At 39.5% G+C, this 243,793-nt stretch overlaps 3 protein-coding genes and 5 pseudogenes across 28 annotated transcripts; 2 read left to right on the forward strand and 6 right to left on the reverse strand.

Moving 5' to 3' along the window:
- The first annotated feature begins 22,802 nt into the window (after nt 1–22,802).
- On the forward strand, nt 22,803–22,921 carry LOC120608034 (uncharacterized; annotated as a pseudogene).
- A 38,704-nt stretch (nt 22,922–61,625) lies between these two features.
- Nucleotides 61,626–61,744, reverse strand: LOC120608028 (uncharacterized; annotated as a pseudogene).
- A 39,909-nt stretch (nt 61,745–101,653) lies between these two features.
- PLAGL1 (PLAG1 like zinc finger 1) lies at nt 101,654–163,489 on the forward strand. Of its 26 annotated transcripts, none has more exons than XM_039869716.1 (10): nt 101,655–102,000; nt 106,415–106,473; nt 108,345–108,428; nt 122,956–122,997; nt 135,202–135,261; nt 135,828–135,901; nt 140,142–140,173; nt 143,647–143,712; nt 155,994–156,476; nt 161,132–163,489. In XM_039869716.1, the coding sequence occupies exons 9-10, from the start codon at nt 156,325–156,327 to the stop codon at nt 162,375–162,377; spliced, it is 1,398 nt and encodes a 465-aa protein (XP_039725650.1). In that variant the 5' UTR covers nt 101,655–102,000; nt 106,415–106,473; nt 108,345–108,428; nt 122,956–122,997; nt 135,202–135,261; nt 135,828–135,901; nt 140,142–140,173; nt 143,647–143,712; nt 155,994–156,324; the 3' UTR covers nt 162,378–163,489. The 26 variants fall into 26 exon arrangements, with proteins under 26 accessions (XP_039725661.1, XP_039725658.1, XP_039725659.1 ...); XM_039869718.1 differs by lacking the exon at nt 135,202–135,261 and adding an exon at nt 136,579–136,702; XM_039869717.1 differs by lacking the exon at nt 108,345–108,428 and adding an exon at nt 136,579–136,702.
- A 1,434-nt stretch (nt 163,490–164,923) lies between these two features.
- Nucleotides 164,924–188,586, reverse strand: ZC2HC1B (zinc finger C2HC-type containing 1B). Its single transcript, XM_039869788.1, has 8 exons — nt 188,397–188,586; nt 186,732–186,841; nt 186,221–186,340; nt 185,541–185,679; nt 174,928–175,067; nt 171,589–171,697; nt 165,789–165,873; nt 164,924–165,348 (listed from the first exon to the last, which is right to left on the reverse strand). The coding sequence occupies exons 1-7, from the start codon at nt 188,584–188,586 to the stop codon at nt 165,803–165,805; spliced, it is 879 nt and encodes a 292-aa protein (XP_039725722.1). The 3' UTR covers nt 164,924–165,348; nt 165,789–165,802.
- Nucleotides 188,587–198,258: 9,672 nt separating this feature from the next.
- LTV1 (LTV1 ribosome biogenesis factor) lies at nt 198,259–210,222 on the reverse strand. The gene is made up of 11 exons (XM_039869700.1): nt 210,045–210,222; nt 208,655–208,786; nt 207,596–207,769; nt 203,920–204,007; nt 202,289–202,430; nt 201,673–201,928; nt 200,570–200,697; nt 199,506–199,645; nt 199,173–199,225; nt 198,775–198,975; nt 198,259–198,645 (listed from the first exon to the last, which is right to left on the reverse strand). Exons 1-11 carry the CDS (start codon nt 210,045–210,047, stop codon nt 198,535–198,537), a joined length of 1,428 nt encoding a protein of 475 aa, XP_039725634.1. The 5' UTR covers nt 210,048–210,222; the 3' UTR covers nt 198,259–198,534.
- Nucleotides 210,223–212,983: 2,761 nt separating this feature from the next.
- LOC120607943 (60S ribosomal protein L10a-like) lies at nt 212,984–215,435 on the reverse strand (annotated as a pseudogene).
- A 17,759-nt stretch (nt 215,436–233,194) lies between these two features.
- On the reverse strand, nt 233,195–233,313 carry LOC120608008 (uncharacterized; annotated as a pseudogene).
- A 5,053-nt stretch (nt 233,314–238,366) lies between these two features.
- Nucleotides 238,367–238,485, reverse strand: LOC120608000 (uncharacterized; annotated as a pseudogene).
- Nucleotides 238,486–243,793: the final 5,308 nt, after the last annotated feature.

A 243,793-nucleotide genomic window follows, 5' to 3' on the forward strand; every position in this document is an offset into this window, starting at 1 on the left:
GGTTAGAGAAAGCTACTCCGTCATACTCAGACTGTGGGTTTCAGGCGGAGTGCCTGGGGCAATTGTGCATCAGTGACACAAACAAGGCAGTCAGTTTTGCAGGGAAGAGATTCCTTTTCAGATACACACATTCTGAAGTGATGGGGGAGAGCTTGGGGCCAATGTCATAGTCAACAGCTGAGTGAGTAGTTGCTTGGAGGGAAATGTGAAGAGAGAGAAACAGAGGCAGGTGAGTTGTGTGGCAGGGAGCTCAGGGAGCATAGTAGTGGCATTGGTCCTGGAGAAAAGGTGAGGTCATGGCAGAGGCAGGGTGAGAAACAACAGAACAAGAGAGGGCTACAGCAATCTGCCCAGAAGCAGGCAGGGCACATCGCACAGTCTGATGCTGGTAGATAGAGATGGTGGCCAGATTTGGCCTTTGAAAAGCCACGGGTGACCTCAGTTGTTTAGCACCTGGGGCTAGTGAGAGTTTAGTGAGAGTGCCTCCAGTGCTCAGGATGGCGGAACCAACAGAAGAGATGGAGAGAGGGGAGGGAGAAGTACTCACAGAACTACAGTGTGAGGCCTCTGTGCTTGTCTGTGCTGTCCACTCTCATTCAGTTGAAGCCTCTTCATACAGCAGCAGGATTTAAAGTAGAAAGTAAGCATCAGGAGCTCCATGTCATTTTGCACATACAGCCTCCTTCCTTGGAAATGGGCCATTACTTGTGTCAAAAACTCCTCCTGAATCTCATACAAACAATGAAGCAGGTGCCAAAAGCATGGCTTGGGGAGAAATGTTTGAGGTGGACCTCCCTGTTGGTGCATTGCAACAGTTCCCTCTTCCTCTCCTAAGACAGCTTGTCTTGGAAGATGCTCTCCCTCTCTCTCATCCCTTGCTCATTCAAAGGCTGAATAAGAAACCCATGGTTGGTGTCCCAAACAGATCATTTATTTATGCCATATACTTTCACCAACTTTTTCACACCTCTAATGCCTTCCTTCTCCTCCTCCTCCAATGCATAGGCCATTGCTGCAAAGAACTCCTGGAAACACAGGTGAATGAAGTTGTAGCTCCGAGAGGTGGGGTGCTTTTGAAGAACACCCATCTTTAGGAGAATGGAGATGATGGCCCCATCTAACGGTACTTCCTGAGGTCCCTTGGACTAAACAGGATCCTTCCTTGCCAGGTGCCCTCAGCAGCCAGAGAGCAGAAGCCCCTCATCTTAGTCTTGAGGGACTGAGCAGGGAGGATGTGGAAAAAATTATGCAGACAGAGGGCTGCACCCACTCTGAGCTACATACTGTGCTGGTTATGGTTACTGGTATACTCTTTCCAGGTCAGTAGAGGAAACATGGGCTTGGGGGAGAAGATCCCAAGTCAAGTCTTGACCAAATCATACTCCATGTGTAACTTTCCTTCACTATGTAAATATTAATCAATAGTTTACTATGTGCAAGACACTGCTCTAGAGACTGGGGATAAAGAGTGAAAAAAACAGGCACAACTCTCTGCTCTCATTAATACTATGACTTGAGTTATTAACCCCACTGAGCCTCAGTTTTCTCATCCATAAATTGGAGATTGTGATATCTCCTTGTAGGAGGTCATGGAGAAGTGAATGAAATAATGGATGGCGTAGCAGATACAGTTGGTTCCTGACAGCACCCCTTTTGCTCCCACCTTGAAGCACATGCCAAGCATGCCCTTCTGCAAGCACCTGTGGTTGTCTGTCTGAGGACAGTCTCTCAGCATGAATGGAACAGTCTAGAAATGCTGGGGGAGTTACTGCTCCAGGGGGAGTGCTCAACCAATGACAGATGGCAGTTCCTTGTCCCTTAGGAGAGACAACTCTGAAGTGTGTTCTACACTGTCTTCTAGAGATCCCCAGTGCATCAAACCTCAGTTTCTCATGGGAGTAATCTGCTCCAAAATGTAGGTTACATTGGTTTTACCTTTCCTGTCTCACTTCTCTCTTCTGTCAGTGCTTCTAGGGAACCACTTTCTGAATAAGCCACCTGCAGTCCAGTCCTGTCTCAGGGTCTGCTTCTGGGGAAACCATGTAGACAGACAGGAAAGTGCTTTGTGAACTATGAGACGCTGAGCACATGTCAGGGATTGTCCCCCAGGGAGGTACCTCAAGCTCATATCTTAATTAAATTCTAAGTGGAATAGCTTTTACAACTCTTCCTTCTTCCTTTCAAATCATTTTGAGTGCCTCTCACTTCTCAACTTAGGTAAATTTTTGAGATGATGCAAGTGACTAATCTGGAGTACTAACGCCCAGTTTATCTTGGGAAACCTGCTGGACCTCCAGAGTATGTAGGGTCAATTTTTACCTTCAGCTTGGTGAGCCTAGGGTATCAGAGGGCCACCTCCACCTCTGAAATCATGATCTGTAGATGCACGTTTATTGTCTCTTGTTAAAACGTTTCTGGCACTTTGAAAACCTAAGTGCATCAGGATGGCTGCTCTAAGTCATGGCTATGGCCCACCCCCGTCAGGGTCCTGTGTCTGCTCGGGGTGCCAGGGTAGGGCTAAGATCTTCCTAGTGCCATGTTCTGCAAAATATCCTGGTTTTAATGGCTCTGTTTTCATGCTTCATATTTAAATCCTCTTGATTTAGTAAAACTTTTAAAATTCTCCCCTTACCATTAATAACTCTAACAAGTTACATTTTAATATTATGCTTTTGACAAGGGTTGGCAAACTCTGGCCACCTGTTATACAACCTGTGACCTAAGAATAGTTGTTACATTTTTTAAATGGTTGAAAAAAAAGAAGAATATTTTATGATATGTGAAAAGTATATAAAATTCAAGATTTAGTGTCCATAAATAGTTTTATTGTAATACAGCTATACCTGTTTATTTCTGTGTTATAAATGGCTGCTTTCAAATTATCATGGAGAGTTGAGTATTTGCAGAGAATGTATGGTCCACAAAGCCTAAAACACTTACTATCTTGTCCTTTATACAAAATTTTTGCCTATCTGTGCTCTTCATATATCAAAATGCATGCCATGTGATTTTTGCACTTGCTATCAAACAATTGTTAGGATATTATTTTTTTTGATTCCTACTTGAAGAATTCTCTTACAATTCAGTACAATGGTGGAGTAGGAGATACCAGTCTTTGTCCCTCCCCTCCCCACAAAACCCAACAACATTAGATAGCTATTCATGAATGGAAATAGCCCGGGGAGGGCTCAAGAGTCTATTTAAGAACTTACAGCAATACATGAATAATAATTGCATAGAAATGATCGCTGGGGAGATTGGCTTGGTGGAGACCTGTGGAGATAGCTAAGAACAAAGAACAAGAGCGGGGTCTGCCAGTATCAGCCATGTGACAGGTGCCATTGTGGTACCCAGTAGCCTACTCTTTAGAATGACCTAGCTATCTTCGCTGCTGAGGACTTCAACAGCCTCACAACAACCATGGACTTCCACAGCTGTCATGGAACAGGACCTCATTGTTCATCTTTGTGGACCCAAGTGGCAGCTTTTGCCACTGAGATAAGCAATAAGCATCTTCGCTATGGGCTCCCTGGGGGAGGGAGACACTGTTATACTCCCTCCATAAGGAACTGCATACGGGAATTGCATACCTTTGCCAAGAGGCTCAAAAGAAGCAACAGCTCTTAGTAACCTTTAAAATTGTTATTTCGTCACGAAGGCCCACTGTGAGTGTTGACACAATGTGATTTCTGCTCAGTGCTCTGAATGGCAAAGTGAAGAAATTCAATGAAGCTCGGGTAAACAGTGGGAGTAACTATGACTCTCTTAAGATAGCCAAATGCCTTGTCATCTAATTACTGATGCTCATGAATGGATGAACGAGATTCCCACTGTTCTTATCCACTATCCAGTGAAACCGTAGCCAAGGGAACGGGCTTGGTGGAATCAGTGGGGAAAGAAGACCCCGTTGAGCTTAACTCTAGTCTGGCACAGTGAAGAGACATGAGAAGTATAGAATTCTAAAGAAAACCAAAACAATAATTCTTAAAGACCTATGCACCCCAATATTCATGGCAGCACAATTTACAATAGCCAAGATATGGAAGCAACCTAAATGCCCATCAACAGACGAGTGGATAAAGAAATTATGGTTCGTATATACAATGGAATATTACTCAGCCATTAAAATAAATGAAATCCTACCATTTGCAACAACATGGATGGGCCTAGATGTTATTATGCTGAGTGGAGTAAGTCAGACAGAGAAAGATAAATACCATATGATTTCATTATGCGGAATCTAAGGAACAAAAAACAAACTAATCAAAAACAGACTCACAGTATCGTGGATAATTTGGTGATGGACAGAGGAGGGGGGTTGGGGGGCTGAAGAATGGGTGAAGGGTTAAAGAAGTACAAATCGGTAGTTGATAGTTGGTCACGAGGATGGGGAGCATGGCAGAGGGAATGCAGTTAGCATTAATATGATGGCTAGGTGGAGGGTCAGGGAAGCTGAGAGAGCAATTGGAGGGATTGTTTTATGAACTATATAGATGTCTAACCACTGAACTGTATACTTGAAACTAATTTAAATAAATAAATTAAAAAAATTATTTATTTATTTTTTGTTGTTGTTAAATGGCCAATAAACACACTAGAGAACATTCAACAGCCAGACTTACCAGGAGGGGAAAGTGCAGCCCCAATAGATATGATGATCAGAGGGACTTGAGCCCTTCATGATGGGCCCTGAGATACCGCGTCGTCGTAGGAAATATGGCCCGGAGGAGGGGTGTGGGGTTTTTTATTTCCTCCTGACACCAACTAATGCTGACACGAACTCTCTGGACACCAACGGGGTGACTTACAACTCAATTCAACTGTGACACTAACTCTTTGGAGGTAGCACAGGTCACGTAGGTTTAAGGGCTCAGTCCAGCAAGCCTCCCCACCTCAGATCCCAGGTCACCCACTTTTCTGTCCAAATTGGCAACAAATTCAGAGGTCCTACGACTCCCTCTCAGATTTGATAATTTGCTAGAATGACTCACAGGACTCAGGAAAACACTTTACTTACTGGTTTATTAGAATGGACTCAGGAACAGCCAAATGGAAGAGGTGCATAGGGCAAGGTTTAGAGGATTGTATGGAGGTTTCATTACGTAGGCATGGCTGATTTGTTCTTCCTGAAGAGAGTGCCTTGGTCTTTTTTGGTGGCCAGCCTCCATTCTGAAGTTATCTAGAGGCCTCCAGCCCGCGGATTTCTCACTAGTATACAAAAGACTGTCTAGTTACTCCAGAGATCCCAAGGGTTTTAGGAACTGTGTGCCAGGAACTGGGGGCAAAAAAACCAAAGATTTACTTTTTATTATATCACAAGAAGGCTGCTGGAATTCTGGTAACATGGGAGGCCCCAGGTCTTGAAGGCTAAGGCTAGGCAGAGAGAGACTGACAGAGAACAGTAGCAGAGAAACATGCTCCCCTAGTGCCTGTCTCTGCCCGCCTCCCCAACCAAGGAAAACCCTTGGAGGTCCAGTCCCCTGTCCCCTTTTTGGGGGGATGTGTCTTACCTATGGGTATGCTCATGTTAGCTTTAGTGCCCCTAAGCTATCAGCCATGGAGTATGGAAATCCTTGACTAATCCTTTAATTTTGGACTTGTCCAGAGTGCCAGCAGAAGGGATAGTGGAGGCCCAGTGAAGCAAGAGGACTTGCTCAGGTCTCACAGCCGGTTGATGGCTAAGCTGGGGTAGGGAGCCGGGTCTCTGGGTACCCAGGCCAAGGATTCTTCCTCTTCCAGTATATTTCATTTAATTCTAGATTATCAGGGTTTAGAGGAAAGGATATGTGATTTGGAGTTAGAAGGCCCACTCTGCCTTTAACAGTTTTGTAATCTTGGACAAGTCACTTAACTTGCTGGGCCTCAGTGTCTGTCTCTGTAAGATGAGGGTAACAATGCCTACTTCATAGTGTATAAAATCAAATAATGCAAAAGAATGCACAGCTGTTGAAGCACTTAGTAGGTGCTTAATGCAATTTAACCCATCCTTTATCTTCCTGTTTTGCCTGCCAAAATCGTACTCATTTTTAAAAGGCCAACCCAAATGGCAAGTCTTTGATGAAGCCTTTCCTGCTTTGATCCTCTATTCCATGGTTCATTAAGCAGATCTATGATGCCTTGCAGTTCAGCCCTCTGTACCTGGAGGGTGGATAGTGCAATGGAGAGCATAGACGTTGGGTCCTGAGGCTGGCTCTGCCACTAGGCAACTGTGACCTTGGGCAACACCCACATCTGTATCTTGTCTGTAAAGTCAGGATATGATAGCCAAGCTCCAAATTACTGTGATGGTTAAATGGATAAATATGAACATGCCTAGCACGGGACCTGGGAAGTAGCAGAGGTTTGAGAATCAACAGTTAACTTCTCTTTCTTCTTAAGATCATAGGTTTCTTGAAGGCAGGTAACTGAGTCTTATTTTTTTGTATCCAGAATAATACATTTAATGAAGATGTAATTTAAAATATTACTTTTATTTAATTTTAATTTCCAAGTAATATATGAATTCAGTTTCATGACGAAAACTCCAAGCAGTACAGACGTGGTTCCACAGAGGTTCCCACTGTTCCTAGCATGTTCTCTGTCCTTCCAGAAACATAGGCAGAGACACATCTGTATAAAATATATAGCTTTGTTTTGTAACCCAACATATGTTTTATTCTACAATATGCTTCATTTTTTTTTTTTTGGTGGTTGTTGTTAGGTAATACTGGATGCATACAAAGGAATCTTTCAGTGCATGTCCTCACATAAGCCTTCTAGGATTATGCTGATGTCTCTTGAGATAGAGACCCAAAAGCAGAATCCAGAGGTTATACACATTTTAGTAAAAACCATCTGACAATGGAAAAAAAATGGAATAATCATTGCTAAGAGAGTCCCTTAAAATAGTCAGGAGGCTATTAAGGAAGTGGGACCTAGGTACACCTTAGCCTCAATTCTCAGAGCTGCTAAACCTAGCTGTTAAACTCAGCTCAAGGTGGAGCCATACCCATCCAGGAGCCATAAACATCCCAGAACAACCACTGCTACATGGACACATATGGACTTTACTTTCTTTGTTGTAGTTTTTGTCTCTTTTGTCTGCATATTGAAACTAACCAATCCCTGTTAACCTAACCAGCAATCCTTCATTTGCATGAAAGAAGCACACTTTGTGGTTTTTGCCTTTGTAAACCCTGCCTTTCTTTGTTCTCTCTAAAGCATAGTTTGGGTTGCATCTCTAGCCCCTCTCATGCCTCTGAATGCCAAAGCCTTTATCCAGAAGTTGGTCAATCTCTCCACTTGGGCATAGCCCAGCCGCCTCCAATTGAACACCCCAGGCTGGAGCTCCCCGTTTCACGACCTCCCACCTTCCCTCCATCCTTCTCTGCCCTCAGGCTCTTCATTTCGGTGAATGACTACTTGGTCCCAAAACATTGGGGTCGCCTTTGACTCCTCTCTTTCTCTCCAGCTCTACTTCCGATCTGTCATTAAGTCCCGACGATGCTATCTTTTAAATGAACCCAGAACCAATTCTTACCACGCCCACCAATGCCACCCTGATGCAGCCCACCATCATCTCCTACCCAGATCACTGCAATTGCCTCTTAACAGTTGCCCCCGACTCTCATGTGCCCTCTAGCTTCTTCTCTCAGTGCAACAGCCAGAATTACCTTTTAAAATGTAAATCAGGTCAGATCACTTTTCTGCTCAAAACCTTCCAATACTTCCTGTTTCAATCCAAGGAAAAGCCAGAGTCCTCCCGATGGCTAACAAGACTCCAAATGATCTGGCCCCTGATGTTTCTCTCTCCCCCTTCCTCTGCTTGAGACCCTCAGGTCCCATTTCTGTTCCTTGAACACACCAAGAATACTCTCACCTCAGGACCTTTGCACTGGCGTTTCCATCTTCTTGGACTAATTTTCCCCAGAGAGCCAGAAGTCTTGCTACCTCGCCTCCTGTAACACAGCCCTCCTCACCAACTTCTAGACACCTTACCTTGCTTTATTTTTCTGTCCAGCACTTTTCACTCCCTGATTTGTTTATTTGTTTACCCTCTGTCACTCTAACCTGCCAATAAAATGTTAGCTCCCTGAAGACAGAATCTGATTTTGTTCACTGTTGTACTCTCTGTGCCTAAAACAGGGCCTGGCCCACAATATCAGTGCAATAAAAGCTGCATTCATTGGATGTCTTTTGAATTATCTTACTAAACAGTGACTCACTTTGGCCGATAGATGGCAGTAACGTACTTTCTACTCATTGAAATATCTTTGTAAGTTTGGTCAACAGAGGACTCTCTGAGGTCTGAAGTTTTAAAGTTGTTTCCGGTGCTTTGGGTCTTTGCTCTCTTCTTGATACTTCAGGGCCTTTTAGGAGCACATTAAAAACCCACTTTTATTCAAATAATGCTAGTTTCTATTAAAAATTAATGCATGAGGATAATCTATATGTCCTACGACCCACCAGAATAAATCGATACTTTCTTTCGATTATTACATCTTGAATCCAAACTTGGGTAATGTCTGGAAATTGGCCTCCTTAAAGTTTTACTCTTTGCAGCTCTGTCTGACAGTGTCCCAGGTGTTTCCTCATGGGGGTTGTGTAGTCCATCCTCAGCTTCCTCCCTGACCTCCTCTTACCACCCTGCTGTTGCCTCCATGGTCTCAGATGCCATCTCTGTCCTCAGATGCTGGGCCCAGTGTCTTCTCTAATCCACCAAGCCTGGGGCACTGCTCTTTTCTGTCCCTTCCTGAAATGTGGGATGGGCCTTCCCAATTCTCTGTGGCAGACCGAAACTGTGATAGGAAGACATGACTTTGAGCAAGACTCTCCCGAAGGATCAGGGATAAAGGTCACTCACAGTGACTGCTGTTGACATTGTTCTCGGAGCCCGCAGATGAGGGCCATCTCAGTGCCCCTTTCCTAGCTGGCCGTCTCTGTAACTCTGGCTGGTCTCCCTCTGACATGGGAAGATCATTCTCCAGCCCCAAGATTCCCCAACCATGACCACACCTTAGAGGTTAGGTCATTCTGGCTTCAGATCCAAATAAAGAGAACAAGTTTCCCCTCTAACACAGACCCCAGTATTAACCTCCTTCCAGATGAGTGATGTGGAACTATCTACTCCCTTCAGGTGTGTGGATGGTCCTATGGGCCCAACACGGCAACTCTAGTAGTTTGACAATCATTTCCCCAGTCTGTGTATTTCAGGCTTAGGTAAAACTGTGCACTGAACACTAATAGTTTACTCTTTTGTTGATATAATCTAGTATATCCAGTTCCCCTCCTTCCCCTGGGACTTCTCTTTCTTCTTTTAATCTTTCCCCCAGTGTAAATTGAAAAAAAATCGGGATTTCGTGTCTCCCTTGTCTTTTAATCTCCTGTGAATTTTGACAAGAATACAGACATCCACATTGCTATCTTCTAAGAATCAACGATACTCTGTAAATGCAAAGTGGCCTCCATACAGATTAAGGAAACTCCCCAACCCATTTCTCTAACATAACCTGCAGGTGTAGTTTTCCAAAGGACACATCGACTTACATCATTTATAACAGAACACACTCTCTCACTCTGAGTATTCTCACTGTACTTTCTTAACTGCATGCAAGTCTCAATCAGAACAATGATTGGATCCTGCCTTACCTGTGTAAGAGGACCCACCAGTGGAGTCCTCCAGGAATTAGGCAAGACACACAGTCTCCACCCCAGAAAGAAGCAATCTTGTGAGAAACTTTTTAGAAACCCTTTCACTTTGAAAATATTTCAAACTTACAGAAAAATTTCAAGAGTAGTACAGAGAACTCCATATAACCTTTACCCAGATCCCCCAATTAATAACATTATAACATATTGGCTTTCTAACTCTCTATGTGTACTTACTATTATTTTATTCATTTATTTATTTAAAAATTATTTATCTATGTTAATTAGTTTCAAGTATACAGTATATTGGTGAGACATCTATATAGTTCATAAAACAATCCCTCCAACCATTATTTTATTTTATCATTTATTTATATTCTTGGCTGATGATTTGAGAATAAGTTGTAGATGTCATGACATTTTACCTCCAAGGACTTTGGCTTATATATACTAAGAAAAGGAAATTTTCTTACATAACCATAGTATGATGATTAAAATCGGAAAATTGAACATTAATGCAATATACTAATTACATATAACTTTAAAAATGACAGTTCCTCCTTTTTATTTAAATTAAATTATTAGGATTAAAAAACTAAATGTAGAATTATGTAGATTAAAAAGTAAAAATGTTCTTTTAACTTTATCATTTCCCAGCGGTCACCAGTGTTAACATTTTACATGAATGAAGTTATGGTTCTCTACAAATTACATATGTAGGACATAAGTTTTTGCAAGTTCGTTCTTTTTTTCTTAAAATATTTTGCATATCCTCCCGTATCAGTATCTATAGATCTGTCATTCTTTTTCCTCTCTGTAGTTGTATAGTATCCCACAGTTTAGATGTACTAGAATTTCTTTAATTAGTTCAATTCGATAGTAATTTAGCTTGTTTTCATTTGTATTTTGGTGTTACCGACTACTCTGCAATGACCAACCGTGCACACATATATGTCTTTGTGCACGCATGTGAGTACCTCCAAGGGATAGATACCTAGAAAAGGAATTTCAGGATTGAAGGGAACACACTTTTGAAACATTTGCTTCAGAAATGTGCTTTCCTTGGGAACTCAGTTATTTTTCCTCTTTCAACCACTTCATCAAGCAACTGGCCATTTTTGCCTTTTTGGTTTGTCCTCTAGGAAGCTTTTAAGTCAAGCATTTGGCCCATCTCTTAAAAATATATACAAAATACAATCTTAAAGCACATGCTTTATGTACCACCTTAACTTTTGGCGTCATCTTATCTCTTCTCTACTCTCGTTTTAACTTGTTATATGTAGCTACTTAATACAATTTTTATTTTACTTGATGTCTTATTCCTCCTCCCCACTTCCGCTCCTGATGTTGCTGTCTCCCCTTAAAAACTGGGTCTCTGAAGGCAGGGCATCTCCTCCCACACACTCACAGGGCACACCGGGGCAGGGCCAGGGACACCCAGGGCCAGGTACACCCAGGGCCAGGGACACCCAGGGCCAGGTGCACCCAGGGTATGGTCCATGGCTCCACCTGGGGTGCAAACTCAGGACCTTGTGCCTGTAAAGCAGACGTGCTAACCACTACACTATGGAGTCACCCCTCTCAAATTGAGGTTTTTAATGACAGTCCTAGGAGTGGGGGGAGGGGCAGATGATAGCATCTACTGCGTGGGATCTGCTTCACATAAGCACTTTGCAGAGCTTGCTCACTTCATCTTACCAACACTTTAAAAAAAGTGTTGTCCCTAGCTTGCAGATGAGATCAGACCTGGAAGAGTCCAAAGCCCACTATTATCCCCACGCCTCCTGCTGTCACCAATGTGCTGAAAGGTGAGCTCTCAGGGTGACTGGTGAATGTATCCACCTCCAATAAGCTTATGCCTTGTCACTCCTGAGGTTACTTAAAAAAAGTAGTTGGGATGCAAGTCTGATATGCACATTGAGCTTGCTCTGGCCCTTGCCACTGGGAGAGGCCTGAGCCTCTAAGAACACACTTGTGTTCATTGCATTAAGTGGACTGTCACCCACTCCCTCTCCCCGGAGGCCTTGAGCTAGAAAATACAGAGGTCAGATGATGACCTCTGAGTGTATGTCTAAAGTCCCATTGATGTCAATCAAAGCCAAAGGGCTTTAGCTGCAACAGGAGGAACTCAGATTAGCTCTGAGGGAGGACTTCTGCCCAGTGAGAGGTGCTAAGTGCAAAAATGAGTTAAGCATGAAGATAAACATAGAATTCCCTCCTAGGAGCTTTTAAAAATAAGCCAAATCATCAGCCATGTGGGGCTAAGCGTGGAGAATTAACGAGGCCCTTTGAGATAGCCCTGCTAAGCCTCCTTAGAAAACTACAAATTTCTAATGTCAACTGGTCATTAAACACTATTACTCAAGACTCTCTTTTCTTGACAAAATTCAGTTTAGGCCACCAGGTGGTGATAGTTTAACAGAAATTAGATCTTGCAGATAACTGCTTTGAGCTATGATAGAACACATTAAAACCAATCTAGAAGGCTCTGAGACCAAGAGGGAAACTTCCTGTGAGCCCAGCTGGCCATGGAGTGGGCTGGTTGAGGTGAAATTTGGAGGTTGAGGTCTCTAGTTATTCCTGCTCAGGCCCTAGATATAGACTCTGAGTGATTAAAAATTCTGAGGAAGAAGCAGATGCCACTCATGAGACATCTCTCCTGCCTCTCAAGGATCTCTTGGGTTCCCATTCTGATTACTTTTGATCATATCACAGAACAGGGCCCTGCTGCCCCGTGGATCTTAAGCCGATGAGGTGGGTCCAGTTTCTCAAGGAGGTGTAGCTTGAAACAATCAGACCACGGCATTTTGATCTGTAGAATTTCTCCCAGACCAGAGATACCTTTGGCTATAGAGATAAAGCCTACATACAGGGAGATGCCACTAATCTTTTATTCTTGCCTATCTATTCTCTTGACTGTCACTTCCTTGAGGCCAGGGATTACATCTGCTTTGTATACAATCATACTTGTAGCACCTAATACACTGTACTTGTTGTATGTAGTAGAAGCTCGATATGTATTGTTGAACAAAAGAATGAATGAATAATAGAAGAGCTGGACTACATGGAATTGTCCGGGTCCTTACCAGCACCTGGCTTACTTTGGCAAATGGGTCCTTTGCCTTCTTCCTTCTTCCCAGGGTTTTGCCAGAAAACCTAACACATTTTGATGAATTATGCACTCCTTTGACAGCATTACTGTGCCCCTGGTGGCTGTGGGCTCCTGGTGAGTTAGATCTCTCTGCATAGAGCCAAATGGGTTAAATGTTTCAGTCCTCATCTGTGTCTACGGAGCTTTAAGTTCTCAGTTCCAGTCCTTCCCATATCACTACAGTGAAGGGTGTGTGGTGGGCAAGTGGCAAAAGATGGTACTGGAAAAGTGAGCTGGGGCCAGATTGTGGAGCACTTAAGGCATGAATCCATGAGGCCTGGAGCGTGTTTTTCCCCTCTGAGTGCTCACAGTGTCCCGCACAATGGCAGGCACAAGATAAGTGCTCAGTAAAAGATGCAAAATTTCCAGTTGTCCAGGACTGTTCAGAGGATCTGGAAAATGTAGATCTGGTTCTAAGCTCAGGCCCCTGGAGCAGCTCAGTCAATGCTCTCTGAGCACTAAGAGAGGAAGGATCCCAATTTCCATTTATTTCTTACTTGTATTGGCTTATTCACATCTAGATTGACTAAAGGAGTCAGTTCTTTGTTCTCCTATATTGCTTCACACTATTTCAGAAACATATGTAACACAAAGTTAAGGTAGGGAATGAGAAGGTTAGAATCAGGAATAAAAGGTAGAGCCAGTGGGGGGTGAACCAAAGACCAGAGGTTTCAGGTTGACAAACAGGCTCTGGGGAAAGTAGTTTTCTGCTGCCCAGCTCAGAAAACAGAGGGTGAAGCGATATCATTTCAGAGCCACCAATATAAATGAACCAGGAGGTGGATACAGGGAGTGATTTGGGGAAAATGACTCCAACTTTGCAAGCTTTGGTATGATGAAGGGAACCCTGATGTCAGTGCCCAAGGTGCATCAGCAGCAAAGAGGGTCCCCAAGGCCAGGCATCACCAGGCAGAACAATGGGCATAAAAGGAAAGCCTCCTTCTCTTTGTACAAACTCTGAGGTGCTCACTCTCTGGACTCTGAGCTCAGCTCTGGGCTCCTCATCACTTTGGAAATATGCTGAGACTACAGAAGCCTAGTGAAGATCCTGTGTCAGGCACCTTGTCTCTCCATAATGAGAGTACATGAACAACTGGGGTGTGTCTGTTCCCTGGTCCCTGGACTGGTCATTGTCTTTTGCTTTCTGATCCATCCCTGCCTTTCTCCTGCAAGCCTTTCTTCCTAGGCCCCTTGACACTGGTTTCTGTCTCGGTTTGGCAGGAGATTGGAGCTTGGGAAGAAGGGAGAAGTCAGGACATTTCTCCTTCTCTCTCTTCTCTGGGCAGAGGAGGGCGTTTTCTGGTCCTGGCTCCATCTGCATGGCTGTTCCAAATTCCTGCTGGACATCCCTCCCTCCATGGTCTCACCTTCTGCTGGGTAGCCTCTGCTGTGGTTCTAGCTTTGGCTGGATGGTCCTGGCTTCCAAGTTTTGGTAACACCATCACTCCCCTGTGTCCTGAAGCCCTGGAGGGATGCTGGCTTCCTGCTGTTGTTAATTTTTGGGTTGCTTCACCATCCCTGCTTGGCTTTTTAGCCTTTTCTTCTCTACTGTGGCCCATTTTCTGCATTAAACTCCTGGCATGTGAGATATTAGAGAGGTTTCAGCTTTCAGCTGAACTCTGACCATTGCAGTCCTCTTGCTCAGACCAGCTAAAGGTTCAGCCTTGGGGACCAATCGCTATCCTAGCTTTTGCTCATGGGGTCTTTCGCCTTGACCAAAGAGTTCCTGCAAGGCAGCCATTAGTGGCCCATGGGTCCTTGACTGAACCAATCTTCACATGCCCTTCGGTTCTCATGAAGAAGGATCTTGGGTGCTGGAAAAATGAGGTAGGTGCGGTGGTACAAGACCACAATCCATATATAGCCACTATTTCCAGGATGCTAATTATCTGCTGTGCCTTGGCACTTGGAAGAAGAAGGTTTGTAACACATTCGAGGGTAGTAAACTTCAGGAATTCATTATGCCAAGAGCTGGTGCCAATAAGAAATATAAAACCCTTTCCGAGAAGCCTGGCTGAACTCCACAATTGATCTGCGTAGCATTATAAAGGGGAATGAGTTTGTCATACAGTCATCCCCGTTACAGAGCAGTGATAACGAACTGTAGCGGATCACGTTGGGAGCCAGAATTTAGGTTGGGTGAACCATGGGTGGTTCTCATGCTCCTTTGCAGGATGGCAGGAGGTGAAAAGACTTTCCCCAACCTCTGGTGGAATTAAAGGTGTCAGGATTGAGACTCGGGGTGTGGGACTGGAGAGGAGGTGGAGCGGCCGCTTGAAGAAGGTGGATAGGACCAGATACATTCTTCCCTGGAGTGGAGAAATAAAAATATTTAAAGCTTCCATTTGACGAGTCAATGTGACTCTCATTGAGCAAAGAGAGAGGAGGAAAGAAAGAACTAAAAGAGAGCAAGGAAAAGAGATCTGGGGACCAGAAAAGAGGAGGGCATTTCTACAAAGGTCATTGAGGAGATAGGGTGTCAGAAAAGGCAGGAACTCAATGTGCGGGGTGTGATGACCATAATATCAGAAAGGATCTTTTGTCTTCATTGACTTAGTACCTCCATGTGCCAGGTAAGTGGGAATACAGAGGTAAAAATGATTAGTTCCTGGCATGGGAACCATGGGCACTCACACCCTAGTTGTGGAGACAGATAAAAAGCAGATGTTCATGATTTTGTATGATAAGTGTTCTTGTACATGCCTGTTGCTATGGAAGCTCGAAGAAAAAGCACCTACTAAGGCAAATTTGGGAGGACAGGGAAGGCTTCCAGGAGAAAGGGATTTCTTGGTGGAGTCTCAAAGGATGAGTTGCAGTTATCCAGGAAAAGAGAAAGCAGCGGGGAGCGGGGAGGTGAGGAGGGCATCTGAGAATGGTACTGGTGGAGCAGTCTGGGAGTAGAGAGAGAGGAGAGAGAAAGAGAGAGAGAGAGAGAGAGAGAGAGAGAGAGAGAGAGAGAGAGAGAAGGGTCTGTTTTGGGAGCTGGAGTGTGGAGCAGGGGAATGGGTAGGTGGGTGGTGATGAGGAGACTAGAGAGATAAGTGGTGGTGGAGGGTGTCCTGAAAGGTCTGATGCTACTGGAGGAATCTGGGGGACTGTTCTCTTGTGAGCATTGGGGAGGGGTGATATAATCGGATTTATGGTTTAGGGAGATTACCCTGGCTGCAAAGGGGAAGCATGATGGGAGAGGAGTAAGAATGAAGTGGGAGACTACACAGGTGATTGTTGCAATGGTTTATCTGACAATTGCCTCCTGTCCACCACCCCATCCTCAGCCTATGCTGTGAATGCAAACAATCTTGCTGTAACAACTGAGGGAACAGATGGAGCCTGTCCTGTCATTGATCACGATTCATGAGGCTCCAGCGGGGCTCCTTCTGGCTTGGAGAGGGGATTCTTGGGGAGCTGCTTTGGGAGCAGACGTGGGAGAGAAGCCAGGACTGGCCAGGCTCTGCATCCCAAGCTCACACCTGGTGTGCTCTAACCTCCCCAGCCCCACATGGAGCCTTGTGCTGTGACTCAGTGGGGTGAGTGTTTTGCGGGTGGATGCTGAAATTTAATGACTGCTGATGAGTTGTGCAAGTGTAGGTTTTGGGGGATGTATGTGAAGGAGGCATCTCTATACAGCTAAATTCCTTTATTAACTTAATGAGTTTGGCTGCTTTCCTGGAAATGCAAGTGCCATTTGGCACCATTGCTGCTGCTTCAGAAAGGGTGTCATTAAACTAAGAATCTGTAGGAATGCACAATGGCGATAAATGAAGCTGCTCAGGAGATTACAGACTTCACAAGGACCTTCTGAAGGGAGAACGCTTGCTCTGAGGTCGGTATGCACTTAGGGGATGAGGGTGTGCGTAGGGGGGGAGGGGGCTTGAGCAATTATTTGAATAATCCAATCCATGCAGGTAATAATGAGTAGTATTTGAAGGACTAATATTAAAGTTATATTGAAGTTGAAATAAACTTCAAAGGGATCAAAGCTCCTCTGAAATTTTCTCCATCCCCCATTCACTGATGCAGCCTCTTGTCCTGGTTTCTAAAGGCAGGACCCAAGTGTCGGGGCTTTGTTCTTTCCATGCCCCATCCTCATGGTTGCCAGACCTGCTGAGAGGGAACCTTGAAGCAAATTACTTCTTTAAAACAGAACACCAAGTGATGGGCAGAGGGGAGGAGGAGTTGGGAGGCTGGGAGAATGGGGTGAAGGGTTAAAGAAGTACAAATTAGTAGTTGATAGATGGTCACAGGGATGGGGAGCATGGCAGAGGGAATGCAGTTAGCATTAATATATTGGCTAGGTGGAAAACCAGAGGAGAGAAGGAGCAGAGGGGGATCGTTTTATAAACTATATAAATGTCTAACCAATGTACTGTATATTTGAAACTAATAAAACAAAACAAAACAAAACAAAACAGAACACCAACAGAGATCTCTCTTCCTGTCTATTTTTTGCTTTTGGAATGAGAGAGGGCTTGAAATTAGGGAGTGACTTGGGGTGTCATTGGGCTTTTTAGCTTGTAATATTGTTGTGAAACTTTATCTCTCTGAATTGAGTTTGAACCTGAGAATTGGATGTGGACACTGTGGGACAATAAAACCTTCCCAGATGATGTCAGCCCAAGACTTCACTTGAATTCACATGATACCAGGTCCCCAGGAGCCACAGCTGCTGAGAAAATGGGTCTGAGCAGCCATAGCAACCGCCTGCTGTGTGCCAGTCACTCTCTCTCTGACCTGTACAGCAAGCCCATAATGCTTTGCAGCTGAGAAGTGGAGACTCAGAGGGGTTAAGATATTTGGCAAAACCTACCCAGCTGGTTGGTGCTGGAACTGGGTTGAACTCAGGTTGTCTTATGCTGAAGTTGGGCCCTTTCTCTTGTACCTCTCCTCGCCGATGAGGAAGGTGTATGTTGAGGGATTCATGTAAAATCAGGTTCAAGCTCAGCCCAGCCTGAGAAAATTGTCTGTGGTTCCCTCCACCCCATCTTGGCTCCCATCCCAGGCAAGGATTCCTCACGGTCGGGCGCCGTTATAAAATTTTTATTTTTCAATTACATGCTCATTGTAACAAATCCAAACAACATATAAGTGGATAAAGCAGGCAGAGAATGGCCCCGCCTCCCTGAGTCTGAGAACCTTTCTGTGCTTATGACATGTGGTTGACAGTGCCTTTTCAGAGGTCAGGGTGCCAGGTTTGATTCTGGGCTCCACCAGTTACTCACCCCACAGCCCTTCTTACTTAACTCCTCTGTACCTCGGTTTCTTCATCTGAAAAATGGAATAATAGTATTTATCTCATGAGACTGTTATAAGGATTAAATATTCAGATAAGTACCTGGCAAATAAATCATTAGCTATTTTTATTATATATGGCTTTTAAAATCCAAAATGAGTATTAATACCATACATATTGTGCTACAACTTCCCTTTTCACTTTACAATATGTTGTAGACTTCTTTCCAAGTCTGTACTTATGGCACTTTAAAAAATGGTTGTGTACAATTTTATTTGTATGAAGATACTGTAATTTATTCATTTATGTATGGACAGACATTTAAATTACGGTTATGTGCCACATAGTGATGCTTCAGTCAACAATAGACTGCATATATGAGGGCGATGCCATAAGATTACAACGGAGCTGAATTTCCTGTAAGAAATGGAAGTATACATGAGATTTTTTTCTCTGATGGGAGCAATATCTGTGGGCTTGGCAAAAGATTCCCTCTTATCACAGTACTTCAATTTTTAGTGCACAGATTATATCCCAATTGGTCAGTCACTGACCTGTTTCAGCACAGAGGCGCCTGAATTCCCAGTGTTACCTATTCAGAGGGTGCTACAGCCTCCCAGATCCAGCTTGATGGTTTTCAGAGTATATTGCTGTAAATTCTTTGTTGAGGACCTGATATCCTGTGTAAAGATACAGGTCCTCAGGGGCTACCTTAAGAAGTACTAAGTGCCATTGCCACTTCAGTAAAAGCCTTCTGTGGTAATGTGCAGCCAACCTGTCTCTGTACTTTGGAAATATTTCCAGGTCGTAATGATATAACACATAGATGTTTTATTTCTTCCATCAATTCAAGGCCAGAGAGAGCCCTTTGTGCCAGATAGGGTCAGTGGAAACAAAAACAAATTTCTGAAGTCAAAATATGAGTTCTCAGTCCTACATTCCATGTTAAACACTCTCTTTTTCAATGGATGTCACACAGTTTCTTAATCTGACCACTGCTGCAACATGCAGTAACCTTAACCATATTGCCACGACAATCTCCTATGTTCTTTTATCTCTTGATTTTTTATTCCTAGTGATCACCTACTGGCCACCTTTCACTCCCTCCTGACAGTCACTATTATGCTTATTCATGCCTTACCCAGCTAGTTTCTCTTGGACATTTTCAATCCGTCTAGCCCACATCTCTGTTCATGGGGCAGCACTGACAGCTTTGATGTTCTATTTCTGACCCTGTTGGAAGGAAGCAGGGAGAAGGCTTGTGGGACAGTGTTTATAAAGTCTTTAGAAGTATACAGTAATGTCTTAGGCCTTCACATTCACTCACCACTCACTCACTGACTCACCCAGAGCAACTTCCTGCCCGCAAGCTCCATTCATGGGAAGTGCCTGATACAGGAGTACGAGTTTTTAAATCTTTTATACCATATTTTTACTGTAGTTTTTTTTACATTTAGATATGTTTAGATACACAAATACCATTGCGTTAAAATTGCTTACAATATTCAGTACAATAAGATGTCATATAGACTTGTAGCCTGGTAGTCATCAGCCTAATGGTCATAATATCTATTTTCTTGTTATCCTTGCAAACAGTTCTTTGGGATACAATATTGCTTTTGGCCCAGTCCAAAGGTTATTTTGCCGTGTTTTACCATTCTAAAGGTTTGAGTCATAAAACATGCAGGCAGTTCCTTTGGGATGGCAGCTCCAACTCCATTTTAAAGTGGCTCCATTTATGTACAAAAGAATTTAGGTCCCTACTTTGCATCATTGACATGTACAAACAATATAACAGAGACCAATGACATACTGAAAAAAATGGCAAAAGACATAAAACCCCTTCAACACAGTTTTGAACTAAAGATGCGTGCATACAGGGAACATAATTAAAACATTCTCTAATACTTATGGCCCCCACTCATTATTACCCCCCGCCCCTCCCATTTTAGAGATGAGAAAACTGTGGCATGTAGAGATTAAGTTGCTTGCCATCAGGCAGCTGGTGAGCAGCAGAACTTAGAAATCGAACTCGCGCCTCCATCACATCAGGATATGTTCTGTTTCTTCATTCAGGCAATCTCCATGTAGAGGTCCATAGAAGCCAATACTTTGGATTTGAAGAAACTGGTGAGGCCTCAAAGAAGTGGAGACCACACAATCCTGGGATGCAGAGCTCCAAGTGGTTCACTTCTGCCGTGCTTCTTTTGTGGTTAAGACAATTTTCCCATCTGTGAAGTAGAGGGGCTGAACTATAATAGGAAAGTATTGGGGCTGGCAGAAAGTACTCTTGTCCCTATCTTCCCCTCAGTGGGTAGGGGCTGGGAGGCAGGGGCAAAATAGTTCTTCAGTTAGGCTTCATTAGCATCCCTGTATATTTCTGTCAAATAGTTCATAAGCCTTCTTGCTTGAATTTTCTATGCATGCCTATCAGTGTAGTAAATCCTGAGTACCTCTACTTAAAAAAACAAAACAAAACAACAAAATGGAATCAGAGCTTTTTGTGTTTGAAAGCTGTGTCTATAAATCAGTGCTCCTTGAATGAGAAATGTGTGTGGACCCATGAAGACAAGGTTTTGAATTATTTATTAAGAAGCAATGCTACTTGAAATCTTAGACACACTCAGCTCTACCACAAAACTGGCGGCTTCTCAAGATGCTTTTGTGGCCCTGGTGGATGACGACATGGGTTAAAGAACCATACACGGGGGCCCTTACCATTTGGCTCCTACTTACCTTTCCAACCCCCAAGGGCCCCAAGATGCAGCCACATCCATCTACTCACAGATTCCCAAATATATCATGCTTTGCACATACTGTTCCCTCTCCTTGGATGTCTTTGTTCACTTATATGCTGCAAACTCCTGTGTCTGCTAAGAGCCAGCCTAAATGTCCCCTTCTTTCAGAATATTTCCTACCTTCCCCTGTCAGGGTTAGTAGCTGCCTCCTTTGTATGTTTGGCTAGATACCGAACAGTTCAAAGGCAGGGTTAGTTACATCTGCATATCTAGCCATAGATCGATGTCAAGCACATAGTCAGAGTTCAGGGTTGTTGAGTGAGGGAATGGTTTAGTGTCAGTAGGGAGACATCTGTGCTTGGTCAGCACAATGTGTCTGATACATGATGCTTATTTAATTTCAAGCACAGTGTGTCTAATACTTCTGTGAGGGGCTTAGATGAAGATGCCAGGTGCAGGTGCTTTACTGACTTTGCAGGAAATGCAAACCTGGAAGTGATAGCGAACACACTGAATGATTATTCAGTTTTTGAAAAGATCTTGATAGGTTGACAGAATTGCATGAAATTAACAAGATGACACTGACCATGGTGTTGAAGTGTTACTAATATAAATGTCTATGATCAATGGCTCTTGGTGGGTGGGATAAGGGAGAAGAAACATTCACAGATGACTAAGGTGTTAAACAGCCCTCTACATGTGCCATGGTTTTTCATACCCCCGGTTGAGGGCAAGCTTAGAAGGGAAGGAGCACGAAAATGCAGACTTTTGTTCACTGTATCCTCTGTGCTTATAATGATGTCTGGAACTTAGTAGGTGCTCAAAAGATATTTGTTAAATTATGAATGACTGCTCTATTAACTTTGCATTTACTTTCTGCTTGGAATATCTTTTGTCTCCAAATTCTTATTAATCCTTCAAAATTAAAACCAGGAGTCACCAACTCTAGGGCACTTTCCCTAGTGGATGCTTCTCCACTGGGCTATTATAATATTCTGGTTTTAAATATAGGACTTATTATACTGTGTTGATGTTATTTGCTTATGTATGGATCCCCCATTTGACTGAAAGCTTGGCAAAAGTTGGAACTGGGTTTGATCAATCTCTGATCAATCAGTACATTCCATATTATTGGTGCTCGATAAATGTTTGTGGACTGAATGACTGAAAAATGCTGGCACATGATGCTTATTTAATTTCCAGCAAAGCTCAGTGGTCTGAGAACTAGATGAATCAAAGGACAAGGTTCCTGATGATGAAGAGCAAGACTGTAAAGCAAGGGTCTCAGAAATTCCAGGGTGTCACTAAGAACAGCACTTGGTCCAGACTTTGCAGGGACATGAATGAACCAGGAGCTGGGAGGGCTGTTTGCTTATGGAAAAGGTAGGTTTGATTTCCAAGCTCAAATCTTTAAATCATTTTTTAAAGAACTTAATGGTGAATTCAGATCTTCTGACTCTAAATCTAGCACATTGTGCACTATATCACAGTTGGAGGTGGAGGATTACAGAGCTATGACAGAGTTCCAGGCCTGGAGGACAGTGGAACAAAGGAGAATGTCACTGAAGTTGAGGTGGCTGGAAAACTATAAGACCAGGGTGTTAGAGGAGCATCATCCTGGATGTTCAAGGATGATATCAGGGGATAGGATGCCGAACACATTTTAAAGAGTTCTACACACTGAAAATTATAGAAACCAACTTCAAACAAACTTAAGCAAAAAAGGATAATTTATTGACTTCTAGTATCCTAGGAAGGGCAGCTCAGTCAAGCTGTGGAGAAGGCAGGGAAGTGGCTCGGTCCCAAGAACAATTGGAGCTAAAGACTTTAATGCCAATTTCCCTCTCTCTCTCTCTCTCTCTCTCTCTCTCTCTCTGTCTCTGTCTCTTTGTCTGTCTTTCTCTATACCTTGCCTCTTGGGAATGTCTGTTTCATTTGCTGTTTCCATGATGAATAACTTTCTTCATGTGGCAGAACACATGGCAGTTCTGAGTCTTCTCATAGCTTTAAGCACCAAAGAGACTGATTCTCAGGGACACAAATGAAAACATTTCCAATCTATGGCCATGCCACTCTGAATGTGTCCGATCTCATCTGATCTCAGAAGCTAAGAAGGGTCAGGCCTGGTTAGTACTTGGATGGGAGACCACCTAGGAATACTGGGTGCTGTAGGCATTTAACAAAAAATGAAAACATTTCCAGGGCAGAGATCCATTGGCTTAGAAAGAGTGAGGTGCTCGTTGCTTGGCCAAAGTCCTCTGGCCATCAGGTGAGATGGAAGAAAAGCTTTCAGAGTGGGAAACATAGTCATTTGGGAGACACCTATTCTTCATTGTGTTAGAGGTGATATATCAGTCAGGATGATACGATTGGACTCAAACTGGCTTAAACAATAAACTATATTGGCTCACATAATGTGAAGTCCAATGGTGTTCAGGCCAGCTTACTCCAGTGGCTCCCAGGTCCATTTTTCTGCACTCCTCTCATTTGTGGGAACTCTTGCTTGGTATTTGCTTGGTTTTATGGAGGCAAGAAGGAGCTAGCAGTTTCTGGCGTCACATCCACACATTATAAAATCCAAAGGAAGAGAAATCTTCTGGAGGCTTTTTCATAGAGCAAGAAATCTTTATTCTCGGTCTTTCAGCAACCCTCTACCTGTGTTTCACTGGCTCCAGTTGGGTCATTTGTCCTTTCCTTAACAAGTTGATGGCCAGGGGATCCTACTGCTGACAGGCTTAACCCTCTCATGTCTGAGCTGGTGGTAAGGAGATTGGGATTGCCTTGGTTGAATTAGAATAGTTAGAGCTCATCTAAAACACCTGAGTGCTGCATTGTGGGAGAGAGTATATTGGCTATAACAAACCACCTAAAATGTAGTGGTTTAAAGTATCATCTACTTATTTAGTTCAAGTTTTGTGGGTCAGCAATTCAGGCTGTGCTCAGCAGGATGGTTTTTCTATTGAGCCTGGCTCTCTCATCAGCTGATGGACTAGCTAGAGTTGGGTGGTTCAGGATGGGGATGGCTGGGTTGAATGGAGACTCTCCTCAACGTTTTCATCCTCCAGCAGGCTAGCCTGGGTTTGCTTACATGGTCATCTCAGGGTATTAAGAACAACAGAAAGAGAGGACATGTCCCATGCATAAACACTTTTCAAAAGTCTTCTTGCCTCATATTTGCTACTATTCCATTGGCCAAAGCAAGTCACATGGCAAGCTCAGAATCAGTGGTGGGTGAGGAGGGAAGATAACTCAGTGCAGTGGATACAAGAGGGAATGAACAAAGCTGGAGCCATATATGCAGCAGTTTACCACAGTGAGGAGAACTGATGTTGGGAGAGAGTCACAGTTTCCACAGAGGATGAAGATGGAAATGGTGGTTCTAGAGAAAGTGCAGGATGTAAGACACTTTGATTTCAATATAACAGGGCTTAAATAGGACACGTTGGAGGAAATACTCAGGTGCAGTATACATCTAGAGGGAAGAAGGGTTAATTAAGCCTATTAGGCAGGGAGAAAGGGGTTTGCATTTAGGACTGCAAATAAGGATTAAGGGAACTTAATATTTGTTCAACTTTTAAACAATGACAAGCTCTGGACTAGGCATGTTGCATGCATTGTCTCATTGAATCTTTATAAATGTAGATGAAGAATCCAGACTCAGAGATGTTAAGCAACTTGGTCAAGGCCACACAGTGAATAAGTGTGGATTTGAACCTAATTCTCTCTGGTTCCCAGGCCCGAAGGAGCCAAGACTTGGCTGAGGCAGAATGGCAGCAAAAGAGAAGGAGAGAAATGGAGTGAAGGAATGCTGAACTGAAGGGATTTGTAGCATCAGCTCATCTCAGTGTTGGGCAGAGTGAGCCTGAATGAAGATGCCTTCTGCCACATGGGGTCCTGGACTGTGAGTTCCAAGGACCACATTTCTGCTCCAGCCCTCCTGCCCTGTAGTGCCTGGAGAGTAATAACACTGATGGGGTATGTTCTGTGTGCCAGGTGCTGTGTTAAAGGTTTTATAGCCATCATTCTCAGTCTCCACAACTGTACCAATGTGGGAGGCATTGCTATCATTCCCCATTCTACACACTAGACAACTGCAGCCAGAGCATGAAGTAACCTGTTTGTTTTCACAGAGTGAGTGCAGAAGCAGGGCTTGAAGGCAGGGCTGTGGGGCCCAAAGTTCATGCTCTGAAATGCTCACCACACTGCCTCACAGAGGGAGCATGTGTGCCAAAGGTAAAGGTGGTGGGAGGCAAAGAGCCTGGATATAGAGACCTTCACAGAGAGGTATGTGAAGCATCACCATCATAAACATGTGGTGGCTTATTACTATAGGCCAAGGTTAGGACTAAGTATTTTATATATCTTAATTAATCCTCAAATATACTTGGGGATACATACTATTAGTTTGCCCATTTTAGAGATCAGGAAACTGAGGATCAGAGAGGTAAATCCATTTGCTAAAAACCATATCACACCACTAACAAGGCCAACCTAGTCCTGGTTAACCTCAAAGCCCATGCTAAAAACCATAACACAGGCCAACCTGGTCCTGGTTAACCTCAAAGCCCATGCTTTCCCACTGTGCTATCCAGCACTACATTATCGATCATATTGTGCCTCCTTTCCTGGTTGAGTCTGACAGTCACATCGAGGTGCTCTTCAGTTGTTCACAGGAGAAGCCAAGTCTCAGATTTCTAAGGACTTGGGACTTAGTCCAATGTGAGAAGTCCAGATGCAGTCTCTCTGTGAGAGAGGCATGGGTGAGCTCCAGACCACCCCATTCTGGGAGGAGCGTGCCTATGAGCATGGATGAACTAGATCAGGTCCTTATGCACACTGTGCTTTTCTGCTTTTCATGCTGTGCTATAAACCCCCAATGCTGTGCCAACAGGGCAAGCAGGAGCTGAACAAGGACTGTGTCCTCCCTCTGAATCAGATATTTCCCAGAACCCCTTTTCTCCCTGAAGTCATTAATAACAATCTTCATCCCTGTAACATCTGCTAATGATTTATTATTACATGGGTAATATAGCATTTTCATATACACGACATTTTTCATCCCAGGTTGAATTGATTACAAATGACTCACAAGCAAGAAGCATTTCCTCCAGCAATCCATGGCAAACAATGGTGCATTGTCCTTGCCCTGCCCCCTCACTTCGCACCTGAAGCAAGATTTTGCCGCCTTTCTCCAGCTTCTACAACTTTCCCTCATTTATCACCATTGCTCTAAATGAGTCATGCAAACCAACAGAAAAGGCCTCTGAAACTTTTGACTCAGAGCTTCCTGCTAAAAGCAGGTTCTAAAAATATGTGAGCCTTTCTTAAAAATTGAGTCCTAGTTTTTCATTGAATGGATGAAGAATGTTGCCTCAAGGTTCTCTCTCACCAGAAATCATGATGTCTTAATGATTACTGAAGGATCTTAATGTTCATTTAGTCAGTGAAGTAACAGAACACTACTGGGTCAGAGCAGGGCCACACTGAGTGTCATTCTCCAAAATGGCATATTTTCTATAATTTTAAGGTCATAAAATAATAACAGCTAATGTTTATGTAGTTCTACTATGTGCCAGGCACTATTCTAAGTCACATATATATGATTTCATGATTCTTATGCAGCAATAGCTAACTGATGCAGAAATTTGTACCTGAAATGGAATGCTTCCATAACAAAAACCTGAAATACATGGCATTGGTTTTGAGACTGGGTGGCATGTAGTAAGGACAATGTTATAAGAAGCTGGTAAAATAGCACTCATGTTATGTAATCATGAAACATTTGGTAAAGCAGTCACTTGCAATAACCTGGAAGGCAGAAAAATGTACCTAAAGCATTTGTCAAGTTGGGTAAAGAGGTTTGAGGCAAGTTGTTCAAAATATAAGCTGCCTGCTATTAATTACATTTGAAAGAGATAAATTCAAGAAAGAATTGACTAGTTTGCAAGGATAATTTCAAGGTATTGTAAAGAGCCCAGAAATTACCAGGTTGAAAATAAAATGATTTTTCACCAAATCAAAGATGTGGCTATTGCAACACAGTCTTGGGGAGAAGACCAAATTTGGTGCTTTTTAATGTAAGATTTTGTGGGTTGTTTCACAGCAGTAGATGACTGACAGCTAGGCACTCTACCAATCACTTTGTGTGCATTATCTCATTTAATCCTTATAATTATCCCACAATATAATAATCCCATAAATGTAGTTTTATTATTATTCAAGTATAGTGAGGCCAATCAACAGATTAGAAAATGATTGCCATCGAAAGGATAGTTTGTAACTCACAATTCTGAAGAGGAAAGGTCATGCCATGCCAAATAGGGCCACCTGAGGAAGCAGTAGAGTCAGCCAGAAGATAGAGGGAAGTGGAGAAAGTGTAGCAAGATCCTTAAATATGTTTTCCATGGGAAGGAACAGGCAAGACAGAATAAGCAGGTTTAAGACTGAGTAGTTTAAATAATTTGGGCTCTGGGGTATAGGGGCCGTCCTGAGTCATCTGGTATCTGGCCCTGGGGCTATTTAGGGCAGAAAAATATTAGCCCTGAGAATGAGAGCCCAGTAGCAGAGGTGGTAGGGTGTACAGACTCTGGATTGGTTAATTTTCATATTAAAGACTTGATTGCAGGCAAGTCCTTTATTATCTCTAGGAATTGGCTAGTCTTGGGAGGGGCAGTCTCTCCAGGGTCAGCAAGGCCTCAGACATGAAAGCATCAGAATAAATCGACATGTTATTCAGCAGGCACTAGATTCCTGCTAAAGAGAATCCTGCTCCATAGGGTCAGCCCCTGCATGACAGCTTCTCCACTGTAGTCACTGGCCAGTCCTCACAACCAATCAGCCAGAGGGTCAGTCCCTCCCACTGATGTGCCAACAGCAATCAAGACTTAACTACAACAAGAGGGCACATACGGCCCACACAAGGGACACACCTGGAGCACCTGGCTCAAGTGATCAGAGAAACTGTACAATTGGGCTACACAGGACACCTACTATATAAGCCACAAAATAAATTCATAGATACAGAGAACATTTTGATGGTTACCAGATGGGAGGGCATTGGGGGAATGGGTGGAAAAAGGGAAGAGATTAAGAAATACAAATTGATAGTTGCAAAATAGTCATGGGGATTTAAAGTATAGCATAGGGAATATAGTCAATAATATTATAATAACTATTTATGGTGTTGGATGGGTACTAGATTTATTGGGGTGATCGCTTCATAAATTTTACAAATGTCTAATCACTATGTTGTACACCTGAAACTAATATAATGTTGTATGCAAACTGAAAAATAAAAAAAATTATTTTAAAAAGACATGCTTAATACAGTAGATGCTGTCATTTCCATTTTAAAGATGATGAAACTGAGGCTTAGAGAGGTCTTGAATTATGCTCGGGGTTACATAGTTATCAGAGGTAGCTGGGATTGGAACTCATTGGTGGGTTAGATTCCAAAACCCACGCTTTTTAAAACTGTTCTGCCTCTCCCCCCATAAATATCTGTGTTCTCTTTACTGTGATTATGTAAGGAGAGCATGAGTATGATAAGTGGAATAATAGCCCCTCAAAATAATACCTCTCAAAGATGTCTTTGTCCTAATCCCCTAAACCTGTGAATACGTGAGTTTACATGGCAAAGGGGGAATTAAGGTTGCAGGTAGATTTAAGGTTGTAAATCAGCTGACCTAGAGATAAGGAGATGATCCTGGATTATTTGGGTGGGGGACCCAATGTAATCACAAGAGTTATAAATAGAAGAGGAAGAGAGAAGAGTCAGAGTCAGAGAGAGACTGGAGAATGCTATGCTGCAGCTTTGAAGATGGAAGATGGGGCTATGAGCAGAGGAATACATGCAGTGTCTGGAAGCTGGAAAAGGCAAGGGAATGGACTCTCCTCTAAATCCTCCCGAAGGAATGCAGCCTTCTTGGCACCTTGCCTTTATCCCAGTAGATCCATTTTGGACTTCTGACCCCCAGAACTATAAGATAATAAATTTGGGTTGGTTGAAGCCATGAAGTTTATGGCAATTTATTACATAGCAATAGGAAACCAATAAAGTGAATATCTCTAACTAAGTGATTTCTGTATATGTACACATGTGGTTTTCTAAGTGCCTATGTCTTTTCAAAAGTCTAAATGTCTGAGTGAAGGAAGTCCCTTAGGTGACCAAACGGAGGTGCGGAATCTAGGAGATTCCTGGGAGGGCTGCAGACTTTCTATCTTTTCCTTTATTAGATGACCTCAACCCAACACAGCACTGTAATTTAGTTCAACAAGTGTGATGTGTCAGAGAATCTAAAGGTAAGTATCTATGAGAGTGGGCGCAGACATCTGTGTTCAGGTACTTACACATGCAGGTGGACATTCATATGCGGATGGACACATGCATATGAACACCTTTGTACATGCATGCATGTAGACAGGTGTTCTTATGTTTATGCATATGTGCAGGCATGGGAACACATGCATGTGCATATATAAGGCACATGAGAACACATGTGTATACTTCTATATGATATGTGTATGTGTGTGTGCATATGTGTGTGTACCCTGTATTCACTTGGGGATCTCAGGCTTGAGATCATAGACCTTCTAACATTTCTAACGGGCACCTTCATGAGCCAGGCCCTGGGCAGGGAGTTAGTGCGGGGCCACTGATAGGAACCATTAATTTGCCCTTTTCTCCCTGGGGTGGAAGAAAATGAAACTTGTTTTCCATTTCTACACTATGAGAAGAAGTGTATTGATTTTACTCACTTCTGATTGTTCACATTAGAGGCTTGTTTCTAAGTAATTGGTACCCAGATCATTTGTTTCACTGCACAAACATATTTTACGGGTCACTTTTCCCCTTTAAGACATAGTCTTGGGTGAACCCAAAACGGGTCCATTTTGTAGATCGGTGCTGCCCTGCATGGAAAGCATCTCTCAAAAAGCAAGTCAGCTCCTTTGGTGACCCCCTTTCAATTGTTTATTTGGTCATCCATTAATTTGTCTAAAAAATTGCGTTGAGTGCCAGTGATGTGTGGACAGAATTCAGTGATTGGGGATGGGCTGTGGTTGAGGGGCATCAGCAGGTCCTTGCTTGCAGAACCATCACTCTGGGACTGACAACTCAGCCTAGAGGAAGCCTTCCTTCTATCCTCCTTAGGAAGCAGGAAGAAAATTCAGGGCTGAGGAAAAAAAAAATAAGTAAGAGGGAACATGTGGGACAAAGAGTTGAAGCACCAGGATAGCAAAGTCTCTTCCTCTAGCCTTTGCTCACCTGCACTGACATCTCAAAGGATGGTACCAGTTTTCCCATCCAGTCCTTTCCATGCTTAAAAAGAGTTAGGAGGATGCTTCCTTTCTCTGGCCCACTCCCTCCCAGGTCCACATCTGACCCTTTTTTTCACATTCTGACTTGAGTTCAACACAAATTCCTTGTGATGAAATTTCTTTGAGGGCAGGAGCCATCCCCAACTCACAATCTCCATCTTCCCCAAGATAGATGTCTAATACCACCACTGATACATTCAGCTTACTCCACCTGCGTAAATACTGAGAGAGGTACTTGGGATGGAAAATGGCAACCATCACTCCTAGAGATGCTAACTGTTTGTCTGGATACCTAGCACTGATCCCCCATCCCAACCCCTGTTTGTTGTCTCCCTCAGATTTTCTTAGTTTGATTCAAGGCTGATTTCATTTTTTTTAAGGGGAAGCTAAGAGTAGCAGTTTCTTCTCATTTTTCAAGGAGAGCGTGGGTTACTAAGCTTTAGTGCCATCTGCTACCACCCAGTGCAGAGAAGGGAAGATACAGGTCCAAAGGCAAGAAAGGGTTTCATCTTTTCATCCACCCCCAGAGGGGGAGGCTTCTTTCTGGTAGCCTTTAGGTCCCTGAGGAACTGGGTCTGCCTGTGTGCTAAGAGGAAGGTCCACTGTTCTTCCAGGAGGCCTTAGCTGGCGCAACAGCAGTGGCAGGTATTGAGATGTATCTCCTATCATCTCAGTGGAACTTTCTTATATAAGGTAAAGCAAGGAATGCTAATTGCCTTCAAAATAGCCATCTTTCTCTTTGTCCTTCATAGCAGAACCACAATACTATTTTATATGGCAATGGAACTAACTAAAGGACTATGCTTTCTTGCAGCTACAGGTAACCAGTCGCTTGGGAACAGAAGTAGTTGTGTAGAGCTTCTGAGAAAGTGCTTTGACAGAGGGAGAGACAGTGAGTGGCATGTGACTTCTTCCTCTTTCCTCTCCTTCTGCCTGAAATCTGCCTGGAATGCAGATATAATGGCTAAAGCTCCAGCAGTCATTTTGGGTCATGAGTAGTCTTGAAGACAGAAGCCATGGTAGTGCAGAAAGAGTGAAGATCCTCCGCTCCTCAATACCATGGAAAACTTTGTGCTGCTTATCTTTTATATGAGAGAGAAATAAATTGTATTTCCAGTTTCAGTTACTGGTTTCTGAATGTGACTCCTGATGTATGAGGCTAATATAGTCATAGCTTTCATCAAGAATAGCTGGATATTGAAGGGCTGGGTGGCCCATACACAAGTAATCTATCAATCTTTTAAAATTCTATTACTAAAATCCAAATATGCTCTTTTATTTCCAGCAGAGCATTGGGTCTAAAGCTAGACTGGTGCATCATAACAACACTGCACCAGCCTTCTCTTAATTTAAGGCTCATAAGGATCTCACTAAATTGGGGATAGTGAGGTGACCAAAGGGAGAAAGCTTTATTATAAAGTTGCAGATACAAGGGGAGCCCAGGCCCCGCAAGGGGATTTTCCCAGAGACTCCTCCAGCACAGGTCTCCAGAACAAAGTAGCAACCAACATGGGTGAAGGTGTCAGGCATGGCAAGCAGCCAGGTTGTGCAGCCCCGCAGAGCCCACTCCACTTCCCCGAGGCTGTGCATGAACATGTGCAGGGCTGACAGGCAGCACCTATTTGCCTGGATGGGTTACTAAAGTCAGTGCTTGTTCTGAATGGTTGGTGGCTGTGCCATGCTACTTAACTATTTTGAATGTTACTCTTGCATAGTACAAGGCTTTTAAACCTGACAACCTCCTCCCTTGATGATGTATTACTTCATCTCCAGGTTCCCCCTGGAACCATGGCATCCACCTGAGTTCAAACTATGTGTTCATATAAATGATTTATTTTACACTTGTGCAACTCTACATAATATTGAAAGAGGAGGGGAATGGCCTGAGCTTGTGAATTAAGGGGCCACGAAGGCCCTTGCTCCAAGTGGATAATTCTCAGTCTCTTTCTGTTGTTTTCTTTAATTTCCTATTTGGTTGTCTTTTGATCAGTACAGGTATGCTTTGGCTGAAAATTAATTATATTCTCACTGTACAGCTAACTTTTTCTCTGTGGCAAAAATAACAAGCTCTTTACCTTCAAACACAGACAGCCACCTATTGCATGATGTTGTGTCCTTCAAATGGCATTCTGCCTTCTGAAATAGATATCCACTCAGCATGAGCAAGTGCCAGCCCCTGGGCCTTTTCCAGTCTGCTCCCTTCTCTATGGTTGTTAATCTGGCATTCTAGCCCCACCTGAGGCAAAGCATGGCTCCCACTACTTGTTATAATTCTTCATTCTAGTGACATGATGCCAGGCTTCTTGGATGCTCAGACCATTATCTCAGAGTTCTAAATAACTTCTGACCAGGGATGAGTTCAGAGGCCCCTGCCGTCTACTTCCTAGAGTGGTTTTGGGGTATGAGTCCTCAGGTGTCCCTTTAATAATTCCTTTTGGGCAGAAGTGGAAGTTCCCGTCCCTTCCATTACTGAGTTTTTCTGCTCATCTATTTTGCTCCATCCTGAATCTCACAGGTTCTATTCCCCTCATTCCAGTCCAGAGGAGGAATGCAATGCAAGACTATACAACGAGGAGGGGATCTCGGAAAGCTTCCTGATTCCATGAGAGTTTAAAGATGTTCCTGGAGGACTTCCTATTCAAGATGATGAGCCATACACATATTATTTCCTCTCCTGTTGCTAACATGATGATAGACTACATAGTATAGTCCCATAACAAGGAGGACAATGAGGGATTTAAAAATATTTCTGGAAGGCAGAAAGTGCCTAAATAAATACTGGTTGATGAAACAGAGTGGAAAAACTCCTAGAGCAGAATGCATACTAAGAGGGTATGGAGGAGGAGCGATGAGATGCTTAATAGAGCCCGGGGAAGGCCTCAAACTTAAGAGATGACAGGCAGGGCATTAGGCTGGCCTAAGGTGTGAGAGAGTGAGGCTGAAAACAGAAGGAATAGTTGAAGATCTGTACAACAGTTGCCTCTCACAACCCTCTCTCTCTCTCCCAAATGTAAACTAGATGATAGTTTGAAATTTATCTCCAGGACAAAACAGAAATTATATCTTGGATAGTTGTATGAAGTATCTTGAAAAAATTAGGGCAGTGAGTGTGAGTTGGGGTCCTGGAGGAAGGTCTTTTGCCTTATAGAGTTTTGAAGGGGACTTGAATAATTGTGACTCCCTGGTCATTCATGTGAGTGAAACCTACCAGGTCATGTCCCCACCCCTGGATACTAAGCTCCTGACCAGGCTTCCAATCACTTCATTTATAAAAGTGAATGTATGACCAGGGGTCTCTAAACATTTGAGGAGAATCTGAATTAGTCAAGAGGCAGAGTGAGGTAAATCGAAAAGTTGACTTTAGGTGATTAGAGATGATTAGAGACTAGAAGAGAATGTACAACACACTTCCCATCCCAAGCATTCACCTACTTCCTGAACATATTACCTTCCCAGAGTGGTCCTGCTAAAGATTTTCTCTCTTGGCTCCATGCAGGAAATCTACATGTCTTAGTTTGGCATCTCATTTGGGTGTCTGAAATCTATGCTGCAGTGTCCAAAATGGTAGTCATTCACCACATGGCTATTTACATTTAAATTTACATTAATTAAAATTAAACAAAATAAAAAATTAAGTTCCCCAGTCACACTAGCCACATTTCAAGTGCTCAATAGCCACATGTGGCTAAGGCTACCATATTGGGCAGTATAAATATAGATCATTTCCATCAGTGAAGAAAATTCCAGTGGACTGTGTTGATCTATAACATTAGGTCATATATATACAGCCAAAACTTGCATTTTAACATCGTTATATAGATTTATATACACACGAACATACATCAATCACTTCTTTTTAAAACAATTTAATTTATTTTATATATTTTTAAATTGCGGTATAATTTATGTATAGTAAAATGCACAAATCTTAAGTATACAGCTTGATGAATTTTTAATATGTGTATGCCACTGTGACTACCACTGAAATCAATACATGGAACATTTCCATCGTTCCAGAAAATTCCCTCATGCCCCTTCACAATCAATATCTTATCTTACCCCCTTACCCCTCTCCCAGGTAACCACTCTGAAATCTATCACCATAGATTAGTTTTGCCTGTTCTTGAACTCATATATGAGGTCATACAATATGTAGTATTTTGCATCTGGTTCTTTCAGCATAATGTTTTTGAGATTCGTTCATGTTGTGTGTGTATGAGTAGTTTGTATTATTTTGTTGCTTAATCATGTTCCGTTGTATAAATATGCCAAAATTTGTTGATCTGTTTATCTGTTGATGGACATTTGGGTGCTCAGACCATTATTGCTCACTTTGGGCCCATTAATCAGAGTTCTAAATAACCTCCAACCAGGGGTAAGTTCAGAGGCTCCCAAAACCACACCTAGAAACTGTCTGTTTCCTAGTGTGGTTTTGGGGTGTGCTTATAATGGATAAATACACTATGAACTTTTGTTCTCAAGTCCTCTTGTGGTATGTTTCCCTCTTTAAGATGATCTTCAGGGACTTTCTGTCTCAGTCACCATTATCCTATGACTGCAGAGCTGACCCAGGCTGGGGTTTTCTGGGTAAGAATTTGAAGGCAAATCTTAGCTGAACCTCTCTCTTCCAAGACAGGTGAGGAGGAGAATGGTGAGTATAAAATTTAAACAAGAAGAAGACAAAGGAAAACATTTGGAGCAGATTCATTGACGGCTGAAAAATGGGTTGATGCCTTGGGTGTTACTTTTGGTATTATTTACTTTGTAGGGTTTTGGTGCGAAATTGTGAGTTCTCACAAAAACAAGGCAGGAGGAACCTCAGGTCCTTAAGGGTCCTTGGGAATGAAACATATGTCACTGGACTCTAGTGATGAGAAACTGGAAATAAAGGGTCTGCCATTTACTTGTTTCTGGTGCTCCCTGGTTCCTATTCAGCAACCCCCAGGGACGCAGTGCAATTCAGAAGACTGCATGTTAGATTTCAGGTGATGTCTGTCAGAATCCTCGTGCTGAACTCCACTCTGGCTAACAAGGGTATGGAGGAAGACGGTCTCAGGACTTTGCAGAGTGAGCATTCATTCTTTTCTGTTCAGGTTAACTCCACTGCCTTCATGACCTGTCTCCCTGGCTGAAATCCATTTTCCCTCAGGGACAGCCATGGTGCAGGCTCCTAGACTATGAGCTGGTCTAGACTCAACTTCCTGCTGATTAGTCCTGGGAGCCCTGGCAATGCTAGTCACCCTGTGACTCCAGCCTTCATCTGCATAGCTCCATGCCCTAGATCAGGCCTTGTTCCCTCTTACCTGACCAATGCAGCAGCTTTCTTGAGAGTTCCCTTGCCTCCAGGCTGGCCCATGCCAGGGTGATCATCTTAAGATTCAAATCTAGCCTATCATTTCCAACATTAAAACACTTCATTGGCTCTCAGTTGCCCACAGGATAAATCTAAACTCCTAGTTATGGCATAGAATGCCCTGCGATCTGGCCTAAAGTTGCCTTTCCAAAGCCCTTCTCTTGACTCTCTCATGTCTACCACACACTCCAGCTCTGCAGGGGGTTCTCCTAGCTCTCTGCCTATGCAACATAGGGCTGGGTAAAGGGCGAGGTGAGTGAGCACTTGCCACAGGTGCAAAATTTAAGGGGTGCCCCCAAACTAAGAAACCAAGATAAATAATATTTAAAAGACAACAAAATTAATGCAAAAAAAAATCATGATGTACAAAGCATTGGAATTTTACACAGAGACAGGCTTTGACAGTGTGGTTCCAAGCCACATTAGAGCCAAGGCAATGGGAAAATGTGCATTCTTACATGTGTGCTTTTACGCTTTTTAAAAGAGTTCATTTAAATATTGAAAAATAGAAAAGTAGATGTATTAACACTTATGGCATTATTTTTAGTTTAAATATTTTATTTTTACCAAAACCAGAATTTATTATAATTTCACTTTCCTGGCTTTAACAGAAGCAAACACTTCAGTGATATTTGCAAAATCTAGTTGTGGGAAAGAGTAGATTTTGCATCAGACTTTGCAGAGCACTGATGTAACAATGTCATCTTTTCCTGGGATGCCCCTGTCTCCTGTCTAGGTGGCATAGGGTAGTGGTTAGAAACAAGTCTTGAAACTGGGCCACATCAGTTCTATATCCTGGCACCACTACTCACTAGCTATGTGATTTTGGGCAATTCTCTGCACCTCAGTTTCTTTATCTTTAGAAGAGAGGTGATAATAACAGAAGCTCTCTAATAGGGCTGTTTTGGGGATTAAATGAGACAGTCCATGTAAAGCACTTAGAAAAATGTGAGGTCTAGAGTAAGTCCTTGAAAGAATAAAATGTGAGTTATTATCCTCCTCAGGTGTGTTCTTACTTATCCTTCAAAACCTAGCATGAACTAGAGGAGCCATCTCTAACCATTCTAGGAAGAGCTAGCACTTCCCTCTTCCCTGGGCTCTTCAGACCTCTGTGCTTCCCTCCAGTATTTCCTTAACCACATGGCATCAACCTCTTGTCTTTATTTTCTATTTCCACCACTAGCCCATGGGCAGCCCAAATGCAGTAACCATGGGGCATCTTCTGGAAAACCAAGGCTCAGCCATGCATGGTGAACTTGCTCTGCCGGCAAGGGTTCCAAGAGAGACAACTCTGTGCTCAGCTCTGGGCTTGCTCTGCTGTGAAGGAGAGAGACGATAAGTTTTCTGCTCTTGGGAGGTCAAAGTTGGGAGAAGAATTGACTGACAGGACACACAGTGACCTAAAATTACAGGCCAGTTTGGAATTCAGTGCCAAATGGGCAGGGTGAGGGGTAACTCAGGGTCAGGAAGGCCTGACAGTGTTCTAGAGGAAGAGCTTAGGCCTGCCATCATTCAAAGGCCTTTGGTGTTTCTTGGACACTGTGAAATGAGCCAGTCTGAGGAGTCATGGAAACTATAAGAGTGATCCCTGGAGTCTGAGCAACACTTCAAGCCCTGCATGGGGGCTCCTGGGTAGGGCTAGTATCCACCTTATAGGCATCCTTATAGTCAAAAGAGTGGTGTCCACTGGTTCTATTTTGGGATTTCCCACATCCTGGGATGTGGAAACAACTCTTCATCTGAGGAGGTTCCCACCCCACTGATTTTGCATCTAACCTCTATTCTAGGGCCTCTGGGACTGCTTCTTCTCTTTCTCTGTATCAGTCAGGCTCCAACAGAGAAAGAGAAAACAGTAGGACACATATACATATATATGTGTACATGAATATGTACAGGTTGTATGTGTATGTTTGTGTATTATTTCAAGGAATTGATTTATGGGATCAGAGTGCTAGCTGGGCAGGCCAGACCATCAGGAAGGACAGCCTGGAACTCTCAGGCATGAGCTGAAGCTTTTGTCCACAGGTAGATTATCTTCTTCAGGGAAGCCTCAGTTCTGCTCTTAGGACCTTGCTCCTGATTAAATCAGACTTACCGAGAGTATTGAGAATAATCTCCTTTACTTAATGTCAGCTGATTGTAGATATTAATCGCATCGACAAAATATCTTCTTAGCAATATCTAGATTACTGTTTGATTGAATAACTGGGGACTATGACCTAGACAGGTCAATGCATAAAACCAACTATGGAATTTCCACATATATTTCCTGGATGTATGGATGAAGAAGAAAACAATTCAGTTTCTTGTCTCCTGTGTCAACCGAGAGGCAAGAGTAAAAGGGATTCCCATGGGTTACAGTTGAAGGAGGTGATCACAGACTCCCCTCAATAACTCAGGTAGAAGCCACACTCTCACAAAAGTGGTGTGGACATCCTCAGTCCCACACATAGTCCCACAGATAAAGCACTTCTTTAGGTGGTGAGAAAAGAGTCAGCAGGAAAAAAATGAGAGGAAGCACACATTTCTGGGATACCATGCACTGCCAGAGAGCAGGTCCTGAAGTCTCGTTCACAAAGTTCATCTAGTGAGTGATACTTCCTTCTAACAACCACATTTGGGAGCTATCATGACTCCTCCATTCACTTCTTCCTCTCTCCATCCATTCACCCATCTACCACCATTTTATCATAATCTTCTATCATTTGTCACATTTATTCACTTCAATTATTCATCGAGTTTATCGCAATTTATTCATCTCACTTACTTTTTATCTATCCATCACCTGTTCATTCTGGTTCATCTACCTATCTTTTCATTTCTGTTTATTCATTCTGTCATTCTTCTATCTATCAATTTATTATCTATCACGAGGATTTCATTCATTTCGATATCTATCTATCTATCTATCTATTTGTATCTATTCGAGCCTATTTTATCATTCCATTCACTAATCTGTCCATATATCCATCTAAACACACTCCATCGAGTTATATATAGTTCATCATTTCCACCAGTCTATCTACACTTCACCTATATGCATTCTCATCGAGTTTATCATTTCCATCTATCTAACTGTAATTTATTCTATCTGTTCATCACTACCCATCCATATATTTGCTGTTTTATCTATTCATCTTTCTGTCTATCTATCTTTCTATCTACCCACTTATTCATCTCATTCACTTTGTCTATCTATTCATTCATCGGTTATATACACCCCTACCATCTAAATCCATCTACCTGATCACTCATCTATTCACTCTCCACCATCTCTTATCCCCTATCTACTCCACCTATGCACCCATCCACTTACCTCCATCCATCCATCCATCCATCCATCCATCCACATTCCTATTCGTTCATTCAATAGATATTTACTAAAAGGCCTATGATGATGCAGGCATCATGCTTCGTGTTGAGGAAGCAATTAAACATAGACAGCTCCTGACCCTAGGGAATGTACTGCCTAGTAGTCAGACATTAACACAAATGCCAAATTGCAATGAGACAAGTGCTGTGAAGGAAAGGTATATGTGCTGTAAAAAACTGCAATGAGAGACTGAAACTAGTCAGGAGGCAAGGAAGACTTCTTGGCTCTAAAAGATGAGGAGTGGACTTGCTGAAAGCAGAGAAGGAAGAGCCATATGTGGCTGAAGAAAGACTGCTAAGAACACGGAATGAAAAACAGCTAATATGGCCAGAGTGCAAGCATCAAGGAGAAAATTAGAGATAAGTAGGGGTGATCTGTTCAGGGCCAGTTTTAGTCTTTTTCATTGAAAACAATAAAAATATTTTAGGGAGGAAGTGAATGATCAAATTTGTGTTATGTATGGCTTGGGGGAGGGGAAAGAGGTGAGGTGGGGAGACCATACAGGAGGCTGGTGTAGCTGTCTCGTACAAGGTATACATACCTGATGTCTCTGAGCTAACAAAAGAATGAATGAAGGATTTAGATGACCAAACTGGGTTCCTTTGCTCTCAAATCTGTCCTTCCACTTTCTCCACTCTGCTCTGTGTGACCCCTGAAGGCAGCGTTTCCTAGGCTATGTGTCAGTGCCTTTTAACAAGGCTCAGCCAGTCAGAGGCACTTATGGAAGATCAGGAGGCTAGGAAGAAGGGAAGAACTGGGATATTTCCACCTACACTGCTTTGCATGGAGTCTCCAGTAGCAGGCGTACTTTCTTTGTAGGTCCAGCTTCTTCAGGGTAACCCTGGATCCCCTAGTTATGCTTCTTCTGTTTCTGTGGTCTGAGAGCGGTAGTAACTTCCTACTGTTGCTAACATTTGGTTGCTTCATTGTCCTGCTTGGCTTCTCAGCTTTCCCATCACCTGCATAATCAAGTCTCTGCATTCAGGTCCCTCTGCTTTTAACCGTCAAAAGTAGGTTCTCTTTCCTGGTTGGATCCTGATTAATACAAGACTGAATTATGGATGTTGCTTCTCTGCTCAGGATCTCAGCCCTTCTGGGGGAAATTCCCACCTACATAAAAACAAAGGAGAAGTTCTTTTGGACACAAAAGAAGAGATGTGCAATTTGCATCTGAAAGAAGACATTGCTTTTTTTCTAAGAAATAAAAGTATAGGTAAACATGTCGGGGAGAGAGAATAAGATGAGGTTTTGGGGGAATAAGTAATAATTACAATAATAACAACTTCTGATTGTGAGACCTCTAGTCTGTGCTGGATGCCTTGCATTATATTCTTATTAACCCCTGATAGGAGAGATATTGCTTTCATTTGACAGATGAGCCAAGGGAAGTTAGTAAATGGCAGAGCTGAAATCTCACTCTCTCCGAAGCCTATGGTCATTCTGTGCAGCATGCTGAGAGAATAACCATCACAGAGAAATAGCAATATGTTTATTATTTATACAGATAAATATATAAAAATATAAAATATGTTGTGTATATATATTAATTAGTTAATATACTAATTAATATACTAATCGACCCTTGAACAATGCAGGGTTAGGGACATCGATACCCATGCAGTCAAAAATCTACGTATAACTACCAGTTGGCCCTTCATATACGTGGATTCCCAATTGCAGATGAAAAATATGTATTTATTAATTAGCTGCTGAGAAGCTTATTAAACCAGGACTTGCCACTCATAATTGGGACTATTGAATCCTCAGTGTCCAAATAACCCTGGTGATCTCTATGATGCCTATCTCTGTCCCTTCAGGCTGCTACAACAGAGTACCATAGACTGGGTGGATTATAAACAACAGAAATTTATTTCTCACAGTGCTGGAGGCTGAAAGTCCAAGGTCAGAGTGCTAACATGGTCAGGTTCTGGTGAGAATCCTCTTTTGGATTTCAGACTGCCAACTTCTCATTCTATCCTCACATGGTGGAAAGAGGGCAAGAGAGCTCTTTGGGGCTCCTTTAATAAGGGCACTAATCTCATTCATGAGGGCTCCACTCTCAAGACCTAATCACCACCCACAGGCCCCACCTCCTAATACCATCGCATTGGGGATTAGGATTTCAAAACATGAATTCTGAGGGGACACATTCACATGCCAAACTCCCAGACGAAGGCTCAGACATCCGCTAACGCAACCAACAAATAGCCTATGCGACACCCTTGAGCACATAGATAGCACACTGGCTGGCACTTTAACAATGGCTTAAAACAACATTTCCAGGGGATACACAGCTGCAAAATCCCAGGCCCAATTGTCCAGGAGACCATGTTTTCCTCACAGGTCATAGAACAAACATTGTGAGAACCAAATCAATTACAAAAGAAAGGAAGGTATCAGAGAACAAGTAGGGTCCTTATAGTGTCTACAGTTTATAAGCCAGACTGAAGAAACCAAGAAAATGCAACTCGGAGGCTTTAGGAACATTTAATCCTCCTTTCGGAAGTTTGACTACAGGCTTTAACATGTATGTATGTATGTATGTATGTATGTATGTATGTATGTATGTATATATATATGTTTGTTTGTTTATTTTTAGAATTTTAATTAGTTTCAAGTATATAGTACATTGGTTAGACATCTATATAGTTAGTAAAATGATCCTCCCAATTGTTCCCTCCCCCTCCAACCCTCCACCTAGTCCATGTATTAAAGCTAATTGCAATCCTTATGTTGTGCTTCTCATTCCCGTGACTATCCATCGGCTACTAATTTATACTTCCTTAACCCTTCAGCCCATTCTCTCAGCCCTCCAAACCTCCCTCCCCTCTGTCTGTCACCAAATTGTCCACTATATTTGTGAGTCTGTTTTTGATTAGTTTGTTCTTTTTGTTCCTTAGATTCCACATATAAGTGAAATCATATGGTATTTATCTTTCTCTGTCTGACTTAAATACCTTCTAGTTTCATCAAAGCAATATCTTTTTCCATTCCTTTCCTTTTCATATAAAGGGGTCTTATCCTTTTAGCCACTCTATCTTTTGGTTGGAGCACTTAATTCTTTTCCATTTAAGGTATTTATTGATTTATTTATTGGTTTTCTTTCCTTTCAGCCACTCTATCTTTTGGTTGGAGCACTTAATTCTTTTTCATTTAAGGTACTTACTGACAAGAATGTAGTTGTTACCATTCTTTATTCCTGTTTTTGATACATGTTTTTTCTTCTTAAAGAAGTCCCTCCAACATTTCCTGTAATTCTGGCTTGTTGGTGATAAATTCCTTTAGTTTATTTTTGTCTGGGAAGCTCTTTATCTGTCTTTCAACTCCAAATGATAGCTTTGCTGGATAAATTATTCTTGTTTGTATATCCTGGGTCTTCATCCTGTCGAATATTTTGTGCCGAGCCCTTCTGTCCTGCATAGATTCTTTTGAGAAATCAGCTGCCAGTCGTATGGGTGTTTTCTTATATGTAATTATGTGTTTTTCTCTTGCTGTTTTTAATGTTTTTTCTTTGTATTTAACCTTTGGCATTTTAAGTATGATGTGTCTTGATGTAGGCCTCTTTGGATCCCTGATTTTTGGAATCCTCTGAGCTTCCCGGGGTTTTATGTCTATTTCCTTCACCAGGTTAGGGAAGTTTTCCATCATTATTTCTTCAAACAGCTGTTCAACATCTTGATTTTCTTCATGTACGCCGATCAGATGAATATTTGGGGCCTTAATAGTGTCCCATATCCTCCTTAAATTATTTTTATAGTCTTGGCATCTTTTTTTCTTGCCATTCTATCTGAGTGTCCTGATTGGCTTTCCTGTCCTCTAGAAAGGGCATGTGATCCTCTTCTTTATTCACTTCGTTTATTCCTTTGTTTATTTCATTTAATATACTTCTCATCTCAGATAATGTGTTCTCCATTTCAGACTGATTCCTTTTATAATTTTCATTTCCATTTTTATCTCTTTGTTACAATTTCTACATTTCCCAAAAGTTCATTGAGCATCTTTATAACTAGTGTTTTGAATTCTGCATCTGTTAGATTATTTGACTCCATTATTCCTGGATCTCTGTTCTGTTCTCTCATATGGTTTCTGCTTCTTTGTCTTCCCATTTTAGCTGCCTTTCCATGTCTGTTTCTATGTACTAAGCAAAGCTCCTAAGTCTCCCTGTCTTATTAGTGTGGATTTGTGAAGTAGGTGTCCAGTGGCACAGTCCTGAGGGTCCGTTCAGCTGCAGGCCAAATTTAGCCCAAGCCTCTACTTCTGTGGCGCCACCTGTTAAGATTCAGCGAGCAAAATCCACAGATGCTGTGCTTATAGTTGCCTCACAAGGCCACACCAGAAACCAAGGCCAGCTGCCTCCACCAGTGTGAGTCTCAGCACGGAGAACCTGATGCGCTGAGAATACATCTGGATGTGGCTTGGGTGGGGCTGCAAGTTGGGAGAGGCGGGGTTTCAAGGAATCCTCTGGGTGGAGGGACCTTTGTTATCCAGTTTGATGACATCACGGCAAAGGCGGCGCTGTGTTTGCGCACTGGTAGGAAGGAGGGCTCAAAAGGGAACAATGGATACCGCTGGCATTTCTGTACCAAGTGAGTCTTGCTTGGTCCTCACTCCTACAATGTTTCCCTGTAAATCCCTGGCGCCCTCTGCATGCAGCCGACTTGGCACTGGTGCTCAGAGCAAGCAGGTCCGTCACCGTGAAAATCCGCTCATGGTTGCAGCCCCTTTAAGAGGCGTCTGCTGCTGCTCCTGCCACAGCCTCTGTCTCACTCAGCTGCTCGGGACTGGGCAGCCCCATGTCTTTGTCCCATTTTACCTCCTGCCATTGCAGGGTGCTTTCTTGGATTTCTCTGTAGTTGTATGGCTTGTTCATCTAGATCCCAGGCAAGTTTTCTTTGCTGCTGCTCCTTGTTTCTGTCACAACTTTAATTTGGTTGCCAGAGGGATGAACAGAGCCTGGGTCATCTACACCATATATGTATGTATGTATGTATGTATGTGGTATGTGTGTGTGTGTGTGTGTGTGTGTGTGTGGTGTGGTGTGTGTGTGCAGTGTATGTAAGATATATATATAGTAAATATATATATATATATATACATATATAAACATTTATTTATTTTTTAAAAAGATTTTTGACAAACATACAGAGGAAAGCAGAGGAATGAATTAGGGCCAAATAGAGTCAGAAAAAAAGTTGCCATGGTCCTTTTTAAAAACTATTTTTACTTATTAAACAGAACTTTGTTCCTCTAACCTCCTCTTGGGGTTACTAGCAATGAAGTGCATATATGAAAGTCACTATTTCCTCAGCAATGGTGTGTGGGTTCCTCAATTCCTACTATTCACTTCACAATTCTTGTCCTTGATGATGGGCTTGTGGGTTAATCTGGGACTATAGAATACAGAATAAGCCCTTGGCTATTCTCATGGGATTAGATTTGGCCCCTCAGGCCCAGGTGCTCACATCACAGCAGTCTGTAAGCCTTTGCCTAAGCTGTCACTATTACAGGACAGGCTCTCCTGCTGTCACTCCACCAATCTGTGCTCATTACTTCTTTCATTCCATTTGGCTTTTCAGATTCAATTTTCTGAGGAAGGCTCTGTGGACTTTAAACTCCCTCAGGACAGAGTTATGGGTTTATATTCAGTCATTATAGATTTGTTCCCATCCTTCCCTTATCTCCAAGTTGCCTTACGTACCATTTCTTTCTAAAACACAGCTTAAACCTTGTCATTGTTAGATACAAACTCTCCAGTGGCTCCCTATTGTCTGGAAGGGTGACTGGTTAATTTTCTCCCTTCCTTGAAACACTTTTCCCTCCTGGGTTTCCTATCTCACCAACTACCCTTTCTCCATCTCCTTTACTGGCTCCTCTCCACCTCTCAGACTCTGAAATGTTGGGATACCCCAAGGCTCTGTCCTAGTACCTCTTGTCTTTCGTCAGCTATGCTCAGACTTGTGGTGATCTCATCCTTTCTCATGTTCGTACTGAGTACTCCTTCCAAATTTATACTTCTAGCTCATATCTATTCCCTAATCCTAGGTTTATATATTCGACTTCCTTGGGGTGAAAAAACAAGCTGAGTGAATCCAGTTAGTTGTATTGATCTTTTCAAAGAGCCAAATGTAGAGGACTGTATTTTCCCAGGATGGCTGTAACAATATCCCTCGTGATCTTCCTATGACGTGCCCTGACACTCCTCCCATGTGAAGTCCATGTCCTTTCCCCTTGAATCTGGGCAGACCTTTGTGACCGTCTTGACTGATAGAGAGTGGCTGACACAATGCTATGTTTCTAAGGCTTGATAAATATGCCCTGCTCTCTTGAGATGCACTTGGAACCCAGCCAACACACTGTGAGGAAGCTCAAATAAGCCCATGTGAAGAGATTGTGAAGAGGCCACATGGAAGTGTTCTGGCCAACAGCCTAGTGAGGTCCAGCTGACAACCAGCTTCATTCACCTCATGTGTGAGTTAAGATGCCCCCGGATGATTCCAGCCCCCAGCCACTGTGTTAGCCCCATTTGATGAATCTTCCCAGCTAAGGCCTCAGACTCTGGGAGGAGAGACAAATTGTCCTCACTGTGCCTTATCTGAACTTCTGACCCTCAAAGTCCATGAACACAATGAAATGGTTGCTTTAATGCCACCAAGTTTAGGGAGAGTGTTACGCGGCAACAGTAGCTGGAATGTCAGATCCACCTGGGGTCCACGACAACCCTCCGGCCCCAGGATCAGTGAGGCCTGCCCTCTTCTCTGCATCTCCCTTTTCTTGGATTTACTTTAGATATGACCTCTCTTTTTGTGTATACTTATAGTGACCTACCTCTTCTTCCAACCTTCTTACACAGGCCAACCAGACCACATGCACCCATTCTCTAGTCACACTGAGTCTGGACTCAGACACTCAATGCTATTTCATGCCCACATGCCTTTGTATGCATAACTCTTCTGTCTCGCCAGTTATTCTTTTTACTGCATCTCTTAAACCTCTCAACCTGGAGAACTCCTACTCACCCTTCAATAACTAATCTAACAATTTGCTCCCTGTAAAGAAGGCTCCAGAAGGCTCCAGACTCAAATGTCCATGGAGTGAAGTTAAGGCTGGTGTGTGGTGGGTGCTGAAGACCCTATGTTTGTCTACAGGACAGCTGTTACCTGGCTCCAGATAATTGTTGCCCCCTTGGATTGTGGACTCAGTGTGGCTAGACCTTCTTATCTTCTAAGACAAGTCAGGTTTTATGTGAAGTCTCCTGATTTAAAAATATTTAAGGAGGCCAAACAAGCTGAGTTGCCTCTGGCCTCTAGGCCACCAAATCCTAATCCCTGCCTTAGCTGATTAGCCACTTCCCACCAGAATACATTCCACAGTGTTTCTAGAGAGCTTTCCAGACTATATAGAAATAATTTTTAATAATGACCATGTAGCTGTGAACTCCCTGAGGGCAAGGTTGACCCCTGTACTAGCCATCTCTGTAACTCCCGTGATTCACAAAGGACCTGATGAGTGGCAGGCTAAGGAGGCCATTTGTGTAGTTAGTACCATTGTCTCCACAGCCCTGTTTTCTGAAACAAGGTTTCAGACGCTCACCTCCACTGTCCTCCTCATAGCTCAGCCCCGATGGGCTCCAAGCCCTACCTCCTTCCTCATTGTGCCACCCCACTCATTTTCTTCTGCAGGCTGCACTCCTCTGAAGCAGCTCTCCACACTCTGAAATCTCCCCTCCATCCTCGCCCCTTTCACACTCCTGTTTGGCATCTTGGAGCCTGAGATAGTCAAAAGCCCTTCTGGTTCTAGTGTGTAAATCTACTCTGAGACGGGTGCCTCTCCAAGCCTGCTGTCTTAGTAGAAGAAGGACACTTACAGCTGATTATCACATTACCGCGGTGCTGATGTACCACACCGATCCCTAAGTTAGATTGCACAACACTGAGGAAATTAGTGCTTCAGAAGAAGTTGTCAGCAGCATTATAGATGCTCTGTCATCAACAATATTCCAATATCCTCTCCAAAGGAGCTAACGACGCTGACAAAATACATAGAACTGCTGTTCACTTCCATGCATCCTGATAAAAGGCAGCACGTCTGGATGTGGGGCACGTTATTTGGTGATGGCAAAACATTATCTTTTCTTTATGAATAATAGAAGACATTTGGCTTGCTCATAATCTTTCAAAAACTGTAGTCATAGTAACATGTGTTTTGCCCGTTAACATGAGATGCTTTTTCCTTCTTAAAGAAAACAGCCAATTTTATACAATGTGTTATCTCCCCAACAGTGCAATATTCATTATATTTGCAACTCAACCAAAGTCAGAGATAATAAAAAAAATTGTCTTTGCTACTGTTGAGATTCTTGGCTATTACCCCTGTGGGGTGACATGTAAGCCAAATTCTTTTTGGCCAAAAATTGTAGTTCAGAACAAAGAGAAAAGTGTCTGATGGAAAGAATCATCAGTCACTATACACAACTTGGGAGGTAGTCTGCCTACATTTGCCATTTTCCAAAGGAAAGAATTAAGTATTTCAGGTTTCAGGAGAGGTAACCAAAATAGAAGAGAAATTCCATGTGTGTTCAAGCCCAAAGGTGTCCCTGTCTCTAGCATCAAGGCGATCCTGCTGTGTGGTTGTGGTGGGACACAAACATGGGGCATAGTTTCTCTTTTTTTGTAATTGAAACACTTTAATAGGGGGATGGGGAATTTGTAAGAGCAAGCAGGAAATGTGTGTGCTTAGGGTCAGAATGTTAGAAGAAAGTGGTATTGATTATCTTGGAAAGGGCAGCAGGTGGCTTTCAGGAGATGTGATTACCCATTTCTTTTTAAAAAGCTTTATTGACATATAATTGGGAAATAAAATTGTAAGATATTTAAGGTGTACACCACGATGATTTGATATATGTATACATTGTGAAACGATTCCTCCCATCTAGTTAATTATGATGGCTAATTTCAAATATTTGAGAGGCCATTTGGGGCAGAGGGGTTCAGTTTGTTTTGGGTGACCCTGAGGGAAATAACTGGTACCTATGGGAGCACACAACAGGGAGGCATGTTTCAGGTCAGTCTGAGGAAGAGTTTCCTCCTTGTTGTTGCTGCCCAGATGAGGGGATGGGGTGAATGAGCATTTATGGTACTCAGGTGGTGAAGCAGTATTTTCCAATTTGAAGATACATTTGAAGGTGTCTCCTGCCACCTGCTAATACTGGTTCAAACTAAATTTTTTGTATCAAGGCCCCGAATGGAAGTATGATGTTGGGTCCCTCTGAAGTTTAATTCTGAGTTCTCATTAAAAGAAATTTGTTTTCAAAAAACCCCAAACAACAACAACAACAAAACAACAAAAAACAAACAACAACAACAAAAACCTTGGGTCAGGTTCCCTGGGACACAACTCTGGGATGTATTTATGGATGCACAAGTTTATAAAGAAGTGCCCTTGTGATCATTATTTGGGCAGAGGGCGGTAGAGGGACAAAGAAAGCCTGACTGGGCAGAGGGAAGAGTTGAGCTGTGACAAGAAGCAACAGAGGCTTTAGCTTATTCCACAAGAATCCCCAGAGTAGAGATGGCCTTCTAGCACTATCCTGAATTGAGGTAAGGGAGCCATTCCTTTGGAACCTTACACTGACTAGTCATTGGATGCAGTTGGGTCCCAGGTAGGGGTGTGACCTTGGACGAGGCTCTCTTCGGCTGAGGCCAATTCCAAGAGAACAACTCAGCCTAGTCATCAGATGCCTACATTCCCAGATGGTAAGGGAATGAGCCTTGGGCCTTGAAGAGGAATCTTGGTAGCACACCAGGGCATCAACTAGAGATAGCTGCTTGATGGGGGATGTTGTGACCTCTCCATTATATGACTTATGATGATCCTTTCAGTGTTCATATTCTATAATAAAATATAAGGTCTATAGAGAACTCCGTGCATTCCCTATAGAGCCTCCAGCATGGGTCCTAGATGGAATCAGAGGTGCTATTTACTTAGCTTCTAGCTTAAAGCTCTTGGCTCCTGGGCAGCATCTGACCTATAGTCCTCTGTTTTAGAAATAACAGTTTATTTATTCAACTTTCATCCAAATACTATTAAATGCCCTTCTTTAGATCTAGAAACACAAAGGTAACAAAGTCTCACCCCTAATGGGATTACATTCTAATGGGAGATACAGAAAACAATAAACAAATAAAATAATCCTGGTAAGGGGATGTAGAATGATTATGCATATGTACTCAAAGAGGGAAGTAGTGATACTGGAACTTTGAGTAGTGATACTGGAAAAATCCAAATGCTATGAAGTAGCTATGTTTATGAAAATCTGGGGAACAGAGTTCCAGGCAAGTGTAAAGGTCCTGAGGCAGAAACAGCCTTGGTGTTTTTAAGAAGACTGGTTTAGCTGAGTAGGGGAAGATGAAACTGAATTTCTGCAGACCAGCTGGCTCATAGTTGTATTTGGGGATGTAGAAGGTATTTTCAATGATAGTAGTCAAAAATCATGCATGGCTCTCATAAGAGAAGACTCCAGTTCTGTTATAGAGTGCTGATGTGAGACTGTCCTTGGAAAGTTAGAATAATTTCAGTATTCACCTTGCAGGATTGTTATGAGGATCAAAGGCTGTAATGCATGAAAGTGCTTAACTAAAGTGCCTGGCTCATAGTAAGTACTCAATAAATGCTAGCCATTATTTGTGTTGTTTAATTCAGAGAGTTGAAGAGCTGGGGCATAAACCTAAGATTTTAAATTCTATCTAAGTCTTTTCTCTATAAGATCTCTCTCACCCCACCCTTCCCCTCCCTCTTCCCCTCTTCTTTCTCTCTCTCCTCTCCCTCAGTCTCTGTCTCTGTTTCTCTCTTTCCTTCTTGACAGAGAGCCCAGCTGCATTCCTATAGGCCCAGGAGCAGGCAGCTCTCCATGGTACTGATGAGAACAGTGGGGTCCAGGCCTCAATTCCTCATTAGGGAACAGAGATTGATGGCTGTTGTTTTCCTTGAGCAGCCAATCAGCAGGGACTCTCCATCTGCTGGTGCAGGTAGAGGAACTTCCCTTAATGAGACCAGCTTCCCTAGAGCACCCAAGACCCCTTTTGGTCATGAGAACAGCTGCCTTTCTGCCCCCTTCCCACAAACACACTTAATCTTGTCTTGTTCATGCCCATACAGCCTCTATGGGAGGGGGTGGGGAGGTGCTGGAGCAGCAGGTTCTTCCTAGTCTCTGGGCTGCAGCGAAGCAGATTGGAAGTGGATTTATTTCTCCTGCTCTAGTGGTGCATAGCAGTTCCCTGATGAGGGAGCTGAAAGCTGGCCTTCTGGAAACACAGGCACTTTCTCCATGGAAACCCTTCTCAAGGAGAATGGTGACAAAAAACCGTGCCACTTCATCTCTCAATGAAGCCTTCTTTAATATCACCTAAAGTGAATTAAATGACAAGGACCTTGGAATTTCACTTCTCCCCATTCATTTCAGCAGGTGATGGGTGAGGGAAGGGCTCAGGACCCAGGCGAATGGAGGAAGTACTCTGAGAAGGGAAACTGTGATCCCAGAACTTAAGAGAGCCATGCATGGGTTTCAGTCTTGGCCCCATCACTAACTTGGGCAAAGGATTGATCAGTTTTCCCATCTGAAACTGAGGAAAAAAATATCTGCTTCAGCTTCCTTATTGAGCCTTTATGAGGATCAAACAGAAAATGGGATGAGAGAATTTGGAAACTAAATGTTGTGCACATTTCAATTGCTCACAGTTTTTGAGTGCCTTCAAAGGCCAGACTCAGTGCTAAGTACTTTGCATGCATTATCTCATGTAGTCTTTAACATTCTAAAGAGGTAGTTACTATTACTGTCCCATTTAAGAGATGAGGAAATTGAGGCCCCCGAGGAGTTATGTGTCTCTTCAAAGTCACTCAGCTACTGAAAGAGATAGCTGGAGAAAGAATTCAAGTCTGTTTGACTCCAAAGTTCTGGTCTCTTTCTTTGTGTCCTCATCCTTGTCCCTGTTTTGGAAGATAAGTTGTGACTGATGTTTCTGCAGCCCAGTGGTCCTAGTGGACTAACTCAGGCAGATGGCAGGGCTTGAGTTGGCAGATACATTCTGAGATGTCCAAGTGGCTGACCTTGAACACATCAGAGGGCACTTTGAAGAAGAGGGTTTGGCATTCCTTACCTCAGGGAGGGCACCATCTGCTCTGCACACTTTCAGATCAGTTACCTTTAGAATCTGTGAATTTCACTGACAATTTTGGGCAGTAGAGGTTAAGAAGATCAGATGTATGCTGCCTTATTTGTCTAGAGAGGGCAGAGATATGCCTGAAAAAGGAGCTTCCCAGAGTGTAGGAGGCACCTCTCATTGGCAACAAGAATCCCAACTTGAGGATTCTGCAAACAGCTGGAGTCCATCTTTCTTCTATCTGCAGCCTCATTTTCTAGCTCCAGGACACAGTAATCAATGGATGAATTTTGTTTTTATTTTGAAGAAACAAAATATGCTCTTAAAAACTCAGGTGAGAAACTCTAAGGAAGCCCTTCTGGGACAGACAAATAAATTGGATCTAGGGAAAGCTAATCAGGGAAGGATTCTGAAGTGAGATGAGTTGAGTTCCTACAACTGGGATGTCCAACTTTATAAGAGTGGGTGTGAATTTGGTCACATTTCATACTTTTAAATCAAAATGGATTTAGCCTCCACCTCCACACTTATCATATTTTTAAAAACCTCAGCTAAACTTGTGGGGCTTTTGAATTATGAAAAAGAACAATTCTCAGGGTGCACTCCATCCAAAATCATCAGTCTGGCTTCCACATGCTTGTGCTGGTAGAACTGGGAAATCCAACCAGTCCATCAGCAGGCAGCCTGAGTTTCAGCTGCTGTTAATGTTCTTATTGCCACAATGTGATGTTCTCCTGTCTGTGCCAATGATGTTGCACTTGCCCGTTCAGATCCCTGCACTGATCAAGTTGTTCTTTAGGACCGTGATCCTCTTTCCTAGGTGTTATCCTTGGCTCAGGGGCTCTACACTGGAACTCCTGAGCCAACAGTTCCTTGGTTCACCCTTGTGCTCTCAGCCACATTGCTGTCACATGGTGGGCAGCCATGGGAGTTCTGCCAGCCTCAGCCAAGCATGTTGCCAAAACTAACTCTCTCTTATATTAGCTTGGATCACCTCTCCAGGCTTTCCCTTCCCTTAGGGTAGTTCTCAGCCCCACATGTGTCATTTCCTGCTGTTGATCTCAGGATCATCAAAGACCCTCAGAGAGTTCAATAGGTTTGAGCTTCACAAAGGAAGAGGGCGACGTTGGCATATTTACTGAGAAGATGCCTGAGGAGCCAATCTCCAAGACACTTTCTGATTGCCAAGGAGTGTTGGCAGAAGCAGCCAACTGGAAAAATGTCCAGTTGCAGCCCTCTTCCAAAAGACAATGAGTGACTACTTACCGTTTTATATGGGGGCCGGGGGGAGTTTTCCCAGAACAATTAACCTACATAGAGAAGTAGCTGCAATGTTTAAATTTCATTCCCTAGAAATGTTTGAATTTTGTCTAACCAGTTATCCCATTGCATTTATAAGAAACCAAGAAGAAGCTCTCATGCTTCCAGCCTCCATTTTCTTGCTCTGACAGGTTCCTGAGGAGGGGCCTGGGCCTTTGCTCAAGCTTTAGGTTTGGTTTCTGCTCCAAGTGCTGGTGAATAGCTTAATCCTTGACCCCCTTCCTAGAAGGGAAGTCTTGCCTTGCTTTGGGCTATTTCTCATCTGATTGGGTTTGGCCTTGGTGGGAGGGTCTTTTTTTTTTTTTTAATTTTGATAGACTTTTATTTTTGGAATAATTCTAGGTTTACAAAAAAGTTACAAAGATAATACAGAGAGTTCCTGTATCCCCTTCACTCACTTCCTCTGTAGTTAACATGTTACATAACTAGGTACTTTCATCAAAACTAAGAAATTAACATTGGTACAAAGCTATTAGCTAAACTATAGGTTTAATTGGGATTTCATCAGTTCTTTTACTAATGCTATTTTTCCGTTCTAAAATCTATTCCAGGGTATCACATTGTGTTTCAGAAAAGCATTTGTTTTTATCACTTTGTCCCCAGGGTCCAGCCCAAATCTTGGAACAGGTAGTGTGTGAAGGATGAATGAATGAGTGAATAAGCACTAATAAAGGACAGCCCTCCACCCTATTTAGTTGCTACTAGAATGGGGCTAGTATCTGCCAAACATGCTGGGAGACCTCAGTGATTCACTAAGTTCCAACTACTAGAGGCCTGGTCAGCTTTGCTGCTAGGACAGCCCCTCAAATGCTTGTCTTAGGTCCTCTTGTCTCTATCACCTTGGCTGCTCTGCCAGGGTGAGAATAATGGTCCAAGGCCCAATTCTGCATCCCATGCCTGTAGGAAGAGTGTGTAGATTTGTGTGGATGTGTGGGTATATCTTCTACAGGAGCAGCTTGGAAGATGGGTATATCCTCTCAATATTGAGAAATGGTCACAGACCCTTGGGAGCTTGCTATAGGGGTGGCCAGCATCCTCTTTGTTCTCATGAATTCCCTTTATTTCTGTATCACTCAGAGTTCAATCATAGAAGCAGAAACATGTTACGTTTTATAGAATAAAGAATACATGATAAGAAGTAGACTTCAGGCAATTGTGGGAGCTGGTTAAGATATCCATGTCAGGTTGTTATTCCTGTGTCTAGTGTTGGGCCTGAAGTCACTTTAACTCAGCAGGGACAACTGATAGAAAGGAAAGCTGGATGTGAACTTGGGGAGAGCAAGGACAAGTTGGAAACCATGAAGACAACCAGAACCAGCAGTGTCAGAGCTGGCTCATACCAATTTGTGAGAGCTGCTTATTTAATTTTTAGGAATTTTGCAATCTAGTTGTTAAACACAGTCATTAAAAATTGAATTATATAAACTTACAACTAAGTAAATTACATTAAAAACAAAGGTAATAAATACTCAAAACTAATTACTTTCTAATTATTTTGCTGTCTTATTATTATCTATGCTCTTGAGGTTATTTATGATTATTATATCTGTATGGTGGAAATGCTATATAATGGTGTGCTATGGTGCACCTCTTCCCAACTCCTTGATTAGTGATGTCATGTGGGTAGCTTTAAATTAGCCCTGGTGGGAGTATTCATACCATAAAAATTGGCAAATGCTACAAATCAATCCTTGACTTGTTATTTTGTTAATTGTCTAGACTTACAAAGGTGATGGAGAAAACATTAATGTAAATTAAACTTAAAAAGTGCATAATATTTGTAGCAGTTACGTTGTGAATAAAGGAAATATTCTTTTGGTATTCAAAACTATTTTTCAGTTTAGCAAAGAAGTAGCTTACAACATTGATGAACAAGTAAGATTCCAGCACACATCTTTCATGTTTCACTTCCATCTTAATTGTGATCATAAACAAGAACATTGACCAACATTCATGTTGGAACTTCACCAGCAGAGCTGGTTGTCAAACACTTACTAGTGCATTATCAACTGTGTCTATTTCTCATGGCCTCCAATCTTGATGACACAGGTGACTTGGAGGAGAAGCTGGCATCTTTTATTGAGGAGTTGAACATACACCTGGCTCAAGACTTGGAAAAATTGAAAGGAAGAGACCCATTAGGAGCTGGAGGATAAGCCAGATGTTTCCCCATACCTGCAAGGTGAGCCCACAATTGAGAGACATTGTGTGTGACCTGCAACACTGCTTGGTTTCTGTCACTGACCTTCTAAGAGAAATGGCTTGTGCTTTATTTCTGCCTCTCAAATCTTGTGCATATTTCTCTTGGGACCACCCTGGCCCTGGAAGCATGTGGTAAAGGGAATTCTGAGAACTGTAGTTCTAGCTGAGATACGTTAATATAGCTCCACACCTTCCCTGCATCCAAGACATGATTTGAAGCTGGGACGTGGTCTTCACTGAGTGACACAGCTGTCGCTGGACCTGGGGTGTTCCAGTGCTGGCTGTTGTATGCATGCAGGTGGGTGCATGCACACATCCAACAGTCAGGATCAGGGCTGCATGAAGCGGGTCTGTTTTGCCAATGTTCTGCCATTACCATCAATTCAGAACCTGAGGATGGGCCATTCTGGGAACTAAGCTTCTGTAGGAACAAATGGAATGACCCATATTAAGAGGCATATAAACAGTCTTTTTTTGGGAACTGTGTTATTTACCACAATATGGTATGAAAAATGTCTGAATTGAAGGAGTGAAGGGTTGGGAAAGAGAAACCATGAATTTCCTTTGGTGGAGACTTGCAGGATGAATGAGTGTCAGCTCCCTTGATGCACCGGCTGAGTGCCCTGAGTACCATTGTTGGGGAAAGGTGGGGGCTCATGGAAGTACATTAATACTCTGGCCTTGTGAGCAGGTGCCCTGAATCCTCCCCATGGGCTGGCATCCAGGCTGTTTGCTGGCACCTGCCAAGGCTTCTGTGGGCTCTGCCTACTTTGCCAAGTTTTCCCTTGCCTGGCTTCAAGGGCCAGGTCTTCATTTGCTTGGCTATGAGCATGGTCAGATGGGCCAATGTCTGAGTTGGAGGCTGAGCTGAGATGCTTCAGGCAAGCATGACCTCAGCCAGCTAGTGTCTGACCCAGCCTAGCCAGAGGTGGGTGAGATAGTTCCTGGGGGAGGGGCTCTGGAAAGAGGACAGAAAAGGTTGGTTCGGCCAACCAACATGATCCTGTTCTGGCTGTGTCCCACTTTCTTCCTCACTGAATGTGATAGAGAAACTCCCCTTTGTACTTCTTGAGACCCTATGTCACACACATATCAAGTGGTGATATAACACAGGCCCTTGCCATTTGCCCCATGGCAGGTGCTTCTTCACCAGCTTGGCCATGTGAGCCAGTGAAAGCGGAGCTGCTGGAGACATGGGCAGAGGTGCTGCCTGCTGCCTGCTGCCTGCTGCCTGCCAAGCTCGCTCCTCTTAGACCTAGCTCTCTTGCACCTGCCACCTGCCCATGACCCATGCCCCGGACTTGGCTTCTACCTTGCTATAATCCTCCTGTTCTTATCTTTGTTTTGGGTTCCAGCTGGTTTTCTTTCCCTAATGGTCTCTGGGCTTGGCATCTGGTACTTGCACAAACCATCAGCTGAGCATTCTGGGCCAGGCTGCCAGCACCCAGTCCTGCATGAATTCCTGTACTTTAAGGATGGTCATTAGAACACAAAGACCTTCCTGACAATCCTGGTGCTGCTGTCTGACCAAGCTGAACTTCTCATTAGAGCAGACAGGGACTCATTTGTCACACAAAGATGGGAGAAGTAGGGGGTGAGTACCCTTTAAGAAGGCAAAGAACAGTCTCCTTTATATAGAGCAACTTTGGCTGCAGTCCTGTCTGTTTCCTTCCTTCTTTCCTCCTGTCATTTTTCCTCTTCTCCATGATCCAAACATGGTGAAATTGAAATGCCATGAGATGATATTATTGTCGGAGGATCCAGCAACTCATCTTTAAGATTCCTGAGGACATCCAAAAGCTAATTCTCTCACATGTCTGGTGGTTGCTGCTGGCTGTTGGCTGGGGAACTCAGTTCCTCTCCATGTAGTCTCTCTGTGTAAACTAGTTGGAGCTCCTTATAGTTTAATGGCTAGCTTCTCCAGTGTGAGCATTCCCCAAACAGTGTGAACTAGGTGGAAGTCTACCCTTGCCTTAACCCAGCCTCAGAAGTCACATAACACTTCTGCTGAACTCTGTTGGTTGGAGCAGCCCTAACATGGCCAGTTTCAAGGGGGATAGAAAGCATAGATCCTACTTGTCATTAGGGGGACTGTTGAAGTCACATTGTATGAGGGGGCATGCGAAACAAATGACTATTGCATTATTTAGGAAAATAATCATCTGCCACAGAAGCAAGGTAACCCCTTTTTAAAGCAGCTGACATTTTGTTATCCAAACCTTGATGCAGAATTCAAATGAACTGGTTGCACCCTTTGGATGGTTTCTTTCTTCTAAACTAAGGTCTGAATAGCCTCAGACCCAAGGCCTGTTTCATCCCTTTAATGCTCAAGCCTGAATCTTAAATCTTATTGCTACAATGCAAGAAAAAGCTAAGACCAGGGGATTTAGAGAGCAAGAGAAAGAGAGCATTTCCTCTAAGTCCGAGGGCATAAGTGTCCCAAGCTGTCCTTCCTCTGTCCTCCAGGCCTGAAAAATGACCCTGAGCACATGACTGCATATATTTTTCAGGGTTCTCCAGAGAAATAGAAGCACATATACATATATAAATAATAATCATTATGGATAATAATAATAAAAATAATAATAACATGAATTATACAGATTGGCTCATGTGATTATGGAGGCTGACAAGTTCATGATTTGTAGGGTGAGTTGGCATGCTGGAAACTCAGGAAAGCCAATGGTTTAGTTCCAGCCTGAGTCTGAAGGCCTGAGACCCAAGAAAGCTGATGTTTCAGTTGGAATATGAAGGCAGAAAAAATACCCCAGTGTGAAAGCAGTCAGGAAAGAGGAATTCTCCTTTATTCTGAGTAGGCTGTTTTCTTGTTTTATTCAGGCCCAGTTGATTGGATGAAGCCCACCCACATGGGGGGGAGGGGCAATCTGCTCAACTCAGCCCACCAATTTAAATGTTCATCTCCTCCAGAGACACCCTCACAGAGACACCTAGAATAAAGTTTGACTAAATATCTGAGCACCCATGGCCCAGTCACATTGATGCATAAAATTAACTGTCACACTGCTGTATAGGAGAGAGTGTTTAGAGAGAAGAAGCAAGTTGGCCAACAGGAAAGAGAAGCTTTTCAATCCATTGAAAATCCTGCCCTAGAAAGATCAGTTTAATCAGTGTTCTGAAATCCAATTAACCAGACCATGCCATTTCTTCTTTAGAGGGAAAAGTTTCTTCCTCCTTGCATTTGATTCGAATTCATCCTTATGGGGAGAGAGAAATAAGGAGGGAGGAGCTTTGGGCCTTCTGGCAGCCAGACTCCCTTCATTTGCTGACTACTGAGCTGGGCCATATGCTGGGCACTGGGGACCAGGAGATGGATCTGACCAGTCTTCACCTTCAGGGAGCTCACAAGTCTAAGGAGGAAAGAGGTGTGACTGTGAAGTAGAGGGAGATATTTGCCTCCAGGCTCCCCTAACCAGACAGTCTTCCAAACAGCCACCAGTTTATCCTACCAAACCACAGCGCTCCAGGAAAACCAGAGACTCCCCACTGCACATCCAGCTTCTTTGTGTGGCACAAGCCCCTCACGTTTCCCTCAGCCACTTGTCTAACCACTCACCAGTGTCCCTTCACTTCCTGGGCTCCCCCCACTCCACTCAGCTCTAAAGCCCAACATGCTCCCTCAGCCTTAAATGTCCTTTCTGCTCCTCTCTGCCTACTGAGGCCCTCACATTTCCCCAGATCTAGTCCTAGTACTGCCTCCTTCATAAACCTCCCTGTTCATAGCAAAACAATTGCCCTTTTTGTTCCCCTCCCACATTTATGGCTTGTATCTTTATTTAATACTGTTGATGATGTGTTTGTGGATGGCAATAGCCACCATTCACAGAGAACCCAGCATGTGGCAGGCACCATGCCAAGCACTTTATGGGTATTATCTCCATTTAATCCTTTCACACACCCTGGAAGCAAGTGTTCTGATCGCCTTTTCACAGATGAGGAAATGGAAGCTCAGAAAAGTTCAGTGTAATGTTCCCAAGGTCACGGAGCTAGTAAGCGGCAGATCTGGAATTTGAACTGAGGCTGCTCTTAAATTCTAAGACATATTGCCTGCCTATTTAGCATAAGTAGGGGCCCCGTGAATGTTAGTTCTCTGGGTAAGATTGGAGAGGAAGAAACGGAAATGCTCGTGAGAGTGTGGGTCTGTGTGAGCGGGGCTGTTTTCAGAAGGTGGTAGGACAGTAGCCTTGTGGGCTGTGGTCCCCGGGATAGGGCTGAGTCCTTCTGGAGCATCAGTCATCCAGAAGGCTGCTCAGCTGAACAGCAAACAGGATCTACCCCAGCTGTTGAAAGAAACCAGCCCCCTTGCAATTGTTGTGAAAATGGCTCCCAGGCACAACTCTTCTCCCACCCCCTCAGACTCAGACAGGAAGCTTGTCAGCCTCTTCCTGTCTGACTGAATGACAACAATAATGATGTGTGTGGGAGGCACTGAAGCAGGGGATCCCTTAATAGATCAGGTGCCTCTCAGCCCTGAGACTTGATATTCCCTCTTTGGAGGAACAGCGTCAATGCACTAGAACTCTTCAGCCTCTGCAGGGCTGGGCCTAGGGTGAGGAGAGTGAGGCACTCACAAAATTTAAGGAGGCACCAAAAACCTCAGTAATCAAGATAAATGATATTAAATGCAATACTTGAAAACTGAAATTAATGCAAAATATCTATGACAGAAAGGCTTTTCATGACAGAAAGGCTTTTCCTGACTTCTGAGGGGCATAGCCAAGAGATCTAATGAGCAGGTCAGCTGGCCTCCCACAGCTCTGAATTTCCAGGGACCTGGAAGTTCTTGGGTCTGTTTCTCCCTGATCCACTGGAACCAAACTGCATTTCACTCATTGCTCACTCAATGAGCATCTGTGGAGTATTTTGCTTTGCAGATAAGCATATCATTTGAAAATAATGATAAATTTATAATTATAGCTTCCTTTCTAGTTCTCTTTCTGTTCTCTCTCTCTCTCTCTCTCTCTCTCTCTCTCTCTCTCTCATTAGCTACACATCCGGTACATTTTTGAATAGTGTTGGCAATAGCAGGCACCCTTGTCTTTTTTCCTGATTTGATTGAGAAGGAAACTAAAATTTCATCAAGTATAACATTTACTGAAACTTTTTGGTATGTATGCTTTATTAGGTTGTAGAAATTACATTCTATTTGCATTTTGTTTAGAGTTTTCTTCCTTTTTAAAAAAATCAGGAATGGGTGTTGAATGTTATTGAATGTTTTTTGTGCATCTCTTTGATATAACCATGTACTCTTTTTTCCTTAATCTGCTAATATGTTGAATTATGTCAATCAGATTTCCTAATAATAAGCTGCCTTTGCATTCCTGGAATAGCTCTATTTGGTCACATGGCATTTTATATGCTGCTTGAATGATCTGTCACAATTTTATCCATATTAGCAAACAAATTTGAAATATAATTTTATTTTTAATACTGTCCTTGTACAGTTGTGGTAGCAAGATCAGAAGCCTTACTAAATGAGAAGGCCAACCCTACTCCCACCCCATTCTTCAATTCTCCGAAATAGCTTGTGTAAAATGAGAATTACCTGTCACTTAGGATTTTCTAAGACTTGCTTCTGTAACTGGGCATGTGTCTTTGGGAAGGGGAAGAAGATATTTGACTACTTATTGTATTTTTTAAATGATATTTGATCATTCAAGTTTTCTATTTCTTTTTCAGTCTTCAGAATTTATGTTTTTATAGAGATTTGTCCATGTCATCATTGTCTTAAAGTTGTCCATAGTTTTTTTTATGATTTCAAATCTTTATTGCATCTTTTTTTCCTTGTTTGAGGTTTGTTTATTTTGTTACTCTTTTAGAGTCAATTCTTGATTTAATCATCTCTAATACTTTCTTCATTTCATTAATTTCTGCTGTCATCTTTACTATTTTCTTTGTTCTACTCTGATTTTCTTTTCCAAGCTTCTCGAGCTAGACAAGGAACTCATTTACTTTTAATCTTTCTTGGTTTTAACAAATACATTGAAGGCTAAATTTTTCCTTTACGTACTACTTTCATCATGTCCCACAAATTTAACATGATGTATAGTCATTGCCATTTGCTTTTAAATATTTTATAAATTTCTATTGTGAATTTTATTAGGGAGCATGTTTTTTCCTTTTTCAAGTGAATTTTAAAACTTTCATTGCTGTGTTCTAATAAAATTGCATAGGTTGAAGAACATAGTCTGTATGGTGTGGATTCTTTCCAATTTGTCAACACTACCTTTGTGACCTGAGGCAAAGTCATTTTTATAATGTGCTTTGTGTGCCTGAAAAATTAATATTCTATGCTTTTTGGGAACAGGGCTCAAGATTTATCTGTCAGATCAATCTTTTAATTATGTGGTTCAAATAATCTATATCTTTACTGCTTGATCTATTTGCTTCTGGAGAGGTGAACTAAACTCTTTCTGTGATTAGTTATTTGTCAATATCTCCTAGTAACTCTTACAGTTTTTACTTTATGTATTTTGAGACAGGATAGATATACTTTATATATTTCAGATGCACAGAAGTTCAAAACTATTGTATCTCTTTGGTAGAATGTGTTCTTTTTATCATGATGTATTGTCTCTCTGTATTTCTCTGATATTTTTTGCTCAATTAAAAAATTATTTATTTAAATTAGTTTCAAATATACAGTACATTGGTTAGAAATCTATATAGTTCGTAAAATGATCCCCCCAAATGCTCCCCCCTCCCCTGACCCTCCACCTAGCCATCATATTAATGCTAACTGCCTTCCCTCTGCCATGTTCTCCATCCCTGTGACCAACTATCAACTATTAATGTGCACTTCTTTAACCCTTCACCTCCTTCTCCTAGCCCCCCAAAGCTCCCCATCCATCACCAAATTGTCCACTATATTTGTGAGTCTGTTTTTGATTAGTTTGTTTTTTTTTGTTCCTTAGATTCTGCATGTAAGTGAAATCATATGGTATTTATCTTTAGACTCTGTCTGACTTAAATATCTTCTAGGTCCATCAAAGCTACATCTTTTTCCACTCCCTTCCTTTTCATATGTAGGGGTCTTGTTTGCTTATTCTTTTTTTTTTTTTAGGTGAGGTAATCCTTGGTTGACCTCACAGATTGTAAGGACCTTGTCAGCTTACAATCCCTTATTTTTTTTATTTTTCATGCCTACAGCACCTGGTCTTCCTAGCTGGTCTCCCATCCGAGTACTAACCAGGCCTGACCCTGCTTAGCTTCTGAGATTAGACGGGATTGGGCTTGTTCAGGATAGCATGGCCGTAGACTTTTTTTCTTATTCTTTCAGCCACTATATCTTTTGGTTGGAGCATTTAATTCTTTTCCCTTTAAGGTACTTATTGATAGGAATGTAGTTGTTACCATTCTTTATTCTTGTTTTTGATACATGTTTTTTCTTCTTAAAGAAGTCCTTCCAATATTTCCTGTAATTCTGGCTTGGTGGTGATAAATTCCTTTAGCTTATTTTTGCCTGGGAAGCTCTTTATCTGTTCTTCAACTCTAAATGATAGCTTTGCTGGATAAATTATTCTTGGTTGTAGATCCCGGGTCTTCGTCCTGTCGAATATTTTGTGTTGAGCCCTTCTGCCTGCATAGTTTCTTTTGAGAAATCAGCTGCCAGTCTTATGGGTGTTTCCTTATAAGTAACTATCTGTTTTTCTCTTGCTGCTTTTAATATTGTTTCTTTGTATTTAACCTTTGGCATTTTAATTATGATGTGTCTTGGTGTGGGCCTCTTTGGACTCCTGATTTTTGGAATCCTCTGAGCTTCCTGGGGTTTTATGTTCATTTCCTACACCAGGTTAGGGAAGTTTTCCATCGTTATTTCTTCAAACAGCTGTTTAACATCTTGTTTTCCTTTAGTTACGCTGATCAGATGAATATTTGGAGCCTTAATAGTGTCCCATATGCTCCTTAAGTTATTTTTAAAGACTTGGCATCTTATCTCTTGCCATTCTGATTGCATGTCCTTGGCTTTCCCGTCCTCTAGATAGGGCATTTGATCCTTTTATTATTCATTTTGTTTATTCCTTTGTTTATTCTATTTAATATACTTCTTGTCTTATATAATGTGTCCTTCATTTTAACCAGTTCCCTTTTATAATTTCCATTTCCATTTTTATCTCTTTGTTGAAGTTCTCACCGAATTTATTTTCACTTCCCAAAAGTTCATTGAGCATCTTTATAACCAGAGTTTTGAACTCTGCATCTGTTAGATTATTTGACTCCATTATATCTGGATCTCTGTTCTGTTCTGTCATATGGTTTCTGCTTCTTTGTCTTCTCATTTTGGCTGCTTTTCTGTGTCTGTTTTTTATGTACTAAGTAAAGCTCCTAAGTCTCCTGGTCTTATTAGTGTGGATTTGTGAAGTAGGTGTCCAGTGGCACAGTCCTGAGGGGTGTTCAGGTGCAGGCCAAATTTAGCCCAGGCCTCTGCCCCTCCAGGGCTCCTGTTAAGATTCAGTAAGCAAAATCCACAGATGCTGTGCTTATAGTTGCCTCACAAGGCCACACCAGAAACCGAGGCCAGCTGCCTCCAGTGTGAGTCTAGGCACTGCTCAGCAAGGAGCACCTAACTCACCGAGGATATACCTGGATGTGGCTTAGGTGGGGTTGCGAGTTGGCGGAGGCAGGGTTTCAGGGAATCGTCTGGGTAGAGCAACCTCTGTTACCCAGTTTGATGACATCATGGCTATGGAGGCACTGTGTCCGGAGCACTGGTAAGGATGAAGGCTCAACAGGGAACAATGGATACTGCTCACATTTCTGTACAGAGAGAGTCTTGCCTTGGCCCTCACTCCAACAATGTCTCCCCATATGTCCCTGGTGCCCCTGTGCACAGCGGAATTGGCACTGGTGCTCAGAGAGAGCAGGTCTGTAAAATACGCTTGCTGATGCAGCCCCTTTAAGAGGCTTCTGCTGCTGCCACAGCTGCAGCCTCCGTCTCACTCAGCTGCTTGAGACTGGGCAGCCCACATCCTTGCCCCGTCCTACCTTCTGCAGTTGCAGGGTGCTTTCTTATTTAGATTCTCCTGGAATCTAAATAAACCATACAACTAGGATTTCTCCCTAGTTGTATGGTTTATTTAGATTCCAGGAGATTTTTCCTTGCTGCTGCTCCTTGTTTCTGTCACAACTTTGATTTGGTTGCTGAAGAGATGAACAGAGGCTCTATCAACTATGCCAATTTTTTCCCTCTTGAACCATAACTTCTTTATTCAATTGTCTGTTAATGAGCATTTAGGTTGCTTCCATATCTTGGCTATTGTAAATTGTGCTGCCATGAATATTGGAGTGCATAGATCTTTATGAATTATTGTTGTAGTTTTCTTTGGATAAATACCTAGAAGTGCAATTGCTGGGTCAAAAGGTGTATCTATTTTTAATTTTTTAAGAAATCTTCCATACTGTTTTCCTTAGCAGCTGTACCAATTTGCAATTCTACCAACAATGTATGAGGGTTCCCTTTTCTCTGCATCCTCGCCAACGTTTGTTGTTTTTTGATTTACTGATGATAGCCATTCTGACAGGTGTGAGGTGATATCTCATTGTGGTTTTAATTTGCATTGCTCTGATGGTTAGTGACCTTGAGCATCTTTTCATATGTCTATTAGTCATTTGTATTTCCTCTTTGGGGAAGTATCTGTTCAGGTCTCCTGCCCATTTTTTAATTGGATTGTTTGTTTTTTTTTGTTGTGGAGTTTTATAAGTTCTTTATATATTTTGGATGTTAATTCCTTATGAGATGTATCATTAGTGAATATCTTCTCCCAAACAGTTGGTTGTCTTTTTGTTTTGTTGATGGTTTCCTTTGCTGTACAAAAACTTTTTAGTTCGATGTAGTCCCATTTGTTTATTTTTTCTTTTGTTTCCCTGCCTGAGGAGATATATCTGAAAAGAAATTCCAGTTAGTAATATCAGAGAGTTTACTGCCTATGTTTTCTTCTAGAAGTTTTATAGTTTCAGATCTTACATTTAAGTCTTTAATCCATTTTGGGTCTATTCTTGTATACAGTGTAAGAAGGTGGTCCAGCTTTTTTTTTTTTTTTGCATGTATTGGTACAGTTTTCCTAACACCACTTATTGAAGAGACGGTCTTTACCCCATTGTATATTCTTACCTCCTTTGTCATATATTAAGTGAGCGTATAGGCGTGGATTTACTTCTGAGCTCTTTATTCTGTTCCATTGATCAATGTATCTGTTTTTATGCCAGTTACCATGTGTTTTGATTACTGTTGTCTGGTAGTATAGTTTGATATCAGGTAGTGGGATATTTCTAACTCTGTTCTTCTTTCTCAAGATTGCCGTGGCTATTCTGGGTTTTTTTTTTATGGCTCCATATAAATTTTAGGATTATTTGTTCTAGCTCTCTGAAAAATGCCATTGGTATTTCGATAGGGATTGCATTGAATCTATAGATTGCTTTGGGTAGTATGGCCATTTTAATGATGTTGATTCTTCCTATTCATGAACACGGTATATGCCTCCATTTATTTGTATCTTCTTCAATTTCTTTTTTCAATGACTTATAATTTTCTGAAAACAGGTCTTTTACTTTCTTGGTTAATTTGATTCCCAGGTGTTTTATAGTTTTGACGCAATTGTAAATGGGATTGTTTTCTTAATTTCTCTTTCTGAAAGTTCATTATTGGTGTATAAAAATGCCACTGACTTCTGCATATTTATTTTGTAACCTGCTCCTTTACTGAATTCATTGATTAGTTCTAACAGTTTTTTGGTAGAATCGTTAGGGTTCTCTATATATAGTATCATGTCTTTGGCAAATAATGAGAGTTTTACTTCTTCCTTTCCAATTTGGATGCCTTTTATTTCTCTTTCTTGTCTTATTGCTGTGGCTAAGACTTCCAACACAATGTTGAAGAAGAATGGTGAAAGTGGGCATCCTTGTCTTGTTCCTGATCTTAAGGAAAATGTGGTTAGCCTTTCCCCATTGAATATGATGTTAGCTGTAGGTTTGTTATATATGGCTTATATTATGTTGAGGTATGTTCCCTCTATTCCCACTTTGCTGAGAATTTTTAGCATGAATGGATGCTGGATTTTGTCAAACGTTTTTTCTGCATCTATTGATATGATCATATAGTTTTTATCTTTTTGATTTGTTAAAGTGGTGTATCACGTTAATTGATTTGCGAATATTGTACCAACCTTACATACCAGGAATAACTTGATCATGGTGTATGATATTTTTAATGTATTGCTGAATTCAGCTAATATTTTATTGAGGAATTTTGCATCAATGTTCATAAGAGATATCGGCCTACAGTTTTCTTTTTTTGTAATGTCTTTGTCGGATTTTGGAATCAAGGTAATGGTGGCCTCATAAAAGGAGTTAGGGAGCCTTCCCTCTTTTTGAGATTTTTGGAATAGTTTGAGAAGAATAGGTGATAATTCTTCTTTGAATGTTTGGTAAAATTCGCCTATGAAGCCATCTGGTTCAGGACTTTTGTTTTTTGAGAGGCTTTTGATTACTGATTCTATTTTATTGGCGGTAATCAGTCAGTTCAGATTTTCTATTTCTCCTCGACTCAATCTTGGGAGATTATATGTTTCTAGGAATGTGTCCATTTCTTCCAGATTGTCCAATTTGTTGGCATATAATTGCTCGTAGTATTTTCTTATGATCCATTGTATTTCTGTGGAGTCTGTGGTTATTTTTCCGCTTTCATTTCTGATTTTATTTATTTGAGTCCTCTCTCTTTTTTCTCTGAGTCTGGCTAAGGGTCTGTCAATTTTGTTTATCCTTTCAAAGAACCAGCTCTTGGTTTCATTAATCTTTTGTATTGTTTTTCTAGACTCTATTTCATTCATTTCTGCTCTGATCTTTATTATTTCCTTCCTTTAATTCACTTTGGGCTTTGTTTCCTGTTCTTTTTCTAGTTCTTTTAATTGTAAGGTTAGATTGTTTATTTGAACTTTTTTTTGTTTCTTGAGGTAGGTCTATATTGCTATGAATTTCCCTCTTAGGACTGCTTTTGACGTGTCCCATAAATTTTGAGTCGTTGTGTCTTCATTTTCATTTGTCTCTAGGTATCTTTTGATTTTTTTCCTTGATAATTAATAACCCATTCACTGTTTAGCAGCATGTTATTTAGCTTCCATGTGTTTGTGTATTTTCCAGTTTTTTTCTTATAGTTGATATCTAGTTTCGTACCATTGTGATCAGAGAAGACGGTTGATATGATTTCAGTCTTCTTACATTTACTGAGACTTGATTTGTGTCCTAACATGTGGTCTATCCTTGAAAATGTTCCATGTGCACTTGAGAGGAATGTATATCTTGCTGCTTTGGAGTAAAATGCTCTGAAAATATCTATTAAATCCATCTGTTCTAGTGTTTCTTTTAGGCTTATTGTTTCCTTGTTGATTCTTTGCCTGGAAGATCTGTCCATTGGTGTCAATGGGGTGTTAAAGTCTCCTACTGTGAGTGTATTACTATTGATCTCTCCTTTTATGTCAGTCAATAATTACTTTATGTATATAGGTGCTCCTATGTTGGGTGTATATATGTTTACTAGGATTATGTCCTCTTGATTTATCGATCCCTATATTATTATGTAATGCCCTTTTTTTTCTTATTATAGCCTATGTTTTAAAGTCTATTTGATATAAGTATTGCTACTCTGGCTTTTTTTTTTTTCATTTCCATTTGTGTGAAATATCTTTTTCCATCTCTTTACTTTCAGTCTGTGAATGTTGTTTGCTCTGAAGTGGGTCTTTTGTAGACAGCATATGCATGGGTCTTGTTTTCTTATCCATTCAGTTACCCTATGTCTTTTGATTGGAGCATTTAGTCTGTTTACATTTAAAGTGATAATTGATAGGTAAATTGTTACTGCCATTTTATTATTCATATTTGTCATTTCTATTTTCTTTTTTACCCCTTCTCTTTTTACAGAAGACCCTTTAACATTTCTTGTAATACTGGCTTGTTGGTGATGAATTCCTTAAGCTTTTTCCTGTCTGGGAAGCTCTTTATCTTACCTTCCATTTTAATTGAAAGTCTTGCTGGGTAGAGTATTCATGGTTATAGATTGTTGTTTTTCATAACTGAATATTTCCTGCCACTCCCTTCTGGCTTGCAAAGTTTCCATTGAAAAGTCAGCAGATATCTTATGGTGGTACCCTGGTAAGTAACCAGCTTCCTTTCTCTTGCTGCTTTTAAGATTCTCTCTTTGTCTTTGAGCTTTGGCATTTTAATTATGATGTGTCTTGGTATAGGTCTGTTTGAATTTCTCTTGTTTGGGTCTCTTTGTACTTTCTGAATTTGTATGTCTAATTCCTTTGCCAGGTTAGGGAAGTTTTCTGTCATTATTTCTTCAGATAGATTCTCAATCTCTTGCTCTCTCTCTTCCTCTTCAGGTACTCCTATGATCCAGATATTTTTATTCTTTATGTTGTCCCAAAGGTCTCTTAATCTATCCTCATTTTTTAAAATTCTTTTTTCTTTTTGTTGTTCTGATTGGGTGTATTCTGCTACTTTGTCTTCCAATTCACTGATTCAATCTTCTGCTTCATCCAATCTACTATTGAATCGTTCTAGTGTATTCTTCATTCAGTTATTGTATTCCTCATTTCTGTCTGGTTCTTTTTTATGGTTTCTATGTCCTTTTTTATGCTGTTGAGGTTCTCATTGTGCTCATCCATTCTTCCCATAAGTTTGTTGAGCATCCTTATAACCATTATTTTGAACTCTGTCTCTGATAGATTGCTTGCCTCTATTTCATTTAGCTTATTTTCTGGAGTTTTCTCCTGTTGTTTCATTTGTGGCTCATTTCTATGTGTCAGGAATATTTGCTTCATCTCTCAGCTGTGGCCAGATGGCCTAATGTGGAAGATGTCCTGTGTGGCCCAGTGGTGCCCTCTCCCTGATCTCTTATGCCAGGGGCTCTGGACGTGATCTTTGTGTGGATTGTGTGTGATCTTCTGTTGTCATCAAGCCTTTATTGTTGTTAGTAGTTCAGTGGATGGGATTAACACTCAGGCTGACTAATTGTGGGAATTGGCTGCACCCATAGGGTAAGAGTTGTTGTGTGGGGGCTGACGCCACTAAGTGGGATTTGCCCTAGTAGGCTTGTGTACTTGTTGCAACAACCTTTTGTGTGTATCACTAATGGGACTAGTCAGGAGTTGCTCCATTGTGGTCTGGTGCCAGCCTCCAGATGCGTTGGTTTTGTGGCCCCTTGGGAGGGGCTCCTCCATTGGCCAAGGTCACCCGCTGCTTTTGATTGCTCAGGGTTACCTGGTGAGAATTACAAAGCGATCCGTAGATGGTTGTTGCCTATGCTGGATCTAAAGGCACGTGGAAGAGACGACACTGTAGGCATCAGTCGGTTATCTCCCGTCCTGACCTGTGGCAGTTTAGCAGAGGGACTAGTGCTCCTTGAGACCTGACACTGCCTGTCAGTTGTCTGTAAGTCTCTGAAACTGGATGAGTCTCTGGGTGATATGCATGTTGGGTGGCACAGGGACCCAGGGAGTCTCCTGAGTCTTTTGAGTAAATTTTCCCCTGCCACTGCAGTGTCAGTTTACATGCCAACGTTGTCTCTGTGGCTCCCTGTACAAGTTTCCACTCATAGCAAAGTCAGCTGCTGCCCACCCTGGACCTAAATGCTCTACCCCAGGGCAGGGGCAACTACCTATCAGTGTGCAGCGGGCACTTTGTGTATTGGATGGGGCAAGAGCTCAGGGAATCAAGGACTGTCAGGCCAATACAGTCCCCTGCAATTCCCTCAAGAGATATTGCAACTCGTTCTAAGAGAGGAGGCATCTGAAAAATGCAAAGGAAAAGGCTTGCAGAAATGACTGACTCAGCGGGTTATATATTAACCACACCCTTTGAATGGCTTTCTGGAAACTCTTGCCACAGCTACAAGAGAAAAGATCTGTAAATAGGACTGGTGGTCTGGGAATTCCTTCTTCCTTGCAGCCCCCACCCGAAACCCCCTCCCATCTTGAGTCAGGAGGTGCATGTAGAACCTCAGACAAAGGAATCATGCTCCCCTTGCATGGACACTACAATGATATATAAGCTGTAAGAAATCTAACCAAGGGGAGCTTGTGCTTTTGTGTTGTCTAGAGCCTCACGTGCTCCACTGGCCTAATAAAGTCTCCTTCCTGTAACAAAGTTGTCCGAACATCCAAATTCCTCCATTGGATGTTGCTTCCTGCAACAGTATAAGCAGCAGTGGTCTCTTCACAACTGTTTTCCTCGAAATGCACTTACTGCACTAGCCAAGGTCTTTTGCCTGCCCTGACTGCACAACCCCATAGCCAAGTGGGGCACAAGAGGCTGCTCGCCAATGGCTGCAGGCACTTGGTGACTTTGGTGAAGTGGGATTTCAGAGAGACAAGGTCCATCGGGCCAATACAGCCTCAGTTTTGCTTCAGCTTCTGTGCCTGGGCGTTCCTGCTGTAGACACAGATCACAGTGAGACCAGCAGTCCCACAGACCCCTGCGCTTCCCGGACACAATATTGCAAATCTTGCAGGCAGCAGAGGTCTGCCTGCCATTGATTTCCATGCAGTGCCTGCCCTATGCTAGCCAAAGCTTGTTGCCTGTGTGGATTGGGAGTTCAGGGGAGGGGAGGGGCTAGGCTGTGGCAGTTCAGTGACAATGGGCCACCTGGGGCAATCTGTGGGTGGGGGGGTGGGGTCTCACAGAGACAATGGCAGTCATATCAATACAGCTTCAGTCTTGCTGCAACTTTGGGAACTGTTTGGGGGTTCCCGCATAAGTCTCAGATCACAGCAAGACCAACTGCTGTCTGGGACTGGCCCATAGGACCCTGATATCTGCCCAAATTCGTGTTGACAGCAGTGATTTGCCTGACCCTATCTTGGAAATGCACTCACAGCACTGGCTGCCCACTGGGAATGCTTGGCCCTGAATCAGAGCAGGGCTTGGTAGACATCCGGCAACAAATGCCCCGGGCAATCTCAGGTTGGGTAGATTGGGCTGTTCCTCTCTGACCAGTGCTTCCTAATGGCTCTGTGGGAGGAGTCTGCACAGTCAAGCTGGCGAGGTCTGTACATTGCCCAGTAGGGGAGCAGGACTAAGGCACAATGGTGCCTGCCCTTCTAGCCCTTGTTCTGGCGCCAGGTAATACAGACTTTCTCAGAATGAGTCTCATGCAAGCCTCTGACCCACCACCCCGGTGTCCCGGGTGAGTGTCCGCAGGTCAGAAAGCCTGTGTGCGGGTCCTTCAAAGGAATGTCTAGGGATTCAGTCTCCCCCCGTCTCACTCAGATGGCCAGAATACTCTCTGGTTTCTACAGTCAGAGTTATTGGAATCTCCTCTTCCCTGAGCTGGGACCCTGGGCTGGGGAGCCCCCAGATGAGACCAGGACCCACCTCTCCTTTAGAGCCTCTGCAGCCTCACTCACTCTCCTTCCTGATGTACCTCCACCACCCACTGGTGCTGGTCCAGCTGGATTCCTGACTTTGCCCCTCTTACCGGCTTCGATGTGGCTCCTTTATATTATCAGATGTAGGTGTTATGATCAGCTGGACTTAAGGTGATTCTCCACATTGATTACTTTATAATTTTAAATTGTCTCTGTCACTTATAAGGAACATGTAGTTGGATTAAAAAAAAATCCAAACCGATAGCCTGTTCTTTAACAGATGAGTTTAATTTACTAACTTTTTTTGGTCATTGCTAGTGTATTGTGTCTACCACCTTATTTTATGTTTTTCTTTACTTCTATTTTTCTACTTTTAAACTATCATTAGACTGATAATGTTTTTTTTTCTTTTCTCCCTACTCTTGCTAACTTGGAAACCATAAATTGTGATACTGTTCTTTTAGCAATGAACTTTATATTTTTAGCATTTCTATTGTGCTATTAATTTTTCTAATAAAGTCAAAGGTTAGTCATTATTTCTATTCTCTATCAGATAAGGCCTCAGTATACTTTATCCTCAGAACTCTCATGTCCTTTCATCTGGAAATCATTATTATTTAGTAATTATACAGGAATTAAATGGCATTATTTAGCAAATAATTATATTTACCCACATATTTTATTGATTTCTGAGTTCACTTTTGTTTCTTGCATGACATTCTTTTCCTTTGATTTTACTTTTCTTCTTGCTTAAGTACAGTCTTTGCTAATTCTTTCAGTTAGATTCTCTGGGTAATAAACAGTTAATGTTTTATGTTCAAAAATATCTTAATTTCACTTTTGGCCTTGTATGATAGTTTAGCTGGGGATATAATTCTAGACTGCTAGTTATTTTTGCTCAGACCTCCTAAGATATATAGCTCATTGCTCTCTATTCTCTATTGTGTTGACAAGAAGCCTGCAGTTCTTATACAGTTTTATTTTTGTAGATACTCTTTCTGCTTTTTTCTAACAGTTTTTTTAAAATAACTTTTTTCTTTGACCTTGACATTCTTTAGTTTCACCACAGTATACACTAAGATGTGGTTTGAAAAGATTATTCTGTTTAGCCCTTCGTACAGATGTTCAATTTGAGGACCTATATTTTTCTTTAATTATGGAAGGTTCTCAGACCTTATCTCTTTGAAAATTGCTTCCTCACAAACCCTTCTATTCTCTTCTTCTGGAACCCCTATTAGACATATGTTCAAGCCAGAGTTTTTTTTTTTCTTGACAGCTCTTTTATATTTTTATTTCTTTATTTCTCCGAACTATGTTCTGAGTGATTATAATGGTGCTATCAGTGAATATATTCATTCTTTCTTTGTCTTTATCTTTTAATATTTATCACTTCTGTTGAAAAAAAATTAAATTAGTGATTCTATGTTTTGTGTCCAAAAAGAGAAAAGGCTGAGTTGCAGGTGTGACAAATTCTTTTTCTAATAGGTTCTTTTTAAAAAAAATAATTCTGACCTTGTTTCATTCCTGCTTGCTTTGATTCACAATTCTTTATTGTTATTATTTATGTTATTTCTTCCTTTACCCATTGTGGATCCTGCACAATCAGAACAGTTATTTTCTAGTTGCTCTATTATTCTACTTTCGTCTGGGGTGAGTTGATCTCCTGAGTTATTGGCGTTGTTGGCTGTCTTTCTTAGAGTTAGACTTCCTCACAAGTTTTGGAACTTAGCTTTTTAGGATTACCTTGAATAGAATCCTAAAAATAGAGTCCATTTCTCCTGTGCCACTTTCACTTTTTGTAGTCATCTTTAATCCAGTCACTGAGGCCCTCATCTAAGGACTTGGTCACATTTGGACAGTTAAGGCTTCAGTTCTTTGAGGAAATGGAGGAGGAAGCAGTTCCCAGGTCCTGCCTAGAAAGCTGAACCTCCCTACTCTCACCTTCCTAATCACAGAGCTTCAAACAAACCCAATCCTGGGCTGGGGTACATTGCTGTTTGTTTTTAACTCCTGTACCAACTCTTTGCCAGGCCTGGTGAGTTTGGACCAGAATCTTTACCTCATGTGTGGCATTTTCAGTCCCTTGTACTCAACAGTATAGAGCTCCCAGACACCTCTGCCTGCCTCTTGGCCCCAATCCCAGCAAACCTGCAACTCAGCCCGGCTTTTCTCTTTGCTTTATCTATCATATCTAGTGCAGAAAAATGTTTACCTTGCTTTTGAAAGTGGCTATGTCTTTTGAATTCTCACTATTTATATTTTATCTATGAGTGCCATGTGTTGGGATCAGAGGGAGAGCCCAGAGCATGAACTTTGAGTGCCATCTTGGCTGGAGGCACCTGTAAGCATTTAAATCAATTTTGGTTTCTTACAAAATATTATTACTTGCAACTTTAAACATCCTAACTGATAGAAGCATTTATCTGATAAGATTGTTTTGAACATTACATGGGATTTTCCAATGTGAACACTCTGAACAGTGTCCAACATAGAGAAAAGCTCAAAAAAAAAGGTGGGGGGCCTATTATTACTTTGATTGTTTTTATTGTCTATTCTACCCCATACTTCTGCTCACAGTGGGTTCGGCCCAGCAGAACCTATATTGAGGATTTCTCTTGGGCTCTATCTGCCCTTCCTGCATCAAACACACTAGTTTCTCTTGATGTCTATTCTTGTGTGCTCCTTCAGAATTATCTTTTACCTTAACTTCTAGACGATAGTTTGGAAAGACCACTCGACCAAGAGTTCTAAGTCATGGGTTTAAGCCCCACTCCATGTTATTAGTGGTGGAACCCTGAGAAAACCACTTCACTCCAGCTCCTTCATCAGCCAAATGGTGGTGATGGTGGTTCTGACCACTTTATAGGATTGTTGTGTGATTTCTGTGAGATAATAAAGGTGAAGGTCTTTGCAAACTGTGAACTGCTGAACAAATCTGAGGCAAAATAATTATGTTCACATTTATTGAACATTGCATTATTTTAACATAATGCCAGACAGAAGAGCTATTTTTATTTTTATTTTAACAATTGAGGCTTAGAGAAGAATGGTGACTTGACGGAGTGATGATTACACTTATTTTTCATGTATTATATGAATAGAATCTTAGGCTTCCTCTCTCAAATCATGGTGGAACCTCCAGAGAGGGTGTGAGGGATATGTGCTTGGAGTCAAAGTTTGGGGATTGCTGGCTTTGGCAAGGGAACTTGTTGCCTGAGTGATGTGGGGGCAGATGGCCCATGATGGAGCAAGGTGATTGCTGGCTGTCATCTCTGAATTGTCCTGATATGTGCTCTTCCTGTTTCTCCCAGGATTGCTATGGAAACCCAGGCTGAGTCATTCTTTCCCTGTTAGGCTTTTTCTGAGTGTTTTTCCTCTTGACCACAAAGCTTACAGATCACTTATTCCTGCATGGAGATCAGGTGATTATCCTGGGCCCTGCCTGGGCAGGGTGACTGACAAGTCAATTTGGTTAGATGATTTCTTGGGCTGATTTTTCCATTGAACTGAGCTCCTTGTTTTGGCTCCTGGTAAACTGGGTTTGAGCTGGGGCTAGTAGCTGGAGTTTGGGGGATCGGGAAGGCCAGGGAGAGGACTCCAAGTGGACCTTCTCTTTTCCAGGAGTTGCTGAGAGAGGAAGCTGAGGATCTAACACCACTAGGTCTGAAAAAGGGAGCTTGAGATATGTTGAGATGGGGGTGTTGGTGGTGATGGCCTCATTCCCACTTTAAAGATGACTTATGGAGGTCAAGGAGCTGAGCTGCTTCACCCAAAGCCACAGGACTTAGGTGGCAGAAACAGAACTCAAAGGCTTGGTGCTGAGCATGGTGCTCTTTCTACTGCTTAAGTTGAGAAAGAACTGAAAATGACCTTTGCCCGATTTTTGGTGTTTTTGCCTCCTTGTGATGGTGAAATATCTAATGTTTCTAGGTCTGCAGCTGATGTTGTCCAAAGAACTGAGTGTGATTTCTTTTTAAGAGAACTTGTGACAAATATGACTTGACCCAGGACTTTGAGAAGTCCCCTAGGTGCAGCCTCCTGAGGAGGCCCCTGTACATCTTCAGTTTGCCCATTTGACTGACAGGGAACTCACTCTTTGAAAGGTGCAGCTGAGGTCAAGAGGTGAAAGCATGTTACTTGAGGCTGGAAGATCTGGGTTTTCATCTCATTCCTGAGACTTACTTAGCTGTGCAAACTTGTACAAATCACCAGACCTCTCTGAGCTTCAGCTGCTCCATTTGTGCAATGCAGAAGATAATTATTGCTGTGCCCACTTATCAGGGTTGTTGTGAGGATTTAATAGGATTGGAAACATGGAAGTTTCCTTGCCCTTGCTGCCTGCCCCTTACCAGGAAGCAGTGACACAACCTTGGACCCTAGCCCCATGTTGGTACCCATAGGCTCAGGGAGAGGAAGCAAAGTCATGTGCTGAGGGCCTGTTTTGCTCCTGGCCCCTTAAACCTCATAACACCTTGATGAAATTGGTTCTAAAAGGAAACTGAAGCCAAGAAAGTCTAAGTGACTTACCAAAGGTAATATGAATGGTGGAATCAAAATTTCAACCCACATCTACAGAGCTCCAGAGCTGTTCTGGTGTTGGTACAGTGACCAAACCCCAGGAGGTGGGTCTGGTCCCCAGGGGGTACATCTCCTAACCTGAAGATCTCCCGTTAGTGCTGTCTTCCTGACAGCCTGTCATTCAGTGCATTGTAGCATCAGCTGCAAGGTTCCTACCAGGCCAATTCTGTGATGGGGTTTTAGAAGTTCCTTCTGGAAGCTTAACCTTGAATCTGTTTCTCTGCCCCACTCAGTAATTCTGTGCAGTCCTTAATGTGAAAAGAAGACTCAGAGACAAAAGCATTTAGAAAAAAAGAAAAAGCTACCTTGTAAAGAAGTTCAAGGGAGTCAGACTTCATAAGGAAAAAACACAACAGGAATTTAAAGAAAAAAAACCACAGGGCAAACTTGCCAAGGTTACTGAGCTGACAGAGTCAATTCATGGTAGAAACCAGCCATGTGCCCACATGTTATAATATTCTCAAAGGCCATTACAAACTTTCAGATATCAATGTTGCAAAAATCAAAGATAAAGTTTGCTTTGTTATAAAGTTAGCTAACTTTGGGAAAGGCTAGAAATTTCATTTGTTTTTTTTGGCCAGAACTAAATAGCATGATCCTCTTATTTCTGGTTTCTTTTTCCTGCCTGGGAGACATGGTTTTCTCACTTATTCATGATGATGACATGAACAAGGGTCAGTTATGTCTTCACACTAATAAACCCCTTCTTTGCCAGAATGATCCAGGCAGCAGGTCCTGTTGTTTGCAACTGACTGCAGGAGCCCGAAGGATCAAGAGATCAACTCCTACCTTTGCAGAGGAGGTAGCAGTGGCCCAGAGGGGATGAATGCTAAGTCCTCAAGGCCACACTGGCCTCCCTGCTCCTCCTGATCCAGTGTCTGATGTCCTCTGTTTGCTTGGGCCTGACTGGCCTGAACTGAACTGTTGTGTTTTCGCCTAGAAGTAGCTCTTACCAGCTTCATCTAGAGAGAGACATCCTGTGGGTGTCCTGAACAGGGTCTCTTGGTTCTAGGTGACCGAGACCTTCGTTTTGCCATGGGAGTGATATACTGAATGTCCTGCTTGGCTCAGCACCCCATGAGGAAGGTTCAGTCCCAGCCCAGGCCCTAGGACCCCTCATACTTAGGGAGGAGGGGTCGAGGCCATTCTATTGTCACCCTAAGACTCCGCAGCAAGCCTTCCAGATTGCTAGTCTGGTCCTGCCCCCATGCGCTAATGTTACAAATATTAATAATAATAATTCTAGGCCAAGTATTGTGCTAATAGCTTTGTACATAGTGTCACATTAATATCTTTAACAACTATAAGAGGTAGGTCTTATTTCCATTTTATGAATGAGTGAATGAAGAATAGAGCAGCTAAGTGACTAGCCTGAGATTCCCAAACCAATGAGCATTTATAGAGCAGGAGTTGAGTCTCGTTTGGTCTGAATCCCGAATTTGTTCTCTGAACCAGACTCTGCCTTACTCAGGGAGTTCAGCACACATGTTCGGGCTGCAGCTCTGTTGAAGCTCCTTGGTCAGTGTGACCCCTCCTTAAGCTCTTGGTTGGGTGTGGGATAGAGTGGGCAGCACTAAAGGTCCAGTTACTTATTGACGTCAATTATCATGCTCACGACAGTCTCAGCTTTTAAGTATCCCTTGACTCTTGGTTCCTTGGAGTTAGGATCCAGGCTCTTAGTTCCCATTTGTCTCCTGACAGGAGGGTGCTTGTTTAAATCCTTGGCCTTTTCTGGGCTAAATGAACTCCCATCCCCTTCCTAGTGCTGATGCTCTGATTCTAAGATTCTGAGTAGCCGAGTCCTCTGGTCTAACAGATGGGTTACACAGAAAACTTGAAGGAGGGAGTCTTAGCACATTAGTACACTAAGAAAGATACCTTCCCAGAAAGGAAAACATCTCTTATTTTCTCCCAGTAAATAAAGGCTGAGAGGTGCATTCATTTAATGGGCTCTGTCCACGGCTAATCCAATTTGGTAAGTGACTTGAGGGTGGGGAAAGATGCTGACTTGACACTTTGGAGTGTGGACTCAGAGTGGAGGACTTAGGCAGCAGTAAAAGTGAGACTGTGAACAGAAGCGTCAGAGGACTGTGTCACAGTGGGCCAGGGTTTCCTGCCCCTCCCACTGTGACACACAGACACATAGACACACAGACACACATACACTGTGACACATGCCTACATGCACACACATGCACATATTACATGGACACATACACATGCATTTATGTATTTGTGTTGTGCTGTCTTTCCCTTCTAGCTCTTGTTCTGAATTTCTGCTACATGTCTTTCTGCCTGTCTGTTAGCTTGTTGGAAACACAGCTTGCCAGGATCCAGAGGTCAGACCCACCCATCACAGTAGACAAGTAGTGGACAGGCATTCAGACTGAAGGATAAGAAGTGTGGTGGACAGAATGATGGCCCCTCAAGCTGTCTATATCCTAATCCCTGGAACTTGTGAATGTCACCTACGTAGCAAAATGAGATTAAATTAAGGATGTGAGTCATTATGTTAATTTAGATATGATTAAGTTAAGGATCTCAAAATGAGATTATCCTGGAGGCAAGAAGGTGAGAGTCAGAGAGATGTAATGAAGGAGGCTGAGGTTTGAATCATGCTCTTTGGAAGGGGCCATGAACCAAGGTATGCAAGCAGACCCTAGAAGGTGGAGAAGTCAAGGAAACAGGTTCTCCTCTAGAAACGTCAGTGGGAACACAGTTCTGCTGACACCTTGATTTTAACCCTATATATCCTTCCACCCTCCCTCCCTTCCTCCTCTACTCTCTTTTTCTCTTTTCTTTCTTTCTTTCTTTCTTTCTTTCTTTCTTTTCTTTCTTTCTTTCTTTCTTTCTTTCTTTCTTTCTTTCTTCTTTCTTTCTTTCTTTCTTTCTTTCTTTCTTTCCTTCCTTCCTTCCCTTCCTTCCTTCCTTCCTTCCTTCCTTCCTTCCTTCCTTCCTTCCTTCCTTCCTTCCTTCCTTCCTTCTTCCTTCCTTTCCTTCCCTTCCTGTTTATTGTCCAGAATAACCAGACCCAACAGGTGCTCTTAACCAGGAGACAGTTTATCAGCCGGTGGCTGTCCTTGCAAAGGAGCAGCCTCGAAATGCCAAGATACAAGGTTTTTAAGCCCCAAATCCCATTCCTCATTCTGTCTTAAACACAAAGGTCCATCTTTCTCCTATTCACTACCTGTCAACCCACTGGTCAGGTGTGCAAGCGGGAAGTACAGAAGCAGAAAGCTTGTGTTAGAATGTTAGAATGTTATGTTCCTATGGGTGATTGCCTATGTTCCCATGGACAATAGCCAGTGTTCCCATGGGCGATGGCCAAACAGTAATTTTCAGCTTATATACAATTGATTATTTTTCATGCCACGCAAGCAAGCAAGGTTACACAGGCTAAAATTGGCAGTTAGCGTATGAGCTCATTGTTACAAGTTTCATGATTAACAGAATGTGGTTAAGGGTTCCAGAAACTAGGCCTAAGTTATAGACTTCCTTTGTCCAATTTCAGGTTTTAATTATTCTTTAACCCTTTCACATTTCAGCAGGCCATTACATTCCCCACTGGTTTTCTTTAGAATGACTCAATCTTCGAGTCAGAAGTCGGGATTTCTGGCTAATGGGTCGGGGCTGACGCTCCTAAAATTAAAATCTTTGCCCCAGTTATATTGGATTGGATTAAACTCTTAACCCATTTGATCAAGCATGGCCCAAAGGTCAGTAATAACAGCAGAATTATCAATGGTCCTGCTATAGCCGACAATAACATGGTTAACCAAGAGTTTTCATTAAACCAAGATTCATACCAGTTGTTTTCTTGTTTTAACTTCTCATTTCTGTCTTTTACTCTTTGTCTAATTAATGCTAAACTATCCCTAATAATTCCAGAATGATTAACATAAAAGCAGCAAGTTTCTCCTAGTGCTACACACAAACCTCCTTGCTTAAGAAATAAGAGGTCTAAACCTCTTCTATTCTGCAGTACTACTTCAGCTAAAGAATTAAGAGATGTTTCAAGATGATTAATTGATTTCTCTAGAGTGCTTAAATCGTCATTAATCTGCTTTGTGAGCCAGGCTATACCTTGGTTCCCTGTAACCAAAGCAGCAGTCCTAATTGCAGCTGATCCTGCCACTCCTAGGCCAGCTAGGAGCGGCACAAGCAGTGGAACTGCTCGCTTACGCCGAGGATAGTTATATCCTCCCCACAAATCTATTGCTTGTCTTCCTTCTTGTCCGCTCATCATATACACCTGAGGTATAACATGAACCAGCACACAAAATCCAGTATTATTTTTCTAATAGTTAAGATTAATACAGGGAGTTAAACCAGTATTACAAGCAAACCAAGTGCCACTAGGGGCTGCTAAATAAGTAGAAGAGGTGCTATTTACTAAAATAGATGATTTACAATTTTTTTTATACCTAGATTTATCAACTCTATAAGTGTTAGTATACACACAAGTTCCCTTTCCTTGTAAATTTCCCAACGTTACAGATGGGTTTTTGGTTCCCCAAGGGCAAATAGTAACATTCGGAGATGTTACATTCCTAATAGCAGTTTGATCTATGCCAAGGTTAGCAATGACACCAAGTCCTACATAATAAGGTGGGGCAGGTTTCAGACAAAACCAACAATCCTTTGTAGCATTTGAGTTACTGTCATTAGCAAACTTATAATACCTCTTTCTTTGTCCTCCCTGCCACAACCATATCAGGGGCCAGATAAAAAATTAGCATCACTTATAAAATTAAATTTCTTTCCTAATATATCACACAAATCCACATGAAATGTAGGCTGGTACATAGTCTGGTTTACTAATATGGGGATGCCTGTTTCTGATTTAATCAATTCCCATTTAGCCTGTTGAGGTTGATGAGGGTTCCCTTTTACATTATTGATAATAATTAACCCAATTATAATTAACCCCGTGAGAGTCTTATCTTGAGTGGATCCTCTGTGGGTGTTGCTTTCCATTTCTCCTTTTCTGGGGGAGGTTGAGCTGCCTTAAGGCGAGTATGGTGAATCCAATGTCTTTTTCCTGCAACTTTGACAGCCGTTGGTGTGGTCAGGATTACTGGAAACGGACCATCCCACCGGGGCTCTAGGCTAGCAGGCTGGATCTTCTTTATCCACACCCAATCACCTGGATGATGTGGGTGAGGCTGTGATGTCCCCGGAGTCGGTCTAGCAGCTTTAATTAAGCCCTTGACTTGATTTTGGGTTTGTTGCAAGGCCTGTAGAGACTTAAGGAGACTTGTATTATTACTCATTGTAACCTTTTCAATTCCAATTTTAGGGAGTAAAGGGGGATGTCTCCCAAACATTATTTCATAAGGGGAAATTCCCACAATATATGGAGTACACCGGGCCCGTAACAAAGCAAAAGGAAGAAGGCTCACCCAATTCTCCCCAGTTTCCAGCTTAAATTTAGTTAAAGTTTCCTTAAGTGTTCTATTCATCCTTTCTACTTGTCCTGAACTCTGAGGTCTGTAAATACAATGTAATTTCCAATTAATCCCTAATACCTTAGCTAACATTTGACTTGTTTGGGCAATGAATGCCGGGCCATTGTCGGACCCCAATGATAAGGGCAAGCCAAATCGAGGCACTATTTCTGTAATTAATTTCTTAGCTACTACTTGTGCAGTTTCCTTCTTTGTGGGGAAGGCCTCAGTCCATCCAGAATAGGTGTCAATAAATACCAGAAGATATTTAAATCCAAAAGTGCCAGGAGCAACTTCTGTAAAGTCCACTTCCCAATGCTCTCCAGGAGCTTGTCCTCTTAATCGAGTGCCGATATTTTCCTTTGGGATGGGGTGAGAGTTGACCTGTGCACATATTGGGCATCGTGCACTCACATCCCGAGCCTTTGAGGTTAGTCCAGGAATATAATAGTCTCTTTTAGCAGTTCAATTAACTTAGTTCCTCCAAGATGGGTAGCATTATGCATCTGGCTAATTAAGGTGTTACCGAGCGCAGCAGGGAGGACCGGCCTTCCATCTGGAATCCAAAGCCACCCATGTTCAAACTTCCCGTGCAGTTGCTTCCCCAACTCTATATCTTGGGGGCTATAGTCTGGAGCCTGTGCCAAGGGGGGCGCAAGAAGGGGACCAATTATGACGTTAGTCCCCACTGGTTTTCTGGCTACTTCCTTTGCTGTTTTATCTGCCAAGCGGTTTCCTTTTTCTACCGCTCCTCCCCCTTTTTGATGGCCGGGGCAATGGATAATAGCCACTTTCTTAGGTAGCCAGATAGCCTCCAAAAGAGCCAAAATCTGCTCCTTGTTCTTAATTTTCTTTCCCCCTGATGTCAATAGTCCTCTTTCCTTGTACAGGGCTCCATGTACATGTGCCGTTGCAAAGGCATATCGGCTATCAGTGTAGATGTTTACAGTTTTATCCTTTCCCCACCGTAAAGCTTGTGTTAGAGCTATAAGTTTAGCCCTCTGTGCCAATGTCCCATGGCTTAGGGCCTGTGCCCATATCACATCCCTGACCGTTACTATGGCTGCCCCGGCATACCTTACTCCGTCGGATACAAAACTGCTTCCATTGGTAAATAATACCGCATCCGGATTAGGCCACGGCTCATCCTTCAAGTCTGGCCGTAGTCCAGTTACCTGCTCAAGGTGCTGAACACAGTGATGCAATGGAGCCTGCGGGTCATCATCCGGGAGCAGCGTGGCATGGTTCAGGGCTGCAGTTTTCAAAAACTGGGTCTGTGGGGGATTAAGCAACAGTACCTGGTACTGAGTAATCCGGGCGTTGGAAATCCATCTTTCAGGAGGGCTGCGCAGCATGGGTTCAACTGCAACTGCATGTGGAGCCACAATTTCAATATTTTGGCCCAAGGTCAATTTTAAAGCGTCTTTGGTCAATATAGCAGTAGCAGCTAGTGCTCTCAGGCAACTAGGCCTTCCTCCAGCCACCGGATCTAGTCTCTTTGAGAGATATGCCACTCGTTGCTTAAATAGTGGCTTTTAATTTCTGGAGCAAATCTCTTCCAAGCAAAGGAAAAGGACATTCAGGCATAACTAAAAACGAATGCGTGATGGTTCCCTTTCCCAAGTCAGTAATTTTTGCCTGTGTCCATGGGTATGCCTTCCCTTTCCCAGTGGCTCCTTGAATTACAGTCTTTTCTTTGGATAACAGACCAGCAGTTTCTGTTAAAACTGAGTAAGTTGCACCAGTATCAGCTAAAAAGTTCACAGGTTTGCCCCCTACTTGTAAAGTTACCTTGGGCTCTCGGGGGCTCATTAGATAAGAGCCCTGACGCCCCTATTCATCTTCCAAAAGAATGAGGGGCCTTTTTTCTTCTCACCTCCTGGTTGCTCCTTTTCAGGGCACTCATTCTTCCAATGTCCTTTCTTTTTGCAAATAGCACATTGGTCTCTTCCTAGCGTAGGTTTTCTATTTTGGCCTTCTTCGTTGCTAGGTCCCCCTCTATGGTTAGGGTTTTTTTTTTCCCAAGGAGGTCGGTTTCCTTGTTGTCCCACAAACATGACTTTTTGCACACCGTCCCTATTGTTAAAGACCTTCTGAGCTATTTCTAATAATTTGGATAAATTTTCTCCCTCAAAACCTTCCAATCTCTGTAACTTCTTTCTAATGTCAGGGGCCGACTGGCTAATAAAGGCCAAATTAATGGCTCTTCTATTGTTGGGGTCCTCCGGGTCAATAGGTGTATATAGGCGGTAAGACTCTAATAGTCTTTCCAAGAATGCTGCAGGTGACTCGTCCTTAGTCTGAATTACTTCACTTACCTTGGACAGATTTATTGGTCTACGTGCAGCAGCCCGGAGTCCCTGTAGCAGAAACTGGCGATACCTTAGGAGAGCCTCCTTACCTTGATCTGTATTTGGATCCCACTGGGGACGTTGAGTCGGAAACACAGCCTGTAACCTGGTTAAGTCTGCTGTAGGCTGCCCATTTGGGTCTGTTACTCCTCTAGCCGCCTCCCGCAAAATTCTTTCCTTTTCTTCAGTAGTGAATAAGACCTGTAAGAGCTGTTGGCAATCATCCCAAGTGGGCTGATGGGTAAAGAAAATAGACTCTAAAAGGGAGGTTAGTCCTTGTGGTTTCTCTGAAAAGGATGGCGTTTGCAATTTCCAATTATATAAATCACTAGTACTGAATGGTGAGTAGATGACAGTAGGCTCACCGCCACCTCCTGGAATCACCTTCAATGGGGCTTGAACAGATACTGGCTCTTTTCAGGGAGGTTGAATCAGGGGAAGGTGGCCTATGACCCCTAGACCGGGTTACAGGAGGTCCCGGTCCCTCCGGAAGAGGACGTCTACCCCCATTTCCATTATAGGGTGGCGGATACCAGTCATCCTCTGAGGGAGGTCCCTGCAACACCGGTGGGGGCTTCTTAAAATCCTGGGGTATGGCTGCCATTACAGTAACGGGTGCACGACTGCAATTCTGTAAGTATTTAGGGGCATCAGAAGCAACATCAATCCAAACATCAATATAAGGAATTTGGTCGGGATGCCCAGGTTTTCCATAAATCACACCTCGAACCCGGAATGCAGTCTGCATGTTAAATGATCCCTCGGAGGGCCATCCTACTCCGAAGGTCGGCCAATCTAATTGACAAAAGCGCTGCAAATCAAAAGGGGTTACTGAAGCACCATAGGCCCTTGCCCTACGACGAAAATCTTTAAAGTTGTTAAGCATGCACTGTAACGGAGTTAGTTTGCCCTGTGATTGTCCCATAGTTCCACAATAAAGCACACGAACCAAAACAAAACAAGACAGACACAGACTAACAAACCAGAACAGGACTGAGAAAACTGTCGTCACAGTCTCAGTCGACCGCCGACTTACTTGTCGCGTCCGACGTCCGCATGGTCCCTGGGCCCCCTACCAGAAACTGCCTCAGCACTCCCAGGATCGTGCTCCGCAAAGCGAGAAACCACAGGCGGCGGGCTAGGGCAAGTGCCCTAGAGGCCTCCCCAACCGCAAATGGTCCAACGCCCCGGTGCACTGATCAATTTTCCCACAACGAGAAGATCTCGCTGGGGCCTCCAAATGTTGTGTCCAGAATAACCAGACCCAACTTGAGTGCTCTTAACCAGGAGACAGTTTATTAGCCGGCGGCTGTCCTTGCAAAGGAGCAGCCTCGAAATGCCAAGATACAAGGTTTTTAAGCCCCAAATCCCATTCCTCATTCTGTCTTAAACACAAAGGTCGATCTTTCTCCTATTCACTACCTGTCAACCCACTGGCCAGGTGTGCAAGCGGGAAGTACAGAAGCAGAAAGCTTGTGTCAGAATGTTATGTTCCTATGGGTGACCGCCTATGTTCCCATGGGCGATGGCCAAACAGTAATTTTCAGCTTATATACAATTGATTATTTTTCATGCCACGCAAGCAAGCAGGGTTACACAGGCTAAAATTGGCAGTTAGCGTATGAGCTCATTGTTACAAGTTTCATGATTAACAGAGTGTGGTTAGGGGTTCCAGAAACTAGGCCTAAGTTATGGACTTCCTTTGTCCAGTTTCAGGTTTTAATTATTCTTTAACCCTTTCACATTTCAGCGGGCTATTACAAGTGCCTTTCTTTAAACCTGGATGGCAGTGTGCGTTAGAATCTTGGAATCTTTGCCAATCTGATAAGTGAAAAATCTTAGCATAGTTTTAATTTGCATTTCTCTTATGTGAGGAGTATCTTTTTATAGATTTAAGAGCTCTCTCTACAGTTTTCACTAAATGAACTGTGTGTGTTCATATCCTTTGCGCATTTATCTATTGAGTTGTTGGTCTTTTTCTTACTGATCTGTAGATGCTCTCTCCATATTAAGGAAATTAGCCCTTTGTCATGAGTCACAGTTCGTCTCTCTCATTGTTGTCTTTTAACTGTGCTTATGGTGTATTTTGTCATACAGAAAATTTGATTTTGTTATATGATTGAATTCACCAGCTTTTTTCTTTCATGGTTTTTGGAGTTTGTGTCAAAATTAGGAAGGCTTTTCTTCAGGAAATAATTTTAAATATGTTGAAAACTTTATACATAAAGGAGTTTATTGCATTCTTTGTAAATTTTAAAAAGTGGTAACAATATAGAAGTTCAATAATAAGAGAATGGTTTTGCTTTGATTGTGATATAAATACATAATAGATTGCTGTGCAACCTGTATAAATAATATGTACAGGAGGTTGCTTATATGTTTACAAATGAATGTCGTGGGAAGATGTTTGTGTTCAGTTTGAGACCAGAATCAAGACTGTATTTATTCCAAATCATCTCAATAATATAAAAAATGGAGAGGAGAAAATGAAGGGCATGTTAATAATTGTAATTGGTTGGTGAGATATTGATGATGATTTTAAATGTTCTCCAGTTTTCTGTAAACTTCTAAAATGAGTGTGTCTTTTTATAAGGAAAAATATACAACATGGACTATTGTAGTTCCGCATGCATCATCTACTATGTGTTTTGTAGGATCCATTTGCTTTAGGTACTTGACATTCTCCACACCCTCAGCAGCCCAGAAGTTGAGCAAAGAAAACAGATGGTTGTTTGTCTAGAATAGAGCTAGTTTGTCCAGATTTTCTTCTTCTTTTTCTTCCATTGTCAGATATCAGGATTTCAGGGAATGTTCTCGTCTATGTATTTCACTGCAGAGAAAGTGCATCTCAAATTACAATAGTACCCTAAAATCAGCACGTAATTGCGAATTTTTATTTCTCACTTTTAAATTTTTCCTCCTAAAGTAGTCTGGCATTCTTTTTAAATTAAGCCATTCTTTTTTCTTTTTTGCTCTCTACATTTTCATAACACATGATAGAGTCTTTTTTTCTTATTTGCTCTGTTGAGTTATAATTTCCAAACGATAAAATGCAAACAATCTCAATGGACAGCTTGAATTTTGACAAACGTGTTTACCCTTAGAGTTGACACTACGATTAAGACAGAATATTTGCATTGGGAGACTACAGAGATCCTATTTTTTAAAAATATAATTTAAAAGATATAATGTGTTTTATACTAATGTATTCTGGAATACTTAGAAGAGTAACAATTAATTTTAGATACCATATTCAAAAGAGATAAAGATGTTTGAAAAGTTAATGGCTTATACAGTAACTGTATATAGTTCAATAATTAACCTCGCAAAGGAACTCTGCTTTGGTTATAGCATAAAATTGTAATAAGTAAACGTGATAAAGAACCATATGAGCCATTAGTTGAATTCTTTCAGGTGCTGAGACTTTAAAGGGGCAGTTCTATGCATTTCTGGAGTTCCTATTTCTTTATATTTCCTTGTCCTTTTTAATGCTGTAAGGCATTTGTTTATTCTTATGTCAAAATGAATGACACTTTCAGGCCATTGGGGAGCATCAGAAAAATCCTTTCTTTAGGATCTTATTATATGTGAGTCTGTACACAGTGAAACTAGAGAAATTGAGATGATTAGAATGAATATGAATGTGATTTAGACTTCTCCAACAGAGCAAAGTGTTTCCCAGTAGAGACTCTTTTAGCTATCTAACCTCAAATTCTAACCTCATTTCAAAAGAGGAACACTTAAAGAAGCTTTCATCTGTTGGAGCAAGAGGTTATGTTTGTGTAAATCCAACCATTGCACAATCTCGGAATCCAAATGTGGTACTTTTATAGATTCTTTTCATTGTGTCTTGATGCTGGAACTTGGTGGGAATGGAGATTGGTGCTGACATTTTGACTGTTTTCCGTTTATTCCCTTACATTTGAGTAGTTTGTGCAGCCTTCTGTCTATTCCACCCATTAACTACTTTGCCCCCATTCCTTCCTACTAGTCTTGGTCCTATTTTCTCTTCCTCCCTAGCTTCTTTTCTCGAAAATGTGAAAGAAACCAAAAGAAGGCTCTCACTCTTAATTTCACTTTTTGTTTTGAATATTCAGATTTAACATCTTGAAAAAACTTTGTACTTCAGACTGTTTTATTAATATGCTTAATTTGCTTTTGAGAAATCTAAAGTGAATTGTCCAACCTGGAAATGTTTAATCGAAAAGTTAGTTTTTCAATCTTTAGGTAGAAAATTTTCCATATGCTTACAATGGTTTGCAGGGAATCCAAGGGCTTAAATACTAATTGATCTTAAGTGTCACTGTGTGCTTGTGGAAATGATTTAGAGATTAGAAATGTGTATATATTCTAACTCACAATAATAGCTAAATAAACCTGGCATGCAAATCAGAGTCGAGTATAATCGAATCTGGAAAATCATGGATGTTTGGATTTCTATAAAAATATGCCATCAGATATTTTTAGGCCATTTGTAGAGAAAATATGTACAGCAGTTCAGTGTCAGATCTCTAAATTCCATAGCATGGATGACTATCTTAGCTAGTTAGCTGCCTTAAATTCCTTTTGGAGGTATAGTGGTGTATTTGTCTGCTAGGGCTGCCCTAACAAAATACCGCAGATTGGGTGGCTTAAACAACAGAATTCATTCTCTCATGGTCTGGAGGCCAGAAGTCCAGATCAAGGTGCCATCAGGGTTGGCGTATGGTGAGACCTCTCTTCTTGGCTGCCTTCTCACTATGTCCTCCCATGGCCTCTTCTCTGTGAGTATGGAGAGAGAGAGAGCTCGAGTGTCTCTTCCTCTTTCTATAAGGACACCAGTTCTCTTGGATTAGGAACCTAGATTTATGACCTCATTTAACCTTAATTACCCCCCTAAAGGCTCTATTTCCAAATATAGTCATGTTTGGGGTTCAGGCTTTAATATATGAATTCGGAGGGGCACACAGTTCAGTCAATGACAGGTGGAACAAATGGTAAGTTAATAAATATGCAGTGATACTGCTTAGGGTAAGATTGTGTAAACTAGTTATTCTCCACCTTCTTGAGGGTAGAGTATCTGCACAAATTATTTGGAATACTCCTGCACAGGATTTGTCTCTTCTTATTTATTTGTTTGTTTATATATTTATTAAATCATTTATTGAGTCCATACTGATATAAATACTGATAATTATTTCATACTTTGGCTTGGTCATTGGTAACTCTTTCAGGTCAGCTCCTGTGTCGCTTTGACATGCCGCCATTATTGTTTTGTTTTCGCATACTTCTTCCTTTTTGACATTCTAAGAGGTTCTAGATTCATCTTGTGTATTCTCTGCCCCAGCCCTAGAATCAGCAGTTTCTCCAGGGATGCTCGTTTCTTTGATTGAAGAACAGTATTAGAAACAAATATCTGAGTGCTGGGTGTGCTCCTTGGTAGGGTGTCATTGCATCTGGGTCTTCTCAACAGATAGAGCTAGGATATATGAACTTGTGTAGCACATATATCTACAACTATTTCTATATCCGTCTGTGTCATTCTTAAGCTAAACATGAGTTCAAAATGAAATCTTCCACTCTAATCCAGTACTACATGGCTTATTCTAACCTCCCCCTCTTTCTCATTGGTGACTTCCCTCTCCAAAAGTGAGAAAAATCTGGCTCCCATTATATATTTTACTGTTTTCATTTCCAGTATGCATGCACAGTGGTTTCAGAACTGTTAACTTGTACCCCCATGGGAAACAATTTTACCAATTAGAGTGCAATGCTTACGTGCAGTTCCTTTTTTCCTTAGTCATTTCCAAAGTTACTTAGGTCAGTAACATTTCTATCATACATTAATAATAGTTAGATTCTTTTGTCACAGTCTGCATTTGCATGACCTCTTGGTTGATTGTTTTTTTAAGTTCGCATACATTAAGATTTACTTTTCATTCTGTATAATTCTATGGGTTTTGTCGAATGCATAGTGTGACGTATCCACTACTACATTACCACACAGAATAACTGCACTGTCCTAAAAAACTTCCTGTGCTTTACCTAGTTAGTACTTTTCTCTCCCAAAACTCCTAGTGAGTTTAATCTGTTTTTCATCTTTACAGTGTTCCCTTTTACAACATGCTATATGAATACACTAGTTTTTTGAAACTATATCCTTTTACCTAGCGATATGCATTTAAAATTCTTCCATGTTGTTGTATGAATTAGTAGTTCATTCCTTTTGATTGTTGAATAATATTCCATAGTATGGATGTATCATAATTTGTTCATCTATTAATCTGTTGAAGGCTTTCTTGGTTGCTCCCAGTTTTTGGTAATTATGAATATAACAGTCATAAACATTTATGTGCAGGTTTTTCTGTAGATATGTTTTCCAGTCAGTTTGGCAAATACCAAGGAGGGCAGTCACTGGGTGGTATGATTTGTCTATGTTTAGCTTTGCAATTAACTGCCAATTGTCTTCCGAGGGCTGTACTATTTTGTATTCCCATCAGCAATAATGGATTGTTGTCCTGAATCCTTGCCAGAATTTGGTATTATCAGATTTTTGTACTTTATCCACACTAATAAATTTATAGTGGTATCTTGTCTTAATTTGCATTTCCCTTATGACAAATGATGTTGAGCACCTTTTCATATGCTTATATGCCATCTGTATATCTCCTCTGATGAGTGGCATGTTCAGATCTTTTTACCATTTTTAATGGGATTGTTTATTTTCTTGTTGTTTCGTTTTAAGTACTCTTTGTATATCAGAATACAAATCCTTTCTCAGATATATAATTTGCAAATATTTTTTCCCAGTCTTTGGCTTGTTGTGGTCATGTGGGTTTTTTAATTTCCTTGGGTGATTCCGAACCTCTGGTTTAAAGCTCCAGATCTGATGGAGATAAGAGGGTTGAATCACCTCTACATTCGCCTCTCCCTTTCCATTCCTTACTAGTCAGCCTCTCTGGCTTTTTATGGCCTCATCTGTAAAATGAGGGAGATTAAGTTACCTTCCAGAGAGCAGGTATCTTTCAATTTTCAGTTCTATGATTCCATGACCATCTGACCTTTCGAAACCCTCCTGGAATGCTACCAATATACAGTTAGATCTCCTTACCTTTCTAATTGCTTTCACAAAGAAAAAGAACTGCATGATCCAGACATTGAGAGTCTTTAATTTCTCTGTGGAATTTTATTACTCCCACTGCCTAAAAGCTCAACTGTTATGATGGCATGCCAGAGTGAAATAAATCTGTCAGTAACGTTAAAATGACAATAGGACAAAACTCCACTGGATCGTGTCTCAGAGGTGCAGCTCACAGAAATGACCTCGATGTTTACCATGTATTACAGACTTTGTACATTTGTGGGCCAGTGAGAAAACAATTTGGCAGTTTAGAATTTCTGTATATCCTTCCTCTGTGTAGTTACTACATTAAAAAGCAGACCTTGTTTTCTATAAAAGTTTTTTTTTCCCCTTCTGTAAAAGTGTCCTTTGAATGGCAGAACAGGAAAGCAATGACAGATATTAGACTCACAAAGAGTGAGGGTGCATACCTTGAGGACTATCTACAGATGGAATAATTTTAGAAAAGATATTAATAATCCTTAGAACAGTAACAAAAATAGTATAGTAATAATTGCTAAAATTTCCTAGCAAAATAGAACTCATAGAGGATCTTACCCCATCCTGTAGCATTAGTAAATAAATGCAGAACCCGAAGTCCTTTTTCAACTTTGATTTTAGTGTAATGCATTGTGGACTCTCTCACACCTTGTAGTCAAAATGTCTTATTACCCATTTAGTTTCTGTTTCTGTCCTCTGCCTTTATGCTCATGTTGTCTTAATGATTTTGTGGGAGTTTCATAGCACAGGCTCTAGAATCAAAAAGGGAGAGAGTTTCATACTTTATTACTTACTAACAAGAGAGTTTTTGATAAGTTCCTTAACCTCCCTAAATTATGTTTCCTCGTGTGTACTGTGAAGATAATAATGGTACCTACTTGGATTGCTGTATCTAAGAAACTAATAAAACTTAAAGGGTGCTTAGTGCAGTGCCTGGTGTATATCTGCTGCTGCTGCTGCTACTGCTATTGGTTTAGACAAGGTCGCCTACATGTCATGTTTTGAGAAGACCAGAGTGCCAAGGACATTACAGGAACCTGTAAAAGAGAATGTTGTTGAAACTCCCTGGCAAAATAGTCCTCGTAGAGACTCTTACCCTATCCAGGAGGCTCAGAAAGGATGGTTAGAATCGTAAGAGAAAAGCCCAGAGAGAAGCATACTATTGACACAGAGAGAGAGGGTCCTTCTAAGCATAAAGGAGTGGGCAATGGCACCGGCTGCTGTGGGGGGTTCTCAGATAACGCACTGTTCATTGGCTTTTTGCTTACAGAAAGGCATCGGTGGAGTAGTGCGGGAGACAGAGGAATGCCAAAATCTGGCGCCCACGAAGTAGTGAGCCCAAGCGGAGGTTACTCTCAAAGAGCTTGGAGGGGAAGCAGAATTACAAAATGTACCTGGAAGACATCTCGGGTTTGGGTTTTTAATTTTATTTCAAGTTGGAAGGAACTTTAGTATGTTTATAGAGGAGAAGGCCAGCGCAGAGTTAAAAAGGGGAATTTCAGGAGACCCCGGGGTGTTGATTGTTGGATCACATTTTTTGAAGAGTTGAGAGGGCATGAGAATTCACAGGGCACTTGGAGGAATTAGCTTTTGGACAAAAGAGGCAGGATGGGTAATATAGACAAATTTATAGGTACTGGGAAAGAGAGGAACTTGAGAGTTCATTCTTGATAGTCTCAGCTTTCCAGGAAGTAGGGAGATAGAGTGTTTGAGATAGAGGAGAGAGAAGGTTTAGAAAAGTTACCCAGCAAATGGGATGCGAGCTGACGAAGCAGTATTGGGCATAGCTTAGTCTTCAGGCAAGTCTTCATTTGATGTTCTTAACAACCTGAATCTGAGAGCATCATAATCAGATGGTTAAATCTGACCTAGAGTTTTTTTTTTATATTTTTTGTGGTTTTAAGGCTTTTCAAAATAAAGAGTTGAAAGAATGAACAGCACTTTGTGTAGATTCACCAACTGTTAACATTTGCCACATTTGCTTTATCACTTTCATATATATAATATTTAATGTTGTTGAACGATTTAAGAGTAAGTTAAACTTTGTTTAATCTTAAATACTCCAGCATTTATCTCCCAGGAACAATGACATCTTTCTGCATAACCACAGTACAATGATTACACTCAATAAATTTAACTTCAATACAATACTATTACTGAATGCATAGCCCATGTTCAGTTTTCTCCAACTGTCTCAATATCATTATAACTTAAAAAACAAACAAACAAACAGGACTATTAGGATCGAGCATTGCATTCAGTGTAGTATTTTTAATCCTATCTAATCTGGGAGTTTTTCAGCCTTTCTTTGTGTTTGTAATGTTGTTTCCTTATCACCAATAATGAGATAAATTGACATGTGCCTCTTACTGTAATACACCAATAAGGACACAATATTACTTATGTAGTATTCCTGCTAAAAACACAGAACCCAAAATTCTACAATGAGGAAGCTATGAGATAAACCAAAATTGATGAACATTCTAAAAAAATGACTAGACTGCATGCTTCAAAAGCATTAGTGTTTGGAAAGACAAAGAAGAGGGGTTGCTGAGTCATATGGTAGCCTATTCTTAACTTTTTAAGAACCTCTATACTGTTTACAGTAGTGGCTGTACCAATTAACATTCTCACCAGCAGTGTATGAAGATTCACTTTTCTCCATACCCTCTCCAACACTTGTTATTTCTAGTCTTATTGATAGCAGCCATTCTAACAGGTGTGAGATGGTATCTTGTGGTTTTGATATGCATTTCCCTTGCAGCTAGTGAAGTTGAGAGTCTTTTCATCTATCTGTTGGCCATCTGTATATATTCTTGGAAAAGTGTCTGTTCAAGTGTTCTGCCCATTTTTTAGTCAGATTGTTTTTTGTTGTTGTTGTGAGTTGTATGAATTCTTTATATACTTTGAATATTAGCCCCTTATTGGAGGTATCATTTGCAAATATCTTCTTCCACTTGGCTGATTGCCTTTTAGTTTTGTTGATGGTTTCTTGTGCTGTGCAGAAGCTTTTTAGTTTGAAATAGTCCCATTTATTTTTGCTTTTACTTCCCTTGCCTTTGGGGTCAAGTTCATAAAAGCCCCTCTGAGACCAAGGTTTGGTGCTTATATTTCTTCTATGTATTTTATTGTTCCAGGTCTTATATTCAAGTCTTTAATCTATTTTGAGTTATTTTTTGTGTATGGTGTCAGATTACAGTCTATTTTCATTCTTTTGCATATAGCTTTCCAATTTTCCCAGCACCATTTGTTGAAGAGGATTTCCTTTTTCCATTGTATAGTTTTGGCTCCTTTGTTGAAAATTAGTTGCCCGTTATGTGTGAACTTAGTTCAGTTTTTTTTTTTTTCCTCTTCAGCTAAGATAGCATAAGAGGTCATTTATTGTACATGTTACAGTCAGCCACACTGAGAACAGAACTAGTCCAGAATGTTACAGGTCAAGCAAAGGACCATAAGGAACCGTTTTTGTACAAGCAAGGCAGGTCTCTCAAAAGGCAGTGGCAGTGATCAGATGGCGATGGACGTTCTAGATTCGTTGAGAAGTTCTACACAGCAGGCATGCAGTCCAATAATTTGTACCAGCATCCCTGGTCTCTGGCTTTCCCTTTTTCTGCTGTAGCTTTCACGGGTGCACAAGCTGGCTGGTTTACTTGGAGCTCTGCCTCATCTTTCTTCTTTTGTGCTTCTGCCCGCACATTCGCTTCTTCCTCCGCTTGGCTTGCATGGCACAGAGGTTTCTAAGAAAATGGCGCTAAGGCTGACAGAGCGAACTTAGTTCAGTTTTTAGATGTTCAGTAATTTTCCTGTTCTAACACTCTTACCTTTGGATCTCTGAGTCTGCATCTTTCTCAGTTCAGTTTATCCAGATAATAATTTTCTGGTTTTCTCTGAGGTAAAGGAGGTGTGCTTGTCTGACTACCTAAGGTATCAGAAGGGACTTGGTCACTCAGTTGCTCTGTATGCAAATTTAATCTTTCAAAGGATACTTTTCTGAAAGACTTACACGTGAACTTCTTGCTCTCTGGTACCGCTGAGTGTCCAGCTCCTAGAAGGGTACTTTTCCACTCTTAAGTCAGTTAGTACTCCTGCATTTGCTTTTCATCTTTCAAATTCATTGAACTTTCCCAAGCACACTGCTCATGTCTCTCCTCTGAAGTTCCTTTGTTTGGTGGATGTCTGGAAAGGAGAGAAGATAAATACGTATAGTCAGCCTGCAGCATCCTTTTACTTTAAAACGAGTGGCTGGTACTCCTAAATTATGAAAACCCTGTGCCACCTTCCTTTTTTCTTGTATCTTCTTGCCTACTGCTATCAAATTTTGTGATGAAATTTTAATTATAGTAGAGTGAAAAATAGACTTAATATTGATATTGAGCATTTTTGCACTGCTTTCATTTCTTTGCTCCAAGGCTAGCATTTGATCAATTATTGTCAACTTGCAGTTTTTTTAATGTCACATGAAACAGGAAGGAAAATTGATGTCATTGATTCTATTTTAAATCACTTCTGACTGGTTTTGGTTGCTTATTAATAAAAGGTGAAAGTTTGGTTGTTTTCTTTTTTCCCACTTATGATGTAGTATTTTCATTGCAAGCTAGACGCTGGATTTTCCTACTTAAACATTTAAAATTTATATCCACACTCTATATAATTTGAATTACATCAGTACATTTTACTAAAAAACAAAAAAACAGACAACATGTAGCTGCTTAAATCAATGGACCATCCTTACTGATTTCTTTGGGACCCACAAGTGACGGTGTTCTTCTCACATACCACCTTGATCCTTGATACATGGCTAAGCAACATGATTGTTTTGATTGACAGGAAAACTACTACATAATATAAAAAAGTGTCCATAGAAGAACCGTATACCAAACATCGCCTTTTGAGCTTACTGTGTTCACCAAATGTCAGTTGAAGATAGAAATGGACGTTAGTCAGTTTTTCTTTAGGAAAAATTTTAAAATGTTCTCATGGGAGGTCTGTTTGAGGGTGTGATACCTAGAAGGAGAAGTCATTGCAAATAGTGACAGTAATAAGGAAGAGGGGAGGAATCCTATGAGCCAAGAATTACAGTTTCTAAAAAAGGAGTAGAGACTTGGAGATTGAGAAAGGCCAGCACAAGGCCTGTGAAGAGGGACTTTGGCCAGAAGTTATGGGCCTCCAAAGAGCTATATATTTATATAAGTTTTAAAATGTTACTTATATTTTGGCTAGAAGAAGTTAAACCTAGGCACTTATTGAATATTGTTGAGTTCACTAAAAGATTTTTTTCAAGTTGTTATGATTGAAATCTGTTAAGCAGAATGCAAACTGTGTGATGTGATTTCTCCCTATGGCTACTTGCTATTGTGAAAAAAATACCAGATTAGGAGTCAGAGGAAAGACTTGGATTTGAGTTTCATCTCAGCCACCTACACTCTCGCAGGGGAATATAAATTGATAATGTACAAGGGGGTGCTAATGAAAAAGTTAACAACAGTGGGTAAAAATTCTGCTTAGGGGGTTACTGAGTCAGGTGGGGTTTCAGAGAAGCAGGTAGGGGGACAGTGGAATTCAGTAGGCTATTAGCAGATGGTCATCCAGCTGGGCCTAGCAGGTGGCAGAGTTGCCTCTGGGGTAAGCAGAGGGGACTGTGCTTGTTTTCAGATCCTCCAAGAAAATTAAAAAATGAAAGAGTTAATGGAAAATCAGAAGGTAAATTCTAATTCAAATTGTGGATGAAGATAAAAACAGGCTCATGAAATTTCTTTCCCCCTGTTCCATGCAAATAGGAATAGAAAAATTTTAATGAACTTCATTGAGGGTAATTTACGTATGATAAAATACTTACTTTAAGTGTATCATGTTTTGAGGTATGACAGACATACAGATCCATGTAATTGTCTCACCAATCAGGATATAGATCATTTCCATTACCTTACAAAGTTCTCTCGTCCTCCTCCCCCAACCCGCATCCATCTCAGGAAACCACTGATCTGCTCTTTGTCACTATAGATTAGACATTTTCTCCCTAAAATTTTATATAAATGGAATCATATAGTATGTCTTCTTTTACGTATGGCTTTTGGATTCATCTGTGTGATGATTATCAGTTTGCTCATTTCATTGCTGACATTTGAATTGTTTCCAGTTTGATACTAATAAGAATATTTTTAATCTGTGTGGACACGTTATTATTTCTCTCGGGTCGATACCAAGGAGTGGGATTGCTGGGTCACATAGTAAGTGATCCTTTCATTTGTACATAAAGTTTAGAATCCGTTCGTCAAATTGTTTCACATTATAAGCCACTTTCCATTTTCCAGAATGGCTGTTCTACTTTATGTTCCCACCAACAATAAATATGCGTTCTAGTTCTCCCACATGGTTGGCAACGCTTGGTGTTGTCTGTCTTTTAAACTTTAGCCATCTCAGTAGGTATGTAGTGGTCTTTCATTGTGATTTTAATTTGCGTTAGTCATTGGGTAATGATGTCGAGTGCCACTCATGTACTTACCGGCCATTCAATTATCTTCTTTGGTGAAGTGTCTTTTCAAGTCTTTGTCCATTTTTATTGCATTATTTATCATGCTATTGAGTTGTATGAGTTCTTTAGATATTCTGATACAAGTCTTATGTCAGATATATGTGTTGTGAATATTTTTCTTCCAGTATGTGGCTTGACTTTTCAATTCTTTAATGGTTTCTTTTGAAGAATAGAAGGCTTTATTTTTGATAAAATCCAATTACCAATTTATTCTTTTATGGTGTTTGCTTTTTGTGTCTTACTCAAGCAACCTTTGCCTATTCCTAGATTTTCTTCTAGAACAGTGCTGTCAAACAGAAATATTATGTCAGTCATATATCTAACTTTAAGTTTTCTAGTAGCCATAATAAAAACTAAAAAACAGTTGAAATTAATTTAAATCATATGTTCTATTTAAACCAATATATTACCATTTCAACATGTAATCAATATAATTATTAATGAGATATTTTACATTATTTTTTAAACCTAAGTCTTTGAAACCTGGAGTATAGTTTATATTTATAGCTCATTTCAGTTTGGACTGGCCACATTTCAAGTGATCAATGACATAGCTTGGGGCTGCCATATTGGACAGAGAAGTTCTAAAAGGTTTAAAGTTCCTGCTTTTTATTTAGGTCTGTGATCTAATTTGATTTAATTTTGGTTTATGATATGAAGTGTAAGTGTAAGTTTATTTTTTTCTCCATACAGATAGCCAGTTCCCATACCATTTGTCTTTTTCTAAGGGGATTATGTTGTACCTTTGTCCACAATCAAAGGATCGTATGTGTGAGTCTATTTCTGGACTCAATATATTATTGTTCCATTTATCCTTATGCCAGTACCATCTTGATTGGATTATTGCAGCTTTATAATAGGCCTTAAAATCATGTAGGGTAAGTCTTCTAGCTTTGTTCCTCTTTTTCATTTTTGTTCTTCCAGGTTCTTTTCATTTGTACATAAAGTTTAGAATCTGCTCATCAATTTCCACAACAAAGCTGACTGGGATTTTCCCCATTACAGAGGGTTAAAAGACATCCCCCTACCAATATATGCCCATATCCTAATTCCCAAAACTTGGGAAAAAAGGGTCTTTGCAGATGTAATTAAGTTAATGACCTTGAGATCAGGGAGACCACCTGAGTTATTCAAATGCATCATAAATCCTGTGACAAGTAGCCTTATAAAATAGATACACAGAGGAGGACTCATCAGACGCACACGGAAAAGGCAATGTAAAAATGGGGGCAGAGGGTGGAGTGATGTGGCCAGAAGCCAAGGAGGCCAAAGAATACCACCAACCACCAAAAACTGCAAGAGGCAGGGGAGGATTCTCCTCCAGAGCCACTAGAGGGAGTGAAGCCTCACTGACACCTTAATTTCGGACTTCTGCCCTTCAGGATTGTGAGAGAATAAATTTCTTATTTTACCCACAAATTTGTGGTAATTTATTGCATCAGCCATAGGAAGCAAATACATCCATTATCAGGTTGAGGAAGTTTTATTCTTTTCCTAGTCTTTTTTTTTTTTTCAAGAATGGGTGCTAGATTTTGTTAGATGCCTTTTCTGCATCAATTGAAAAATATTTTCTCCTGATATTTTGTTAATGTGGCCATAATCTATATAGACTCTCTGCTCACATGGTATTAATTTTAGCTGTTTAGCTGATCATAGCTGTTACCCCTAGTAACACCTGTTTGTGAAAGTGTTGGGCCCTGACATGTATCAAAATTGACATATTGTAAAATATGTCAGCATGAATCTTCTTGCCTTGTATTTGCTAAAGACATTTTAATAAGTCATTGAAGAGTCTGTAGAACAAAACTAAATCTCAAAAATACTTAGAGGAGAAACTGTGATGATAGAATTTATCCTGAACCTGAGTGTTCTCTATAACAGGTATCCCTTGGGTCCAGTTTGGCCTTGAGAGATGGTCCAGTTTGGCCTCAAGACATACTCCATTTGGCCACCATAGTGTTTCCAAAATTAGGAAAGTTTATATTGAAACACTAGATATCATGCTTATCCTAAAAATTATACAGATTCGACAATACCGCCCTGAATTCCAACATGGCAACAGTTGGCCTGAGCTGTCCAACATGTGCCCCTCACACAAAAATGTTCTTTTCACTGTACCATAATCCCATTTCTCATTGTTTTAAACTTTATAGAGATTTGAGTTTGCAACGTTTGATCTAGGGGACACACTGTAATTCCAAAACATGTGTTACTGATGGAAGTCTTAGGGAAAAGGAGGGTGTCACAGTTAGCAAGTCATCATATTCATGTTCAAGGAGAACTTGGTGGAAATAATCTACAGATAAAAAAGGATTTTTATATAACTCATTATCAATGAGACAGTCTGATCGACTGACTTATGGATAAAGATGGCACAAAAAATATCAAGATTAAAACCCTAAATCAGTCAAAGACAAGAAAGCTGTAAAAAAAACAAACAAAAAAAACCAAAAAACACCCCCTCACAAAAAACTTACCTGCTGCAACCAAAGAAAGTACAACTTTATAATGTAAAATGTGAGAAGTGATGGCAAAGCAAAGATACCAAAGATTCTTTCCATACCCCCTGCAAGACACACTGAAGAAAAAGATGACCAGACCAAATTCTTAGAATTTTCACAAATGTCCTCCAACTGGGGAAGTCAGTGGCATCCCTGTGAAACATTAAGGAAACTTTATATACCGCCGTTGGATTTTGCCAGAAGCAGGAAAGTTTGCTGCTTTATAGGGGACTGCTCTGAATTGGGCAAATGAGCTGAAGCTCAGAGGTGTGGGATAATCCCATGGCTGGATTGAAGTTGCGCTGGTGAGAACTTAAAGGAATCTCAGAAGGGATGGCTGACTTCTCCAGCCAGCTCTACACTCTGTCTCAAACTGAGTTCCCCAATCTCCCATCCCCTCACCACTTGTCCTAAAACCCTCAGGCCACAGAAAAAGTAGAAACAACACAGCCTGAAAACTGAGGCTCATAATAGGGAAGACTGACACGTCTTAGGAATTCACTTGCAGTATATTAGTGCAAATATAAGGTCTGTTGTTAACTTTTAAGGATAAGCAAGATACAAGATATGAATTAGCTGTTATGTGCAAACATACTATAACATGGGAGATGGGAGTGTGAAGCATGGAAAATAGCATGCAGAAGACAGATGAAGAACCAAGTCTGGAAGAAGACATAACCAAGGAACAGAAACTTATATTGCTAATATATGTTTCACTCTACAGAAAAAAATTAAGAATACACAGTCCTCAAAATAGCTCAAGGACAATATAAGATGAGAATGTCATAAAAAGAGAAATTGCAGAACTAAGAAAAATTGAGATTCAAAACAACATGGCTTTAAAATCAATAAACTAGAAAAACCAGTGAACAGACTATTTTGAGAGAATCAGATTGAGTGCAAATCGAAAGATGGATGTAGAAGACGAACATGAAATACTAGGATAACTGGTGACTCCGAAGTAGAAAATGCAACCAATGAAAGATACTTATTCAGATATATAATATGAATGGGATACTATACTAAGAAGAATGGAATCTATAAATTAAAAGGTCATACTATAAACTGGGGAAAAAATTGATGTAGAATAATTGACACTGAGATATAGCCCAGATAAGGATACAAGGGGTATTTTAATGGTAAAGAATTCTTCAGGCATCCAAGCAGAAAAATCAAATCACCCCCAGGGAAAAATCACGTAAGAGTCAGATCTCTCCACAGAAATCTATGTCAAGAATCAGTGAAGCAACTGCCTTCTTTTATGTTTTGATGGAAAGTGTGAATCCAAAATATTTACTCTGTTCAGTTTTCGTAGATGGAGATAAAAAACAGATAAAACATTAAGGTACTCTGTAGCCCTCCTTAAGAAAACTACTTGAAAAAGAGAGCAGTCCACGAAGAAATAAAGAATTTAGAAATGGATACACGATGATGAACATTAAATTCATTTAAATATAGAATTTAGACCGAACATCTAGAAGAACAAGGTGGTAGAGCTTTTACAATAATGTTCAAAGTGCCTGTAAGCTGAAAGTAACATGGTAGATTGTAGTGAAGATGCATGGAAGTTTAAGGTGCTATTTATTTACCTCACATTTCAAAGCTATGAGACTCTGAAATATGTAGTGAATGCCTTTTCTTTCTAAATCTTTTTACTTGTTTTAGGCCTCTTTTAGGAATGTGTATCTGCTAAGGAAGAAGGCGACCGCTGGAGATTTGCTTGTTTCTTTATCTTAAATTCAAAAACAGTGAACATTTTTAAAATTACTTAAAGCCTACATGGTATGATTCCATAACTATAAAATTATTTCCACCTAATCTTTCTGTGCGTTTGTTTGTATCTTCATCTGTAAGACGGGAGAAACAGTATTTCTCACAGGGTTGTTGTGAGGAGTACATTTATTTACCTGCAAAGTGCTTAGAACAGTGCCTGGCTCACAATTAGTGGTTACATCTAGGCTGCCATTATTTCAACACTGCACGAAGAAGAGGTAAGTGAGTTTGGCCTATTGCAGTGTTCTCCTAGCATCTGTCGTGTTTCTCATTCACGATTTGGCTCAGGGCGGTTCATCCTGGTGGTGACTTGAGCGAACAGTCTTCGATACCGTACGGGGCTTCGGGCTGGTTCGGGTCTACCTGCGCTATCTCTGCACCTGGGCGACCTTGGCTTTGCCCACACGGATGACTCAATCGGTCAGGCGTCTAGGCGCCTGTCCTCTTCCTCCGCCCAGGCCGCCGACCCCCTGGCTCCCCAGCGGGGCCTCCTCCTGCCACGTGACGCCCCCGCCAGGGGCCCCAGCGCCCTCCTCGCGGACGCGCCGTTCCGGCTCCCGGGCTCCGCCTGTGCGCGGCCTCCTCGGCGCAGCCATCCTCGCGGCTGCCGAGGGCGGCAAAGCCCACGGCATCTGCCATTTGTCATTCAGCCCGTCGGCACCGCCCCGAGCCTTGATTTAGACACGTCTGGGGCGTACTCTGGCCTCACTCTGCTGGTGGACGGACGGACGAACGGACGGGGCGGCTCTCTCCCTGCCCGGAGGACCGCGGGCCTTGGCGCGCGGGACGCTTCCCCGGGTCGCCGTCATGGCCGCGGAGGCGGCGCGCCCGAGCTGCCTCGCCTGAGTTCCGGGGGGCTCTTGACCCCGCAGGGTAGGTGGCGGGGTCCCCGTGGCCAGGCTCCGTGGCCGCGGGGCCCGCTGTGGGCCCGGGGGCGGCAGGGCGGCGGCATTGCCGCGGAGCGCGGACCGTCCTGGGCTGGTTGCCGCGCTGGGGAGGGTGTGCCGGTGCCGACGCGCCGTGTACGTGACGGGCTCCGGGCTCCTCGGGACGAAGTGTGAAACTCCGACAAATTGTCACCGGGCAAGCCAAGGCGACTTGAGCGAAAAATGCTTTCGACTGGTCGTTTTTAATGCCACTTTTGGAAGCATTCGCGTATATTGGGTGTGCAGTAAATAGACTTCAGTTTTTGAAACCTGGCACTCTCACCATGCCAAAAGGCCAAAAAAGAAAAAAAAAAAAAGTCTTAAAAGTAATAACGTGAGTAAATACGAAATGTTTGCGTTAGCGTCGTTGTGGAAAATATGATTCGCTTTATGCTTTCTATGTTATGGATCCTATAAGATAGACTCTTCAAACTATTTTAAAATGTGGGCTCCTAAAAATTTCCTAGATTGGGATAACTGATAATGCAACTTTGGTTATTTAGTCTCAGCATCAAACTTTAAGGACGGCGGTGGGGATTTTTACTTCTTAATGAATATACTCCTGTAATTTTGACTTTTTTTTCCCTCCCAACAAATGTGTTACTTTTATGTTTTAGGAAACCAATAAAAATTAAAAATAGAAGCACTCAGCTTAGGTCCTCCTTCTTCCAGGAATCCTTCCCTAACCCCTCCCTCCCCAGGCAGGATCCGAGGCCCCTCCTGTGAGCTTTCTGGGGCCTCATTGAGGTCCTGGTCCCTAATGTCCTCCCCAGCCCCCCAGTGTATTAACCCACCAGTCTCGCTTGCAGCCCAGTGGATCCTTAGCACATGGTAAGTGATTAATACTGTTTAACGACTGAAGGAAACGATGAAACGGTCTGATGTTTCACAGTTTTAGCTCTAAAATTATAGAGTGGTAAATTTAGATAAAAATATTTGTTTAAAAGTTAAGGATCTAGAAATGTTGACAACGTCCGATGTCCCTGTTGCACGTCCTAGCCGTTCCACACTTAGGTGTTTATCCTCTAGAGCGATGTTTTTCAGAGTTTGAAGCCCATTTTAGTGGGCTGTAAACTCAGTAAAGTGGATAATGATCAGGATTTGTAAAACACGAACTAACAGAATCGAAAATATCAGAATGTGTCTCAGGTTGTAGGGTATTTTGAAACTTTTTCCTCTAAGTTTTATACACAGATGTGTGTCATGATGTAAAACGTCATTCCTTAGTATGAGTCATGGTCAAAAAAGTTTGAAAGCCACTGCCCTAGATAAATTTTCATGCATATACACAAGGAGACGTGTACAAGGTTTACTGCAGTGTTATTTGTAATACCCCAAAGCTGGAAGCAACTTTCATGTCCATCTGATAGGAGAAAGGTGAACTCTACTCTAGTCATAAAATGAAACTTACTTACTACAGTGGTGAATGAAGTAGTTTCGTGTTTTAGCATAAATGCTTCTCAATGTTGAGCCAAAAAAAAAAAAAAAAGCAACCAGCTTGCTGAAGAATACTGTATGATATCATCTATGTGAAATTCAGAACCTGGTGAAATAAATCTGTTATTAAGAATGCATTTATAGGCATTAAAAGTAGTAAAGAAAAATTGTAAATAAGTGAATATCATAAAATTCAAGTTAGTCGTCATCTCCTGGGGGAGCGAAGCGGGCTGTGAATGTTAAGGGACACAGGGTTTTGAGGATGCTGGAAATGCTTTCTTCCCTGCCCTGAGTGGGTAGTGGTTAAATGGGTGTTTGCTTTATATCGCTTTGTTAAATTGTACATATGTCAGTATATTAAATTTCCTCCAAATATATTAAAATATGGATGGGCATATCAAAAAGCAGAAACCTGAAGCCAGGGCTCTAGTCTATTATTCATATTTTCCAGCTGCTCTCTCTCTAAAAAAAAAAAAAAAGAAAAAGTGATCAGGGAGAGATACCTAGAGAATTTAAACAATATCAGTAATATTTTATTTCATAAATTCTCTGGTAGATACATCATTGTTCATTAAATTCTTTGTTTTTATATCCTAACTTTATAATATTTTTAAAAATATTTAGAATAAAATTAAAATCATTCACAGATAATAATGTGAACACTGGTGTGTTTGTTTTTTAAAATGCAACTTTTATTTATCTTTTATGAAACTGAAATATTTTATGTAATAATTTAAGCTAAACTAAAATTCTTTTATGAAAAATTAAATACCGAAAGCATATAAAAACATAACATACCTTAATCAGGGGTCTAAAACTGCTAACATGTTGTCATATTTCAACAATTTCAATTCCTCAGTCACGCTAGGCCACATTTCAAGTGCTCAGTAGCCACATGTGACTGGTGGCTATCATATTTTATTATATTTTATATTACACTATATATGGTATATGTATGTATGGTATATATGGTATAACAAAACATTTCCATTATTGTGGAAATTTCTATTGGAAAACATTGTTCAATATACAAATCCTTTGTTGGTTATATAAACTACAGACAATCTTTGTGCTTTTGTGTCCTAAGATATTCTCTACTATTAAGGTAATATATTTAAAAACTTTTTTCTAAAAGTTTCAAGGCTTGTATTTTTATATATTTAATTAATTTACCTGACGTGTGTGTGTGTGTGTGTGTGTGTGTGCGCGCGCGCGCGCGCGCGCATAAATGTATATATTTTATTTGTGTCATGAGATTAAGATTAATTTGTTTTCCTTTTCCTATGTGGAGCAGTAATTGTCCCATACCAGGGATTTGCAGTGCCATCCTCTGGCATAAATATATTCCCAGATATCCTTGGGCTCATTTCTGGGCTCTTTACTCTGGTCATTGATTTATCTGCAAATTCTACAGATTTTATTTACTGTCGCTTAATATGTAGCATATTTTTCGGTTCTAAGAATTAAAATTTTTTTTCATTATGATGCTATTTTCTTTCCCTATGATTTTTAGATGTATTTTCTTGTTCCATACGTGGATGATTTTCAGAGTTATCCTTTTGTTACTGATTTCTAATGCGCATTGTAGTCAGCAAATGAGGGCTCTATGCTACCGATTCTTTGAAATTTGAGAATCGCTTTGTGGCCTCATGGTTACTTTTTCAACTGCCCCTTGAATGATTGGGAATATATACTCATAGACTTTTGGGGCAAGGCAGGTGTGTGTATATATACATATATATACATACATATATACACGTATGTGTATATAAACGTACGTACATATATGTACACATATCCATATGTCTTAGATCAAACATAAAAATTGTGGCACTCAAATTTTTTTTAACCTTATTAAATTTTTGGTTTGATCTATCAATTACCAAGATAGGTGTAATAAAAATATCACAATAAAATAATGCATTTTCTTAATTTTTTCTTATAATTCTGTAAACTTTGTTTTATAAAGTTGAAAGTGTATGCAAGTTTGGAATTGCTCTATCTTCTTTGTAAATTGACCCTTTTGTCATTCTATAGCGATGTTTTATTCGGCCTCCCCTAAACGCCTTTTACTTAAAGTCCATTTGTTTTATAATACCATAGTCACACCTTTCTCTTAGTTAGCAATTGGTTTAGAATACCTCCTTCAAATAGGTAAAACACGATTGTTTTTCTAATCCGCTCTGACTATCTTTGGTCTTTAATTGGAGCTCTCAGCCCAATTAAGTTTAATGTAATTACTGATATATTTAGGATTAAAGTTTGCATTCTATTTTATGGTTGTTTTTATCCTGTCTTTGTGTTTTTTTTTCTTCTTTGCCATCTTTTGGATTTTTTCTTATTCCATTTTGTCCCTCTCAACTAGTATATATTTGATTTCTTTCTTTTGGTAGTTTCCTTTAAAACTTTAATGAATAAATTTAACTGAATCTGAAGTTTGTTAATGCTATTCTTCTTCCAAATAATTCAAGAAATCTAGTTTGCTTTGACACCAGTTAATCTCCTGGCCTACATGTATTGTTATCCAAAGTTTCAATTCTGTCTTGATTTTTGTCTCCTGTAAATTTGGCATTATTATTATTTTTTGTTTTTATGGATTCTATGCTTGTCATTCCTTCTTGCATCTCAAATCTTTCTTTTTTTCTTCAAGTATATATTTAAGAAGCTTGTTTATTAAGGGACTATTGTTGGCAAACTTTATTTGAAAATGTCTTTATTTTGCTTTCATTCTTGAATGATGGTTTTGTTTGGCATACAATTCCAGGTTAACAGGTTCTTTCTTAGTCCCTTGCAGGTATCATTCCATTGACTTCTGTGTTCAATGTTAACAGTTCGTTCAAATAACTGTGATTTGTTGGTAATCTGTCTCTCCTTTTTTTTTTTTTGGTCTTATTTTAAATTTTTTTTTCTCTTGTGTTCTACAGTTTTCCATCGGTGTGGACATTTCATTTATCCTGGATTGATTGTGTTTCCTGTCTCTAAGGTTAGTCTTTCGTCAGTTCTCAAAAGTTTTATTCTTTATCTCTTTCTGTGTTTTTTTTCCTCCATTATTTCTATTTCTTTAAGAACTCTGATTTGACTTCTATTAGGCAATCTAATTCTATTTTCCATGTCTTTAAATTTTAATCTAGCTTTTATATATTTTATATATATTTTTTGTCTGTTGAATTCTAGATAATTTTTTCACATCTGTATTCTGGTCTTTCTCTAATTTTTCTTCTACAAATTGAGCTGTTATTTATAGACAATAAAAGAATAAACTGTATGGCTTGATGAAATATATATATATATATACACACACACACACACACACACACACACACACACACACACACACACACACACACACACACACACACACACACACACACACACACACGCCACACACACACGCCTGCATGATCACCACCCAGATAAAAGTATAAAACGTTTTCATCCCTGCAGAAGTTCCTTCCTGTGCCCTCCTATCAGTAGAGCCACTCCTCTCCCCCCGTCGACTACTCTGCTGACTTTAGTAGCCATGGATTATTTTCAGGTGTTCTTGAACTTCATATAAATGGAATCATATGGTTTATTCTTCTTGTGTTAGTTTTCTTTTGTTCACAGGATATTTTTGAGATTCATCCATGTCTCATATATAAGTAGTTTGTTTGCTTTGTAGAGAGGGGTGGCAAACTGTGACCTCTGAGCCAAGTCCAGCCCACACCATGTCTTTTTAGAATGTTATTGGACATAGCCACATCCATTAAGCAGAGTCAAGTACTTATAGCAGAGACTGTATGACCCACAAAGCCTAAGCTACTTACTTACAGAAAGTTTGGTGACCTCTCTTCTATATTATTGCATTATATAGCCATACCACAATTCATCCTTTCTCATTGATGAACAAAGAAGTTGTTTTCAGTTTTTGGCTATTATAAATAAAATTACTACAGATATTTTTGACATGCTATTGGTGGACGTATACTCATATCTCTTGGATATGTACCACGGATCTGGATTGGTGGTATTTGGGTAAGTTGGTTGCATTTCCATAAATATTAATAATATTGAACATCTTTTTATGTCTTTATTGGGAATTCAGATTCTTTTGTGAAGTACCTGTTTAAATCTTTTGCCTGCTTTTTTTTCTTTTTCCTTAAATCAGGTTATCTTTGTTGATGATTTTAATTTCTTATATATTCTGGATAGAAAACCTTTATCAGGTGCATGTTTACAAATGAAAGTTGTCTGAAATTTGCCTATTCTCTTAATAGTGCTTTTGGATGAGCAGATTTATTTTTATGAAGTTGGTCAGTTTTTTTTCTTTTTTGGTGGCAGACGGTGAAGAGTTAGTGATTTTTGCACCCTGCCCATAAAATTTTCTCCCACAATAATTTTTGTCCTCCCTCAGGGTCCTAAAGTCATTTGCCTGTGGTTTCCTCCAGAGGTTTTTTCGTTTTAGTCCTCGCTGTTGGGTCTTTGATTTACCTCCAGTCGATTTTTGTGTATGCTGCGAGGTACGGAGTGAGGGTCAAGATTTATTTTCTATATGGACATCCATTTGCTCTACACATTTATTAAAAAGACCTTTCTTTTTCCATTGAATTGCAATGGGGCCTTTGTTGAAAACGAGTGATCGTATATTTGGGTCTGCATCTGAATTCTCTTCTGTTCCACTCAAGTATTTATTAGCTCTTCTATCAGTACCACACTTTCTTAGTTACTGTAGTTTGTAGCCAGTCTTGACATGCAGTAGTGTAAACTCTCCAATTTTGTTCTTCTTAAGGATTGTTTTAGCTATTTAAGTGCTTTGCATTTCTATATAAATTTTAGAATGAATTTGTTAACATCTGTTAAAAAATTTTTTACCAGACTTTCGATTGGGACTGAATGAATTCTACGGAACAAATTTAAAAGAATGGGCATCTTAATAGAATCTTCCAGTTCATGAACATGGTATATCTCTCCATTGAATAAGTTTTTCAGTTATTTCCAGCATTGTATTATGTTTCAGTGTAGAGAACTTACACATTATTAAATTTCATTTTAGGCATTTGACTTTTTTTGATGATATTGTTAAATTGTATCATTTTCTTAATTTTATTTTCCAAATATCTTGCTAATATATAGAAATGCAATTGGTTTTTATATATCAAGCTTATATTTTGTGACCGTGCTGAATTCACTTTTTAGGTCTGGCAGTTCATAGATTGTTGGGGATTTTCTAAATGCACGATCATGTCATCTGCAAAAAAATTTTTTTTTACTTTGCCTTTCTAATCTCTATTCCTTTTTTCTTTTTCTTGCCTTATTGCCTTGACTGGAAACACTGGAACAATATTTAACAGGAGTGTTAAAATGAACATCCTTGGTTTTTTCTAATCTTAAGGGAAGATACCTCAATATTTCACTGTTAAGGATGACTTTACTGTATTTTTTTGTAGGTGCCCTTTACCAGATTGAGGAAATTTTCTTCTATTCCTGGTTTACTGAGATTTGTTTTCACAAATGGGTATTAAATTTTTAAAACTTTTTATTATTAAATTTAGATTTACAGAAGAGTTGCAAAGATAGTATAGAGTGTTCCTATATACTCTTCACCTAGCTTCATCTAATGTTACCATCTTACATAACATTTACCAAATTTAAGAAATTAACATTGGCACAATACTATTATTTAAATGACAGACTTTATTCAGATTTCCCCAGTTTTTCCACCAATGTCCTTTTTCTGTTCTAGGATCTAGTCCATATACTACATTGCATTTAGTTGTCGTGTTCTCTAGTCTACTCCAATCCGTGACAGTTTTTAGTTTTTACTTGTTTTTCATGACCTTGCCACTTTTGAAGAGTACTGGTCATGTATTTTATACAGTGTCTTTCAATTTGGGTTTGTCCATTGTTTTCTTAGAATTAGACGAGATTATGGACTTGGGAGCAGAATACTACAGAGATGTTGTGCCCTTTTGTTGCATCATATCTGGGGGCACATAATATATCCACATCAACATGTTAACCTGGATCATATAGTTTAGATGGTGTCTGCCAGATTTCTCCATTGTAACATTACTTCTTTTTGTTTTCTGCTATTTATTTTGTTAGAAGCAAGTCCACACTCAAGGGGATGAGAGGAAAATGTATCAAATGATTTGAAGATATATGTTAAAACTACCATGGTGATGAATAAATATTTTGAGGGAGATATTTTGAGGGTGTGCAAATGTCCCATTTCTCCTTTAAGTTTAGCATTCAGCTGATGTGGCCTGCAGCAATTATTGTTGTAGTATTCTAATGGTGATTTTCCATTTCCTTCATTCTTTCTACATTTATTAACTGGAATTCTGACTCTAGAGCCAGACTACCTGGGTTCAATTCCTACTTCTGCCTCTTTCTGCTCTACAATGTAATGTTAGCCAGTTACTTAACTTCTCTATATTTTAGTTTTCTCATTTATAAAATGTAAATAACAAGAATATACCAAAAAAGATTGTTGAGATGATTAAATGAGCTAATTACATTGAAAGGGCTAAGAATTATGCTTAGTCCTTAGGGAAGTATTCATTTTTTTTTTCTTTCTGTATTTCTTAATGTGGTAGGTTTTAATCATTTTAATTATATAAATTATGTAATTATTAAATCACCTTGTACTCTTGGATAAATCTTATATATTTATATGATCTGGATTTAACTTAATGTTAAATTTTTTTTTCATGTAATATTCATGCCTCATACAGTAGCTGTTCTTTTGCCATAGCAAAAGACGTAATGAACGATAGATTCCTAAAAAAATAGATATTACACAAGAGTTTAGCAACTGAGGTGACAACATTCCCAACTTTCTAGAGCGATTTCTATCTGAGTCTTTGGGTAGAGATAGAGATCGGGATAGCTCTTGCAAATGTCTTTTTAAATATCGAATGAGCAAATTCAGAACTTGGCATATGTTGTGAAAAATGGCCCCTCAGCAGGAAGGAAACATGATTTTTAGCTTTTCTACAAGTTTCACCTTGAACATTATATTATCGTAGAGGTTTCAGTATTTTTAGAAAGATTTGGAATATTTTTAAAAGATTCATTTGCCAGCAATGTGTATTGAGCAATTTCTCTCTGCCAGGCAATGTGTTTTGCTGGTTTGGGATTCTTTGCTCTTGAGAAGCTTATGGGCCAGTCAGGATCACTTCAGAAGTTGGAGGCAGGCCTACTTGAATCATTCAGGGACACTCAATGTCTTCATTTTTTAAAAGTGGATACAGTTAAATTCTAATATCTTCTCTGTTTCTTTTACTCCTCTCAGCATCTTGGGTGTGCTTTTGTCACCCTGTGCTATTTCTCCCTGTGTTCAGGTTTTTTCTTTCCTTCTTGTTGTGTGTAATGACCACTGGGGTCAGTTCCCTGAAAAAAAAAAAAAAAAAAAGTCCTTCGGTGACATCCTAGGACTTGAGAAAACAAGTCCTTGGCTTATTAGCCTGACAGTGGTCCTTCTCTGTCTAGTCTAAGCTTGCTTTACTAGCCTAAGCTTGCTTTACTAGCCTAATAGTTTTACTATTAGAATTAGTCCAGTGTCACAGTTGAGATTAACTACTCATCAGAACCTGAAGTCACTGCACTGTGTTTGAGGCTGTGCTTTTACTCATGCCGTTTTCTCTGCTTAAAGTGGATTTTCTAAAAAAATTTCCAGGCTCTGTTCAGAAGATATTCACTCCACAATCCTACTAGCTAGATAGGAACCCTATAATTTGTTATCTGTAGCCCTTATAAAATTTACCTTTCATCACCAATCTTTATATCTAAATGTCATTTCCAGTTGGTCAGGTTCTTAGAGATAGGGTTCCAGTACCTACCATGATACTTTGCATACAAAGAGCTATTGCTAAATAACTACCACTCTTAAGTACCTTCTATAATTGTGCTACAATTTTGCAAAGTCAGTATTCTTGTCTCTGTTTTAAATTGTGAAGAAACTCAGTATCAAAGAGATTAAGAAAATTGCCCAACACTGTATAGTTAGTAAGTGGCAAAGCTGGTTTGTCTGATTCAAAAGCTCTTGCTATTTCTTCTATGCCGTATTGCCTTAGTACTAAAAATAGTTAAATAAAGTTATTAAACAGATGTATTTATGGTAAAACACATTACTGAAATTGCTTCACTTACATTGTCAGTGTGTTATTTGGAGTCTTTGTTGCAGTGACCAAGCTACTTGCTGTGCACTAACTGCCGTGCTCCTGCTTTCTATGGATTTTCCTTCTAAGTTTTTCTCTCTTTTTCTGATACTAATGGATAAAGTTTAAATAGTCTGATTTTGGCTTATTTTGGGGTCAACAAAACAGAAACTTAAGCACACTTTGGTCTCTTTTATTTTTAAGTAGAAAAATTTGCATTAGCCTAATAACCTTTACTAAGGCAACTGATAAGGTAAGTTTATTTTTTATGAAGTACTTTTACTCCTATTGAGGTATAAAATACATGGTGGGGGGAGCATATAAAGTATGCCAATCTTAAATGTACAGTTCAATGAATTTTTAGACAGACATGGACCTGCATAACCACTAATTCAAGATAGATAATGACATCCATCCGGAAAGAGAATTCTCTCACACACCTCCTAGCCAGTGTCTCCCCTAGAGATAACGCTCTTCTGTTTTCCATCACTGTAGGCTGGTTTTGTCATTCTTGAATTTTAAGGGTAACTGACAGTATATATTCCTTTGTGTTTGACTTCTTCCAGTCAGTATACATTTTTGAAATTCATCCGTGTTGACGCATGTATACTTCTTTCTTGTAGCATTCCATTCTTTTTTTCTGAGTAGCTTTCCATTGTATCAGTAGACCACAATTTTTTTTATTCATTCTTTTAATAGATATGTGGATTGTGTTCTAATTTTAACTATTACAAATAAAGGTGCTATGAAGTCATACACACATGTTTTGGTGGACATTGCAGTATTTTGCTGGAGAATGTATCGAAGATTAGAGTTGTTAAGTCATAGAGTAGCCATTGTTTTAGTTTCAATTTTGCCAGAAGGTTTAACAGTAAATGACCCCTGCTAGCAGTTGTAGTTCTGCATTTTCACCAGCACTTGATATTGTTATTCTTTTTCATTTTGAGCTCTCTTGTGGACGTGAGCTGATATCTCATGGTTTTCATTTGCAGTTTCTTTATTATGTGACATTGTTGCCATCATAACAATTGGGAGGTAACGAAACCCTAAATCAAGAAAATCTAAAGAAAAATGTGGCTCATCGGATCTCAGAGTGGAGCATGATGGGAGGGAGACCAAATGAAATGTCTTTTGGTCCTGGTTAGCTCTTAAACATCCCTCATCTTTTATATTTTGGAACAGAGACAGAAGGTTTAGATTCCAGTTCTATTTGTTTTAAATTTACTGTTAACTACCATTAATGCAGTCAGTGAGTTCAACTTTTCATAGGAAATATTATTACTAGACCTCGAAACAAAAGGTTTCTGTTAGATAGTTAATGTTTGAGTCTACCCAGTGTTAAATATCCTTCCTTCTTTCATCCCTGGGAAAGATACTCTGAAATATCCAGGAAGGGTCTGTATATTAGTCTACTTGTGCTGCCATAACAAAATCAAAAGACTGAATGGCTTAAACAGCAAATATATATTTACTGACAGTCCTGCAATCTAGAAGTCTAAGATCGGAGTGCCAGAAATTTTGGTTTCTGGTGAGATTTCTCTTTCTGGCTTGTAGATGGCTGCTTTCTTCCTGTGTCATCACATGGCCTCTCTGCATGTGAGGAGAAAGAGTGGTCTCTGACATGTCTTTCCCTTATTATAAGGACACAAGTCTCACCCTTATGATCTCATTTAACCTTAGTTACCTCTTTAAAGGCCTTGTCACCAAATATAATCATATTGAAGGCTAAAGGCTTCAACATACGAATTTTGGAGGGACAGAATTCAGCCTGTAACATTCTGCCCTCTGGCCCCCTAAATTCATGTTGTTCTTGCATGCAAAATACATTCATTCTGTCCCAACAGTCCGAAGAGTCTGAGTGCATTCGAGCATCAATTCAGAAGTCTTGAGTCCAGAGTCTCATCTAAATATCTAAATTAGGTATGGTTGAGACTTGAGGTATGATTCATCTTGAGGCTAAATTCCTCTCCAGTGGTGAATCTCTGCAACCAAACAGGTTAGGTGGTTCCAGAATACAGTAGTGGGACAGCCATAGGATAGACATTGCCATTCTAAAAGGGAGAGGTTGGAAAGAAGAAAAAGGGGTTGAGAGGTCACAAATGAGTCCAAAATCTTTCAAGGCAAATTCCATTATATTTTAAGGTGCAAGAATAATCCTTTTTTGAGTTTGATAATCTGCCCTCTGGCCTTGTGGCGGTAGGCAGTGGCCCCATTCCCTCAGTTTTTTGGTGGCCCCGCCCCTGAGGCACCAGGTGGGGGCAGCCTTGTCCACTGACACCAAGGATGGGGGCCCCACCCTCTGAAATCAAGGAGGAAATAGCATTAACCTTTGAGACTATAGTGGGAATGGAATACTGATCTCTGAATTGCCTTTGGGATCATATTTACCTTTTGAAGAATAAAGTGTGTTTGCAGCCACATAGCTCTATTGACTAGTCCTATTCAATCTCAAGTCCAAAAGCTTTTATTTCATCATCTCGTCTGTGTTCCTTTTGGTCCAAACTAGCACTGTCTTTGCTTGTATAATTTCATCTCAATTCCTGGCTTCTGCAGACTTGGCTGATTAACTCCAAGAGTAATCTCGTTACAGAGTGATTATCCAGCCACACCCATGTGTTCTCTCCAGGAAATACTTTCTCCTTTTTTGCGCTATGGGTAGACAATTTTTCCAAATCTTCAAGTTCTTATATCTTTTTGCTTAAGGATTTATTCAATTTATCTTTCTCCTTTCACATTTTACTAAAAGTAGTGAGGAGAAGCCCTCAACACTTTGATTAAAAATCTCTTCAACCAAATATCCAGTGTCATCAATTGTAAGTTCTTCCACTAAACACTAGAACCCAATTCAGCTGTATTCTTTGCTAGTTTACAACTAGGATCACTCTTCCTCGTTTCCACTAGTTTGTGCTTCATTTTCACCTAAAGTCTCTTCAAGGCAATCTAGGCTCTTCCTAGCATGTACCCCAAAGCTCTTTCAGCCTCTACCCATTACCTACTATTGAAGCCACTTCCACATCATCCGCATTTGTTACAGCAGCACCCCACTTCATGGTACCAAATCTGTATCAGTCTGCTGTAACACAATACCACAGATTGGGTGGCCGAAACAACAGAAATTTATTTTCTCACAATTCTGGAGGCTAGAAGTCCAAGATCAAGGTGCCAGTAAATTCGGTGCCTCTCTTTTTGGCTCGTAGACATCTTCCTCCTTCTCGTGTCTTCACACGCATGTGTGTGTGCATGGAGAGAGTGGTCTCTGGTGTCTCTTCATCTTATAAGGACACCAGTCCTATTGGATTCAGACTCTCCTTCCTTAACCTCTTTTAACCTTAATGATCTGCCGAAGGACCCTTTTTCAGAGTCACCTTGAAGATTAGGGCTTCAACATAGGAATTCTGAGAGACACAATTCAGTCTCTAACAGTGGGTTTTATAGAAATGCATGTAGCAGTAAAATATTGGGAGCGAATATAAGCTGCTTTAGTGTTCATGCTACTTTCATTCTCTGCCATATATTTTTTTTTAAAAATAGTATTAGCTTTTACAATGCAACTAGTTTAGCTCCTGCTGGAGATTTTGAGAGCTTATGTGAAGTAGAGCTATTATGTTAATTCTCTCTGCACTTCTGAGAAGCATGAAGTCAGTGTCATATGTTTTAATGGTAATACCTTGTCGCATACAAAGATGTTTAACACTGCAGTCTAGAAAATTGCTTTAAAACAGCTGGGGAAAGATGTTCGTATTCTCAGAGGACATGATTTAGAAAATCATTCACTGAGGTTTTAAAATCCACCATATATGGGAAAATGTTGATTTTTCTCACACCTTCCTAGGATTAGTAATATAATACATATCCAGACATAATCTTTGGATATTGAAAGTTATACATTTTTCCAGTACGCTTTAGAGTTTTTGTGGGGTTTTTTGGTAGTGATTTACCTTTTTCTGTTACTCTGTTTTTCTGTGCACAGTGTTGGAGATGATGGAAAATATTCTAATTTAAAGCATAAACATATCACTCAGAGTTTTAAAAATTAGAGTAGTTGGTATCTGTGTGTGTGTAAAAACAGGAAGGAACATTTAATTTTTTCTACTAGGCTGAGAACTCAAAATATTTTGTAAGTACCTAAAGTCACTGAATTTCCCTGCCTCCTATTATGCTGGCTGAGATTAAAATAGGAAAGAGGAAGAAGAGACTTGGTTGGTCCATAAAGTTGGGTTATTTTGGAGAAGAGTGTTGATCAGAGGTTGTACGTATTAAAGACCATGTTTATTTCATGAATCTTCTCTTAGAAGCTTTCAGCTGTTTAGAAGCCAGCATCTCTGTTTCTGTAATTGCTTTTGACAGGTGGAGGTAGTGGTGTAGTCTCTTCTATATCGTGCCAGGCTATTTTATCCAGAATGACCTAGGTATGTTGTTTTAAAATGGGAAATGCAAACTTTACTGACCAATTAGGATCCAAGACTATATAAAATCTTTGTGGGAGACTTAGGAACAGCTAATGTAGAGCTAATTGTAGGAAAGGCAGCATCTGACCTCCCTTTCAGAGCACAGACTGATGTATAATGGGGAAATGAAGTGAATAGAAAATATTTCCAAATGAAAAAGGAGATTATAAATCAGTTGAAAGTGGGTGGCTGCAGTAAAAACACAAATACAGACAGTATATGGTGGCAATAGTGAGTTGCTCTAGAACTAGTAAAATATCAAAAGAGTTTTGATATAAGCATTAAACTGTTTTAAGAAGCATAGCCTCTTTTTGGATCAAAAAGAACAGAATTTGACAGCGACAGTTTATAAATGGTATTTACATAATTAAAGAGTGTATAAACCGAATAAGTTTTGTCAACAAGAGATTTGGTGGCATTATTAACATGCCCAAAGGAGAAAGAGAGCTCATGAGCAGAAAAGACTGTTGGGTCATCTGATATCTACACTACTGTGCTGTCGTATATGATAAAGTGGGTTCTTCTGTCAACAATTGATACCACTGTCCATTAAGATCATTTAACTAACTTACCTTGTTTGGATTGTACTAAGAAACCCTATGTGCCCGTCAGAGGAGGCTAGGTTATGCTGTAGAACAAATAGCTCTAAAAGCTCAATGTGGTTTAACAGAACAAAAGTTATTAGTTTATTGTTTGCCCATGCTACAAGTCCAGAGTAGATTGGTGGTGGTTGTGGTGGGGAGTGTTTCTATTTTACACAATCACTCAGCAACCTTATACCTGGTAGCTGTGTCATCTGAAACATGGCAGTGAGGCACTGGTTTCTATCACACAGGAAGGGAGTGTTAGAGGATTTCATGCTGCTAATTAAATACTTTGGAATACTTGTTGTTTCTGCTCACAGTCCATTAGCTAAAACAAATTACATAGCTTCCATCAGCTGTAATGGAGTGAGGACATGTGCTTGTCTCATGTGCACTGAGGCTGGATACCAGTGAGCGCTGGAAATTTCAACCAGGTCAGCATTTGTGCTCACTAAATATTAAGTTCACTTTTCTCCTCAAGTACAGAATACACTAACTCCCTCCACAAGGGGTACAAGCTGACTTTCTATTCAATTACTGCATCTACTCAGTGTCTAGGATTTTGGGGTTATGTGCAATAATCTCTACATTGAATCTAGTTATGGCTCCTCTTAATTAGGAGACCTGTGAAATAAAAATGCAAGTTATTTGTATGCACACACACACACCTCACTTGGCCATTGCACATACCTAATATATAATAGTAGATTAGGGACAAACACAGTAAACCATCCTGTTTAGAAAAGAGAAACATGGAAGACACATTGGAGTTGCTGGTCCATAACAATTCTGAAATCCCTCACAACAGATATTGGGACACCCTGTGGGGCAAAATATTTCTCGATTAGGGCCTGATTCTATTTTCTTGTTCATTGTTTTCATGGGCCCTGGTTTTACCCTCTGCGTACAAGTTTTACCCTCCCTTTTTATCTTCCTTAGCCACATATGAGTGGAGAGTGGATAATTTGGGCTATTTGGAAACTAGGCAACTATTTCTGCCCACTTCCTCCATATACAAGGTTGGGAGCCAAAGTATCATTTTAAGACTTCAGCTAATAGGCTGGTTCTCTAGCAGCACATTATGTTCAAAATTCAGGTTTCTTATCTGTTTGTTTCCAGTAGTTCTATGTGATAGTAAACACACCCCTATTTTTTCTTTTGTTTCAAAACCTGGTTCTCAGATCGCTGTGTTGATTTGTTTCCTCCTATAGGTCTCTTTCTGGACCTAAAGAAAGTTATTTTAGGACTGGCTGGCTTCTATTGGAAGCTTTACCCTTAATTTTATCTTTTCCTCAGTCACTTTATCCAAATAAAATGATTTAGTGGATACATTATATATTCTTTCCCTGAGGCAATTTAATTTTTTAATAAAAGGTTTTTCTGGGCTTATGACCTTCAAAGTCTGTTAGTTTGGGAGCTGAGAAGAAATATAACCTGGCAAATCTGAAATGGCTGGAATCCCTTCTTCTTGAAAACTGATAGTTCTTTTTTGAGCTCATCTCTTTCTTGAATACCTTGCCAAATGCAGCCAGTAATAATCAATGTACACTTGAAATGATTTGTTTGCTTATTTCTTCTAGAGCTGCAAGTTCATTAGGCAGGTGATATGCCTCCCGAGACACCAGAAATAAATACTTTACTAAATATTTTGCCACTGTATAAAATACATGATTATCTTTCCAGCCCTTAAGATCAGTTTCCTTGCTGCTCCCTGACCAGTAAACCAAGGTCATATATTTTAGGTTTTTGCTTGAGAAGCATCCTACTTCTGGTACCAATTCTGTGTAGTCATTATGGGCAAAAGTTATGCTGTGCTAACAAGCCATCCCCAAACCTCAGTGGCTTCACTGAAGAACATTTCATTTTTTTGCTCACACTAAACATCTCTTGTGGATTTGTGGGAGACTGTGTTCCACACAGTCAGACCCAGGCCTATGGATGCACTACTGTCTTGTAGCTGTTTGGTTCTGAAACACTTGGCCTTCCTGATTACCCTAGTAGGGAAAGAAAATATTCAGTGGTCTTGGTCCAGTAGTTAACTGTTTATTAGCAGCCTACAACTAGTCACATGGCCCTGTCTAACTATAAGGGGGTGGAGAAGTTCAAACAGGAATATAAACAGAAGGATTTATACTGTATATCTAAATAGTTAAAAGTTATGCGTTAGGCTAATAAACTAACTTTAAAAATATACTCTGTCATTCCTTGACAAATTTATCCCATATGACCTGGAAAACCACATTCGAATGTGGAATTCTTGGGAGTCTTGAGAGTTCCACACCTCTAGCATATGGCAATGTAGGGTGAGCCGACCTGTCTTCTCTTCACGTTCCAGGCCCAGTTCTGCACCATCAAGGGCATACATTTGAGCTTTGTTCATATGTCTGCACACAACCACCCCTTGGCCTCCTCTTGGGCCTGGGGTTGCATGCACAGTGGCACAGTCTATCCTCAGAAATACAGGTCTTGGGAAAGAGGGTTGTGCAGTCCCTGGTAGCAGGCTTGAAGCCCTTTGGACAAGGAATTCCATGGTTCCAGGGACCAGGAGCATAGTGTAGGAGGGGAGTCTGGGCCTGGGTAGGTGTGTCCTCTTAGAACCTTGGACATCTTTTTCATTTTAGAGGAATGGGTTCACTGCGAACCCCTCTTGCCCAGGTTTAAAGGCATTACTGAGCAAGTGTAGTATCTGTGTGCCTACAAAATGAGAATAGGATATGAGCAAGCACACAGGTCTGTACCATTCCTCGTGCTTACTGATTTCGCTTCCTAGATAGAGCTAGGGAGAGAAAATATCCTGATTTTCAAATTTGAGTATAATGTGTTGACAATTATAATTTTTATTATAGAGTTCTATTATATATAAATCAGTTTTTTATGTGTTTGTTCACAGCAAATTTGCATCAACCCTAGTTTTCTTGACCTTATGGAGGTATTGGGACTTTGCGTCCCTTTGAATAATGAATGATAAAAAGTAATGAGATATTCCAAGGAGTAAGTCTGAGAGATTTAATGCAGGGAGGACGGCCTAAGGAAGAAAGGAGGTAGGGTGCTTGGAAGATGAAGTCCTTAGTCTCGCATCCTGGAAAGAATGCTTCGGGGCTGCCCTCCAGCTCTTGCTTATCTCCACAGGAAGGTATGTCTACTACCTCAACCTAGTAATCCCTCTTGAACTGCAGTATACTGGTTTATAAAATGAGGATAATAATCGCTCTGACGACCTTGATAAGGATCCTTTGATAGAGTGGTAGAGATAAGAGCCAGGAGAATGGGTTGGAAAATGAATAGAAGGTGAGGAAATGGAGATTATCTCATTTTTCAAATCTTTTTAGAAGTTAGTCTGAGAAAGTTAGTCTGGAAATATAGTGGGAGGAGCTGAAGGATGATGTGGGGTTCAGTGAAGGTTTTATTTATTAAAGGTTGGGAAATAGAGCATCATTGTATGTTGGGAAGAAGTATCTCTAGTAGAAAGGGAGAAGATGGTAATGTAGAGGAAACTTTGCTGAGCTGTGGTTGACTTTTGGTGCTAGGAAAGGAAGTAGGCTTAGCCTTGGGAAGATGAGATGCTCTATCCAATAGCTCTTTTTTTCTCTCAGTGAAGCATGAAGTGGGTTTATGTACAAATGTTGGGAGTGAGGAGGCCACTTGGAAGGTAGAGGAGAAAGTGGGAAGTAACAAGGTGGGGAGATGTTCTGGAGTTGTTAGGCTCTAGAACCAAATGAGTCTGACAGCGCGAAGTCACTCCCCTTGTCTGTGAGGCCCCATCTCTGAACTTTCCCTCTCAATTTCTACTGCAGTAGCCTTTCCATTCTATTGTTTCTGTGCATTTTTAATATCCCCTGAGACATTCTCCAGTCACACTGAGCTGTCTACCTGGACTGTCCAAGTTATCTCTATGGTACCCATTATTATTTGGTTCTCTGTTTACAAAGTTGAATAGGTTTTGAGTAGTCTACTCTGACTTTTCCCTCTAGTTGTTATTTTTGGTGTGAGATTTTGTAGAGAGTGAGATCTTTCAGAAATGACTGTATTATCATCATCTCTTTATAAGGTCGTTGCCATGGACTGAATGTTTATGTCCCCCCCCAAATTCATATGTTGAAATCCTAACCCCCTACATGATGATATTTGAAGTTGGGGCTTTGGTAGGTAATTAGATCATGAGGGTGGAGCCTTCACAAATGGGATTGGTGCCCTTTTGAGAAGAGGCCAGAGAGCTAGCTAACTCTCTTTCTGCCACATGAGGATACAACAAGAAGCTGGCAGTCTGCAGACCTTAAGAGAGTTCTCACCAGAACCTGACTTCCAGCCTCCAGAACTGTGAGAAATAAATGTTTATTATTATGTTATTATTTAAGCCATCCAGTCTACGGTACTTTTTTACCTGAACTGACTAAGACATGTGTGGTCAGTTTTTTAATATTCTAGAATTTGAAAACCCTTTAACGTAGGTTAATAAGCTGTATCATTTTCATGGCAGATAAATGAAATTTAAAGCAAAGTGCCTCAAATATACCCTAATACTGAGAGTCCTGCCTTCCCATGAAGTTCTCCCCATCTCAGGATCCAGGTTCCTGGGAGCCAGAAACTCTAGTGAAGTAGAGCTACCCTGCCATTGTGATTACTGTAATTGTGCTTAACAAAGGCATTTTTTTGATGTTTGTGCATGTCTTGTCTTTGCAAACCTAATCGTACAGATATCATCCCTATCTAAGAATTTAAAATTATAAGAAAAACAGTGAATATGAACATAGATGTTATAGCTATGGTAACATACAAACAAAACAAACAAAAATTTAGTCAGTTGGGAACTACTGAGAACCATAAGTGTTGTGCTTCCACCGTATGTGCCATGGTGACTGTTTAGCAGTAGAGTAAGAGGGACATTAGTGCTTAGGGGTGATCATTATTACTCACCACGTCTTACTTGGAAAATTTTGATTGTTTGTTACAGAAATCAATGGTGACACAAATGACTCGATTTTCTCATCATAGGTTTCTTTGAGGGACAGGATAGCCCAGATGCTAAGAACCTAGACCCGTGTGTCATGATCAGCCATTTTCTAGTTGTGCAACCTTAGGCAACTTACTAAACCTCGTGGTGCCTGAGTTTCTTCATGGGTCAAAAAGGAAGAATAATGGTGTGTACCTCATAGGGGCGTTATGAGGGTTAAATGAAATTTTATGTGTGTGTATATGTATTTACAAAAAAACCTACAGCTAACATCATATTTAATGGTGAGAAAGTACAAGCTTTTCCACTAAGATCAGAAACAAGGCAGGGATGTTTCTTCTCATCACTCCTTTTCAACATACTATAAGCCCTAGCTAATGCAATAAGACAAGAAAAGGGGAAAAAAGGACACAGATTGAGAAAGAAGACGTAAAACTATCTTTGTTCACAGATGACATGATCGTCTATTTAGAAAATCTTAAAGAACTGACAAAAACTCATGAAACTAATAGCAATTAAAGCAAGGTTGCAGGATACAAGATTAATATACAAAAGCCAGTTGCTCTTCTATGTAGGAGCAATGAACAAGTGGAATTTGAAATGAAAACATCTTCCCCTCAATTTGCTGTCAACCTAAAACTGCTCCTAAAAAATATATTTAAGATATGGAATATATTTAAGAAGTACTGTGAGTTCAGACAGTACTTTCAGCTTACTTTTCACTTTTTGATTTTTGAAGTAAGTATGTTATGTTAATAATTCTTTGGAGAAAAAAACTCCAGAGAATTCGTTCCTTAAACTAAAATTTATTCTATAATGAAGGAAAATAGAATTCTTTATTCACGATTTGACATATAATTAGGTAGTTATCTCTTATGGACAATGAGTAAAATAGTTATTGTTCACAAATGGATGTTACTATTTTAGTGTTAAAAATAGATGCACAAAGGGACAGATGAGGTTTGAGGGGAAAGAGATGGGTTCACTTATAAAAGGGCAGCAGGAGGGATCTTTGTGGTGATGGAACTGTTTAATATCTTGACTGTGGTGGTACATGTGTCAGCCTACAGGTTATTCAATACTGTGGAACTAAACACACAAGTATAATGAGACCTGGGAAAGCTCAAAAGACCAGCGGATTGTATTAATCTAAATATCCTGATTGTATTTGTTTCGTGAACTGTTACCATTGGAGGAAACTGAACAAAAGGTGCTCAAGATGTCTCTTAAAACCTCATTTGAATCTGCAATTATCTTAATGAAATTCACTTTTAAAATGCATATGAAACTATTATATAAAACTAATAAATAACTTTAATTTTTAATTTATTTTGTTTTTAGGTTGTTCCTGCCTGATTGATAACAGAGTCCTCATTGGCTTTTGTAAGTTGAAATTTTAATTTTTTTATCTTCCACCCCAACATTTTGTATTTTCTAATTATATGGGAGTACTTTTCTAGAGAACCTGGAACAAAAATTGGAGCAAAACTTTTTATTATTTGGTTCTTATAATATGTTAAGGTCTGTTTTAGTTTTTCTGATACTATTAGGTGACAGTTATTTTGAGGAGCTTTGAATTGCACATCTTCGGTTGGGGCCATCTGTTTCTTTGGAGTGACTTCCTATTAGGGCTGTGATTAATGAGAGCAAAGTGCTGTCTGTGGAGCTGATGTTGTATATATGTCCATTCTGTTGGACATCAGAGTTCTTCACTCAGACATCTTTGTGACAGATGGTAAGAGGGATACAACACTCTGGGAGAAAGCCACTAGTGTGAATGGTTTGACTAGTGAGGTGAAACAAATATTGTTTCATTCACCTGCGAAAATCTGGCAATTAGATGAAATGAGGAGAGGATTCCTGATTGGGAGAAGTTTTATTCCCATGTTATCGTTTAGAGTAGCTAAATTTCTGTTCCGTAACTTTTCTTTATAGTATATTGAAAAAAACAAATTTAGAACTTCTGTTTTAGTAATAGGTAGTTTTTGTTTTCCTTTTTAATTCAGTGATATCCAAACATTTGAAATAGGGAGAATTGAACAATCATTTTTAACCTAAGAAAATGAATTAGTCCCTGTATCACTGAAAACATTTACAGTATTAAGTGGGTTTTACTTGGCTATTTCTTAAAATAGAGACTGTATTGCCAGTATGTAAAAATAAAGTTATGAACCATAATGTGCAGCCAATAGTGTTGATTTATATATGCCATTATTTTGATGGAGAAGAATTGAAATATGCTACACTAATTTTAAAGACCTCTGTGAGAATTATTGTCTGAAGATGGATTTGTTTTTCATTATGTTACTAATGGAGAATAATATTGTTAAAAGTAGCAGTGATTTGCATTTTCTGACAGTATATAAATCATTATCTTAAATCTTCTAGCAGGTTTTGTTCACCTATTTTGAGACCATTAGAAGACACACACCTCTAATACAGTCTTCCCCCAAATCTTGGTATACTCATTCCTCTTGATGGTAACTGATGTTATATGAGAAGAGGGCTTATGTTCATATAAATTTGGGGAAAAACTTAGTTAAAATTAAATTAGACTTACTTCCAACAATGTTTATCTATGAGAACCTATGGTCGGTGGTGTTTCTCAAACATATTTTACAGTGTAACTTCTGTGTCATCAAATAGACTATAGGACCAGTGCCCCGTGGAACATTTTTTGGGGGAAGTGTTGCTTTAAAATTTAGGAAATTAATTTAAATGACGAGATCTGTTGTGCATTTTTCACAGCGATTGCAAAAGAAAATAAAGACATTTGAGCTAAATAGAAGTGCAGTGTAAAAGGACTGTTGAATTAGCTTAAAACAGTTGACATAGAATTAAGCATAAATAATATAAATATAGTTATAAACCAGTTTAAAACCATAAGTTTTAAAAATCTTGAAAATAAAAATGAGGGATGTATTCTTTTTTCTTGTTATGTAATTCCCATGTCATTCTTCTTCATTCCTTGAAGATTTAGCTCCTGGCTCACTGTCCTTCTCTCCAAGGTTAATGTGTCCTACTTCTTGGTGATTTTAAGGTCACATAAGGATCCTTCCGATGCCCTGGCTTCTCACTTCCTTAACTTTCTCCCCTCCAGTAATCTCATCCCATAAACTGCTTCATCCCTGCTCCTTCATGGTCATACTGTGAACCTAGTTATTAGCAGTAACTTTCCCTCCGTGGCCTTGATTTCAAGCATCATATTCTCTATCAGCCCCCCACTCCAGTACATTTTCAGCTCCACCTAGACATACCACTTTTCTCCTGTACCACACTTCCCTCATCCTTCACATAAATAGTCTACCCCATCATAACATCACCCCTACACTCACTTCTCTTACCCTTCTTGCTTTATTTTGCTTAGCTGTCTAAATCCCAAAGCCTTGGTCTGCCTGTCCCATGCCTGTACATAGCCAGAGAAAAATACCCAGCCATGCTCACTGGTCTTACTTGAATGATTTTATTGCTAACCTCAGTGAATCTCCAGTGTTTTATGGCAATTTGGACAATTAATTCCCAGAAATACATTTAAAACCTATTTCTCTATTAACTTCTAGTTGTTCTTCTGTTCTCCCTTTCAACTGATGACATTGTTTCCTTTTTTACTGATAAAATAGAAATACCCAAAAGAGGACTTCCATAAGCTCTCATCACTACATCTACCCAGCCTTCTGCACTTGTACCCTACCTTCTACCATCTCTCTTTCTCCTGGGATGAACTGTCCAAAGCTCACCCTTGTACTTATGTTCTTGGATACCATCCCTTCTCACCTGCCCGTGGATATTTCTATAGCAGCTATCCTTTCTCTCCCTTGCATTATGAATTTTCTCTCCTCTTTTACTTAAAAAAAAAAAAAAATTGACTCCCATCTCCTCTCATTACCACTCATTTCATTTGCCTGTTTCCTTTTACACGTTTTCTCAGTCTTTACCTTGTTTTTCTCCATTTCAGGCTTTGGTTCTCACCATTCCACCCAAACTGCCTTGAATGTCACTGATGACTCCACATTGCAAAGCCAACCATTCGTTCTCAGTCCTCATCTTACTTGATCTAATTATCAGTAGCATTGATCTGTCAGTGAATACATATAGCATTGTTACCAGAAAATAATAAGATCTTAAGGAAGCAGAATATGTTTTCAATACTTAGGTGTAAGAAAAATCTAGTCTGGAGCTCAAGCTTAGCTGAATTTTGTCTGTTATGGGCTTTCATGGGTAACTCAGGAAGTTTGAATGCTTCACTTGAGAACTAATTAGATTACATATGATTAAAAAGCAACTGAATTCTCAATCACCTATATATTTCTAAGTTCTTTGGTAAAAAAAATGAATAGATCTTTATACTTTTAGTATATGGTTTCTAATACCATTTTGTTATCAAGGATTTGGGGTGTTTTATCAGAATTTAGTTCCAGAAGCTCTCTCTTTAAGAGCTATAAATTAGGAAGCAGATAGCATGGTCGAGAGCACAAGTTTTAGGACCAAGAGCAACCTGGCTTGAATTCTGGCTGTGATGCCAGTAAGTACATGACTATGAGCAAGTTAATGAACCCTTCTTATCCACAGTTTGTCATTTATAGACGTGAAATAATAGTAGCTGTGACGTTTATGAGGATTAATTGAGGTGATAGACCTGGCCATTAGCAACATTCAGTAACTATTAATCTTTTAACTAATTGTATCTTGTTCAGTATTATAAGCTTGAGATACTAGTAGTAAATAATTTTACAATTTTTATTATAGATATTATCATATATATAGTAAATTTCTAAAAATTATATATTTTAATGGAAGAGAGAATGACTAGGATACATGAGCTGCTCTATAATGTGACCCAACAAATCACTTTTTGCATTTTTTGAGCTTTTAGGTAATCTCTACATCTTAGTGAAGTGGACAAAATGAAATGAGATAATGTAGCTTTTTTAGTACTTGTAAATATAAAGCACTAATGCAAAGTTAGGAAGTGGAACTTCATACTGAGGGGAATTTCACCATGACTTCCAGCCATGATGTAGTAACAGGAACTGGACTTATTCTCCTACCTTGAACAGCGCCCCCTCCCGCAAACAAACAAACAAACAAACAAACAAACCCTCCATAAAATATATGAAACAAGGGTTTTCAGTCATCAGACTACAAGCAGCCTAAGAAGTGAACCTTGAGAAAAGGGAAGCAAATGATGTGCCCAAGGCCACAGTGTAAGAAGGGGAATCAGACACAGCTCGCTGGTCACCCTGGAGTGAGGTGGTAGAGTTGGGAATTCAGGGAGGCTGAGGCAGCTAAAATTTCTAAGAGTACCAGAGAAGAGAGAGTTGCACATAAAGAACACTGGATAGCCTCAGAGGGTTCCACTAGTGTCTTCAGCTGAATGCTGAACTACCCCACGCTGGGAAAAAAAACCGCTGGGAAGGAAAAGGTAACTCCCATGGGGCTGGGAAGTATGGGTCCCCCACCTTTCAAAGTAGAAAAACCCGGTAATACAAGTGGCATTAAGTGGAGTACTCAAAAGGGTGTTGCCTTAGTTGTGAGGCAGAATTAGTCCTAGGCTAAAGGTTGCCCCGATCCTTTCAAAAGAATCTTAAAAGTAAGCCATTAGAGATCATGAAACTTTTTTTTGAAAGGCCAAAGGGAAACTTTTGTAGGCTTTGCAGGCCATATGATCTCTGTTTCAGCTACGACGCTCTGCCATTGTAATGTTCCAACAGCCATAGATAATATGTAAATTAATGTGATGGCTGTATTCCAATAAAACTTTATTTACAGAAATAGGCTGTGGGCTAGATTTGACCTGTGGGCAATAGTTTGCAGATTCCTGGTTAAATGAATCAAATTATTTCTAGTAGCTTAACTCCATTCCAGAACAAAGCTCAAGAATATTTAAAGAAATACAAAATTTCCAGCACCTAACAAGGTAAAGTGTACAGTGCCTTAGTGTTCAATCAAAATTTACCAGATATACAAAGAAACAGTAAAATGCAATACTGAAGAGGAAAAAATCAATAGAAATAGACTCAGAAATGATATAAATTTAATAAACAAAGACATTAATAAACAGATTTAATGCAGATTTTATTTAAATAATAAGAAATTAATAAACATTTACTAAACAAAGATATTGAAACAATTATTATAACTATTCCATAATGTTCAAGATAGTAAAGGAGAGCATGAAGTTAGTTTGAGAGACACGAAAGCTATAAAAAGATCCAAATGGTTTTCTACAAACAACATAGACATCTGAGATAGGATTAACAGTAGTCTATAGACGTTGCAGGAAGAAAGATTTCATGAACTTGAAGACACAGCAATATAAATTATACAAAATAAAACACACACACAAAACTGGATAAACAAAATAGCCTATCAGTGAGCTGTAGGATAACTTCTATCAGCCAAATATGTGTATAATTGGAGTCTTCAAAGGACTAAAAGAACAGAAAAACATTTAAAGAAATGATTTCTGAAAGTTTGCTAAATTCGATGACCCCAATAAGTCCACATATCTCAGAAGCTCAATAAATATCAAGTACAAAAAGAATGAAGACAATTACACTAAGGCACACCATAATCAAATAGTTTAAAACCAACAATAGAAAGATTTTAAAGCAGAGAACAAAGACACTATAAATTTTGAGGAACAAAGAATGACATCAGACTTTTCATCAAAAGCAATGCAAGCTTTAAGACAGTGGAGCAACATCTTTAAAGTAATAAAAGAAAAAAAATGGTCAGCCTAGTATCTGTAGATAATAAAATATATATTTCACAAAAAGATAGTAAAATAAAGACTTTTTCAAACATACCAAAACAGAAAGACTATATCAGTATTAGACTCACACTACAGAAAATGTTAAATGAAGCCTTTAGGAAGAAGGAAAATAATACCAGATGGAAATAAAGAGCACCAGAAACAGTAGCCACCTAGGTAAGTGTACATGATTTTTTCAATTTAAATTTTTTAAAAAATATATTGTTTAAACAAAAATAGTAACAATGGAGTTAGGGTTTATAATGTGAAATGTATGACAATAATTGTATCAAAGTCGGGAGGGGAAAAATTAAAATATAAAATCATAAAAATTTTATACTGTATGTTAAGAGGTATAATATCCCTTGAAGGTACATTATAATAAAGGATATAATTATAAACACTAAATCAACATCAAAACAAATACTTATAAGCCAAAAGAGATAAAATTAAATTGGGAAAAAATCAGTCCAAAAGAAGCCAAGAAGGAAAAAAAAGGAAAAGGGGAACAGAGAACAGATGGGACAAATACAAAACAAATAGCAAGATGCTACATTTCAGCTTAACCATATCAATAATCACATTAATTATAAATGGTCTAAATACTCTAGTTAAAAGACAAAGACTGTCCGAGTAGTTTTTTTCTTAAAAAAACAACTATATGCTGCCTGCAAAAATAAATGCACTTCACATTTCACACACATAAAGACACAAATAGTAGATTAGAAGCTAAAGGATGGCAAACAATATATATTTAAGCACTAATTTGGAAAAAAGCCTGGAGTGGCTATATTAATATTAGACAAAGTAGAAAGAAATTAGAGCAAAGAATATTGTCAGGAATAAAGATTCTATTATAATGATAAAGTGGTACATTCATCAAGAGGACAGAATCTTAAATGTTCATGCATCTAATAATAGAGATTCAGTATACACAAGGAGAAATAGATAAATTTACTAATATAAAAAATAAAGGGAGATTCATTTCCCAAATTTGCAAATCAAAAGCATTGAAGGAGAACTAAATCACTGAATGACATTCAGAATCCAGATAAAAATCTCATCAAGCTCAGACAATCAATGTTCTAGAGGTGCTTCCTGTACTTGGTTAAGGTTGGATAAATGTCACCTCTCCAAAGCCTTTTCTGGCTCTCTCAGACTTAGGGCTTCTGTCTGTTTTCCCACATTGTACTGTATCCTCTGTATGACACCATCTATTGATAGGGTGTTATGAACAGTGAGACAAGAAGTAAATAAGATTTGCCATTTACCACTGGCAGCCTTTTCTTGTGCTAAAAATTAATCCATTTTCTCCTAGTCAGTAGGGTGAGGGTCAAATGAAGTAAGATACATAGTAGTAGATTCTTTGAAACTTTAAAGTACTAGCCATATATAACAAATATTCCTAGTATGTATTTTTCTCTTCATGTGGCAGCGGTCTGTAGATTTCTGCCTAGCACCAATACATTTCTACTTAAAATAGTTAAATGTCAGGAAGCAAACCTGATTGTACAGAAAAGCCACATTGCTGCTTTAGAGGAACCAGGACTTTTCCTCAGTTAGCTGTTTAAAAGACAATTCAGTTAGTGTTTCTATTTTGTGTAGTAGCTTCTCTTTTATGACAGTTTGACCTTGGTTTATTAGTGGACCCTGTAAAATCTTAGACTTGAGTGCAGAATTTTTAGTGCTAGAGAGAAGCATGTAATTTAGAGGCTGAAAATTAAATTTTATGTCTTTATTGAAAAGCACTTTACTCATTTTAACAAATTGACGTTGGTTTGATTTTCAACATCGATGATAATAGCTACCATTATTGAGCATTTATTATATGCTGACACTCCTCCAGGTGCTTTATGCAGGTTATCTAATTTGATCCTTCATAAACCTTATGAGAAAAGGTATTATTGCTATTTTACAGACAAGGAAACTGAAGTTCTGAAAATATTGTTAATTGTTTAATTCACAAAACTACTGAAAGGTGACACTAAATTTTAAATATTGATCTGTCTGATACCAGAGTCTCTACACTATCTCCTTGGATGATTGCTACAATGCACAGGATTTAGAAACAGATTATGATTACTTATTTAAAATAGCTATAATGAGAGAACTTCAGTGAATAATTATATGCATAAATGGTAGCTAGGTACAATGGAAACAGCTTAAGATTTAGAAACAGCTTAAGATTTAAAATCGTGACTGCTATTTATTAGTTCTGTGACTATGGCAAATCAATTTATTACCTCTCAAGCCTACTTTTTTTATTCAAAAATAGAAGTTAATTAAACCACCTATATCAGCTGGTAGTGGTGAAGATCAAATGAATGTTTCTAAGTTCTTTATGAATGCTTTTGAAAGGTATAAAAATGAATCGATGAGTGTATTTTGTCATTTGTCATAGCCTTTCTTTAAGTAGTAAATTTTCTGAGTGCTTGTAAAAAATGATTTCTAGAAAATTAGTGAGTTTCTAGAGCAGCTCTCTTGGATTACAGAGTGACCTATTACATAAGATGTTTCTACCCATAAGACCAGCTTTCTTTGATGAGATACATCGTTTTTGAGGAGTGGTTATTTCACAATATGTTGTAAAGGAATTCTTAATATTACTGTCCTCATTTTGGAAGAGTGGGTAGCCAGTGCCAGAGTCAGCTTTAAGGTTCCTACTATACTGTCCTATTGTGCCTACTAAGGCGACATTTTCTGTGCAGTTGAGCGTTCTGTGTTTTCTAAACTCATTTCTGTCCCAACTTGAGAGTAAGTGGAAGTTTTCTCCTTGAGGGCTGTTCAGCACCCTCTAAAAAATGGTGTCTGTGGCAGCCAGATGGTGACTGGGTCCCCCAGGTCGGTCCTGAAGCTCAAAGAATGGGCACACGGGGAGGTTGTGGTCTGCGTCAAGGAACGAGTTCTCCATACCTTTCATTCCAATATTGTTTATTTTCTTTTTGGTTTAGGAATTTCGAGACTTAACCCATCTATGCCCATGTTTACTCAGGATTAGTGACAGACATGGAGCACAATGAAATGAACACATTTTCTTACAGGTTTTCATGAAGGTTGTGTCAATGAAGCATTTCAGAATTCAGTGGAGACCTCAGAAACCTTTTAATTATCTATGTTCAGTGTATGTAACCAATCAGGATCATCCATTTTCTTTCCAATAGTCCCTCCTCACTTCTCACCCCCGCAAACACACACACAGCTCATTCACACAGACTGTCATTTAGGAGCTTGGATTACCAGTTTGGGTGACTACCTAGCTCAAATCAAAAAGCTAACTGTTCTGTCTCTGTTCAAGGTTTCATTTTAAAAACAGAATTTACGCAAACTGACTCTTTATTTAGGCCTAGCAGCCTTCGCTAGAGATCAGCCCCGAGGGGAGCCCTAGGCATCACAGGTATAAATTCATCAGACCTCGCAGTTTCCTGGGCGTGAGCCAGTAAGGGCTACACCTATAGCCACACTCCTCTCATCAGCAGAACTAAGATTGAGAATGAAGCGTCCCCGTATTTTGGGTACGGTGACACGGAAGAAATTGCAGATTAAGTGGGACCATCTCTTGTGGGACTGCAGGATGGAAAAAGAAAGGGAGAGTAAGCAGGCGAGGTTTATTTATGGAATGTCAGGGGGCCGTTGAGGCTCAGCAGGCCCGAGGAGAGAAGGACTTCCCTCAGTGCTTGTTTTCTCTCTCTGACCTTGGATGAACTAGCGCGCAGTATATTATGCCGGGCGATTGTGCTGGTTTGTCATGGTTTGCATTCTGGACTGTCACTGGAATGTAGGAAACGGATGAATTTGAATTGAACCATGAGGTGGTCTCTGGGCCCTCTCCTTGTCTCAAGGAAACCTGTCGCTGTTTGTCTGGGCCTGGCCTAATGAAAGCAATGGAGGGAAAGAGAGGTGGGCCTTTGATCTCTTTGTTGCAGCTGCTCCCTGGGAACTCGCTGAAATCAATGCCCTGTTTTCCTGAAGGAATGAATGGCTCTGCCTAACTAGCTTTGTGAAGCCGTGGGGGAATTCACTGCCTCTGTTTATTGACAGCTGAAAAGGAGCACATGGGGTGGAATGGACCTTCTTGTGAAAACCAGGCACAAGGAAAATTAGACCTCAATTTAACACAGAGGAATTTGGAAATTCACCCCAAAGGAGATGGTGGTTTCTCATGCTTACATTAGAATTACTCAAGTTTGGAGCTAGTGTGTAATGAACAATGGAGGTTCTGTCACAACTGTGTTATAAGTAGGAATATGGTATGCATAATAAATGATGTTAAGTAGAAGTTGATTCAACACCCTCCTTCTTTTTTTAAACACAGAAGTAGCGAAAGACAAATATTAACCATGATATAATCAGGCGATTCTTTTATTTTTGCCTTAAGAAAAAAGTGATATTTAAAACAGCATTATTAATATAATAATACTGTCTCTAGAGTATGTCTTTCATTCACTTATATTTCAAAACATCTTTGAACTTTGTATCTAAGTTTCACAAGCGCTAGCGATTCATTCGTTCTGGGTTGTGTGTGTTGTGTGGGATTATTACGAAAATACATTTATTTTTAAAAACTTAAATTCTTGGAGTATTTTAATTGAAAGTCTGTATCAAACATAAATGAAACTGGCTAATAGGCCAATATAGCACTTGCAGTTAGAACAGTTCATAAATCTTAAAATTATTGCCTTTCTTTTGAGAATAGAGTAAGAGAAATGTCTTGAGTTTATCACAAGGAAACATCACCATACCTTCTTCTGTACCTCTCCTCACTTGCTCAGTTTCCAGGGAAGAATCTGTGGCTGTTTCTTTGGCCTTCAGCCCTTTGCGCACACCTCTCCCATTGCCCTGCAGATCTTTATTCAGGTATATTCTTTTAGCTGGAAGTAAAGCAGCTGTGTCCTATCCATTTTTATACCTCCAAGTCTAGCAAAGCTCTTGGCTCGGTGATTGCGTGCTGAATGAACCGGGATTGATAGCTCCCCGTACATTACTTTGAATGTAGTCACTTATCCAGATTTCAACTGCAAGTACTACATTTTAGGAAAACCTGATTGATCTATTGTTACCTGATTGGTGCCATAGCTTTAAAAAAGTTTTTCTTCATGGAGAATTATTAAACAGTTTTTTGACTTGGTAATAAGTTTGCCAGGCAGTCTATCAGCCTCTGAACAAGAGGCATAAAAAGGGCATGACATTGTCTTTTTCAAAGCCAAGGTCTCTTCTCTGATATTCCTAAAAATAAATCTCAACACAGTGTTTAGATATTTTCAGTAAGAAGGTAAAATAGCTTTAATTTAGAGTTTTGTAGACTTTCAATTAACTAGATTTAGTGATTGGGATGGATAAAGCTTCTATTTTACATGATTTAATTCTATGTTATAATGTTAAATAATGCAAAAGAAAACACCATTTGACAATTTCTTGAACCAGATTTACCACCACTATATATTATGAAATTCTCATCAAAGGAAGCAAACAAATACTGTCACGTTTCAGTAAAAAGTATGAGATATTTTCATTCTAAATGATCATCTACTATGATTTCATAGGACCCCTGGACAAGCTCAATTTCTGAGCTAGTCTCAAGTTAAAATCTATTTATTTTTAAGCCGCAGCTTTAAGTGGGAAAAATTTGTCAACATTCATTGGGAAAATAACATCTTAAAATTACAAGAGAAAATTTTAGAAAATGGCAGGGCTCGGGGGACAACAGTAAGTAAGCACACAAGTACAAGAACTTGATAATATTTTACTCTCCACATTATTTTTGTTTTATTTTTACCACCAAGATTATTTTTAAAGAAATCTATTTGGTTCCTGTTTTGATTAAAAATAGGGATGAAGTTTAAAATACAGGTTTACAAATTTGTGAGTTGTAGTAGAAATACTGTAGAAGAATGGACATTTGCGTGGCTCATATAAATGTAGTAGATTCAGCAGGTTGCGATTCTGCTGAGATTTTAGATTTCTTACGAAACAGGAAAATCACCATGGCCTTGATCATTGATAAACTCTCGCCCCCATAAGTATTAACTTGTAGATAAGAAAGCAGTAAGCATAGCACTTAGTTTTTACAACTTGGCTGTTCAGTCCTCCCAGTTTCTGGAAGTAATTTCGTGTGACATCATACCAAAGTAGGGAGGGGTGGAGGGTGGAAGGAAAAGTAAGAAATCAAACCGCATTTTTCCATTTGATGTTTCAGCTTTTAGAGGTGAGGCATATCTTTGTCTGCATTGATAGAAAGAACTACATACAGGCCAAGGAAGTGACTGCAGTTAAAAATTGTGTTCTTGCTATGTTTATAGAATCAGATAACTTCAACTACATGGTCTTCCATCAAAGAGACTTTTTCTTGGGACTGAAAAGACTTCTGTAGTATACAAGAAGAATAAGTAATTTAAGAGTCAAGCCCTCAAAATGGGTTTGGGGATCAACGTATATTAGGTCTCTGTATTTGTGCACACATTTATTTCCATAAACATATTCTAGTAGAAAGACACCAGGTACTTCCCATCCATCCAGACTGACCAAATAAAGCAGCCCCAGCAAAGGCTTTTCTAGCCATTGGAAGGGAGACATCCTCTTTACTGATTAGATCAAATTGCAAGAAAGACTATTCTGAAATATAAAATCATTGAAAATTACCTTTATTGGCTGTGCTTACTTTTCATAAGTTTTGCTCTCTGGCTTCTCCTTTTAGTAGTAACCTTGTCTTTGAGGAAAAAAATGGAATAAAGCAAAGGCCTGTTTTGCTTTTTGGATTTTTTGTTGTTGTTTGTTTCTGGTTTTTTGTTTTGTTTTGTTGTTTTTTTCGTTTTTTGTTTTTTGTTTTCGCTTTTTAGTGGCCTTCCCTGACTCTTTAGAACTCCCCTCATTCCCACTTCCCCCTCAGCCCTGCTCAGGTACTTGTTTCCTTTATCTGAAGAATCAGCTTCTTAATTGACACTATTTAAGAAGGTCTATCATCTGATTTCTGCCTGAGGCTCTGAGGTATTTTTACTTGACTTGAGGTCTCTGGAAAATAATTGCAAATATATGAGTGCTCCTTGCTTACCAGGTGGGGTGTTAAGCACTTTACTCAGATTAACTCATTGAATCCTCAAAAAGTTCTTGTAGGTACAATTATTATCTCCTTTTTACAGGCGGGGAAGCTGAGACAGAGCGTAAACGAATTGCATGAGGTTTCTAAGTGGCTCTAGGTGGCATCTGGATTTGAATCTAGGCATTCTGGCCCCATAGTGCCTGCTCTTAACCACATCGCTGTATTCTCTCTCAAAAACTAAAAGTTCTTTAAGAACTTAAAGGTGTGCCTCTGGAATGTTGGAATATGCCACTATGGCATGTTGATGGAGAGAAATTTTTGATCCTGGCATTCCTGAACTCATGTTCTGTATGTGGTCTTTCTCAGTGCCTTTCTTTGTTTTTTTTTTTTTTTTTTTTAACCTTTTGATTTTTTTTTCCCTTCTAGGATTGCTCTCACGTCTGATGTGGCCTCTGTTTCATGTCACATCTAAAACTCCTCTGTACCTCAAACTTAGAAAGGTAAGTATGTCTCTGCTGGGCCGTCTGACTTCTGCCAGTCTGCTCGCCCGTGGTCAGTGGTGAGTCTGTGTTCTTGTTCTCTGCCCTGGAGTGCACACCAAAGCCTGCTGCCTCTTCCCAGTAGAGTGGGTGACATTCCAAAAAACACTTGCTCTCAGAGAATTTGCATTTGAGGAACTTCAGGCCATGAGGGAAAAATAGGGTTGAGAGATATAAAAGCCTGTTTTTCACTCTTTAGAAAAATCAAGAGAACATGCTAAGAACTGTCATTGATATTTTTTCACATTCATTTAGAAATAAGGAGTTTTGTACAATTGATTTATATTTATCACGACTTGCTTATTAGAAACTCTGTCATCTCCCTTACATTTCAAAAAGATATTTTAAAATTGTTTTCTCTTAAATGCAAACAAATATATACCAGGAAAAAATTGAGGGTGTTATCCTCCATTTAGAATCACACTTAGTATGTTGCATATATTATAATTCTAAGTCTCTAAATCATGTTCCTAAAACCATAATATGAAGTGATTCTCAGTTTGCATATGTTCTGTCCAAATTTCCTAAAATTGTGAAATAAGCGTTATGAAATAAGTGCCCCTAAATCCAGTGTTTATTTGAGGGAACTCATAGTTGGTGGGATCCACATATTTATCAGAAATTTTTATCTCTTATAGTTCTCTACCATATATCTGGAGATTATCATTTGTTTCAAATGCCGATTTCAAGAGTAATTTTGGCCTTACATTTCATCTTCAGCATTTTGGTGGTTTTCCCCTATAACACGCATTGGTTCTCTGTGTAAGCGCATTGCCTTCTTCACCCTGAAGCACCCTTCCCTCCCCCGTTTTGCAGCTTTAGTGCTAACAGTGTTGCCTAACCATAACTCTTGGCCTCTCTCCACGCATTTTTAAAAAAAAAGTCCTTGACCGTAATATGCCATAATTTTTTTTTTATTTCAGTGTTTTTTGGAAGTTTTCTTATACTTCATGTTATGCTTGAATTTCTTTCTTTCTTTTTTTTTTCCCCCTAAACCGCTCACTAGATAAACCACTTCCAAATTTATTTTGCTCTTGGGGCTGACTTGTAGCAAAGCTATGCACAGCTGCCCCAGGTGGAAAGCCAAAGTGAAGAGAATATTAGATGTGTGTGTTCAAATCCCTGTTCTCCAAATGATTCCAATTGAAACTAGTCCACTTTCCCACTAACATATTCAAAAGGAAAATTCTAGCAAAATCCCCAAATGCCAGAATCACTTCTATATATCATTTGGATAACTTTATGGTACTGTTAAGACCAGTTCATGCCAGGCCCATTTGTCATTGTTTTCTCTAGTTAAGCTTAGTATTGCCATTAAAAGTACAGTCTAATAATATTACACTGCTTAATGACTTAGAAATCTTTCACATATATGAGATAAAACCTTGAAGCAGGCAGGAAATAATTAGAAATGTCTTTTACAAATACAGATTAGGAAATGAAATTGTATTATGATGATCCAAATTAAAGAAAGATTTTTGAAGTGAATCAGTAATTTATACTTGTCCTGTTACATTTTATTCTGAACAGGTTATTGATGTTTTCTAATAGCAAACTTACCCAGTGTGTAAAATCATTCTTGATACTTATTAACAGGCTGCATCTGCTGTGTCCATATATTTTAGACTCTGTACCAGTCATCATGCCTGTATACATATGTAATATATAATCTTTTAACAGCTCTGCAAGGTAGAGAGATGTTACCATAAAGAGAAGTTACAGAACTTCACTAAGGTTGCATACCAGGCAAGCAGCAGAGCCAGTATTCAAACCCAGAACCATATGACTCCAAAGCCAGTGTTCTTTGCACTATACCAACCCCATCTTTCTTAGATTGTACAGACATACCTTATTTTATTGCACTTGGCTTTATTGTGCTTCACAGATGTTACATTTTTTGCAAATTGAAGGCAAGGCCCTCCATCAGCAAAAGGATTACAACTCACTTTGTTGCGATACTTGCTTTATTGCAGTGTCTGGAACTGGACCTGCAGTATCGCTGAGGTGTGCCAGTATCTAGCAGAATGCTATCATTTGCTTAACATTTTTAAGTGGAATAAAGGAAAGTAAAACACATTATCTTACCACTTTTAGGTAAGAAAAGTTCCTAAGAATATTAAAATTTCTTCACTTCCTGACTCCCTGAACAAACAAGTTAAAATGAAGGCAGTTGGGATTGGGTGGGTATAGGAAGTTGAGAGTCATACATAATATGAGAGTGTTAAATATTATTAAAATTAGTAAATAAAGCACATTTCTCAGTGTATTTAGAATACCAGTAGGAGTTATGCATGTTTATATTATAACAAAGTGTGCTTTATTTATTTGGGGAATAAATTAATCCATTATATGGCATTTACCAAGGTAATGTTTTCCTTTTTGTTTGAGCATAGGAATTGAAAGTGATTCATGAAACAGACACACACACAATCAACATGTAAATTAGAACCACATTAAGATGATCATTGTTTTATGTTGTTATCCTAAAATGATTCTGTATATTCAACTCAGTTGTTAATTCTGAATCAGGGAAGGTTTAGAACTCTCTGTGAATAGTTTTATAGAGAAACTTCAGTGTTCAGTTATTGCATTTATTCTTTTTGTGCACATTTTTGTTTTTGTTGTTTTTGGTTTTTGTGTTTTTTCCCCCCAAGGGAATTACTGTTTTACTGATTTTAATGTATATAATGGACAAATCCAGGGCATAATCTGTATGTCTGCTGTCTAAGGTCTCTTTCTATACTACAAGCCTGAGCATATTGCTGTCCTGATTAAAAACTTTCAGTGATCCCGATTAGTTAGGAGTCTTGGTTGCAATTGACAGAAACTAATGGGGCCCTTGAAGAATTCCAAATAGCCAAGTGACAGGAGCATATTTGCATGTTAGAAGAATCACTGTGACAGCAGCATAGTGATAAGGATGAAGGGGAGACAGTCTGAAAACAGAGACTGAGGAGCCAGTATGGATCTCAGGCTCCAGGATGCAGAAATGTTCCTTTACACTGGCCTAACTGGACTCCAAGCTCTTTCCTCACCAGGCTGGTAGTAGGTTTAAAGGAAGCCATGTGAAAATTGAGTTTTGACCAATAGAATGGGTTGGTCCTCCATTCTCCCACCTTCCCTAGCCCCATCCACACCCTTACCAAGTTTTGGGGTACCACAGATTAGAAAGTAGGGTGCTGTACGTGGTTGCTCAGGTCAGGGTTAGGGATGGGCCATGTGAGTGTTCCTTAACTGCCTCCTCTCTCTTCCCTTCTGGGCTTCACCTGTCTGGTGTGAGAAGGGAAGTGAGTGTCAACAGAGGCCAGACTCTCTTGAGACCAGAGTGGCCCCATGCTCTGGTTGCTCTGGTTTTTCAAACCTCTGCCACTAAACTCAACACCTTCACTACCCCTCATCCCCGCCCCCCCCCCCCCCAAACACACAAGTTCTCTTCTTGGATCCAAGTTAATATTAAATGCTCATCTTCCTAATAACCAAAGCAAAGGGAACATGCATGGTCTTGGCACACTCTGCCTTTACAGCATGGCACTTGGTCCCCAGGCCATTCCTCCTCTCCCAGCTCCATGTTCCTTCTGGACGTGTGCCCCATATGCTGGGCAGACTTAGTGGGTGCCTAAGTGTGGCAGGAAAATAGGGTTCCCTGGTTGCTGATTCTTACACATCTGAAGTTCTTCCTGCCTGAGTTCTCTATTCTGAACGTCCTAATCTCTGAATAATGGCTACTATATCCTGGCTTATCAAGAGACCTCTTCAGTTTTCAGCAGGGTCTTCATAAGCCTCATCTTAAAGTTTCAGACATTCAGCTACAGAATTGAAATGGAATTTCAAAAGAGGTTCAAATCTGAACCTTCTTAGGCATTTATTTGGTGCCACAAGTAACCTGTTACTGCAACATCTGTGAATCAACAAGTTTTCACATTAAGGTTTTTCTGCCCTTTCTCCTTAGGGTGGGAACCTCCCGTCTTCCAAAGCACCTCTTTTCCAGCACACTAGCATTTCTGGCTTGTGCAAGTCCACAGCCCCACCCCTGTCCCAGCATGCTGGTCTGGGAGGCACGTCCAGGCTTGGGAAGCAGAGCTGTCCTGTGCCCCCAAACTGGCAGCACTGGGAGACTTCTGCTTTTTCCTTTGGTTTTTAAGCAGTTTGGAGTTTAAGATAAAGGTCTTAAAGTTAACTTTCTCTGCCTCTCCCCTTCTAGGTATTTGCATAGGAATCAGAGGAGTTAATCTTGTGAGTAAACTCTAAACATCTGCTTGTTTCCTTCCTTCTCTATCTGCCCAGGGTTCTTAAACACATGACTGCTCCCCAGGCCACCAGTGCCTTTTCAGAGTTCACCTCCTTTCTGAAACGGGGGTGGCCTTTTTTGAAAAATAATCTGGCTCCAGTTCTAACAGTTGAAGCGAGTCTATAGCACAGATGTACATTCGACTAAGATTCTTAGCACATTATCAAGGCAGCCCGCAGGTCTGCATCCCACTCCACAATTTCAAGTATGCAGGAAGCACCCCCTCTTTTTATCCCCATAACTGTTCTGATTCACACTCCAGTCCCCACTCAGGCAACCCTGAGGGAATTTTCGTTGCAGTTATTTTTAGACATTTTCCCTTCCCTCGTGGGGTGTGTCTTAGAACCAGGAGATTTCCATGGTACCTGGTAGGTGAGGGACTTACCTCTGGCCTTTGGCGTATCACAGAAGTGGTCCCTGGCAACCCTGCAGCTCTCTCTGAAGGCTGCCAGTGGAGGCTGGCAATCTCTTGCTCAGGTTTCCCTGAGCACACCCCACCCAGCTCTCCTTGCGAGGGTTCTATTCTGCCTTGAGGAACAGAGCTGGGAGGGCCCCCTCGCTCGGGGCTGACAGATCTCCTTTTCCTTTCCCGTCCAGGGGCAGGAGAGATGGAGGCGAGAGTGTTTTTTTCTCACCTTCTTATCCACTCTCTTCTTCTCCCGTCCCAGAAGTTGGGCAGAATCTCCTCACTGTGTTTAGATTTTAAAGATAGACAGCTTCTGCCATCATCTGGGCATGCCCCTCTGCGTCAGATGAGTATGACTATCTCATTTAGTGTCTCCACTTCAGAGGTGTAATCTCATCGTTCACTGCGGCCCACCTCGCTGAAATGAGGTTTAGTTGTCTTATAACTTACCACGTTGGGTGGGCTCCTTTCCATCTGGAATCACAGACTTTAGAAAATAAAATAAAAAAACATTCGAGAGGCTTTTCAAAACAAACCTTGTACATCTTCAGTCTAGAGGCTTTCACTAAAAACCAAGGCAGAATTCCCAGTGTTTGGGGCTTGCCCAATTCTTTCCTACTCAAATCTTTAGAAATAAAAAAGTCAGTCTGAATTTACTTAAGCAAAATCAGGAGTAGCTAGAAGTGAATGAGCTGAAACTGGAGGAAAATCCCTTTGTTCAGTTTGGATTTCAGTGAATGCTCAGCAGGCAGCTAAACCAGTTCATTAATAGAGAAAAAGACATGTTCTTAAATGCTGCTTGCAGAAGTGCCTAAAAAAAAAATTGCATTCCAGAATTCAAACTCTCTAGACTCATGACACTCTAGTTTTTGTTTTCAATGAAAAAACAGATCACCACCCCCCAAATATTTTCCCATTTATTTAAAACAATTAACTACAAGTGAGCTGTCACATTCCTAGAAATATGTGATTTTTCTCGCAACTCTGGAGCTCAGAAACATCTATATTTAGAATATGAATGTGATAGGGTCTTTTTTTTTTTACCCATATACATTTTTTAAATACAATTTACACATTAAAATGTTTTTCTCTGATTTTGAAATTTAAATTCAGACCTGAAAAGCAGTCTGCAAGTAGCATCCTGTCAAGCTTAGATGTGTTCTTTTTCCTCACTGTCTCTTCTCTGCTTTATTAAATTGTGCTGAACGGCGCGGGACGTCCCCCCGGGCCGTGCGTGCTGCCAGGCTCTCTGTTGCATTGTTAACTATTTAAGCCTGGTGCTGCGATGGCAGGTGGGGAGGGCGAGGGACTTGGTCTCCTCCCTGCCAGAGCTCCCCTCTTTCACTAGCGCGGCTTACATCCACCAGCTTAAGAATAAGCTCCCGTGTGAGCCCTCGGAGGCCGAGGAGTATTGTTGAATTCAGAAAGGAATCGCTTTCTTTTAGTGATAATTTGAATACTTTGACAATGAAGCTGAGCTACTCGGCTGCCTGGTTTGCGTACTTCATGTCATGTGCACCCTTTCGAGTGGAGCAGAAGAGAGCCCCGCCTCCCTGAACTCATAAATTGGTGTTGTCCATTGGTGAGATGGGTAGGAGCAAAGGAAGAATCATTCAGAAGAATTTCACTATCTTGCTTTAATGTTTTCTAAAGCCCTTTAAAAAAAAAAATTAACAGAGACCACTATAAACGTTGAGTATTTTGAGAAGAGAGATGGACCAGGAAGATGATTTGTGAAGTGCTTATAAATGCAAAGCAAGGAATACGTTTAAAACAAATTCTCTGGGTGATTCAAAGAACTTACCTCCAGTTTTTTTCCTGAATTGCAATGGGTTATTTTAAAGCTTTAGTTGTCTAAAATGGCCTTAATTTTTCCATTTTTAACTTAAAAGGATGTTCTTATGCAAAATAAATGGACATAGCCTTTTTGTTCAAATTAAAAGAAGAAAACAGGCAACCAAGTGAAAAAAATCACTTAGGTGAGATATAATTGGCTTTGTTTCATAATAGATTTACCTTTGTACTGCTAAGAAAATCCTGAAAAGCTTTTCCCCTAAGAGGATCAACTGGTTGGAATTGTCTTAGCTGGAAGAAGCCAAGCTTTATAATTAATTGGTGAACAGAGATACCGGTTTCCGAATGCTCACCAGGCAGCAGTGGTGCAAAGCTGGCTGCAGACTGGGCCCTGAAGACTTGGTGAAAACACAGATTCCCAGGGCCTCAGTGATGCTGCATCAGTCTGTACAAAAGGTCTCCCTGGTATTCTAATGCATAGCCAGGTTTGGTAGCCACTGAATCGTCTACTCAATTTGGAGCCTTCGGCCTTTTCACCCTGCACATTTGATAAATCTATACATTTACACAATGCTTTTGTGGAAAAATGAATGCCCAATAGTTATTGGTGACTTTTTTCAGTTCATAATTTGTTTCAGATTCTGTTATTGCATAGATTTGCATGCATGTTTTGTGGTATTCTAATACTGTTGATTTAAAAAAGTACCATTTCCTCTGAGTGCTATTTTGAATATTTTATGTAAGCAATTGCATGTTTTGTTTTGTTTTGTTTTGTTTTTTGCAGAATGCAGGGGAAATTTTCAGGGTTTTTCTAATCCAGTTGCACGTAGGACAAAGGATATAATAGAAATTCTTAAAGGTCTTGAGCAAGATTATATGAAATATTGAAAATATTTTTAAGTTACAACATGATGAATTTTATCACACCTTTTAAATATATCAGATGATCTAAGTGTTTAAGACTTTCACCCTATGATATATCTGAGATATTTTAAAATTAGGAGTTGTAGGTTTATTGAGGTATTATACTACGGGATTTTTAAGTTTAAAATTTATATCATTTATTAAACTTCACAAAAAAGCAGTAGAAAATCTCCTCTATACATTGTTAGTTGAGTGCGTGTTCCTGAAGTGAAGCTCAAGATGCAACATAGCAGGGGTGGGGGGATTGTTTTTCTAGCTTCATTCACTGAAGATGTGCAAGATCTCTTTTTACAGGTTTGAAGCCTCAAACAAACTTCTGAGAGGACCATTTGGGAGGTAGCATTTCCTGTCACCGAGTAGGTATGCAAGTGATGGTAGCTTTTTAAACTTATTTGTATATGGGCATGTTTATTAATAATTGCTTGGAAACACATAGTAATATTAGTCAAGGACATGCAGGACGTCCTATGTTCTTCAAAAGCGTTCTCGTATAGAATAAATGCATGTCCCCTCCAAACTGCAGAATAAATGCATGTCCTCCCCAAACTGCAAAAATGCCTTAGACCAGAATTCTTTAGCCTTCTGTCGTTTTAAAAACATTTGTACACTCTACATTTTGGGAATCAGAGGATGCAATTAGCATCTTTTCATATCTTTGCTGTCCCCCATCTACAGTCCAGGGGTATCTGGAGATCTATAGAATTTTCTGCTGACAACCCTGTCAGTTCAGAAGCTTTAAGCTGCCCTGACTACACTCCTAACTTGCGTACATAAGAGGATGTATAAAGGTTGCTGTCCTGTTTGTAGATGTTGACTGTTAAGCCTGAGGAAGATGTTGCTCACATACCAGTAGCACTAGGTAATCCAGCCACAGATTCTCAGGCTTCATTTGGAAATACTGTAGTAAATGCTACTGCTAAAGTCTGCTGCTCCCGCAGATAGCTTAGCTAGGGAGATGGCAAGCTGTGAGTGGGAAAAGCACTCGGCTTAGTTCAGAACAACTGGGTTTGGCCTCTGGCCGCTATCGTAGTCATCAATAATGATATTAATGGAAGCTAACACTTTTTGGGTACTTATTGTGCACTAGGCACTTTGCTTAGTACATTTCATTGCTTGCAGTATCTTATTTGTCAGTGCTTATGGGTAAAGAACTTAAGTCTCTGAACCTCAGTTTCTTCATCCGTTAGATGGGGACACAAAAACTTTCCTGCCTGTCTCATAGGGCTGCAGATGGAAATTAGTAGGCAAAACAGCAAGAGGGTTTTATGAGTTCAACTGAAATATGTTATTGTTTTACTAAGTACTGTTTTGGTTGCCTTTGAAATATAATGTTCTTCTCAATAATATTTTTGATTTTTTGGCCAAGAAATTGAAATTCATCCCAATATGCTGGCATATCTACTAGGAACTAACTGAGACAGGCACTAGGAGGTCTAATTAGGTGGAGGAGGGGCGTGTCGCCACCATGTCTTGTAGACTGTGTGATAAACTTTAGAAGACTGGGCACGATAACCAGTGAGATCCTGAAATATGTCTGCCCAGTATTCGGTGGTGAGTCTGTGGGCTAAAGACAGGTTGGGGGTGGCTAACACCCCGGGCAATGTCTGTCTGAGGAGCAGAGTGGGACAAGCCCAGGCAGGATGGACAGGACAATTGCTGGGCAAGCAGGAAAGGAAGCCAACTTGAGACATCGCTATAGGCTACTGGGAAGGAGCAGCAAGCATGCAGTGGTGGGAAATTGGGGCTTATTGTACGCAAGGTGCCTGGCCTCTAGGGCGACAGGAGCACAGAACAGCACATTGTAACTGCCTGTGGATGGGCTGTGGGATGGACCACACATGTGGCTTGCGAGGACAGCTACTTAGAGAGTGTGCATTCCTCCCCATTGAACTGGGTATAATTGTAATGGTTTGTTAAACAAACAAAGGACCAAAAGCTGTGAATGGAGGAGAGAAAAGACTTAAGGTGAAAAGGAGAGGAGGCCCTGCCTGCCAGTGTTCCACTCTTTTTACACTTTCTCCCCCATTTCCTTGACATTCCTTTCTCCTTGTCAAAGAAGCCAGTGCAGGACCTTGGAAAAGTTGCCTGTCTCTTTAGTGTCATTTCCATTTAAGATGGAAACCTGATGAAATGTTTATCATCTTCAAAAGGAAAAGATGAAAAACTAGGGTCATCCTTTTAAAGGACCAGTGATAAATTTTTTTTTATATTTCAAATTAAGTATTTCTGGATGAACAATTTGCTTTGCATCCTTTGACTTTATTAGATGTGACATGGGAAGGCAAAGAGAAAATTCTCACGGAAGCCTCATGTAGTGTTGTCTAATAAGTAAGGCATGTGGCCTCAGTGGTGGGCAGACGTGCTTCTGAAGAAAGGGGAGTGAGCGTTGGACTGGAGGCAGCAACTTCACTTTTCTCTCTTAACTACACAGTTTACAGTAAAGTGAGTTCTGGATGTTCATCTGTTGAAAAAGCTTGAAAAAAAATAATGTAAGTTGTCATTTTAAACTGCCGATTACATTCGTGTCCATTCGGGTAATCAGATTTTGTCTCAGACTCATCTTGGGTAAAAAGAACCATTTAGAGTTTCAAAACAGTACTTTTACATTGGCTGTGCCCTCAAGGTAATGAAGCTATCCATGGGGACGGGTTAAGTTTTCCTGTGTAAAGCAATCTGTTGATGAAATGTCCTCACTTTCACTGGCTCCCGGATCCCTGTGGGATAACCTCAGATTCCTGCCTAACTCCTAGGGCCATTTGTGTTCTGGGCACTGCCTCCCCTCCAGGCCTATCTCATGCTCCCCTTATTCTCATACCTGCATTCCAGCCTGACTGATCCCCACCCCCCACCCCCGCCCGTGATCCCTGCTTCCCTGTGCTGCTTCCTCTGTGTTTTTATATGTTCTTCCCTCTGCCTGAAATCACCGCCTCCCTATTGTCCACCTGGTATACTCCTAGACACAGCCTAAGTAGTCATACCAACATTTAGACAGTACAGTTATTTGAAAAGGAAAAACAAAGAATAGTGATCTTTAATTCCACCCCCAGAGAAACTTTGCTGACATATTGTTATTTTTACTTTTAGTCATTGTTCTATTTATTTAGAGAAGTTGTTAGGCTCAGACATCCCACCCAAGTCTGGAGCAGACATCCCTTCCCAGATCTCATATAGTTTTTAAGTTTCCTTCAAGAGATGTTTAACTCATGAATCTGGCTTCCCGTCACCGCGGTCAGTCTGCTTCTCTTGTTTCTTTTCTCAGTTGAGCCTTTACCCTCACACACTTCCTGGGAAGGACCCAGGCTTTTCTTTTCCCTAGAATGGTAACCGTATTAGGACAATAGGCTCTGCTGCTAATTAGGTAGTTTTGGTTCCTTCGTGCCCTACTCTTAAAGTCCCAGGAAAAGAGATCAGGGCTCTCAGCTATAGAAGCTATCCTAAAAGGGCGCAAAGGCCAGTCGCAGAGGATTTGTTGGGAGGGAGGAGGGGGATCTATTTTCAGCTGTCACAAAGGAGTAGTCCCCATCACTGACTTTAATGACTAGAAAATCTCCTCCTAATACCGAAGGCTCTTGTCTGGATTTCAGGACGGCTCTCCACCCCTCACCCCCACCATGCTACCTAGAGTTCATTAATAGTCTTCTTACCACAGATCCCTTCCATGTCAGCTGGAGAGCCAGTCCTGGGCTTCACACCTGCCTCTCTGATGCACATACCTTTTTTGCTTGTTGGTAGACACTTGATATTTCTTTCTAAACATTTTTATTTAAAAATATGGTATATGTAGTGGGGAGAGGAAGAGTATGGAAGATTTAAGAGTCTGTAAAGACCTTTTCTTCCTTCCTTTCTCCTGGATGTGTATCGTGCAGGAACAGTCCTTCCTGTGGAGGCTGGGGACTCCCGAGGTGCCCAGGCCCCCCGCTTCCACTCTGTTCATGTGAGAGACAGACCTCTCGCCGATGAAGCACCTCTGTGGTGTTAGGTCCTGGCTCCTGGTCCTTAGTGGTCTTTTCCCTTTGGCAGCCTGGCTTCCCTTCACCTTCTGTGGCTCTGCAGGCTCATATCCCAGGCCGCTGCCTTTTCCATCGCTTCCTAGGGCTCCCTCCCCTTCCAGCTGAGACAATTCTGTTACTGTCACCAGCTAGACATTATTTTGGAACATCTTATCAAGTTAGTTTAGTGCAAACTTAATTCTCATTTTGCCCCCTCCCTTTTTTTTAATCACCATAGACTTCTCACTACACTGTCTTACCCAAGAGGAACTGGGGGGCGGAGGGGAATTTAGAGGGAGAAGGCTTCTTCTGTCCTTGGAGCCTCTGAGAATTGCATGTCCCCACAAGCCTGCTTCCACCCTGCTCCACAATGCAGAATAGATATCCTAAGGGAGTATCAGTCTAGCTGCAGCCTGCCGTAAAGAAAACAAATTCCTTCTCACCCCCATTTTACCAACCCACTTTGGGAAGGACAAACATTGGTGATCAAGGTTGATCATATGAGCTTACTGACAGGATCTGAGGCCACCCAAGTAGAGCTCAGAGTAATTTATAAAGTCACTTATAGAAGCCAGATACACAAAGTATCTCCTTCCCCGAAGCCACAGTATCATTTGCTCTGTTTGGTCTAGAAGAATACCTCAGCCCCTCCTTGATGCTGTAGGTCTCCTTGTTGGCCTGACTGCCTCCGAAACACCTTAATTTAAGCTCAACACATCTAAAACTGAACTCCTAACTTCAGAGTTCTGGGACTCATCATTTCTTTCCCTGTCTGCCACTACTGTCACCTCTTTTCTCTAACCTAACCTAAGTCCTAATCTAACTAGCCTGTTTACAAAGTGTCATTTCAACCTGCCCTCTCTTCCTTTCCAGGCCACTTTTATCTCTTCTGAGATATGGCAGAAGCCAAAATGGTCTCACTACCTCTGGTTCCACTACTCTACAGTATCTTATACATTCTGGCCATAATTATCGTCAAAATGTATGTTGCTTATAGTGGCTTGCAGTTGCCCAGATCCCTGGTCATTAGTCTTGGGTCATCCTGGCCCCTTGTGGTTTGGCTCTTGGTCTTCTGTGGATCTTTGAGCCTTAGATTCTGTGCTTATGCCTTTCCCATGCTTCTGATACCTGTTGAAACGGTTTTGTTGGCATTCTCTACCTATTTCTACCGCTTCTCTCCCTACCTCCCTCACGGCTTGACTAAATTGGCTAGACAGTCCAAAATATTACAACAAAAGCCCAATCTTCTCCTTTGTGATTGGTCTTTGCCTCCCTCTTCAGCCTATGTGTCCACAGTGCCCCCATATTTGCATCATATTCCAGTCACACTGAACTACTGATTTCCAAGTGCCCTGTGTTGACTCATTTTCTTGGTCTGAAATAGACCACTTCCCCCTTTGAGCAGCGGGTAAACTTGCAAGCTTAGCTTTAACTTTGGCTTCTCTATGGAACTTCTTTTGATTTCCCAAGCAAGAGATGATCACTCCTTACACAACTGTATTCCTTACCCACCTTGAATTTTAATAATTATTTTCACTTTTTTCATGCATTGGTCTTTATAGAGCAACCTAATTGTATCATATTTGTTCATTCTTAAGGAAGAGCATCTTTGAGGGCACGTCTATGACCCTGGTCTGTTTCTTGCCTCTTCTGTCCTTAGTTGGTTTTGGCCGACTTTCTATTTTTGCTAATCTGATTGGTTTAAAAATTGAGTTTCATTGTGATGTGTTCGTTCATTTGTTTGTTTGGGTGGTGGGTGTTAAGAAATGAAACAGAAAATGTCAGATGTGGTTAGTGTGTGAAAAAGAAAAAAAAAGGCAGGGGAGTGTGGGGCATAGGAATGCCAAGGGTAGTGGCGGGGTTGGTCAGTGATTAAACAGGTTAATGAGAATTGGGATTTTGCCAGCCATGTGCAGTGAGGAGGGAAGGCCCACAGAGTAGGAAGTGCAAGGGAAGTGATTTTAACGATGGACCAAGGAATCTAACTTGGATAATATTGTGCATGTTTTCATTTCTTCATTAGCTCTCTGAGTTTACTCTTCTGTGAAATGCCTTATTTTTTTCATTCTTGCCTAAAGTTTTAAAGTTTCATTTTAAACGTTAAGCCTGTAATCTGTCTGGAATTAATTTTATATATGATGTATGGTAGGAATTCAGTTTCCTTACTTTCCGTCTGGATAACCAGTTATTTAATCCATTTGTCCTTTTTTCTTTCCCCAATGATTGCAGTGTGAGCCCTGTCATATATTTTCTGTATAAGGGTGAGTCTGTTTCTTGGCTATGCATTCTATCCTGTTGGTCCACTTTAATCCTGTGCCTATATCATACTGCCTTAATTATTATAGCTGGGTGTTTAAAAATTGTTTATCTGTTGTCTTTTACTTTTTTCTCTGAGAAAAGTCATGGTCTGTTTGTATAATGATGAGAATGATCCAGTAGAACTAGGAGGAGGGTTTTGGATATTATTCTCTTTATTCTTGGACTTCGTTTTCCATATAAAATTTAGGATGATTATGTCAAGTTCTCACAAAGAACCCTGCTGAATTTTTGTTAGAACTTCATTGACTTAATACATAAATATGGAGAGAATTGACAATGTTATAATTATTTTATTTATATTTCCCTATTCATGAACATGGTATATATCTCCATTTATGTAGGTCTTTAATGTTTTTCAGTATAGTTTTATAATTTTTTCATAAATGTCTTGTACATCTTTGGTTAGATTTATTCCTAGGTATTTTTGCTTTGTGGCTAATGTATATGGTATTTTAAATTATATTTGTTTGCTGGCATTTGGAAATATAGTTGCTTTTGTATTTTGATTTTTTTATTACTAAATATCTTGCCACACTTTCTAATTCTAATAGTCTGTGTGTGGATTCTCTGGAGTTTTCTATGTGGACTCATTTGTAAATAATGAAAGATTAATGTATTCCAGTTTTACATCTTTTTAATGCTTTATTGTATGGTCCACAACTTCTAATACAAATGTTTAACAAGAGGCAGTGATAATAGATACCTTTATCATATGACGATGGTTTCATTAACTTAAAAATTATCTCTTCTTTCTTGTTTCTTAGTCTAACGGTGCATATTTCAGCCATTTAACTTATGAATGATTTTACTGTTAATTAGTCTCTGGGTTATATTAGTTGGGTTATTAAAAGTTGCTCTATGGTGTTAATTACTACTGAGCATTAGGACTAGCAAACATGTAAAAATAGCAGATACCCTCAAAAGAAGCCACATTGGCAAACATAAAGGTACCTAAAAATTCATCAGGGGAATTTATTACCCTGAAGATTCTCAGACGCTCCCCCAGGGAGTTTGACTGCAGTGCCTGCCCTGCCCAAAGTCTTGCACTTTCCACTGCCTTTTTTGTTGTCTTTTTCCTTAAAAAAAAAAAAAAAAAATCCGTTCTTCTTTTAGGAATTTCTTTCTCTCTCTAGGATATTAATGATAGTTATTTTTGAAGTTTTCTTCTCCCAGTAGAGTTTTTTTCTCCTCTTTCATCCTAGTTGCTTTTTTCTGTTTGTTCTCTGTCAGTTTTTCCTATTATATACTTTTGTCTGATTTCTGGTGGTCCTCAGCTGCCTACCGATTTATGAGTGGAGCCATTAAAAGCTGATAGAAGCTTTGTATAGTTAGATGGGGCTTGTCAACAAGGGCTTCGTTGTAGGGCAGTGCAGGTAAATCCTGAGGATTGCCATTTGTCCTTGGCATTAGCACTTTTCTCTGGGGCTGGTCAACTTTTCCAGAGAAGAGTCCTTCAGTCTCCTGCCTGGGAGAGTATAGGCCTGGCTGCCAGTGTTCCAGTAGCCACATGCGGGAAGTCTACAAACTTCCACTTAATTCATCCTGTTTCGGCATAGTACCCCGCCAATTTGAAGCCATGTGGTAAGATACTGATCAGGCCGCACATCTGTAATCTTCAGCCTTAGCCCCATGAGCACCTGTTTTGCCAATTAGGCATATAATGAGCCCCAACTCTTTTAACATTGCACTGGCTCAGATACAACACCTAACAAATTTTACGACTCATGCGCATAAGCAATGACAACTACCTGGAGGTTCTGAGTAGCTTCTTCATGCTCCTGTTCCTGCTGATGTTTCTGGATAGTTTTTTCATTGATGATAGCGACTTGCTACCAAAGTCCTTAAAAGAACTGATGTTGAAGGAAGCACCCTCTCTAGAATGTCCTAGAACCAAATGAGCAATGAATTTCCATCTACCCTGCTCCATGATTGGCTGTGTCTTATCTTGTGAGTATAAGAAGAAATAAACTTGTTAGAGGCCCTTTTTAAATTGGCCTTAACATATATAAAAGCCATTTCAGGCTTTGGGAATATGAAAGACGGGGAAACGTTTGGAGTAGAACCTTCTTATCTATAAGGAATGGTAATGAATGGAGTCAAAAAAAGAACTTAGAGTACCCAAGTTGGAAGACTAAAAATGGCAATTCAGCTTCCTCTCAGAAACGGGCCTTGCATTGTATCACGGGGACAATGGAAGGAGAAGCCAGAAGTCATAGTTTATTTTGAGAATGTTGTAAAGCATTTGTCCCCCATTAGACGATTGTGTTGTACAGCATTGGGGATGTCCGAGAACTATAGTTGTGCTCTGACCTCCCCTTCTACTATCGTATACCATCAGCCCTCAGGGAACACAGTCCTTCCTGGCTGTTGCCATATATATATGTTCCTATTCCAATCTGATCCTCTCTCATCCCTAAAATAATCAGCATGAACAGAATGAAGCAGATGGCACAAGCCTTCTTTGGCATACTGGCAGATCTGTATCACTCAGTCAGTATTTTTAGAATCAAGAGGATTGAAAATTATGTCCTGAGATGTTTTGGGGGAAGACTTACTATCTTTCTAGGGTGACAGGTGTTGAAATATTACCGTATTTAAGACTCAAATGCAAACTGCATGTCAAGTCACGGAACAGACTGATTATCATCAGGACCATCGCTTTGTCAGTTCTCTGTTAGGATTGTTGGTGGTTTGCCAGATAATAGAACGTTAATCACAAGTCTGTTTTAAGGATGTGGCCAGAAAGCGCATCAGGTTTCAACCAAAGATTGGAATCAGCAGCAGCCAGCCAGCACTGGTCAAGTACGTGGTGATGGGAGATGTTGTATTATCCACACGGTTTATTTTTTAAAAATAGCTGAGCTTTGATCTTTGGCCACAGTGAATTTATAGTCTGTTGGGAAAGACTTTTTATAGAAGTTTGTGATTATATCATGAAAACCATGCAAATATTTATATTTGAAGGTCCATGTTAATGAAATCTACAGTTACAGTAAATGAAATATTATAACTATTTGTAAGTTTGAATTCATCATTAAAAAAGACTTCCTGAAGAAATTAAAGAATGTTCACTATCATATAATTAATTCAGTTCCGTATTTGAGGACCAACTTTGCACTTAGTGTTGGGCTAGGTATATTTAACACAGATCGAAAACTCAAAAAGTCTTTTTGGGAAAAGACGGTTATGAAGTAAGTTAAATAAGTATAAAAATGTTTAAGTGACTTAACTTTTTGTTATTGTTCTTTGGGAGAAAGTTTTATGGGGAACAGAGAGTTGGAGGAACTGTGCCTCACATTTAAGTAAAATAAGGCCACATTTGAAACTGTGGTTATAGACCCCACCATCTTTGAAGGCCCAAAAGAGATGAAGGTAATGCTGTCCATGGCCGTTGCACTTCTGAATCCGAGGAAGTAGCTGGAGAAAACTATTAATGCTAAAGGGCAGGTACCTTTTAAAAAAAATTGAATAAATCTTATTTTTCCTTTGCTTGACATGTTGGTAATCAAAGTTGAAATCTGTTGAGAAACAAAGAATGCAGGCTCATTTTTACTTGCACCTTCACGTGTCCTTTCTGTGTGTGTAGGTATGTGTATTACTCAGACTGCCGGTTCCTCCCGGTGTGAACATGGATGGTGAATTATCCGTGGGAGAGAACGCGCCTTTTTTCCTTTGCATCCATAGCTGAGTGGTTAGAACCATGCGCCGGCTGGTTTTTACTTTTAATCCCCGTGTTTCATAAATACCATATATTTGTACAGTGTGTTTTTAGGTTACAATGTGCTTTCGGATCCGTCTTGTTTCAGTTGGTTGTCCCCAGTAGCCAGTGCGTCGGGTGGATATCACAAATGAGGAAACAAACTCAGGATCTAGCGAACAAGTGGGAAAGCTGGAATTTGAACTGGGGAATCTTTCCACTGTATTCATAGAACAAGTGACTGGATCTGCATAAATCTCTCCCATGCTTTAGGGAAACACCTGAGGGTGAATCAGCAGCACAGCTGTATCTGGGGGAAAGCTCTGCCTTGCCTTCATCTCTTCTGACAGTGAGACTAAGAGCCTGCCTGTGCTGTCCGGTACAGTAGCCATCAGCCACATGTGGCTACTTAAGTAAAAATTTCAGTTTCTCAGCATCACATTTTGAGTAGTTCAGCAGCTGTTGTATATGTGACATTTCCAACATCACGGAAAGTTCATTGGACATACTAGTTATCTTTCATTAAGAGTTGAGGGGAATGAATTTACTGAGAAGTTGAAAAATGCATATATGCAGGGGATTGGTGTAGGTGGAGAAATATAAAATCCTCACCCCCAAACCAGCTCCTTCTCCTGAGTCACTAGTGCTACTTTGAGTTCAGCTAAAGAGAAAAAGGAAAAGATGAATTTATGTGTACATTTTAATCTTTTTTTGACAGACCTGGGAAGAGCAATTTCAAATGAATGAGTATATTTAAGGATGATGATAAATGCTATGCCTTTTATAGCTGGGCCAGTATTAGCCAGACTTAGGCTGGAGAAGTAGGACACATCATGAGACCTGGCAGCAAAATCTTGGCCACACAGGATAGAATTCCTGGAAGGAATTATTTTGTTTGTGGCCAGGGTTATTGGGGATGCCTCAAAGCGGGGCCTCGGGCATGAACTGGATTACTGTGAGGGAATAAAGAGCTGGGAGAGGAATTTGGACAGAGCCAGGACAGGGGTTCAGTTTAAGTCACCACACTTAGTCACAGAAGAACAAGGTATGTGTAAGCTGCCACCAGAAAGGAGGCTTGGTGCCAGGACACTGGCTGAGAATGCCTGTGTGCCTGGCTTTGGATCAGTGCTGAAGCTTCAGGTCAAAGTGTGCGCATAGTTCTGAAGTTTCTGAGCAGGTGGGACAGGATGGTGAGGGGTGTCTGCCTGGTGCCGGCTCCTTGTGAGCTCTGACCAGACACTATAAACGTCTGAGCTAGTTGATGAGGAACACAAGAAGTTCGCTGCCAAGTTTGCCCATTAGAAAAGGAATGTATGTTTGCCTGTGTACATGTGCTATGTACTGATATTTAAAGATGTTTGAAGGACTATAATAAAAATTCATCTAGCCAGATTCTAGCTTTCTGATCTGAAAGTAACTGAAAAAGTAAGTAAAAGTGAACTTTTCACAATAAAGAGCAGCTCTGAAGACTTGGCGATAAAGGAGTGACTGCGGGAAACAGACTCCTTGAAGACCTGCTGTGATCAGTCAGTTTCCGAGCGTGTGCTGCCCACTTGACAGAGTAGAGAAAGGGTTGGCCTGTATACGGAGGCTCCTCCAGTGTTTCTCTAATTGGCACTTGAAAGTTAGTGTCCACCCGCCTGAGAATTACTCTCTAGAACAGCACAGGGTTCTGGGTAGCCAGGGTTTGACTCTTGTTGATGATGCTGCTTCAGACTCTTAAGGCTTCTCAAATGATGGTCTATTGGTAGGAAAAGAGCCTGGTTTTGGAGGGTTGTTTAAGAGGGTAGTAATAATTTGGGTTTGAGACAGTTGGGATTGAAGAGATGGCAGGCCCACCCTCTAGACCTGGCCTACCAGCAGACAATTGTTTGGATTTGGCCTTCCAGGGTGGGGCCGGGGAATGAGGAAATGTCCCCATAAACAAAAGAGGAAGAGATTAGTAAAACAGTTTACTGGAGGATGGTGCCTACACATTTAAAAGCCAAGCCATCAGCTCTGTTGCCAGGGGAATATTTTGTCTCCCCTGTAAAGGCACATCACTGAACAAAATTAGCTTTCTTCACATTTTGTTTACATCATAAAGTTGAGTTCTTCTACATGGTAACCTTACAAGCAAATTAACTTAGATGTATACAAATTATTTCATCTCATCCACTGGAAGTTTAAACAGGTGTGATAAACAATGTATGTTACCCGAACAGTGAGTAAGGAGGAATAGCCCATGGTTAGAATAAGCAGCCATGATTTTTGTTTCTGTACCAGTAAAACAAACACCCCAGGGGGTTGTTTGTTTGTTTTTTAAATTGCTCAGCTGAGTCTCACACTGACCTGAGGTCCTGATTTGAAGTAGAGAATTCCGAGTCTGTGGAAATAGTTGTCTGTATCATAAAGTAAGGCATGCTTCATCCACCACCAGAACACTGCCCGACTCCTTGCCGTTCAGGAGCACAGGCAGGTGGATTTGCTTACAGAAGCACTTCTTTAAGCACACGGGAAGGCTAGAGAATTGTGCTGCATTAGAGCCATTTAGAGGAACACGTTGATTCTGGGTAGTTGACTCTGAACTGGTGGGGGAGGAACAGCGTTGTTTTCAAATGGCTAATGCAAGGAAACGGTTTCTCTTCTCTCCACAGACAGTCTGGTGATCCAGGACATGCCCCAGCTCTAGTGATGCAGATTACCTTTCTGCTCCTGAAATCTCATCTGTGCCTCAGACTTTGTCCTCCCAGCCTGAGACTGCACATAAACTAGGATGTGGGACAGCAGGAAGCAAAGCTAGTGGTACTTGAGAGGCCCATGTCTGGGTAGAACCGGGCCAGGACCACAGCATTGCCTCTTCCCTGGTCTGGAGTTCAGCTGTGGTGGCTCTGCAGATGTGCGCAGCACCATCCTTCCATTTGTGCTTAAATGGCACAGCATTTGGTCAGTGCATCTGAAAAGGAAGGTTCTTGAGAAGCAAAGCCCATGGCTACCTACCCCTGCCAATTATGTGGCAAAACGTTCCTCACCCTGGAGAAGTTCACTATCCACAGTTATTCCCACTCCAGGGAGCGACCTTACAAGTGCTTGCAGCCAGACTGTGGCAAAGCCTTCATTTCCAGATATAAATTAATGAGGTGAGAGGCTTTAGAAAAGGTATGTACTTTTACATATGCCTTCAAGTGGCTTTGCTGGTCTTCAGACCAAACACGGCAAGGGAAGAGGGACGCAGAATGTGGGTGCATTTTAGCCTTTAAAGCTACACATCCGGTAGTTTATATGACAGTTTTGCTGTGCTGTGTCAGTTCATTCTTTCAGCAGATATTTTCTGTGCTTCTGCAATATGCCAGGTCTAAGAACAGAAAGACGAAAAGACCCATGGCTGGGGAGATAGTCATGCAAACACAATTAAAGTGCAATCCGAGTGCTTTGGCAGAGCTGTGCAGGTAGAGGAAGTTGTTCTCCCCTGCTTGATGAGATCCAGGAAGGCTTCTCAGAAAGGTACAATCTTAAGCTGTGACTTGAAGAATGAAGAGGTGGACAGCAAGGAGGTCCTGGGAGAGCCCTAAGCCCTGGCCTTAAAGACATGTGTACAGAGGGTAGCGTTGGAAGAGGAACAGGTGAAGCTCAAAATGTAGACAAGAAGGAAGCAGCTCCCAGCAGGCCTTATCCAACGTCGCGGAGGGTTGGTTTTATTCTAGTGGGTCTGAGTAGTGAAGAACGTGATTTGATTAGGACGTTAGAAAGATGGCTCTCGTTATTTGGAGAAGAGAGAATAGGCAGGCAGACTGATTTGAATTGTGCTGTGAAATCCAGGCATGGAGTATGGAGAGCTTGCTCAGGGCCTGACAGTGAGAGTGGAGAGGAGTAGACATCTCCAGGTGTGAGCTTTGGAGCAGTTTCTTGACTTAGGTCTAAAGCCAGCCCAACAAATGGAATTCTGTTGGGTGTACAAATGTGGAGTATGTGCATTTAATCAGCTTTTCAGAGGCATCCATGATACAACAAAGGATAAAAACCACTGGTTTAGAAGATGAGTCCTTTAAAAAAAAAGTAGTACATTTAAATCCAAATTATTTCTTGAGTGCCTGTTAGGTACTTCTGGGAGGGAAGTGGATATATTAGATGTAGCTTCTGCCTGCAAATGATTTTTATATTGTGGAAGAGACAAAATATACAGAATGGACTGAAGTTGCACAGTGGTCTGGTTGACAACGAATGCCGTGTGTGCCGTGTGTGCCATGTGTGTGGTGCCCTCAGCTACACACGCAGAACTCCCACTGATCACTCTTCTTTTGATACCTGGTTAAGGGAGATTTTATTTCCCTCTAATTTTCATGAAACAAACTTTAAAACTTCAACTTTTAGACTACACATGTAAATACATAGGTGATCATCAAAATTTTTAGCGAGAGAGGATTTCCATCTGTGTAGTGCTCCATGGACCACATCATCGTTAAACCTTGGAGTGCCCCTGGGGCCAGGCACTTGAAAGAGTTAAAAATATACATAAATTATGTTCCTGGCCTTTAAGAATGGCACTGTTATAGGTCATGTAATAAGCCAAATTTTAAAATAAACCAATAAATGCTGAGGCATTTTAAAATTCAGATGTGTTCTGTACATAGGCCAATTTCTAGTTGCCATAAATACAAGCATTGAGTGCCTACTGTGTGCACTAATTTCATTGCAAAGGCTTCCTGTTTTGCAATAAGCTTCTCGTGTGTACACAGTTAGGATCCTTACTCGAGCACTGAAAGCAGTGTTTGCTGTAGTGAAGCCACAATGAGGATATTATAACGATGGCTAAAGACCAAAATACATATAGGAGATAAATAGTTGGAGAAGACAGGGGAGCTAACAGATTATTGGAATGACAGGAATTAGGTGGAATGACTGTGGTAAACCGCACCGAAGATGACGTCTTAAGCAATATTTAGGAGGTGGTAGTTCTGAACGAGGGAAACAGCTCGTTCAGTTAAGAGTGTGAAATGAGGCAAAAAAGGGAAGCAGTGTGCTTTGTGCAAGAACCGCCCTCCCTGCCACAGCTACCGTCGTTTCTTGCCCTTCTGGCCTGAAGCAGTGATCTAATAAAGGAATAGAAGAGTGGTGAGGTGGCAGGATGCTTTAGGGTTTGCTTTTTTTTTTTTTTTTTTAAAGGGCAGCATTCCATGCCATTTCTCTCAGTTGCAACATACGCTCCATCTTATAAGCAGAGGTTGAGGGAGAAAATAACCGACTTGCTTAACTAGAAAAGAGAACATGGGTCCCAGTACAGCAAACAATGAAAGCAGTTAGGTGAAGACAGCAAAGGGCAAGAAAAGATGATCTGGCAGATTGAAGCCCCTGCTTAGAAGTCTTAATGTGAGCAGTGACCCTTGAAGAACTTAAGATCGTTGACGTGATCCAGGTGACACCCAAAGGTGGTGGTATTTACTGCTGACAGTAGGACAGACTGAAACTGATGGTTTCATGGGTTGTGAGGTTAAATGAGAGGGAATGAAACAAGTTGTTGAAATAATTTCAGCTGTAAGATGATTGTCCTGGGTTGGGACTGTTGGATGAGTAAGTAAGGGGTACATTAAAAGGGGAAGGTCGGATGACAGGCAAAGGAAAGAGTCACAAAAAATTCAGAGGTGTGGGCGCTGGTGAAATGTGAAAGTATTATTGCTCAGGTACTAGCGGCGTCAACCTGTGCCTTTCTCATAGGTGGTACAGGAGTAGGACAGGAAAGGAGGTAGGAGATCCCAGGTCTAGAGTTGTTAACTTGGCATTGATCTACCCCTGGGTAGTAAATGAAATCTAATAAGATAATCTCCACAAAGAAAAAAGTGGAGAGAGGCAAGTATAGAAGATCCAGGACAGAGCTTTGGGATCCTATTTACTAGTATTGGACCAAATAGAAAGAAAATTGTTTGAGTGCCAAGCGTGTAAACCAGTCCTCCCTCACATCTACTCCTGAAGAAGTATCTGTGGATATCTTGTATAAGAACATGGTTATCTGCCTTCTAAGAGACTAAAAAAAACGCCTTCTGCAACCTGCTAATGTATCTTAGTACAGCTGGAGCTTGCCAACACCCGCATCCTTTCAGATCTCTCAGATACCGAGTGCAGTGACTCCTCCCGTAGCGTTGTTTATACCTGTCTGCAGAACCCACCACGTCATCTGTATCCCTTTGCATGCTGAGCTCTGGTGTCCTGAAAGGCCGGGGCGGAACTTAACTTTTCTTTCTATCCCTTGCACGTAGCAGGCAGTTTTTCTAAGGGAGGGAGGAAGGAGAGGTTTTGCATTTTTTTATATTTATAAAGAATGACAGATCGGCTTTATGTGTTTGAACTGGCACCCAGTCTTCCTCCTAGTAGGGGTCAGCACTGTTCTCTAAACAGTGTCTGCTGTCGACCCTTACCCATCCTTCTGCTAGAAAAGGATCAGGCATAGACAATACAGGATATGTGGGGCAAAAGGTAGTATTAGTACACTTTTGACTAAACACAATCTTGAAAGGAATTCTATCTTTTCTGTAGAACGAGTTATTTGAAATTCTTTTGTATCCAAAGTTAACAAGCTCAATTGCATTGAAATTGTCAGTAGGATAAGCTTTTGCTCCTAAAGACAAAACATCTAAAAGAGTTAACTATCAGAAGGGACACGAAGCAACCTACATTGTATACGCAAGCCACAAGTTATAATTAAGAGTGCTGTTTTGTAAGAAATACTAACACATAGGACTTGGTGTTCTATATGATAGTTCATTATTAAAATGAAACTTTTGAAAGTTTTAAAGGATGACAAACTCAGGGTTCTATAACACTGAGTTTTTCAAAACCAACAGAGTTTAGATTTTAGGAATTTAGCAGAACTGTAATAGAAATGGAATTGTGATAGTTTTCCAAAGCCAGTTTGTGCTTTACAAATATAAAATAGCTATTTTGAAATTCCAGATTGACGGATGACTATAGCTTGTCCCTAAAGTTCAGTTAAAGAAAAACTTGTAACTGCTGCTAGGAGTAGCAGCTTAGTCCTTCTAGAAAAAGTCCTTCGGAATTTTGCCAATGAAATTACCAGTGACCTTCAGGAAGTGGGTTGAAGAGATCTAAGAGGGCTCTTAACGAAATAGAGACAGAGGCTGCACACATCTGAGATGCTAGCTGATTGGGAAGTATTAAGTGGAGGAAACCAAGATACCAGCATAAAAAGCTCACGGGAGGCACCAGGCTGAGGTTCAGAGCACAGGTGGTAGGGGTGGCATTCGGGGTCCAATTAGATGCTCTCTCTGAGGTTAAGGATAGACTCCTTAGTGTTATGTCTATGGCCTGAATTTTTCGTCTCAGTAAAGAGAAAGCAGGAAATGCATTAGAAACAATAACCTAAAATGGTTCGTTATGGGGTTCAGTGCAGGAGGCAAAATCACTTTTGGAAATTAAGTAATTCTCAAACTATAGAATACCCATTTAACCCCTTCTTGAAAAATATTTTTTATGATCATATATTTTTAAATACTTATATACGTCTAGGAATCTTTGTACACATTAGGAAAATATGTTCTCAAAGCACATTTTTTTCTTTACAGGTGTGAAAATTGCATTATGTCTTTAGTAGCACCTGTGTGTTTTTTATTACAAAGTTTTGTATATTTGTAGAATCTGGAAAACATAGGAAAGTATATTAAAACTGAAAGTGGTTTCTTATGCCACCACCTAGAGAAAACTATAATATTTTAATATCATTTCTATATTTTCTTTGGCTTGTAAAAAACTGAGTCTGTTGTGACATGTTCCCTTCTGCTCTTAGGCACATGGCGACCCATTCGCCCCAGAAGTCTCACCAGTGTGCTCACTGTGAGAAGACGTTCAACCGGAAAGACCACCTGAAAAACCACCTCCAAACTCACGACCCCAACAAAATGGCCTTTGGGTGTGAGGAGTGTGGGAAGAAGTACAACACCATGCTGGGCTACAAGAGGCACCTGGCCCTCCATGCGGCCAGCAGTGGCGACCTCACCTGCGGGGTCTGTGCCCTAGAGCTGGGGAGCACAGAGGTGCTGCTGGATCACCTCAAAGCCCACGCAGAAGAAAAGCCCCACAGCGGAACCAAGGAAAAGAAGCACCAGTGCGACCACTGTGAAAGATGCTTCTACACCCGGAAAGACGTGCGACGCCACCTGGTGGTCCACACAGGCTGCAAGGACTTCCTGTGCCAGTTTTGTGCCCAGAGATTTGGGCGCAAAGACCACCTCACGCGACACACCAAGAAGACACACTCGCAGGAGCTGATGAAAGAGAGTCTGCAGGCCGGAGACCTTCTGAGCACCTTCCACACTATGGCCCCACAGTTTCAGCTGAAGGCTGCCACACTGTCTCCTTTCCCTCTAGGAGCTCCTGCACAGAATGGGCTTGCAAGTAGCTTGCCACCTGAGGTACACAGCCACATCCACATCCACAATCCCTCAGAGCAAACCTGTCAGCCTGTACAGCCGCTGCCAGAGCCGCTGATCCCCCTCCACCCGGTAGTGTCTCCTGGCTCTCCCCCTCAGCCCCTCCAGAATCACAAGTACAACACCAGTTCTACCTCATACTCCCCACTTGCAAGCCTGCCCCTCAAAGCAGATACTAAAGGGTTTTGCAATATCAGTTTGCTTGAGGACTTGCCTCTGCAAGAGCCTCAGTCACCTCACAAGCTCAACCCAGGTTTTGATCTGGCTAAGGGAAGTGCTGGTAAAGTAAACCTGCCCAAGGAGCTACCTGCAGATGCTGTGAACCTAACAATACCTGCCTCTCTGGACATTTCACCTCTGTTGGGCTTCTGGCAGCTGCCCCCTCCTGCTACCCAAAATGCCTTTGGGAATAGCGCCCTCGCCCTTGGGCCTGGGGAATCTCTGCCCCATAGGCTAAGCTGTCTGGGGCAGCAGCAGCAAGATCCCTCACTAGCCATGAGCACTATGAGCCTGGGTCAGCTCCCGCTCCCTCCCATCCCCCATGTGTTCCCAGCTGGCACTAGTTCTGCCATCCTGCCTCATTTCCATCATGCATTCAGATGACTGGTTTTATAAAGCATACTTTTCTTACTTATTCTGGAAGATGTCCTAAGAAGCATTTTAAACGTCAGTTACAAGGGAAGATTTGGAAAGCAGGACTGAGACTATGGCTTATTCAGTGATGACTGGCTTGAGATAAGAGAGTTCTCGAACTGCATGTATCGTGCCAATCTGTCCTGAGTGTTCATGCTTTGTACCAAATTTAATAAGCAAGTATTCTTTAATGGAACTGCAACTGTTGTCATTACCGACATCCAGACGAGGGCTGCTATATGAGGTGTTTGTCAAATTGAGTTTAATTGTAAGCCATGATCATAATCATGTTAACTAAATAACTTTATGTGGCACTGCCTAGTAAGGGAACTATGGAAAGGTTTGGATTTCTCCAAAGTGGGAGAATTTTTTTAAATAAGAAAAATAACCTTTATATTGCATATTATAACTAGGCTGTGTATTTCTTTTCAGGGATTTTTCTACCTTCAGGGTTGGATGTAGTTTAGTTACTATTGCCATAGCCAACCTGTAGTTTTACAGAAACAATTGCTTGTGGAATAATAGAAGTCTCCATTTTAAACAAGCATTTTAAATGTAGTTTGAATATTTTCCACAAGATGCTACAATGTGAGTTATCACTTCATTTATCTTAAAGACTAAACTGGTTGTCAGTTACATCTGACAGAAAAAAAAAAAAAAAAATCACTGTGTAACCAGGTTAAGTGGTAAAATAATCCAGGTGTCAGTCAAAAACATTTTGCTGACTTTAATATTGATTATATTTTTAACAGGAATTTAAGAAAATATTACTGGAATTAAAAAAAATATATATATATATTAAACAAGAATTTTCTTTGCTCTGTCTGGCTTAAGATAGTACTCTGCTTAAGTATTATTTTTAATCACCAATAAGTAATTGCATTTTAAATTCATTTAAGTCAATATTAGTTTTATTAAAAAATAACACTTTGCAATGTAACTATAATGTATCTCTTGAATTTGATATCTAATGAGTTAAAAATATGAAACTTAACCTTTTTTTAAAGCTCTTTTGTCTTTCGTGTTTAGAGGCTTTCTATATGAAGATATATCTTACATATAATAAACTCTACAAATCCTGACTATGGCTTGATTAATTTTTATATACAGTTACATCGCGTAACCATCCAGATCAAAATGTAAAACATTTCCAGCTCCCTAGCCTGCTCCCTCATGCCCCCTCCTGGCCATTACTTCCCCCACAGAAACTACTATTCCTGACCTCTATTCAGTATCTACTAGAAACCAACTTTTTTTTGCATAAAATTATGATTTAAGATAGAAGCTTATATCCTTCAGTTAAATTCAAAGCACTAAGAACTTATTTCTAAAAATTGCTGTATAATATTCTGAAACTCTCTATAGTAATTTATTTCTGATGTATATAGGTCAGAATAGTAACTACTAAGGTTTAGTCTACCCTGGGCTAGTTTTACAATGGCATTCACCATTAATTTCTAGCACAAATTAGAAATTTACTTATTCCTTATTGGGATTTCTTCGGGAAGTATTTTGCCCCCCTCCCCCAAATCTGACAAGTCTATTTTTGTTTTACCTCTCAATAGGGTGGTGGGAGGTAGAGAAAGGGAAGCCTTGAGTTCATCTGTCCATCAAAGAAGCCTGCTAGCCAAATGTGAACAACCGTTGCTCACAGCCCTTACCAGTGATGATGATAGTAAAGGGCCGGAGGCATTTCAGACAAGCTACCTGGGACTGGGCTGTCACATGTGGAACTGACATGGTAGATGCTTAAACTACAGTTTAACCTGAGGGTAGGAAATAAGACAAAGGGACATAGGTTACCTCATCACTAGGAACCCAAAGCTCTGGAATCTCTAAATGAATTCCCATATCTCCTCTCACCTCTCCAAGGGAAGACAGTCTTCCCAGAGCAAGAGCAAAGAGGCAGGAGAGAGTAATGGCTCACCCCAGTTAATAAAGCCTCACGAGATTGTTATGGAAGCTTACGCAAATCCTTTTACATGGCCTAGTAGTTTTCATTCATTTCCAGGACACATACCTGATTTACCTGAGCATAAAACAGCATTTGATCCCCAAAGTACAGATCAGAAGCGTTTCAGATGTTGTGTTTGCCACACTACAAGTAGGAGTAGCTTGGGGTTCTCCTACTTAGGAAAAAATGGATTTTAATGAATTCCTAATTATAATTCTCTGAGTTTAAGAAAAAATAAAAATTATTAGATTAAAAAGCATAAGTTAAATATAAATGATCCTACAAAAAGAGCTTATAAACCCTTAGGGTAACAAAGAAAAAAATAGTAGAGCTAGCACCTCCCATTGGAGCTATATAAACCAATGGTGAGATGAACAGTTCACTTCTGATTTGGCCATGATCAATAAATAATGTGGGGCCACGTAGAGCATCCTTTTTACAGGGTGGGAAGGTTACTGTAACCTGTTGCCTCCACTGCAGTGTTTTTCTCCAAAGACCAACTGTGCACTGGTGTATATGAGACAATTCTACGTGGTATACAGATGGACATTTAAAATAGGAGTCATTACTATCGATAGTTTAATGCTTTTTAGGAGCAAATAGCAAAGTTGGGGTTTCATGGCCAGTATGTAGAATGAAGCTAGGTAAAAAATGATTTTCATATTAAGTAAATAATGTTAGCATTCCAAAGACTTTCTCTAAAAATTTCTAATATCAAAGCAACATTTTCTTGAAAAGCCTATTAAATGTCCAATTAGAAAAATGCTTCAAGTGCATCTTTAAATCAAGCATTATCACACAGGTTAATGTGTCGTTTAACGATTTTGTTTTGAATATTTTGAAGGAAGTAAATAAGAAAATTTGAAGCTAGTTTTTACTTGTTACACATGATGTCTCAAGAGGAATCATAGTTGTGTAAACAGACATGTACCGAGGTGCAATACTGGGTGCGGAGCCATCCAGGCTGATGAGTTTCAGGGACCCAGTCTGAAAGCAGAAAGAAAAGGCATTTATTAGAGCATCATTGTTTCCACACTGAGAATGTTAAATGGGCCTCTTTAAATTCTAGTTATTTTAAACAAGTCACAATATCGAAAAAGTCTCCAACATCATACCAATCCTCTTCCATTCAATTGAAGGAACTTTTGCCTTTTTGGGGGGCAGTATGTTTGGAAAAAGGGGCCAGGTCAAAATAAAAAAAACATTCCCCTTTCCTGTTAAGAATCAACAAGTATCATTTTTGAAATATATTTTTAACAAATGAGTAAGTTTCAAGAGTATACATTTCACTATCATAACTAAGGATTTGCCCACATTTCTCTTTGGTTTGTCAGCTATGGATTCATTCTCTTTAAGGCTCATTAACTGTCTTGCACATTGGATGACCAGCAACACCTGGATTAGAGGTTAATTTTTTTTTTTCTTACCTGGCCTCTAGGAGTTAATCTTTTTTAGAAGATTTAGTAAATCCTTGTCTGAGTTTTGCTCCAGAAGCAGGGTCCACTGCTAATCCTTTGCAGACATAAACAGATTTGTTATTATGTAAAAGCAAACAGCGAGAAAAAAAGAATGATTATGAAATCCTCACATTGGATTCAAAGTCTGTATCCCGTTTTGTTTTGTAGCTATAGACAAATACTCAAGTCTCCATCCTGGGCCAAAAAAATAAGGAAAACCAGGGACGGTCTCAGGAGCTTTCTCCCCCCTTTGCTTACCCATGGACAGGCCCTTTGACCACCACCTCAGGGGGCCACCGTTTATGCCCGCCGACTCCCAACACCTCTCCCCACAGCTGCCTCGGTTTTCATGTCTTCACAATTCTCTGCCCGCTCTTATGCTAGCATGGGTCTGATAAGCCTTATGGAAGCATGAGATGCCTCCCCTTTCAGAGCTTATTTACACAGTGATGGGCTCGTTTCACAAATAGGGTTCTTTGCCTTTGTCTCCAGCAGCTCTGTTAAGTATAGAGAGGTAGGAGCGTATGGAAATAGGCACACCATAGTCTATTTTGGACCACATGGTGTGGGACAGAATTCTCGGAGAAACCATTTTTTTTTTTTTTTTTGTAAAAAGGAATAAGTCTCTTCTGTCTCAGAGGTCTCCAATGAGTGTTTTATGAAGGGGGAGTAACCAAACAACCCAGGGAAACTGCGACTCAAACTATCAATGGACATAGGAATAGAAAGAGCTTTCGGTGCTCATTTTACCCAAAGATCCACAAATTTCATTTCTTCCAAAGGACGAAATGACCCTTCAATACTCACTATATTTGCTACACAATTAAGCTAGGTAAGGAAGGGATGCTAGTGCAGAGAAGCTGCTTATCTTGATCAAACCCACTGGCTCCAGAAATGAAAGCCAAGCCTGCCCGACAAAGCTATAAAATGTAATTCACTAAACACATGAAGTGGTACAGATCTAGAAACCAGAACTGCACCTTCATAGTGGTGTGGTCTTTGTCTCTCTATATAAAGGTGCTGGAAAAGCTGAAGCTCAGAGGTACCTTCCCTGCAAATCAGTCGCTCTTATCAAAAGCCTTGAGAAAATAGCCACCAGTAGATTTTTGCTGACTAGGCTATACACTCATTTCCCATCCGAACATTAGAATCATTGTGGAAATAAAGGAAGAGCCATACCTTTTTCTAAAGCAGTTTCCTAACATTTATAAATATATATATATTTATAAGAATAAATAGAAATAATATGATATATAATATACATTTAAACTATATATGTAACTATCTCCTTATTGTCTATATTTTTTGACCCAGTTTCCCAAAGCAGACAATGGCTCTAACCATTCCTATTAAATTGCTTTTGCAAGTTGCTTTACTCCTCTGTGCTTTCCTCATCTATAAACTAGGGATGTGAATGATACATTTACCTCCTTGCGTTATTGTGAAGATGAATGAAGATTAAGAGCTAAAGTGCTTAGAAGAGTAAACAATTAAGTGTGGACTGCTGTCCCTGAAGAAGGGAGTTATTTATTATAGCAAAAAAAGTAGAAACAACCTACGTGTTCAACATTAGGAAAATAACTAAATTACATTTGTATTCTTGCATTATGATGCTATGTTTTTAAGGAAACTCTTTGCCATAGGGAAATGTTCAAAATTTGTTAGTGAAAATAAAAACTCAAGATGTGTTCACGGGCTATGATTCTAACTTTGATAAAAGGAAAACTGAAAATAAAGAATTATAAATAGGAAAAAAATGGAAAACGATATCAGCATTTACAGTGGTCCTGTCAGGGTGTGGAATTATGGATTTTTTTCTTTATACTTCATTTTCCAGTATTTCCTACAGTAAGCATTCATTTCTGACATGATAATTTTAAAAAATGCTTTTTCTCAAAAGAAATCTGGCAGGCTAACTTAAGGCAGCTAGAGACAAGCAGTTCCCAGGCCATCATCACCGGCTTACTTATACGGCATCGACATTAAGAACCCGGGCACCTCCCCGAGAAACGATGGCCCTCCTGGCTCTAGGGCTAGCCTTCCACTCTAATTTCTACTCACACCCCAAACTGTCTCCTCAGTTTGTCCTCTGCATTCTCACCTTCAAACTGCTCATTCCTTTTGCAACTTTTCTCCACTGGTCAACATCTAGCTCATCCTGAAAGCTCATCTCAAATGCCTCCGCCTTCACCGAGCTCCCCTCTCTTAGACGGTCACCCCATCCAGAAAGCCTCCCAGGCACAGTTGATCTTTCTTCTATTCCCTTAGGACTTTTACATCCCACTGTAAAATATTAGTTTACATTCCACTGTTCAGTATTGACTGCTCTCCCCGCTAGACTTTTAAGACTCCGTGGGCATAAGAAACAACCATGGCAGCTATGTGTCAGCTTCATAAAACATCACAGGCTCTCTTGTAGCATATTTTCCTGTTCAAGCATATCTTCTCATAAGACTCTGGGGTAGATAAGGATTGTGACTTACACACATGAATCTCCCCAGACTGTGAATTTAGAAAAAAAGTATTATACGCAGGAGATACTAAATGCATATTTTACAAGAGAGAGTTGAAGAACGAAAGCCAGAGTTTTGGGGAGGTTAACTACCAGCTAGAGGAAAGACAATAATAGGCTTCACTGTGGAGGGCAAATGACACCAAGTGGCCTAAACTACCAATTGTCAATCTAGATACAGCAAAGCTCAACAACAACAGCAATCTTAGAAAGACCCTCATATTACAAAAAGATGAATGACGACCAGAAAAAAAAAAATGGATAGTAGATGCGAATGTTTCACACATGGGCCTGTTTCCATTAGCATAGGTTTTTTTCTCCCAGCCTTAAACATTTCTGAGAATTCACACCCCGCTAATATACTTCTGCTTCCTTCTCAGAATAGTTCTGAACGAAATGTGACTAATTTAAAGGCACGCTAACACTGATTTTAGTTTTTAAATGTAAGCAGGTGAGGCCACAGGAAAGAATAAATTAAAAATGCATCTTAAGCCTGAAATAAAGGAAAAAGCTATCTCTTAAAGCTAATTAACATGACAATGCTATTCATATGACAATGATTTAAGTGAGAAATTATAGAAGCAAGATACCTACTTTCTCCCATCATTCAATTCAAAAAGTATTTATTGAACACCTCACATGTGCCATGAACAATCCTAACAGGGAGGAATACAGCAGTACAATTTAAAAAAAAAAAACAAAGTAGATAGATCCCTGCCTTCTTAAAACTTACAATTCTTTTTTTTTAGTGGGGGACAGCCAAATATATGTTGAATATTAGAGGGTGACAAATTCCATTTTTAAAAACTGCAAAGGGCATTGTGGAGGGCTTAGTTAACCTTAAGAACAGAGGTTGGAAGTTCTCACTGTGAAGATGACAGTCAGCAAAGAACCAGAGGGAGTGAAGGAGGGGGCAGTGCGACTCAGCAGTGGAGTGCTTAGGGTTTCAGCAGTGAGAGCAGCCAGTGCGAAGACCCTGCCCCCGGGTTGCCTGGTATGTTCCAGGAACAGCACCGAAGCCGCTGGAGCTGGACCGAGAGGAAGCAGTGGAAGGCGAGGTCAGGTGGTGGCATAGAACCTGGTGTGGGCCATGTTCAGAACTGTGCCTTTTACTTAGCAACATCGCAAGTGGTTACAAAACACCATTAACTAGTCATAAACAAAAGTATTACCATTTTGCTTAGATCTACTGGCCTCCTAATCTCTGTTCTACTGGCCTCCTAATCTCTTTTCTACTATCCGAATGGTGTCATTATGACGTCTGGCTTAATGCACTGAGATACATGAATTCTGAGGACACTTATGCCTTGCAGCTGTTTTAAAGAAATCATTTCGTTCAAAGAAAGAAACTCTTCTTATTCTCAACACTACACCTGATGTGCTGTCCTCTCCCATTCCAATCTCTTTCCAAGTTTACCAGACCAAGGAACCAAGGTCCTATTCTCCGTTGCTGTCCTCGGACTGGACTTTGCACGCTGAAAGGAATCTAGTCCTGGAGAGCCAAGAAATATTCCCTCTTGGCAAATAAGCTTTGACCTCAAACTCAAAGGAGTGCTTTTTACTAGAAGTATTATAATATATTCTTTGAAAAAATAAGAAAATAAACCATAATGTAAAGAAATTACATTATAGCTAAGAAAGAGCTCGTTAGTGAAAGTCTTACCAAACAAATACATATCTACTGAATTACTATTTATTTTTGTGTGTGTGAAAACTAAAACCTACCTCGTTGTTAAGTTTTCACAGATCAGGAAAAAACTAGTGACTTGTGTGTATAGGGCTATGGGGACATTTTAAAATATCCATTCAAATTTTAACCCTTGATAAGCAACTCATGAAGAATTTAAAAACTAATAATAAACTTTCTTGTGTTGTTACTTTATGAACTGTGAGACTGGCAGTTCTTACTCTGGTTCTGATAATACTTTCAAAATAAGACTCCTGATCAGAGGTGTCATAGGATCATGAATGAATTCATCTTGCCTTCATAGTGTATGCTGACCATAAATAAAAATACCACATTTATTAATGAAGCTCAACACAAAGGGAGAGCACAATAAATATTTAAATCAGCTCTACTGTTTACCAGTAGTGTGCTTTGAGCAAATTACGTCTTTGCTGAGCCTCAGTTTCCCCTAATGCAGATTAAAACATTTGGGGTATTATTGTGAGGAGTAAATGAAATGGACCTCATATACAGTCAGTACTGTAATGGTGGCTGTGCTTTTCTGAAACTTTGAAGAAATTATTTAGTTCTAGGAAGGCAAGTCCCCTTTTTCTTTTTTTCCAGCCTTATTGAATATAACATTGTGTAAGTTTAAGGTGTAAAAAGTGATGATTTGATATAGGAATATACTGTGGAATGATTATCACATGAAAGTAAGTTAACGCCTGTCACCTCGCATAGTTACCTTTTGCGTGTGTGGTGGTGAGAACATTTAAGATTTGTTCTCTTGGCAACTTTCAAGGACGTAATACTCTATTATCACCACGCTGTATGTTAGCTCCCCATCTTATAACTGGAAGTTTGTATCCTTTGATCAACATCTCCCCATTTCTCCCACCCCACTCCCACCCCGCTGATCACCATTAAATTCTCTGTTTTTATGAATTTGACTTTTTTAGGTTCTAACTCTATCAGTGAGATCACACAGTATTTGTCTTTCTCTATCTGACTTAGCTCTATTCGCATAATGCTCTCAATGCCCACCCATGTCACAGATGGCAGGATTTCCTTCTTTTTCATGACTGAATAATATTCCATTGTGTGTGTGTGTGTGTGTGTGTGTGTGTGTGTGTGTGTGTGTGTGTACACACATACCACATTTTCATTCATTCGTCAATGGACACTTAGGTTGTTTTTGTATCTTGGCTATTTGAAAAATGCTGTAATGATCATGGGAGTACAGCTATCTCTCTGAGATAGTGATTTCATTTTCTTCCCTTATTTTCAAACACATCCGACACGCTATTATCTCCAAATCATCATCTCTCTTCAATTTTACTAGATCAAAAAATGATGGTTCTAGACCCTGCTGCTGTCATCGGATCTGACTTTGTATATTGTCAGAGTTACTTAGTCCTGCTAAACTAGGAGCTATTTCCTCTTGGTAAGCAAGTTTTAACCTCAAACAAACCCACGTATCTTTATATCCAAAAGCAGCATTAGATGTCATCGCTTTTGCTGGCTGCCGATGAATCCCAAAGCCAACAGTGCTCCCCAGTCATTTGATGGTTGAGATGCTCACTCCGACTCACCTGGCTTGGGTGGGACCACACTCGTGGCCTCAAGGGCCCTGTTCTGTAGCAGAGCACCCACGGCACTGGTTACCGTCGGTTCTTTCTTTGGACTCATCTGCACCCTACCCTACAGAGAGAGAGAGGGAACAGTTCCATAACGTCAGGTAGCACACAAGAGTGAAGCTGTTTCCACTTAACTAGCAGCAGATCAGAGTCATCTCCCGGGACCTACTGAACCCAGGGGAAAGGGACATGCACACCCTGCACCTTAGGTAACCTGGTTCCTGTCCTCACTGTCTGGGATTTGGAGCCTTCATTCCATAGTCAGGCCTTTGCGGGAATGGTGATATGTTAACCCTGCAACATTAGTCGCACGGTGACATAAGAAATCACTTAATGTCAATAAAGATAGTTATGGAACATTTTAGTTTTTCATTGCACTTGAAGATGATTTTGTTTTTAAGTACATGACCAGAGAAGAAAAACAGACGTTGGCAGGCAGCAAATGTTTTAAACATGGAATTCCAACATCCCCACACCACACCCCTCCCCGCTAAGGAGCAACAGCAGAATAGTTATATTAATGTGGAATAAGGACCAGAAGGTTCCTTGGGAGCTACTTTTTACCTTGCTGCTGATCCCACCAACATCTCCATGGGAACTACCTAAAGATAACCTTACTCAGAATGAGAATTCTCACTTGGGCAAGGACAGCTATGAGATTATAGCAGGCAGCTCATCCCCATTCAGACAAAGAAAGCTATTTTCAGAGGCCCATATTGGTCTCTTTTGGTTAAGGGTATAACACTTTTTAAAAAGTCGATTATGTTTAAAATAGAAACACACTTCAGCTGTGCTGTTAGCAGCCCTTCAAACTGAAACCACCCCTCCCTTTTTGTTCCACTTCTGAATAAGCTTCACTATGAGGCAGGGCGAAGCTGGCATCAGGGGAACAAGCGCTGCCGTTCAGATCCACTGGGCAGCGAGTTTACTGAGAAAGCAAGCAATTCAGCAAGCAAGCAATTTTTCTTCTGTGTTCCCAATCACCACTTAGTTCTGGAAAACAAGGAGAGGACCGGGGCCAAGTCACTGGTTACACTCAGGACGGCCAGCTGGCCTCCTTCAGGAATAAAAAGCACTTCCGTTGCTGCTTCCCAGTGCTCCCTTTGGCCCCACTAAATCCCCACTAACTTCGTGGACTGGTCAGAAGGATCATTCGAAGAAATGTACCGCACCCTTTACTGCTTTAGAAAGTATAAGGAAAATTTTACTCAGAAAACCTTTTCAAAACTAAGTTGAATTCGAGCCCAATGCAGTCACATCCCCTCAAAATTGTGGTACCTCTCCTACCTACGAGAAAGGACCACCAGAGAGGGGAAGGAAGTCGAGGTAACGGGAAAAGAGGAAAGGTGGAGGGACCCCCTATGTGAAGGTCCTTATACTATCTATTATCTTCCCCACAACTTGACAAGGTACCGATTAAAGTGAGTCTCAGAGAATTTAAGTAGCTTGTCCACGTTTACCTACACACAATAAATTACGGAATTGAAAGTCAAACCCTGACTACTGATCGCAGAATCTGGGCTCTTTCTACACTGCACTGCTTCTCATACTATTTCAGGTGTAAAGATTGAATCTCTACAACTCTATTTTTCATAACCACCCTGCCTCCTCCACCAACACACCTTTCTCCTCCCTCCCTCCTGTGTTTCTTTATCTGGCTGTTTAGTATTATTATCTACCTAAGCTCTGGAGCTGAAAACTTTCTTGTCAACCTTGATCCTCTTTTATCCTCTATCTAATCACCTTCTCAGTCCCATCAATTATTTCCTAAATTCTCCCTCCACTCCCCGACCGCCAGTCCTCTGGTCCCAGACCCTCATCCTGTCCCTGTTGCTGCTCTCCCACCAACTCATCTCGAACACTAATTGCAAAAGTGATCTTTCTAAAACACCAATCTCATGTCACTTCAGTCTACACTGCCCAACCGGTCTACGCTGCCTAGAGAATGACACGTGAGGCTGATAATAGACAACTGGACAGAAAAGCCAAGAAAGGCCGTATACAGAGAGACTAGGAAGCGAAGCACAGTAGGAAAAAAAGGTGAGATGGAAAGATGGGAAGGACTTTCTGGGTCCCCGTGGACTTCACAGTTCCTGCTTCCAGGCCCTCGGGCTGGCCGGCCTCAGCTTTGAGGGCATCTATCCACTTAATCCCTCTCTTCCTCCTCCCTGACCCAGCTTGAGATCTGATGCCGTCCTGCTTGCCTGTGCCACCCCGTCACCGCCCCCAGCAGCGCTCTATGCTCTAGTCTTTCCAGCAGGGCTCTTCAGGCCATAGGCTGGACCTTTTGTCCACAATGTGGTTCTCAACTCCAGCTCTAGGCTGGCGAACCCATTTGATATTTAAGGGGAAAACGTTTGTTCCTCTTTGAAGCTGTCCGTGAATCCCACTGGCCTCTTCCTCCACTGGGCTCCTGTATTAGTCAGCTACCACTCCTGCCTGCTGCACTGTTTCCAAAGCCGCCGCCTCCTTTGAATTACAAATCCTTGATCAGCCAGCACGTAGCAGTGTCTGGTACAGAGCAGATTTTCAGTAAATGTCTAATATGTGTGAAGACAGAGCTCAGAACCCGGAGTCCGTGGGATATGTGTTATTGGAGAGAGTCCCACCCTCTTCGCTGCTGGATTTCATGGAACTCTTTCCGAACATGTTTCATACTCTTAAGTATGTGAACCAGTTTAATCTTTTCTTGGTGTTTGAGGCATGTTTATAAAACTAATAGTTTTTATGCTATACTGTAAGTTATGTCCCTGGGACCTTTGATGTTTGTAGAGCTGTTTGCTGGCTCTAGTTCTGTTTTTATAAATCTTTGTCTTCCTGGTCAACTTGTCATTTTACTTATTTGTACCTAATTGTAACAGTTGCTTCCATTTGTCCACTTTAACTTGCTGATTCTGTAGCTTTAAATAAAAGCCTGCAGACTCCTCTCTACAGAGCAAATCGCATGGCCTGTAGGAGCGACAGCTTCCTCCACTCAGGCCAGCTTCACTTCAGCTTCATAATTCTTTTCTGCATCGTTAAGGCTGATAACCACTGTTGGACAGAGTTTAATACTATAATATTATAGAAACACTACTTATATATTCAAGTCTTCCTACTTTTTCTACAACACTCAAAGGTATTATAAGCTGGAAACTCAAAAGGAGCCAATTCCCATGAGAATGAGTGACAGTGACCAGCTATCTCGATCCTTACATTTTCTCAGGATGGGTAGCTTAGGTTCCCCATCAAACTCTACCTACTTGCCTCAGGTATGCAAGGGCCCAAATCCAACACCTAGGGAGAGAGATTTACCTGGGCTCTGGATGCCAACTTGGCTGCCGTCTGGGCTGGATCAAAGACTCGACGAGAAGATTGATCCTTGCAGAAATTGATATGTCGATTTGCTGCATTTTCATTAAACCTCCTCATACAATATGGGCATTGAATATAATCTAAATATAAAGATAATAAGAGGCAATTAGCATTTCAAAAATAACTCTGAAATGAAATAACATAGGATATGGACTCTGCTCCAACTTGAAAGAACAAGGTCTCAAACTCTGGTTTGAGACAGCCTGTTCCAGAGGGGAGGCTTGCGAGGACTCAAATAAAGACCACGGAAGGGGAAAATCGTGCTACCTATGCACTTATTTCAATTAACAGTGTGCCCTTAAAATGTTTACACGATATGTTTTTTAGAAAATTAATTATACTTAGGAACATTCCAATTAAATGGATTATTTAGTGGATGCTTACAGAAAAAAAGTAGTCCTAGAATCACAGAATGTTAGTATCGATGATCCTGAAGGGCATACAAGATGCAAAAGCCCACGTTGTGGTACTGGGTGGGACAGAAAGTCATACAGGAGTTATGGCACTACAGAGGGAGAGAAGATATTTCAAAATGTGGGTTTGGGGGATGGGATTTGAAACCAGTGTCACTGGCAGAAAGACACACTGCTTCTGCACTGCTCGATGTTTTAGTCCGAACTCCGGAGTCAGGAGGAAAATAATACATTCAGGAAGGAGGTAGGAAAAGGGAAAAAGGCAGGGATTCAAAAAAGAGAAAAGGAAAAGGAGGGGTGATTGGAAAATGGCTCCAGAAACAGCTCAGCTTCCAGGGTTAGAACCTCCCAGGCAGCTCTGTGGGCAGTAGGTCCTCTCTGGTTCTGTGAAATACCCAGTGTTCTCAGCTTGGCTCTCATGTGCAATTACTAGACAGTGAGAGAAATGGGAAGTGAGAAAGATCCCAGGTCAGCTTAGAACGTGGAGATGCTCACAGCAAAGCCAGGTTGGAGCCTACCCCTCTAAAGCAAGCAGAGGCGTCGGTTTGGTTTGGTTTGGTTTTAGGCAACTTTTCTTAAGGGATAACAAGGTGGATATGAGCAACATAAGAGAATAACTTTCCGCCCAGGAAGGATCTGACACAGCAGCATTCTTAAACTCTGTATGGAAGTTTGGGTTAGTGTGGAGTCAAAATTCCTACATATGTGGGTAAATGTTTAAGGCAATGATTTCTTCAAAGTTAAGAGTCTCCTGAAGGTTTCCTTTTAGGCAGTATGGGGAGCTTTCCAGTTTAAGAAATCATTTCCTAAAATGAATACTCATACAATGTAAGAATTGGAAGAAATTAGAATGAAATAAGCGATTAGCGCTTAACCAAACCTTTTATTTCACACTCTAGAAGGCAATACTTAATCATTGATTAAATACATATTGAACATCTATTATGTGTCAGGCACTGTTTTATACTTGGGGATACATGGTTCTGTAATCAAGGACTAGGCATTCTAATACAGAAACAACATTTTCCCACAGTGATAAATTTCTTGAAAAAAATAAAATAGGACAGCATTGGGAAATGATGAAGGCTCTGCAACCCGCCTGACTGGTTTTGAGCCCCAGCTCCTCACTTGCTATGTGTGTGAACTTGGGCAAGTTTCTCAACCTCCTTAAGCTTCAATTTCCCCAGTACCTACATATCACCTCTTTCATCGGGTTGTTGTGAAAGTTAACTAAAATAATCCACACTAGGGCTCGGCACAGTGGGCGGGGTAGAACATACTAGTACTATAAAGAAACAGGTCTGGCAAGGTTGTGTTTCCAATTACCAAACCAGAATGAAACTGCTTAGAAAAAGTGAAATAGAAAGTGCCATTATCACATGAAACTCACAATGCTGTAGAAAACCGTCAAGGGCTCGGCTCCTGGCTTGGTGGGAACAGCTTCAGTCTCACCAGCTGAAAAGTCACGGCTTATATTAAAAATGCTGTTACCGTGACCCCTAATCAGTTCAGGCAAAGACAGAGATTATGGCAACGGCTGTGATGCTTCCCTAACCTCACTTGTCCATCCATCGCTACCCTTCTGTGTGTTTGGCACCATAAGCCACCATGGAGACAACAAAGTTGAAGTGTATTTCCCTGTCAACAAAAACAACTAGAAGAGACAACTCGGAAGACTAGGCAAAGCAGCAGAGAGGTACCATTCCATGCAGTGAGCTGCGAAACTAGGAAGCACTGGGTCCTCCAGGAGCCCGTAGGAGGGAGATGAAGCCCTGACTTAACAGAGGCAGAGGAAGGGAAATACCCTGAGAGGTAAATACCCTGAGAATGGAAAAGGTATTTTTCAGCAACAATCATCTGAACATAGCGTGACTGAGCTACGTGTTCTACGACTCGTGTCTTAATCTGAGTTTCCTCTTCCTCTATCAATAACGATGTCATTAAAAATAACTATTATGTACTATTTATTTCAATAAATAATGGTTTTTAAAAGTTGGACTACACATGAATTTGTATGAGGACTATGTGGAAGATGGTCAGATCTCAAAAAAATTTAAAGTAGAAAAACAATCATTGTAAAATGCAAGCATTTTGCTGACTACCCATGTCTATATAGCCCTCTGAAATAGTGACCAAATGTCCCAGGCCTCACAGAAAATCCCAATCATAAATATTCAATGTCACTTTTCTCATTAACTATCACATCACGGAAAACTGAATGATTGGCAGACTTAACACAGTAAGAATTAGAACAAATATATACGTGTCACAAAAACTGAGTCATGAAATACAGAATCATGCTGAAAAAAATGAAAATTATTACAAACTCATGCAAACGAGCCCATAATATATATCTCTAATTGTGTCTCTACACATTTTCTAGTACGTAAACCTGAGAATATATATGGGCTAATATAAAATGCCCGAACAATCAAAACAATTGAATACCAATGAAATGTGCTATTGTAAATAATAATTTTGTTTGGTGCATAAAATTATAGTAAGGACACACGAGCGAACTGAATTATAAACTACATTTTAGCATGAAAATATAAAGAGCAGAGAAATAAATGTACGTTTGATGAGGCCTTACAATGTGAATTATTTAAAAAAAACCAATAATCTCCACATTTTAAATCCAATGTGAAAATGACAGAAATCCACATAGCAAGACATCTGACATGGTTTCGCTTATTCAACTAAAGAACCATAAGCTAGCCATTCAACTCTGTAGCTTCTACTATTAAAATGAACTATTCCTCATAAAAGATGTGTTTGTTATATGAAGCTTGTTGCCAAAGTATTATCAAAATCTTTTTACTGAAAATCTTAAGACAACACATTGTTTTGACCACTTTTTCATTAGCACCCAGAAAAAGTGAAGCATTTACTAAAATCATTTCTGTTATAGAAGTTCAGATGATTTATTTTCCAGATGATTTTATAGCATGATTACACAGGGTTTTTTGTTTGTTTGTTTTACTTTTAAAAATGAACTTTGAGGACTAATTTACATACAGTAAAATGCACCTATTTTGAATGTACAATTCAATGAGTTCTGACACATGTATACATTTGTGAAATGACACCAGTTAAATATAGAACAATTTCATCACTGAAAAAAGTACCCTTATGCCCCTTTCAGTCAATATTCTCCCAAACCCAGTCTCAAGCAACCAAAGATCCATTTTCCTGTCACTAAAAATGTTATGCCTATTCTATAGTTTCATATAATAGGGACGTTTATGTTGCTGCATGTGTAGTAGCAATTTCTTCTTACTGTTGAGTTGTATTCCATTTTGTAAATATTCCACAATTTGTTTATCCATTTACTTGTTGATGAACATTTCCAGTTGTTTCCAATTTATGCAATATAAATAAAACTACCATGAACATTAATTTTCAAGGATATGTTTTCAGTTTTTTGCATAAATACCTAAGATTGCAGTTACTGTACAGTTAAGTATGCTTAAGAAAATAGTGTGAAGTGGCTGTACTATTTTATACTCCCATTGGCAGTGTATGGGACTTCCAGTTGTTCCACATCTTAGTCATTTCTTATCATCAGTCTTTAATTTTAGCTGTTCAAGTGGGTATGTGGTGATATCTCACTGTGGTTTTAATTTACATTTCCCTGATGAGAATCAGGTTGAATATCTGTTCTTGTGCTTATTGGCCATTATTTTTTAATGTGTCTGTTCAAGTACATCTCTTGTTTTTTTTCCTATTGGATTGTTTGTCTTATTGCATTGTATGAATTCTGTATATATTTTTGATATGAATCCTTTGCCTAATTTTTGTATTGTGAATATTTTCTCCCAGCCTGTGGCTTGCCTTCGCATTCTGTTAATGATGTTTCTCAAAACTGATTTTCTCAATTTGGGTGAAACTCGATTTATCAATTTCCTTTTTTAAAATTGTTAGCATATTTTGTGTCCTGCCTAAGACTTCTTGACTCTTAGATCCAAGATTATTTTTTTCTAGAAAATTTATAGTTGTAGCATTTATGTTAGGTCAATGATCCATTTAAATTAATTTTTGTATATGGTGGAAGGATCAAGGTTCATTTTTCTCATACTGATATCAAGCTATCCCAGCATGATTTGTTGATAAGGTTATCCTTGCCCACATTGGATTACCTTTGTCAAAGATCAGTTGCCTGTAGATGGGGGACGAGGGTCTAATTCTAGATTTTCTATTCTGTTCAGTTGATGCACTAGTACCAAATTGTCATGATTACCGGAACATTGTAGTAACTCTTAATGGCAAGTCTATGTCCTCCAATTATATTCTTTTTTCAAAATTATCTTAACTATTCCAAATTCTTTGAATTTCCATATAATTTTAGAAAAAGCTGGTCAATTCTTACTCAGGAAAGAAAACTTGCTGGAATTTTTATTAGAATTACATTGAGTCCATAGATCAATTTGAAGAGAATTGACATCGTAACACTATCCTGAGTCTTCCAAGCCATGAAAATGGTATATCTTTCCATATATTTTGTTCCTCTTTAAGTTCACTAAGCAATGTTTTATGGTTTTTATTTGATAGGTCTAACATATATTTTCTTAAATATATACCTAAGTACTTAATGTTTTGACATTATTGTAAGTGGTATTCTTAATTTCATTTTTCAGTTGTGGATGCCTGTATACGGAAATACAATACACTTGTGTATATTAATCTTATATCCTGAAAGCTGGTTAATTCACTTTAATTCCGGTAAGTAGCTTTTTCATAGTTTCCTAAGATATTCTATATTTACTCATTTATGATCATGCTATCTGTGAACAAAGGTAGTTTTACTTCATTTTCTCCTCTTTGATCTATGAATTATATGTGTATATATAGCATATATGTTATATATATATATATATATATTCCCTCCACCTTATTATACTGGGTACTCTCTCCAGCACAGTGTTGAATGAAGTGGTCAGAAAGTTCATCCTTATTTTCTTCCTGATCTCAGTGAGAAAATGTTCAGCTTTTCATCATTGAGTGTGATGTTAGCTACACACTTTTCAAAAATGTTCTTTATTAAGGAAGTCCCCTTCTATTTCTACCTAAGTATTTTCTTTTTTAAACATGTATGGATGTTGCATTTTGTCATGGACTTTGCCTATATCTATTGAGATGATCATATGTTTTTAAAAATTAAAATATTTAAAAATATTTTAACAAATTTCAACAAAATCAATGTGTTACATTTTCTTATGTGTTACATGCCATTGAGTCAGCTCTGACTCCTGGTGACCCTATGAATGAGTGATGTCCTCAATGCCCTGTCCTCATCGGCCCTGCTCAGCTCCTGTGGACTCCTGCCTATGGCTTCTGTTATGGAAATCCATCTCATATTTGGTCTTCCCCTTTTCCTGAAGTCTTCTGTTTTTCACCAGCATTACTATCTTTTCCAAAGTGCCCTGCCTTCTCATGATGTGCCCGAAGTAGGACAACTTCAGTTTTGTGATTTTTGCCTTTAGTGATGTTTTAGGCTTAATTTGCTCTAAGATCCACTTGTTTGTCTATCTGGTGGTCCAGGGTATCCATAAAGCTCTCCTCCAACATTGTATTTCAAATGAATCAATTATTTTCCTATAAGCCTTCTTTACTCTCCAACTTTCGCATCCATACATAGCAACTGGGACTACGAGGGTGTGGATGACCTTGGCCTCGCTCGGTCTCTAACAGCCCATCTCTGCTCTTGGTGATCTTTCCTAATTCTTCCATTTCCACCCTTCCAAGTCTCTGTCTTCTCTTGATTTCTTGGCTGCAGTCTCCCTGTGAATTGATGATCGAGCCGAGGTAAGCACAATCTTTAACAATTATGATGTCTTCATTACCTACCTTCATAATCTGTTTGATGTCTTCATTAAAATTGTGTATTTTTTCTGTGGCCATGTTTTTTGTCATCTTGATGTTCAAATGCAGTCGTGCTTTGGCACTGTCTTCTTTCACTTTCATCAGAAGTTGTTTGAAATCATCACTACTTTCTGCCAATAAGATGGTACCATCTGCATATCTTAAGATATTGATATTTCTTCCACCTATTTTTTTACTCCTCCTTCCTGAGCCTAGCCCAGTTTTTCACATGATACGTTCTGCATACAGATTAAACTACTCGGGAGATAAAATATATCCTTGTCTGACTCCTTTGCTGATAGGAAACTATTTTCTTCTTTCTATTTAGGTGTAATTTGTTCTTCTTTTTCTAACTTTTTAAAGAACAAGCTTAAAGTAATTGATTTAAACCTTTCCCCTTTTTAAGCTATCAACTTCTTTTCTAGGCATTGCTTTAGCTGAATCCTACAAATTTTAATTATGTTTTCATTACAATTCAGTTCAGAATATTTTCTAATTTCTCTAGAAATTTCTTCTTAAATCCATGGGTTATTTAGAAATAAGTTGTCAATTTCCAAATATTCAGGAATTTTCTAGATATATTTTCATCATTCATTTCTAATTCTATTGTGGTTAAATAGCATAGTCTGCATGGTTTCAATCCTTTTAGACTTACTGTGTGACCCACTTTGTGGCCCTGCACCTCATCTGTCTTGGGTGAAGGTTCTATATGTACTTGACCCGTATTCTGCTGTTCTTGCGTGCCACATTATGGTTATAGACGTCAATTAGGTCAAACTCATTGATACCATTGTTCAAGTTTTCTCTATCCCTACTGATTTTCCTGCTGCTTATTTTATGTTACTAAGAAAGGAATGATAAAATCTCCAAATATGATTGTGAATTTGTCTACTTCTCCTTCCAGTTTTGTCAGTTTTTGTTTCATGTTCTTCGAAGATCTGTTACTAGATACATAAACATTTAGAACTGATAGTTCTTCTGGATGAATATATATTTTTAATCATTATCTCTGTCAATAATACTTACCCTGAAGTTTACTTTGCCTGATATTACTATTAGCCACTTCAGTTTTATGATTATTATTTGCATGTATATTTTTTCTCATGCTTTAAACACACCAATCTATAGTTGTTTTGACATTGCTGGTGTTTATTTGCCTTTACCTTTTTATCTGAGAGGAAAGGCACAAATCATAAGTTTATGGCTCCATGAAATGTTCACGAGCCACACACACCCATGTAACCAGCCCAGATCAAGACACGGAATGTCCCAGCGAGGGTCCTTATAACCCTTCTGGTCCTCATCGCCCTGCTAAGGAAAACCATGGCTTGACTTCTAACCTGAGATTCGAACTTGAGGATTCTAAAAAACTGAGCTTCTAATATTTATAAATCAGGAAACCTGCATTTCTGCCATCCTTTGAGAAATTAGATCTGCAACTCAGGATGTATGTTCCTTTGAGGCATCACCCTGCTGAAGCAGGAGCAGCTGTCACTTAGGGAGGGTGTCGGCGGCTCTCCAGGCCCACAGGACCCACCCTCCTCATTCTGTCACCTGCCTAGCCTGTTTGTGTCTTTATATTTAAAGTGTGTTCCTTGTAGAAAGTATATAATTGGACTTTGCTTAATTATTCAGTTTGACAATCTCTGCTTTTTATCTAAAGTATTTACATCATTTCTATGCAATTGTGCATATAATTAGGTTTTAAGTCTACTATCTTATTGTTTTTCTTCATTCCATCTGTTCCTTGTTCCCTTTTTCCTCTTTTCCTGTCTTCTTTTGAAATGATTTTTTTTCCACTTTATCTACACTCCAGATATTGTCTTATTAGCAATTTGTCAATATTTTTGAGTGTTTACTCTAGGATTTAAAATAGGCATCTTTATGAGATAACACTTACCTCCAAATAATACTATACCTATTCACGTATAATGTGAATGAATGTTTCAACAATATATGTTCTTTTTCTTCAAACTTGTCCTATTGTTTTCACACATTTCACTTTCACATGTTATAATCTCCATAATATGCTGTTATTTATGCTTAAATAGCCAGTTATAACCCTCAGCTAACATTTTACTCAATGGAAAACAAGATAAGGATATCTGCTTTTGCCATTGCTATTCAATATAGTATTGGAAGTTCTAGCCAGAAGGTTTAGACACATAAAAGGCATACAAACTGGAGAGGAAGAAGTAAAATTATCTCTGTTCACAAAAGATGTAATCTTATATGTAGGAAACCCTAAAGGATCCACACCAAAACACAACTGCTAGAGCTAATAAACAAAATACAGCAAAGTTGCAGTATACAAAATCGATGCTTAAAGATCAGTTGCATTTCTGTACAGTAACAATGAACAATCTGAAAAGAATTCCATTTACAATAACATCAAAAAGAATAAAATACTTCAGAATAAATTTAACCAAGGATGTGAAAGATTTGTACACTGAAAACTATAAATCACTATTAATGGAAATTAAGAGAACATAAATAAATGAAAAGACATTCCGTGTTCATAGATATAAGACAATTTTGTTACGATGACAATAGTACCCAAATGATGTACAGATTCAATGCAATTCCTAACGAAACTCCAATGGTATTTTCAAAGACTAAAAAAAAAATCCTAAAATTTCATGTGGAATCTCAAAGTTCCCCAAATAGCTAAAACAATCTTGGGAGACTCACACTTCCCACTTTCAAAAGTTACTACAAAGCTACAGTAATCAAAACAGTGTGGTACTAGCATAAGGATAGACATACAAACAAATAGGATAGAATAGAGTCCAGAACTAAATCCTCTCATACATGGTAAAATTGATTTTTGATGAAGGTACCAAGACCATTCGATGGGGAAAGAACAGTCTTTTCAACAAACAGTGCTGAGAAAACTAGATAACCACATATAAAACTACATACTTAACTTCCAATGGGATCTTACCTTACACCACATACAAAAATTAAGTCAGCCTGGGTCAAAGACCTAAGTGTAAGAGTAAGAGCTAAAACTATAAAACTGTTAGAAGAAAACATAGGGGTAAAGTTTTACAATATTGGATTTTGCAGTAATTTGGGGGGTTGACATCAAAAGCTAGGCAACAAGAAAGATAAATTGAACGTGATTAAAATTAAAAACTTTTTTGCATCAAAAGGTAACATCAGGAGAGTGAAAACACAGTTCATCAAATGGAAGAAGATATTTGAAAATCCTATAACTGATAAGGGATTAATATTAATCTAATCGAGCCTCTAGCCCTAATTTCCAATTTACAGAAAGATGGGGGATAGAAGAACACATTAAACACTAACATGACTATAAAAAACCAGACAAATCCAGAACATGAGACATTGTAAAAGATCATTGGTCTAGCGAGGGTGTTGTGCAGGATTAAAAGGGACTAGAGACAATGTATAAACCTTGACCGAATCTTGGATTGTGGCTGGGGAATGAGGAGAGAACTTTAAAAGACATTCTTAAGATAATTGGGAAAATATGAGTTTATATATTCAGTGTGACAGTAGTATTGTGGTTTTGTGGAAAAATATATTTATGCTTAAGAAATGCATACTGAAACAGCTAGTGTTATGAATTTTGAAACTTCCTTTCAAATAGTTCTGCCAAAAAAGAGAGATAAAAAATATGACAATGTCATCATTTGTCAAATTTCAGTGGAAAGTATATGAGTGATTATTGTATTATTCCTTACTCTCTTCTGTAGATTTGAAATTTTTCAAAATAACAAGTTTAGGGTAAAAAAGTTGCGGGCTACTAAACTGTACAGTGTAGAATGGTTAAAATGGTTAAGTTTATGTTATGGGAATTTTATCTCAAAAAAATTAAAAAGCTGTCTATATCTTACACTAGGAAGCCATTATAGAACTACTTAAACGGTTCTGCACAGCTCCATTGTCATAACACATGACGTGAACTGTGTCCCCTGCAGTTATGTAATGCCATGACACTGGGTACAGTGATGTTCCCCCATCTGAGGACTGACCGGGGCCAACCCTGCTTAGCTTCCAAGATCACACACTTTAGGGTAGTATGGCTGTGGACAGTGATGCACTGATGTTGAAGAGGAGGAAACAGAATCTTTTGGTAGAGCTGAAAAAAAAATAGGATAAGTTTTTTGATAAAACTACTTTTACATAATTTAATTGTTGTTGTTAATTTTAGACTGCATAGGAGGAAGCGAGGCATGATAATTGGGTCAAAAATCATAGCCTCGATTGGTTAAGAGTAAATATCAAAAGCAAACCACACTGGCCACACACCTGGGTTAATGGTGGGAGGGGGTGGAGGTGGAAGAGGTCGGCCTTCTTTAATGGCTAGTGTACACTGCTTCGCTGATCGAATTGCATTAATGAAGTCTTCATGTTGTTGTCTCCAGTTAGCTTTCCTCACGGGTTGAGGCTATAAAAAAATAAAACCAACATATACTAACCTAAAGTACATAGCTCGCTATTATAATTTTTTTTTTTTAAAGCTGGGATTTGTATTTACAGGAAGGAAACAGGCCTGTGAAATTTGAAGAGAAAGGAGAATTTGTTTTTCAAAAGTACTAAAAGAGGTTTGGAAAATACAGTCGTAAAATTCACAGGTCACAGTAGTGAAGGAAAACACAAAATAACAATCAGATAAACAAAGAAACTACAAAACTTTAAAGGAAGACTTAAATGTAAGATTAAAAGTGACTTTCTTCCAAGGGAATTGCTAGATTTAATGCTACTCTAATGAAAATATAAACAAGATTCTTTTTTGCCACATCTGGAAAGTATCTGAAATACATTTGGAAATCTAAGTAAGCATGATTAAAAAGAAAACAGTAAAGGTGGATTATACTTACATGACATTATACTACACTATCAAGCAAAAATGAAGGCAGAGAGCCAGAAAGAGGCTTTAATGTACTTAGGGATGTAATCAGGAACAATAAGGGAGATACAGATAATACCTTGGATTGAGGCGCTTTCCTCACAGTGGGAATGTCAGTGCCTTGTAATCTTTGTTTTAAGGAATTGAAAGGTTTGCGTTTTTTGTTGAAGAGTTTTCGACATATTGGTCCATGCCTTTCCTAGAAAAGAAAGGGTGGGGATGAAATTTTTTTTTAAATGTACAATCATAAAGTTTGTAATGCCACAGTGTATTCAGGCAGCCCCCACTACAGTGACTGAGTTGGACCTTTGCAGAGCCAAGTTCATTCTCTAACTCTCAAATCACAGCAGAGCAAATCCATCTGGCTCTCCTCACCCATGTTACACATAACAAGATATTATGTTTGTTCAAGGTCAATAAAAGGCCTCTACAGCTAAAGAGACTTACTTCAAATTCGGTTATACATATTTAGCTCTATCACTTCAGCTGTATGAATGGTTTTAACATTAAATAATGTTGAAAAGACAAACTTTATCGTTTAAACTGAAATAAATATTTCTGATATTGAGCTATTATTTTCAGGTACTCACTGAAACCAATGAAGTTTTGTTGATGATTTCTTTTATTGTTGCCTTCACTGTTTCTAAATTCCAAGAGCAAGTCACCCAGTAATATAGTAGGAAATTTGAGTCCCAACAGCCTTAATATTCAGTTTTACCATCCCTTTGAAATAGCCCTTTGCATACAGCAAAGGAAAACAGCTTCCTATCAGTGGAATCTTCTCAGAAACACTCTTCTTACCGTTCAGCAGTTCAAAATTGAGTTTAACTGGGCCACTTTTCTACATACAGCAAATTAAGCCACTTAACTCCTGAACAGGAGTGAAGAGGTTTCAAAGAAATATTTGAGAACATCTGCAAAAGACAACTGGGACAACCATACAAATAAATGAAGAACACACCAATTCCATTTAAGTTATGAAGACATTTTCCTTTAATTCATCCAAACATTTCACATTCATGAAGTCATTTATTTCAGAGCAAATGTAAGCTTATCATATTAAATTTAAAAATATTATAATATTTGCAAGACAATTGGCAGGGAAAACACTCTTTACTCCAGCCAGTAGTCCTTTAAGCATTCAGCATTTTGAGTACAAAAACCAAGGGACCAACACAGGTAGAGCTCTACCTGTGTACCAACTTTACAAAGTCTGTTACTGTACCACTATGGGGTTATGCTAACATCTTTGCCTTCTATTCTAAATCCTCTTCCTTGGTGGATCTGTAACTCATAATAGCTATCACTTACACAGTTGCTTTGTCCAAACCCAACAAAATACAGGCTCTATGAAAATCACTGCACCTGGCTATAAACAAACCATACCATTTTAAACTAGAAGAGAAAGATTAGATCAGTTGATCAAATCCTCTCTGTAGACTAGAGATAGGCCTAGGAAGTAAAACTCAAGATACACTTGATATTAGTAATCACTCTTCAGATGGAACCTCCTGGGTCTCAACACCCTCTCCATGGGGCACAGCCCCAGGCTGGTGAAGGCAAAGGCAGCACACTGGTGGAGTGCCAAGCCACAGCAGGCCCTGTGAGGTCCCCTTCTAGATTCTGGAAGCTCTAGCTGAAGTTAATTAAAAGAATAGGTATTTCATTTTTTAAATTCTCCATAGAAATAAAACCTACAACCTCATTTTATAGTCCTTTGCCCCAAATGTAGTAAGGTTTGTACTCCGAATCCTTTAAGTTTGATGTGTGTCCTTGATCTAAAATGTCCCAACTAACATCTTCATTTTAATTTTTTTTCTTGAGAATCCTTTTATAATATTGGGGCCTAATACCTGTTTGACCCCCTAATTTTGAAATAAATCAAGCTTTTATTCCACTTTATAGGCATCAATCAAGAAACTTAATACGCAGTTAGCTTGAAACTGGTTTAACAATTAAATCTTGGAAAAGGCTTTACATCCATTTTGTTCAAATTACATAAAATCCCTGAAATTGGAGGGTTCTGTCTTCATACGTGGCAAAGCAGGAAACAGAGGGAGGTTAAAGGACTTGTCAGAATTAGTGACAAATTTGAAGCTAAAAGCCAAGTTTCCAGATGCTCTAAATTCAATGTTCATTCCTCTTGACTAGCTAATTTCCCTGGTGTTTTGGCCTTAAAATTTGAATTTCTGATGCTTATAGAAGAGGCAAAAGAGCCAAAATCTCTCCAGAGACAATCAGCTGTGCCAAGATACTTTTATCTGGTATCCTGTTGGTAAGAGGGTTATGTTTAATAAGTTCCCCTTTGAATGGGGCAGCATCGATCTGCCTCCGTGTCCTCCGGGCCTGCCAACCATAGGTTATGCGCTTCTCTTCCCCTGCTTTCCCTGCACATCTGTCTTTAATCTTTGCCACTGCGGCCTCCTCTCTAACTTGACAGTTCATTTAACTCCAATGAAACACATCTACAAAATGTCTTTATGTTTACCAGAACATCTGCTGCAAAGCGTCTTCCACAGACTTCACAGGGAAATAATTCCTGATTGCCATCTGTATAAGATCCAAGAGCACATTATGTTAGTTTCATGGAATTGCCTGCCTGAGAAGAAATGACTAACTGGAGGAGACCTCAATAGCTTAATATCCTCACTCTCTTTTCCCTCCCCACCAGCTCCTTCGTTCTCTTAAAAAGGTCCTTTGTAAACTCACCTGTGTTTTCCTCTCCTAATAAAACTTTCACTTCACTAATCAGGTAAATTCCATATCCTTTGGGCAATCAGAGTATAATTATTTAATACTTAATATATTCTTAAACAAAGTGCCTGATACCTTTGCTTAGACATAAGTACAAAGTTAATACCTTAGTATAGTAATCAATAATCCAATGGTAACAGCTTTAGGGATTCCTACTAGAATGGAAGGTCTATTTGTGTGCTAAATGAAGGCATGCCAAGTTATCAGACTGTATGAAAAAGGTTGCCTAATCATTAGATTTAAGATAAACTTTCCTGGGAATGGCTTTCTCTCTCTCAATAAATTCTCTTTGCTGGAATAAACACCTACCTGAGAGGAAGTAGAAGAGACAGATAAAATGGACCAGGTAGAACTGGTAGATTTTGATTCAAATCAGGAAAGGGGTGCCATTATAATGGATAAGCATATGAGGATGGGGAACATCATCCTGGGGGTGGTGTTTGGGGTCAGATCCCCTTATTGAGGCCAGTGAATAATACTTACTGCTGGCATTTCATATGCAGCAGTGAATGAGTGAAGGATTATAATCATAATATGTTCACTTCTTGCTATTGTTTTTTAATATTCAACCGTAGAAGTATTTTAAAAGTTAAATGAAGGAGAAACTCAAATATAAAAGATAAAAAAAAGGCTGAAACTGTGCCCACTACATCCCAGTGCTTCAAAGTACTTGAGGGTGCTCGATAAATACTTCTTGAATATATGGGCCAAAGAAGAATTGAGTTTCTACCACAGGACCAATCATTCATTCAATAAATATGTGCTCTGTGCAACTCTGTGGGAATATTGAGACAAACCATACGTGAGTCCAGCATAGAAAAGGAAAGTATGCACATAAATTACTTTAAATGAAGTTAGAAAAATGTCTCGAGAAAAGGAAAACATTATGGAATTGTGAGAAAAAAAAGTGACTTCATATTACTTCCTTTCCATTCTCCTAGAGTTGAGTATATAAAGATTAAAAAGCAGTTTGATCATCGAGAAGATTTTATATTAGAATAACAATGAGTTTTTTCTACAAACAAGGGGACCAATCAAGAACACTGAGTAAGAAGAACTTGAACAACACTGTAGAAGATTCATGTGACAAAGGTGAGGAGGGACGAAATGGATGATGGTGGGGAGGGAAGATAAGATTTTAGTTAAAAAGCTAAAGGTGCAGGCCTTAAATGGAAAGAAAGGAGGAAATGGAACACACTGTGGTCAGAGAATCAACGACATGACTAGATTTGGGGGATTTGGGTGGTGGCGAAGAGAGAAGGATGCCTGAGCCTGAGAGGATGATAGGGCTGTGGATAGAAAAAGAAATAGAGAATTTGAAAAGGGCCATCTTAGTAAGAAAAATGACCTCAGCTTTGGAAATACTGAGTTTGAAATAGAGTTATCCAGCCAGCAGGATGGATATGAGGGAGGTCAGGGCTAGAGACACAGATGTAGGCTTTGTTTGGAGAGTGATGTAAAGGCGTGATTTTGCCAGGGAAGAGGTCATGGAAAGAGAAGTACAGGGATGATCCCCAGGGAACTCCATATTTAAGGGCCAAGAAGATGATGGTGATAAGCCAGAAGGAGAAGCAGAGAGAACAGGGTCATGGAAACCAAGGGAAGACAGTTTGAAAAAGGAAGGCCTGATTAACAGGAATCAGATGGTAGCTCATTACACACATTGTTGATTTAAATGATTTCTTCTCACATCTGCCAGATGGTATTGTATTTGCAACACAGGTCATCCATTACAGCATACAGAAATATCACTCTCCCTGTTTTTCTGGCCTTCTAACTCTGTAAAATGGGGTCTTTTTTTTTTTTCTCCAGCAAGGGTATCCCACCCCTCCACATACTTGTTAATAAAAAATATTCCTCCTAATTATAAACCTGCTGCTTTTTCTAAAACGCTAGTGAAGATTTATTTTTTAATGCATTTATTTTTATGTAACATTTTTATGGTGTTTTCCAGTTCCCCAAATGCTTTTCCTACATAATCAAATTTGCTCCTCACAGCAATCTTATGAGATAGGGTTGGTATATCTATCTACCTACCTACCTACCTATTATTTTACAGATAAGAAAAAGGAGGTTCAAGTTTAGATTTTTCTGAGACCACAGGTAATAAGAGGTTACACTGAGACTTCAATCTGAGTCTCTATCTTTGCAAGTATTAAGATTATTCATCTATCACCATATAGATATATTATGTCAGTACTAACCCACAAAGCAAATGAAAGCCCCTGGAGAAATAATGGTCTTTGGTTTCAATCAGTGAATTTAAATGAGTTCAGTGAATTTAAAATAATGACAGATAAATATGATTCAGTTGAACATCTGAAATACATGGATCCCATATTCTGAACCACATTCAACATGGAAGCTTAACTATAAGAAGGGAATATCTGCCTATGTCAGTTGAAGCAAACATGGAGATCAATGAGGTCTACAGTGTTTGTTACAGAATGCTGAATCACATGGAATGTAGTCACTAGGACTTTAAAAGAATTCTTTGGAATGACCAAATGCCCTTCGATAGGTCAACTTGTTACTTCCACACCCTCGAATACCACTCACCAATAGAAGGAACACTATAGATATATGCCACAACCTAGATGGGTCTCAATGCTGAGTGAGAGAAGTCAGCCTCAAAAGGTCACATACTATGTGATTCCACTTGTAAAACATTCTCAAAATGACAAAATTATAGAGATGGAAAATAGATGAGTGATTGCCAAGAGGTAGGGATGGTCAAGGAGGGAGGTGGTTGTGACAACGCAGAAATAGAATGAGGGTGATGGTATAAGTCAATATCTTTATTGTAGTGGTGGGCCACACATTTATAAAATGGTATAGAACTATAAACACACATCATACCAGTGCATATTTCTTGGTTTTGATATTTTAGGTATTTTAGGTAAGATGAATAATCTTAATACTTGCATTTTAGGTATTTAGTTATTTAAATAACTTGGGGGAAACTGTAAAGGGTGCATGGGATCTCTCTGCACTATGTTGCAACTTTGTGAACTATGTCAAAATAAAAAGTTTTGATAATATCTAGGGTTTGGCAAATTGTGGCCAGGGGGGCCAATGCATGTTTTTGTAAATCAAGTTTTATTGGTGAACAGTCAGGCCCGTTTGTTTGTTTATATAACATATATCGCTGTTTTCGCGCTACAAAAGCAGAGCTGAGTAGTTGTAACAAAGAACATATGGCCTGCAAAGCCGAAAATTATTCATTTTGGCCTGTACAGAAAAAGGTCACCAACTAGTAAATGAGAACGTAGCAATTAAAAATGATTTGTGGAAGAATAACATGGAAAATGTTAATGATATGTTATATTTACAAATAAAGACCGGAAGGATATAGATATAGATATTTATGTATATATATATGCAGTAATTACCTCTGAGTGGTATAAATAAAGGTGATTATTTCTTTAGTTTCCTGCATTTTCAATTTTTCTACACAGATTATATATCACTGTTTTAAAAAATCAGAATAAAAGAATAACATTAAAATTTTTTTGATAGAAGGTTCTAAAACAATGAGTATCAATTTAGTTGTTTCTATCTTTACTCTTTGTAATTGGAGTCTTAGTAGATTATTAAAGTAGCTATTACTTTCATATGCTGGTTTATAATCTTAGACAATTTTAAAATTGAGAAAAGGAAGGTGATCTGGAAGTGATCAACAGCTTTGTTTAGCATGCAAACAGTGAAAAATAAGAATTACAAAGATCTCAGTTCAAAAATTTTATAAGAAACCTGGAGGGGATTATGGCTGTAATGAAATTGGAAAAAATTCTACTTTTGACTAGACATTTTCTTTCTAAGCTGAAAGACTGCTTTGTAAAGACACCTACTAATTCACATTTCCTTATACAGGCATGGTAGAGAAGGAAAAGAAGGATGTTTTCTCATTCCGTTGTCTGCAAGTCAAAGAACTCTTAAGTCCTTTACAACCCAGAACATGCAAACATTAGCAATTTCGACATCTTTCATGGCCATATGGCAAAGGTTGTGGCATACTGACCTCAATTTATTAACTTATCTTAGGAACATGAGTCATGAAACAAGAAAAGGAATTAAGACTAATGAGTTAGGATGGCAGAGAGAACACCCCATCAATTTTTGCTTCCTCCTAAAGCCCCAAAATTGTACAGTAAAGGGACAAAATGAATAGAGAACCATGAGGACAGTGAAAATAATATATTATTATAAAATAAAAATAATTGGAATCTGCAATGCTGATGGACATGGTAACCAACTTAGAGGCTGTAAAGTTACATCAAAAGCCACTTCCTAGACTGATAGTAGGGAGAACTGAGAACCCTTCAAGGTCACGAGAACCCCCAGGGCAGCACATACCTCTGGAACTGGCACAAGAAAAATGATGATAATGAAGAGACTGCTAAAATATAGAGGATGGGGTGAAAGTTTTCTAAAAAGAAGATGCCTAGATCGCCTCCCTCGCTCCATGCCCCCGGGGTGATTGCCCTTCCCCAACTCTAGCAGAAGTCTACTCTCCAGAACAGATAAAAGAGGAGGTCTGTGCAGGAGTCAACGTGAGGCACAGCTGACAGCATGGAGAGGTAGATAAATACACAAGCACGCGGCTGACTTTCAGTATTTGTGGTAATTATGTTCCCTCTCTGCAAGCACTAAATGAGCAAACATGGACTCATCACTCTTGGGGCAGGTACAGGGTTAGATCCAGTGACCCTCTGGTCACATTTTTATCATCCTATCAATCTACACCTTTTTTATGTGCTTCTGTTTAAAGACACCTTATTTAAATAAATATTGTTGATTCAACAACACTGAACTACTCATGGCCAACAACGCTATAACTCACACCTGAATGAATATTTTCTAACGGACATATTATCTCTGTAAGCCTTCCTGTGCTTAGAAACACTAGACAATACTTCAGCACTATGCTTGGGGGCCATGTTCAACAGTGAAATCACTGAGAAAGCGAAAAAAACATGAAAATATGGCACTAACTAGACTGTGAAAAGGACACCTGTTGACAGTATGAGACGAAACTAGGAGGCAGAACCTCACCTTTTTCTACCTTAGATGGGAACATGCATGCCAGGTGACAACTTTTTAACTGCTATGTGCATGTCTATGCCTGACCATGAAAGTGCCTTGGGTATTGATTTTAGAGTTAGAAATTTTAGCAAGTAGGCAAATTTGCAAATAGGGATTCCATGATTACTAAGGATTAACTCTATATGTATACACATGTGCACGTATATATGTACATATACACACATATATGTATGCATATAATCTAGTGATTAATCATATGAGTACTGATGTTGAAAGCAGAGAATACCCCCATACCTACCTTCCTCTACTTGGCTCACAGAACTCTGCTTGCTTGCCCTTTACTCCTCATGCAGAATAAAAACCTCCCTGGGAATATAACTATTCCATGAGGAAACAGATACAGATACTGACATTGGGCAGATTTCCAAACAGCTCATTCAGACCAGCCTACAAGAAAGCTTAAAATTATCAAACATTACTTATTCATTTAGACTTTCCAGTATTTTCTTCCTCCAATCTTAATCATGAACAGACAGAAAGGAATTTCCAAAGATCTAAGCAAAGTCTCTAGAATGTAAGCCCAAAACAAACAAAAAAGAAATTTGAAGGAAAACTAAAGCTCTTGGAAATTAAAAGGCTTATAGGAGAAATGAAAAGCTCAATAAGAAAGTCGAGAGATAAAATTAGGGAAATCGCCCAGAAAGTAAAATGACATAGAAATGGGAGAGAAACATAAGCAAATTAGAGTACCTGTCCAGAAGGTTCTACTCCAAATAATAGGAATTCAAGAGAGAAGAGGAGAAAACACAAGGAAGAAAATAAAAATAAGTTTTAACAATTTCCAGAAGTGAAAGGACATGAGCTATCTGGTTGAAAGGACCCAGCACAATGGATGAAAACAGATAACAATAAACATCATTGTAAAATTTTAGAACACTGGAGACAGAGGCTCTACTTAGATAAAAAACAAAACAAAACAAAACTAACATACAAAGTGTCAAGAATCAGAATGCCTTCAGATTCCAAACAATAAAAATGGAAATAAATGAGAAAAATCCTTTAAGCTTCTGAGAGAAAATAACCTCCAAACTAGAGTATTTTACCTAGTCAAGCTGTCAATCAAATATGGGGGTAGAATATATTTCCAGACATGCAAGGTTTCACAAAGTTTACATTCTGTAGATGCTGTTCTCAAGAATGACTGGAGGATGTGCTCTGCAACTAGGTGAGCAAATAGGTAGAATTCCCATGATAATAGCAGGTACCAGAACTAGAGCACTCCAGGACAGAGTGGAGGCGTGTGATTAATGGCATCTCGAAGGTCATCATAACCAGTATTCACTGCCTTTGCAATCCGAGGACAGCACATCTTAGTGCATCCAGCTCCCATTCTGTTCTACACTGGGCTTGTTTGACCATGTCTCAATGAAATGCCTACTCTCCTCTTCATATTCTGAAGTCTAAATCAGCTGAGGACATTAATTTCACTACATGAGAAGGTTCTGCATTGATCTTAACTGAGGTGAGCTTAGAAGCAGAAAATATAAAACATGCATACAACCTCTAGCATATCTCTTCAGGAGATCAAGGATGCTCCAGCTGTGGTGATTTACATTCCCTAGGACTCACTCATCACCTGCTCACTGACATCTCCACAGGGGCTCTTGTAAACTCTAGAAGCTGATATCAGACTCAGAGACTATTCAGCTCATTTTAAGGATGCCTTCATCAAATTGTAGTAAATATTGCCTTCCTACATAGTGCTAGATTTATGCTTCTTACTGGTTCAAAACTAAACAAGATACTGCATTCAGGGGTACCATACAGGTGATGGGAGTCTAGATAGTACCTAAGAGGAACCCGAAGGAAAAGAGTGAAATGAAATTGAGGAGGAACCCACAGGTGACTTCTATGTTCTATTTCTTAACTTGAATAGTGGGTGTGTTTGTACTATTATACATTCTCTTATAAGTTTCACAATTAAAGTTTAAGGCCATTAGAATTTTTACCTTCTCCTGACCTTTAACTGAAACAAACAAGATGAATGAAGCATACTATGTTAACACACAGGAAGAAGCAACATAAACATATTGATAATGTAACAGTAAAGTTACAGCATGGCTAGAGTTCTGTCCTTCACCTGAGGTGATTTGATGACATCACAATAGAGGTGTGGATAGAATGTACACCAGGTAACATACACAAGTGGTACGTTTCTGATACTTAGTTTGACTTGTAAAATAACAGTACTTCTAAAATATCTCAAAAAGTAATTTTATAGCATTCGTGGACAATGCTTACACAAAATAGGTCCTTGAGATAAAGCGGACAAATTCATGATTTTGCTCCCTCTGCGTGGGATGCTTCAGGCTTTCTTCCTGCTAACATAGTCTAGGTCCCATTGTTCCCTTCAGGTTTAAGCAATACTTTCCTGTCTTTCCCACCTATCCATTCATTTACATATTTCTTAGTGATCATCTACCAAATGTCAGGCACTGTTCTAGACCCAAGGGATAAAGCAGTTAACAAAAATCCCCGGCCCTCAGTTCATTTTTGTGAGAGGAGACTGAAAACAAGATCTCAGATGCCAATAGGTGTCATGAAGAACATAAAGCAGGGAAGGAGCATAAAGAATGCAGGGTGCTATTTTAAAATGCATCAGGAAAAAGTTCACGGGGAAGTGATAATTGACATAACCTTGAGAAAGGTTTAATTGTAGTAAGATCACTTCAGGGGGAACAGCAAGTACCAACAGTCTCATTTTAAGTGGTACTTACCACAGCGACTTGCCCTTGCCAGTAATATTTTGCTGCACACACCCTGCCTCCTCAGATGATGCAGTCCTGAAGGCGAAACCCCTCTTATCGCTTTGCACTCCTGACATTTAGCACGGAGCTTAAGTTCCCAACCACTGTTTATAGATGACTCAAATCATCAATATTCCAAAATTTCATAATTAAAAATTTTGTAAGAATTTCTCAAAAATAAAATTTTTGTGTAAGAATTTCTCAAAAATAAAATTAAGACCTTTAAATTTGGAGGAGAATCAACCTAAATCCCAATGTGCTTCACCAAGACTTGTGGCTTATCGTCATGTTCTCTTAATTGCAAAGTACGTAATGTACTGATTTAAGCCCTTTGGGTAAAGTGCAGCGCAATTAGAAGCTCGTAAGATGGTATTTGACTAGCACGAAGTCTAAGTAACATTCCATATCTATAAGTTTCTTGCTGGTTTTGAAGACCTTGGACTGAGATAGCTATCAAAATAAATGGGCAATCCTTTTAGGATTTAATCTATTCCCAATAATACCATAAACCATCATCTGACCCTTTGCTTCCGCGGGTTGGCATTTAAATACACACTTTCCAGTATTCTACTTCTGTAATGATAAATTCTTCAGCCAAGTTTTTTGTATCAATCAATGTTGGTAGAGTCCCTAATGCTATTGTTTCTCATAACTCTTTTAAAACTCCTACAGTAATAAGAGATTTAGAATTGATAACATATAGAACAAAATAACACCAGCTGTGGAAAAACCAGAAGCAAATGAATTAGATGAAGACACTTCCTAATAACTTAGGTAGCAAATGCAGCTCACCTGCTAAAAATGGTTCTGCCCTAGCCATTCTGTTCCCAACTCAGACCAACAGTGTCCAGGTATCTTTTCCAGAAGAGTCCAGATAACATGCCAGTCATGGACACATGAAAAAGGGTCACTAACAACTTGTCTGTTGCAAGGAAGTCACAATTTACCAAATAATTAACAATTGTGATGGTGTCATTGCTTTAGCCTTGAAAAAGCTTAAAGATATTTAAAAAAACAAACTCATCAGAAAAGCAGGGAGTTTTCAACTATGTATTTTAGTCAAGTATAAATGGTTCCAAGCATTAAATAATGTTGAAAAGACAAACTTTCTAGTTTAAACTGAAGCAAATAGTTCTGATTTTGAGCCAGGCACTGAAGCCAAGGAAATTTTCTTGATTATTTCTTCTTCTGTTTCCTGTCTTCACTGTTCCTAAATTCCAAAAGCAAGTCATCCAGTAATTGAGTCCCAAAAACCTTAATATTCAGTTTTACCATCCTTTTGAAATAGCCCTTTACATACAGCAAAGGAAAACAGCTTCCTATCAGTGGAATCTTCTCAGAAACACTCTTCTTACCGTTCAGCAGTTCAAAATTGAGTTTAACTGGGCCACTTTTCTACATCCAGCAAATTAAGCCCCTTCTGAATAGGACTGAAGAGGTTTCAAAGAAATATTTGAGAACATCTGCAAAAGACAACTGGGACAACCATACAAATAACACACCAATTCCATTTAAGTTATGAAGACATTTTCCTTTAATTCATCCAAACATTTCACATTCATGAAGTCATTTATTTCAGAGCAAATGTAAGCTTATCGTATTAAATTTAAAAATATTACAATATTTACAAACTTGCTGGTATAAATACAAATATTGTACTGTTTCTTCTACAGTACCTGCCAGTAAAAATGGCAGGTCAGTGTTGTCCCTTTGAAGATCCTCGTTCATTCCTGAACATAACGAGGAGCCCCGAAGGGGACTGTGCCTTACCCTCGAAGCTCTACTGTCATAGCTTTAGCCCCTCAACATTCTTCTTCAGGTTCAGCAGCTCCTTTTCCTGCCTTCTTTTCTCCAGTTTAAAGGCTAACTGGTTAGCTTTCTTCTCTGCTCTCCGTTCCTGTATAGGAATATGTGCATGTTATTCAAATCCTCAACCTGATGCAAACTAATTTCGCTAAAGAAAACCCCCAGGACCTCCCTGCCCACCAGCTCTTTGCAAATCCCACGTCTGGGAAGAGTACTTCACCTTGCGCTCTTCTTTTACAGCTTGCTTTCTTGCTCTTTTTTCGTCTTTGCTTTCACTTTTAGAGCGCGGCTGGGTTGACACCTCCGGGAGATCACTGTCATGAAGCTTCTGCATTCGTTCAACTTGCTTTGCTGTAAGCCCTTTCTTAGGTAACACGTCGAGAGGTATCCCTGTTTTAGAAGATATTCGGATTTGTTTGGGCTAAAAGAAAGACAAAAATGGCGCTAGAGTTATTTCCCATTTCTATTAAAAAATAGCTCTCTTATGACACATTGGTGTTGCTTTTCCTAACGGTGTTGGTAGCCAGTAGAGAGAGATAAAGTCACTGTAGAAAAATAATTTGTACACTTCAGTTCCTGCACTGCACATTTCAAATAGCTCGGGACATTAGAACTTACCTTTGGTTGATACTTGATAAGCTGTGGATGGTTATATAAATTTGAGTATGTACCTAAAAAAAAAAACAAAAAAAAAATCATGGTTCAATAAGTACACTTTCAGCTCAACAAAATATTACTGAGTTCCTATGATATTCCCAATTTTGGGGTTTTCATAGTTCAAAATAACACTGAAGTCTCTCTTATAATGTTTTTATATCATTTATAATGTAGGAATATTTCTTTTTCCAAGTTATTTTCAGAAAAATGTACTTTTTCAAAAAGTTGATGTACTTAATACTTTGAAATTACTGTCACAACTTTTAGCAGCGAGGTGGACACTAAGATACTTACTACAAATAGATTCGCAATCCCATTTCTCTTTGACCTCTTCGAGAACTACAGAAACAATCTCTTCTTCCTCAGACCCGTCAAGTTCATTCACTGGCAGGTCCTGATCCTCGAAGGGTTCGAGAGTATTCAGTTTTACACAACTTTTGAGTGGGTTTTCACAAATGAAGATAGAAGAGGGGAAAAAAAAGAACACCACCCATTATTATACCCAAATCGCACTTAAACTATGGAAACAATAACATTTTTAAAAATCCACATACTCATGTGCCCCGTTTGTCACTTCCTGTCAAAATTAGCTCTATCTAGCTCAGCCTCTCCCTCCTAGCAGGTTTTGGACGTTCATTCTGCTGACAGGAAGGAAAAATCTATCTGTGTCTTTGCAAGGATATAACACATTAAACAAAATAGCAGCTTTCCTAAAACATAATCTTTTTTAAAGCCTCAAAAAGCATTAGCCCATCTGTCTCTCCAACGTATTCAAATAACTCAAAGTATGCAGCTCTTATCCTGCTGTAGGATCTGCATATGATAGTGATCACAGAACACAGACCTTTCTAGCAGATGTAAACACCTCATTAGTTTCTCTCAGAAAAACCATGTTAATGTGAGTGTTGATTCACCAAATATTTGGCTAGAAAGTTATGCTAATCCAGCTGGACGGACAAACTCTTATCTTTCTATAAGCCATCGATATCTATTTCTCAGAACGCCTGGCATTTCAGGAAGATTAAGAATATACATTTACAAAGTTAGCATAATTCTTCGGCCAGAAGCTCATTCTCATTCTCAAGTGGAATGTGACCTTGTACTTCCCCCTCTAACCCTCAGTTATTCCACCATGACTCTTAGGACAAAGTTATAGAGAAAGGGGTTCTCAGTACATTCCCACCCTCTGTCATATGCAGCTGCAGAACTCTTAATGTCAAAATGTGAGCCAAAGGTTATGAAAAATGTATCATTTTCTTAATATGGATTCTGACTGGGTGATTTTCAATTAACTTGTACAATTACAGACTTTATTTGAAACTGAAAAAAGAAAGGTAAGCCAGGAAAATCCACCATACTTCTCCGCCTTCTCCTTATAGTAGTCATTCAAAACTTCCTCTAAGCGACTGCTGTCTACTTGAATGGAACCTTCCAATTCGGCGTTGTCCAAAGCTCCAATTTCATCATCATCATATTGTTCATAAAACTTGAATATAAAAAGATACCATGAAAATGAACGTATTCATGAAGACTACAGCATTTAAATGTTATTTTTACATTAATTTTATTCCTACACAACATAAGCACTACCATGCGATCACATCTACCATTGAAATATTAACAGGGATTCGGCACCATTAACATGATATGAAAAACATTCTACCCAGCACTTTAAACTTACATGTAGACTGAAAATAGCTGCCATTTAATATGAAAATAAAAGGCAGTTATTCTGTTCAGCTTGGAGAGCATTTTGCAGAAACTTCACCTCAGAATATTTTATACTTTCAAATTCACTGATTGTGCAAACTAATGTACAAATTTCATTTTTGTTTAGATGATGAAGTTTCTTGTATTATTCAAATGCTGTTCATGCTATCGGGCTTTGTGAAAGAGTAAGTAGGGAGTGATGTGACTCCTGAAATGAGCTTATTTGTAGTAACAGTTTGCCTATTTCTTTGCAAGAAGAAGGAAATTAGTACTTAGTTAAAGGCAGTAAAGTTAGCACCTTTATCTTAGATTCATCTTGAAGGAAACCATTCATTCATTCATTCTTCAATCATTTACTGAACAGTTCAAAGTTCAAACTCCTACCACATGTCAGACACCACTTTAGGTCTTGGGATATATCAGTGAGCAAAACATACAAAAAAAACGGAAAGAAATGGAATTTTGTTTATGCTCAAGCCACTGCTTAAGGAAACTAGCATAATCTTAGGGACTGTGACTGGAGATGTTTGGAATCAAAATGTCAGCATTCTAAGAGGGAAGTCATGAGGTTTGACAAGCCATATTTGACCTATTTGCATTCTTTCCAGAATTAAAATTAGGGTGGTTTCATGGTCTGTTTTAATAAAAGTTATGGTCTATTTCTAATGCTGAAAGTTTTGGCGTTGGATTCCAATGTCATATAAAATTTACTAGGAACTAGTATTCAAAGACCCTTAATTGGTAACCTTACCTTCTCAAATCTGTCATCATGTAGGGTCAACTGTGCATTTCTCCTCATGACTGAGGACGTCATAGAATACTCAGTAAAGCGGCTTTTTGTTTCCTCTTCCCAGAACAAGTGATTTTCTAGAGCTCCAAGAGGTTTTCCAGGAGCAGACATATCCTCATCTGATAACGAGCCTGCAGAGTCACAGTGATCATCGCTACCTCTTTCTTTCTCATCATCCACATCTTCCCACTCACTGCCATCTTCAGCCTCATATTTCCTAAAGTCAGAGTCATAAAGTAACTGTCAAAACAACTTGAAAAACAACAGAACCAAATGACTTTACACAAGTGAAATTTGAGGGTATTTCAGGGAGGGTTCCTGTTTGGGCAGGAACAGCTGTGCTGCCTGACTAGTCTGGTATGGCTGGGAAAGTAAACTAGCAATCGGGCAACTTGGACTTTAGCCCCACCTACCGACGGTTTGTAAAGACCTCAAGTCTCACATTTTTTTGCTCTAAAACAGAGAAGTCTCAGGCTAAATGCTCTCGAAGGACTCTTTCAGCAGTAACATTCCATGGTTACTATCTTATTAAAGAAGCAACAGTCAGGTCATCCACTTCAAAAGAAACTACATTTACCGTATATCCATTCCTTCTTCCTCTTCTGTTGGCTTATTGGCCTGAAGAATAAAATCATCTTCAAGCAGATTATCTGGATTATCAAAGTCAAAATCATCATCAAGAGCTGCTACAATGTCAGGATCAAAATCCAGCCGAGGTCCTAGAGGGAAAACAAAAATTGAGTAATAATTCCCAAGAAAGGATCATCATTCCTTCACTTAACTAACAGAGTACCTATTATATCCCAGAGCATAAAAGAATGACTAAGAAGTTCGGTCTAATGAGAAAAACAAACAGAGATGGATGACTGCAAGAACAAAAAAGGGGGAAAAAAATCCCTCCAGTTTCAATATACACTGGTAAAAATCCTTCCATTATAGATCTATAATATTAAACTGTGTCTATTTAGCAAAATTCAAAGCTTTAACCTGCAGGAAGAAACTGGGCTTTAAATTCACCTGTTAGAAATAACTCTCACCTGTTAGAAGAAACTCAAGTATTTGTTGCCTAGTAAACCTTGTCTTTTCAGACTATGAGATTTTAGTAGATCCCAATCTGTTTCTTCAGCTATATTCTTCTACATATAAAAATACTACAGTCTAAGAAAAAGTTTTAGGTTTAAACCTGTAAAGTGACGTGGTTTCTGACACCCCTTACAACATGGTTACTGCTTGATTCTCCAGCCTCGTTTCGCAGTAACCTTTACCCTTCATTCCAGGCATGCTAAAAATGTGTGTAGTTTCCTGCATTTATATTCTCCTGCTTTTGCATACAGTTTCTGTCTGATATATCCTCTCCTCCCCACACCATCCTCCTTCATCCATCTGCTTAACTTCGACCTAAGAAATTAACCTAGAAATGATTTCCTCTAGGATGCCTCGCCCAATTCCCCAAGGATGGCTTGATGCCTTACCATTTATTCATTTGTACTGTAACCATAATTTCCCATTTATTGTCTATCTTTCCCAACTGATGGTAAATTCCTTGAGGTCAGGGATTATACTTTATTCTGGTTTAACTCAAGAGCCTGTCACATAGTGGCAACTCAAAAATGTGTAGATTGAATAAATAAATGCTACATGGCAAGTGCTACTTAATAATTAAGTCGATAATTTTGTTAAAGTGTTATTCAATAATTTAGGAGAAAATACCAAATGCCATTTCTGTGGACTTCTGTGTTTGTTCTAAAATACAGTGTTGGTTCTGAAAAAAAAGTTAACTTTTCAGAGTATCTGAAATAGATGATAAAATGAGACTTCTATAAAATACTTCCATACTCGGGAGAACTTGTGAAAGCTAACATGTTAAGCATTTTCTAGATTACATCATATGTATGTAAGGCTAACTGAGTATCACCATTTCCTTTTAAAGAGGTTAGGTCAAGGTTAAAATTTCCCTACCAAATCACCAAAAATAATTTTCCCACTTTCCTCTCCAAATAGGAACTTCAAAGACTGAGATTTTGATGTCAATAAAAGGATGCCGATCAATCACACTCATCCCTCTCTAATGACCGTTAATCTGAATTCAGACACATCTCAATTGTTCCAACATTTTATCAGGAACAAAAAGCTCTGTCTCATTACTACCTGTTTATTTTTGGAAAATGCAGCTCTATCTACTTGAAAGAGTAAAGAAATTAAACACACCTGAAACAGGAGCTGCTTTATTTAACAATCCAACATCTTCCTCAAACTCCGATGCAAACACTGATGAAGGCAACTTAATTCCGGCGGTCTTGAAAAAGAAGTTACACAATGGTTAGGTTTATTTAGCAATACTTCTGAACTACTATACTGGTTTGAAAAGTGTCCCCCCAAAATTCACAACCACTGGAAGTTCAGAATGTGACCTTATATTTGGAAATAGGATCCATGCAGATATTACTTAAGATGAGGTGACACTGGATTGTGGTGGGCCCTAATCCAATGACTGGTTATATCTAAGAAGGCCACGTGAATACCTGAAGACACAAAGGAGAGAACACCATGTAAAAACGGAGAAGACTGGAGCGATGTACCTACAAGCCAAAGAACACTAAGGACTGCCAGCAATCACCAGAAGCTAAGACACAGGTGTGGAACAGATCCTTCCTGAGCTCCGCAAATGGAACCAACCCTGCCAAAAGCTTGAATTCAGACTTGTCTCCAGAATTGTGAGAACGGATTTCTGTTCTTGTAAGCCACCCAGTGGTGATTTGTGGTCATTTGTTATGGCCTCCCTACGAAACTAGCACACCGACATTCTGCATTCTTTCTTACTTGTTATATACTTTAAATATATGTATTTCATCATTATTCAAAAGCAACTTCCCTGCAATACTTCACAAAGCTTTCTCAGTATATTATTCCATTTAATCCTCACAACCCCTTGAAAAATCAGCATGTTTCAGTGAAACAAAAGAAAAGTTAAATAGCTTGCCTGCCTGAAACTGGTTAAGTGAGGTTCTGGGATTCAAATCCAAGTCTTCTAACTCCACTCCCATCAAGTTTCGAAAACAAATTTTTTTCCTCTTAGACAGAGATAATGTCCAAATCTCTGTAATGGCCTTTCTCTGAATCAGCTGTTGTAAATCCTAGGGTGGTCACAAATCATTTCTTTCCATCTCTATATCCCTTTGAACTCCCTGGTAAACAGTGAATTCGTATCAGTTTTTTGGGCACCATCTAACTCATGGTTAATCAAGACATAGATTACTATAAGCACTGCTTGGATAGTCTACACCTAATCCGACTTTCATATCACTGGCAGCCTAAACTCCTTTAATGCTTTATAATGTGACCTCCCTGACCTTATGTTTTCTTCACTAATTTTCAAGGCTCTGTAAAATTAAGACTTACTCTTTATATCCAAATTTCTTACTGTTACTCAGTAACAGGACCTCCATGTAAATCAAGTCCAGTTCCTCACATCATAGAATTCTTCAAAGTAATTTATGGAGCACGCGTGTGCCCAATGCTATGTTTTACAATACCTCATGTCCCTTCTTTCTGTTTGGAATTTTCCTTCGTCTCTCGATAGCACCCACCCTTTACTAGCCAGCTCGGTTTCTCCCGCTTCCACAGCTTGCTCAGCATGCACTTCTTGATTGCTGTCCTAAAACCTCTCATTGCGTGAACTCCCATCATTCTTTACACCACACAATCTACTTCAATTTGTGCTGGCACATATTTTCAATTTGTGCTGGCACATAATTTCTGACTGGTCCTTATGCTTTAGTTTCATCTTTTCAACCAGATAGTTAATAATGTAAGGGTCACCGCTACATGTCATCTGTGTCCGTGTACCTCACTAGCCACTCCTTGTTCTCAGCTGAGTAGAAGGCGTGAAGCTGGGGTGTACACTGTCAGTGGCTTAGACCAAGCTGAACTGGAAGCCTCAGGAGAGCATGTGTAAAGGCTATGTGTAGTAGTGCATGCTGAGCAAGCTGTGATGGCTTCCAAAATGAGTTTCTTGATGGCATAAATATCAGGCAAAGATCTGGTTTTCTGCTGTACGGTCCTTTTCAAAAAACAGGTTTTCTAGATATAATTTGCATATGATTCACCCATTTAAAGTGCATAATTTAATAATTTTTTGGTATATTACATTATTAATTTTTTTAATTATGGTAAAAAAAATTTTCTTTTTTTTAAAGATACTCTGATTATTAATTCTTGAGATTTAAGGGTTAAAAAAAGGGAAGATCATCTTGTTTTTAGTGCATTTACATTTGGAGATTCTTTTCAAATCTTGGGAAACAGAATCGTATACACAATCAGAGTTTAGAAAATGATTACAATTTTAAAAATGAGGAGTGTTATTTTCACTGGTTGCAGTAGTTCCTAAATATATTGAGTTTGCCTAGTTGCTTTCTACCATGACAGCACCTGCTTTCTGTCATGTGAAAATCAGGGGCTACTCAAGCAGCACTAAGGAATTTGTGTACTGCCTTTCTGCATTGCCTTACTTTCTATTTTTAGGGCTTCTTCGACATTTCTGGTTTATTTAATTTTGGTTTGTTACAAACAACTTAAAGGTTAAAAAAACACAGGACTCATCTACATTTCTGCATCATGCTGCAGAAAACCAGGAACGATTTTGTCTTTAAACATAATTCACTCATCTTGTAAACATCACCAAAGTGTCCATTTAAAAGCCTTATTCTGTTAAAAAGCCAATTAAGTGATTACTTTCACACAAAATGAATTAAGGAAAGAAAGTTAATCTTGTTCTGGTCAATAACATTTAGCCAGAAGAATGTCAGGACTTTATTAAAATTTTTCTCTGTAAGGTAAAAGAAGTTGAGCCACTACTGGACCCCCTCTCTTCCCTCAGTAAGTCCTAGAAGGAAGTGAGTCAATAAGATTAAGTACCCTACTACTGACCTAACAGCCTTAGGGAAGAAGGAGCAGGTAAGTGGATTTAGAGATATGGTAGTGGGGTGTGTGGCCTTATGAGAGGTATGATCTAGTGCGTCAATGAACAGCTGCAGCTTTCACCTCTTTCTTTAATATGATACTCTGAAATCCAACCCTTTTAACTCTCCTTAAGCAGCAAACTATGGACTGGAAGACCTATGATCACATCTTCCCGGAGGGAAAAAAGGCCTAGAACCATGAGAGGACTGGAGAATGGGAGGCAGCGGAAACTGGTGCCCTTTTTATCTCTTCCTTTTTGTCAAGAAACCCAATAAATGAATGTTTCCTTTTTTTTTTTAAGTGCCTGGTAACATAAAAGTTTCACAGATAAATTTACTCTATACCAATACTAAATAAAAAACAGGATAACAAAGGCAGGCGACATGGGCACCCTTCACGTAAAAGGGAAACAAACCGGTAGCACGAACTTCACATAAATATGTGCTCTCTTTTGTACTTAAAAGAATTAAAGTGGACTGCATTTCTGTTGAGGATAGTAACAGAAATTTCATTACAATCTGTTACTCTTATTCTTAAGGTTAGCCTGCAGCTTTTATAAGTGTTAAAGTTCTGAGCATTCCAATGAAGTTATAGTCTATTTCAGAACAGAGTTGAAAAGGCTGAAAGTTGTTTACATATAGAACGTCAGCTGCTTTTCTTCTGCTGAAAAGTGCTTTCTGACATGACCATGTCTACGAAAAGTTCTAACACTGTCAAAGGCTGTTACTTTGGACAACTGCCACCAGAGAACAGGCAGCCTACTCTCTCCTGACTACACGTGTGTGCACACACATACAACTTTAAGGGAGAGCATGACCTATATTTGTGTTCCTCAGATTGACACCATTTCTTAACCCAAACAGTTATATTGATTTTAAAATGGTGTTTTTTTCACTATTACACTTTAATGGTTTAAGAGTCTTACTGAAATTACTGAAGTCTCTTCATTTTCTTCTCCCCTGTTGGGTACACGAAGGGTACTCATGGGAATAAGCTCCGAGGGCCCAGAAGGTTCCTTCAGGTGCTGCAGGTAGTCATAGTCATCATCAAAGAACACCCCATACTTCCTCTGTTCTGCTCGTCTTTCTTCATCATTTACCTAGGATAACGCAATGGAATTAGTACCCCTTCCAAGGATAAGGCACAGGAAACTTCCAGTGAGTGTTCAGAACAGGAGGCAGATGGCACATGGACACTGTGCTGGAGAGGAATGAGACAAGGAATTCTTGACAAACTCAGGAAACAGCTTCTAAACCGCTTCTAAACAGCTTCTAAACAGGAATGAGACAAAGAATTCTTGACAAACTCAGGAAACAGCTTCTAAACAGCTTCTAAACGCATGTGCTCAATTTGTCTGCTTATGTACTGGAGAGTTAGAAAAAAAAACTAGGGGGCCCTAAAAGGTTAAGTACAATTTCTTGTATTATATACAAAGAAATTTCTCAGTGTACAATACAAATTGGTTTTACTGAAAAGCTAAATAGGGTCAATGTTCCCCAACATTTCCTTTCACGTTACTCATACTTAACAAGGATGCTCTGATCATTACCATATCAACCTTTTAAAGGCTCCCTGGCATTTTCTAAAATCACCTCATGAGTTTTGATGGTATACATTTCATGAGATGAGTGACCAGGAGGTAAAATGCAGGTTGTGGTTATGAAAAGAAAGGATCTTAGGGAAAGCGAGACTGAGCATTGGCTGTGCCCTAAGTAACACCATGCAGTACTGTAGCTGATAGTTTGTAAATGTTTACCATTACTCTACAAGATTTATTCATTTAAACATCTCAAATAAATATGCTTTATCCTCCCAATCAAAATAAATATGCATGATGTAAAAATCAGCACATTTCTTGAAAATTAAGTCATAGATTATTGTTTCTCAGAAGATCGGTTATCTGAGAATAGCAGCTAGGTAATATAATTCATTAAAACTACCAACAGTCCACCTACAAACTTACTGGCTAAAGAATAAGACCTACTTTCTGCGTAGGCAACAGAACCCTCTGGGGTGCAGTTTCATCTGCTGCTAAAGGATCTCGTTGGCTCCGATGGACCAGGTGAAAAGACACAGCTTTCTTCTTTTCTATAAAGGGCTTTTTCTTCCTGTGAGGCTTCAAAGGACAAAACCAAAACAAGTCATTAAAAGAGAACAAACAAATAAAAACAGTGTATAGTATCATAGTCCATGTAGGCATCTTTAATAAGTTATGTAAAGGATCAACAGATTTTTGAAGCCTGCACTTCAAAGGAAGGCAACATCAACTATGTACTGTAAAATATAAACTTATCCTCCATCAATGAATATTTGTTGGACCCTACTCTGAACGCATACCTTGTTATGGGTGCTGGGAATACAGCAATAGGAAAGTCAGACAAGTCCTTATTCTTCTCAAGCAAATCAAGAAAAATGATTTCAAGTGAAACAAAACACGGCAATGTGCAAACGACTTGAAGTTAGATTGGGTGCTCAGAGGTCTCTGACAGGTTGAGGCAGAATGACAAGGAGCCTGCCACCAGAAAATCTGGAGAAGACAGTGACAAGCAGGGTACACACTTCACGTACCAACTATCATATGAAACCATGACACAACAGCTAAAGTTTAGCAAGATTCATCATCCCTTTCTATAGTTTCATTTCGCTATCCAACCTTGATTTTCTACATTGAAAAAGCATCATCCCAGTTGAGTAAGCTGCCATCGTTTGGGCCCAACCTTCGACTCTCTCATAAATTCCCTAACCCACAGCAAACAGATGGGCAGACACCTGCGACTCAAAGGTCTGGTAAGACCAGCAACTCCTCCATCCCCACCCATGAAGCACAGGGTGGGCCTCCTGTGTCACAGGTTTTGAGGGCCCTGGAAGGGGGGGGGGGGGGGGGAGTGGGGGAAGGAGGCCATTCTCTTCTGTCCACTCCCTAGGGAGATACCGGTGGGGGAGACCGGCTCTAAACTGCAAAGTATGCCCAGGGTGGTGAGGGTAACCTACACAGGGACACTGTGCTGGCAGTCTCCAACCATTTTGGCACCAGGAACCAGTGCTCCTATGAGAATCTAATACCTGATGATCTGAGGTGGAGCTGAGGCAGTGATGCTAGCTAGCGCCGGGGAGCGCTGCAAATACAGATGAAGTTTCACTCCTATCCCGGGGGGCCTAACAGGCCAGGGACCAGTACTCCGTGGTTGTGGTGGGGGGAGGGGATGAGGGGTAGAGGGAGGGTGTGTTTGGGGACCCTCGTAGTAAGCCACCTTCCCACGCCTTCGGACTAGCCCTTCCAGGGCCTGGCCCGCCGGGCCACTGGCAGTAAAGGAACCAGACCAGCCTCTCCAAACCGCAAGAGCCCCGCCCCCGGGACAATGAGACTTGCTCACCATGTTGCAGCCGCGTGTCGCTCACCCCAAAAAAGAGCGGCTCCTACACTCTCCGAGTCCCAGGGTGGGTGACACGCTACGTCTGGGGCTCCCGGCAAGGGCCAGCTCGAACCGGCGTCTTTAGGCCTAACCACACGTGCAAACCGGGGACCGGAAGGGAAGTCAGACAGCCGGCCGTGGAAATGGACCAATCGCCGGAGAGCTGCAGGCTCGCGGCCGGTAGTTACGCACAGCTCACTCCCTAGCAACGATCGCGAGAAGCTCTTGGGCGGTGGGGCTCTTCCCACCCCTCCCCTGGGGGCGGGGCTTTTCCGGCCAGAATTGAGTCGGCGGGAAAAAGAATCACCGGCGCCTCAGTGGCAGTGAGGCACGGAAGGAGTTTCCTGCTTATGGGAGAACTTGCTTTTATAGCGCCCTCTACCGCGAACAGAGGCGACGAATTTGGCATCCCCGTTGACAGTTGTACCCTGCCTATTCCTGACCGTAAAACAAAACAAAATACACACACACAAAACTTGTACACAGGAGGAAGGTGGCCACCCTCCCAGGTCACCGAGGTTTCGGGTTCCTTTTTTTTAGGCTGGCCCCGGAGTCGGTTGCCTTAGTAACGGAGGATCCCGGGGCCTTGCTCTTCTAGGCTACACCAGGCTTAATCAGGCCTTTAATTTACACCGTTTAATGAACTATGAGTTAAATTGTTCAGTTAACAAAACCTCTGAGACTGTTGATAGTAGAGGCATTTAAACTAATAAAAATATATTCAGAATCTCTGGTGTTTGCATTCCTCATAAAGTCGAAACTAATGTTTATTCTCTTCCAAGTCCTTCCTCAAATGTTTTAAAGTGGTTTAAGCAAATAGGCTATGCGCACACCTCAGGAAGGTTTCAGGCAGGTGCTGGTACACTCAGCTTTTCCTAGACAAAAGAGGATGGTAATGCATTCAAAGTTTTACCAGCCAAACTTTTCTCAAATTTGTGTTTTCTCTTCCCAATTTCTGGTGTCTTTCCAATGTCTGAGTTATCTAGAATTGTGTCTTTACGTCCTACCTATTCCCATTATAAATATTTATGGAATATTATTTTTGATTACAATAAAAAATATAGAAACAATTTAGATTAAGACCACTGAACTTGTATTGGGATAATGCTTTGTAACAGAGATAATACATTATACAACACTTTTATGTGCCAGACAGTCATTATAATTAAGCACCATGAGTGCAGGTTTAATTTTGTTTGATTTGTTTTTTGTTACTACTTTGTCTATCCTCGGTGCCTAGAATAGTGCCCGGCACATATATTCAATAAATATTTGTTTAAATGAATTAATGTTTGGTATTTTACCTGAATTATCTCGTTTTCCTTACCACAACACTATGTGAGAGATGCTATTATATTCATTATCTTACAAATACTAAAACTAAGGCATAAAAAAGACAAGTAACATTTTCAAAGTCACACAGCTAGTAAATGACAGAGCACAAATTTAAACCCGAGTCTAACTAGAGACTGGCCACTTAACCACATTGATTGTGTGTGTGTGTGTGTGTGTGTGTGGGTGTGTGTGTGATATTCTGTTACTTTATATATGTACTGGGCTAATACTAATACTAAACACACTGTGCTGTGCACTTTATATTCATTATGTCGTTTAATTCTGTTATAAAGCCTATAAAGCACAGTTAGATAATACAAAATCTGTCTTATAGATGTAGAGCTTGAGGATCAGGGGATTGAAGTGACTTGCCTAAGGTCACATAGTAAATGGAAGAGACTAGATGTATAGCCCATCCATCTAGTTCAGGAAGGCCATATGCTACACTGCCTCTCTAAGGCAATCAGCCAGCAAGTCTACCTTCTAAATAATATCCAAATGTATCAATTTTTTACCCCTTTGATCAAATTTGTCATTTTTAATATTCTAATCCAATACATCTCCCTGTATAAAACTTTCAGTGTTCACCCTCTGGCCTCAGGATAAAGTCCAGACAGTTTTGCATGGCAGCCAAGGTTTTATATCATCTGATCTCTACTCATCAATTTAGCATCACGTCCTCTTATTCTCCCATATACCACTGTATGATCCAGCCCTATCAAGTTGTTTGCAGTTCCCAAATGTACCTAAAACAGGTTTGCTTTCTCATGCCCATCTAAAAGCCTCTTTTTCACTCCCTGTTCAAGTGTTAGCTTATTTCTGCTGCTAGGAAACCTATAGGCATACCTTGAAACTATTGTGTGTTCGGTTCCAGACCACCTTAATAAAGCGAGTATTGCAATAAATCGAGTCGTATTCTTTTTGTTGGTGGAGGGTCTTGCCTTCAATTTGTAAAAAACTCAACACCTGTGGAACACAGTAAAGTGCAGTGCAATAGCATGAGATCATGTCTGTATTCTTCAAAACTAGGGCCTATCTCAAATGTTTTCACTGTATCCTGTGATTATACTACTCTACTCAATTATACTAAATTGTAAATCCTTATTATTTTCATCTGTCTTAGGATCAGACTGCAGTAACCTACTTGAGGGCAAAAAGACTTGCCAACTTTACTCCCCCAGAGCATAGCATACTGACTCAATAATAATAACACTGTTCAAAGCACTTTACATACATTTTCTGTAAATGCACGTAAAATTTCTCACAAGAATTTAACAAGACCTACTGTTATTATCTTTTTATTTTACTGATTAGAGAATGAAAGCAGAAAGTTAAGTAACTTTTGCCCAAGAGCACAAAGCCATAAGTGATGAAGCCAAAATGTGAACCCAAGTGAAGCTTGAGAATCATACCCTTAACCATTACAGTACTCCCCATTTAAAAAAGCCAACATAACATGAGCTTACAGATGTCAGAGACTGCTGAGTTCTGTATATAAGCTCATTTAATATTTCTTGAATACAGTATCTAGTATAAGCATTCATTAAAATAATATATATATACACATATATACACACATACAAAACTCTGGCTTGTCTTTTTTTTTTTTTTAATAGTAGTGGTATGGTTTATTAAGCTGTGCCTTAGTACAGGCGTTGGGGCTTGCCCATGGTGCTCTTGATGTATAAAGCCCAGACATTCTGCCACGTTTTTTTGAGCAATGACACCAGGAAACTGACAGCTAAGTGGATGTCGTACACGAGCTCATTTTCTGTCATCTTCACTGCCAGACAATGCACATTCTTCATCTGGGACTTCACCTTTGGCCACCATGTTTTCATTGTGGGGGAGTGAGGAAGGGAACATGCCAGTCTTATTTAGGCCTGGGCCCATGATTAGTGGGATCTGCTTGATAAGAGACTCGGAAGCCAAAAAGGCATCATACTTGTTAGCCAGCTTCTTAACCATTTTCTTATTCTTGTTGAGTTTTTTCAGCACCCTGATGTCCACCTGGGGGACAGCCACAGCCTTGGCCTCCTCATAGTGCTGCTGGTCTTCCAGAACATAAGGAGAACTTGGGGCAGGGAGTGGACCGAAGCCTGCCGGTGCCCCAGAAGCATTCGTCCTTTCGAGGGTCATAATTCTTCATGCTGATTTGCAGTTCCACCATCTCCCAAATCTGGTGCTTGCGCTGGTTCCCCTGCAGGATTTCCTGCACTGCCTTGTAGAAGGTGTCGCCAGAGACTTTGTTGCTTATGGTGTCTCAAGCCACAAAAACCAGAAGAGAGACCTGGCTTAACACAGACAAATGTTACTTCCTGCCATTAAAATAAGCCATAACTAAAATATTATATTAACAATAATAAATTCAAACCATATTCTACTCTCTTATTAGCATGCTCTAATTAATGGCATCTATTTCAAAATGAAAAGAATTTAGTTTAGGCTTTGTACATTTTAATTTTTTCCCATATGAAATCAACTTGCCTACTGAAATTGTGTTTATCATCTGATCCCCAATCGCATTGCATCACATTCAGCAGTGGTTCTCCATCAGCATCACCCAAGGATCCCAAAGCACCAGGAAAGAAGTGTACCCAAAAGTGGAGAAAACTTGCTAGATCTTGAAGTAGTAACTTCAGGAATTATAAATTACATGCTTGACAACACTAACGGAGCTTGTGGAGTTACTTAATTTATAAAAGGGGGAAGTGCATCAAGATGGATGTACCAGGATCGTTACTGTAGCACTGTTTGTAAGAGAAACAAAATTAAAATTCCATAAGTAAGAGATTAATTGAAAAACAATAAAGACATTCATACTGTGTTCTGTTATGAAGCTGTTCTAAAGAAGAGGCAGATTGACACAGACGGCCACTTATTAAGTTGAGAAAAAAGCTGTTTGCAGAACACCATGGTAAATGGCTTTTTTTGTTGTCAAAAATTAGAAAAAATATTTTACACAGAAATATCATAGTACAAGCATAGAAATATGTCTGGTTGACTATGCACCAAACTGCCCATGGCAATTATCATGAGCTGAGATTGCAGAAAGCTTTCTATTTGAGATGGTTTTTCATTCTTTACATGTTTGCAGTGAAGATTTAAAGTATTACATTTGCATAAAAAGTAAAGATACTTAAATACAAAAACCAAAGAGGGGGCAGGTTAGAAACTAATAAATCTGGTTTAATAAATGTTGTTAAAGGATAGTTTTTTAAAACGGTGTATCTATGTATATGTTAAATGAGCACATGTTAAATATTTTATTTAACAGCTTATTAGGAGGGAACCGATAAGCTGTTACAATTAGTTCAGAAGACAATCGGAAGAACAGAAGCAGTTTTAAAGCAGGAATATTGAAAAGAATGGGCAAATGGAGACTAAACTGGCGTTTTTCCCCAGTGATCTAGGGAAGACAGTTGAACATCCACTGGATAGAATTTATGTACATGCCTAGAGACAAGAATTATTCTACATTAATGTCAGATTTCTACAACTTACAAAATGTAAGAAAGCTCAAAGGCAAAGAAAAGTGCAAAGATCACATAAACTCACAATTGCAAGGGTGTGCTTGTCTACAAAGCGCATCATTTCCCACTGAAGCCAAAATTTTCCCCTACAATATGAAATGATAACAATAGTATGCTTGGTATACTAGCTGATATTGGTTTCTGGTATTTGTTTTACTCTTATTATGTAGCCTGAGGCAGGGGGCTTGTGTTTACAGACCTCAATATAAAATGGGAATGATAATATTATTAATACTCACCTCATAGGATTGTTGATGGATTAAATGAGAAAATGTGTGTTAAATGCTTGGACCTGTGCCTGACTGGTGGTCAGTGCTCAGTGCAGGTCAAAAATTGTCCTCTTCCCAGCTAGGTGAAGTTATTCACCTAAATTCACTGTTGCCTCAAAATGGCCATCTCCTGAAGCCAGGGCCTCCTCCAGCATCTGAGATTTGTCAGGGAACTCACGCTTTGCCTCAAATCGGTACACATCCTTGGAATCCATTACTCTGCATCTTGACCCAAGTTGCCAGCTTTCCTGGATCCCAATCTTTTTGCTTCTCCTCAATTTCTGGTACTTTTCAGGTCCTTTACATTACATACGTAGGTTCTTTTACTTGCTTCTAGTCCCTGGTAATTGTATGTTCTTTAAAATTCTTTTTAACTAGACAAACTCTTGATATTGGTTGGCGTTCTGTTTACTGACTCCTAGACTCTAAAGTACATACATTTCATTGATGAATACTCTTTGGAAATAATAATCCAAATTTCTTTACTGTGCTTTTTAAATTGCAAAATGAATTTTGAGTATGCATTGGTATATTTCTGTTGTATTCATTCTAGCTTTAGACAATAAAAAGCTCACAAATCATTTTTAGTCCCTTCTTTTAAGTGAAAAAACACTACTAAAACAAGAAAACTTTTAACAAATATGGGATAATTAGATCATGCATGCATTTAACTTACGAATTTGACTCCAGGCAGACACATGGGTATAGTCTTTACTTTTCTCTGTCCCTCATTTCCCATATGCAACAGTCACTTCGACCATCCTTGAATTTTTTATATCACTTCATTCCAATAGTTAATACCTTGGTTGAGGCCACTATCCCCTCCAAGCAAAATTACGGCAATAGTAATGGTCTCCATACTTCCAAAATTGCTCCTTAAATCCAGTCTCTACATAGTGGCCAGTGTAATTAGGCAAATCTGAGAATGTTATCTCTGAGTTTGAAGTGCTTCAGTGGATCCCTCTTAAGGAAAAATTCCAAATGCCTTTAGAAGGTTTACGAAGACCTTCAAGATTTACCCATTGTTAAGCTCTTCAGTTTTCCACCCCTTTAGGTGCCATGCTCAGCTCACTTTTCATACTTAATTGCACCATTCTGAGCAAAACTATAGAGTTCATTTAGGTTGTAGTTCTAATCTGGTTTAACACAGCCAATCCTTTCTGAAAGCTGTGGATTCAATGATCTCTAAAGTCAAAGGGATTGAAAAAATAGTTCTGAATGTGTCTCTGTATTCAAGTAGATTCTTCTGAGAAGTATGAAGCCCCTGGCTGCATTTCTCGGTCATGGATTTTTGAACATTAACCAAATTATGAATCGTCAAACCAGTAATTGCAGCTTACCTAAACTTTTAAAATCTGTTTTTCTTAGTGCTATGTGTTTCTACAAGCCCGGGAAGGTATAGAATTAAGTGTGGATATTAAATCAAAGTCAAGAGTAATACTTTTGTGTTATGTTTTGTAATTATTTAGACAATCTACATGTATTCGGTATTAAAGTATTTGTAATTATTTAAAAAACTGGAATATTGTGGAGTCGTACCAATTAGCCATGCAAATTCCAATTTAAACCGTATAACCAATTTTAGACTTGTAAAGTTGAAACGAATATTAGATTTGTAAATAATACTGCAATGTTTAAGAAAATGTGATTTACTATATTTACAAATATAATGTATTAGATTTGAAAGTGCAATTAACATGCTTGCTATAGTCACATTTGGGCATTCGAAGTGCTTACAAAAAAATCTGTTATATATGCTACTTACCACTTGCAAGAAACTATAATGCAATAGCTGAAGAAGACATTTGAATCCTTCCTAGAGGGATGGGTGGGATGTTAATAAATAGAAGAGAATTCCATTTGGAGGGAAAGGCATAAAAAACATCATAATGTTGGAAGTGTGCATAATGTATTAGGGGAACAATGAGTTTCATTTGATTTGGCCCAAGTGAGAAATAAAAGGAGAATTTGGAACTGTGGTCTGTGCTGAAACCACAAATCTTTTTTAAATTTAATTTTATATTAGTTTCAGGTGTACAGCACAATGGTCAGACATTTATATAATTTACAGTTACTCCTCCCCCGCCCCCACATTACTCTAGCACCCACCTGGCACTATACACAGCCATTACAGTATTATTGACTATATTCCCTATGCTATGTTCCACGTCCCCATGACTGTCTTGTAACTACTAATTTGTACTTCTTCACCACTCACTCCCTTCGCCCAGCCGCCAACTCCCCTCCTATCTGATAACCAACAGTCTGTTCTCTGTACCTACGAGTCTGTTTTCGTGAAACTGTAAATCTTGAGAGTTAGATTAAGCAGCTAGGTGTCATTCAGGAGGCCGAGGGGACTCAGAAAATTCTGAGCAGGAATAATATGAGAGTTGTCTTTTAGGAAGAATAACGTGGCAAGGTTAAGGAAGAATTGATTGGGGAAGACTCGGAGAGGTAAATGACCAGGATTTCAGACGTAATCAGGGACTGAACTAAAGACTTAGCAAACGTAAACTGACTGTGGAGAAAGATTACTTATAATTTAAGTTGGAAATGCTGAGTGCACCTACATGAACAATTCGGGGCAAATTCTTTGCTCCCTGCTCCAGATCGTTTGACCTGGGCCGACAAAGGTCAAAAGCCCATTCAACAAATCCTTAAGTCCACAAGTATTGAAAATGCCAGTTCTCTCCCCCTTAGGATATTTATCTAATTATTAAAAGTTAGCACCTACCAACTTCTTTTCCTTAAAATCTCTATAAATGGTACCTATTTTTAGCTAAGAGACCAAAAAAACCTTCATACAAACTTTAGGTTCTTAGCCTTTCATTAGAGTTTTATGTGTTCTACTATAGTGACCACCTTTTAAAGGGCAAAGACTTCAAAAGCCATAAATTGAGCAGGACTCGGCCTGTCTGTGGACAGCAGCACAGCAGCAGCAATTCCGTGCAGATGCTTGAGATGAGGTCCAGCGAAGCGTTCAATCACAATAAGTCGATGCCATCAGAGCATTGTGTAAAATGAAAACACTGTCCATTTCTTACTTCTGTTGGTTTTAGAAAGTAATATTTCAATGCAGAATCTGCTTTAGTATGAGCAAAAATGGAAAGTAGTTTTTGAACTACTATACCTAACAGTCGGGATATGTCGCTAAGGTTTAATAGCACACTTGTGGTCAATTTTTCAAACCTTTTTCATTTTTTGGTCCTAATCTCATCATATGTCTTCTATCTAGAATAATGGTACACAAATTGCTTTTCAACTTTCCTCTTTTGCCTTTGCCCTTGTTCTGGAGTTGAGGGAGGCTAAGATACCATTTGTAAACATTGTTGAAAAACATGAAAAGCATCTTCCAATCCCTCTTCTGTCCAAAATAAGTCCCCGACCTCTCTCCTTGCTTTTAATACATTAAATAGTAAGCATAATGAGGAAGTCTGTTTATTTTCTATATTATAAACTCTAAAGCGACTACCTTTTATTTTTATACATAATAATGTCAATAAAAACATCAATATCAAATATCCTCAGATATAAAAAGACAGCAAGTGTTAAAAGTATACTGTAACTTACATACAAAAAACTTCAGTTAGGTGGAGTTGAAATAACAGACAATTAGAAAATCTGTCTTATTCTTGCTTTACAGGTGAGAACTCTGAGCTTTTAACTTAAAACAACTGAGCGCTGTCTGAATACAATAGAAATTGGAACAAACTAAAGCTGGGGGTTTCCCAATGATTTTATTGAGGTAACTTTTCCCAATTTTATACATATATGCATTTATATATACTTAAGAAAGCTAAACAATGTTCTAAGGCACTTGGAATTGTGCACAGCAAAGTATCTTATAATATTATACAACTAAATAGAGCATAATTTTGCTTCTTAAATAACACAAACACCAGTACAGAATAAAAAAGATAATACATAGTCTTTCTTTCAGGTTATAATAGTGGAATACATGTACATGTGTGTGTATACTTGTAGATATTTATACCCACATACTATAATACAGTACAGATCAAAAACAACGAAAAAGAGAAACTGTTATGTTAATTGGTGTACAGTTCCAGTTATATACACTCACAGATATTATACCTGTGTAATATGTAGGATTAGATCACTCACTGGAAATGAGTCAGTCTGATAATGATCACAGCTTACCACCCTTATCAGTTTAACCAAAGCTTGAAATAACAAAGGAATGAATATTGTTCTTTACCTAATAATGATACAGAGAAAAAAATGACTGAGTTTTTGGTAGGTACTAAATCTGGTGAAATTGGTGCAGAATGTTTTGAACACATTGGCACATTTCTAAGCCACAGAAGAAATATTTAAAAATATAAAAAAAATTAGTGCCTATATTTTATGTAATGAAAGTGGTTTGACCCTAGATTCATGCAGATTGTTTTAGAACGCTAGGTAGTATTACAATGGTGACTTCTTGTGGAAGCTCTGTAAGTGATGTAATGATAGAAACTATAATGAAAGCATTTGGTAAGGGAAAAGCCCCCCAAATTGGCAAGTGGTATAAATATTATTGGCATTTTAACATACCATAAAATTGACCTGAGGGTGGAGTGGCATTCTGCCTCATTTACTCCTTTCAATTTATTCTTAAAAAATAAAACAAACAAAAAAAAAAACCAAAACAAAACTGGTATTTAACAAGACATGAATTCTTAAGCACCATCGAAAAGTTCACAATATAACCATCTTTATCAACTTTGAGTTGCTTTGTTTCAAAAAAGATATTTAGAAATATGAATATCTAAAAAAATTATAGTGGCTAAATTAATTCCATTAGCCACAATTAATCCAAATAATTTCAAGACATATTTACCATTCAATTTTGGTGATAAAAAGCAACAAAGAGAATTAGTATGTTTATGTATTGTTAGTATAGTTTTATTATGTTTCACCTCAGTAAAACTCATTGTGTTTTGTTCATGATCATCACTGAAGTATAAACAATGTGCATGCAATCCACAGTTAATCCACGTTTCTTTCAATATTCAATATTCAATTCAATATTCACATATCTTAGAAAAGTTGAACCACATGGCTATATTTATACAGGGGGAATTCAAACTTTTGCATGTGGATTAAATGCTTCTTTACTAGGATAAACAGGCGATTGTTTTGGAACTCATGGGATGCAGCTTACCAGGTGAAATCTAATGGTGATATTCATGGACCATGGGTTTTGTTTATGTGGATTGTCTACCATCGTGTTTGTGGTTAAGTCATGCAACGATTCTCGCAACACTGAGAATTATGAGTAAAATGGTGAAGCCAAAAAAGGAAAAAGTTTGCTTCATGTGAAATCTCTCCTCTAGGCACGTACAGGGACTAGCCAAGTAAGTATGCCCATTAGAACAGCCATGCTGCCCAGGAACCTGCTCCCTGAAGAACTAGCAAATTTAAGTTGCATCAAAATGGAAGGCTTGAAATGAAGGCGGAAGGAAGGAGCCAGGGCCCATAGAAGTGCAAGGCAGCCGAGATGGTGTTTTGAGACAGACACTTCTACCTGTGTGTCCTAAAACTGCAGTACGTAGTGGTATTCAAGGGAGGTGGTACCGCCCGTCTAGGAGGGCATTCGAACACGGGGCGGGGGCTCTTTATGTTTGGTGTTTACGATGACAGGCATGTGGTGCTGGCATTTAGTCAGCAGGAGCCTGGTATAGTGAACAGTTTGTAAGGTGTGGGACATTTTTGTACAACAAAGAATGGCCCAACTCCAAATGCCAACAGCACCACCACTGAGAAACATCATTCCATAGTGCTTTGCTCTTATACACAGCTGTGCTAGCAATGTGACAAGCTAAATGACATTTGTGAGTGTGTGTGTGTGTGTGTGGTATTGATGACCATGTAGCCATAACAAATCTAACAGCTAAGATGACTCCATTGCCTATAGGGTTTTGGCCCTTCAGTAGAATGACTGCTACAGGATTATCCTTTTTTTTTGCCAGAAATCTTACAGCATATACAATGAGATTTGTTAAAATGGGATGACCTTGTCTTTGAAAAAGCTTAAGTGGATCATGTTTTGGTTGTTTTCTAGAAATGCTAACAGTGGTTCACATTTTTATACAGACTAAAAGCTTAATGATTTAAAAAAATGAGAATGGTTTGGGAGTATTATGCCTTTGTTCCCATCACCCTTTGGTCACTGCTAAATAGAGCCTCATGCTGCTCTGTGAAACCTGAGTTTGAAGTATCTGGAGATGTGCTTTTTCTCAGAAAAATGGTCTTATTAATTTGATGATTATTTTTGCCATTCTATTCCCCTCTAGGGCACATTTTTAATTCTAGAAGTTCACTCTGCTTTGTCAAATAATACAATGAGTAGAGAGCAAATACTCAATTGTGGAAGATTAGCTATTTCAAGAGGCCAAGAAGACCAGAGACAACTTTGTCAATAACCACATCTGAGTGGTTCCTTAGTGGTTGCAGCTTATTGTAATGATGTGAAGAAATTCATCTTTGTCTCCAAGCATATACTTTTACTAGTAAGTTAGATTTAACGATATGGTTGAAATATAGGAATGCTTAAGCTACCACACTGAGGAAGTGACATAAATTTATATATCTTGTATTAGTTCGATTCCCTCTCGCCTACTCTAAGAGATTTCTTACTCTGTGAAATGTGCTGTGGGGACCACTTCAAAAATAATGACAGATTGAAGAAAATTTTCAGGAAGAAAGGAAGAAAAGAAAGGTTTCACTGTTTAAATGCGTGTATACAACTATGTGGTAGACAAGGCTGTCTTTTTGTATCATGAATACAGTATAATTTTTGAAAGTTGTATCTGTCTGATTCCATTAAGTATAAATACAATGCTTGTTATGTGTTAAAATACGGTACATATTAGGATATTCGTGTTAATGCAGATTTTTCTCTTTTAACTATAAGTTACTGTTTTTTTAAAAAGTGCCAATGCAGCACTGAATTAATTGCAGGGTATATATCTTGAATTATGGGTTTTAAGGACTTATCTCTCATCTTTAAGATTGGATCATTTTTGAAGGGTCTTTTCAATTCCTTTTTCACTTAAATATCAAAACTTCCTACTTACAAAATATATTTATTAATACCAGAGAAAGATGAGTTAACAATCATTATGCTAATAAAGGATATGACAATGAAACCAGAAAGTCCGTTTTCGCTGGGTAAATCAGAGAGATAGATGAGTTTGCTTTTTTCCTCCATTTAAAACAGCTATTGAAATACCAAAATTGGTTCTCTGAATATTATATATTTCATTTAAATAATTTAAGAAATTAACATAAGGGTGAACTATATCAACCCTAAAAAATGCAAGACATTTCACATACACAGGCAATTTTAGGCAGGACTGCCTTAAATTAATGCTGTCACCAGCTATTTAATTTTGTCAGATTGATTGGTAATGACCACAAAGATGCTAATAAACCCCGTGCCATCTTCTCACTACCTTTCCTCTATTTTTCTTTTCTCTATTTTAAGAAAAATGAAAACGACCACTTTGGTTTTTACAGTCTGTCTCGTTCTTTCCTGCCTGGGACCTTCCTGGAGATGGGTGTGTTTTTTCCCTTAATCATATCTTGAGGACTCAGGAAAACCCACGCACTTCCTCCATATTAGCTTAATGTTACATTTTAAATAGGGAGCTGTGTTACAACGCGATTCATGCACATTTATTTTCTTCATAGAACTGCTGCTTATTGGTTGGCTTGTAGAAATGCTGAAATTGCAGAAATGCTCAGGCAGAGGCATAATTATGCGGGGGGGCGGAGGGAGCAGCATTTTCTCAGTCTTTCAGGGCTGCCAGGCAAGAGACCTCTGGATGGGCTGCTGGAGAACTAGTTATTAAAATAGAGCCTTATTCTGAAAAATATATCTTAGTTCATGATGCTTCGAATCTTTTTCACAGCTTTTTATTTAAAGAACTGATCCAATGAAATAACTGGTGGTTCCAATCCTTAAATATTAGACTAGCAGTTGTTAATTTTTTTGACTTTTAAACGTCTTTTAAACTTTTTTCTAAGCATGTAAATCAGGATGAAGAAAAAGTGTGGAAAGTTCATAAATCTGATATAACTTACAGGAAAAACAATATATTGAGGGACTAAATTCTCATTTTTGTACTGGGTGCATCTCATTGCAGAGAATAAAAAATTGCATCACATGCACCACTTGTGGGAAAAAAATGTTCCTTTTATCAACCAAATAGAGACTTTCTATGGCATGTATCTTGTGATAAAATGGTGATGTATTATATTTACCATTTTTATGGAGGCGAGGCCTTCTGATTAGAAATCAAAACAATGTTCAAAGATCGTAAGAACAGAAAATTAAAATAACATTACATCCCTTGGTATTTTTCCCAAGACAATAAAATGATAATAAAATAAGGAAGAGGATGACTTCAGCAAAAGAATTAGAACATAGTTAATGTCTATGGCTGGATTTAAACACTATGAAATAGACGAAACCTCAGCTAGAGAAAGACACTTAGACACACTGAAACATTTTTTCAAAGCAAAAAAATGTCATCCTATTAATGAAATGACAACAGTGCAGAAATATAGGTTTATTTTATTAATGCACATAGCTGAGGGCAGCAAGAGGCCATGTTCCTGGCTTTTTGTCATGAGCTAATTGGGGCTATTTGGTTTTTATTTTTTAAGTGAAATCATTCAATTTCAAGTGGTTCTTTAAAATACCAATAAATGGCAGGATCCGAATTTATTCACCTGATGAAATCTTTGCTTTTCGTTTTAAATAAAAAATTACAGTCTTCCATTTTATGACCAGAATCATTTCAGAAAATTGTAGTCCAAGCTCTGAGAATAAAATAAAGTCTATTTAGGTCTTGTCTTGTTATTATACATCTCATGTGTTTTTAACAAAAGAGGCACAAAACAATTGTGAATGAACAATTAAATGCAAGGAAGTATTTACATATGGTCATATGTATTTGGGAGCAGAAGTCATGCTGTGCCTGTGACTCCATGGAAAATAACAATAGAGAGTTTCATAATGTAAACAATATTGACTGTAGGCTCATAAGGAAACCTTCCTTAACTCTAAACTGATTTTTGTTTTGTTTTGTTTTGCACTACAAGTCAATGTTGTGTTCTTTTGAGCCTCTAGGTACGTGTTTTTGTTGTTGTTGTTTTTTGTTTTGGTTTTTATTTTTTGATCCACATGCTTTATCTTTTTAATAGCAGCAATCTAACTTAATGTGGCACTGAAAATAAGTAGTCCTTTGCATCTTCAGAGCTAACTACTGCCAGAACACTTGCATTTTCCTTAAGTTGTAATTTTGGATTCAGATTTTTAAACAAGATGTTGTTGTTGCTATTATCTTCTTTAGATCAAGTAGGGTTGTTTTTGACTTTGGAGATAATCGAGCTGGCGAAAGACCAAAAGATTAATTTCTAAAGCTTGTTACAGATTTATAGGCTCACATCACCTTTGACTTTATTCCTAGTCCTGCTATCCTTGTGGAAGGTTGGTACATTATGTAAGGAATATTAAAAAAAAAGTAAAGTGTGTATAGCTATGCTACTTAAAGCATGCAACAAAGTTTGGGTAAGCATGCTTGTTAAGAGTCAGTAAAAACCTCTTGCATTTAAGAAAAAGATGCATGAAAACACAGACTCATTTCTGGCAACTGGATTCACTGGCACAACATATACTGCACCAACATAATGGTGAAACAAGAATATTCTTCTAGGATCAGGTCTCTAAGGAATTCATGTTGGATGATTAGATCCCCGAACCCCTTAATAAGTTCTCAGCTATTGAAAGCCTACCTGGAAATACATTTATGCTTCAATTTTCTCTTTTCTTCATTAACATAATGAAATATTTCTCTTTCCTTCTGATTTTCAACCCCCACCCCCTTCTAGTGCCCAACCATTCCATTCCCCATTTTTTCTTTTAAAACCCGCATTCTAAGATTTGGCTTTCTAGTAACAGGGAGCCAGCGATTGATTGTCTTCTGCTCATCTTCTTTGATTAAAACCCCTGATGAAGAGTAACTGGTATAACCAATGGTGTCCCTTACCATCAATACACATGCTGTACAGCAGGGTCACTGCACCCATCCTTTTGCTTGTTGGCCCCAGCTGGGCCGTACAGGTGTGGAACACTTTCCACGTGCTTCCTTCGCCGCAAGTTAAACGGAAACACGCACATTCAAATCCCAGTGCAATATCAGGTGTTCAGGAAGTGAGGTTTCCCCCAAACATGATCACTCTATGTTTCCAGAGTCTCGCACTTCATTATGGACGGTGAAACCTGAAGTAAGAAACGGAAGCTCTGTGAGTCTGTGGCACAGAAGCACAGTCTACATTCAGTGACCTGAATAGGTACGGTAATGTTTGTACTTACAGGCCATCTTAGACATCCTCTACCTGAATTACTGTTATAAATTACTTTCGTAACAGAATACTGTTATAAATGTGGTGGTGGAAAGCAGAGACAGCCCCTGTACTAAAGACGCTGGTTGTATCACCTAGGATATAGAGCAATCGATACACAAAACATCATTATTCTTGAGGGTCATGTTCTAACCTGTATTGAGCAGAGTGAGATGTTTCATAAAGGATTAGGTTAAACCTTGTTTGTAGTTATAAAAGGAAAACATCAACAGACGGTCACTATTTCTTTAGCTTCAGCCTCTCATCACCTCCCGTTGATGACTTCAAGTCTATTTTGTAGATCTGTATTTCCAAATGCTTACCTGGCATTTCCTTCCAAATGTTTCAAAGGCAACATACACAATATAAGCAAGTACACAATGACACAAATAATCGATTCTTATAAACCTGCCTTTGCACTTTCCAGCTTGTTAAAGGTTCTACCTTTTAGAATACTTTTAGTCTAAAACCTCAGAATTGCAACTCATTTTTCTCCTTCACCCTGCAGATCCCATCAGTCACCAAGAACTGCCTCAGTTGCCCATTTTTGAACCCATTAACCCCCTGACCACCGTTTGCTGGCACTACTTTAGCAGCAAGCGAGCTAGCTGGCTGGCTTCAGACCCCTCCACGCGAGTTCCTGAACACGCCTTGCAATTTCATAGTCTGTGCTTTTGAACGGGCTGTTCCTGAGTACTGCAACCCCTGACCTTCTTTTTCCACCTATGTTTTCATATTAGAGATCAAAGTCAAAAGCCATTTTCTGCATAAGGCCTTATCTGATCTACCTCTTCAACCTACTTCTGTGATCCCACATTTATGCAACTCTATTGGGCATTTTATTTATCTTATATAATCTAATGTTCATCTGCCCTAGTAAACCAGTCTCCTAGTTCATTTCCATGTCCCAGGCCAAAAGATCTGAAGATCAAATGGATATTCCACAGTTACTAGCAGTATCATCACAAATACTCATTCAATTATTCCAGTTCTTTGTTAATATCATTGTATTGTTCTCCATTCCCTACAAAATAAAATTTAAATATCTTAGAGTGGTGATTGAAGCCTTTCAGGATGTGGCCGGACTCATGTTTTGAGATATATTTTCATAACTACTCCCAAAATACCCTCAGTGCCAATCATTTGCCCCCACATGCTCATCACATTTGTGCTCACGCACAATAACACGTGAAACAACATTGGCCATACATTTGTCATTGGAGAAGCTGCATGATGGATACACAGGGCTTGTTATATTAGTTTTGCTTGTTTGATTTTCCAAAAGTGAAAATAAAAATATGATATACCAAGCTTTCCAAACATGTTGTGACTAAAGTGGAAATGTGTCCACATGAGTTAAATTCTTAACTTTATCCCAACTACAACCTTGGGCAAGTGTGTGAACTGTGATGCTCTACATTTGTTAAACGAAGACAATATTACTGTTTAAGTCACCTGGGTCTTCTTTTTGCCCTCTGATCATGTAAAATTCTTTCCCATCTCACGCCCTTTGTCCTAGTTCCTCCCTCTACTTTAATTGATCTTTTTTGGAGGTGTACTGTTTTCCTTTCTCTTGAGAGTACTGATGGATCCCTCTTGTCATCTAAATTATGGAATAACTTTTATTTCCTCAAGAGACCCCTTTCCTGGCCATCCCATCTTTACCCACCCTTATCCCTCCCACAGTATCCTACTACATTTTCTTTGTAGTCCTTAGCACAATCTAGGCCCTTATCTGACTTGTTCAAAATTCCCAGGGTCCAGAACAGAGCCTGGCTCACTCTACATGCTCAACAAATATTCGATGAACTTATAAACAACCGAATACATATATACAGGGGGCACTGAGAAAGTTATTGATAACTTTCTATAAATAATTCTATATAACTGAAGAATCCAATTATGAGGCCCCTAAATTATTACAATTATATGTATGCTAACCTACGATAACCCGTCCGATAGGACATTCCATGATGCTTTCTAGGAAGTCAACTATAACCTGAAGAAAAATATAAAACTTCTATTAAAACATTTCAAAAGAGTAATGGAAACTTCTTAAACATTCTATATAAAATATGAGACATATAATTATGACAATAACTAATATTTACTAATGTTTATGATGTGTCTAGCACGAGTTCAAGTGCTATACATATATTACCTAGCTTAATCCTGAAAACGATCCTGTGAGGAAGGTACTCCTGTTTCCCCTTTGTACAGATGTGGAAGCTGAGGCACACGGATGCTAAGTCATGCACCCACAGCAGAAAGTTGGTAAGTAGAGGTGCAAAGCTCCAGATTCTGTATTCCTAACCTACACTGGACAATGAGATGAAAAACAGGCCCTCATCCATACTTTCATTCGTTCTATACACAGGTGCCCTATGTATAGAACGGAATGGAAAAGGCGATCAGTTGAATTTCCATATCTATCAGTAAGTTTTGATCCATTTCAACCAAAAAAAGTCCTATTCCACATCCCCGAGCTACACTTTGACTGTTACGGTTATCTCAAAAACATCTGCCTTTTGCCACAAAAGGAACTAGATGAGAGTAGGCCCAGCACAACGTTTTTTGCAAGTACTAGAAAAGCAAGTCCAGTGATGTCCTTGGGTTTGAAAGGAGAAGCATCACCTCCCCCCATGCAGGAAACACAAGCACTGCCCATACCACATGGAGGGGGCAGGAGCCCTAGGAGCCCTGACAATACAGACAAACATACTGCCCCTGCAGGGTCTTTACACCATGAGCTATCAAAGGTCCCTCTTCATTAGGTTCAGCTTTTCCAGGAATTACATACAAACTCATGTGTTTTAGCAATTATTTTAGCCCTCTCCTAATTTCCTGGAAGTTCATACACCAGAACTTCCACAAAGTCCTAATCTTCATTTGGTCTTGATTCGAAGGACAAGTTGGAGAAAACATGACATGGAGGTTTTCTCTTCCCATCAGTAGTGTCTGTGGAATGAAACAGGTAAATTAAAAACTGGGCTGGGTAACAAAGTGAGTAGGCAGTGAAGCAGAAGAGATTTAGAACCTTCTAAAGCCCAGTATTTCCCTGGAAAATGTCCTGCTTTTAATTTCCAAAAATTGGCAGGACACTATAAAGTTTTTTGTTTTTTCTTCAGACACTATTTGCCCAAGGAGTCCATTAAAGAGTGAGTTCCACGGTCCAGATCACATGGAAGGTCACAAGCCACCAGCATAGCTTTAAAGGCTGGCCAAGATAGGAAGGTGACCGACCAATAGTGTGAATGCAATAATATGCTGACAAAGCCAGGGGTCAGAAATGCACCCTCTCTTCATATGGACTGCCCAGATTTGGTAAAAAACAAAGAAACATACTCATGCATTTTCTTGCCCTTTCCAATCAGAAAAGAACATTTATATTCCTGTTTAAATTAGGCATCTTATCTTTGAAGTCAGCTCCAAAATTTTATGGTTAGAGGTGTTGAAAATGCAGATTGTTCTTGAGTTTGTTATTCCTTAGTGGTTTGCATTCATTTTCAAAACTGAGAAATTCAGTTCTATCTCCTGAGAAGTTTGTCTGCCTGACAGAATGACAGTTTTGACTTTAGGCTTCAAGTTGATGGAGCAATAAATACATTAACTGTGCCCTAAGGATACTTAAGTTTTCCCTCTGTTCTTTTCTCCAGAACTTCCCTGGGAGTCAAATTTGAAGTTGTCTATATTTAATTCTTCTCTTAAAATTACAATACATTTTTCTTATTTCCGTACTGTTGAGAGAGAGTAAATAGGGAGACAAGCTATTTTTGAGTGATGGAATTCAGGAAAAGATGATTCTTTTCCATAAAGATGGTTCCTCCATAGTTTAATTTTAAGAAATTTACTCCTATAAATTCATTCAGGTAATATAAAATATAAAATTACTCACAAACGTAAAATATTACTTTCTTATACTTCCCTATTTGATATACCCAGAAACCCTGGACCATTCATTTCTCTCTTATTTAAAAGGGTTTAACTGCCCTGGTGCATACACTGATAAGAAACAAAGGAGGAGGTCCTCCTGAACCGCTGGTCCTTGTTTGACCTCAGAAGCCAGGCCCAATGTTGGACAAGATTTTATTATTTTGAATACTGACCTATCTGTGCTTTCAACTCTGGTGATTAAAGTGGCATTTTGCAACTCTTTTTAGTTTCTGTCCAGGTAGCAAGTAAATGGAGCACCCATGAAAGAAAGTACCATTGCGCAAGTGGCCTTCTCACTCCTCTGTTGGAGGACCCTGAGATTTTATACTGGTCCCCTGTGTAGTACCTGCCATGTCACATTTTGATAAGCATATCCAGAAGCTGAAGGAGTGGTTTACTTCATCTGTAAATCCATATAAGAGAGTAATACCTCAAAATGGTATAGCATAAGATAGATAACCACTTTAAACACACGCGCGCACTCGCGCACGCGCGCGCACACACACACTTCAATATAACCGTATTAAGAAAATTTGAAAAGTAGAGAAAAGAAAAAAAAAAAATGACAACCCCACTCTATAACAAACCATTAAGAGTTTTTGAAGTCATTTCCTAATTTTTTCTATGCATCCAAATTTTAAATAAGACACACCATTGCTAAATATACATTTAGAGAGTATCTTGATTTTTCCACTTAACATTATGCCAATAATCCTTTGAGGCCCATTTTCACTCCAAGAGCACCAATTCAATGATTCTATAAATCTTTGATATCCTTTAATATAAGTACTACATTGCACACTCTAAAAAAATGTTCTCATTTACAAAATTCAAAGCCATTTTTTAAAAGTAATACTCTCTCGATTATAAATCTGATACATGTTGCCACTTAAAAAAATTGGAAAACAGAATTGTCAGAACAAAAATTACCCATAATCTTACGACTCAGCTGTAGCCATTTTAAAGTTGAGTTTTCAAGTAAAACTTGACCTTTCTTACAATGTGCTTTTATAGTTTAGAGACTTATTTTAAACAGCAGACATTCCATTTACCATGGAAAGAGAAGTGGCTTTTCTTTGCCATGGTGATCTCTTTCCAGGACGTAAGGGCCCCATTTAATAGTACATAGCCCTTCAAACGGCCTTTTGGATTCTGAACAGTGGGTATGGGTGGACAGCTGCCAGGGAGAGAAAATACAGGATGTGGCCAAACAAGCAGCAAGTGTTCTAAGGAACCAAGGTTAGAGCTTGGACCTTCTCAGGCCACAGGGTGAATAGGGACCTCCTGTCCTTACTCTTGTTACAAGGCTCTAGAAGGCATGCCAATTTCAGAGAGCTATCTAGAAAACACTGCGAGAAACTGGGGCAATTAGAAGAAAGGATGACTCACTACAACACTTCACCATTACAGACCAAACATGTCCCAGAATGTATTCCATGATGGAGCTTTCGGAGATGTCTTCTTGACACACCAATAGCAAGAGTGTCACAATTAATGTTAGTGCCAGCACATTATTCAAGAAAAGCCATCGTGATGAAATCTTCATTTACTGAAAGAGTAGAGAATAGATACTTTGTTTTTCCTTTTAAATGTTTATTTTTGACTGGGTAATAAATTTTTATGTATCAAAAAATTCAAAAGGTTCGAAAGGGTGAGCAGTGAAAAGAATCCTTCCCGTGCCTGCCCCGAGTCACCCAACTCCCCTCTCCAGGGGCCACCAATGTTATTAGCTTGTTGTGTCTCTTTCCAGAGATACGGAAGCAAAGGAAGCTATATATGGGAATGGATCCTTTCAGAGTGGACGAATACGTCACTGTATGGGAGATTATCTCTGGATAAAGAAGTGCCTGGGCAGAGGGAGCAAGACTGTCTCAACCCTTTTAACCACCTCAAATCCCTCGGGAGTTAATAGATTTAGGTTTTAAAGGGAAGGATTACTTGATATAAGTAGATAATGTCTGGCACTAATAAGAAGAGCTAATAAGCGAGCTGTTCTATATCTAGGTTGCATTTAAGGGCTAAGTAATGGTCCACAGCATGTTTATTCCCTCCAAGGATGGCTGGTGCTAAGAGCACCACAATCTTCTACATGAGCAATTTTCTAAATGCAAAACATTATCATCTTTTTAAATCTTATTTTGATCAGACACAGCAATATTTAACAAACTTTTTCTTCTTAAAAGAAATACTGAAAATAATCTGAAAACCATAAGCATGATTTTTATAAGTCTCAGAGCCAAAATATTTCTGTACTGAGATACAAGTCTAATGATGTAATATAAATTAATGGAAAAATAGCAGCAGACATTTGCTTTACTGCCAAGTTTTTAGGAATACTTAAGCAAGGCATATTTATCTTGGTGATATGAATATTTAATTTTTCCTTATCTGGAAAGACATTTTAAAGTGTTAATCAATATGTTTTTTGGAAAACTTTTAAAGCTAACCCTTGATATCAGCTGTTACTGGAGGAAAAATAAAAGCCTATAATTTTCTTTTGAAATGCAGTGCATCCCTATTTGCATCTATCAATATTTACTTAAACAATGAAGATATCAATAGACTATTTTATGGGAAACAACAAGCATACGCTAAATTTCTGTAGATGAGTAAATACAGAAAAATAGCTGATAGAATTTTGAAGGTGGGAAAGTACCCTATCAGATATAAAAATATACTAAAAACTTATTCTAATGAAACAGTGTGACACAGTGCAAGGATAGATAATAGCTTGTTAGAACACGATAAAAAATCTGGAAACTAACCCATGTGTGAAGAAAAAGAATTTCACATCTAGGGGGAAATAAGTGGCACTAGGATAATTTACTACTGGTTTAGAACAAAGTACTTTACTCTCTTAAATCACACACACATATAAATGCCCAATGGATGGAAATCGAAGTATAAAAAAAAAAAAGCACATATAAAAACTGAAGATAATACTTTTATGATCTCGGCCTCTCACCATATGGGACAAAACAATGAAGTACAAAAGTAACAATACAGACAAATAAGAATCTGCAAACATTTAAACAAAAGACCATAAAAAAGTTAAAATGTTAGCAATAGATTTCGGGAAAATATCTTGGCATGCAGCAAAAGGCCAACAGCCATGATATCTGAGTTTTTACCAATCCATATAAAAAAAAGATAAACAACCTAAAAAAAATTAGTCAAGGCAAATCAAAGAATAAAATTAAAAAAAGGTCAATAAAGGTATGTAAAGATGCCCAACCTTACAGAAATCAGTGAAATAGGATATTAATATTCATTCCTTAGAATATAGACCCTTCACCACCACCATCACCCCCAAATGAGGGTGAGGAGACCAGGCATGCTTATAAACTGTAAGTCACTAAATGGTATCTTTCAAAATGTAAAAAATACATATCCAGTGACCTAGCAAATCCACTTAGGGGACTACTACAGAAATATTGGTGTGTGTGCACAAAGACACATTTATGAAGTCAAGGCAGCACTGTTTTACTACTGAAAGATTAATAATTCCATAAACGTCCATCAATAGGATAATTGTTCAATAACCTATGGTATGTTATCTATGAAATGCCATAGAGTCATTCAAATGAATGAGATCTGGACTAATATGGAAAGATTTTTTTTTTAATGCCTACAGCCCCCAGTATTCCTCGGTGGTCTCCCATCCAAGTACTAACTAGGCCCAACCCTGCTTAGCTTCTGAGATCAGACAAGATCAGGCTCGTTCAGGGTGGCAAGGCTGTAGACTGGAAAGATTTTCTAGATACTGTTTGTGTGTGACCGAGGTGTACACAAATGCAAACACGTATGCACACACATGTCATATCTATGCACACACATAGATGTGTGTAAATGTTTGTAAATGCATAGAAAAATGTCTTGAAGGGCCCACACCAAACTTTCACCAGTGGTTATTGGTGAGAATAGGAATAAAGTTGGGGAAAGGAGTGAAGGGAATTTTCATTTTTATTTGATAGAGTTTTGCACTGTTTGAATATTAATTAGATTATATATTATTTGCGCACATAAAAATACATATATAAAAAAGAAATGATCTTAAGTTCTCCCTGCACCCTATTTTCTTCTTACTTCCTTGTAATGCATAACAGAAGAGAAAGAACCTTGTCCAGTAAAAATGTTTACTTTTCATAAAATGAGAACTTCCGTAAAAAGGCATTTTAAAATTTTTATTATTTTTTATTATAATTTGTTCTTCATATACTGCGATCATATGAAAATGAGGTAACCAGAGACTATGATTTCTAAGAAAGCTATGCAGAAGTAAGACTATCCTGAATGAGAAAGGCTGGGTTGAGAGTGCATCTCATGGGTCAAGACTCAATGACACGAACACATGCCCCAGTTGTCCCGAGGTTCCAGCCAGCTTGATGTCACCATATATACCCAGACACCTTACGATTATCAACTTTATGAGGGAAGTGTGACCAAAGGGGTCGGATATTAGTATGAACTTTTTCTGATCCCAGAAGTAGAAGGGAGAAAAAGAGAAGACAAATAGATCTGGCTTGATATTGGCATATGATGGGTCCAAGAGTAAATTATGATAGTACGAAGCCTTTTGACTAGAGAAAAATCTATACACTTAAGATGTCTTAAAGCAATACATGCATTTATAAATAAACATGATATAGGAGGAAACAAAACAAATAAGAAATACCCCTAGGCAAAAAGGGAGTTTCTTCTGCATACCAGTCATTATTACAGGAGCAATAACTACAGATCAATGCAGGCTCTGTGTATTGCAGGGAAGAGGTTTGCTATTAAATCATGAGGTGATGCCGCTACTCCTTTAATCATGTGACATGCTTCCCAGTAGGGAACACCACCATCAACACGAACCACTGCTGAAACAGAAGTACCGTGATGTATGGCTGCCTTACAGAGGCTGTTTCTAAGCTAGAGGATCAGTATTTGTTTTCCAGAAAGACCTGCTATGGTCTTCTACACATAATCCTCTGTCCTGGTATGTTTTTTAACAATTCTATTTTTAAAGATTTGATTGGCATGCAGAACTTTAGGGACACACCTGTTATAAAATGTAAAGCACGTAAACCCGTGAGATAGAAATAAACAGAACACCTATGAAGTGTGGGGTCAGACTACATGGTCACCCAGGGTCCTTCTGGTTTTAGCAGGCTGTGAAACAGAAAGGTGCTGGGAGAGGAAAAATGGTAGGATTATAGTGATCTTCTGTGGCACCAGTGAAAATTAGATTACTATTCTAAGTTATGTCCTCTGAAAATTGAGTTTGTGTCCTAAGATTATGTCTACTGTGAGCCCAAAGCAGACACATTTGTGCCTACACTGGCTTTCGCCAGTATCTGTTCTGGAAATAAAACTTCACCTGAGTCTCTTTAAGAGCAGAACAAATAATGCTGGAATTTGTCTTCTGGCCCAGAAAATAAAACTAAGAAAGGAATCAGAACATAGCCCTTTAGAATGAATCATACTTCTTTGAAAGAAAACAAGAAAAGACTTAATTTTAGAAATGTTCATTAGATGGTATTATGCTAAACTGTATTTTAAAAATTAAATTTATTGGGATGATATCGGTTAATAACATTATACAGATTACAAGTGTACAATTCTGAAATACATCATTTGTGTATCAATCACATTGTGTGCTCACCACCCAAAGTCTAGTCTCCTTCCATCACCATATATTTGACCCCCACTTACTATATCTTCGTTCTCCTGACCCGGCCTCTCTATCGGTGTCATGCTTGTCGCCTCGGCCTAATATTTTTAAAAGGATTTTAGTTAATGGTCAGAATCATATGAATATAAAATTACTCATCTCAATCATTTAATATCGACTGTATGACTGATCTGCCCTGTAGCCGTGGGCTGGGTGGATCTTCGGTGGACTTCATCCTCTCTATCTGGTGTAGCGCACCAAACTCATTTTGGTTCTTTCATATTGCCTGCTATAAATGGAAAACGGATCATGGATAGGATCAATTATGGATCCATATGTTCCCTGGCATGGTAAAAAAAAAAAAAAAAAAAAAAAAAAAAAAAAAAAAAAAAAAAAAAGTAAAAAAAAAAAAAAAAAAAAAAAAAAAAAAAAAAAAAAAAAAAAAAAAAAAAAAAAAAAAAAAAAAAAAAAAAAAAAAAAAAAAAAAAAAAAAAAAAAAAAAAAAAAAAAAAAAAAAAAAAAAAAAAAAAAAAAAAAAAAAAAAAAAAAAAAAAAAAAAGAAAAAGAAAAAAGAAAACGTTAGTGGTGGTGGCGGTTTGAAATGTGAGGGGAACTTTGGGAAGAGGCATTTCTAATTTCTACTAGGTAAAGTTCGGTAAATGTAATATCATACTATAATAAACTAGAACTAGGATGGATTACCTTCAAGTTATGCGATGACAAAGGCAGAGAGGCGCCAGGGGGTCCAACTGATGGAGTCACACACATCCCCTACCATAGTGACCACAAAGATGGTGCAGATGTGAGATTTTCCCACAAACAACAATATCATTTTCCTATTAAGTTCTGCAGTTTATACCATCCATGGTGACAGCTCTGACTAGCTGCCACAGAGCGACTACCGGGAGGCAGTTGCTGTTGATCTTCATCTAATGAAACCACGAAACAATTAAATTCAAAATTCAACACAGCGGGTTCTTAAAGGCAAAAAAATACTGAACAGAATGCCGTCACTTATTATTTAACAAACGCATAATGCATGCCATGTAAGTGCTGGGGTTTGATGAGATACTCATCAAATGTTAACATTAGTTATTATCTATTAACTATAGTGGCTAGACAATGGATGGTTTTTGGTTTCAACTTTGTGTTTATCTTTATTTCCTAATTTTTCTACGAAAAATGATTTCTTCACATAAATTTAAAAATACAAATAAAAACAGCTCCATAATCTCTTTGAAAAATGGACTCTTCAGCCAAAACACAGAATGACATTACAAACCACACAGAATTACTTCACTGAGAGATATGAAAATCTACTTTGTAGAGGGAAGATAATAAATACTAGAAAAGGAAAAAGAGGAAAGCCCTGAGGCCTCTCTGGCTTTCTTCCTTAATACCTGTCACTCTGCAATACACAAGTTTTTCTCCCAATGCTCCTTTCAACGTTATCTTTAAATCCCATTGTCACAGATTGCCTTATCTCTTCATATAATTCCTCAGTCCCTGTAGCTTCTATGGGGAGCCTGTAGCTGGGAACTGTGGCAATAATTCTTGCTACTGATTTTTGGAAGAGGTGAAGCAAGAAGAGGGATGTCTGCGGACCCGAGTTCCCTGCATTCAGACTATACATCTTGCCGCACCAGTGAGATCAACAATGAGGACATGTTTTTTAAATCACTGTACAAATTGGTACCTAGAACCAGGAGCTGAAATTGCAAAGATGCTCTATGCAATTTCCGATTAACATTTATCAAAAAGCCTTCCTTGAAAGGAGTTTTTTTAACATGGATTATGGCAGAGAATCCTATCTCTGTGTTCATTTGATTTTATTTTTCTTATTTTTTAAATTAGTTTCAAGTATACAGTACATTGGTTAGACATTTATATAGTTTACGAAACAATCCCCCTGATTACTCTATCTTCCCTCTGGCTCTACACAGAGCCATTACCTTACTGCTGTCTGCATTCTCTATGTTGTGCTCCCCATCCGCTGACCCTCTCATCCACTGTTGGTGGAACTGCAAATTGGTACATCTGCTATGGAAAACAGTCTGGAGGTTTCTCAAAAGGTTAAAAATGGACCTACTTTTTGAACCAGCAATTGCATTTCTGGGTATTTACCCAAAGAAAACCCAAACAATAATTTGCAAAGATCTATGCACCCCTATGTTCATGGCAGCACTATTTACAATAGCCAAGATATGGAAGCAACCTAATGCCCATCAACAGATATTGGATAAAGAAGTTATGGTTCATATATACAATGGAGTATTTCTCAGCCACAAAAAAATGAAATCCTATCATTTGCAACGAAATGACATGGAATGACCTAGAGGTGATTATGCTGAACGAAATATGTCAAAGAAAAATAAATACCATATGATTTCACCGATATGCAGAATCTAAGGAACAGAAAGAAAAATGAATCGAAAACAAACCACAAATATAGAGGACAGTTGGGTGATGGCCAGAGGGGAGGCGGGTGGGAGGCTGGGAGAAAGCAGTGAAGGGTTAAAGAAGTACAAATCTATGTTCATTTTAAATTTCTCCTCTGAATGTAAGGTTTCATCAGAGCAAATGGAAAGTGGTCCACTTAGCGTCAGAAGTCATAGATCCTAGTCTTAGTCTTACCTATGCCTTCGGCAGCAGTGCTACCCCCAGTGAGTTACTTTGCTCCAAAACCTGTTTTCCTTCTGGAAAATGGGGATGAAAATTCCTCACAACATTATAAGAATCAATTAAGTACATATTTGAAAGTGCTTTGTACACTGTAAATATTCAATAAAATGTCATTATTCAAAATGTCATTTTGAAAAAAATGAATTAAATTTTAGTTTGTGACTGTGGCTAACAATTCTCGCATTTTTATTTATAGAGAGTCTACTATGTACAACAACTAATGTCACAAAAGAAGACTCAAAGACAAATAAGGAAAAGTCCTTAATAGTAGCTTGGCTACTGATTGATCTAAGATTGTGGCAAAAATCAATGAAAGCATTCTTTGAGAATCAGTTGGGAAATGGAATCTACAAAAAAGAGTATTATATAGTTTATTTTTAATTGTAAATTGTGTGCTACACGTCCTTCATATTCATTCATTCATTCATTCATTCATTCATTTTTTCTTTTTTTTTTTTACGCCTACAGTACCTGGTCTTCCTAGGTGGTCTCCCATCCAAGTACTAACCAGGCCCGACCCTGCTTAGCTTCCGAGATCAGACAGGATCAGGTGTGTTCAAGGTAGCACGGCCGTAGATTACATCCTTCATATTTAATAACATTTACAATGCATACACTTTTTCCAAGACAGCCAGTTCAATATTTACAGGCGTATCCCACATGCTCATCTGCCATGTGACCTTGCCATTCTCTCGCCAAGAGGTGGCGTCTCTCTCCCTGGCCTTGGATCTGGGTGAGTTCTGTGATTGCTTTGAATAACAGAACACAGCTGAAGTGAGGCTGTGACAGTCTGGGATATAGCCCTTAACTGGCCTAGCATCTTTTGCTTCCTTCTTCTTGGAAGCCAGCTGCCATGTCAAAAATACACCTACTCTCAGGAAACCACACTATAAGAAACCTAAGGTACAAGCAGAGGTGCTGGAGGATGGGATGCCATGTGGATACAGAGAGCAGCCAAGGAGGCAACAAGGCAAAGATGAGTTAGTGAAGAAGCCATTTTAGAAATAGATTCTCTAATCCCAGGCACCTTACTTGATGCCATGTAGATCAGAAACAAACCGACCAGCTGATCTCCTCTTGGATTCCTAACTCACAAAATTGTGAGCAAAACAAGAGGGTTGTTTTAAGTCATTAAGTTTTGGAGTGGTTTGTTACAAAGCGGTTGATAACCCGGATGCGATTTCAAGACTTTCATCTCACATATAGTAATATGGAGTTCGAATGACTTGCTAGATATCAAATGGACATTAAAGTACAAAGATGGGACTTATGCACAGGTTTTCTTACTTCAAGTCCTCCACTCTTTCTAATAAAATGAGCTTCAGAGCCTAAATCATCAGATAATTGGCTCAGATCTCTAAGAGCTGGTTTGTAATGAGAAATGACAAGTCAGTTACAGGCAATAAACGTGATGTGAAATTATAGGAACTAGTTGCTTGAAAAAATATATCAGCAAGATGTAAATGTATGCGGTTAAGGAATTGCAATACTAATTTTAAAAGTTCACTGAAAAATGACTACACTTTTATTCCAAGAATTACTTTCTTACTATGTAAAGAGAAGGTTTTCTGGGAGTGTTATGAGAGAGAAAAAAAAATAGTTAAGACCCTTTATGTTAGTGAAATAAATACATGCACAATAATTTTAACTCTTTTCTATACAAAGAAGACCAGATTTTAGGCCTAATAACTATTCATGTAACTGTAGGATATGGGATAGAAAGAGGCAGGTTGACGTGGCACTGGAGCCTTAACCGTGTTGGGTTGGAGCCGCAATGGGAAGTAACTGAGCTGAAATTAAGTATTTCTAGAACTGAAACAAAACAAGCCCTGAGGAGATAACACTGACACCAAATATGTAATATTTTTTTGGTATTATGAGAATTACAGAGAGGAGAAGGGAAACAAAAAGGACCGAAACTAAATTTAAAATTGACGAGTGGTGTCAGAAGGTCTGTTTAATCGTTCCCAGCCAGCTCAGGAGTCAGCCTGGCCGGAAGCAACAGGCAATTTGTTGAAAATACGGTCTCTGTTGCCTTCTCAAATAACACGAGCTATGAAGCCAGGATTAATTAGAATTCCCATCATTTTGATGTCTTTGTTTGTTTCTTTGATAACAATCTGATATGGAACTCAGAGGGAATTCCTGACTATTCGTCTAGCTCAATGTCATGGGTAAATGTGTTCTGCTGCCAGGGCAACCACAAACAGGCCAAAAAATATCTTCCTTTATAATTAAAATTTCAGTCTTTTCTGGGACCCGTTTAGCTAGTGTGTTCCTGACAGGTTAAAATATTCTATTCATCTCTATGACCAGTTTATCTAGGATAATATTTAATATACTGTAAGGTTTTTAATTACTGATTACTGAGAAACCTGTTGGATAACTCCACGTATCATCTCAAAATTCTGGATTCTCTCACTGGATAATTTTAGACTAGATTGTACATTGAATGAATGAATAGTGAGAATGTCACCGATGGAGAACAAAGCTTAGAGTATCAAGTCTGATCATGAATGTAAGACAGGTAAGAGCTACTATTAGAGCTGGAACTCTAGATACTCCACCTAATTCTCAAGATAGATATCTGACCCTACCCTAGTGTGGAAATTCTAGTTAAAGGACTTGGCCAAGATCAAATAACTACCTAGTGGCTAAGTCTGGAATCAAATCCATATGTACCAGCTCCAAAGCCTACCCTCTACTCTACCATGGAGCTACAGCCTACCCCAGGGAGATGGCAACTGCAGTGTGAGCCTCAGTCTCCAGGCCAAGTTGATGCCTTCTCTAGCTCTACCTGTCAACTTAGGGCTCTTTCTCTACTTCAGCACAGACAAGGACAGGGCATCTATATCTTACCATATGTGTATCTGTTTCTAGTGCTCCACCCAAGCGCACACCTTCTAAAACTAAAAAATCTATTTTAAAGGTGAATTAAGCTCAATCAAATTCACAATGAATAAGACCTTTCTATCACTATTTCTCTTTCCCAATTTAGAAAGTTTAATAAGGCTATGAGATCTGTGTGATTCCCAGCAGCACCAGCACAGTGTTTCCATGGAATGGACATTGATTGATTATTGACTGATCGGCTACTTATCTTTTTCTTTATGGCTGAAGTTCACACTTTTTAAAATGCAACAAGGTGTCTTAGTGGGGCTAAGAAAATAATACTAAGAAAAGAGAGAGAAAGGATGGCTCACTGAGGCTGGCAGGAAGTTCGCTGTTTGAGAACAGAGGTGGAAATATTTACTTTTGATATTTTTTTTAATGGAATGTATAGTTCAAAAGCTAAAAGAATAAAACTTTCTACTACGAAAGTTAAATCGCAGATTTTTATACCAATTAACGTGTTGAATAAAATATATTACGTACTTTGAATCTTATCAATATAAATTATGAAATGTTTTATTTTAAGGTAAACAACAGAAAAACAGAAATCCTTCTTATAATGATAATTAGTGCATGCTATTTTCATTCTAAAATAAAATATACATTAAGATCATTAATAATTTTAGTATCTATGGGTAATACGTAAGATTTCATTATACTCATTTTTTAACATCTAAAAGAAACCATTTTTTCAGTGTTTGGTAGAAAACTAGTTTTAGAAATTCTTAAAAATCCAATGCATTGATACATATTACAGTTCTTATTTTTTCTTTCTGCATTTTTGAATATTCTGATTTTTGCCAATGAACATGTGTCACTTGTGTATATACAACTACCCATTAATAGTACTTTAAATTGTTGCATTTTTCTATTTTCTATCTTAAAGAAATACATTTTTTTTAGTCTAAAAGAAATTATTCTTATTTTTCTTCAAAAGGTAAAAAAATACCACAAAACAAATCCAGTTCTAAAAATGCTGTTCTTTAGAGCTTAAAAAGTCTCAAGAGAAAATGAGCCTCATATTTCAATAGAGAGGGGCTCTGCCTGTGCTCTGGGGCTCAAGGTTTGACCTGCGGGGAAGATGGAGAAATTCACGTGCCTTCAAAATATTTCTGGACATGAAGTCTGCAAAAGAAAATGTGACCACACACTTCTCCCCTGCAGCCTAGAAATCCAGCACAAGAATCTATTTTTGTTTGAACATAAAATTAAAAGAAAAATCCTCTCTGTTATAGCTAGAGATGGACAAGCTTTACTTTCTAACAACAGACAAGAGTTAGAAAGGACTAGTTTTAGGGTAGTGAAAATTTAGTTTCCATATGAGAGTGGTTAATCATTTAGACTCTCACTACTTGTACATTTTGTTACTTACTGTGACTTTTACTCATTTACTTAGCTACCTCATACCTGCCTTTCTGAAGTTCGACATTTGCATAACAAGATAGCTGAGAATGGTGGGTGTGGCAAATTGTATTTTCCAAAGATGGCAGCAATAATAAGTCTAGCTCACAACATGACTTTGCCATGCTCCATCCAGAGGTGGAGGCTAATTCCCCTCCCTGATGCTGGGCTGACCCTCTGACCTGCCTGTAACTAACAGAATGTGGTAGAAGTGAGAGGTTTGGTACTTTTCAAAGCTGGGTCAGAAAAGGTCATGCAGCTTTTACCTGGTTCTCATGGGGCACTTGTCTTGAGAAAGAACTCCGAGGCCACCATGCTGAAGAAGCCATGTGTAGGTACTTTCATAGATAGCCCCAGCTAAGTCCAGCCTCTGAGCCATCCTCACCAAGACACAAGCCACGGGAAGAAGCCATCTCAGACTCTCCCCAGCAGCCCATTTGTCAGCTGAGTAACACTGAGTAACCTCAGTCAACCCATGAAGGGCAGAAGAATCATCTACCTGTGCCCTGACTAAACCCCCAATCTATAAAATTGGTTAGATATAACAAAATAGTTGTTTTCAGCCACTAAGTTTTGGAATGGTTCATTGCACAGAAATGGTGACTGGAATAGGGTAGACTAGGAGTCAGTAAATGAGAGGTGTGCGACCGAAAGCCTACAATTGAAAGGAAAGGATGACAGAAGAAAACCTGTGTAAAGGTGTATGCTATTTCTTGCAAAACGGCAAACCAGGTGCCTTGACTAGTTCTTCTATTTAATAGTAACTAAAATGCTGAAAATTATACTTAAAAATCATCTTAAATGTACTGATTGGCTGGTAAAAGAAGAATACTTTAATGAAAAGGAATAAATGAAGATGAAGCCCTGAGAAATAAGGTAAGCAGAGCACTGAAACTGGCCTTGACCCTGAGAGCATCTGTTGTGTTAAATCTGGTGACTTCAAGCCGTCATTTTCATAGCCTGGTGAGATACTGAAGACCAGAGATGAAACTCACCCAAGAGGGAAAGTCTAATAAATGATCTTCCAGCCATAAACTGGAGCTCATATGGCATACCCTCAGTATAAGGGTGAACTAAAATTTATGACCCCCAAAGTACAGGAAAAAAATATGCATGTTGGTACTTAGAAGGTGAGGGAGAGAGGAGGAAATTTACCCTGAGAATTTATATAAGTCTACCCTCAAATGGGTTTATAGCCTGAATCGTAGTACTAAGGTGGTCTAAAAAAACTCATCTTAATAATCTAGTTTAAAAATAATGTAAGATAAAACAGGCTTCACAACAAAAAGCACTTCCTAAAAGAGTCTCATAATAAAGATTTCATTGGGTACATGTAATCATTCTAAACATATATACATCTACTGACACGATCTCAGGATATATGAAGCAAAATTAACAGAAGTATAAAGAGAAGGAAAAAAACCCATAAATGCAGTGGGAGATTCAACGTATCTCTCTTTTGGTACCCAATAGATGAACAACAAACCAAAAACTCACAAAACAAAAAAATAAATGAGTAAGGATACAGAAATCTGAATGAGACTAATGAGCTTGATCTTTGAGCATATTAACAGTAAAAATCCCAGTGCTTAA

The sequence above is a fragment of the Pteropus medius genome, unplaced genomic scaffold (genome assembly GCF_902729225.1).
Source record: "Pteropus medius unplaced genomic scaffold, Ma_sr-lr_union100, whole genome shotgun sequence".
NCBI classification, from domain to species: domain Eukaryota; kingdom Metazoa; phylum Chordata; class Mammalia; order Chiroptera; family Pteropodidae; genus Pteropus; species Pteropus medius.

What these genes read in the sequence shown, in the direction of transcription:
- LTV1 (XM_039869700.1), bottom strand. An exon ending in AAGAGACTTCAGTAATTTCA is followed by an intron (nt 204,008 to 207,595) that starts GTAAGACTCTTA and finishes TTCTTTTTCAAG; the next exon opens with ACCGCCGGAATTAAGTTGCC. An exon ending in TATAAGGAGAAGGCGGAGAA is followed by an intron (nt 199,646 to 200,569) that starts GTATGGTGGATT and finishes CCCACTCAAAAG; the next exon opens with TTGTGTAAAACTGAATACTC.
- ZC2HC1B (XM_039869788.1), bottom strand. Translation starts at nt 188,586, where the DNA reads ATGAACTGTCAAGTTAGAGAGGAGGCCGCAGTGGCAAAGATTAAAGAC. An exon ending in ACAAAACTTCATTGGTTTCA is followed by an intron (nt 186,341 to 186,731) that starts GTGAGTACCTGA and finishes TTTCTTTTCTAG; the next exon opens with GAAAGGCATGGACCAATATG. An exon ending in AGTTGGCATCCAGAGCCCAG is followed by an intron (nt 171,698 to 174,927) that starts GTAAATCTCTCT and finishes CTCTCTCTGTAG; the next exon opens with GGTAGGGTGCAGATGAGTCC.
- PLAGL1 (XM_039869716.1), top strand. Translation starts at nt 156,325, where the DNA reads ATGGCTACCTACCCCTGCCAATTATGTGGCAAAACGTTCCTCACCCTG. An exon ending in TCCAGATATAAATTAATGAG is followed by an intron (nt 156,477 to 161,131) that starts GTGAGAGGCTTT and finishes TTCTGCTCTTAG; the next exon opens with GCACATGGCGACCCATTCGC.